This window comes from Megascapheus bottae, chromosome 28, assembly GCF_031878675.1.
Source record: "Megascapheus bottae isolate mThoBot1 chromosome 28, mThoBot2.hap1, whole genome shotgun sequence".
Classification (NCBI taxonomy): Eukaryota; Metazoa; Chordata; class Mammalia; order Rodentia; family Geomyidae; genus Megascapheus; species Megascapheus bottae.
In genome coordinates, this window is record NC_143536.1 from 12,116,997 (window position 1) to 12,350,324 (window position 233,328).

The 233,328-nt window shown below is 48.0% G+C and overlaps 6 protein-coding genes across 12 annotated transcripts; 3 read left to right on the forward strand and 3 right to left on the reverse strand.

The window, feature by feature from the left end:
* Positions 1-6,341: 6,341 nt before the first annotated feature.
* Positions 6,342-39,948, reverse strand: Thoc5 (THO complex subunit 5). The gene is given in 21 exon segments (XM_090320428.1): positions 6,342-7,024; positions 8,831-9,021; positions 10,060-10,175; positions 13,343-13,430; positions 13,570-13,673; positions 15,366-15,480; positions 16,032-16,128; positions 17,333-17,405; positions 17,408-17,433; positions 20,240-20,348; positions 21,030-21,129; positions 21,360-21,400; positions 22,351-22,428; positions 25,497-25,629; positions 30,218-30,332; positions 31,590-31,736; positions 33,706-33,803; positions 33,921-34,034; positions 34,489-34,632; positions 35,714-35,817; positions 39,876-39,948. Coding segments are annotated over 20 exon segments (2,049 nt in total). The 5' UTR covers positions 35,810-35,817; positions 39,876-39,948; the 3' UTR covers positions 6,342-6,960.
* Positions 39,949-40,619: 671 nt separating this feature from the next.
* Nipsnap1 (nipsnap homolog 1) lies at positions 40,620-55,435 on the reverse strand. The gene is made up of 10 exons (XM_090320429.1): positions 55,315-55,435; positions 46,929-47,056; positions 46,753-46,798; positions 46,431-46,525; positions 45,553-45,623; positions 45,328-45,468; positions 45,082-45,113; positions 44,705-44,799; positions 43,496-43,579; positions 40,620-41,686 (listed from the first exon to the last, which is right to left on the reverse strand). Exons 1-10 carry the CDS (start codon positions 55,410-55,412, stop codon positions 41,622-41,624), a joined length of 855 nt encoding a protein of 284 aa, XP_090176555.1. The 5' UTR covers positions 55,413-55,435; the 3' UTR covers positions 40,620-41,621.
* A 13,951-nt stretch (positions 55,436-69,386) lies between these two features.
* Positions 69,387-159,604, forward strand: Nf2 (NF2, moesin-ezrin-radixin like (MERLIN) tumor suppressor). Of its 5 annotated transcripts, none has more exons than XM_090320433.1 (17): positions 69,387-69,501; positions 102,386-102,511; positions 104,869-104,991; positions 106,914-106,997; positions 120,172-120,240; positions 121,747-121,829; positions 125,036-125,111; positions 127,998-128,132; positions 132,261-132,335; positions 135,074-135,187; positions 137,220-137,342; positions 138,674-138,891; positions 140,733-140,838; positions 143,969-144,096; positions 147,760-147,925; positions 149,298-149,357; positions 158,505-159,604. In XM_090320433.1, the coding sequence occupies exons 1-16, from the start codon at positions 69,388-69,390 to the stop codon at positions 149,331-149,333; spliced, it is 1,776 nt and encodes a 591-aa protein (XP_090176559.1). In that variant the 5' UTR covers position 69,387; the 3' UTR covers positions 149,334-149,357; positions 158,505-159,604. The 5 variants fall into 5 exon arrangements, with proteins under 5 accessions (XP_090176559.1, XP_090176558.1, XP_090176556.1 ...); XM_090320432.1 differs by having other exon boundaries at positions 149,298-149,342; XM_090320430.1 differs by lacking the exon at positions 149,298-149,357.
* Positions 159,605-183,465: 23,861 nt separating this feature from the next.
* Positions 183,466-191,949, forward strand: Cabp7 (calcium binding protein 7). Its single transcript, XM_090320439.1, has 5 exons — positions 183,466-183,574; positions 189,335-189,478; positions 190,066-190,178; positions 190,301-190,454; positions 190,652-191,949. Exons 1-5 carry the CDS (start codon positions 183,466-183,468, stop codon positions 190,777-190,779), a joined length of 648 nt encoding a protein of 215 aa, XP_090176565.1. The 3' UTR covers positions 190,780-191,949.
* Positions 191,950-192,003: 54 nt separating this feature from the next.
* Zmat5 (zinc finger matrin-type 5) lies at positions 192,004-218,731 on the reverse strand. Of its 3 annotated transcripts, XM_090320442.1 has the most exons (7): positions 218,679-218,731; positions 218,352-218,453; positions 201,401-201,551; positions 197,941-198,003; positions 196,668-196,748; positions 194,806-194,917; positions 192,004-192,204 (listed from the first exon to the last, which is right to left on the reverse strand). In XM_090320442.1, the coding sequence occupies exons 3-7, from the start codon at positions 201,525-201,527 to the stop codon at positions 192,075-192,077; spliced, it is 513 nt and encodes a 170-aa protein (XP_090176568.1). In that variant the 5' UTR covers positions 201,528-201,551; positions 218,352-218,453; positions 218,679-218,731; the 3' UTR covers positions 192,004-192,074. The 3 variants fall into 3 exon arrangements, with proteins under 3 accessions (XP_090176568.1, XP_090176569.1, XP_090176567.1); XM_090320443.1 differs by lacking the exon at positions 218,679-218,731 and having other exon boundaries at positions 218,352-218,458; XM_090320441.1 differs by lacking the exons at positions 218,352-218,453; positions 218,679-218,731 and adding an exon at positions 217,999-218,340.
* A 28-nt stretch (positions 218,732-218,759) lies between these two features.
* Positions 218,760-220,752, forward strand: Uqcr10 (ubiquinol-cytochrome c reductase, complex III subunit X). Its single transcript, XM_090320444.1, has 2 exons — positions 218,760-218,945; positions 220,484-220,752. Exons 1-2 carry the CDS (start codon positions 218,796-218,798, stop codon positions 220,526-220,528), a joined length of 195 nt encoding a protein of 64 aa, XP_090176570.1. The 5' UTR covers positions 218,760-218,795; the 3' UTR covers positions 220,529-220,752.
* The last annotated feature ends 12,576 nt before the right edge of the window (positions 220,753-233,328 follow it).

Here is a 233,328-nt window from a genome sequence, read left to right on the forward strand (position 1 = left end):
AAGGAAAAATGAGACCGAGATAACTCGGTCACATGTCCATCCTGGAATGAGTCATGGTGACCAGGGAGGAGGTAACAGTCACTGGCCCTGCCAGGTCATCTGCTCAACTCTAGACCCAGTGACAGATAAGTACACCTGAATCATAGACGTGACATTTCAGAACCCAGGGATAAAAAGTATCCCAAGGGCTTCCTGAGAAAAAGAATAAGCAGGGTCAAAAACCAAGAATGGCCCCAAATTCCTTGGTAGCAAAGATGAAAGGCCCAGAAGTCTTACCTGAGAAATCAAGGATGAGCATAATAAAGGACAATGTCAGGCTGACAAAGTCTCAAAAAATTACTTTGTGTAAGTTACTGGAGGACATGCTCCAACAAAAAGCATAGCCATGAGCTGGGGAGGAAGATCAATAGCAGACTATTTACCTCCTATGTGTGAAGTTCTGGGTTCAAGTCCCAAACCCATTAAAACACCATAAACCAAGAAATGAAAGCTGCAGAAATACCAAAAAATGGGATAGAGCACAGAAGAGAGAAGGCATTCTCTGGGGGTGCTGTGCACATCCATCCATGCATACTGGAGAGGGTGTGCAGGAAGGGGGGGAGGAGCTCCAAGGAAAAAGATGGAATTGATCAGTTATTTCATATGACTGGCTGTGTACCAGATTCAATTGTAAAGCCTTCTATTGCACTCCTGCAGACTGTGGGAAGATTTAATCAATGTCAATGGACAGATGGTAAATGAAAGCATCAAGTCCCAGGACTTGCTCACACACAATTTAGGAAGCTAGAATCCCTGACTGCCCCCAGGTCCAGCCCTGTTCACTTTGATGATACCGTTTCCATGGTGGCCTCAAGTGGCACAGGCAAGGTAGGGGGGGACTCTCTTCCTATTCCCCTATACTGACACACTGCCAAGACGAGACAGGATTACTTCATTAGGGCCCACCAGGCTTGACTTTATTAATCAATCTGGCAAAAAAAATCCCCCCCAAAACAAAAAAACACTACTACCTGTCGGTGGCTCCTACCTATAAATTTTAACTATTTAGGAGGTGCCTCACACCTATAATCTTAACTACTTCAGAGTCTGAGATCTGAGAATCAAGGTTCAAAGCCAGCCAGGGCAAGAAAGTTTCGGAGGCTCTGATTTTCAGTTAAGCACCAGAAAAGCCAGTAGTGGAGCTGTGACTCCAAAAAAGCTCAGGGACAGAACTCGATCCCTGAGTTCAAGCCCCAGGACTCTTGTGCGCGCGCACGCGCACGCAGAAACAAAACCATTCTCCCTTCAGGAAGAGATCAAACTTTAGGAAAATCCAATCATGCCAACTTAGGAAAGAATTGCTTGTCAGAACCCAGAGTCCTCAGGGACACAGGCGATATGCAGAGAAGAGCTATTTTAAGAGTATGCCCTTCCTGTTACCTAGCTGTAGGCGCAGCAGATACAGCTGGGTTGAGGAGAAACAGCTTTCATTCCCCTCCTCCCTGGAATTGTTTTGGACAGAATAGGTTTGGTCTACAATAATAAACAACTGCAAATGGCATGGAGAATCCCTATGGACTCAGACTTCTAAATGCTCAAAGGCAGAGAAGAGGGTGTCTGGCAAACTCTACAGTTTCCTAAGACCTCTAGAAGAGATGTCTCCTAATAACATTGCATTGCTCAAAGCAATTTATAGGCACAATTGGTATCAGAGATGGGCAGAGTAGCCCTCCATGTCTAAATGCCCGGAGAGGGGATCACGAGAACTACTTTGGGGAACAGCACCAGTAACTCCACAACCATGTTTCAGATAATTCTGATGACTACATCCTTCTGTTTCTATTTGGGAAACCACACATCTTGATTCTCAAGCCGTACAGCAGGCAGAGTTAAGGTCTCCTAGAAATATCAAGGTTCGAATCTCTGGAATCTGTGAGCGTTACCACTTACAGCATAAAGGACTTTGCAGGCATTATTGAATGAAGTCTCTCAAGATGGCAAGATTGTCTTGGGTGGATCCAGTGTCACCAAATGGGTCCTTTTTAGAGAGTCTGGAGGATCAGTATCAGAGCAGATAGTGATGTGAGAATGGATACAGAGATTTGACTGATGTACTTTGAAGGCAGAGGAAGGAACCATCAGCCAAGGACAAGAGGTAGCCTCTTAAAAGCTAGAAAAATAATAATAATAAAAAAAGTAAATGGACTCCCTAGGGCTGGGAATTTAGCCTAGTGGTAGAGTGCTTGCCTAGCATGCATGAAGACCCAGCTTCAATTCCCCAGTATCACATACATAGAAAAAGCCAGAAGTGGTGCTGTGGCTCAAGTGGTTGAGCTCTAGACTTAGGAAAGCCCAAGGACAGTGTTCAGGCCTTGAGTTCAAGCCCCATGACCAACCAAAAAAAAAAGTCACCATATACATTTATAATAAATAGGACTGTGAGTTAAAGTGTGATTAGCTCAGGGCCTCACTCAGAATAGATGGTAATGCCTATTCTCATCACCTAGGCTGTGTAGACAGGTACAAAATTCCTTTGGGAGTCTGACCACTCTGTTTCTAACCATGCCAATTCTGGGCCTTGAACTCAGGGCATGAGCACTGTCCCTGGACTTTCTCAAGTCTAGAGCACTACCACTTGAGCCATTGCACCATTTCCAGGTTTATCTATGTTTGTGGTACAGAGGAATCAAATCACGGTCTTTGTTCATGTTAAGCAAGCACTCTACCACTAGGCCAAACTCCCAGCCCAAGACTCTTATTTCTAACCAGCAAAAAGTTAGAGTGGAGGAGTGATTCAAGGGTCCTAGCACCAGACTTGAACAAAAAAGCTAAGGGACAGAGCCTGGGTTCTAAGTTAAAGCCCTAGTACTGGCACAAAAAGTTAGGGAGCCTGGTGCTGGTGGCTCATGCCTGTAATTCTAGCTACTCAGCAGGCTGGGATCTGAGGATCGTGGTTCAAAGCCAACCTGGGCAGAAAAGTCCAAGTGAGACTCTTATTTCCAATTAACCACTCAAAAAAGCTGGAAGGGTTGCTGTGGTTCAAGTGGTAGAGCACTAGACGAGCACAAAGAGACACAGGGACAGCACCCAGGCCCTGAGGTCAAGCTCCACACCTGATTAAAAAAGGTACAGGAGCTTTCAAGTCAAGGACAGGCTGGGATGTCAGTGGTAGGTAGCACTGAATAAGCATTGATCTCTAGCATGACAATGAATAAATAAAAAGGCAGGAAACTACCTTCCAAGGGCAGAGTGATGAAATGGAGGAGTTGGTCTTAGACATGGCCCAGTGAACAACTGCAAGAACCTCCTGAGGAATCTTCTAGTTCCTCCCAAGATGGGCCTGTCTCCCCCAGATCTGTCCACCCTGAGTCTGAATGGCCCAAACACACAAGCAGCTCAAACGGGCTGGATTGTCCTGGTTTCTCTTTTACCACCTTCCTCCTTGAGCTCAAAGGATTCCTTTATACAGTGTACTCTTTGGAAAAGGGAAAATGTAGGGGCTGGGAGTTTGGTCTAGTGGTAGAGTGCTTGCCTAGCATGCCTGAAGACCAGGGTTTGATTCCTTGGTACCATATACATAGAAAAAAAAAAGCCAGAAATGGTGCTGTGGCTCAAGTGGCAGAGTGCTAGCTTTGAGGAAAAAGCCCAAGGACAGGGTTCAGGCCCTGAGTTCAAACCCCAAAACTGGCAAAAATAAAAAGGGAAAATGTCTTCTGGAAGATGGCAAGTATAGCATCCCCAGCCCAGGAAGCAGGGATCCTCTCAGGCCTCTTTTGCAGTTGAGTCCCAGCTCCCTTCTGCAGATGAGCTTTTGTGCTGAGTCAGTCTAGCTGCCTTCCAGCCAAGACCAGGAACAGAGGCTGCAATGCAGGGCCCTTAAAGAAACTATTTTTAGGCCCAGTTTTAATCTGATTCAGCACAGGCAATAAGATACAAGGCCCACACCAAGGAGATGCCAGCAGGGACAAAATCCCAGGCAAGCAGGTCAGGAAAAAGACTAGTTTGTTTGTTTGTTTGTTTATTTATTTATTTATTGGCTTGAACTCAGGGCCTGAGTGGTAAAGGAGCTGAGCTGCAAATGCCAGGCTCTTAGTTCAAAACCCCAGTATTGCTTAAAAAAAGAATAATCTATCAATCTAAAATATTTTCTGTCAGTCAGCACTTAGGAGGCAAAAGCAGAACCACAAGTTTGAAGCAATCCCAGACTATGCAGAGCTGTAAAGCAAAACCTTATCTAAAAATAAAAACACAAAGCATTTTCTCAATCCATGTCAAGTGAACCGAGACAAGTGTATTTGGCGCGGGGCTTGGCAATGTGACCTCCAGGGTGATCAAGGACCTCTGGGCATTTAAAGACATGACACAGGCTGAAAGAGAAACCTTTCCAATGGTCACATTTAACGGCTAAGATACCATCACCTTCCTGCACTGGGCTCAGATATTAGGGCCCAGGCAAGGCTAGGAGTTTGCCAGCTCACATTCAGAAAGCCTTTACCCAGAGCATGCTGGGTGACCAGCCTGGAGGGTAGGAGGGAGTTTTTTAATTATTTTTATTTATTTATTTTTTTGCCAGTCCTGGGCTTGAAGTCAGGCCCTGAGCACTGTCCTTGGGCTTTCTCAAGGCTAGAGCTCTACCATTTGAGTCACAGCACCACTTCTGGCTTTTTTCTCCCTATATATGTGGTACTGAGGAATCGAACCCAGGCCTTTATGCATGCTAGGCAAGCACTCTACCACTAGGCCAAACTCCCGCCCCGGAGGGAGTTTTTTTAAACCCCAGAAGTACATGCTATTTAAGGGGAATCAGTAATTGTCTACTTGGAATAAATATAATTACAGCAGAGACCAAAGTTCAGATGGTGAAGAGAAAAACATTTAGACTTTCATGAAAAATGAAATTCATTTAGTCTTGGGAGGTAGCCAATTCAATTTTACCTACAATACATTGATTGTTTTTTTCTTTCTTTCTTTCTTTTTTGGTTAGTCATGGGACTTTAACTTAGGGCCTGGGTGCTGTCCCTGAGCTCTTTTGCTTAAAGCTAGCACTCTACCAATTTGAGCACAGTGCCACTTCCAGTTTTCTGATGGCTGAGCTTTATGGATTTTCCTGCCAGGGCTGGCTTTGAACCACAATCTTCAGATCTCAGCCTGAGTAGCTAGGATTACAGGTATGAACAATCAGTGCCTGGCTTCTTTTGTTTTGCTTTGTATTCTAGGTTGGTCTTGAACTCACAGTCTTCTTTCCTCTGCCTTTAGGATTACAAATGTGAAACAGCATTCTTTTTGTTTTGCCAGTCTTGGGGTTTGAACTCAGGGCCTGGGTATGTTCTTGTGCTTTCTCAAGGCAAGCACTCTACCACTGGGCCACGTTCCTGGCCGCTGAAACAACATTCTTGACTCCTGTATTTTTATCTTCTTTTTTTCCTGGGGCCTGACATTTGCTAACCACACACTATACAACTGAACTACACTCCTAACACTATTTCTTATTTCTTTTTAAATTTAATTTTTGGATTGTTATTAAGGAGTTGTACAAAAAGGTTACAATCCTGTAAGTCAGGTAACATGAGGAAATGCTTCTTTGACACTGTCGTCCTTTCCTTCACTTTCCCTCATTTTCCTGTCCTGTCCCTGTCCAGAAGTTGCATGCTGCAGTTTTTACAGCATATCTTGAACTCAGTGACTGCATTTGTTCACCTTCTCCCTCTACTCCCTTGCCCCTTTATTTCTTAAAAGGAAGAGAATTGAGTAATTATGGACTATTTTTTTTCTGACAAGTATCCAAAAATGCTGTGTCACCATTCACTGACTTGTGTTGTAGGGTTACAAAGATAACATTCCCCCCCCCCCCAAGTATTGGGCTTTGAGTATGTTAGGAAAGCACTACCACTAAGTTACTCTCCCAGATCCCACTCCCAAATAATTTAGCAAACATTTCTCCCAGGATTTTTCTAAATACTTTTTCATTTAAATCATCATCATCCTCACTATTATTTTTAGTACTGGGGCTCTTGCTCACGGCTAGGGCTCTATCACTTGGGCCCTGCTGGCTTTTTCCTGCTTAACTAGTCTTGGGGGGGGGGGGGAGTAGGAGGAGTCTATTGGCTTTGTCTGCCCAGGCTTTGTCTGGGATTCTCAGATCTCAGCCTCCTGAGTAGCTAGAATTATAGGCATGAACCACTAGTGCACAGTTTCAAACTATTCTTTTGAGGTACTTATGCCACTATCTAGAAGATTGTCCTCAAAATGTCACATGGTCTCGTACTCAGGCTATGGCACTGCTATTACTATCCATGATCAGAAGTTCTTCCTGGAATTCTCCAACACTGCCCTCATTGACCATGAAATGACAAGATTTGAAATGATTTTCCATGATATATTTGTCTTTTATTTACATTACACAGATAGGCTTTTAAAACATGGAGACTGGAGGTACAGTTTGAGTAGATCACCTGCTTAGCCAGCACAAGGCTTTCAGCTCAAACCTCAGGACTGTCAAAAGCAAAGCACAACCATTACCTACCAAATCCCACCCACTGGTCAGACTCTGGCCATCAGAGACAAAGACGGGTGGAAACGTGAAAGTTTTTTTGTTCTGCGAACTGGTTTTTCCACTGCAACCTCCTACTAGCAGTGACTTAGGAGAAGAAATAACAAGATAATGGGGACCTCCCTCACTCAGCCCCACCAAAGTAAAAGCGAGGCATGTGGGGAAAAGTGGGTGTCATGTTTGTGCAGAATCCACATTCCTTTGTATTCTGCTGTTTTTGGACACCTTTGAAAAGTCTACCCACAAATGTTCTTTCACCCTGGCTCCCATGCGTCCTTCCAGATTATAAAACTGCCTCAGACAAAGGCCATTTGGTGCCACTTTAATTAGCTACTGTTTTTGGAGAATCTCCAGGGCCACACATGGCCAAAGAGAACAAAGACTTAGGACTAAGGGCAGGGCGTTGCGGGGAGAACAGGCTGAATAGGAGGTCAGCGATGGCTGAAGAATCCCTGAGGATGGTTATATTTAAACGGCTTCATCCTGCTTGGACCCCTAGAGAAACAAGAAGAGAGAGAAAGCAGCTGATATCATACCTTTCGGACTACAAAATAAATTACAGCTCATTCACACAGGGAATAGCATTTAGATGTGAGGAGAAAAAAAAGGCAGTTACAGGACAACTGTGAGAAAATCAGACCATGGTACAGGAAGGTGTAATGCTATTTTTGTAAAAAGTGTCTCTATGTGTTTATAAATGTGTGAACACAAACCTGGAAGGGGCATCACTGTAGTGGACATTTGGGGGACAGGGCAAGTGTTAGATAGGATCTTTTAGGTTATGTTGTTCACATATTTAGCAACTTCGTTACTTTTAAATTTTTTAATTTTTTTCCCCCAGTCCTGGGGATTGAACTCAGGGCCTGGGCACTGTCCTTGAACTTTCTCAAGACTAGCTACTCTACCACTTGAGCCATAGCACCACTTCCAGGTTTTTCTGTGTACCAAAGAATCGAATCCAGGGCTTTGTGCATGCTAGGCAAGCACTCTTCTAGTAGACCACACTCTTGGCCTCTCTATGATGTACATTTAATGGTAACATAAGGTAATGTATGGATTTTAGTCAAGGGAGCTTGTGTGGGTGTGGATATGCATGCACACATGCATGTGTGTTCGTGTGGGGGGGGAGAGGCAGGGATTGTAAGATGGGGAGAGGGAAGGTTTTGCTTTCCCACCAATGGCTGAGGGCTTCTCTACCTGCACTGTGCGAGGCACTTTACACCCACCATTTCTATCTCACCTAATTCCATCTTTCCAGGATCCCCTGTCCCCTGGGTAAGTGGGGCTTTACAAAGGGTGTAGTGGAGACACCAACACACAGGCAGGAATTTGAACTATTTGAGTTCTCTTTCTGGGCCTAAAGTCCTGACTCATGTCTACAACTTCCCAGGCCACCCAACCTCAGAAGAGCAGAGGCCCTGGGCATGTGTAGGCACAGTGCTGATGGGGCTGAGCTGCACCTAAGGTCCTTCTGCTCACACAAGCAGTCTGGGGGGCAGCTAGGGAGAAACCACCTATCTCCCATCCACCAGCTGAGGCAATGATTGCATGTGAGTCACCAAGGCAGCATCTTCCCAGAGTACTGACGGAGGTCAGACTTCAGAAACCTCAGGGTCCTCTGGGAACCATTTGAGAAGAGGAAACGAGCATAGGCCATGCAAAGATCTCACCCTGGAAATGTGCTACAGTGGCCTGGGGAGCTAAGGGAGAGCTGGGGTCTCATATAGACACACAGGGGAGAGGATGACCAGCGTCCAGCTGCTTGTAGCCAGCTAGGGCTGGGGCTAGTTTATTACTGGTTAATATGATGAACCAGGCCAGTGGAGGCGCCATATAAGGAGAGAGGGGCTGGAACTGGCTGTTGAAGAATAAGGTATGGGAAAGATGTTGGGGGGAAGTTGTCCCTTTTATACTGATAGGGAACTAGGAGAGGTAAAAAGAAAAGCAAGGACCTAACACCAAAGAGAGGAAAAGTAGCTAGAGGTGCCTGGTGCCCAGGTATTCTAAATCCAGTTGTCAGCACTTAGGGCACATTCTGGGTTCCTGACTTGTGACAGCAATCATCCCAGAGCTTTACATGTTGTGTGTGTGTGTGTGTGTGTGTGTGTGTGTGTGTGTGTGTGTGTGCACGCGCGTGCGTGTGTGCATGCACGTGTGTGCATGCCCATCCTTAGGGTTTGAACTCAGGGCCTGGGCACTATCCCTGAGTTCTTGTGCTTAAGGCTAGTTCCCTACCACTTGAGCTACAGCTCTACTTCTAGACTTGCCAGAGCATCACCAACGTCCCCGCACTTGTCCCACCTGAAAAGCCGCAGACACATCTTCTCCTGGGGAAATTCCTTGGGTCCCTCCACGCTGTCATCGTGGCTCTCAGTCTCCAGGTAGACATCCAGCAGCACACACAGCCGCTGCAGCTGGTTGGTGAGGAGCTGGTGGCTGGGCCGGGGCCCGCACAGCTCCTTGTAGCACACGTTGACCTCACTTTCCATGGCCTGTGCAAGTGGGAAAACCAGTGCCTTAGCATACCCTACCTCCCATGGCTGGTAACACTGGCTGGGCTCCTGTTACCAGCTAGCCCTGAGGCCACCAGAACTGCACTAGAGCCTGTATAGGAGTTGAGCCTGTGATGAAGCCAGACTAACTTGATCATCTAAAACTCTTTCCTTAAAATCATGGGGTCTTCCTGGTTCTCACTCATAACTTTCCCTGCTCCAATACCCACATTCGGGAAGACAGGTATGTAAAGAATGAATCTCTGAGCCAGGAGTTTGGCCTAGTGATAAGAGTGTTTGCCTAGGCCGGGAGTTTGGCCTAGTGGTTAAAGTGCTTGCCTAGCATGCATGAAGACCCGGGTTCGATTCCTCGGTACCACATACATAGAAAAAAAAGCCGGAAGTGGTGCTGAGCCTCAAGTGGTAGAGCTCTAGCCTTAAGAAAGTCCAAGAACAGTGCTCAGGCCTTGAGCTCAAGCCCAGGACTGGCAAAAAAATAAAAAATAAAAAAAAGAGTTAAATCTAGCTGTGATAGGAAGGCCATGAGATTCTAATCTCTAATAAACTACTCAGAAAAAGCCAGAAGTGGTGCTGTGGCTCAAGGGGTAGAAAACTAGCTAACGTGAACAAAAGCAGCTCAGGGATAGCACCCAGGCCTGACCCAGAGTTCAAGCCCCACGACCAACAACAACAACAACAAAAATTCTCATGGCTATGCGGCTGTTACTAAATCTTTGATTTTAAGTAACCATGGAGGGATCTCACTGCCAGAGTGCAGGGATCCCTGCACGCTATTAATACTTCTGAGTTAATGTACATTCTCCCAGAAGCCCATGATGACAGCTTTCTGTTTCATAGCTAGGTATGACTGTGGGCCCTGAGGTAGGCAAGTGGGTGGCATGGGTCTAGGCCTTTCCTCTGCTACACCACATAGGCAGCATCTCCCAAAGTCCTGGCAGGGACCTACCACCATGCCCATGCCCTCAGCCCACCTCTCCGAGTGGCTGTCTGTACCCATCACCACTCCATGCGCCTTACCCGGATGTTGTCATCATTGCTACTGGTCTTCTCCCCTTTCCAGTTGAGACAGAGCTGGAAAATGGGTGGGATGGAGGAATATCCCGGGTTCAGCACTACAGCGGCCTGGAGTTTGGCTGGGAAGAGGGAGAGGAAGGAAAACAGTCATCCAGCTTGCCACGTTCTATTTGCCAGTTCTACTTGCTGGCCTCCAGTCCATCTTAGGTATGCCCATAATTCTATTTTCTTTCTTTCTTTTTGGTACTAATCTTAGGGCTTGAACTGGGGGACTGGGTTCTGACCCTGGGCTTCTTGTTTTTGTTTTTTGTTGCCACTCTTGGGTCCTGAACTTAGGGCTTGGGTGCTGTCTCTGAGCTTCTTCTTTTTTTTTTTTTTTTGCCAGTCCTGGGGCTTGAACTTAGGGCCTGAACACTATCCTTGGGCTTTCTCAAGGCTAGTACTCTACCACTAGAGCCACAGTACCTCTCCCAGCTTTTTTCTATGTATGTGGTACTAAGGAATCGAACCTGGGTCTTCATGCATGCTAAGCAAGCACTCTACCACTAGGCCAAACTCCCGGCCCTATCCCTGAGCTTTTTGCTCAAGGCTAGTGTTCTACCACTAGAGCCACAGATTCACTTCCAGTTTGTTCTACAGTTTATTAGAGATCAGTCTCATGATCTTTTCTGCCCAAGTAGGCTTTGAACAGTGACCCTCAGATCTCAGCCTCCTGAATAGCTAGGATTATAGTCATGAGCCACTGACGCTGGCCTCTAAGCTTTTTTTCCCCTCAAGGTTAGGACTCTACCACTTTGAGCCACAGATATACTTCTGTCTTCCCCCCACCACTCCTACCCCTGGATGGCTTTTCATCATGATCCTCAGTTCTTAACCACCTGGGTAGCTAGGATTATAGGTGTGAGGGTGGGGAGCATAGACTAGTGGAAGAGGGCTTGTCTAGCATGCACAAAAAAGCCCTGGGTTTGATTCCTCAGTACCACATACTCAGAAAAAGCTGGAAGTGGTGCTGTGGTTCAAGTAGCAGAGCACTAGCCTTGAAGTGTCCAAGGACAGTATCTAGGACTAGCAAAAAATAAAGGAAAAAAAGATTATAGGTATGAGCTACCAGCACCTGACTTTTTTTTTTTTTTTTTTTTTTTGTGGGTCATAGGGCTTGAACTCTGGGCCTGGGCACTGTCCCTGAGCTCTTCAGCTCAAGGCTACTGTCCTACCCTTGAGCCAAGCCCCAGTTCCCATTTTCTAGAGGTTAATTAGAGGTAACAGTCTCAAGTCCTTTTGTGCCTGGGCTGGCTTTGAATCTTGATCCTCAGTTCTCAGCCTCCTGATTAGCTAGGATTACAGGCGTGAGTGAGGTAGCACCTGACTTCTTAAAGATTTTTTATTTTTATTTTTCTAGTACTGGCTCTACAAACAGATCCATTTCCCAGAACTTTTTGCTTTATTTTTCAAATAGAGTCTCACATTTTTACCAGAGGTGGCTTGGACCTTGATCCTATTTACACTTCCCACAGAACTGGGATGACCATATTTGGCTTTATTGGTTGATTTTCTTAGGGCTAGCCTTGAACCACTATGCACAGCTTATTTGTTTGCCAGGAGGTTATGAAGTTTTTTGGGTTTTTTTTGTATTTTTTTAATGCCAAACATGCTTATTGTTTTCCTCTTTTCAATACTACTGTAACATCACTGTCTATCTGGGATATGTTTTCTCTATTTTCATTTTTATATATTTTGTGAACGCCTTCTAAAAAGCCGACATTTATTGAGTTCTTCCTGCATTCTAGGCAGTGGGTCTGAGCATAATAATTCTGAGATGAGTACAATTATCCTCACACCAATTTTGAGGAAACTGACAAAATTTCCCCATCGGGTAGCTCTGAGATAAGCCATGCTGAGCCTATCAGAACTACCTGATGGCAGCTGTATTCCTACTTGGTTTTGACTATGGAAACAGCCTCTGTCAATTTCAACAGGCTGGTATTAGAACTTGAGTTTTGGATAAGGTTTGAGGCCCCTGGCCCCAAAGGTTCATGTGCTAGAAACTTAGACTCCCATGTCACAGAATCTTTAAGAGACGATGTCTAGAGAGAGATAATTAGGTCTTGGGGGAGACAGTGTCACTGTCCTCTGAAGGGACTCTAATTAGTTGCTCCAAGAGAAACTTATAACACTAGCAAGCCTGGCTTCTGACTCTTTGGCTTCCTTTCTCACTATCTGATCTCTTCCACAACATGCTCCTGCCATTGTGATATCATCTGCCAGGAAGGACTCACAAACATAGATCAGGCTACCTGACTAAGGACTTTCAGCCTCCGAAAGTTCAAGCTCAATAAAATCCTCCTTTTAAGGAAGCCTCAGGAAAATGGACTAATACAAAAATATGTCTAACTTCCAACTTCCTTGGTTCAGTGGCTCTAATAGCAAGCTTGGGGTTGAGGATGTGTGCTAAGACCTTGGAAGGCAGTGCCAGACTTGCTGAGGCTAGCATGGGACACAAGCACAACAGCCCAGGCGTAGCATTTGGGTGGCTCCAGCAGGAGCTATGGCAGAGTTCAGTGTCAGAGGAGCTTGGAGGAATCAATAGCTTTTGATTGCTCTTGAGGAAAGGAAGTGCCGGGACTAAGGAAGGAGGTCCTATAACCCTGGCTTTTTTTTTTTTTGGTGGGTCATGGGGCTTGAACTCGGCCTGGGCCCTGTCCCTGGGCTCTTTAGCTAAAGGCTATCTCCCTACCCCTGGGTCTGAGCGCTATCCCCGAACTCTTCAGCTCAAGGCTACCACCCTACCCTTGAGCCAAGCCCCCGCTTCCTCTTTTCTAGAGGTTAATTGGAGGTAAGAGTCTCAGGTCTTTTTGTGCCTGGGCTGGCTTTGAACCTTGATCCTCAGATCAGATTCTCCTGAATAGCTAGGATTACAGGTGTGAGCCACCACGCCTGGCTAACCCTGCCTTTTATACTCTAAGAGAAACACCCCAGTTTTCAGTGAGGAAGAGGAAGAGAGGTCTAATGTTTGACAGTAGTAAAAGCAAAGGGCTAAGCTAGGCTTGGCCTTGATTTGAGATTAAACTGTAATTTGTTCAACTATAAAAATGGAATGGTACCTGGACCCCTAAGACTGTTGGGGATTAAGTGAGTGACTGTTGAGTTTAAGTCCTTGATGATCAGTGGCTTTCACCATTGCTGTGTGCTGGGTCCCTGCATGTGTGCAGACATCCAAGGCACGTGTGATTTCTGCTGGTTCCTGTTGAGTAAAGGACTACTATGACCAACACAGAAAATGACCTACCTGTGCCCCTCTCAATGAGTGCCATATAATAGAGATTGGTGTCCCCTGCCAGTCCTGCTTCCACAATGTTCTTCGTAAAATGCAGCTCCTAGAACAGGCATGTAGATGAAGAGTGAGCTGCAGGCTTCTCTAGTCGAATCCTGGTGCTTTTGGTAGGGTGGGTCACAGAAGCAGACAGGTGATGTGGTCCTCAGGACAGCAAGGTAATCTGCCACTCTTTGACCTACCGTATAATCTTCATAGGCCATAGTCATCCACTTAACCAGGCGAGAGACAACCTTGGCAGGAAAGAGGTACTGGCAATCGCTGGTAACAGGCACAATACCATGTTCTAAAAGAGAGCCAGGCAGGTGGTGTCACGGGTACAATCAAGTGCCATAGGTGTGCAATGAGCATCTGCCTGGGGCTAAAGTGGCCCTGCCATCTGATTTGGTATACGTAGCACTCAAGAGGTAGCCAGGTTAACACATACCAGGAATACAGGCACATCAACCTGACTTTCACTCAAGGCTATGTGCCTATGGCCAGACACAGAGCCAGCATTTATGGTACTTTATCCTTAAAGCAAATGACAGCCAGCAAAACAAAAGCCCCAGCTGGGTGTGGTGGCTCACACCTGTAATCCTAGCTACTCAGGAGGCTGAGGATCACGATCTAAGGGATCTGAGGATCATGGTTCAAAGCCAGCCCTGGCACTAAAAAAGTCCATAAAACTCTTATCTCCAAATAATCACCAGAAAAGCAGAAGTGGCACTGTGGCTCAAGGGGTAGGATGGTTGTCAAGCTGAAGAGCTCAGGGACAGCACCCAGGCCCAGAGTTCAACTCCCATGACTGACAAAAGAAAAAAGGAAAGAAAAAAAGCCCTGCAGCCAGAACCAGGGCAGGGATTGTTAATTAGATCAACTAGCTGAGCTGAACTGGCATAGCTGACCTTGACTAAGGAACTAAGTGGTGTTCTGTGTCAGTTCCTCTAGGGAAGGAGAACAGGAGAACTGCTCTAGGGTAAACTTCTGCTGGCATTTAAATAAACAAACATGCCTACACAGTCAGCGGTCCCAGATGACAATCCTCCAATTTTGGGACAAAACAAACTCAGCAATGCTAATAGGCACAAGGCCTGATAGACAAGCGAGGCTGCCCTGGAGAGACCAATGTCCATGTGCAGGTTGGAGGTCTCCAGATGGGTCCTAGAAACCTTTCCTGAGAGGAACTCAGAAAGACTTGACACCCCTCCCATACCGATCCCCACCCTGCAAGTACTTTGCACACAATAAACTAAAAGAAGCCCCATATATCCACCGCCTAGGCTAGTGACTCATCACAGTCCTGCGTGTACAGTAGCAAAAAAGGTTCAGTCATGTCCCACAGAAGCATCACCCCTGCAGGTCTGAGGGGAAGGATGAAGGAGTGGGTCCCTACATAGCACTATTCCTGGGGCTGAATATGCGCTCCATGAAGGAAGAGGCTCCACTGCTCTTTCTCTCATGCTGTCCTACGGGCCTGGTAGGAATGAGGCTAAATTCCTATTAGGTGAACACCAACTCTACAATGAGCTGCCTGATCAATCTGTGAACCGATGATATCCAAGTCTGTGAGGCCCATCTGAGAAGATGGGACAGTCCAGATGGTTCCAAGGGGAGCTCAGGCCTCTGCCTCCATGGGCCTATAGCTCTTCCCAGTGACACAGGCAACTCCCCTGCTCAGTAAAGCCAGAAATCCCAGGCTCTTTGATTTAAGAGTACCGAGTATGGGCTGGGAATATGGCTTAATGGTAGAGGTAGCATGCATGAAACCCTGGATTCAATTCCTCAGTACCACATACACAGAAAAAGCCAGAAGTGGTGCTGTGGCTCAAGTGATAAAGTGCTAGCCTTGAGCAAAAGAAGCTCACGCCCTGGGTTTAAGCCCTGGACTGGACCGGCAAAAAAACCCAAAAACACACATACAAAAAATGAGTCCTGAGTACAAGGCCATTGTTTTTGTCCCTTGCTGTGTAGCTATGAGGCCCCAGCATCAGCTTACCCAGGGAAGCAAATTGCTTGTGGAGGGCCAGGCGGGACTGTACTCTGGTTTTCAGCAGTTTCATGGTGGTCTCCATGTGGCTGGCACTCTGCCAATGGTCAGCGATCACAGTATGCTGCAAAGAACAGAAAGTGAGACACACCTGAGAGCTCATCCTTCCTTCCCTTTCTCTAGCACCCCCTTTCTCCACTCCCTTGACAGTCTATACCAGCTGCAACACTCACACCCCAAGGTGGGTACAATGTAGGAATAGCAAGAATTATCCACTACAATATAATCTACTACAATGAGTCAAGCTGCTATGTTCTCAAGAGAAAAGACAGGCTTTTGCTAACTATCTGGTGGCCCTGTGGGATTCTGCCTGTGACCTTGTTTTTGGCATCATCACACACAGGACAGAGGGAAGCAGAACTCAGGGAAGAATGCAGCACTACAGCAAGGACCAAATTACCTTGGTCTATAAGACTACTATGTTCAGGGAGAAAGCAAAAGATACCTTAACCGTGTAGGCTGAGTATACTTCAGTGTCCTGAGTAGTAGATACATGGAAGATAGTTCACAGTCCCAAGGGAAGACATTCTGTTAGGCCCCAACCAGAGACCCTTCTAGAATCTAATCCAGAAGTAGAAGGAGCCATTTAATCAAGGAGACAGGGTTAGTACAAACCTGGGGCTGTTCTTTAGGGAAGTGGAGGCCACCGAGTTTCTGTACCCACAAATAGGGGTGACCTAGGTCAAGTACATAGTCTCTTAAAGTCAGGATACTGTCAAAAGACAAGAATAACTTCATAAATCACTTGTGCTTTAGTTCCAGATATAGCCCTCCTCTCATGCTGTACAGTCAGTCCTACAGGCTCGGCTTACTGACAGCCAGGCTTCCTGAGAAGTCCCCCCTCTTCATCAGCTCCCACTGGAAACACCATCTCTCTTATTCATTCCTTTCTTTTCCCCTAGCAGTTTTTAATTCACATGCAAATCTCAACTAAAACTTTTTTTTTAATTGCTGGACTCTGTCCCTGAGCCTCTCTGGGATCAAGGCCAGCACTCTACCACTTGAGTGCCACTTCTGGATTTTTCTGTTTATGTGGTACTGAGGAATCAGAACTTCATGCATGCTAGGCAAGCAATCTACCATTCTACCCCTCAACTAAAACTTTTTATAAAACACTTACAAAATAGCCAGGAGTTTGGCCTACTGGTAGAGTGCTTGTCTAGCATGCATGAAGAACCAGGCTCGAGCCCTCAGTACCACAGACATAGAAAATTAATCCTCAAGGGGCCAGGAGTTAGGGCCCAGTGGTAGAGTGTTTGCCTATCATGCATGAAGACCCAGGTTCCATTCCTCGGTACCACATACACAGAAAAAAAACAGAAATGGTGCTGTGGCTCAAGTGGTAGAGCTCTAGCCTTGAGAAAGTCCAAAGACAGTGCTCAGGCCCTGAGTTCAAGGCCCAGGACTGGCAAAAAAAAAAAAAAAATCAATCCTCAGGAAATTAAATGCTATATATATATATATATATATATATATATGTATTGTATCACTTCCCGGGAGTTTGGCCCAATGGTGGAGTGCTCGCCTAGCATACAGGACACTTTGGGGTTCGATTCCTCAGAAAAAAGTCAGAAGTGGTGCTGTGGCTGAAGTGGTAGAGCGCTGGCCTTGAAGAAAGCCCAAGGATGGTGCTCAGGCCCTGAGTTCAAGCCCCAGGACTGGCAAAAAAAAAAGGAAAAAAAAAATCCTAATAGTTCTGGGGATGGAGGACAGGGCTCCTTCCACTGAGCCAGCTCTCTAGGCTTCATCCCATATTCATGGTCCCAAGCTTTGATTCTTCCCCCTTCCATGGCACCCTTTGCCTTCTGAACAAGAAAGGGCAAATGTGCCTTCTAGCTCCACTGTCTTCCTGACTCTGGTCCCTAGCTTCAGCCTGAACCACTAGACACACCGAGAAACTGAGGCTGCTGACTCACCCGACTTTATCAAACTGATACTGATTGGCTGGATTGGGAGTTTTCTTTCCATGATCTCCAGGATATAAACACTCAGCACCAAGTCAGGAGACAGCAAATCCCTGGAAGAGAGAAGAGGCTGCAATGAGAATGCCTGCTGAGCTCATGCCTCAAGGTGGATACTAGGGGTGGCAATGCCACCCCATACTGATGATGCCATCCTTTATGGATACTTCCTACGGGCTGGAATTGCTGTGTGTTTAGAATGCTCTTTATGGCATAAGAGCAGATTCAGCTGCTAATAGGCTACCCCAAAGCCCCCTAAAATCCCACAGGTTACCTTCTAGGAGAAAAGACTCATAACATAACAAACAGAAACAGTACCTAAAATAACTAATCTAATCCAGGTAATGTATTGAACATTTTATCTCCTTAAACATTTCTCCTTTTTTTTTTTTTTTTTTTTTTTTTTTGTTGGTATGGGGAACCTGTGGACGCCTATGGTTCTCTATATAAAATATAATGAACTGTTGTGAACCTCCTTTTGTGTCATAGAAGATAAGTTCTGACTCTTGTATTTTTGTACCTGTTACTCATTCCCTACTACCTTCTTTTCCTCAGCTTCCTTCCAGCCAGAGAGAATGTGGGGGCAACGTTGGTGTTCTATCTCACTTTGATCACATCTCATGATTTAAAAAAAAAAGGGTGGGGAGGGCTTTGGGCTGGGAATGTGGCTTAGTGGTAGAATGTGTGCCTAGCATGCATGAAGTCCTGGGAAAAGCCCTCTTAAGGAGATATTATCACATGCATTGGAGACAAGATGGCCCAGGGCTATGGAGCAGAGATATAGGACATCCATTACAGTCATATAGGATGGCAATTCACAGCCTATGATTAAACATGACAAGAACAGATGAGATGGGGTGGGATTAGTACAGTAAGTTTGTTATAAGAGGTTCTCCAAGGATGGTATCTGAAGCACTTGTGCAAACTCAGAGTACTCTTGTGTCAGCATGCCTTCAGGAATTTGACACAAAGAAATGACGACTGTGGTTCCTACTTGTTCTGTCTCAGTGAGATTCCTATGCCCACTTCACTGCCTCACCTGGAGAACTGGCTAGAAAACAGATTGTCAGCTTTTTACTCAGTGTCTATGCAGTCCCTGCTTGTTCATATTAAAAGGAAGAATTAGGGGCCAGGAGTTTGGCCTAGTGGTTAAAGTGCTTGCCTAGCAAGCATGAAGACCCGGGTTCGATTCCTTGGTACCACATATATAGAAAAAAAAGCCGGAAGTGGTGCTGAGGCTCAAGTGGTAGAGCTCTAGCCTTGAGAAAGTCCAAGGACAGTGCTCAGGCCCTGAGCTCAAGCCCAGGACTGGCAAAAAAATAAATAAATAAATAAATAAATAAAAGGAAGAATTAGCCAAAATAAGACAGGTTGTGTGTGCTGGCTCATGCCTATAATCCTAGCTACTAAGAAATGTGAGGATTGTGGTTTGAACACAGCCTGGGCAGGAAAGTCCATGAGATTCTTACCTATAACAAAGTATCAAAACTCAAGAGGAGAGTGCTAGCTTTGAGCAAAAGCAGCTCAGGGGAAGCTCCCTGACCCCGAGTACAAGTCCCAGATTTGGGGGGGAAAAATTTACATCTGAAGGCAAAGAATGTGGCTCAGTGGTAGAGCCCTTGCTGAGCATACACAAGGTCCTGGGCTTGATTCCAGGTGAAAAAAAAAAAGCATGGCTGATGATAAAGCAACTATCATTTACCAAGTGCCTCTTCTATGCTACGCATAAACCTACTACCTCTTCACAAGTGCCTTGGGAGAGGCGATTACAATGGATGTGAGCAGCATGTCACAAAGCTGGCTAGCCACCCTGATACAAACTGGTTGGGCACTTAAGAAATGAGCAACACAAGGATAGGGACAACATATTCTAACCTCTCCAGCATAAATGGAAGCTCTAGCTAAGCAGTGTAACTGGACACCGATAAGCAAGCTGCTGGCTCCCTCTGCTGGGAACACAGTCAATTTCATCCAGCATGCCATTGGGTAGTTGGTTAGCTCCTGGCACAGGCTGCAGTGGACCTGAAGTGCAGGGTCTAAGACCAGAACACGCCCTCTTATCAGGCAGATGGGAAGGAATGAGAAGACTCCCAGTCCACAGACATGGATGGGGCTCTATTAAGAGAAGGTTAGTTCACCTTCAGCCCCTGTCTATTCTTGTTTCTTCTGACCCCTGGTTTCAGAATAATTATTGCTTTGCTCCGGGGCTTCTGGGAGAGACTGTGACTTTAATTACTATACTCACGCTTATTTTTCTCAAAACCTCCAAGGCAGGTATGGTGACATATGCCTATAACCTCAGCTACTCAAGGAATAGAGGCATGAGCTTTGAGTCCAATCCAGTCACTGAGAGCCTATCTCAATAATAAAATAAGGAACAAAAGGGCAGGGGTAGGTCACAAGTGGTAGAGTAGTTGCCTTGCACAGTACCATAAAAATAAACCAACAAACCAGCAAACCCTTCCACTGTATGCCCAACAGTCCTTCTACCACTACTCAGACCTAGAACCTAGGGATAAAAAAAGAAAAGAGTGGCCTAAATTTGTCAACTTGGTCCAATTCTCATCTCTGCATTCACAAGCTTTCCAGTGGCTTTGGAATCTGGTGGCTGTGCCCTAGCCACTCAATCTGAACACCTACTGTTGTTACTCTGTCATCTGGTGTGTAATAAGAAAGCTTTACAAGTATGAGTTAGAGGGGGGGCTTTTAAAATCCCAGGGATGTGCTGAAACTATAAAGTTGGGGGGACAAAGCCACAGCAGGAAGCCTGGCAGCAGATGTTCTCCAAGGGCAGAAGAGAGAGCAAGCCCAGGTTCTCACTGCCGCCTCCCTCCTGTGTGTACCCCCACACCTGCCCCATACCCTGCACTGATGGGTGTGATCAGCTCCGTGGTAGTTGTTACTCTGGCTTTCACTGTCACAATGTTGAGGTTCATAAGATAGTAGAAGGTCAGGTGAAGCATGCTGTCATCTGGAGGGGAAGGAGGAAAATTGTCACTCACCAGTCACTCATGTCTCCAGAACAGTCAGTACTACTAAAGAAATAAAACTCAAGAGTTGTCTTTATGATTTGTTTGTTTGTTTTGTTGGTTGTGGGGCTTGAACTCTGGGTCTGGGTACTGTCCCTGAGCTCTTCAGCTCAAGGCTAGCACTCTAACCACAGAGCTATAGCACCACTTCCAATTTTCTGGTGGTTAACTGGTGATTAATTGGAGATAACAGTCTCACAAGCCAGGCAAAGTGGCTCACACCTGTAATCCTAGCTATTCAGAAGGCTGAGATCTGAGGATCAAGGTTCAAAGTCAGCCCTGGCACAAAAGGACTTGAGACTCTTATCTTTTCTTAACATCTAGAAAATGGGAAGTGGGGCTCGGCTTAAGGGTAAGTTGGTAGCCTTGAGCTGAAGAGCTCAGGGACAGCTCTCAGACCAAACCCCATTACCTTTGTGTATTTGGATTTTTGCTGTGTTCTTGTTAGGGTTATTATGACTTTAAAAAAAGTACTTTGTATTAAACAAAGAAGAAAAAATAGAGAACTGAGAGACTAAGACAATTTGGGGTACAAAGAGGTCTCTGGCTTTCAAGGCCCTCCGCACCCACAGTGGCCAAACTCCTAGGTGGAATCCCTTAGGGTACAGGGAGTACAGACAGACCTTTGCACTTCAGGTCAAGCAGGACGGACAGCGGGTGTCTCTTCAGCATCTCCTTGCGTTTGTCATCCAGCTGAACCCCCAGTGTGGGTCGCCGGCGTTTCTAGACAAAGGAAAGGACCAGGCATATAAGCCCTGGTTAGATGAATGTTCTCTTCCTGCTCCCTCAAGCCAGGGCCTCAGCACTGCTGCCTGGCAACTGGCTGTCTTAATGACTCCGGCTGCTGGGCTCCCCTTCCTGCATCCCTTTCTTCCACTTCCAGAGAAGTGCCACCTGCAGATGTGCAGGCCCTGGCACAGCTGCAGGGTGCCCCCTATCGGAACAGTACTCACCGTGGTCTGTTCCTCCTCAGCATCTGAGTCGCTCTCATCATCTGCAGCCATATAGAGAACGTGGTGAGAGGGGGAGGGAGGACTCCATATGCTCCTGAAGCCCCTCACCCATAGGGACAGAAGAGCCTCACCTGCTTTTATATGTGGTCTGCTTTATAATAAATCAGTTACTTTTGTGATGCTTACTCAGTAAAAACAGTTCAATTCCACCACTGCCACTTCCTGGAGATAAGAGTCTCAGGGACTTTAGTACTTTAGTGCCCGAGCTGGCTTTGAACTGCAATCCTCAGATCTCAGCCTTCCGAGTGGCTAGGATTACAGGCGTGAGCCACTGCACTGGCTTTACTGTTGGTTTTTTAAAGATTTGATTTCCTTCCTTCCTTCCTTCCTTCCGTCCTTCCTTCCTTCCTTCCTTCCTTCCTTCCTTCCTTCCTTCCTTCCTTCCTTCCTTCCTTCCTCTTTCTTTGCTCAAGGCTAGCATTCTATCACTTGAGCCATGGCTCTGCTTCTAGCTTTTTGGTGGTTAACTAGAGATAAGGGTCTCATGGACTTTCTTACCTGGGCTGGCTTCAAACCATAATCTTCAGATCTCAGCCTTCTAGGGAGCTAGGATTACAGGTGTTAAGTCACTAGCACCTGGTTCTGATGTCATTTCTATGGGCACAAGCCTCTCCCTTGCTGGTGCAGTAGTCAAAGTAATATAAATAACAACAATAACAGCCATTGCATAAGCAGAGGATTGCTATCTATACAATGACTCTGTACGAGGAATCGCCAACCACTTTTTTACAATGAGTTGTGAACTGCAGGATTATAATTCAAACAAAGCGCTTTCTGATTCCAGGATCTAAGTTTTCTCCTATCTGTTCCAAACACTGACCTGAATGTCAGGCTTCCTGGTCTACTGAAGCAGTCCAGCTAACGAGCTAAGGACCACTGGTCTTGGAGGTGACCTGGTGTTCCTGGGGAGACACCCCAACCACCATGTTACCTTGGGAGTCCTCAGAGGACTTGAACAGAGCTTTGGCTTCATCCACACTGCCTTCGATTGCCACAGACAAGGTTTTATCTAGGGGCAAGAAGAAGTGGAGGAGGGGGCTGAGAGATGCAGCAATGTAAGCTAGAGGCTGAGTTTCTTCCACTTTCTTCCCCAGCTCCTGGTAGGAAACTTAATTCTTTGCCATCATTCTCTGAGAACAACCAGAGCACACATTCCCAAAGAAGCATCCCTGCATCGAGACCAAGGTTCTCCACCCCCCTGCCATCCCCCTCCTCATTCTTTCTCTGTAAGGGCTTTACACTCTCATTTGCATTTTTTGCTTAAGGCTGGTGTTTTACTACTTTATCCATAACTCTACTTCTGGCTTTTTGCTAGTTAAGGAGATAGGAGTCTTGGGAAAGTTTCTACCCAGGCATTTTTCTGCCTAAGTTGGCTTCAAACCTCAGTCCTTAGATCTCAGCTTCCTGAATAGCTGGGGCTACAGGTGTTGAGCCACCAGTACCCAGCATTGACTGTCTCTCTTTTCAGGTACACAGCACAACACAGAAAGTCAAGCCCTGGGCCCACAGGCCCACAGAATTCTTTGGACAACTGTCTTAGAAGTTCTCACCCAGAAGCCTACATCTATCCATACCTGGAGCTTACAGTTCTACCCTACACCAAGCACCTGGCTGGCACCATCACACTTAACTAAGTGGCAAAGGTGGTAGGAGCATAGACACTCAAGTCCAGTCCAAGGCCTGAGGCCCTACACCTCACCAACTCCTGAAATATGACCTAGAAAATAAGGTCACTGTCCTACTTTGTTTTTCTTTTTTTTTGGGGGGGGGGAGGGCAAGGGGGTTATGGGACTTGAACTTGGCTTGGGCGCTGTCCCTGAGCTTTTCAGCTCAAGGCTACTGCCCTACCCCTACCCTGGGCCTGGGTGTTGTCCCTAAGCTCCTCAGCTCAAGGCAATAACCCTACCTTTCAGCCAAGCCCCATTTCCCATTTTCTAGTGATTCATTGGTGATAAGAGTCTCTCGGCTTTGTAGTGCCCTGGCTGGCTTTGAAGCTTGATCCTCAGCCTCCCATGCCTGGCTACTGTTCTACTTTCAGTCTCCACGTCCATGAAATGGGAATTGGCAAATAGCTGCCATGCTGAGTGGTAGGAACTGATTGTACTAATGTTTGTAATTTTAATCATAGCTATTTGTTTTAGGCTTTGTTAGAAATAAATTTTAATCACGTGCAACTTAAAAATATTATTTCCCTTTAAATATACCGGGATTTGAAAACAGGATGAATGAAATTCTTATCAATTTTATTTTTTGAAGCATTAACTGTAGATGGATAGATAGATAGACACACAGATAGGCAGATAGGCAGGTGGGCAGCAGATGGGAAGAAATGGCTTTAAGCCAGGTGCTCATATGATTCATACTGAGGTATGAATCCAGACCAGGCAGAAAAACCCTAGCGAGACTTTTATCTCCAATAGTCTCAGAAAAAGTTGGGAAGTGTTGCTGTGGCTCAAGTGGTAAGGTACTAGCCTTGAGCACAAAGAGGCTCAGAGACAATGCCCAGGGCCTCAGCTCAAGCCCCAGAACCAAAAACAACAACAAAAAGAAGCGACTTGAAACTCACTAAAAACTTCATTATAGTCATTAGAGATGAGAAACTTAAGGCTCATAGAAACTAGAAACCATAGCCAGCAAACAGATAACCAGGAATCAAGATCACATCTATTCAAGTTGAGCTTGGCCTCTCTAGCATGGAGACAACTAACATCCTGTTCTATACACATGGCCTGCTATCTTGAAGTGACTTGCTGATTCCCCTTCATGGAACTCTGAGGGCTCAGGGCTGTGAGATCCAATAGGCATCCATACTCTGCATTTTTCTGCCTAGTGGTAGAGTGCTTGCTTAGCATGCATGAAGCCCTCATATCACATACCACATGCAACCTTGGTACCACAAACAAAGAAAAAGCTGGAAGTGGTACTGTAGTTCAAGTGGCAGAATGTGAGCCTTAAGCAAAAAAAAGTGCTCAAGGACAGTGCCCAGGCCCTGAGTTTAAGCCCCAGGACTTAATTTTTTTTTTTTTAACCTGTGGTGCTAAAGACCAAATCCAGGGCCTGGCCTACACCCCAAACCCCTACTTGATTCTCAAGGGTACAAAGAGCCACAGAAGCCTAACCCTACTTGCCTGGCTGTATCAAGAAGAGAAAGCAATAGCAGACTGCTGCCTTACATCCACCAACCATACTCAAACCATCAATATCACCTCCAAACCAGCAGTGGAAAATGTCTGGTTATATCTTCCCAGTTGGGGATTGAAGCCAGGGTCTTGAGCTTGTCTGGCATGTGCTCTATCCTAAAGCCCCATTTTCTAGCCCTAAACCATTTCTTTCTGTTATTTAGTCTTGAATTCTACAGGAAAATGGGAGGGGAAACAGCTGAATTTTAAGCATACACACATAAAAGAAAATTACTCACCCTGTCTAGGGGGCTGAGAGGAAGATTTCATATGAGCTGATGATGGAAACAGGAGGGAGAATAAAGGAGTGGGAGACAAGACAAGCCAGGAAGATAAGAAGAGAGATAGTAATGTGTTTGTCTCATGGCTGGGAGGAGGGACACACGCTGGTGCAACCTATGTCAAGTCTAGAGCCAGAGAAAGCTGCATTAGGGCAAGAGCAAAAGCTCTATCCAACCCTTAGCAGAGTCTCAGACTGTGGCCTTAAGCCTGAGGACAAAACTTCTTAGCAAGTAAGATCTGTCTCATGTCCTGAAATATGTCCTTAAAGCCTGGGAGAGTTGGCTGGGACCTGTGCTCCCTGCTTCCTGCTAACCATGCTTCACAAAGCAGAACAAGAGACAGATACTAATCCATGTGAGTAAGTACCCAAGAGCCTGGACAGGCTCCTTGGGCACTACACACAAGGGCTAGCCAGCCCTTCAAAGCCATTCATACTGAATGCTCATCAGGTTAGTCTAGCCTTAGGCAAGCCAGCTGGAAGCAGCCATGCAGGGTGAGGCAGCGAGGGAGGCAGCATATGTTACCTGAAAGCTTCTGGGCAGGTAGAGCTTCTATAAAGTTCACTGGCCATGACTACTGTTCCCATAGCCCCCTCACAGTTCAGTTCATTACTCACCACAGGCCTGCCCATAAGCAGTGGCCTGGACAAAGAGCACGTAGAGAGGTGGTGGCAGGTGCCTGGCAGTCTCATATTGCTTGTGAGCCTGGTCAAAAGGCATGAATAGGTACTCCTGCACTGGGAGGGAAGCCTATGGGGACAAAAAGGATATCCTTTTTTTTAGTCCCACCACTGCTCCTCTGGCTATATACAGAGCAGATACACACACACACACACACACACACACACACACACACACACACAGCAATTGCTCTGTAACTATATAGTTTTATTTACAAAAGACATATATGATAAAAAAAAAACTAATAGAATACATCAGCAGACAAAAGGTCAACAGAAAAAATGTAGTTAGGCATGGTGAGTTATGCTTGTCATATTAAACTTGTCACCCAAACATCTTGGCAACTAAGCAGGAGGATCTCAAATTCAAAGCCAGCCTGGGATATGTAGTGAGACACTGTCTCCTGACAAAAAAACAACAATAACAACAACAAACCAACTGCATTTCTTCTTACCAGCAATGAAGACTATGGATATGAAGCCAGGTGCTGATAGCTCACATCTATATTTCTAGCTACTCAGGAGACAGATCTGAGGAAAGCCATTTTGGGCAGGAAAGTCCATGAGACTCTTATCTCCAAGTAACCAAAAAACTGGAAGTGGAGCTGTGCTACAAAGTGGCAGAGTGCTAGCCTCAAGCAAAAAAGCTCAGAGACAGCACCCAGGCACTGAGTTCAAGCCTATGTTCAACCAAAAAAAAGAAAAAAAAAGAGGGGCCAGGTACATGGCCTAATGGTAGAGTGTTTGTCTAGCATGCATAAAGCCCTGGGTTTCATTCCTCAGTACCACATACGCAGAAAAAAGCAGAAAGTGGTGCTGTGGCTCAGTCTTGAGAAAGCCCAAGCACAGTGACCAGGCCCTGAGTTTTAGCTCCAAAACTGGGGAAAAAAGAAAAAAAGAGAATATGAAATTATAAAAAGATACTATTTTTCCAATAGTATTAAGAAAACATTAAAGGAATGGGTTGTGGTTTAGTGGTAGAACATTTTCCTGGCCCTGGCTTCTATTCCCAGCACCACAAATTAAAAAAAAAAAAAAAAAGCTATATTCAACAACATTAGTGTCCAGGGAAATGAAAATTACAGAATGACAAGCAGAATGAAATATATCCCAGAACAACTAAAATTATGGAAAGCAATAGTACCAAGTACTGTCAGGTATGTGGATCAAAGACGTTTCCCAAGACACTGTGGGAATTTCCATATTGGTATAGTGTACATGACCCCCACAGCTTCCCATCTCCCCTGGGTATATATAACAGAATGTGAAGGAATAATCACAGCACCACTGCTGTAAGCCCTCCAAACTGGTAACAACTGAAGTCAAGAGAAATCAGTGAACTGGGTCTCACCATGGTGCAAAAGCCAGACACAAAAGAGTAGAGAGGATTCTATTAGAAACAACTTCAGAATAGACAAAAGCAACAGAAGATTTAGAGCTAAGATAATGGTTACTGAGGGATTGGGGAGATAGTACATAGAAGCAGAAACTTTTTCTAGAAAAATTTCTTTTGTTGTTGTTATTGTCAGTCCTGGGGCTTGAATTCAGGGTTTGGGCATTGCCCCTGGTGGTTAATTGGAGATAATGAGCCTCACAGCCTTTTCTGCCCAGGCTGGCTTTGAACTGTGATCCGCAGGTCTCTGTCTCCTGAGAAGCTAGGATTACAGGTGTGAGTCACCAGCCACCTGAGTGGCAATGTTCCTTCTTTTGGATGATTACAAAAATGCGGTTACTCATTGAACTTATCTGTATACTGAGGAGGTATAGACTTTTCTGTATGTAAAATTATTATTTCTTTTGGTGCTAGAGAATGAACCTAGTGCCTTATTCATACTAAGCGTACCCTCCACCACTGAGCTGCACCCTTAACCAGGTTTTTTTGTCTTTTGATTTAATTATTCAATTATTTGCTCATTCTTTCAAGGGGGGCTGTAGCAAGAGGCTGGTCTGGAAACCCTGGCTCAAGCAATTTCTCCCTACTTCAGCTTCCTATAGCTGAAACTATAGGTATGTACTCCCATATCTGTCTATTTTAAAATCATATATGTATTCTATATCAGAGTTGTACTCACATTTGTAAGGCTAAACCTTACAAATTTACCAGTTTACAGACCCCAAAAGTAACTGTTAATGGTTTGCTGTACACAGCTAAGTATATACATATATCCATACACATACTTTTCAGACCACATTATATGAATAAAATCATGCTATATGTTCTACAAATTGCATTTTTAATTTAATACTGTAATAGACTTTTTTCTGTCCAATATTCTGTTAGTGGTATGGGACATTAGCTGTAAGGCTGCACTACACAAAAATCTACTTAACCTATATTCTATTTAGGGACATTTATAGAGTTCTAGTAACCAGGAGAAAGTTTACCCATATAGAGAATTTAAGAGTGTTAAGTAAAATCAAAATTGTTAGTTTGCATTCTTCTTTTTCTTCTATTATGAAATACCACAGAAGTTTTTTTTTATGTACCAATACTGGGGTTTGAACTCAGGGTCCAGGCATTGTCCCCGAGCTTTTTTACTCAAGGCTGTTACTCTGCCACTTGGGCCACAACTCCACTTCTGGTTTCTTTGGTGATTAATAGTATATAAGAATCTCACAATCTCACTGTCTGGCTATCAATTACAATCCTCAGACCTCAGCTTCCAGAGTAGCTAGGATTACAGGCATAAGTCATCAATATAGTACACAAAAGATTTTTTTTTTTTTGCCAGTCCTGGGCTTGAGCTCAGGGCCTGAGCACTGTCCTTGGACTTTCTCAAGGCTAGAGCTCTACCACTTGAGCCTCAGCACCACTTCCGGCTTTTTTCTATGTAGGTGGTACCGAGGAATCGAACCCGGGTCTTCATGCATGCTAGGCAAGCATTTTAACCACTAGGCCAAACTCCCGGCACCAGTACACAAAAGATTTTTATTTTTTATTTTATTTTATTTTTTCTGGCCAGTCCCAAGTCTCAAGCTCAGGGCCCTAGCACTACTGTCCTTGGGCTTTTCCTCAAGGCTAGAGCTGTACTGCTTGAGCCACTGCACTACTTCCGGCTTTTTCTATGTATGTGGTACTGAGGAATCCAACTCAGAGCTTTGTGCATGCTAGGCAAGCACTCTGCCACTAGGCCAAACTCCCAGCCCCACAAAAGATTATTTTTAACAATTCTTTGCCTAGAGTCAAAGGAAGAAAGTATACTGGGTGCTGGTCGCATAAGCCTATTATCCTAGCTACTCGGGAAGCTGAGATCTGAGGATCACTGTTCAAAGCCAGACTAGAGCTAGAAAGTCCCTGAAACTCTTCTTTTTTTTTTTTTTTGCCAGTCCTAGGCATTGAACCCAGAGCCTGAGAACTGTCTTTGGGCTTTCTCAAGAATAAAGCTCTACCATTTGAGCCATAGCACCACTTCTGATTTTTTTTCTATGTATGTGGAACTGAGGAATGGAACCCAGGACTTCATGCGTGCTAGGCAAGCACTCTACCACTAGGCCAAAGTCCTGGCTCAAGTCCAAGAAACTCTTATCTCCAATTAATCACCAAATAACCATAAGTAGCACTGTGGCTCAACATGGTAGAGTGCTAGCCTTGAGCAAAAAAGAGCTCAGGGACAGTGGCCAGGCCTAGAGTTCAAGCCCTAGGACCAACCAAAAACAAAAAAGGGAAAAAGTGCAGACCTTGCCAAATCCTATAAAAATGAGCTTAAGAGGGGCTGGGAGCATGGCCTAGTGGTAGAGTGCTTGCCTAGCATACATGAAGCCATGGGTTCGATTCCTCAGTACCACATACACAGAAAAAGCCGCAAGAGGTGCTATGGCACAAGTGGTAGAGCACTAGCCTTGAAAAAGCCCAAGGACAGTGCTCAGGCCCTGAGTTCAACCCCAGGACTGGAAAGAAAAAAAAGAGCCTAGACTCATTCTAGGCTCCTTTTACAAAGTTCCTCCATTTAGCCATGTACTATATGTACTCTGCTTCATAAAACTATAATGATTTAGATCAAATCAAATCTGGCTTCAGAAAGAAAAAAAATCAGACCTATATACATTTATTTTATTGGAGAAATTAGAGCTTTTCCTACTAAGGCTCTGGAATGAGTCCAGTTCTTTTTGGAACTTGATCTGTTGAGCAGTCTGGCCCCTGAGGTGTTGGAGGACCTAGGAAATGTCCACAGGAAGCTATAGGTGGCTGGTGGGGACTATGCAGGGGAAAGTGAACTTACACAATCTGAGAAAGTGTTTTAGACAGGGGAGACTGGATTTTTAAAAGCAAAGTGCATAGCACTGTCCTTGGACTTTCTCAAGGTTAGGACTCTGCCACTTGAGCCTCAGCACTATTTCTGGCTTTTTTCTATGTATGTGGTACTGAGGAATAGAACCCGGATCTTCGTGCATGCTAGGCAAGCACTCTACCACTGGTCAAACTCCTGGCCCCTGGCCAACACTTTTTTTGTGTGCCAGTACTGGAATTTCAACTCAGGGTCTTGCATTTTTATTCCACTCTGGTCATCACTTCTTTACCTTAGAACACAAGCTCACAGGGGCAGCTGAGCGGGACTGCAGTAACCTGATCAGCAAGGTCGAATGAATGATGTGGCTTCAGCCACCTCTGGTTGGCAGAAGCAAAGCAAAGGGCCGACAGGCTGAGCTCAGCTACCTACCTGCATGATGCTGTTGAGGCGAGGCTGGAGGCTGCTCAGGTACTCCTTCTTCACCTCTATCTCCTTCAGGATCTTCTCCTTGCTGGACAGGCACTCTCGGTACTTCTCTGCCAGCCTGAAAGGGGCAGACAGAGCACAGTCACTCACATCAACTCAACATACCTGTTCACTGTCAGACTCATCTTACAGTACAATTATGGTTATTAATTCTAATGTCTGCCAGCATTACCCTTTAAGGAGCTTAATGAAAGCATTAACACCGTAATTACTCTGGAAGACAGGACTTTCCTTATCCCTGAAGAAGAAAACTAAGGCTCAAAAACATATGTGACCTGCAGAGTCAGAAGCAAGCCCACATGAATGCATGCCTGTTTCTCTTGCACATGCCCACTGGAGAACAGTGTTGTACCATCTTTTGCTTCATTCCTTGCCTGAGAGGCAGCTACATGACCCAAAAGAGGCCCACAGACTGCCTGAGTGGGGAAGATGGGAATGGATTCCAGATCTGTACCAATGGAATGAAGCACTCACGGCTCGGCCTGAGTACAGCCTAAGCAATCCACTGGTTGGGGAGTGACATACTAGCCCTACTCTCTAAAACACAAGCATAGAGTCCTAAAAAACAGATACAATGCTCACTAAAGCAACACAGGCCTAGAGGCACAGATATCTTTTGTAACAGAAAAAAGAATAAGTGCTGGTATTGGTAGCTTATACCTACAATCATAACTACTCAGGAGGCTGAGACCTGAAGAGTGTGGTTTGAAGCCAGCTCTGGCAAGAAAGTTCATGAGACTTTAATCTCTAATTAACCACCAAAAAGCCAAAAGTGGAGTAGTGCCTCAAGCAGTAGAGTTCTACCCTTGATTAAAAAGCTAAGGGAGAGTGCCCTGGCCCTGAGTTCCAGTACTAAAAAAGGCACCAAAAAAAGATATATATATATATATATATATAGATAGATAGATAGATAGATAGATAGATAGATATACACATATATATCTCCAAGTCTTAAAAAACAGCCAGGCACTGGTGGCTCATGCCTATAATCCTAGCTACTCAGGAGGCTGAGATCTGAGGATCATGGTTCAAAAGCCAGCCCGGGCACGAAAGTACATGAGATTTTTGCCTCCAATTAACCACTAGAAAACTGCACTTGCCTTGAGCTGAACAGCCCAAAGTCCAAGCCCCACAACTAACAAAGATAAATAAATAAAGCATTTAAGCAATGTCAAGCCCATCTAGGATGAGGTTGATCAAATTTAAATTACACAGTATGGACTAATCAGAAATAAGATTGGTCTTGGAGACCATTCTGCTGGGTCTGGTGATCAGTCATCTGCCCCAGTCAGGGTCATGAAGGAAGAAGCACTACCTTTTCCGCTGCTCCAATTCCCAATCCAGACGTGCCAGGGTCTGCTGGTGAGGGTCTCCTGTGGTGACTTCAACCTTGCTGATGTCTGGTGGAGCCTCTTCATAAAATTCCTCTAAAGTGACAAGATCGATTTCTTCGTGCTTAGACCTAGCAGTAAAAACGACATCAAGCCGCTGTTCTCCAGCCTGGTTCACTCAGGTATACAGTTGCCCATCTCTGTCCACTCAGTCCTGGCCTACAACTATTCAAGAATCCCGAATCCAATCTCAGCAATGTCCCTGAGCAGATGATCCTATATGAAGGGCAGTTGTCAATGATGTGTTACAAGACAGATCCCTGTCTATGCTCTTCAACCTTTAAAATCCATGAATTAGATCGAGACTGGAAAGGATACTTACTGAATTACAAATGTCGCTCAGCCAAGCCTGGGTACCAGCAGCTAAAACATACAAATAAAAGCCTAGAACTACCCAGGTGCTGGTGATGCATGCCTATAATCCTAGCTACTAAGGAGACTGAGATCTGAGAATTGTAGTCCAAAGCCAGCCAGGGCAGAAAAGTCCATGAGATTCCTATCTCCAATAAACAACTCGCCAATAAAGTCTCCAAAAGCTAGAAGTGGTGCTGTGGCTCAAATGGTAGAGTGCTAGCCTTGAGAAAAAGAGCTCAGGGGCAGCACCCAGGCACTCAGTTTAAGTCCCACATCCAACAGAAAAAAAAAGGCGGTGGGGGGAGCTGGGAATGTGGCTTAGTGGTAGAGTGCTTGTCTAACATGCATGAAGCTCTGGGTTCCATTACTCAGTACCACATAAACAGAAAAGGCTGGAAGTGGCGTTGTGGCTCAAGTGGTAGAGCTCTAGTTTTGAGCAGAGAGAGAGGCCCAGGGGCAGTGTCCAGGCCCTGAGTTCAGGACCAGGACCAAAAACAAAAAAAGGCACTACAATCTAGGTCTAACTGTCAAGCAGAAACTAAGATATGCCACTGAACAGGAGTAAATGTAAGATCCGGCACCAGGCTCAAGTGGCAGAAGGCCTTCCTATTAAGTGTGAGGTCCTCAGTTCAAACCCCTGAAGATAAAAAAAACAAAAAAGAGTTCCATCAAAATTGAAAACAGCTACCTATATAAGCTTAAGACAACTAGATGTGAAAAACTGTAATTGTTGCTGGGCACCAGTGGCTCACACATGTAATCCTAGCTACTCAAGATGCTGAGACCTGAGGATCGCAGTTTGAAGCCAGCCAAAGCAGGAATGTCCGTAAGATTCTTTTCTCCAATAACCACCAGAAAACCACAAGTGGTGCTGTGGCTCAAAGTGGTAAAGTGCCAGCCTTGATCAAAAAAGCCCAGAGAGAGCACCCAAGCCCCAAGTTTAAGCCCCATGACAAAAGGACAAAAAAAACCCTCTAATTGCTACTTTGAATTTTTATAGTTGTATGTAACACATAAAAGATACATAAAATAAGAGAATCTCACTGAGCACTTTTGGCGCATAACTTTTGCCTGTAATTCCAGCTACTCAGGAGGCTGAGATCTGAGGATCATGACAAAGTCAGCCTGGGAAGGAAAGTCCATGAGACTCAACTTTCATTTGCCACCAGAAAACCAGAAGTGTAGTGGTGGCTCAAAGTGGTGCAGTATTAACCTTGAGTAAAAAAGCTCAGGAACAGTGTCTAGGCCCTGAGTTCAAGCCCCACAATAGGGAGAGAAAAGAGAGGGGGGGGGAGAGAAAACAAAGCCCTGAGTTCAAGCCTTGGTGCTGGCATATTAAATGAACTGAAAGGAGGGAGGAAGGGAGGAAGGGACAGAGGAACAGGAGGTGAACTGCTGCTCCCACATTCAGTGAGCAGGGAATCAAACTGGTAACCAAAAGGCCCCTAAAGATCAAGAACTGCTTTTTACCAAGTGCAGAGTTTAAAACACAAAGGGCCCAGAGAGACTTTTGTGGCTCTCTGTGTAGCTTGAAACTACTGCTTGTAGTTCTCCCACTGAACGTGATCTACTGACCCTCCTCCTAGAGGCCCACAGTCTTCTATGCTCACTGGGCTTCTTTGAAAGAAACTGGCTCTCACTGAGCAGTTTCCAGCTGTGCCAAAAGCCCTGTCCTCCCAAACTCACTTGAACTCCAAACATTTGGTGATCTCCTTCTGGAGGTGCATCACCTCATACAGCAGATTCTGTAGCTGTAGGTGGTAGGCATCTACTTTTTGCTTAGCCTGAAAGGGAAGATAGGGCTAGAGGTGAGCAAGGTCAGCAAAGACAGAGAAAGGGCAGAGGGGGTCAAAGACAGGGTGGGGAAGAGTAAAGAGGAGAACTAAAGTCTCAACTCCTACTTCATGGGTCTGATCTCTTCCTTTCTTCAACCTGATGTGAGCCAATCGGTTAAGCTTCTTTAGAGTCATGAAATGCACACAGCTCTGGATTTTCCGTTCTTCAATTTCAATTGCCTGCAAGCAAAGAAGATATTTAGAGCACTAAATGGTGGCTTGACTTCCTTGCTGTGTTGTAACCTTTCTGTGTGTGTGTCAAGGCTAGTGCTCTACCATTTGAGCCACAGTACCACTTCCAGGTTTTTGGTGGTTAATTGATAAAGAGTCTCCATTCATGGACTTTTCTGCCTGGGCTGGCTTTGAACCAGGATCCTCAAATCTCAGCCTCCTGAGTAGCTAGGATACAAGTATAAGCCACCAACACCTGCCTGTCCTGTTTTTGTATTACTGTAATGGGCAAGTGAGTGGTGATGTTAAGTTCCAATAAATGAACAGACTTGATTGCCTCTAGGTTCCAATCACCTGATCATGACTAGGACTCAAGGCCAAGATCGGGAGAGGCCCTCCTAGGGGCAAAAGAAGCATCTACACAGACTACACAGGCCCATGGTTTCCTGGTCTTGCTCCTTACCACATCCTTGCCGCCCCTGCTCTTCAGGTCCTGGATCTCAGCCATCAGCCTCTGCAGCTCCTGACACGTGTACTTGTATAGCTCATAGTCTCTGCCAGGGTCCCGCAGGTCCACCTCAGCCTCCTCACTGTAGTATTTACCTTCCTGTGGAGATAAGCACAGAGGCTCCAGGGAGGGGGTGAAAGCCTTCCTGTGGGAGGGGGGAACTGGGCTGAACTCCCAGATTAGCTTCCAGTTAGGTTGCTTCTTTTCTTTTTTTTTTTTTTTTTTGGCCAGTCTTGGGCTTGGGCTCAGGGCCTGAGCACTGTCCTTGGACTTTCTCAAGGCTAGAGCTCTATCACTTGAGCCTCAGCACCACCTCCAGCTTTTTTCTATGTATGTGGTACCGAGGAATCGAACCCGGGTCTTCGTGCATGCTAGGCAAGCACTCTACCACTAGGCCAAACTCCCGGCCCCAGGTTGCTTATTTTCAAAGTAAAAGTCTCTCGGTCTCTCTGTCTCACTGTCTCCTTCCCTTTCTCCCTCCCTCCCTCCCCGTTCTTCATTTTGCACTGCAAGGGATCAAGCCCAAGGCCTGTGGCATAAGCAAGCACCCTACCACTGAGCCACATCCTCCAGCCCCTTATTTTCTCTTTTTGATTGCAAAGTAATTACCACATGTTGGATGAAAACAATTCTGAACACGAAACTGTCAAAAAGAAAATGGAAAATTGCCCACAATATCCCTTCGCCACATCTCCTCCCTGGACCAAACAATGCATTTGTGAGTAACTACAAATTTTACTTTTAAGCCAGACAGGATATTATCTAAGCTGAGGCCAGATTCTCTTCCAAATAAAATCAGAGCTCTTCCAAAATGGCTGTATGAGAGCCTTCTATGAAGAAGATGCACCAGATTCAATGTAACCAGAATCCTGCTGACCAGTAGGGATGTGGGGCCTGTGGTTCTGGCATCTGGTAAGTGGCAGATCCAGGGATACAATATTTCTAGAGCTCCAGCACTGTGCTGCTGAGACACTGGCTTTTTTGGACCATCAGGAAAATTGGAGCCTTGTAACACACTGGAACATGCTCTGTGTGGAATGAATCATGTCTCTTACAGGCCTGGTAGTTCTTGGGATGCTGCTGTTAGCCCTGACTCAGACAGGACCCAAGGCTCTAGGAGCCTCATCATGAGCCACAGCTGCAATTTCTCAGGCATGTGGTAACCACTGGCTAGTCTTACCGGCTCAATGTCAGATCGACTTCTCTTGCCTTCACTTGGAGCTCCATCACTTCGAATCACTTTGGGTTTCCTTTTTTTGCTGGATTCTGAAGACATGGTTATCCCTAGAAATCAGAAGGCAAAGAGCAGAGAGCTGTTAAGAGGAGAAAGTTCTCAAGATTTTTTCCCCTGAGGCTGATTAGCAGATTTAGTGTTTCACAGTCTTAGTAATTAAAGAAAATAAACAGCTGGGTGCCAATAGCTCAGGTCTATAATCCTAGGTACCCCAAATATTGAGATCAGAGGACTGTAATTTGAAGCCAACTGAAGCACAAAAGTCCGAGACTTCATCTCCAAATAACTAGCAAAAAATTGGGCTGGAGGTGTGGCTCAAGTGGTAGAGTACAAGCCACACAAGCAAGTGCAAGAACCAGGAAAATAAAAAATCATTTGGAGCTGAGAGGATGGCCTAGTGGTAGAGTGCCTGCCTAGCATGCACAAAGACCTGGGTTCAATTCCTCAGTACCACATACACAGAAAAAACCAGAAGTGGTGCTGTGGCTCAAGTGACAGAGCCCTAGCCTTGAGAAAGCCCAAAGACAGTTCTCAGGCCCTGACTGAGTCTAAGCCTCAGGAATGGCACCAAAAAAAAAAAAAAAAAAAAAAAAAAATTCACTTAACTTTCCACAGGGTTGAATCAGATGTCTAGAGAATCATCCTTCAGCTTCTCCAAAATGAATTTGTCTGCTCTATCTCTGCTCCCCTCTCCAGTTGCTATGGATCAAACTGTAGGCTTTGGAAAGGCTAGGTAAGTGCTCTACCTTTGATCTGCATCTCTGGTCCTTGTCTCCATTTCAAAATAACCTTCACCACATGCTCCTTTCATCTCAGAATCACCTTCAACCTCTCCATCTTCTGCCCCACTCAGACCCAGCTCACTCCCCATAGAGGGTCCTGCACTCTGGCATTCACTCTGTAGCCCCAGGTGATATGCTATCCTTCTACACACCCTACAGGTCAGGTCTCCATGTTCCTCTCAGTATTGCCTAGCAATTTTGTCTAAATCCTTTCTTTAAATAGACCAGCCTAACTGGGTACCTGTGGCTCATGTCTGTAACCCTAGCTACTCAGGAGGCTGAGATCTAAGGATCACAGTTCAAAGTGAGCCTGGACAGAAAAGCCCATGAGACTCTTTATCTTCAAGAAACCATCAAAAAAGCTGGAAGTGGTGCTTTGGTTAAAGTGGTAGAGCACTAGCTTGAGCAAATAAACCTAAGGGATAGCACACCCAAGCCCTGAATTCACACTTCAGGAACGACACAAAAAAGAAAATAAAAAGACTAGCCTTTTTCAAAAACTTTGCTTCCTCTTCATAAAGTATAAAATGAAGTCCATATTTCTTGGCCCTGCATAAAGTCCCTTCCTGGTTTCTCCAAGCCACCTTCCCAACCACATTTCTCCAGTTCCTACTAATCCTCCCTTGCCTCTGACCTCTTCCTGGCTGCAATTACTCACAGCAGTCATAGCTCCCAAAATAGCCCAGGCTTTCTCTGCCTTGAAATTATCTTCATCCTCTCTACTCTTTGATCCTATGAGACTAAGCAAAGCTCCTCTGCTCTGGGAAGCCTTGGAGGTCTCCCCAAGGAACTTGTTTGGTACGTTGCATAAACTATCAGGTCATTTATATGTGCTTGTCTTCCTACCTAGATGGTGAGCTCTGCCTTCTTCCCTATGTGCTCCATAAGTTTACCACCACCACCACCCCCAAACTCCTGTGTAGTCAGCAAGGCTGGTTCCAATACTACTGGCGGCCCTGTGGGTTGAGTCTTGATCTAAGCACTGTTTGGGTATGTCCTCATTTGGGTCTTACAACAAACTTTTCAGACAAGAACCACTACTGTTTTACAGATGAGGACAATGAGGCCTGGAAATGTTGATGTGTTAGTGGTTGAAGCTAGTGTGCTAAAGTGTGGGTCCATCTGATGTCTACTGGTGTTCTTGTCGTGCTACACTACCTACTCCTGCCAGTACCCCATAGGTCAAGGCCACTCACTTGAACTTGACCATAAAACTGAAAGAGAATGCATTGCATGGAGCTCTACGACAAAACATCCTCCCTGGCCCCTATGTCCCATCACCACAGCGTCCTGGAGTGGGTAGTAGCACTGTCCCTCCTGACCAATCCCTCTCTCACTAACACTGCAGAGCACCAGTGAGTTGTGATGCGTTTGGAGATTCCTAGCTTGGACTCTTCATGCTCCAACTTTACAGTGTTCAAACCTGGCTCCTCTAGATCTGCTTCCTCACAAAGCAAATGAGAATAACCATCTCTAACTAGAGGGCTGTCAGGAGCATTAATACAAGGCACTGTGCTGAGAAAGATGATGAACACAGTGAGGAATGGGATTATAGAACGCATATATCTTGGGACCAGGAGTTTGGCCTAGTGGTAGAGTGCTTGCCTAGCATGCATGAAGACCCAAGTTTGATTCCTGGATACCCCATACATAGAAAAAGCCAGAAGTGGTGCTGTGGCTCAAGTGGTAGAGTTCTAGCCTTGAGAAAGACCCAAGGACAGTGTGCAGACCCTGAGTTCAAGCCCCACGACTGGCAAAGAAAGAAAGAAAGAGAGAGAGAGAGAAGGAAAGAATGCACGCATGCATGCACATATTTTAGGTAGTGCTAAACACCCAAGGAGACAGTAATCCTCACCTTTTTTTTTTTTTTTTTTTTGAGACAGTCTAACTGATCTGTCCAGGTTGCCTTCAAATGTGAGATTTTCCTACCTCAGCCTTGTGAGTTCTAGGATTACAAGTAAAAACTATCATATCCATTTACCCATTTTCTTTAAAACTTTTGATTGCCGAGGACATAGCTAAAGTAGTGGAGTTCTTACCTAGCAAGTATGAGGCCCTGAGGTTCAATCCTCAATTGGGGTGGGGGGGTACACTGGAGGATTTCATCGCCAAGTTTTTTTTGTGTGAGTACTGAGACTTGGACTCAGGGCTTTAACTTGCTTGGACTTTTCACTCAAGGCCACTTGAGCCACACTTCCACTTAGGGTTTTTTGCTGGTTAACTGGAGATTAGAATCTCAGACTTTTCTGCTAGAGACTGGCTTTGAATCTTGATCCTCCGAGCTCAGCCTCCTAAATAGCTACAAGTATAGGTTTGAGCCTTCAGAGTCTGGCTACCTAACTTTCTCTAGAACTTCTATAAATACTAGTGTCACTTTGTAACAAAAGGACTACCTCTCAGACAACAAGCAGAAGTTAACAGCAGTCTACTTTCATTACATTACCATTCCCACTGAAGTTTGGATTTAGAGCTCTGTGCTTGCTAGGCAGGAACTCTAACACTTGAAATATACACCTTCAATCTACTTTAGTTTTGAGAAGATGATCTAGCATTTATGCCTGGATCTGAACCTGGACCTATCATTCCTATTTAAGATTCCCAGCTGAGATGAGGAACACTGGCAATCACCAGCTTTTTTTTTTTTTTTTTTTTTTTGCCAGTCCTGGGCTTGAGCTCAGGGCCTGAGCACTGTCCTTGGACTTTCTCAAGGCTAGAGCTCTACCACTTGAGCCTCAGCACCATTTCCGGCTTTTTTCTATGTATGTGGGGTACCAAGGAATTGAACCCAGGTCTTGATGCATGCTAGGCAAGCGCTTTAACCACTAGGCCAAACTCCCGGGCCCCACAACTGACTACATTTAAGTTTAAAAAGGGTCTGTCACTTCACGGTAGGGCGCTAGTCTTGCAAGAAGGAAGCCACTGGCTGATCCCCAGCCTCCCCACATACACACAAAGAAACTGGACTAAAAATCTGTAAAAAGTTGTAGAGATGAGCTGATCTGTCACAGCCCACCGAGGTGCAGTCCGCAAGGCTTAAGTGTCGTAGGAAACCCCAACTTCTGAGGTCACACATTCGTCCCCGGCCCGCAAAAGGGCACAGTGAACCGAGGGGTGATCACCACGATCACCGCACCACCATCATCCCCAGGCCACACCACCGTGGGCCGGGGAAGATGAGGAAACGGGCCCCAGGCCCAGGGATGGGACCCGGCAAGTGAGAGGGGAGGAGCTGGGCAGAACCCCAGCCCAGAGGCCCCTTCCAGGCTCGAAACCGCCATCACCGCGCCGCGCGCAGTCCCGCCCCACCACACCGACCCGTTCCTCACCACAGAACCCGGTTCCCAGCGCGCTCGCGAACAACTTCCGGTAGCGGGACGATTCACTTCCGCCAGCTGGGGACAGAATCCGAAGGCAGGAGCCGCACGCCGGAAGTGAGGCCCGGAGTCCAGCAACGTGACTCCGGAAGTGAAGCGCGGTGGGCGGGGAGAATGGTCAGCCGGATCGGAAGAGGCGGGTCCCAGCTCTGCAGCCGGGGAACTGAGGCCACGAGGACGACCAAGACTGACTCTCCGGGCCTTGTTCCTTGCCCAGCAGCGACCGAGTGTCCTCCCGGTTTGCGGAGTGAGGCTGGAGGAGCTTGACAGCCCTGGAGCTCGGGCCCTGGCCCACTGGCCTCAGCCTGTGTGCTGTCACCAGTGAAGAAGGCACAGACCCGAGCGGGCATTTTCACCCCGTGTCACACCCCGCTTCTCCAGGTCAGGCCTGATTTGCCAAGGACAAAAAAACCACAACTCTAGAGTATTTGACAACTTCCAAGTGTTTTCTACCCCGTGTCCCAGAATTCCCGATGGGGAAACATCCGTGTCCTGAATCCCCACGTGTGGGGACCGTGTCTTCCCTTGGCCTGCGGTGAGGATGAAGAATCCTTCCCTGAGAACGGTCAGGACCTCACCACCTCCCCACACACCCCAAGCCCCAGGACGGGGGCAGCTCAGCCAAATAAGGGAGCGATGCACTGTGCCCAGCCTTAGGTATTTGCTGAGATTCTCTGAAGATGAAGGAGATGCCAATATTTATAGAAATCTTTAATTGGTTCCATCAGCAACTCCAGCACGCTTTCCCAGACAGGAGGCACAGTCAGGCTTGTTTGTAGAGGTATGAGGGGTCCCCGAGCAGACACACACGCCTCCCCCAGTCATTGGCTCCAGTTCACAGACCTGGTGGCTCTGTAAAGTCTGCTTGACAAAAATGTCCGTGTGGGGGAGAAGGAATGAAGGGTGAGGGAGATACAGGTTCTGGTCCCCATCTTTGCCTGTTGGAAGGAGGGCAGGAGAAGGTTTACAACTAGCAGGAAGAAGCAAGCAAGCCAGTCTCTAATATTAGGAAGAAACCCCCTGCACCCAACTCCTGCCCTCGTGGGGTTTGCACCATCTCTACCTTAATTCTGTATTACAAGTATTCAATTCAGGCACAAATTCAGATACAAATATTGCAATTCAATGTTCTGAATTGAAAGTTCTATCTATGTGTTCCACATGTGACTTCTGCGGCTTAATACTTCTGGATCTCCTGCTCTTACTGATTGGAGGTTTTATGGCAGTTCCAGGTTTTTGCCCCTTGGAAAGGACTTAGCTCAAACTTGCTTGTCCAGCAAGTGGGTTGTTCAATGGAAACCAGTGAGGTCCCAAGGGTCAGACCTGGTCTAACCTCTAACCTCCCACTACTCCACACCCAACTACTGGTCATGCTATCTCTTATGCAACTAAATCATATCCATGGTGATATCTAAGGACTGGTGACCTTGCGGAAAAGAATCTTGGGGGAAATGGGAGAAAACCTAAAAGGTTTTTATGCTTCATTCAAGGAAGTAAGAAACTACTTCTAGCAGGGAGAAGAAAATTGGCGGGGGAGATGGGGGTTCTGGAGAATGCTGTCATGCTCAGAATGTTGTCATCTTTGAGTTGAGCACTATTCTTTATAGTCCTTCCAAAGCTGAGAGGACACAAAAACATCAAGACCAAGAGCACTGCTGTCCCAGGCTGCCCTGAGGGAGAAGGGAGGCATTGGCAGGATCACTGGAGAGGAGAAATCTTCAAGGGGATCATGATTCGAGATTCCATGTGTCGCACCAAGGGGACTGTGGAGAGAAAAGAGGTCACAAAGAGGCCTGAGGACATGGACACACATGGACATGCGCATACACATACACACATGAAGGGAAAGGAGATTCAGATGCTGAGGATTTTGTTTGGTGGAGACGAGATAAAGGTTTTTAAAATTAATTTGTTTTCCTATGTCCGTGAACCAAATAGCATGGGAGGGGATGGAGCTCAGGGGTAGAGCATTTGATACCTTGAGTGATGGCCTGAGTTCCAGCCAAAGCACCACGAAAACAATAAAACTAGTTATAAAAAAGTTAATTTCATAGCCAGGTGCCAGTGCCTGTAATCCTACCTACCCAGAAGGCTGAGATTTGAGGACTGCGGTTTGAAGACAGCCTGGGCAGGAAAGTGAAACTCTTTATCATGTGTGCATGCGCACACACACACACACACACACACATACGCACACATACACACGCGCACACACACACACACACCTCCCCTCCCCCCCAATTTCATAGATACTGTTAAAGATAAAGATAAGTTAAGAAAAAAGTAGGGGACCTCCAGGATATTGAAACAAAAGCCATATAACGAATGATTGTTGTCCTTAATGTACTATGTTGTCTCTCATCTCCTTTGCTGTCCCTTGGTTATCTCATATTGGTATAGTATCTCACTTTGTTATCTGATATATTGAATTTATCTGTATTTGGTTATTTGAAATGTGATAGGGAATGGGGGAAAACCAAGACGGGTGGGGGGTGTGGGGAGGAGGGTAATGGGTACCAAGACATGTGAAAGGGTATCAATGTATGTGAATTAATGCACCTTCTATCTGGCAAATATCATGTAACCCTTTTACTAATTACAATAAAAAAAAAAAAGAAAAAAGTAGGATAGCTGGATGTGGTGGCTCACACCTGTAACTACTTAGGTAGCTGAGATCTAAGGAACAAGGTTCAAAGCCAAAAGGACCAATTAACCTCTAGAAAACAGGAAGTGGAGAAGTGGGGCTTGGCTTAAGGGTAGGGTGGTAACCTTGAGCTGAAGAGCTCAGGGACAGCACCCAGGCCTAGTTCAAGTCCTATGACCCCACAAAAAAAAAAAAAAAGTAGGGTAGTTTGAAGAAAAACATCAAGAAGATAATTATAAGGCTGAGAATGGAGTCCAGTAGTAGAGTACATGCTTATTAACATGTGTAGAGTACGGTTCAAATCTCAGCACCCCAAGGGAAAAAAGATAACCTTGGTGTAGTATACTGGGAGAAAAGCTGTGAGGGGCTGGCTGGGTGCTAGGGGCTAACACCTGTCATCCTAGCTATTAGACACTAATATTTGAGGATGGAAGTTGATAACTAGGAGCTGAAGTATGAGTGCCTTCCTTCTCTAGGCACCAATTCACACCTGCAATCCTAGCTACTCAGGAGACTGAGATCTGAGGATCACAGCTCAAAGCCAGCCCAGGCAAGAAAGTCCATTGGCCTCTTGTGTCCAATTAAACATCAAAAAGCTAGAAGTGGAGCTGTGGCTCAAGTAGTAAAGTGCTAGCTTTGAGCACTCGGATACAGCGTCCAGGCCCTGAGTTCAAGCCCCTCAACTGACAAAAATAAATACATAGTGAACCCAAAAAGGGATGGGGGATACAGTTCAAGTGGTAGAGCACCTGTCCATCAAGTATTTCCTGAAATCAAATCCAAGTACTGAAAAACAGTAAGTTCCTCATCACTGGAGGTGATCAAGTGAGGATAGCTGTCCTTGCACAGGGATGCCATGCCCACACGGGGCTCCCAGGACATGCCCTCTGAAGGTCCCATTGACTCCCCTCCCAGAGGAGGCACTCACCTGTATAGTAAACATTTTCATCCCAGCCCCGCTTCCTCCAGGCAGCATTTCGAGTCTCCTCCCGAGACTGCAGGTCCTTATAGGCTGCAGGAAAGGCACAAGCTCATTCTTCATACACAGAGCCTCTCACTGAGCACAGGGCCCTTTCTACCACCTCACACCTGCTCTGCTGCCTCTTCTTCCCCAGCTGCCTCCCTCAGACTGTCAGCAAACACTGCTTTTGTCAGTCTCACCCAATCACTTCTACAAAAATAGTGTTTCAAATAGGAGGAACAGTATGTGCAAAGGCCCTGAGGAGGAAAAGGGCCTTTGGGATCGCAGGAAGTGTACATATGTTGATGACTCTTAAATTTCTACCTTCGGCCCCAAACTGTCCTTGAGAGACTCAAATATGCTGTGCCCATATGAATTCTCTACTTGGATGTGCCAGGATCTTAAATGTTACCTTCCATAGGCCTTTAGCCTGCTCCTCCTTAGATCTCCCAGTCCTGACAAAATGACAGCTATTTCAGGACAGGCCCTGGGAGCTCTGCTGACATCCTCCTCCTTCACTGCCACCCACCCCCCACCTCACCACGGGGATAATTCAATCTTAGATACTACTGGTTCAATCTCTAGGCTCAGCAAACCAGTGTTACTATGTGAGACCAGGCCCCATCCTCATCAGCTTGATCTCATGCAAGCGCTCCTCTACTGTCCCCAGGCACCTAACAGCCAGAATTATTTACTACTCCTGCAGCTCCCAGTTTATTTCCAGCAAATCCTGTCTCATCCACTCAGCCTGTGAGGCCCAGAATGAGCCAATTATCTGTCCCCTTTTCCTTTTCCATCTCCTTACACCCTTCCCCACTCACTCCAACACCAGCCTCCCATCCAAAGGCTCCCTACCACAGGGTCTTTGCACATGCGGTTCACACCACTTGCCATGTTTTCTCCAGCAAATCACTGCTGGCTCCTGGCACAGATGGCCCTGTGCTTACATTTAGCCCTCTGGGAGGCCTTTTATCCCTATTCAAATTCCATGTAGGTCCTTTATGTTTGTCTCTATCATCTCTTTCTCTCTTTTTCTACAGTATGGGCTATCATCTGCAATGAGTCATTTTTGGCAAGCTCCTGGCTGACACAGAATGCTAGAATGTAAATAAAGGCACACAGGATGACACTGGAGGAAGGGGATAAGCAGAAGCCTCCTGAGAACCCGTGACCTACCCCAGAGGTGATGTACAACGTAGAGCTCTCCTATCTGCGAGAAGAAGCCGCCCACAGCCTCCTGGTTCTCCTGCCTGTATTTGATGGCCCGGGCCCTGGAAATGACAGAGAGTGCGGGATAGAGGCCGGGCTGAGGTGGACCCAGGCTGAGTCCTTGCCCATGTTGGGCCTAGGGCTGGTAGGAAGGACTGCCGGGGAACGGGACCATCGAGGCACCACCACTGGCTGCTGCTTTACCAAACAAGCCCCCCCCCCCCCCATAGGTCTGCATCTCGAGGCTGCTCCTCCTTTGGGCTCTCTGCCACGTGCCCTTCACAAAGTGACCACTCAGGGGCCCACGATTCCTCCATATCCTCAGCCCCGGGGCTGCTACTCACCAGTTGTTCCCCCACTCAATCATGGTTCCCGGCTGAAAGAGAACCGGAAGGAGCTCAATGAAGCCCTTTGACTCCCAGCTTCCCAACTGTCCCCCCAGCTCCAGGACCTCACAGCCGGGCCCCAGGTGTGCAGGTGTGTGTCAGTACACCTGTTCTATGCTCCTAGGGACAGAGAAGCCCGGGGGCTTGGGACAGCTGCCAAGCAGCATGGCTGCAGGGAGGGTGGGAAGCAAAACAGGGATGCACCTTGAGCTTGTAGGTCCTCAGCTCATAGATGTTTCCACCGGCTCTGGGCTGTGGCTCATTCCAGAAGCTGAACTCCAGAAGCAACTGGTTCCTCCTGGACAGCAGCATCCGGCTCCGCTCCTTCCGGAACTCCAGGTATTCCTGGGGGCCAGGCAGGGTGGGCAGGAAGTGACCCTCACCAGCAGTGGGGCTGGTGGGGGGGCGGAAGTGAGGATGTGGACATACCTTGTTGTTTTTGAGCTTGTTCATGCAGTCCATGAGGGCTGGGTAACCGCCTGAGAATCGCCACAGGTGCACTGTTGACAGAGGGTGCAGGTCAGGGGCTGCACACAGAGTGTGCAAAAGGCCCTTATGCTACAATAAAAATGTTCTGTAGCTGTCCAAAGCAGCAGTTGCAGGCCATATGGGCACTCAACATGTGGCTGTAGCGACTGAGGAAATGGATACTTAGCATTTGATTTTAACTAATCTAAATCTAAATAGCTATATGTGGATAGGGTCTGAAGGTACCCTACAAAGCTGTGCGACATGTGCTATATACTGGGGGTTCAGTGATGAGGACGGGCATGGGCCTTGGCCTCCAGGACTCAACCAGCACCCACATGGGGAGACAGATACAGGTATGAGGTCAGAACATAAAGAAGCAAGAATTGGGGGCTGGAGAGTCAGAGGAGGTTCGTAGCCCAACTTGAGTGGAGAAAACCCAGGGTTGCTTCCAGGAGGAAGTGATGCCTCTGCTAAGTAAGTCTAGATGAAAGACAGGTGAACCAGTAAAGTAAGCCAAGGGAGAATCCTCTTGATGGAGGAAAGATCACGAATGGCAGCCTGGAACCTGGGCATGAAATGTTTCTTTCTGGGGAAGGGGGGGGATAGGCAGGATGGGACAAGTTGAGGCTGAGTATGGAAGGCCTCATGGGCTGCCCAAGTGTACAGGGGAGCCACCAAAGACGTTTGATCAGGGGCAGTGAGGCACAAAAGTAGAAAGCCCCACCCCCCAAAAAAACACACTGCTACAGTGCTACTGTGGAGGGAGGGGAAGACAGCGAGATGGAAAAGGTACCCAGGCGCTGGAGGCCATAGCCCTGGGAAGGCGGATGTCTTACCTGCCTGGTCCTGCTCCCCATACCAGGTGTTCCAGTTGCCCACCAGGGAACAGGGATAGTCTTCATCCAGGTGCAGCTGGGGCAGCACCGCCTCCCTGTGGGCAGGGCTTGGTGAGGGGCGGGGCTCAGACCCACCAAGGACCCCTGAGATCAGGGCTGCCACTGAGAGGCCCAGGGTGGATGCGACAGAAGACAAGATGTCCTCAGCCTCCCAGCTCTGAACTCATCCCCTCCCTCCATTTCCACCAGGAGGAGGAGGAGGTGGGGAATGTTCTGAGGATTAGAGGGGAGGAATGGGAGGCTGAAGGAGGAGGATGCTCACGTGAGGCTGTTGTAGGCATCCAGACATTCAGGCTTCACATTGTGAACTGCAAGAGGACAGACAGACCAGGCTGAAGCAGGGTGCGTGTGCCCATGCATGGTGGGTGGGGTCAGGGTGGCTGGCGTGGGAGGTCATCGCCACACTGCCCTGAGAGGACCAGGCTGGCAGCCACTCACACTGGATCTTGTAGAGGTTGCTGGTCTCCTTCTTGGACAGCAGGGTGGAGTGGGCATCCTTCCGGGGATCCACCTTGTGGACAAAGAGGGAGCGGAACCAGCTGCCTTCATTGTCCTTGGAATAGAAACTGGAAGACACAGAAGAGGTCAGGGGGACAGGTGGTGGGAGAGAGGCTGGCAATTCCATCTACCCAGCTGCCCTGCATCCCCAGGCTGGTGACCTACATGCTACAGGGCCAATGGAGTCTTACAGCAGTTCCAGAGCTGAAAATGCTATTAGCGGACTGGAAGTTTGGCCTAGTGCTACAGTGCTTGCCTAACATGCACGAAGACTGGATTCAATGCCTTGGTACCACATACATAGAAAAAAAAAAGCCAGAAGTTGTGCTCAAGTAGTAGAGTACTAGCCTTGAGAAAGCCCAAGAACAGTGCTCAGGCCCTGAGTTCAAGCCCAGGATGGGTGTTTTTTGTTTGTTTGTTTTGTTTTAAAGCCCTTAGCCAGGCAGGTGTGGTCCCTTCTACAGAGATGTCCAGGCTGTGTCTTAAAACTCTGCAGGTTGTAGGAAGCCAGGAGAGGCAGCCTCACCTCCCACCCCTTCTGTCTAGCCTCCCTGCCTCCACTTTATCCTCTTGCCATGATTGCATAATTGTAGCCTCTTGTCAAGTGGAGCAGCCCCAACTTGACCAACCCAACCCATCTCACCAGTCTCTGCTCCTGCCTGGCACTCCCCTCCTCCCCAGGGAGCTCCATTCTCCAAGTGTGCTCTAACCTCCACACTCCGAGCTTTGTGTGGGGGGAGGGGGGAGGAGCTGTCCCTGAGCTTTTGTGCCCCAGACGAGGGCTCTACCAATTTGAGTCACAACACCACTTCTGGTCTTTGAGAGGTTCACTGGAGATAAAGAGCCTCACAGACTTTCCTGCCCAGCTGACTTCGAACTGTGATCCTTAGGCTTCAGCTTCCCAAGAGTAACTCAGATCACAAACCTGAGCCACCAGCTCCCGGCTGCCTTCAACTATTTCTGTTCTAGTTATTTTCTTTTTCTAATAGTCTAATGTCTCTGCCCATTGCAGCCTCAGATAGCGATTCTCCTAGTTTCTGCCTCCATTCCCTGAGTAGCTAACAGCCACACTAACTGACCTCTGTGCACATTTTAAGGTTTTCTTCTTTGCTTTGTTTCCCAGTCCTAGGGGGATTGAACTCAGGGGCTTTAGGCTTAGGCTTGCTAGGAAGGTGCTTGTACCACTTGAGCTATACCAGCCGCCTCACACCAGGCTCTTTTACATTGTGCTTCAAGAAGGCTGCACTCATACTCCTCCCTAGAGCTCATCCTGCCCTGGGCCTGCACCCTACTTCCTATACCCCACAAACAGAAAAAGACAAGCCTTGTTCTGGAGGAGGTTCTAGCTGCTGGAAAGAGTGACTGTGCACAGGGCTCTGCCTCCCAGCAGTGAAGAGAAAAACTAGAGCAGAGGGAGGGGTAAAAACATAATGCATTCATGGGGCTGCGAGTTTGGCCCAGTGGTAGAGTGCTTGCTTAGCATGGACGAAGACTTGGGTTCGATTCCTTGGTACCACATACATAGAAAAAAAGCTGGAAGTGGTGCTGTGGCTCAAGTGGTAGAGCTCTGGCCTTGAGAAAGCCCAAGGACAGTGCTCAGGCCTTGAGTTCAAGCCAGGACTGGCAAAACAAAACAAAACATAATGCATTCATTCATTCACCCACTCACTTATTCTGTCCACTTGGACAGGGTGCTGTGAAAAGAAAAGCTTTCTCTACAGAGTGGTGCCAGAAGCAGGGAAAACTGGCACTGGGGACTGGGTTTTGTACCCTGCACTCCACATCCAAGATTCTAGTGGGAACGCAGCTTATTTTAAGCTATCTTCTTACCCTACAACCTTACATGAAGTTGAAAAGCAAGTCTGCTGACAGAGACTTCTTGGCAGTATGGGAAAGCCTTCTCTTTCTTTCTTTCTTTTTTTTGTGTGTGTGCAGGTCTTGGGGCTTGAACTCGGGGACTGTCAACTGTCTCTGAGCTTCTTTTGCTCAAGGCTAGTACTCTTCCACTTGAACCACAGTGCTATTTCCAGCTTTTCTGTTTATGTGGTATTGAGGAATTGAACCCAGGACTTCACTCTACAACTGAGCCATATTCCCAGACCTAGGCCTGCTCTTCTTGTAAGTCTTTTGTGAGGCTAGAACAAATGTCTGACAATTAAATACATATTCTTTCAAACGGAGACTGATTATAAGAAACAAATTGTTGGATAGTGATGGCTCACACTGTAATCCTAACTACTTGGGAGGCTGGGATCTGAGGATGGCAGTTTGAAGCCAGCCCAGGAAGGCAAGTCTGTGAGATTCTTATGTCTAATACCAAAAGCTGGAAGCAGCCAGCAGGCACAGTGCTTCACACCTGTAATCCTAGCTAGTCCGGAAGCTGAGATCTGAGGATCAAGGTTCAAAGCCAGCCTGGGCAGAAAGGACCTGAGATTCTTATCTCTAATTAATCTCTTAAAAAACGGGAAGTGGGGCTTGGATCAAGGGTAGGGCAGTAGCCTAGAGCAGAAGAGCTCAGGGACAATGCCCAGGCCCAGTGGTAGGGTGGTAGCCTTGAGTTGAAGAGCTCAGGGATGTGCTCAGGCTGAGTTCAAGCCCCAAGACCCATTAAAAAAAAAAAAAAAAAAAAAAAAGCTAGTAAAACTGTGCTTCAAAGAGGTAAAGTGCTAGTTTTGAGCACTAAAATTCAAGGAGAAAGCCCAGGCCCTGGGTTCAAGCCCTAGTAGAACTGTGCTTCAAAGAGGTAAAGTGCTAGTCTTGAGCACTAAAATTCAGGGAGAAAGCCCAGGCCCTGGGTTCAAGCCTCAGGACTAACGTACACACACACACACACACACACACACACACACACACACACACACACACACACAAAGAAAGGGAGAAAAAGAAAGGGGATGGGGGGAGAGGGAAAGGGGGAAAGGGGAGGAAGGAACTTAGGGCCTGGGCACTGTCCTTGAGCAAGCTTGGTTGCTTTCTTTCTTTCTTTTTTCCTTTCTCTCATTGGTTGTGAAACTTTAACTCTGGACCTGGGCGCTGCCCCTGAGGTCTTCAGCTCGAGGCTACTGCCCTACCCCTTGAGCCACAGGGCCACTTCTGGTTTTCCAGTGATTAATTGGAGATAAAAGTCTCATGGGCTGACTTTGAACTGTGATGCTCAGATCTCAGCCTCCTGAGAAGCTAGGATTACAGCGTGAGCCACCAAGCCCAGCTAGTCCTTGAGCTTTCTCAAGGCTAGTACTCTACCACTTGAGCCACAGCACTTCCAGCTTTTTCTGTGTGGTATTAAGGAATTGAATCTAAGGCTTTGTGCATGCTACTCAAGCATTCTACTAGGCTACACTCCCAGCCCCAAGGAAAGACTTTTTTTTTTTTTGCCAGTCCTGGCTTGAGCTCAGGGCCTGAACACTGTCCTTGGGTTTTCTCAAGGCTAGAGCTCTACCACTTGAGCCTCAGCACCACTTCCGGCTTTTTTCTATGTATGTGGTACCGAGGAATCGAACCCAGGTCTTCACGCATGCTAGGCAAGCACTTTAACCACTAGGCCAAACTCCCGGCCTCTATATTAACATTTCAGAAGAAATCATTTCTCATTTTTTTTTGTGACCAAACAGATTTTTGAACCAGTTCATTCTGTATCACTGAGCTAACAACTGTAATATGTCGAAAATATATGTGAATGTGGTCTTGTTTATTTTCTGGAATTTTCCAGTTCATATTTCCCCCCCACAACCACCACCACCAACACAGTTGACATTAGGCAACTGGAGTCACAGAAAATGAAACCAGGATTAAAGGGAACTACTATTCTGTTTAGGTAGATGAGGAGAGGTAGGTGTTTACATTTCTTTATTCTTGTTTTTTTTGTTTGTTTTTTGCCGGTCCTGGGGCTTGATCTCAGAGCCTAAGCGCTGTTGCTTGGGCTTTCTCAAGGCTAGAGCTCTACCACTTGAGCTGTAGCACCATTTCCAGCTTTTTTCTATGTATACATAGAAATCCAACCCAGGTCTTCATCCATGCTAGGCAAGCACTCTACCACTAGGCCAAACTCCCCGCCCCCATTTCTTTATTCTTTATACGTTGGTTTTTGTTGATACCCAAGGTGGAACTACAGCCTCTTGCTTGCTCAGCTTTCTTGTTTCAGTTAGTGTTCTACCAGGTGAGCCACAGCTCCAGTCCAGCTTTTTTTTTTTTTTTGTCAGTCCTGGTGCTTGAACTCAGGGCCCAAGCACTGTCCTTAGCTTTCCTCAAGGCCAACACTCTACCACTTGTGCCACAACACAATTTCTAGTTTTTTCAGTGTATTTGGTATTGAAGAATCAAACCCAAAGCGTCATGCATGCTAGGCAAGCACTCTACCACAAGGCCAAGCTCCCAGCCCTGACTTCTGGCTTTTTCTATGTATCTGGTACCAAGGAATCGAACCTGGGGCCTTCATACATGCTAGGCAAGCCCTCTACCACTAGGCAGAACTCCTAGCCCCAGCTTATTTTTATTTTGCTAGTCCTAGGGCTTTAATTCTAGGCCTGAGTGCTGCCCCTGAGCTCTTCAACTCAAGGTAGTACTCTACCACTTGGAGCCATAGCACCACTTTTTATTTTTTCTGGTCATTAATTGAAGGCAAGAGTCTCACAGACCCCAATAATGGGGCTGGCTTAAAACTGTAATCCTCAGAACTCAGCCTCCTGAGTAGCCAGAATTGCAAGTGTGAGCTACCAGGTTCTGGCTTTAAACCAATATATTGTAGCTTTACCAAAGCAAAAAAAGTTAGAATGAGCTGGGTAGTGTATTGGGTCTGAGTCAGGAATCTGTGCTGAATTTTTTTTTTTTTTCCAGTCCTGGGCTTCAGCTCAGGGCCTGAGCACTGTCCTTGGATTTTCTCAAGGCTAGAGCTCTACCACTTGAGCCTCAGCACCACTTCTGGCTTTTTTTTTTTTCCTATGTATGTGGTACCGAGGAATCAAACTTGGGTCTCTCTGTGTATGCTAGGCAAGCACTATACCACTAGGCCAAACTCCCGGCCCTGTGGTGAATTTCTTAATTTGCATGACCTCACAAGATCAATACCACAATCTTTATAATGTTGGGCCTCCTCCTATTCCTGCTTTCAAGAAGATACAATAGTTTATGCTTGAACAGTTTAAGGTACTTCCCAAGGTCAGACAGCAAATCAGGGAGCAGGGGCTAGCCCTGACTTGGGATGAGACTTTTGGTTTTATAGAGGGGCTGCCTGGCAGAGAAGATCCACAATTTGTGAACCAAGACCTTTGCTCCCCAGCTAGGCTTCTAGTAATGTATTAATACAGGTAGTGACCAGGATAAATAGCCAGAGGCCAGCCGTGGGGAAGAGGGGGGAGGGGGCTGGGATGCTGGAGAGGAATGAGGGGTTCAAAAGCTTCCTGCTTGTGGGCTTCAGCTTTCCCATCTAGTAAGTGAACCTGGCAAGCAGCCTTATCTGAAGGAGATTTCTACAGGTAAAATATCACCAGAGACAGCAGATGCCAGGGTGGATCTGAGCTCAAAGCCAGCATCCTCAAGCACATATTTTCACAAGTTCAAAATTCCCTTTCTCAGTGAATTCACCATGTTTTCTATTCCCCTTGACTTCCTCAGCCCCTCTCACTCTGCACTTTTCCAGGACTGGAGTGGGGAGGGGGAGAGGTTTATACCTTAGTGGCAGATCATTTGCCTAGCAAGCAACAAGCCCTGGATGCCATTCCCTAGCACTAAAGAAAAAAAAAATTAAAGGCCAAGGTTGGGGACATGGATCATTTAGTAGAGAGCCTATCTAGCAAGCACAAGACCCTGAGTTCAAACTCAGAACTGTCAAAAGATAAAAATTAACTAGATGCTGGTAGCTCACTCCTATAATTTCCAGCTACTCAGAAGGCTGAGACCTGAGGACTGAGGTTCAAAGCCATTCTGGGCAGGAAAGTCTCTGAGACTCATTTCCAGTTAACTCCTCAAAAAGAGTCAGAAGTGTTACTATGGCTCAAGTGATAGAGCACTAGCCTTGAGCCAAACTCAGCACCCAGGCCCTGAGTGCAAGCCCCATGACCAGCACGCGCATGCGCACACGCGCGCGCGCGCGCGCACACACACACACACACACACACACACACACACACACACACACACACACACACACACAGGTTGAAGGACACACGTGGCGATGTACATCTGTAATTATAGCTACTCAGGCAGTAGAGATCTGAGAAACGTGGTTTGAAGTCAACCTAGGCAACAATGACAAGGCAGGTACCACCATACTCAGCTCTTGAGATGGGTGCCAAATTTTTGCTAGGGCTAGATTTGAACTTTGATCCTTCTAGATACCTGGGATTACAGACATGAACCAGCATGGATTGTGTGTGTGTGTGTGTCTGTGTGTGTGTGTGCCAGTACCAAAGTTTGAACTCAGGGCCTCATAGTCTCGCTTTGCTTTTTCATGCATAGCTAATAACCTGTCACTTGAACCATACCGCCAGTCCAGTTTTTATGCTGATTAACTGGAAATAAAAATGTTGGGCTTTTTCTGTCCTGGCTTCAAAGTTTGATCCTCAGATCTGAGCCTTCTTAGAATTTGAGATTACAGGTGTGAGCCACCAGCAAGTTAACCATGGAACTCTTTTTTCTTTATTTTTTCCACTCCAGTTCTGGGGCTTGAACTCAGGGCCTGAGCACTGTCCTTGGGCTTTCCTAAGGCTAGAGCTCTACCACTTGAGCCACAGCATCACTTCCATCTTTTTCTATGTGTATGGTATTGAGGAATCAAACACCAGTCTTCGTGAATGCTGGGCAAGCACTCTACCACTAGGCCAACTTCCTGCCCCACCATGGAACTCTTTAATCCTCAACAATCCCAGGAGGACTGGGGGTATAGTTCATCCCAGGAGGACTGGGGGTATAGTTCATTGGCAGCTGGGAAACCTTGGTTTCAGTCCCCAGCATCACACACACACACACACACCAAAATTTTAAAAAAAGCACAAACAAGTGTATGGGATATATATTATTTCCTCTTTCAGATACTGATGAGGAATCTGAGACTTGAAGAGGTCCAATGACATTCCCAAGGTCACCCCACCAAAAAAAAAAAAAAAAAAAAAAAGCCGAGTTAGATTTCCTAGCCAGGCAAACTCTGGGCTCATGATGTCAGTTTTCTCCCTGGCTATTTGGTTGTCTGGGTAAGGGGCCCAGGCTGGGTTGCCTTCCCTCAACACATTCCAAAGCTCCACTGCACAGTGCTCTAAGGTAAGTTCTAACAGAGCTCTTCAGCTTTGCCGGGGGACAGCTGGGTAGGAAAAACCCTGCTTCCTCCCCACAGGTGGGAGGCCAGTCACCGGCATTGTGGGAGGGAGAAGAAATGGGGATACCGAAAAGTAAGCAAATGATCTAGTCAAAGAGACAGGCCAGCACCATATCCTTCCCACACACAGACATGGTGGAGGGAGGAGCCGCCAAGGGCCAGTCAGGAGAAGCCAAGCCCTGCCTGAGCACCACGGCGGGGTCAAACAACAGCCAGGGCTGAGCACATGGCCTAGCAGTCTCCTTCTCTCAGGAGGCCACCCAGTTGTGGTACAAAGTGCATGGTGCATCTGGAGACACTGCCCTGAATCAGTACAGCCAGGGCACCACAGGGACAATGACCTTGGACAATTCCCATTCCCCTCAGAGGTGTCTGTTCATCAACCCACCTGTACCATTCAGGGTGGGGAAGCTGAGAATGTGCAGATCTTTGGGGGGGGGGGGTTCCTCATTGCACCCACTGGTCTCATCTCTCTAGAGTTTCTCCAGGTAGGAGCTACCAGGCCCATAAGTTATCCCCTCACTTCCCCCCTGCCCCCACTCCCGCCAGGGTGTGCTAAATAATCACAGGGCTAGGCAAAGGCCCAACGAAAGGGTTGCTGGCTAATCTTATCCTCTGCCACCTCCCATTCTCCAGGACCTAAGACCTGGCCCTCCACCCCATCCTTCTCAACCCAGACCCGGATCCCCAGCAGGAAAAGGACCCTGCCTAGCACAGCATGGCGGTTCACGCCTGCAATCCCAACCCCTAAGAGGATGAGGAAGGAGGACTGCAACTTCAAGACCAACCTGGGCTACACCGCGAAGCGCAAAATAACAAAGGACCCTACCCCTACCTTTCTACCTCCACCTCATTCTTTCCCAGGCCTGGCTCCGGGCTCCGCCTCTACCCCTTGGATTGCAAGCCAAGGAGTCTCCACTCCTCCCCGCCCCCCATCCTCAGCCCCCGCCCCGGACTCCGGCTCCCAGTCCCGGTCCCTGTGCCGGCGCGCGTGGCCATCCCATCCCGCCCGGCTCTCACCGCGCCGCAGCTGCAGCCGCGCGGTCCCCGGTGTGAGGCCCAGGGCTCCCCAGCAGCCGCCGCGCGCTCCCGGAGATGCTGCACCACCGCGGAGCCATGTTGGAGCGGCGCAGGTGGGAGGGAGGCCCCGCCCCCGAGCCCGGCGGTAGAGGCGGAACGGACTCCGGCCACGCCCCCTGGGGCTCGCCCCGCCCTCCGCTGCGTGCTTCCCGGGTGGGCGTGGCCCTCGGTGCCACTCACCCATCCACCCGATGATTGGCAGAAAAGTGAGCCAGACCTCTGAGCTCCTGCTGCGCTGTCACCTCGAGCGACGCCTGCGTCCCCCCCGTCCCCCCCCCGTCTGAGCCTCACAGTTCCATGTGGTTAAAAAATGAGGGCGGCCAGCGATTATTACCTGGGGTTCTCTGAGTCCTTCACCGTGGGCGTGTGAACCCCTGAAACCGCCCCTGCAGGTTTTCAGCCTCCATTTGGAGGTGCTGGGAATCCGACCCTGAGCCTCTCACACACCACTGAGCCGCATCCCTAGTCCTTCCCACCTCCCCAGCTGTATGCTTTGGTGGCACGGGGCCTCCAGGGTAGTAATGATCACACTATCAAAAGAACAAACTTTCTGCCTGGCATTAGTGGCTCACATCTGTAATCCTGACGAATATGGAGGCTGAGATCGGAGGATTACAATCCAAAGGCAGCCCAGGCAGGGAAGTCTGTGAGACTCATCTCCAATTAACCACCAGAAAGCTGGCAGTGGAGCTGTGGCCAAAGTGGTAGAGCGAGAGCCTTCAGCAGAAGAGCTCAGGCCCTGAATTCAAGCCCTACAACCAACAAAAGAGAAAGAAGAATGAGCAGTGTCTCAAACCTGTAATCCTAGCTACTCAGGAGACTTGAGATCTGAGGTTCTCAGAAGCAAGTCCCGGGACAGGAAAGTTCTGAAACTCTTACCTTTATTAAACTCCTTAGAAAGAGCTGGAAATGAAACTGTGGCTCAAGTGGTAGAGTGTTAGCCTTGATCAGAAAGAGGCTCTGGGATGGTGCCCAGGCCCTGTGTTCAAGCTCCAGGACTGGCAAAAAAACAAAACACACACCTCTCATAACCATTCCAGATAGGTGGGAAAGGTTCCTGGCTACCAGAATGGCTTTCTCCCCCCCCACCCATGCCTTTCCATGCCTTCCTCTGTTGTCCATGTTCAGTTTGCCTCCCTCCCATGCCCACCTCTTTTAACTGTCCTCCAAACTCATTCCATCTCTACTCACAGTCCCCAGATCATTCACAGCCATATATGACAGAGAGCCTGGAAAGCCTGCATGGTCTTTTCCAAAATAAACTCTTTTTCTTTTTCAATTACCCAGTCCTCAGCTAAGTCTGATACAGCAATCAAAAATAGACTGTTACCATGCAAAGGACAGAGTGGCACAGAGGTGGAAGGGCAGGCTTCAGAGTCTGCACCCTCACTCAGCTCATCTCATTTTATCACGAACTTTCCTTTGAGCATTGAAAGTCTCTTGTATCAGAAAAATGGAGGGCTCAATCATCCCAATTATGAGAAAAAGAAGGCTCGATCATCCCAGTTGTGGCTCTGTTCTTCTCCAGACACACACCACTTCATTACAGAATCTTTGTGTGTGCGTGTGTGTGGTGTGTGTGTGTGTGTGTGTGTGTGTGTGTGTGTGTGTGTGTATGCTAGAACTGGAGCTTGAACTCAAGGCCTTGTGCTCTCCCTTAGTACTCAAGGTTGATGTTATACCACTTAACCCACAGCTCCACTCTGGCATATGCGTGCGTGTGTGTGTGTGTGTGTGTGTGTGTGTGTGTGTGTGTGTGTATCCATGTGTGCCAGTACTGGAACTTGAACTTAGAAGAGGAGGAAGAAGCAGAGGAGGAGGAGGAGGAAGAGGAAGAAGAGGAAAAGGAGGAGTAGTTGGCCCAGGCTATGATTATCTAAACTTCTGATTGAGACTGAAGAGTGTCCTTCCATCCAAGGAGTCAGGCACATACATGGCAAGTTCGTGCTGGTTGCTGGCTGGAGGACTTGTCATGTGGACTCCTCTGGTGACTACTGGGTGTCTTTATCATCCAGGCTGGTTTCCTCCAGCACAGAGGGTCCAAGCAGAAAGTCCTTTGAGGACTTTCGTGACCTGGCCTAGAAAGTCATCCGTGCTTTCCCCCCCACCTCTCTTTTCCCTCTCTCTCTTTTCCCTCTCTCTCTCCCTCCCTCCCCCCCTCTATATGTATGTGTGTGTGTGTGTGTGTGTGTGTGTGTGTGTATGTCTCTCTGTCTTCTCTTTTGCGTGGTTCTGTTCCTGAGCCTTTTTTTTTTTCCAAGGCTAGTGCTCTATCACTTGAGCCACAGCTCCACAAGACCAAGGATTAGCATTTGAGAGTGCTAGGGCCATTTTGGAAGCTGGTTACAAGCTGGTTACGGGGATTAAGGTGTTTTGCTATTGTTCTCATTGTTGTTGATATTGTTATTGTTTATGTCATGATAGAGCTGGAACCCAAGCCCTCAAGCCTACTAGGCAAGCACTTTCTCATGCCTCTGAATCCCTAGCCTATCATTAGGTCTCACACTGGGCCCATCTTATCAACTGGGATTGGACTCAGCCCCTCAGCTGTGTGCGTGTATGTGTACATGTGTGCAGTGCTCACACCTGTAATACTAACTACTGCAGTATTTGAAACCCAGGGCCTTCAACGTGCTGGATAGGCATTGTGCCTCTGCACACTCCCAGGGTCCCCCACAAGCAGAACTCCACAGCATCCTCACTTTTCTGTCTGAGGACCTCTCCCTCAGTCTCCCCATTCCTCACCTCTTTCCTCTCTGGGGTGCCTTCCTGCCCAACATTAAATTGGTAACATCTCTTTTTCCCTAGTTGGCCTCTCATCCATTGTTTTCCTCATTGCCAGGAGTGGACCCAGCCAGCCTCTTCCCCAAGCTCCCTTCTTTCTCCAAATTGCCCTCCCAGCAGCCACCTTCATAACTCTTTGCCAAGGCCTGCTGTCCACTTGTGAAATGGAATGAAAGGAGCCAGGGACAGAGACGGATGAGCCTTACCGGGTAGCAAGGAACAGGCAGGTTCATAAGCATGAAATATGGACAAACCTGCCATCATCTATTCCCCAGGACAAATAGATCATCACCGAATAGGCTGCAGAGAAGCAAAGAGACAAATTACCCAGCTGTGGCAGTGTCACCTGCTCTTTATTGATGGGCTTTTATGACCAAGCCTAACTGCTCTCTGAGAGCTATGTTATCTAGCTCCTAGGGGACCCCAAACTGAAAAGTCAGGGTGAAGAAAGCTTTTATGTCTCCACTGGGACCTGAGCCTCAAGACTAAGATTCAACCTTCTAGGCATCATAGACAGATAAGAATTATGTGATTTCGACATAGTGTCGCGTAAAAACATTGACAAAATGATAGAATAATGTAAATACCAAAAGGAATTTTTCTTAGGCATTGAGTCAAGTTACCATTTCAAAACCGTTGGCAAGAGCCAGGTGTGGTGGCTCATGCCTATAATCCTAGCTATTCAGGAGGCTGAGATCTGAGGCTCAAGGTTCAAAGCCAGCCCTGGAACAAAAGGACCTGAGACTCTTATCTCCAATTAACCACTAGAAAATGGGAAGTGGTGCTGTGGTTCCAGGGGTAGGGCGGTAGCCTTGAGCTGAAGAGCTCAGGGACAACACCCAGGCTCAGGGTAGGGCTGTAGCCTTGAGCTGAATAGCTCAGGGAGAGTACCCAGGCAAATTCAAGCCCCATGACAAAAAACAAAAAAACAACAACAAAAAACCTGTTGGCATGGAAAGAATTACAAATTATGTTTATGCTATTACCACAAGGTGGCACTATGCAATCCAGGAAACAAAATTTTGTGCGTGTGTGTGTGTGTGTGTGTGTGTGTGTGTGTGTGTGTGTGACTAGTGCTGGGGTTTGAACTTAGTACCTAGGCACTGTCCCTTGGTCTTTTCTGCCCAAGGCTCGTACTCTATTGATTGAGCCACACTTCTGTTTCTAGCTTTCTGATAGTTAATTAGAGATATAAGTCTCATGGACTTTCCTTCCCAGGCTGGCTTCAAACTGTGATTCTCAAACCTCTGAGTAGCTAGGATTACAGGCATGAGCCACCAGCACCGGGTTTTAATTTTGTTTTTGAGATAGGGTTTTGCTAAGTTTATTCAGGCTAGCCTGGACAACTTGTTCTCCTTGCTTCCATCTGCACTTCCTGTCTTACCTGAGTAGGTCATCCTGTTGGCATGATTTGGTCTCTATCAACTGCTTTCAGTGACTACTGAGCTGTTATTTGCTATGCACTACTAGTATACCTCACTTTAAAAAAAAAAAAAGCAGTAGGGCTGAGAGTTTGGCCTAGTGGTAGACTGCTTGCCTAGCATGCACAAAGTCCTGGGTTTGATTCCTTGGTACCACATACATAGAAAAAGCTAGAAGTGGTGCTGAGGCTCAAGTGGTAGAGTTCTAGTCTTGAGAGTCCAAAGAGAGTGCTCAGACCATGAGCTCAAGCCCAGGACTGGCAAAAAAAAAAAAAAAAAAATCCTTTTATTTTTACTACCCAGTCTGTCATACTCTCTAACAACATTTAAATACTAAGATGAGGGCCGGGAGTTTGGCCTAGTGGTTAAAGTGCTTGCCTAGCATACATGAAGACCCGGGTTCGATTCCTCGGTACCACATACATAGATAAAAGCCAGAAGTGGTGCTGAGGCTCAAGGGGTAGAGCTCTAGCCTTGAGAAAATCCAAGGACAGTGCTCAGGCCCTGAGCTCAAGCCCACGACTGGCCAAAAAAAAAAAAAAATGGTGAAGCCATCCTTGGGGTCGGGAGTTTGGCCTAGTGGTAGAGTGCTTGCCTCTCATGCATGAAGACCCGGGTTCGATTCCTCGGTACCACATACATAGCAAAAAGCCAGAAGTGGTGCTGAGGCTCAAGTGGTAGAGTTCTAGCCTTGAAAAAGTCCAAGGACATGGGGCCGGGAGTTTTGCCTAGTGGTTAAAGTGCTTGCCTAGCATGCATGAAGACCCGGGTTCGATTCCTCGGTACCACATACATAGAAAAAAGTCGGAAGTGGTGCTGAGGCTCAAGTGGTAGAGCTCTAGCCTTGAGAAAGTCCAAGGACAGTGCTCAGGCCCTGAGCTCAAGCCCAGGACTGGCAAAAAAAAAAAAAAAGAAAATGTCCAAGGACAGTGCTCAGGCCCTGAACCCAAGCCCAGGACTGGCAATAATAATAATAATAATAAAGAAAAAGAAAAAGGAAAAAAGAAAGCAGCAACAGCTGGGAGCTAATGGTTCAAGCCACTTACCTCCTCAGGAAGCTGAGATTTGAGGCTTGATATTCAAAAGAGCTTGGGGAGGAAAATCTGAGAGACTTATCTCCAATTAACCACCAAAAAGCCAGGAGTGGTCTGCACTTGTGGCTAACACCTGTAATCCTCACTACTCAGGAGGCTAAGATCTAAGGATTCTAGTTCCAACCTGGGCTTGAAAGTCCGAGAGACTCTTATCCCCAATTAAAAGAGAGACAGAGAGAAGCCAGGAGTGGAGATGTGGCTCAAGTGGTAGAACACTAGCACTGAGTGAAAAAGCTAAGGATCAATGTCCAGGCCCTAAATTTAGGATTACAGGCATGAACCACTGGTGCCTGGCTGAAAAACTGTTTTAATTTTTTGGCAGTCCTGGGGCTTGAACTCAGAGCCTAGGCACTGTCCCTAGACTCTTTTTTTTAATTAAAGAATTTATTAACACTAATTTTTACATCATATTTCAAATGACATGTTTAACAAACAAGTGTTCAAGAAGGGAATCTCTATATACAATCACTGGCACTTAGTTTTTAGAATATAATCAAAATTAGGCTAAGTGTTTGTATATCATAGATACATATTAATTTATGAAATAAAACATTAAGTCTATAGAGTCATACATTTTTATGACTATATAGTTATGATTATATTCCCATTACCATGTCCATAGCATTGGGTACACAAATATTGAGTCCTCGCTTTTGTACTGTTTGGATCTAATGGCCACATATTAAGGATACCATGCGCCTTTTGTTCCTTTGGTCTTGACTTGTCTCACTCAGCATGATTCGCTCTAGATTCATCCACTTCCCTGCAAATGCCATTATTTTATCTTGTCTGTTGGCTATCCCTAGACTCTTTTGCTCAAGGTTAGTGCTCTACCACTTGAGCCACAGCTCCATTTCCCCCTCCTCCTTTTTAGTGATGGTGAAATAGAAGCCCAGGGTTGGTAAATACCCTGTCAAATTCCCATAACATTCTGTACATAGAAAGTTCTCAAAAAAATCCTTTTTATTTTTATACAGTCCTGGGATTTGAACTCGGGACCTCGCATTTACAGGCAGTAGCTCCCCTTAAGCCACACCCCAGGTTTCTTTGTAAATTTTTTTTTTTGCCAGTCCTGGGCTTGAGCTCAGGTCCTGAGCACTGTCCTTGGACTTTCTCAAGGCTAGAGCTCTACCACTTGAGCCTCAGCACCACTTCTGGCTTTTTTTCTATGTATGTGGTACCAAGGAATCGAACCCGGGTCTTCGTGCATGCTAGACAAGGACTTTACCACTAGGCCAAACTCCTGGCCCCTCTTTGCAAATTTTTTAAATAGTGCTAGGGGATCAAATTGAGAGCTTCATGTATGTTAGGCAAATTCTTCTACCACATCCTGAGCCTTCGATAAATACTATTTATAAAGGGCTCTTAAACTTGTCACATCATGTACTATTAGTCTTGTTTTCACAGATGTGGTAGTTAAATTGCAAAAGGTCTCAAGAAAATGGAAGTCCAGTTTCAGGCTTATTTGCCTCTGTCAACACGAGGGATATCCTGGGAAGTTTCAAAGACCTGTTGTGTGAATCTGAAATGAACAGGATGGATATTAGTTATTCCCTAAGCTGTGGGGAATAGCATGTTTATATCCTCCAACATGTATACTCTGTGGGGCTCAGATGTTTTTTTGTTTTACATTTTGTGCCATCCCAGGGCTTGAACTCAGGCCTGGGTGCTGTCTTTGAGCTTTTTTTGCTCAAGGCCAGTGCTCTATTACTTGAGTCATAGCTCCTCTTCTGGCTTCCTGGTAATTAACTGGAGAGAAGTGTCTCATGGGCTTAACTGATTAGGCTGGCTTCAAACCTCAATTCTCAGTTCCCAGCTTCCTGAGTAACTAGGATTACAGATCTGAGCCACCGTCACCAGGCTAGTCAGGTGTTTCCTTGTGTTGAGAAACTGAGTTAAGAGAAGAAGGAACAATTTGGGGGCTCATGGTTTCAGTCCACCATTGCGTGGTGCCATGTTCTATGTTAAGGCAGAACACTATGGTGAGCCTGAGCAGAGTTGCTTACCTCATGGCAGCCAGGAAGCAGAAACAGGAAGGGATTGGGAACCAGGTACATCCTGCCTGAGTGGCCTAATTCCTCCGACCAGGCCCTTCCTCCTAATAGTCCAGTAGGCTGTGAACTCATTCTTCATTCATCGATGAAGTGAGTATCTTCATTGAGGCCTCTCAATGATTGGCCTCCCTAGCTGGGGACCAAGACTTCAACACAAGAGCCCCATACTTCATATGACAACCGTTGAACCATGATTAGGCTATAATCAAGTTTAGTTTATAACCAGGTCTTGGTAGCCCAGGCCTATAATCCTAGCTACTCAGGAGGCTGAGAGTTAAGGATTGTGGTTCAAACCCAGCCTGACCAAGTCCCTGGGACTCTTACCTCAGTTAACTACCAGAAAACCAGAAGTAATGCTGTGGCTCAAAGTAGTAGAATGTTAAGATCCATGACTGAAAAATAAATTAGGCATTGTAAGAAATTAACAATGACTAATAATACAAATAATTTCTTATTAGAATGATGATGCTTATTATTGTGGAAGTTGAAATGTGTTTGTGACTTTAGCTAAGTATAACTACATCACAGTACTGTGAATTCTATGTAATTACCTAATCTCAATAAAGAAATCTTGGGAGAAAAAACAAATTTCTTCTTTTTCTTTTTGTCAGTTGTGGGGCTTGAACTCAGGGATTGGGCACTGTCTCTGAACTTTCTCACTCAAGGAGAGTGCTCTACCACCTTGCGCAGTTCAGTTTTCTGGTGGTGTCATGGTCTTTCCTGCTCTTGTTGGTTTCAAAACACGTTTCTTAGATCTCAGCTTCCAGAGTAGCTATGAGTACAGGTGTGAGCCACTGGCACCCAGCTTATTTTTATTTCCGTATTCTTTTTTTTTATAATCTTTTTTATTGTAATTAATAGAAGGGTTACATTGTATTCGCCAGATAGAAGGTGCATTACTTCACAAACATTGATACCCCTTGTCATGTTTTTGTCCCCATTTCCCTCCCCCTTATTTCCTTATTCTTATTTAATAGGAAGCACTTTATGGATTCCTTTGTGTGTGTGTGTGTGTGTGTGTGTGTGTGTGTGTGTGTTTGTGAGAGAGAGAGAGAGAGAGAGAGAGAGAGAGAGAGAGAGAGAGAGAGAGAGAGAGAGAGAGAGAGGGAGAGAAATTGGGGCTTGAACTTACTTCCTTGAACTCTTGGCTTTTTTCACTCAAGGCTAGCACTCTACCACTTGAGCCACAGCTCTACTTTTTTTTTGCTAGTCAGTTGGAGATAAGAGTCTCTCAGAGGGGCTGGGAGTTTGGCCTAGTGGTTAAAGTGCTTGCCTAGCATGCACGAAGACCCAGGTTCGATTCCTCGGTACCACATACATAGAAAAAAAAAGCTGGAAGTGGTGCTGAGGCTCAAGTGGTAGAGCTCTAACCTTGAGAAAGTCCAAGGACAGTGCTCAGGCCCTGAGCTCAAGCCCAGGACTGGCAAAAAAAAAAAAAAAAAAAAAAAACAAAAAAACAAACAACAAAAAAAAACAACATAGACGTTGTTTTCTTTCTGGATTTTTTTCCCATGTAACATTTTCAGATCACTGTTATTTCATATAGAAGTAGGTGCCTGTAGCTTGCTATTATTCAAACTCAGTGTCTTAGGATGGCGCTGTAAAGGCATAATCACGGTACAAAGATCACCAGGGCCAAGTGAAGTTCACTGAGCCAGGTCCAACCCAAGCCTCAGGCTACAGGTAGTCAGAACCTCTTGGTGTACTTGGCTTCTGTCCACCCTTCTGAAAGCAACCTGGTGCAGCTTGCAAAAATAGATTCAGAAGCCTGCTGCAGTGGGTCATACCTGTCATCCTTGCTCTTGAGGAGGCAGGGGGAATCCCAAGTTCAAATCCATCTTGGGTTACAGAGTTGATTCTCTTAGGAAATTAAAAGAAGTCCAGAACATCAGTCTAATCATGAGAAAGCATAAGACAAACCCACTCTGAGTCATTTCATAGTTGGCTGATACTCTTCCCCCAAAAAATGTAAAACCAGAAAAACAAGGAGAGGGCAGAGGTGTTACAGGAATAGTTGCTGGTTTCAGAGGCTTTGTTCCTGAAAGGAGACATAATCTAATGTTTTGTTGGATTGGCATAGTATTCAGGAACAGGACAGAAGGAACGGTTAAACTTTCAATAAGGGCTTTCATTAATGGCAGTACTTTCTCTCTCCTTTTCTTCTTTCCTTCCTTTTCTTTCTGTGCTAGTCTTGGGACTTGAACTCACAGTCTGGGTGCTATCTGAACTTTTTTACTCTACCGCTTGAGGCACAGCTCCACTTCCAGCGGTTACTTGGAAATCAGAGAATCTCATGGATTTTCTTGCCTGGGATGGCTTTCAACCACAATCCTTAGATCTCAACCTCCTGAGTCCCAAGAACTACTCAGTGAGTGTGAGCCACCAGTGCCCTTCCTTTCTTTTGGTTGTGGGGCTTGAACTCAAGGCCTAGGTACTGTCCCTGAGCTCTTTTGCTCAAGGCTAGCATTCTACCACTTTGACCCACAGCACCACTTCTAGTTTTCTGGTGGTTAAATGGAGATGAGTCTCATATGGGCCGGGGGAGTTTGGCCTAGTGGTTAAAGTGCTTGCCTAGCATGCATTAAGACCCAGGTTCAATTCCTCGGTACCACATACATAGAAAAAAGCCAGAAGTGGTGCTGAGGCTCAAGTGGTAGAGCTCTAGCCTTGAGAAAAAAGTCCAAGGACAGTGCTCAGGCCCTGAGCTCAAGCCCAGGATTGGCAAAAAAAAAAAAAAAAAAAAAAAAAAAGAGTCTCATATACTTTCCTGCTGGAGTTGGCTTTGAACCATGATTCCCAGATCTAAGCCCCCTGACCAGCTAGGATTATATCCATGAGCCACTGGCACCCTTCCTTCCTTTCTTCCTCCCTCCCTCCCTTTCTTTTTCCTTGCTTCCTTCCTTCTTTCCATGCTGATGATGGAACCCAGGGTTCATTGATCAATACATATTAGAACAAGCATTCTACCACTGAGCTTACACCCTCCGCCCTGATGTTTGGGCCAGTACTAGGGCTAGAAATCTGGGCATTGGCTCTTCCTTGGTCTTTTCACTGAAGGCTGGTGCTCTATCATTTGAGCCATAGCTCCAGTTCAGGCTTTTTGGTAGTTAATTGGAGATAAGAGTCTCATAGGCTTTTCTTCTTAGGTTGGGTTTGAACCATGATCCTCAGATCTTAGCCTCCAGATTAGGATCACAAGAATGAGCCACCAGTGCCTGATCATTTTATCTATTTTTATTCCTGACCATCTGAGTTCCAGAAGTACATATCTTACCTGTACATCTTCCCAGGTACTTTAACTTGGGTATATTTTGCCAATTAACCAGGTGTCTAGAACATGGTAAATCTTCCATAAAAATGAGCTGTTACTGTTTGTCAATGTCATATTTTAGTCCCTGCTGTGTGATCAGTTTCCTTTTGCTGCTTCTCAGTGGGTTGCAAAAGTCACTTATTTTATGGCAGCCTCCTTGGCCCTGTGTTAAAGGCCTGATTGGTTATCCCTACAGGGAGCCCAGAAGAGAATCCAATCTGATTCTCCCACCTAGAGGGAAGATGGGGAAGACATGAAGCCATGGAAATGAAGACACTCCCATGCTAAGACTGAAAGTGCCCTGAACTATCAGTTTGGTGGTGGAATTTACTAGCAATATTCAGGACATCAAGTTCCTTCAGTGCAAATTCCCTGGTATAACTGCAAATGAGATCTGGGTCCTGATTTGTGTTTCTTGGCACTGCAAGGGAAGTTTATGGTATTAGTTCAGTTATAGCAAGCATCTTTTGGATATGCAGAACCATAGATCACATTTCTTTTTGGGGGGGCGGCGGGGGGCATGGGGCTTGAACTCTGGGCCTGGGTGCTGTCCCTGAGCTCTTTAGCTCAAGGCTGCCACACTACCCCTGGAGTCACAGCTTCACTTCCTGTTTTAGTGATTCATTGGAGATAAGAGTCTCACATTATTTTTTAGTACCCCTGGCTGGCTTTGATCCAAGATCCTCAGATCTCAGCCTCCCGAGTGGCTAGGATTACAGGTATGAACCATCTTGTCTGGCTTTTAGATCACATTTCTTGAAGCTGTAAAGAGAACCTGAAGACTTGAGTCAGGGCAGTACAGTGGGTAACATCAATATCTCTGGATAAGGAGTATGAGCCTTGCCTCTGGCTGTAGCCAGCAAGTGATTCTAGGAAGCTGAGCCTCTGTTTTACCATCTTTAAAGTGGAGGTAATTCTACTACAGATAACATTTATAGAGTGTTCATTGTTTAATTTGGGCTGGGAGTTTGGCCTAGTGGTTAAAGTGCTTGCCTAGCATGCACAAAGACCCGGGTTCAATTCCTTGGTACCACATACATACAAAAAAGCAGAAAGTGGTGCTGAGGCTCAAGTGGTAGAGGTCTAGCCTTGAGAAAAATCCAAGGACAGTGCTCAGGACCTGAGCTTAAGCCCAGGACTGGCAAAAAAAAAAAAAACAACACACACACACACACACACACACACACACACACACACACACACACAAATAGAGGTAATTCACTCTGTTTCTCCATTCAGAGCTATAAAAAAAAACAGAACTTAAACAGTGTGGCTCATGCCTATAATCCTAGTTACTCAGAAGGCTGAGATCTGGCAGTTCAAAACCAGCTCAGGTGGGCCAAGTAGTAGTACACCAGTCTAGGACAAAAGAAGTGCAGGCACAGTTTGTAGGACCTGAGCTCAAGCCTTAGGACTGGCAATAATAATAATAATAATAATAATAACTAATAGGTTTTTTTTTTTTTGCCAAGTACTGGTGGCTCATGCCTATAATTCTAGCTATTCAGGATGCTGAGATCTGAGGATTGTGGTTCAAAGCCGCCTGGGCAGGAAAGTCTGTGAGAATCTTATCTTCAATTTCCCAAAAGAAGACCGGAAGTGGTGCCCTGGCTCAAAGTGGTAGAGAGCTAGCCTTGAGTTGAAGAGCTCAGGAACAAGTGCCCAGGCCCAGAGTTCAAGCCCTACAACGGACACACACACACACACACACAAAATTAGCGAGCTTAGGCAGAAAAGTCTGTAAGATTCTTATCTTCAGTCAACCAGAAAGCTTGAAGTGGGTCTGTAGCTTCAGCTTTGAGCAAAAAAGCTAAGAACAGGGCCTAGGCCCCTGAGTTCAAGCTCCAGTCCCAACACACACACACACACACACACACACACACACACACACACACACACACACACCCCCTATGACTGGTAGCCTGTGGCTTATAGTCCAGTGACTAGAGAGGCTGAGGTAGGCGTGTGCCTCCCCCCAATTTATAGTTCAAAAAAAATAAGATACATATGGTGTCTAACACTAAACCACATACAAAGTAAAATGAAAACAAATTTAATTTTCCATCCTTTGTCATCTACAGATAGAGCCATCTCAAAGGATTCAACTATTTGGCTTTATAGGTGTATACTAAACCCACTTCAAATACAATATCTGCCTTTGATACAATTTCCTCTTAATTTTTTGGGGGGTACCAGTTCTGGGACTTGAACTAAGGCCCTGTGTGCTGTCTGTGAGCCACAGCTCTTCTTCTAATCAGCTGCCACTTAGAATAGTAATTCTCTTAATGAGGCAGAAAGATTGGGTAGGAAAGTCATGGCAAACTAAGTTCTGTACAGGTTTTTTTTTTTGGTTGAAAGTCCCCCCCCCCCCCCCCCCCCCCCCCCCCCCGCCAAGGTTGGCGCTCAACCACGTGAACCACAGCTCCACATCAGACTTTTTTGGTGGTTACATGGAGATAAGAGCCTCTTGGACTTTCCTGCCCAGGCTAGCTTTGAAGCGTGGTCTTCAGCTCTCAGCCTCCTGAGGAGTCAGGATTACAGGGGTCAGCAATGGTCTAGATCAGTGCCCCTGCGGGGCCTCGTCTTCAGTGTCCTAGGGGAAAGGCGGGGAGGACGCCGACGCCGCAACCAATCTTGCTAGAGTAGGCGTGCCTTTTCAGAACAAAAGCGTTCGGAGTGACAGGCGCTCTAGCCTCTCAGCGCCGAGCCTGGGCCCGTGCCTCCGACGAGAGCCAAACTTCCGATTGGCGGTGTTGCCCTAAAGGGGGCGTGATGGACTAAAAGTCCCGCCTTTCCCAGAGTTTTCAGCCAATCACGAAGTATTAGCTATCGGGTTTGGTTACACTGCGTGTGTGTTGAGCTCTGGACGGCCGGAGGGCGGGGCCGGGAGTAGGCTCGCCGCTGCAGGGAGGGGGACGCTTCCCGCGGGCGCGCGGAGCCTGGACGGTGACAGCCGCGCGCGTGCGCGCCCGGCTCCAGCGCGGCCCCGCGACCCCCCCCGTTGGCCACAGAGAGGCGCGCGGCGTCGTGGCCGCCGCCGTCTCAGGTTCCAGTCCCGGGGCGTTCTTCGGCCGTCCGCGGCTCGAGTCCCCCCGGGGAGCCGGCGCTCGCTCCCTTCCCTCTTGCTCGTCTGGGCCTGGTCCCCGCTCTCGGCTCCCGGGGCTGCGTCCTCGCGGCCCATGCTGGCCGCCGCGGGGGACCCACGCAGCCCGCCTTGCTCCGGGACCGGCCGGCCGGCCACCATGGTGGCCCTGAGGCCCGCGCGGCTCCTCCAGGGGGGCTAAGCGGTCCTGAGCGCCAGGCCTCGGGGCGGGGTGCGGCGGGAGAGGCGCCCTGGCCCGCGCCGCGCCATGGCCGGGGCCATCGCCTCCCGCATGAGCTTCAGCTCGCTCAAGAGGAAGCAGCCCAAGACGTTCACGGTGCGGATCGTCACCATGGATGCCGAGATGGAGTTCAACTGCGAGGTACCCGGCCCGGGGGACCGGGGCGGCCCGGGAGGCTGCTGGCCCTCCTCCCCGGGGCATAGGTTGGAGACCCGCAGAGCGGAAGGGGCCTTCGGGGCCCAGGCCCAGCAGTGCCAGTGAAGCTGTGTTCCTTCTCCCTCGTTTTTCCCGGTTATTAGATGTCCGTCCTTCCCGGTGGTTGTCGCGCTCATTCATTGTTTATTGGGATAGGCTGGAAGAAGCTTCCGTGGTGGCGAATTCTCGTGTTTTAGCAGTAGGTGGACTTGATCAGGCGTTCTTGGTGTTAGAAAGTTTCATCTCGTTCTTTGCAAAGTTTATACTTGTTTCGCTTTACCCCAAAGCGGATATCTGTGTGTATATATATTTATTATTTTTTTTCTGGAAGAAACTTGGAGTGAAGGAGGCGGCGCCTTACACCTCCTTTTCCATCATGATTCGTTAAATACTTTTTCTTTTTTTGGCTTGTTGGTTGGGGATCTAACCCCAGGGCCTTTGTGCATGCTAGGGCAAGTGCTTAACCAAGAATCTACCATCCTTGCCTGGATACTTTACTAAAAGCTAGACATGCATGTATTTAACCCATAACCAGACTCTTAAAGAGGTAGATAGATACCCGGGACTCTGTCAAATGTTTATTTGGTCTGGTTTCTTGGGTAGCTACTTCTAAAATGCTTGCAATCTCCAGGGATAAGCCTCTTTTTTTGTGTGTGTGAGCTAATGAGCTGACTGCAGCTGGCTGGCTTTAGGTAGCTTGAGATTGCTTACTTTGGAGGTTTGTCACCTAAAAGAGGAAAGCTTGTTGAGAGGTCTAGACCTTTTCAGCTACACCCCTCACAATCTGGAGGAGGGGGAGAGGGAGTGAAGGTTAAATTGATGCTTATGGCTAGGCATGGTGGCTCAAGCCTGTACTACTCCGGAGGCTGAGATCTGGAGGATCGTGGTTCAAAGCCAACCCCAGGCTTAAAAAAATCCATGAAACGCCATCTTTGTTGAACAACAAAATGGAGGTGTGGCTCAAGTGGTAGAGTGCCACGGATGAGCAAGCCAACAGAAGGAGAGTGAGGCCCTGAGTTGAAGGCGTGGTATCAGGAAAAACAAAAGTGGATCACCAATGGCTAATGATTTAATCAGCCATGCTCATGTCCTAAAATCGCCAAAGGAAGCCCCTGCTTCAGCTAGCTGAACCTATCTAGTTTCCTGCTGAGGTCATAAAAGTTCTTTTTTTTTTTTTTTTTTTTTGCCATTCCTGGGCTTGAGCTCAGGGCCTGAGCACTGTCCTTGGACTTTCTCAAGGCTAGAGTTCTACCACTTAAGCCTCAGCACCACTTCCTGCTTTTTTCTATATGTGTGGTACCAAGGAATCGAACCCGGGTCTTCGTGCATGCTAGGCAAGCACTTTAACCACTAGGCCAAACTCCCAGCCCCAGTCATAGAAGTGCTTTACCCCCACCCCCATGTATGTCACTAAGCTTTTCATCTGTGGACCTGATAATAAATAGGTAAGCAGGTGATTCCTTGACCTCTATAAGGTTCTCTAGCAAATTAACTGAACTCGAAGGTGTAGGCGGGAACCACATTTTGTAGCTAGTTGATCAGAAGCTCAGCTTTTTTTTGTTTTTGTTTTTGTTTTCTCTTGGTTGGTTTTTGTGAAGACTTGTTCTGCTTGGGAAGCGTGTGTGTGTGTGTGTGTGTGTGTGTGTGTGTGTGTGTGTGTGTGTGTGTGTGTGTGTGTGTGTGTGTGTGTGTGTGTGTGTGTGTGTGTGTGTGTGTGTGTGTGTGTGTGTGTAGAGTGCAGGGGAGGGGAGACTGAGCTCTGACCTGTGGGCTCTGCCACTGTGTCTAGGTGGAGTGTGTGAAAAACTTGGGCTGGTGTCTACTTGCAGAAAATTGATGGATTGGTTGCTTCTTGGTGAAACTTTTTGGGTCAGGCATGCACCATCATGCCCAGCCCAACTCAAGTAAGCTCAGCTCTTCTTACAAAAATGTAAAAAGGTCTGTTTGTCCTTCCTTTCTTCCTTGCTTATTCATGCCATTCTGGGGTTTCAACTCTGGGCCTGGGCCCTGTCGCTGAACTTGTTTTGTTCTACCACTTGAACCACAGTGCTACTTCACATTTTTAATTTTTTGTAGTTTAATGGCGCTGACTTTTCTGCTAGCTTTGAACCTGAATCCTCAGATCTTAGTCTCTCGAGTAGCTTGGATTACAGGTATGAACCACTGATGCCTGACTTTATTTATTTAGCTGGTCCTGGGGCTTGAACTCTGGGCCTGGGTGCTGTCCCTGAACTTCTCTTTGCTTAAGACAAGCATTGTACCACTTGAGACACAGTGCTACTTCTTACTTTTTTGAATAGTTAATTGGAGTCTTAAGGAGTTTTCTGCCCAGGCTGGCTTGGAACCTGGTACCCAGCTTGCATGCTTGTTTATTTATTGCCAGTTATGGGGCTTGAACTCAGGGCCTGGGTGCTGTCCCTGAGCTTTTTTGTTTTTCTTGCTCAAGGCTAGCACTCTACCACTTGAGCCACAGCACCACTTCCAGCTTTCTCTGTTTATGTACAGAGGAATTGAACCCAGGGCTTCATGCATGATAGGCAAGCACTCTACCACTGAGCCACATTCCCAGCCCTTATTTCTTTATTTTTAAACCCAACTATTTATACCCTTTGGGAATGGTTCTAAGAGCAAACACCAAATGAAGACTTACCTTTTAAAGAAATCTATAAAACTTGATAAGAAGGACTAGAGACAATGGAATTTGAATCCCTCCTTCCTTTTCCATTCTCAGATCTATGAGATAGAGAATCCACTCAGCTGCTGCACCCTGAAACACAGGGCCCCCTCCTGGCCCCTGCCCCTCCTCACCCAGCTCTTCATCAGATGACTTTGCTCCCAGGGAGGACAAGGGACAGGATGCCAGTTTTGCTCACGTTTTACTAAGGCTAAGTGGTGTGTGAGTACCTACCTACCTGTCCCACGGGGCTTCCTTCTTCCATGCAGACCCTGCTTTGAAACAGAACATAACTTAAGCCCCAACCACTTTTTCTCCAGTCCCTGCTTTTGACATAGTAGTTTTACTGCAGGACAGGCAAGGTGTAAAACCCCAGGCTCGTGTGGCCCCTTTCCAGTGCTCAGTCCTGGAGTGGCGCTGTCACTCTTACAGAGCAGCTTGCCTTCATGCCTCATCTGTAGCACTGTGGCTCAGAGGTTTTGCCTGAGAAGTCATCTTGAAGGAGCTCCAGGATGGGGGTGTAGCTCAGTGGTAGAACACATACAGGTGTCCTGGGTTTAAGTGTGTGTGTGAGCGAGAGGGACACAGGGAGAGGTGGGGAGGGAGAGAGAATATCATGGGGCTTGAACTCAGGGCCTGGGTGCTGTCTTTGAACTCTTTTTTTTTTTTTGCTCAAGGCCTGTACTGTACTACTTTAAGCCCCATCACTTGCTTGTGGTGTTGGAGTGATTGATTGGAGATAAGAGTCTCACCAGGACTTTTCTGCCTGGGTTGGCTTCAAACGGTGATCCACAGATCTCAGCCTCCAGAGTAGCTAGGATTACAGTGGGAGCCACTGGTGTCTGGCCTTCTGGATTCAAGGTCCTCTAAACCAGCACAAATCCTAAGGAAGCAACTTCATCTGCCACATGGTGTGGAGAAGGTCATGCTGAGAGCACTCCAGAGCAGTAGATCTTAGTGAGAGAGCTCCAGGTTAATGGAGGTGGTATAGCCTTGACCGCAGGTCTTCCAGTTGCTAAGACATGATGGAGAAGCCAGACAGGTGGGAGCAGTCGTGCTGGGATCAGAAGTGTAGAAATGAAGAGCTCGCAAACACTTGTCTTCAAACAGCCACCATTTGATAGCATAGTTTGTGGAACAAGTTATGCCTCTGGGCACTGTTGAAAATAATAGAGCCATAAGCCACAATTCGTTGAGTTTAACAATTGAATGTGGTTGTGGGAAGAGTAGGGAGCTCCTGAAGCCACTGTCATCCCTCGGGGACTGGACATGCAGACTTACAGTCAACAGCTCCCCTCCCCCTCCCTTTCTCCCTTCCTTCCCTTCCCTTGCCTTGCCTTGCCTTGCCTTTCCTGTTCTCTTTCCCCTTCTCCTCTCCTTCTTTCCCCTCCCCTCCCTTTCTTTGAAGACTTGTATTCATTTTTGAAATATTCAATAGATTTCAATCGTGAAGACATCTGAGTGTCTAAATGACTAAACCCAGACTATTTTGTAGGGGGTGTGTGTGTTTTATCTTTTTTTTTTGTGGGTCATGGGGCTTGAACTCTGGGCCTGGGTGATCGATGTCTCTGAGCTCTTTAGCTCAAGGCTCCTGTCCTACCCCTGAGCCACAGCCCCACTTGTCTGTCTTGACTTTTTCTCTTTTTTGTCTGTTGTGGGTCTTGAACTCTGGGTCTAGGCATAGTGCCTAAGCTCTTCAACTCAGGGCTACTGCTCTACCTCTTGAGCCACAGTGCCACTCCTGGTTTTCTGGTGGTTAATTGTAGGTAAGAGTCTCATGGACTTAAGTGCCTTTTAAGTGCCCAGGGTGGCTTTGAACCCTGATCCTCAGACTCAGCCTCCTGAGTAGCTAGGATTACAGGCGTGAGCCACTCTTCCAGCTGTCTTGGCTTTTTCTGCTTAAGGCTGGTACTGTCCCACCTGAGCCACACTGCCACCTCCCGCTTTTTTGCTGGTTACTTGGAGATAAAAGTGTGGCAGACTTTTTGGCCCAAGCTAGCTTCTCATTACTAATTTAATCTCTTCACTTGCTATCAGTCTCCTTGAGTCAATTTTATCTGTTTCATTGACCTTATGTATTTTCATCAATTGCCATTTTACTTTTTCTGTTTCATATCTTTTTAAAATTTTATTCTGGGGTGATGTGTAGGGGTACAGTTACATTCATCAGGTAGTGGTACATTACTTCTTGAACACTGATACCCCTTCCCATGTTTTTCTCCCACTTTCCCTCTTCCCATATACCTTTATTTTTTTCTGCTAGTCTTAAGGCTTGATTTCAGGGCTTGAGCACTGTCCCTGAGCTTCTTTTGCTCAAGGCTAGTACTCTACCACTTTTGGCTTTTTCTGTGTATGTGGTATTGAGGAATCCAACCCAGGGGTTCATGCATGTGAGGCAAGCACTCTACCATTAAGCCATATTCCTAGTCCTCTGTTTCATATTGTTTAAAAGTACTTTATTTACTTGTTTATTTTGTGTCTGGTCCTGGGTCTTGAACTCAAGGCCTGGGCACAGTCACTGAGCTTTTGTGCTCAAGGCCAGTGCTCTACTACTTAAGCCCCATCTCCACTTCAGCTTTTTTTTTTAGTGGTTAATTCGAGGTAAGAATCTTGCCCTGACTGGCTTTGGCACTGTGATCCTTATATCTCAAGTTGCCTGCATAGCTAGGATTACTGGTATGAGCCACTGGTGGCTCACTTTTTGTTATTCTATTTCTCCTTTACTCCTTGCTCATACTTTTTTTTTTTCCCCTTCCATTCCTGGGGCTTGAACTCAGGGCCTGAGCACTGACCTTGGGCTTTTTTTTTCTCTCAAGGCTAGTGATCTGCCACTTGAGCCACAGCACCACTTCCAGCTTTTTTTTTTTTTTTTCTATGTATGTGGTACTGAGGAATCGAACCCAGGTCTTATGCATGCTAGGCAAGTACTCTACCACTACGCCAAACTCCCAGCCCCCCCTTGCTCATAATTTTTTTTTTTTTGCCAGTCTGGGCTTGAGCTCAGGGCCTGAGCACTGTCCTTGGACTTCTCAAGGCTAGCACTCTACCACTTGAGCCTCAGCACCACTTCTAGCTTTTCTCTATGTGTGTGGTACCAAGGAATCAAAGCTGGGTCTTTGTGCATGCCAGGCAAGCACTCTACCACTAGGCCAAACTCCCAGCCCCCCCTTGCTCATACTTTAAGTGAGGTTTTTTTTTTTGTTGTTTGTTGGAAGCACAGAGGTGTTTGGGTTTTTTTTTGGTCAGGGGGCTTGAACTCTGGGCTTGGGTGCTGTCCCTGAGCTCTTTTTGCTCAAGGCTAGTGCTCTACCACTTTGAGCCACAGCACCACTTCTGGTTTTCTGGTAGTGAATTAGAGATGTTTTTAATTTTAGGGACTTTATCTTACTAGTCAGATATTTTGCCATTTGAACCATATCCTTCTTCCCTCTTCCCTCTGTCCTTTTTCTATCATTATTTTCCTGAGTAAGTTCTTGGTTTTTATCTGGTCCAGCCTGGATTGAGATTCTATTATTTATATTTATGTATAATTTTGGATGACAGGTGACTACCAGAGTACTAAACTTATTTATTTATTTTTATTTAATGTATACATTTGCCAGATAGAAGGTGCATTACTTCTCACGTTTTTGTCCCCATTTCCCTCCCCCCCTCAACTTTTATTTTCTTGATTGGCCGTGGGGCTTGAGCTCTGCGCCTGGGTGCTGTCCCTAAGCTCTTCAGTTCAAGGCTAACACTCTATCACTTTGAGCCACAGCATCACTTCCTGTTTTCTGGTGGCTAATTGGTGATAAGATAAGCCTGTTCCTTGGTTGGCTTTGAACTGGGACCCTCAGATCTCAGTCTGCTCAGTAGCTAGAATTACCAGAGTGAGCCACCGGTGCCCGGTTAGTGCCTAGCCTTTTATTGGTTGAGAAAAGTCTCATGAACTTTCTTTTTTTTCGGGGAGAGGGGGGAGTCATGGGGCTTGAACTTGGCCTGGGCGCTGTCCCTGAGCTCTTCAGATCAAGGCTACCGCCCTACCCTTGAGCAAGCCAAAGCCTGGGCTGGCTTTGAACTTTGATCCTCAGATCTCAGCCTCCTGAGTAGCTAGGATTACAGATGTGAGCCACCATGTCCGGCTTCATGGACTTTTTGCACTGACCTCATACCACAGTCCTCTTGCTCTTGCCTCCCTAGTAGCTAGAATTACAGCATGAGCAATTGTGCCCCGCAAGTACATATTTTTGTTGTTGTTGTTGGTTGTGGGGCTTGAACTCAGCGCCTGGGTGCTGTCCCTGAACTTTTTCACTCAAGTCTAGCTCTCTACCACTTTGTGAGGCACAGTGCCACTTCTGGTTTTCTGTTGGTTAATTAAATAGTCTCATGGACTTTGCTAGCCTGGCTGGCTTTGACCTATGAGCCTCAGATTTCAGCCTCCTGAGTAGCTAGGATTATAGGTGTGAGCCACTGATGCCTGGTGATATCTTTAAATTGTTCTTTCACTATATTTAGATTTCTTTTTAAGTAGTTCCTCCAGCACTTACCATGTAATCCCAACTTTCCAGAATCAGCCTTAGATTTATCTTATTTTAGTGTTAGTGATATATAGAAATATTACTCTCATATATTTCTATTCTTTGTGGATTATTACTGTGCTTATTATATCTATTAAACTTACATATCTAATAATTCATTGTTATGGCTATCACTTTACCATGAATGGTAATTTCTGCAGCTCATTACAGCTTTGCTCCCACCCTTCCTTTTTTGTGCTGTTATGAACAATTTTATTATACATATACTACATTTTTCTTCCTCTCCCCCTTTTCTCTCCCCCTTCCTTCTTCACTCCACATGTGCCAGTACTAGGGTAAATTCAGGGCCTCTAGATCACAGCTTTACCATTTGAGTCATGCCTCCATTCCTAACTTTTTGAAGGTTAACTGGAGATAATCTTTTGAATTTGTCTGCCTTGGTTGGCTCCCATCTCAGCTTCCAGAGTAGCCAGGATTATAGGTGTGAGTCACTGGTGCCTGCTGTGCTGATGACAGTTTTTGTTGGGAAGTGGATACATTAGATAATATATTGTGGTAACTGATGGAATAGGCCAGTATTCCCAGCCTCTTGGGAGTTAGGCAGGATCATTGCAAGTTTGAAGCCAGCTCAGGAAATAGACCCTATGTGTTGCATATGGAAAAATAAAGCCAAAAACAGTTGGGAGAAGAGTTCAAGATAGCGTAAGTAGTAGAGTTCTTATGTAGTATGTACAGGCCTTGGGTCCAACATGCAGTACTACAAAACAGTTGTGAAGTTAACTTTACCTGGTAATGTTACCAAAGCCAAAAAAGAACATCACAAATAAATCTATAGACCTGCATCTCTTATGAATGTGATAGCAGTGTCCTCAATAGAATATTAACAAACCAAACCCAGCCACATAAAAATATTTAATACCAGATAAAAGTAGAATTTATTCTAGGAATACAAGATTGGTTTAACATCTGAAAATTCAGTTAATATGAATAAGTACCATAGTATCAATAGACTAAAAATGGAAGTCATAATCATCTCAAAAGAAGCATAAAAAAGCATTTGACAGAAGCTAACATGCTTTTTCATGACAGTAACACCCATAAACTAGCAATAAAAGGGATTTTTTTTCTTGTTCTGCTACTTGGGATTTGAACTCAGTGTGTGTTTGTTCATGGCTAGTACTTTACCACTTGAGTCACACCTCCAATGTAGCATTTTGCTAGATAATTGGAGTTGTCTTTTAGACTTTTCTTCCCAGATTGCCTTTGAACTGCAGTCATCTGGATCTCAGCCTTCTGAGTAGCTAGAATTACAGGCCCAGCAGAAGAGAACTTTAATCTGCTAAAGAGCTAAGTAAAAAGCCCACAGCTGCTGGGCATGGTGGCTCACGCCTATAGTCCTAGCTACTCAGGAGGTTGGGATCTGAGGTTCAAGGTTCAAAGCCAGCCTGGGCACAAAAGGACTGAGACTCTTTATCTCCAGTTAATCTCTAGAAAACAGGAAGTGAGGTTTGGCTCAAGGGTAGGACAGTATCCTTGGGCTGAAGAGCTCAAGGATAGTGCCCAGGTCCAGGGGTAGTATAGTAGCATTGAGCTGAAGAGCTCAGGGACAGTGCCCAGGCCGAGTTCAAGCACCATGACCCACCCACCCCCCAAAAAAGAAATCCACAGCTGAAAGTGGCCTGTGGCTCAAGTAGTAGAGCTCTAGTCTTGAGCTGAAGAGTTCAGAAACAGCACTGAGCCCCAGATTCAAGCCTCATTACTGACCCCCCCCAAAAAAATCAAATATTCAGTGATGAAAGACTATTTACTACCTACCTTAGACATGCAATAAATTTTTTTTTCTTTTTTTCTTTTTTTTGCCAGTCCTGGGCTTGAGCTCAGGGCCTGAGCACTGTCTTTGGACAGCACCACTTCTGGCTTTTTTCTATGCATGTGGTACTGAGGAATTGAACCTGGTCTTCGTGCATGGTAGGCAAGCACTCTACCACTAGGCCAAACTCCCAGCCCTTAAATTTTTTTTTCTTTGTTATTGTTTTGTGTTTGAGATTTTTATATGCATGTTTGATAATAGGGATTTGAACTCAGGGCTTACTAGGTAAGCATTCTACTACTTGCACAATACATTCAACTCTTCTAGCTTTCGCCATCACCTGCCCCCTAACCCTTAAAGACAATTTCTCATATTCCATTGTTAATGCTTGTACAGTATTTTGAAGATAGTCACCCTTTTGTTTGACCCCCTGCCTCTGGCCAGTACTCTTCCTCACAACAGATTTTATTTTATTGTGATTTTCCCCCCAATGTTTCTAGCTTATATTATATTGAGGGGCCTCACGTGGCATATATTAGAATTACTCAGATTGATTTCGTGTGTTTCCCTCTTTCCTGGTGCCTGGTCCCATCTGTTGTTAAATAGCTTTTCATATGCCATGTATTTCAATATTATTTGTTCTCCCATCATTCTCTTTTCCTGTTTCCACTTATCTATTTGTCTTTCTGTCTGTCCCTGAGCTGCTAACCTAGCCCAGGATTTTTTTGCACTTTTTTGTTGTTTATGGTTGAGGGGCTTGAACTTGGGGCCTACCCATTGCTGCTGAGCTTTTTTTTTTTTTTTTTCTTTTGAGCCATAGATGGTTGTTAATTGAAAATAAAGAGACACACCTTTCTGAGCAGGTTGGCTTCAAACTTCCATCCTCAGAACTCAGCCTCCTGAGTAGCGAGGCTTACAAGTATGAACCACCAGTGGCCTTCTTGCCACTTTATTGAGCAACATTCTGAAGGTTTTAGCCAGGCCAGTTAGGCAAGGAAACACACTCAAAGCTATTCATATTGGACAGGGAGAAATCAAACTGTCTTTTTACAAATGATATAGTCTTATAGATAGACCCTGAGGAGTCCACTAAAAATGATTACAACTAACTAGTTTGGCAGGGTTGCAGGCTGTGAGTTTAGTATACAAAAATCAGTTATAATTCTACACACTTGGCAGTGAGTAAGCTAAAATTGAAATGAAAGAAATTCCATTTATAATAACATCAAACAGTATAAAGTGCTCAACATTAGAATAACTGCCTAGCATGTGTAAAAGACCCTAGATTTGATCTTGACAGCAACACACACACACACACACACACACACACACACACACACACACACGTTTAGTTTAAAATAATTCAAAGTAATTTTAACAAACGAAGAACACAATTGCTATGTGCCAGTGGCTCATGCCTGTAATCCTAGCTACCTAGCAGGCTAAGATCCAAGGATTAAGGGTCAAAGTCAGCCCAAGCAGGAAAAGTCTGAGAGATTCTTATCTCCAGTTAACCACTGGAAAACCCCAAGTGGCGCTTTGGCTCAAAGTGCTAGAGCACTGGCCTTGAGCTGAAGAGCTCAGGGACAGTGCCCAGGCCGAGTTCGAGACCCAAGACTGGGAGGGGAAAAAAGCCAGAAGTGGAGCTGTGGCTCATGTGTAGAGCACTAGCCTTGAGCAAAAAAGCCCAGGGACAGTGCCTAGGCCCCCAAGTGGAAGCCCCAGTACCAGCACACACAAAAAGAAGTATAAAATTTATAGTATGAAAGCTATGAAACATTTTAAAAAGAATTTAATATCTAGGGGAAGGAAATGGGGACCAAGACATGAGAAAGGGTATCAATGTATGTGAAGTAATGCACCTTCCATCTGGCGAATGTAATGTAACCCTTCTATTAATTACAATAAAAATATATGAAATAAAAAGAATTTAATATCTAAAGTAGGAAATATCTTATTCAAGTTATGACCTAATGAAGTTGTTGGTATTCTGAAAATTGATTCATACATTGTGTCTGTGAGAGCCCCAGCCTCCTCACGACAGAGATCGATACACTGATTCTAAAATTCACATGGAATTTCAAGGAACCTAGAATAGCTAAAAACAATCTTGAAACAGCAAAGCAGAGGGCCGGGAGTTTGGCCTAGTGGTAGAGTGCTTGCCTGGCATGCACAAAGACCCAGGTTCAATTCCTCGGTACCACATACATAGAAAAAAGCTGGAAATGGTAATGAGGCTCAAGTGGTAGAGCTCTAGCCTTGAGAAAGTCCAAGGACAGTGTTCAGGCCCTAAGTTCAAGCCCCAGTACTGGCAAAAAAATAAAAAAATGAACAGCAAAGCAGAACTCCCACTTCCAAATTTCAAAATTCACTACAACACAACGATAATTGAGAGAGTGTGATATTGGCTTAAAGCTAGACAATGGTCAGCTGGTTTTGTTGTTGCTTTCTAGTTGTTTTGTTTTCCCTTTTTGACTATGGGGGATTGAGTTCAGGGTCTTATGCTCATTTGTATGACCCCATGCTTTGGTGAACTTTTTTGCTGTTGTTGTTCAGTTGTGATGTTACAACTCAGCCTGGGCCCTGTCCCTGAGCTCTTTGGCTCTATGCTAGCACGCTACGACTTGGAGCCACAGCTTGGAGCCACAGCACTACTCCCGGTTTTCTGGTAATTAATTGGTGATAAGAGTCTCTCTCATAGGCTTTCCTACCTGGACTGGCTTTAAACCAAGATCCTCACATCTCAGCCTCCTGTGTAGCTAGGATTACAGACATGAGCCACCAGTGCCTGGCTCCCTCCTACTTTTTATGAACAAGGATGCCAAGATCACTTAATGTTCGGGTACATAATCTACAAATGATACTGAGACAGTAGGATAGCCATCTGCAAAGAGATGAAATTAAACCCTTTGATCCTATATAAACAATTCAGAGTAGATCAAAGCCCTGAATGTGTGAGATAGAACAATAAAACTCCTGGAAGGATGAGGGGGTGAGGGAGACAATAAATATTTATGTCCTTAGATTTGACACTGGGTTTTTAGATATGGCATCAAAAGAATGAGAAACAAGAACAAAAACAAATGGTAAAGAATTATTCACAGCTGAAAACCTTTTACTTGGGGCTGATGGCTCATACTTGTAATCCTAGCTACTCATGAGGCTGAGATATGCAAGTTCAAGTTGAAGTTCAAGTCCAGTGTAGGAAGAAAATTTGTTGGACTCTATCTCCAATTAACCAGCAAAAAGCCAGACTTGAGATGTGGGTCAAATGGTAGAGCACCACTCTTAAGTAAACAAGCTAAAGATCCTGAGTTCTAGCCCAAGTATTCCTCCCCTCAAAAAAAGGGAAACTTGTTTGTTTTTAAGGGCGATAATTAAGGAAGAGTAAAATGTAATAAGCCATTTTAACAAGTAAGAATTCTTGTGTGTGTGTGTGTTAATTAGGATTGAACACAGGGCTTTTACTCTCCTTTGGCTTTTTTTTTTTTTTTTTGCCAGTCCTGGGCTTGAGCTCAGGGCCTGAGCACTGTCTTTGGACTTTCTCAAGGCTAGAGCTCTACCACTTGAGCCTCAGCACCACTTCCGGCTTTTTTCTATGTATGTGGTACCGAGGAATCGAACCCGGGTCTTCATGCATGCTAGGCAAGCACTTTAACCACTAGGCCAAACTCCCGGCCCCTCCTTTGGCTTTTTTTGCTTAAGGGTGGTACTCTACTCCTTGAACCTAACCTCTCCTCCTGGCTTTTTGCTGGTTACTTGGAGACAAGGAAGGGCCTCTGGGATGTTTTTTTTGTTTTGTTTTGTTTTGTTTTTTTTGGTTCAGGCTGGCTTTAAACTTCAGTTCTCAAATCTCAGTCTCCGGAGTAGCTAGAATTACAGATGTTGAGAGCCTTTAAAAAAGAAAATTGGTTATAGGGCTTAAACTCAGGGCCTGTGCCCTATCCCTGAGCTCTTTTGCTCAGGGCTAGCACTCTACTACTTTGAGCCATAGCACCACTCCTGGTTTTCTGGTGATTAATTGGAAATTAGAGTCTCAGGGGCTTTCCTGCCTGGGCTGGCTTTGAACCATGATCCTCAGATCTCAAACTCCTGAGTAACTAGGATTACAGTTATGAGCCATGAACTCTGTCTACAGGCTCTTTTTGCTCAAAGCTATCGCTACCACTTTGGGCCATAGTACCATTTCTGATTTTCTGGAGATAGGAATCTCATGGACTTTCTTGCCCTAGTTGGCTTTGAACCATAAAATTATTAGGTCTTAACCTCCTAGTAGCTAGGGTTATAGGCATGAGCTACCACCAGCACCTGGCTTTTTTTGTTTGTTTCTAACACAGGCATGCATAGATACAGATCTAGATAGATATAGATATACTCTGTGTGTCTGGGTGTGGGTGTGGGTGTGTGGGGGTGCATGCAGATAGATAGATCTCTAGGGGCCCTTGACTCCAGTAAAATGTATGAAAAGATGCTCTATGTACGGGAAACCCACAATGAGTCAGCCACCAAGATTCCTCATTCCTGGAATCAAAAGATCATTTAGCATTGGCCAGATGTAGAGAAGCAGCCACTTGGGGAAACAGGCTGGCGGGTCCTCGGTTAAACACACAGTTACCAGTTCCACTCATAGATACCTACCCAAGAGAAATGGAAACGTGTACAGAGAAACTTGTCTTAGACATTACCACCTGAAGAACGATCCCAGAAATGTGATATGGCAATATAATGGAATATTATTAGAGACAGACTGTAGATCTGTGGCTGGGGAAAGTAGGTAGAGGCAAAGCAGTAATAGTTAAAGTAACAAGAAACTTGGAGCTTTCTTTTTGAGGCACTGAAAAATGTTCTCTGTGCTGAAACTGTAGTTCAGAGGTAGAGGGAATGTTTAGCATGCTTATGGTACTGGGTTCAATACCCAGCCCTGCAAAATAAATAGGTATTCTCAAATTGACTTTAGGAATGGTTGGACAGCTTTGTGAGTATGCTAAAAATACTGAATTGTATAAATAGATATATAAATAGATTTTTTTTCTTGCTTTTTTTGAGACAAGATTTTGCCTCAGGATGGCCTTGAACTTGTGATCCTCCTTTGCCCCAGCCTGCACCAAGTATGTGAATTATGTTTAAATGAAACTGCTTTAAAAAAGCAACCTTTGATAGGCTGGGAGTTTGGCCTAGTGGTAGAGTGCTTGCCTAGCATGCACGAAAACCCGGGTTCGATTCCTCAGTACCACATATATAGAAAAAAGCCAGAAGTGGTGGTGAGGCTCAAGTGGTAGAGCTCTAGCCTTGAGAAAGTCCAAAGACAGTGCTCAGGCCCTGAGCTCAAGCCCAGGACTGTCAAAAAAAAAAAAAAAGCAACCTTAGATAAAATGTAAATACTGAGTGTTTACTATGTTCTAATAAAACTTTATAGATACAGCAATTTGAATTTTCACAAGTGATAAGTGATGTTTTAAAACCTATTTTTGTCATGCTGTGGTAGCTCACGCCTGTAATCCTAGCTACTCAGGAGGCTGAGATCTGAGGATCAAGGTTTAAAGCCAGCCTGGGCACAAAAGGACCCGAGGCTCTTTTTTTTTCTTTTTGCCAGTCCTGGGCCTGAGCTCAGGGCTTGAGCTCAGTGCCTGAGCGCTGCTGTTCTTGGACTTTCTCAAGGCTAGAGCTCTACCACTTGAGCCTCAGCACCACTTCCAGCTTTTTTCTATGTATGTGGTACCGAGGAATTGAACCCAGGTCTTCGTGCATGCTAGGCAAGCAATCTACCACTAGGCCAAACTCCCGGACCCAAAATAAAAGGATTTTGTATGACACTTCTTCAAATATAATTGTGCTAAGAAAACCACCTCTTCTCTTCCCTTATTTCCTTCTCTTTCTTGCGTCTTTCCCTTCCTTCTCCATCCTTATTTTTTTTTTTTTTTGCCAGTCCTGGGCTTGAGCTCAGGGCCTGAGCACTGTCCTTAGACTTTCTCAAGTTTAGAGCTCTACCACTTCAGCCTCATCACTACTTCCAGCTTTTTTTCTATGTATGTGGTGCCGAGAAATTGAACCCAGGCCTTCGTGCATGCTAGGCAAGCACTCCACCACTAGGCCAAACTCCCAGCCCCGTCTCCATCCTTTTCTTTCCCTCCCTTTCTCCCTCCTTTTTCCCCTCCCTGGAAATGATGCTATGGCTCAAGTGGTAGAGATCTATCATTGAGAAAGGCCAAGGACAGCACTCAGGCTCTGAGTTCAAGCCCCAGAACTGGCAAAAAAAAAAAAAAAGAAAAAAAAAAGGTAAAAGAAAAGAAAGCACCTGGGCTTTGAAGCAAGACAGATCTAGGCTTCAATTCCAGCTCAGCTACTTTTGGTTTCTGGACCTCAGCTTTCACATCATAAAATGGGACTAATAGTACTGAACCGGCAGAGAGTTGTAAAGATTTGCTTCATGCTTAGTGCCTGAAAGAGTGAAAGTAACTCAAGCTGAGGCTTGGGTCACCTTGAATACTATCCTGTTGTGCTTTTTGTCAAGTTATCACATCTCTCTGAAACTTAGATTCCGTGGGAAACGGTTGGAATATTCTGTTCAAGAAATAGTAGTTTGATTTATGACAAAAGAGAGAGAATGCATAGGTGATGAGTCTGTTTCCTGTAGTATGTTGACGGGGCAGGGTGCTGATTCCAGAGAGATGGTCCTTTTGGAACTCTTGGCTGTATTAAGGTCAAATATCGATGGCTTTGCAGGAGCCAGTGGTCGTTAGCCTATGAGTCATGTTACTTTATGGTAATCAGCTCAGACCTTCTGCTGCAGAGATGGGGGAAAACATCTTTCTTGCACTACTTGCTGCATTGCACCATTGGCTTGATGCTCTGGAAGATTTTTCCACTTGAAAGATTTGCTATTTGTCATTTTGAGAAAGTGGATGCTGAATGTAATTTGCCAGGAGGCTAAACGGTTATGTTATTTCTTATCTAGACTGGAATTTTACTCTAATAATTCAATCTATCGGTAAGAAGAGCCAAATATGAAAGATTTTTCAAAGTTGACTTGTAGGAAATTTTAATACCATTTTACATTGAGAATTGTCTCTACTCTTAATTGGCACCCTGGTGATTTCATCTTGTGGGTCAAATGCCAAATGCCAACCTCAGTCATTCCTATGGACAAGTGGACATAGGCTGCTCTTCATGAAAGGAGCCTTTCAGAGTGGAAATGGACAAGTCCCATAGGCTGGCTGGTGGATGGCATGCATGGGTGCCACTTCCCGAAACACAGACAGGTGAACGTTAAGCATGAGAATGCTGGTGAAGAGGCTTGAAGAAGGAAGTTGGGTGGGTGCTGGCTAAAACTGCTGAACCACCTGGTGTACCATCTAGCAGTGATAAAGACTATTTTGTGGAAATGGAGACCTTCACAGGTTAAGGAGCCTGTGTAAGGCCTCAGTAGTGAAGCTACTGTGTATCCTTTTCTTTGTTTGCTTTATGTGATTAGGCTTGAAGGCAGGGCCTCCAACAGTCTCCCTGAGCTTCTATGTTCAAGGCTAGCACTCTACCATTTGCCACAGCTCACTCCTAGCTTTTTTTTTGGGGGGGGTAGTTTATTGGTGATAAAACTCACAGACGTTTTCCTGGGCTGGCTTGGAACAAGGATCCTCAGAGCTTAGCCACAGTCTATTCTGAAAGAGAAGGAAGGGGTGGTGGTAGTGGTGGTAGTAATGAGAGAGTAGGTGAACTCATCATTTACAGTCACATTCACTCAAAGGGTTCCTATATGATGGTGGACCATAGATGTATAATGGAGCTGGAAAATTTCTTCTGCCTAGTATATATTTTTAAATTACCTCTTTCCTATGAAGGGAAGTCTGGAGCTACAAACAGTTACCACTGTGTTACAGTTGCCTAAGTTACTATAGTGTATTCAGTACATTCATTGTAGTAACATACTGTGGACGGGTAGTGTATCCTCAGAGCCACAGGTTTGCTATGTGGAATAGAGTAGGTATGTAGCTAGTGTTTGGGAATGGTCTGGGAGTTGCAGAATGATCCATTGTTTAGAAAGGGTCTGTCTGGCTAATTTGTGAACAGCCAATAGGGCCTACAATGGCTTCCTTGACTCTCACAATGGAACTTTCAAGGAGGTTGGGGAAGTCTTAGCTTTCTAGCTTCATAATCATCATCAGGAACCTTGAGGCACACAGCCTAGCAGGTGTGGGCATGATCCATGGGTTTGGAGTGTCGGTTCTTGGCACTGCCTCTGAAGAGTTGGGCAACTTTACAGAAATCCCTTGACCTTTTTCCTCATCTATAAAATGGGGTTTGTGCTCATTCCCCCATAGGCTTGTTATGGAGATTAAAATGGAGTTGTTATCGGTAAAACAATTAGCCAGCACAAGGCAAGTGGCCTATAAAGGTTGTTATGGAGAAAGAAGGATGCACAGAGCCCCTGGTCATTCCTCATACCTATGAGGCCTGCATTCTTGTGTACTGTAAGTACATCCCTGTCGACTTCCTCACACACTCTTGCTCTGAGCGGTCATCCTGATTCTTCCTTCTCAAGTTCTGTGCACACTGCCATACCTTTGTATAGCTTGCTTCCTGTGCCTTAAATGTACTACTCACTCGTCACCTGGTAGAGGTACCCACTCTCTTCCTGGGCTCTGTTCTATGCTTTCTTAGGCTTTGTGGTCAAGGTCACACAGCTGCTAAGGAATGAACCATGGTATCTGTTGCTCTCTTTACCATGCTGTGTCACCCAAATAGCAAGCTCCAAGTAGAAGAAGAGCGGAAAGGTGATAAGTTTTTTGTTGTTGTTGTTATTTTTGCCAGTCTTGGACCTTGAACTCTGGGCCTGAGCACTGTCCCTGAACTCCTTTTTGCTCAAGGCTAGCACCCTACTACTTGAGCTACAGCACCACTTTTGGCATTTTCTGTGATTAATCGGAGATAAGAGTCTCATGAACTTTCCTGGCTGGGCTGGCTTTGAACTGAGATCCTCAGGTCTCAGCCTGGTGAGTAGCTGGGATTACAGGCATGTGCCACCAGTGCCCAGCTTGGTTATAAACTTATTTTGGAGAGAATGTATTTGATAAACAGGAAAAAAAGTGGAAAGAAGAGACTTTTCAAAGGACTCCCTAACAGACAGCTATTTGTATGTGACATTATTTTATTTATTGCACTTGGTGTAAGATACCATCTTAAAACCATTTTGTGGACTTGCCAGAGGGCCTAAATTTTGCTGGGTAATGACATGACTAACAACCCCTGCTACATTGTTTTGGTGTCTAGTTTGTCTTTTTGAATCCCTGGGACATTTTCTAGAAGTGGAGCCTTTACAATTGCCCAGAATCTGTTTGAAACTTTTTGCCTTTGGCCTAAAATGAAGCTTGCTTTTCAAGAGATAAGTATTTTCTTGTTGCATACTCGACATGCTTTACGGTTGGAATCATCTTTCCTGTATTCATCCAGTGTCCTGATAGCACATTCTGTGTGTCCACAAAGATGGCAGTTGGCTGATATCTCTCTTCTGAGACCTGCTCGAGCATCTGTTCACAGCACATTGTTTCATATTTTTTAACTCCCTCTGTGTCCCTTGGTTCACTTAGGAGCAGCCCATATCTAAAGCATTGGCGCATATTTCTGAATAGTGAGGGGAAATGTGCCAGCTTTCCTAGGTGCTCCTGGTCTAGTTGGAAGAAACAAGACACCATGAAAACAAAATAGAAAGGTACATGCAGATAGCTAGCTAGAGAGAGAGATGGAGTGTGCTGCTGTGGAAAGAAGTCACCATGCAGTGGCCTGAGCAGAAGCAGTGGGTGCAAATCCTGTGGTTTTGGGAGGTATATGTGTTTGAGCTGGTAGTTGAATGTTGGGGCCCTGAGAAGCCCAAGTTAAGAAGCTTGTATTTATGTCAGTTATAGTAGAGAGCTCAGAGGATTTTACTAGGAACATGATAAGGTAGTCAGCATGCACCACCTACATGGATCTTGAGCATATCATTTCCCCTCCTCCCATTTCTCCATCTGGAAAAACAAGAAGAAAAACCTCCCTATCAAAGGTTTTCAGCTTCAACATTGTATCTTAGGTGACTAAAGCAGAGGAAGTTTTCTCTCCTTCCCTTCCCTCTCTTCTTTATCTCCCTCCCTCCCTCCCTCCTTTCCTTCTGTCTGCATACAGGCCTTGCCTTGCCTGCCTGCCTACCTGCCTGCCAACCATTTTCCTTTTCTTTGCCCTCTATTCCCCCCCCCCTTTTTTTTTTTTTGCCAGTCCTGGGGCTTAAACTGGGCCTGGGCACTGTCCCAGAGCTTCTTTTGCTTCTTTTGCTCAAGGCTAGTGCTCTATCACTTGTGCCACAGCAGCACTTCAGGCTTTTTCTGTGTATGTGATACTGAGCAATCAAACCCAGGGCTTCATGCATGCTAGGCAAGCACTCTACCATTAAGCCATGTTCCAGCCCCTCTCCCTTGCCTTTTTTTTTGGGCAGGTTGTGGGCTTGAACTCTGCCTGGGAACTGTTCCTGAGCTCTTCTAAGGAAGGCTACTGCTCTACTACTCAGCCACAGCACCACTTCCGGTTTTCATATGATTAATTGGAGATCAGAGTCTCATGGGCTTTCTCTCATTCCCCAGGCTGGCTTTGAGCCACGATCCTCAGATCTCAGCCTTCTGAGTAGCTAGGATTACAGGCGTGAGCCACTGGTGCCTGGTGATAGCAGGATTCTTTTCCATAGCTAGTCTATTCTTTTGTCCCCAATATATGAATTTAACATTGTTCATATTTCTTTATTTTTTGATGCTAGTTTTGCATTGCTGTCCAAAAACATTTTGGGTGGCTGCCTTATTTTAAATTTCAGTTAAAACATTTGAGGTTTAAAGCATGTAAACTGGGTTTTCTCAGAGCTACTAATCTTTTTAGCCAGCTGGTGATGAGGCTTTTTAGGTTTGTTACATGATGAAATGTTCTATCTTCTTGTCTAGCTTTCATCTCATTTACATTCTAAATCCATGTTTTCTGACTTTTTTTTTGTAGAATAAAAATGCATCTGACATTTTTAGTAAACTAGTGCAGACTTCAAGGGAAAGAGCTTCACTGGTTTAATCATGGCCTTAACACTTCAGGTGCTGTCCCTGTTGGAGTCACTGTGGCACCACTAGGTGGCGTCAGAGTACCTCGTTTCCAAATCCAAAGACAGTGGTCTTTTTTCCTCTCAGATCTTTTACTATTCCCTGTTGTGTTTCTTGGCCAAATTTGGCCTCGCTTTGTCATTTCACAGAAACTCTCTGTCAGTTAGGTTGCTGTGGCTTTCCCATTAACCTCACTAACCTGAGTTTCCTATTTGCAGGCATTTTAATAGTTGGATTTTCTAGTAAAACTTAAAACAAGCCCAGATTTGTTACTAAACTTATCTGAACTGATCTGTGGTTTTGGATTCCCCAACAGTACATTTACCTGCTATCCTCCACTTGTTCATTTTTGAAATTAAGTCAGTCTCATAGTGCTTTTTTAAAAAAAGTCTTCGGGGCCAGGAATTTGGCCTAGTGGTAGAGTGCTTGCCTCGCATGCATGAAGACCTGGGTTCGATTCCTCAGTACCACATACATAGAAAAAAGCCGGAAGTGGTGCTGAGGCTCAAGTGGTAGAGTTCTAGCCTTGAGAAAATCCAAGGACAGTGCTCAGGCCCTGAGCTCAAGCCCAGGACTGGCCAAAAAAAAAAAAAAAGTCTTCAGTCCACAGATGTTCTCATGTAGCTGTAGACTTTTTTTTTTTTTTTTTAAGACCAATCCTAATGTGTCAAGCTAGAAACTGACTCAGAATGCTTAAAATTTCTTTGCAGGGCCAGGAGTATGGCCTAGAGGTAAAGTGCCCTGGGTTTGATTCCTCAGTAGAAAAATCCAGAAGTGGTGCTGTGCCTCAAGTGGCAGACTGCTAGCCTAAATAAAAGTGCTAAAGGACAGTGCCCAGGCCTGAATTCAAGCCCTAGGACTGGCAAAAGAAAAAAAAAATTCTTTGCAGGTTGGAACCTGGTATTGCAAGGACTGAATCTTTTTCTTTCTTTCTTTCTTTCTTTTTGTGCTGAGAGCTCTTTCATTTTGAGAGGGTTTTTTTTTTTTTTTTTTTTGGTGGGTTATGGGGCTTGAACTGGCCTGGGTGTTATCCTTGAGCTCTTCAGCTCAAGGCTATCACCCTACCTTTGAGCCAAGCCCCACTTGTTGTTTTCTAGAGGTTAACTGGAAATAAGAGTCTCAGGTCCTTTTGTGCCTGGGCTGGCTTTGAACCTTGATCCTCACATCTCAGCCCCCTGAGTAGCTAGGATCACAGGTGTGAGCCACCGCGCCCAGCTTCTCTATAGAATTTTTATTTTCTGTATTTCAAACTCTTGAATCATTGATAATTGCTGATTATCACCAGTATGCTATTTGCTAAAAACTCATACTTTTCAGCAGCGTTATAATTACCGTTTTTTGTTACATTAGGGAGTTGATTATTATAGAGTCAAATCTTGATTGTTAGGGGTAAGGAACATGATAGCAGACCCCCCCAAATAAGAAAGAATGTAGAAACCACACATAATAAAGTATTAAAGTATCATTTCATCCCTAAAATGATTTTGAGATACAAAATGATGTCAAAGGAGTAACAGAAATTTATTACAGGGATTTTAAAAAAGAAAAAAAAAAGCCCTGTGCAGTTTATACAAATCTTCTCAAGCTCATGGACTCAGAGGGGGGTATTAATTTTGAAAGACCACTTGATGATTGCATAAACTGAGCCCAAAGAGGTTAAGTGATTTGCTCAACACAGCAGGCTGGGGTGTTTTATAGCTGTTTGACGGCCCTTGATTGATCTCATGTTGTGAGCTACATTCCACTGTTAGAGATTGTCTTCTCTGTTGTGGAGGCAGTTGTCTTGCTGTTACATGTTATAGCACAATAATTGTATTGTGTCTCTTTGCTTTGTCATCTGTCAGCTGATTTTGAAACAAGTACATCTTCTTTAATCATCGCATCGTTGGATCTGAGGGTTACACGGGGCACAGGTTTATAGATGAAGTTGCTGAGGCTTATTTGAACAATATGGTTTGCTTAAGACATAGGCTTGTGTATGATGGGGAAGGGAATCCAGGTTTCAGATCTTTCCTTGAGTTCACTGACGGTCTCATAACCTTTCTCCATTTGCACAGGGAAGATTCCTCTTAAAACACATCACTGATTTTTTTTTTTTGTACCAATTCTGGGTTGAACTCAGGACCTGAGCACTGTCCTTGGGTTTTTTCAAGGCTAGAGCTCTACCACTTGTGCCACAGCACCGCTTCTGGCCTTTTCTGGGTATATGGTACTGAGGAATTGAACCCAGGGCTTCATGCAAGCTAGGCAGGCATTCTACCATTAGGTCACATTCCCGGGCCTGATTTTGTTTGGAAAGATTAAGACTTAGCAGAGTTTAAAAACCTCCATTTTGTGACTTCCTAAGGTGCTGTGATTTGTTTCCTCCCACTCTCTTCTTTGTCCTGTGGAAATTTTTCTCCTTTAGTTCTTTGAGAGTTAGATTCCTTTGCCAAGGCATTTTTTTTTTTTTTTTTTTGCCAGTCCTGGGCTTGAGCTCAGGGCCTGAGCACTGTCCTTGGACTTTCTCAAGGATAGAGCTCTACCACTTGAGCCTCAGCACCACTTCCGACTTTTTTCTATGTATGTGGTACCGAGGAATCGAACCCGGGTCTTCATGCATGCTAGGCAAGCACTTTAACCACTAGGCCAAACTCCTGGCCCCAATGCCAAGGCATTTTTAAAGAGAGAGGGAATCAGTATGTGTCACCAAAGGGGGAAAATATATATACCTTAAGGCCTACTTGCGCAATTAGAATTTTAATAAGAAGAGTCATAAATTCTAGCTTCATTGCTATCATTACTGAGAAGTCTGTTCTGCTCAGAAGCCTCATCTAGCCATCATCATCATCATCATCATTATCATCAACATCACTAACCAACCACAAGCATTTGTAGGGTGTGCTCAGATTATATAGCCTTATGTGGATGCTAGGAGGCTGTGTGTGTGTGTGTGTGTGTGTGTGTGTGTGTGTGTGTGTGTGTGTGTACGTGTACGTGTACGTGTGTACGTCCATGTCCTTGCCTTCAAGGAGTTTGTGATCTGCAAAGACAGCTTCCTCCTTTTCCACTTATGTCAAATGTAGAATGGGTCCCGTGTGCTGTTGTGGGGGGTGGGAGTGGGGCAAAGGACCGTAATGAGATGAACGAATGGATCTTTGAGAGTTCTGGTTGGAAGCAGTAAATGGAAGCAGTACCTTTGCTGAGTTGGCAGCGCATAGGCTGGGCTATATAATGAGGCAGGGTAATTGGTTGAAGGAGGGTAGAAGCAATTGGTGGAGAGCCTTGAAACCAATCATTTAAATAGATTGGGCATAATAATGGAGATGATTAGAGTACTGAAAGAAGAAAATTAATTGCCATCGTTGATTATGACAGAAAGTGACAGGGCAGGACACTGGAACTGGTTTTCTTGGTTGTTTTTATTTTTTTTTTCTTCTTTTGCAAAGAGGAGATTTTAGGTTTGGATCTCACCCAGCTTTTGATGAAGGATAAAGATTTAGGATTGGCAGAGCAGAGGAACAAATACGTATGTGTGTGTGTGTGTATGTGTGTGTTTCTTTCTCTAATTTTGTTTCTATTTGGAGGATCCCTTTTTCCTTCCCATTGAAAAGTAATGCCTGTGTAGGAGTGGTGTATTCTATAATCGCAAAAGGAAACAGCAGGCTGGTTCCCCCCACTCCCCTCCCCCTTTTTTTCAGTTTAAATTTATGAGATGGAAGTGCCTACTTTTATGCTGTGGTGATTCTCTATCCCAGTTCAGAGAGTATGGGCATGCACTGGTATTACTATACTTTTTTTTTTTTTTGCCAGTCCTGAGCTTGAGCTCAGGGTCTGAGCACTGTCCTTGGACTTTCTCAAGGCTAGAGCTCTACCACTTGAGCCTCAGCACCACTTCTGGCTTTTTTCTATGTATGTGGTACCGAGGAATCAAACCCTGGTCTTTGTGCTTGCTAGGCAAGCACTCTACCACTAGGCCAAACTCCTGGCCATATTACTACACTTTTTAAACCTTCTTTGGTTGGTTAATTAAAATAGATTTTAGTGGCATTTCATTATTCACTCGCTGCACAGCAGAATCTTTTTTTTTTTTTTTTTCCGCCAGTTGTGGGCTTGAGCTCAGGGTCTGAGCACTGTCCTTGGACTTTCTCAAGGCTAAAGCTCTACCCAATTGAGCCTCAGCACCACTTCTGGCTTTTTTCCTATGTATGTGGTACTGAGGAATTGAACCCGGGTCTTCATGTATGCTAGGCAAGCACTCTACCACTCCCAGCCCCAGAATCTTTTTTTTTTTTTTTTTTTTAAATACCTTCTTGGGGAGGTTGTTGCTGGGGATCAAATACACTAGACAGGTGCCCTCCTACCGAGCCACGTCCTCAACCCTAGGACCGTTTCTATTGTGTCGATATTCTAAGTCAAAGCATTTGGCTTCTATTGTTTTCCCCAAGCACAATAAAAGGTGTATTCAGATACAGATCATCACATGAACACCTTAAATTCTCAGGTCTTCTATAAATCTATTCTCACAGGCCAGCTTGCACTACACAAGTCACATAGGGATAAACATGGAGTGGGGAAGTCACAGCCACCCTTAATTTTTCCCTTTCTGAAATAATGGCAAATATGGGCAAACTCCCTGAGCCCGGGGAGGCTCAGTTCCTTCTGGTGTGGGAGGGGACTAACCTTTTGACAGTTTTTATGGCAAATGTTAGGGCAGCTTGTGAGCTAATTAGAAGAAACTCTGATAAGTGAATGCCAGATTCGCCAGATTCACCAGTTCTCTTTTCATTCTCTGGAATGGATAGGCAGGCAAATAGCATTGCTTGTATGGCTGATAATAGAGGCATTCCACTCCCCCATCAGATTGCTTTGCTATGCCAGTATTGCTTCTTTCTTAGATTTTTCTGCATTGAGTTATCTGTAAAGCCCAAATTTCTCTGGTGGTTCTAATTCTTAAGCATTTTGCATCCAGTAGCCAGATTGCTTTCACTTTGTTTGCCAGTGTTGTCCTTGGCTTGAGGTGGCCTTTCCCCAACATGTGGCTGGTCCCTTCTTTACCCTGCTACAGTAGTGTCAGCAAGCACAAAAGGTTTCATTTCCTGTGGCTGCATGGCCCAAAGAAACTGCAATGTGAAAACTGACAAAACCAAAACAAATGGCAGTTGCAGGGTTCTAAGATGGCTGTCAGCCAAAGTTATTCATGAAGTTTCCCAGGTTAATAGACCCCAATCAGCCCTGCAGGTTACTCGTGCCATTTGCTTCCCATAACAGAAAAAGTACTGCATCCTTGCTCCATTCCCGCTGTGGAGGCTTAAGTGCTTAGCGCTATTTACTTAAAACATTCTAGGTTGATAAATGACAAGTACTTCACTCTGGGTAAAGCTCATAAATCCAGTCCCTACAAAAAAATAACAAGTTGACAGCACTTAGTCCTGTTTATAAAGTTCATGTGCATCTATCTTTGATACAAGCGCAAGTATATGTCTATGAAATTGCACTGCAGCCTGTTAAAGTCACAGGAAAGAAAGCGCAGGCATGAAGCCCAATAGCATGAGGCTTGCAGACTCCCCCTTTCCCAACCCCTCCCCCTGAAGGGCACCTGGAGGACAGGCCTGCCTTCCACGGAGTCCAGATTTCTGCTCCATCCCATTGCTCCTCCTTGCAAACCACCTTTTTCATACCCTCCATCTCCTTTTCTCTCTGCAGAATGAATATCTGCTCCTTAGCTTCTCCTCCTTGCTGGCTGTCTCCAGGCTGGGGCCTGCAGTGAAGGTAGATGAGGTGGCTAGAGATGAGTTTAAGTACATACTTCATCAGAACCAGGAGCTATTCTATTTTGAGCAACCTGTTCAGGAAAAACTATAAATCCTAACCAAAAAAAACACAAACAAAAAACACTATAAATAGCGGGAATGCAGAGTCCAAAAGGCTTCTGCGGCATTGGGTATCAGAAAAGTGATTTTTTCAATTTTATTTTATATCATCATCATCGTCATCATTATTTGTGTGGTTCTGAGGACTCAGGCCCCTGTGTGCTGGACAAGCACTCTGCCACTGAGTTATACCCCCAGCCAAGTGAAGACAATGTTTTAATAGGAAAATAAACAAACAGGAGACTCTTCCAGTTATCCCCACTTTTCTTAACCCCTCAGGTACTATTTCCAGAAGCTTCTCTGGACAGTCTGGTTCCTGACCAGTGTGGAAAGAGAATTGTCACACACACCGGGCCAAAGCTGTATATTCGGTACTGCACTGAACATTCAGTCCTGCAGATCTAGTAATTATGCTGTTTGTCAAATACTCCAAAAGTGCAGAGAACATTCCTTCACTTTGCAACAGCTTGGGCCCAATGGCAGACATGCTGTTCCCTCCGGCTGGTGTGACCACCCTTTTGTCAGCCCCTTCTTCACAAGCCCAGTCACCACATGCCTTCTGACCTAGCTCAAACAGTGACTCCTCAGTGAAGCCCCCCAGCCCTCCCTATACACAGGCCCAAGTTTTATTCCCACAGCACCTGGCTCTGTTAGCACTTAGCGGGTTCGTTTTCATTATCGGTTCTCCTGTCTTCCCCATCAGACAGGAACAGGGACTGCAACTTGTCCCAAATTCATCATTTATCTCCTGTGCAGAGCACAATGACTAGGACATAGTGGGTGCTCAATAAATGTTTGTCAAATGAGTGATTGTGTGGTTAGCTCGATGAGAATTGATGGCGCCCTTTCCCATCTGTCATCTATCATCCATGGTGGCAAGCTAGGCTGGGAGAGTTTAAGCAGCACCACTTGAGAATTCCTGGAGAGGAGGCGGCGGGAGGGAGGGGCGGGGGGGGGGCGGGGAAGGCGGGGATTAATAATAACTCCCCCGCATTGAGTGTTTATTTACTATGGGCTGAAGACTGACTTAGTCTTTTTTAATGTATTAATGCATTTAATCCTTAGATCAATCTGTTAAGACAGGTTCTGCTTATTATCCTTGTTGAAGCACAGGGAAGTTCAATAACTTGCCCAAGGTCACAGAGTGACAGGAGAGATCCATACCAGCGGTAGATAACTATGGCTTATCTATGCTTCCTGGAAAGAATCATGTCCTACTGTCCTGAGGCATCCATCTTATGTGACCATCCGATTTGTTTCTGTATAACTAGAATGGTACTACTTATATTTTATCCTTGGGAGATGAGAAAATTATTGCTGGACATCTGTGTGTGTGGTTCGAGGTAGAATTAGACAGCAAAGAATTGGCTTTAAGCTGGGTGCTGGTGTCATGCCTGTAGTCCTAGCTACTCAGGAGGTTTGAGGGGTGCAGTTTGTAGTCAGCCCACTCACGAAAGTCCTTGAAACTCTTATCTCCAGTTAACCACTAACAAGCTAGAAGTGGAGCTGTGGTTCAAGTGGTAGAGTGCTAGCTTTGAGCACAAAATCTCAGAGTCAGTGCGTAGGCCTTAAGTTCAAGTTTCAGGAATGGCACCAAAAATTTAAAAAAATTAAAAGAAAAGAAAAAGAAAAAAATGAATTGGCTTTAGATGGTATTTTTTTGTTTTTGTTTTTGAGATAGATTTTCGTCACGGCCTGGGCTGGACTAAATCTTGTGATCCTCCTGCCCCAGCCCCTGCTGGGATTACAGGCAGGTGCACCATGCCTAGCTGTTTCCATAGTAGCCCCCACTCAGACTAGACTCCACTGCTTTATTTCCTACAACCATCTGAACGCTTGCTTCTAGATCTTTGTATGTAGTGGTCTCCCTGCATGCTTTTCTGCTGGCTGCTCCTTTTCTAATCCTTGTCTTTACTCTGCTTTCTTTCCCACAACAAGCCAATGTAGGAGTTATTTCTCTGCTTCTCTCTGATACTAGGCATCCCTTCCCAAGGCCCCCCTAACCCTATTACCTCTCGAGGCACTCACTTACAAGAGTGAACTTATTTTTTGAGAGGGGGTGTCAAAGGAGGTGATGTTCAGTTCCCAGCTGATTTGTATACTAGATGCAGGGGGGGGGAGTAGGGGAGGGAATTGTCGCTTGCTCCTCTTTTCTCCCCTGCTCCTTAGTGGGCCTGCTCGGACACAGCATTTTAGTGGGAAGAGTGGATGTGGAGCTGACTGTGCTCCAAGTCGCCGAGCCTTGGGCTTTGCCGTTGTGTGATCAGTGGTGTTGGCCTGCGTGCGCTGTGGAGAAGAGGAGGATGACTAATGCCTGTACGGTCCAGGGAGACCTTCAGATGACAGTGAATCACTTCACAGCAGCAGCACAGTGCAGTGGGGCAGAGAGGAAACAGGATGAGCTGGGCTGTGTGGTGGCAAGTCTGTCCCGTACCAAGAAAGCCCCATCTACCCCCCAAAACCCCGCTTTCTATGGGATCCTGAACCCCACCCCACTATGAGCAGTAGTTCTTGTATGTGAAGAAATTCAGGATGGATCATCGGTGATCATTCTTGATTTCGAGCAGGCTCCACGCATGGGGGCAGGGCCGGGGCGTTAGGGGGGATGTGGGGAGGGGTGAAAAGGCCCACCTCAGATAGGGAATGGCATGTTGAGGTTAGACTTGACCAAATGGAACTTTTATTTATTTCAACTTAGATGGGGACTTGAACTAGGTATCTGATGCTTTTGCTCACCAGCTGCCACTACCAACTGAGTTATACCCTCCAACCCCAGATAAGTTACTCCTGAAAGAACATTTTGCCCGGTGCTGGTGGCTCAGGCCTGTAATCCTCACTACTCAGGAGTCTGAGATCTGAGGATCATGATTCAAAGCCAGCTCCGGCACAAAAAGTCCCTGAGATTCTTATCTCTAATGAACTGCCAGAAAACCGGGAAGTGGTGCTGTGGCTCAAGTGGTGGAGCGCTAGTCTTGATCTGAAAAGCTCTGAGACAGTGCTCAGGCTCAGAGTTCAAGCCCCCCGACTGTTTAAAAAAAAATTCTATCATATTTGTGCAGGAAATAGGTCAATATGGGCATCTCTATCTGCTTTTTTCAGGTAGCTGAACTAATCTCATTTAGCCTTAAGTTAATGGGGCATGTTCCCCCTTTTTCTTCCCCCCCAGCTTGTGATTTTTTCCCTTGTTCCGTCTTTCCCTTGGTAGAAACCATCAATGTGAAGCCAGGAGTACCAGTTCTGTGAAGGCCTTTTTACTTCTCAGGCTGTCTTTGCTCTGTGCTCCTCTCACCTCTCCCCCACTCTTCTCCCTCTCCCTTTTCTCCCTTCCCCTTTCTCTCTTCTCCCCCTTCCTTTCCACTCCATTTCCCCCCCTCATTTTCCCTCTCTCCTCTTCTTCCTTTTCCTCTCTTCCGTCTCCCCTCCTTCTCTCTACCCTTCCCCTTCCTTTTGTTCCCTCCCCCCCCCCCCCCCCCCCCCGGTCCTGGGGCTTGAGCTCAGGGCTTAAGCACTGTCCTTGGGCTTTCTCAAGGCTAGAGCTCTACCACAGCACCACTTCCAGCTTTTTCTATGTATGTGGTACTGAGGAATCGAACCTGGATCTTTGTGTATGCTAGGCAAGCACTCTACCACTAGGCCAAAGTTCCAGCCTTATCCTTCTGCCTTTTTTAAATGGCAGGTCCAGCTCATATTCCCCATGTTGACAGAGTGAGTCCAGAATGCAGATCTGTGCATATTGTTCCACTTTCTATATCCTCAAAGCCTCTGTGGCTGTTCTTTGAAGTCTAGCGTGGTCAGGCATTCATTCCCACTATGCCCAGTCCAAGCCCAGCTGTCATTTTCTGCTCCACCTAAGGACCTGGGGTTCCCTGTAGCTGTCAGGACTTCTGAGAAGATACGTTTTCTTCCTTCTCTCATGGACTCTCCCCTGGGTCTCTCTCTCCAGTCTTCTCTGTCCTGAGTACTTGCCTGTTTCTCCTGCAGGCACATTGTTACCATTGTTTTGTGTCCTCAGTGTCTGACACTGGCTGGTACCCTAAGCATGCTCTGCAGTACGAGTTGAAAGACCATGTAGGAAGCCACAGGCTCTAATCCACACAGAGTTATAAATGAACCATATCTGATTCTTCAAAAAGGGGGTTTGTTTCTGACACTGGTCACTCACTGGCAAGGGAGAGAGCAAAAAAGAGCAGAAGACCCTAGGGCAGAGAAAAGGCATCCAGGAACCTGGGGATTTGCATATCTTAGATCATTATAAAGGCCAGGGTCTGTGACTTTTTTTGTATAGAACTAGGATGGGTCTGCAGTAGTTCTTTAGGTATTAATTAGTTCTAACACTGATACCCTGTGATTCTTTGCACCAATGTTAAAAGTCTAAGTAGGTAAGAAAAACCTTAAGTAGGGCATTCTGAATAGTGAGGTTTCTTTCCCTCCTCCTGACTTTATTGCAAGCTCCATAGGGGCAAAGACAATGTCTTTCTGCACTCAACAAAGATACATCTGCATTTTTAAAACAAGAAGAAAGGAGAACAGGCAGATTGCATTAATACAATATTATGTTGGAAGATTTCAACTCCCAGGTTGGAAATTCACTCATGGTTCTCTTGGCAGCTTTCCTTCCGGCATGCCGCTCATCCCACTTGCAGCCAGCCAGCCAGCTAGCCAGCCCCTTCCTGCCAACGCCTGGCCGTGGCCGTGAGCTACGGTGCCCCGGGAATCATTCCCTTCATCCTTTGCCCCTGGGGTGTTTAACTTCTCCAAGCTAATGCCAGTTCTTTAGTGGTACATTATCTTGTAGCGAGGTAGGCATTTATAATTTATATACTGTGTGCGGGCTTAAAATAGACAAGAGGATAATCAGCATCCTGAAGCTTCCAGTTTTCCAAAATAACATTTCTTCAGTAAAGTCTGCCTGTAGGAATTAAAACCTGCCGTGAATTTAAAAAATAACAACCATTGTCCAATTAGCAGACAGCGCAGTGGGCATACCCGTTAAACTCAGCCTTACAGAAGGTGGAAGGTGATCCTCTTTAAAAAAATCAAAGTCATGATTAGGCACTGGTGGCTCATGCCTGTAACCCTCGCTACTCAGGAGGCTGAGCTCTGAGAATTGGGGTTCAAAGCCAGCTCAGGTAGAGGAAAGTTCCTACGACTCTTCCAGTTCATTACCAAAAAGCTAGAAATAGAGCTGTGGCTCGAGTGACAGAGCACTAGCCTTGAGCAAAAAAGCTAAAAGATAGCAGCCAGGCTCTGAGTTCAAGCCTACCAGTACACACAGACACATACACACACACAAAGTCCACAAACTTTTGTGGACATCAGTCTTCGTGGCATTTCAAGGCCTCCCTCTCATCAGAGAGGAGATGGGGCCAAGGTTGCAGGCCAAGCAGGAGAAATGCTTCAGCGAAGGACAAGGGCCGATGTGCACCTGGACCACTTGTCCACTGCAGCCTTGGTGTCCTTCCATCCAGGCTGCTGACTTGGACTGCAAACACTGAGAAGAGATGGCCTCGCCCGTTGAGTGCCCGCAGAGAACGCACAGTTCATTCTCATCTCTTAAAAACAGAAGACTTGGAGCTGGAGATGTTGCTCAGTAGTAGGCCGTTAGGTAGCACACTGCAAACCCTGGCATCCCTCTCCAGGGCTGGAGGGACGAAAAAGCCTACCCCGTACAATTGGGGTTTTAGCCAAAAGAAAATGGGCTACCAGGTATCTCCCCTATTTTTCTCTGTTGCTTTTACATCAGGTCTTTGGACCCTACATTTCATCCTTCCCCCTCATTTTGTGTCATTGTCTGCAGTGGACCTCGGATGATTTCTAATGAGGGGAGAGGGTTCTACAGTTGAGTGGTTTCGGTTCTCATGTCAGGCAACTTTGCATTTGAATTTATTATTGCTCTTACTGTGGTCACCATTTATGTGCTGTGTCAAATGTGATACAATTGCATGAATGTCCCCCGATACTGGGGAGCCGGTGGTTGAGGTGGAGAAGGAACAGGCAGCAGCTGGGGGTGATAATGGACCATCCCAGGTGCTGTAACTTGAAAGCCACTAGGTGGCAACATTTGCTAAGCTGCCCAGCATCCTCTTCTCCTACTAAGATATTAAACTTGCTCTTTCAGCTCCAAGATTGAATAAGTGTTGAAAGGGTTTAGCTTAGCAACCATTGCTTCAGGTGCTTTTTAAAAATGAGGCTATAGAATAAACACACTACAGTATTGATGTCTATTCATCATCTAGGTTTGGATACTGCAAGTTTGGAATTGCTCTTTGTGACCGTGAGCAAATTGCTTCCCCTTTGGCCCAGTCAGGCATGGTGAGAGTGGAAATCTGTCACTGGACAATCTGGTCTCTCCTGGTTCTTTTTCTCTGTGATTTATGACTTTACTTACAACTTATTCCCATAGATATTAAAATACTTTTATTAAAACTACACTTCAGGTAAAGCATACACAGACATACAACACTAGCCTTTTAAATCAAAGGGCTGGATCACGATTTAAAAAAAAAACCAAAACATCATCATGAAGGGAATTACTGCTTCAGAAGCTGACCATCTTCCTGGGTTAACTCAGGAGATTCCACTCTCCAAAATGAGGCTGCTTATTTACCAGATTTCCAAAATTAGCAGCTTTGGGGATATTAAGTAAGATCTGTAAGAAACTGTCCAAGGGAGGTATTGTGTGCACTGTGCAGTAATTAAGCTATTAAGCTCTAATTGGTATTTTCCTACTCATGGTTTTGTGTGGGAAGCTTTCAAATTCTTTAGAAGTTCAGTGCTCATCAGCCACCTTCGTGACATAGTGTGGGAACAATTTTGTGAGCTAGTGCATTATGACTTTTCCTTCCAATGTCCTTTCCTGTTTGTCTGTTACATTGCAGATGAAGTGGAAAGGGAAGGACCTGTTTGATTTGGTGTGCCGGACTCTGGGGCTTCGGGAAACCTGGTTCTTTGGATTGCAGTACACAATCAAGGACACCGTGGCCTGGCTCAAAATGGATAAAAAGGTGGGGCTGGCACTCCGTGACACCAGAGGGACTCCCTAGTTTATTTGCTTATCCACTCCTGTGACATGTAGGGGCGGGGGTTAGTTCCTGAATGAAGCTGTGCAGAAAGCAGATCCTGCAGGCGCTGCTAGACACCCAGCATTCAGTTCACTAGGACAAAACCGAGTCTGCCCAGGCTTTTTTGTCCTGTTTCCTTTTGGCTTCATGACCTTTGGTGTATTAAATCACTCATCAGGCTTTATAGATACAAATGACTACTGTCTTACACATTCTTTTTTTAAAAAGCCAGTTTTATATCTCTGAAAGCTTCTCTTGGGACTTGGGTTCTTTAGGGAATTTTTACAAGTCTTCTTGAGAATAACTGGAATTAATCATTCATGTGATCGAAAGAATAAAGAACTTGTAGCATAGAAACAGTGCCTATTTGGTCCTTAGAATCTTCTAGGGCTTCTGAAATGCAGGAACTCTGGGCCCCTGACTTGGAAATGAATCTGGCTTTGGGCAGCTACCTTCTCAAGAGTTAATATAATCCTGCAGGCACACGCTCCTCTTCTCCTGTTCACCTCATCATAGAGACGGCTGGGGAGCAGGGCCAGGTGCTTTTGCCAGACACTCCTAAAAGATACTTGTGTCTTAAAATAAGGCAACAGAGTGATACCTAAGTGATACCTGCACTGCCCACCCCCCAGCCAAAGTCATCTACTGCTTAGCTCGATAAACAAAGCTGTGTTGTTTTGCCCATGAGAATCTAGGCCAAGATGTTCCAATTATGTTCACATGTGTACACAGTCCTCCACTTCCATGTTGGAGTCCTTGCTGATTGTAAATTTCAGATGCTAATTCCTTGCGATCATAAACTGGCCAAGTGCCACAGAAGGCAGTGTCAAGCCAGGGTGTCCTCCTTCCAACTTGTTTTGCATCTCCTCCATCCTGTCCTTTGGAATTTGAGCAGGGGCATGGAGAGGTCATATATCAGACACAGCAAAACTTGCAGTATTTTTTGATTCTCAGCGAAGTAAATTTGAAACCGTACCTGAGTGGTGATGGCTGAATGGATGTTAGATGGGGCGTCAGAGGAAGTAAAGTGTGACACATGTTAGTGGCGCCCGGGAGCCTGTCGCATGGCATGTTTATGTCTTAAAACAAAATTCACTCTGGAGAGCAGAAGTTTCGAGCTTCTCGGGGGTGGATAGAATTGTTAGATTAAAGGCAGTGGTTTACTTACTGTGCTACAAGCATTTTGTGGGAAGTCTCTGGAGGGTCCTAGAAACAAAGGGCTTCCACATTTCGAAATATGGACACGTTTTGCTTCTGTTGCTTAGTTGACATCGAAATGATGACATATTTATTAGTTCATTGTCTCCCCCCTCTCTTATTTATTTATTTATTTATTTATTGTTTCCAATCCCGGGGCTTGATCTCAGAGCCTGAGCACTGTCCTTGGGCTTTCCTCAAGGCTAGCACTGGACCACTTGAGCCACAATACCACATCTGGCTTTTCTATGTATGTGGTACCGAGGAATCGAACCCCAATCTTCATGCATGCTAGGCAAGCACTCTACCACTAGACCAAACTCCCAGCCCAGTTCATTGTCTCTTAAGCTGTATTATAACCACACCTGCATAGTAGAGGTAAGCAGCAAAAAGATAAAAATAAAAAAATAAATAATTCTCCTACTTCAAATATTTTAAAAATTATCTTCATTCTTTATCAGATGTGGTGTCACCTGCCTGTAATCCTAGCTACGTTGGAGGCACAGGTCAGGAGGATTGTACTTCTAGGCCAGCCTGGGCAAAAAGTTTATGAGACCTCTCCCTCCCCCCATCTCAGTCTATAGAAGGCTGAGTGGAGGCATGGGTCTGTCATCTCAGTTACAAAAGCATTGCAGTACAGGCTCACCCAAGCTTAAATGTGAGACCCTGTTTGAAAGACAACTAAAGCTAAAAGGGCTAGAGGCATCTTCCATAAAGGAGAGCGCTCGGCACCAATGTGTTACACAATTGTAGCTTGTAACTGTTTCTGTGACCTTGAGAACATGAGTGCCTTCATCTTAGCTCTGCTTACCTCTTGAGAATAGTGATTGATTTGGTTCAGAACCCCTCGTGAAGCAGATATTACCCCTTGTTATGGATGGCTCCGTGAATGCTTCCAACTACGGAATCACAACTTTGGGGAAATGTGAGGAACGTAATGTTGGGGGTAGGGGGGTGGACTTACACTTTCCCTGCAAAACGGGATTTGATGGTAGCACAGGAAGAGGGAGCAACACTCTGTGTGTGTGTGTGTGTGTGTGTGTGTGTGTCTGTCTGTCTGTCTGTCTGTCTGTCTGTCTGTCTTTTGCTCTGCAATCCTGCAGGTGTTGGATCACGATGTTTCAAAGGAAGAACCAGTCACCTTTCATTTCCTGGCTAAATTTTATCCTGAGAATGCTGAAGAAGAACTGGTTCAGGAGATCACACAACATTTATTCTTCTTGCAGGTACTCCAGCCCCATGCCACCTTCCCCCTTGTCCCCCTTCTCTCCCTCTCCCTCTGAATTCTGGGAAGCAATCTAGTGGACCCCTCCCTTAGAGCTGACCACGAACACCTCCCTATTGCAGAAATGCTCTGCCTCTAGATAGGCAGTCCTTTTGGTTCTGTAATAGAAAAAAATCCTTCAGAACAGAACTATAGCCAAGTGATGAGATTGGTGTCAGATGAAATTGTGAAGGTGTGATGATGAAGCCTGGCTAGAAGCAGCTACCTAATGTAAACCTTCTTGAAGACGGATCCCTGTTTCTTCTGACTAACTTGGAAGTACCCTGAAGTTACAAAGAAGGTCTACAGGGAGTTTTATAAAGCAGCAGTGCTCTGAAGTTCAAAAATCAGCTCTCATTAAGACAGGACTTCTGAATGTCAGCAACACTAGATTTCAGTCATCCTACTGCAAATAACTCTTGGTCTTTTTTCTTCTTGCTCCCCCCACTCCTGCATGAGAGTATAAGCCCCTTAAAAACACAGCTTTCCAAGTCCTAAGTAATTACTCAACTAAATTAAAGAAATGAGACCGTAACTCTAGGTGAATCACCTAGCGTTTCGGGGAAGAAGATTCACCTGAGGATGCAAACCTCTGTCATCTTCGTGTGTGTGTGTGTGCACACTGCTTGGTTAGAGCACGTCTCTAATTTCCTGCCTACTTGCAGTGATTGGCACTGGGGCCTCTCGTATACCCCAAGATATCCACTGTTCATTGCATGATTTCCCAGAAGTAGCTGTGTGGTGTTTCCACAGTTCTTATAATTAATTTGAGGTTCAGTGTATTATGTTCAGTAAGCAGTGAGATATAATAAACCCCCCCTAAAGAATTAAAAAAACAAACAAACCAAGAAAACATTATTGCTTTGTTTTGTTTTGTTTGAAACAGAATCTTGCCATGTAGTCCAGGCTGGGCCTCAACTCTTGATCCTCATGCCTCAACTACCTGAGTGTTGAGACTATGGCTTTGCACCACCACATCCAGCTAAATAGCTAATAACTTGTATATAAATATATATGTATGTACACATATATTCCATGTATATGATTATATACAAGGAAATATATATTTTTACATATATATGCATGGATGTTTGTATACATGTACACAAATTTCTCAAATTTCTCTTCATTTTCAGGTCAAAGGGTAGCCTTTCAGTTTTTCTGCAATGTATCTTCTTTTGTTTTTTATTTTTACCATCACGTGTTATGGGAGCTGGCCTTGCTGTGCTGTTTACTCTGGTGCACGTCCACTTCTGCAGCTTTGTTGCCTCTATGGCTGGGAGTATCACATGCTGCACCATTCTACGAAATTAAGGGCCATAAGATATGTTAATTCAACATAATGGCTAAGGAATTATATTTCCTGAACCTCATGTATTAAAAGTTGAATTGATCAAATTTTATGGCTTCCTTTTTCCTTACAGCAGCATATTGAAAGTGCAGGCGTTTTTCTGCAGTCATAACTCAGTGGCTTTGGTGGGTTTTGTGTGTGAAGACTGGAAAGTAGATTCTGTTTCCTCCAGTGCAGTGCACGCTCAGCAGGGGCCCAGGAACCCCTTAGCACCCCTGACTTCTCGAGTTCACAGCTCTGTCACAGCCCAGATATCAACCTCTGTTGGGGCCAATGTCGTGCACACTGTCCAGCCTGATTATGAAGAGGGTGTTCATGTAGAACAAGTGTATAAATAAGTTCTTAGTAACTGAACTCTCAACTGGTCTACTGCAGTCGGGGGGGGGGGGGAGATGGTCCCCTTTGTCAGAAAATCATGAACAGGCTGCTTTGGCAGTCTTCATTTAGAACATCCTGTAGCCATCTGCCGTGAGCAGCCTGCATGGCGCGCTCACACGCATGCGGTCTCATGTCTCCCTCATTGCCCCTTTCAGGTGAAGAAGCAGATTTTAGATGAAAAGATCTACTGCCCTCCTGAGGCTTCTGTGCTTCTGGCTTCCTATGCTGTCCAGGCCAAGGTAGGTACGGGAAAATGCCTTCTTGGATGCTAGCTTGTGTCACACGACGACGACTTCTTGAGATGTCCTGAAATTTGTGGATTTGAGTCTGCTGTGGCTGTCCAACTTCTTTGTAATCGTGTGTGTGTGTGTGTGTGTGTGTGTGTGTGTGTAGACAAATAGCAAGCGTATTTCTCTAGTGAGTTAGAATTCATTCTAAGTGAATTCACTCAGAAAGGTGAAATTTCTGTGTAATCTCATTATGCATATGTGGTTCATTACCCTGACCATGGCAACTTCTTTTTCTTAACCAGGAAAAGTGAATTGATGACCTTTAATTATGGCTAGATGTGGCTTTTAGGTTATCGTAGTTCAGGTTCTCTCTCTAGACTTCCCTTCTGAGAGCCAGCTACCCTGTGTGAGGTGTGTCCTTATAGGTTCTTATAGAAGCCACACCCTTGCAAGACCTATCTGCTTAGCTACACTGGTGTTCAATGTTAGCCACTGCTGGCTTTGGGCCCACTGAGCCCAGCTGAGCTACCGGGTATCCTAAAGTGAACCCACGTTTATATTTCATCGCTGCAGTCTGAAAATGGCGAGAGAGGGCCATCATCATGAGTTTTGTATTTATATCCACTCTGGCTTTTTTTTTTTTTTTGCCTGTCCCGGGGCTTGAACTCAGTGCCTACATACTCTCTCTGAACCTCTTTGTGTTCAAGGCTAACATTCTACCACTTGAGCCACAGTGCCACTTCCAGCTTTTTATGAGTAGTGTATTGGTGATAAGAGTGTGGTAAGCCAGGTTCTGGTGGCTCATGCCTGTAATCCTAGCTACTCAGGAGGCTGAGATCTGAGAATCGGGGCATAAAACGTCCGTGAGGTTCTTATCTCCAATTAACCACCAGAAAAACGAGAAGTACTGCCATGGCTCAACTAGTAGAGTGCTATCCTTGAGCTGAAGAGCTTAGGGACAGCACCCAGGCCCAGAGTTCAAGCCCCACAACTGGGGGAAAAAAAAAAAGAGAGACTGGGAGTTTGGTCTAGTGGTACAGTGCTTGCCTAGCATGCATGAAGACCCATATTCAATTCCTCAGTACCACATACATAGAAAAGCCAAAAGTGGTATTGTGGCTCAAGTGGCAGAGTGCTAGCCTTGAGGATAAAGCCCAAGGATAGTGCTCAGGCCCTGAGTTCAAGCCCCAGGATTGGCAAAAAAAAAAAACAAGAGTGGAGTGTCCCAGACTTTCCTGCCAAGGCTGGCTTTGAACCTTGATCCTCAGATCTCAACCTCCTGAGTAGCTAGGATTACAGGTGTGAGCCTCTGGTGATTGGCTCCCCCCAAATACTGGGGCTAGATTTTAGGGCCTTACACTTGTTACACAAAGGCTCTTCCTTTTCCACCATCTTCCTAGTCCATTTTGCTTTAGTTACTTTTCCCACTTTTGTGTTCCTTGGATGATGGCCCTCTCTTTGCCTCCCATGTAGCTAAGATAACAGGCTTGTACTGCCACTCCTGGCTTATTGATTGAGATGGGAAAGTGTGTGTGTGTGTGTAATTTTTTTGCCCCAACTGGCCTTGAACTGTAATCCTTCTGATCTCTACCTCCCAAGTGGCTAGGGTTACAATTGTGAGCCAGTGGATCTGGCCCTCCCCTCTGTTCTTATAAAAACATTAGAGGGGCCGGGTGGGCTCGGGCGGTGGCTCATGCCTGTAATCCTAGCTACTCTGGAGGCTGAGATCTGAGGATCAAGGTTCAAAGCCAGCCTGGGCATAAAAGGACCTGCACAACAGGACCTGTGACTCTTATCTCCAATTAACCTCTAAAAAATGGGAAGGCTTGGCTCAAGGGCAGGGGCATAGTCTTGAGCCGAAGAGAGCAGGGACAGTGCCCAGGCAGAGTTCAAGCCCTATGACCCACACAAAAAAAGACAAAAACCAAAACAAAAAGAACAACATAAAAACATTAGCAGGTCAGCCCAGAGTGCTTTATATTCCTTGGATTTTCCACTCTAATCACATACCACTTTTCTTTTTTGGTCAGTCATGGGGCTTGAACTCAGGGCCTGGGTGTTGTCCTTTGCTCTTTTGCTTAAGGCTAGCACTGCAGCACTTTGGGCCACAGCACCACTTTCAGATTTCTGTTGGTTAACTAGAGATCTTCCTGCCTGGGCTTGCTTTGAACCTCAATCTTCAGATCTCTTCAGATCTCAGCTTCCTGAGTAGCTAGAATTACCGGTGGAGCCACCAGCACTAGCCATGCCACTTTCTTTGGTCCCCTGGCTTCCTGCTTTTCCTTAAAGCATAAGAAGATGGATAGCTCCAGAATCAAGACACTTTGATGACTTGCCATTGTAAAGCATAATTCTTTCAGTTCTTTTTCATTTTCATTATAGATTTTTATAAAGTCATCCCTACAGTATTAGAAACATTCATAAGATATTCTTCTTAGCTCACTTTTTTACTTTTTTTTTTTAGATAGCTTAATACAATTTTAGATCAAAGCCAGGACGTAGCTGGCATGTCATTGGGTTGGAGAAAAGGCTGCACATTGTCACAACTGGACAGACCAGTAGAAATGCTAGAGTCAGTTGAATCATTGGGTGACTCATTTAATGTCTGCTGAATAGCCACCAGATCTTGAGGTGCAGGGTTTCACTATCATAGATATGGGCACTAGAGCAAGTATCTAACCTCAGTGATTCCTCAAGGTCACTGGGGCAGTCTTGGGTTACCTTAAGGACCGAATCCATGAGTTGGGGATGGCATTTTATACCTCCCCTCTTCATCTTCCTTGGAAAATGAGTAATTGAGAAAACAGAAAATGGGCCTTGATTCAACTAAAACATATGCTTCCTTTTATGCTTTGATCAAGAATATTAGTAACAGGAAAAATGTGTTCTTTCAATCAGTAGCGTCTTGACAGTGATGAAGCAGTCATTGTCACAGTCATTAAACCTGGGCACTAACTGGCCCAGAGTCCAGTTTTGGTTTTTTTTTTCCCCTTCATATTTCTTTCCCCAGCAGAGCAAAGTCCCAAGCTTTTAAGGACTTTACCTCAGTTCGAAAGGCTATATTTTCTGTGTATGAATTTGGTCCACAAATTCAAAGGCCACCTGTTGGGAAGGAAAAAAAATAACTTTTCGGGGAACCAGCAGATGTTTGCTTAAACAGATGTCACTTTAGGAAAGCCCTACTGATTTGGATCCTGCTAATTTGAAGTTAAAAGTGATTCACAGACAGCATATGTGGTTCATATGAAGGAGGAGTGCTAAGCATTTTTTTTCCAGTTTAAAATGTAAGGATCTTACAAATAAAGGTAATCTCTGGTTTAAGAAGTCTGCATTTGGTTCAAACACCAATACCACTAAAAAAAAAAAAAGTCTTCATTCTGGAAAATTGAAGTTTACTATAATGTGCTTGCAGTTTCCATGTCTTCTAGTTAATATTAGGTTCCTTTCTTTCTTTCTTTCTTTCTTTCTTTCTTTCTTTCTTTCTTTCTTTCTTTCTTTCTTTCTTTCTTTCTTTCTTTCCTTTTTTGTAGGTCATGGGGCTTGAACTTGGCCTGGGCTCTGTTCCTGAGCTCTTCAGCTCAAGGCTACCACCCTACCCTTGAGCCAAGCCCCACTTCCTGTTTTCTAGAGAGGTTAATTGGAGATAAGAGTCTCAGGTTCTTTTGTGCCTAGGCTGGCTTTGAACCTTGATCCTCAGATCTCAGCCTCCTGAGTAGCGAGGATCACAGGCATGAGCCACCAAGCCTGGCTGTATTAGGAATTTCTGATTATAATATTAATAAGATCATACAAATCTGTACTGTTTTTTTTCGGGGTGGGGGTGGTTTGGATTGGGTTTTTGCTTTTTTCTTTTTGACAGTACTAGGGTTTAAACTCAAGGCCTTGTGTTCACTCCACTTGTTTGCTCATTCCCTTGGCTGGCACTTTACCACTTGAACCCCTACACCTTTCTTCTTTATTTTTCAAGGAAGTAATTGAGTTTTTGCTTGCAGCCAGTCTTGGACTAAGATCTTCTTACCTCTGTCTACCTCTGGCTAGTGGGATTATAGGCATATGCCCCCTTTCCTGGCTTGTTTTTGAGGTAAGATCTCACTTGCTTTTTTGCCCAGGCTGTCTTTGAGCTGGAATACTTCTATCTCTGTCTTCTGAGTAGCTGTGATTATAGGTGTGTGCCAGCATGCCCTCCCCTGTCTATACTGTTTTAATAGTGTTATAATAAGATATTTCACATGTTACCTATAATAGATCATGTAGTGTGTTTTAGGAGCCAAGCCTTCAAGAGTATTTGTCTGTTTTGTAAATGCAGAATTTAAGAATCAGAAAGCATTAGTGATTTGTCCAATGTCATTTTTTTTTAAATAGGGTATCACTGTGTAGCTCAGGCTGGCCTCAAACTCAATGTCTTTTTGCCTCAGCTACCTGACAATCACTATATATATATATATATATATATATATATATATATATATATATATTTTTTTTTTTTTTTTTGGTGCCAATCCTGGGGCTTGAACTCAGGGCCCGAGCACTGTCCTTGGGCTTTTTCCTCAAAGCTAGCACTCTGCCACTTGAGCCACAGCACCACTTCTGGCTTTTTCTATGTATATGATACTGATGAATTGAACCCGTGTCTTTGTGTATGCTAGGCAAGCACTCTACCATTAGGCCAAACTCCCGGCCCCAAGCATAATATTTTTATCTTTGATGCTACTTCTATTTTTAATTTGCTGATCCTGGGGCTTGAACTCAGGGCCTGGGTGCTGTCCCTGTGCTTTTTTAGTTCAAGGATGGAACTCTACCATTCGAGTCATTACTCCACTTTTGACTTTTGGGTAGTTAATTGAAGTTAAGCTTCGCATAGATTTTCTTTTCTAAGCTGGCTTCTAACTGAGTCCAATCTCAGACTCCTTAAGTAACTAGGATTACAGGTATGAACCATAAGTACCCAGCTATAACTCTTTCTCTCTTTTGTTGTAGTAGTGGGGATATAATTTAGGACCTCACACATGCTAAGCAAGCATTCTACCACTGAGCTGCCCACTTCTCAATGGAGATCTGCAGTAGAGTGGGCCAGGAGAGTGGTGCCTGGCCAGGTACCACAGTGTCTGGAGCCAGGGTCAGCATTCTGCTCTTTCTCCGTCACTGCCTCATGAGAATGAGGTCTTTGGGGATCACACATTGCTTTCTACTAGCTTCCAGTTTTACAAGTCATAATGGTTCCTTCCATTGTATGTGTTAGTTTTCTTCCACAACCTTTCAGAGACAGAATGGAACTTTAGAAATAGGGAGGGGAATTGAAATTGAGCTCATTAACACATGCAATCCAATTATGCACAAATACTCATACAGTATTTCAGCTGTTTGAATGATATAGACACAGTTCTAAAGCATAAAGAAACAATTACTGTCAAAAGTATAAATACAAATATTAATCACATGGTTCAGTTAACAAGAACCATATTTCTTTGTTGGAGTTTGAATTGTGCCTGAATCAAAAGCATGGGCATTTTTTATTTTTAGTCTAGGCACATTGACACATGAAACCATCTTAGGATATTTACACCACCTGTTGAATTTTATATTGACAATCTGGTAGTTGAAAAGTGTTCTTAGTTAAAGTAACTTTGAAGCCAGGCACTGGTAGCTCACACCTGTAATCTTAGCTACTCAGTAGGCTGAGCTCTGAGAACAGTGGTTCAAAGCCAGCTCAGGCAGGAAATTCCCTGAATGTCTGATTTAACACTAGAAAACTGAAAGTGGCACTATAGCTCAAAGTGGTAGAGCTGTAGCCTTGAGTGAAAGCTCAGAGACAGCACTTAGCCCATGAGTTCAAGCCTATGACTGACAAAAAAAGAGTGACTTTGATGTAGGATGGTATATAATGGATGAATTTTTTAGTGCTGCCTGCAGACTCCTAGTGATGAGAAAGGAGTGGTGGGAGACGATGCACGTGTTTCTTCTCCTTTAGTACACTTAGCATTGGCAGCTTATGATTCTTCCTGCCCCCACCAGCAGTCACTCCTATCTACCCTCATCCTCAGGCAACCACTAATGTGCTTTCGGTCTCCAGGGACTTGCCTATTGTGGACATTTCAGATAAGTAGAATTCTACAATACAGCTCTTGTACATTCCTTTTTTTTTTTTTTTTTAATTTTGTCAGTTGTGGGGCTTGAACTCTGGGCCTGGGCGCTGTCCCTGAACTCTTCAGCTCAAGGCTATCATCCTACCCCTTGAGCCACAGCACCACTTCCAGTTTTCTGGTGGTTAATTGGAGATAAAAGTCTCACAGACTTCAGTGCCCAGGCTGGCTTTGAACCGTGATCCTCAGAGCTCAGCCTCTGGAGTTGTTAGGATTACAGGCGTGAGCCACGACACCTGGCTTCCACATTCCTTCTTTTTTACTTAAAACTGTCAGAGTAGATTGGCCAGCTTTTTCTTTTTCAGCTGCTGAGCAGCGTTTCACAGAGACACCATGGATTATGTAGACATCTGTATCAGCAGAAACTAAGTTAAATTTTGGCAGCACTCAAGACTTGGTACTTGCTAAGCAATGTGCTCCACCAGTCGGGTCATACCTCTAGCCCTTATTTGTATTAATTTTATTTGAGGCAGATCTTGCTCTATGCCTAACCAGTCCTGACTGTGATCCTCCTATTTGTGCTTCCTTTTGTGGCTGGCACAAGAGGCACATACCACTTTCCTCAGCCCTTGTGCTGCCTCCATAGCCTGGGATTACTGGTGTCCACTGTACTCAGCCACTGGCTGAGAGGGAGTCTGCAAACTTTTTGCCCAGGTTGGCCTTGAGCCATGATTGCCCCGTCTCTGTAGCTAGGATTATAGGCTTAAAGGACCATGCCTGGCTTTTTCTTTGTTTTTTTTTTTTTTTTTCTCTGCCGTTTATAAACAAAAACAATTGTTGCTAAAGGCATATATTAATATTTCACTGTGGTAGACACCATAAAATGACATACTGAGCTTTTGCTTTTTTTTTTTTTTTGCCAGTCATGGGGACAGAACTCAGGGCCTGAGCACTGTCCTTGGGCTTTCCCAAGCCTAGAACTCTACCACTTGAGCCTCAGCACCACTTCCAGCTTTTTTCTATGTATGTGGTACTAAGTAATCTAACCTGGGAACCTGGGTCTTCATGCATGCTAGGCAAGCACTCTTAACACTAGGCCAAATTCCCAGCCCGACATACTGAGTTTCTTGTTTTTGTTTTTTTTTTTGCCAGTCATGGGCTTGAGCTCAGGGCCTCAGCACTGTCCTTGGACTTTCTCAAGGCTAGACCTCTACCACTTGAGCCTCAGCACCACTTCCAGCTTTTTTTTTTTTTTCCTATGTATGTTGTACCGAGGAATCGAACTCAGGTCTTCATGCATGCTACGCAAGCACTCTACCACTAGGCCAAACTCCCGGCCCCCAGATATACTGAGTTTTAAAGAATATTTTAAAAAAAGTTTTTGATAGTACTGGGCATTGAACTTGGGGACTTGTGCTTAGTAGACAAATGCTCTACCACTTGAGCCATGTTCTTAGTTCTTTAACTTCAGACTGTTTTTTAGAGGGGTCCTGTCCTTTTTCCAGGGCCAGCTTCTCCCTGTCTCTTGAGTAGCTGGGATTATAAGCATGGGCCACTATGTTGTGTCTCATTTAAAATTTATGTCATGTTTAGCCAAGTGTGGTGGCGCCTGCCTGTAATCCTAGCAATCAGAAAACAAAGGCAGGAAGCTGAGCCTAGGCCATGTGTCCAAATCCAAGTGGGCCTATACTACAAGTTGAGATTCTGTCTTAAAACCATAACAACAACAACAAAAGTAAAACTGAAGTAATATTTAGTAAAAGAAGTCTGAAACAAAAGGCCACATTCTGTAAGGTTTTGTTGAAAGGAATGTCCAACGAGGCAAATCCACAGAGACAGAAAGTAGATTTAGTGGTTGCCGGAGGGCAGGAGGAGGAAATTCAGTGACTGCTGGCAGGTGTGGGTTTTCTTTTGAAGGCGATGGAAGTGTTCTAGGAGTAGAGAGGAGTGTTGGATGCACCACATACTGAATATACTAAAACCCAGTGGATTGGATACTTCAAATGATAAAATGTAAAGCACTTAAATTTAAATACATATGGCCAAATCACCTTTTGCAAAGTGTTGTCCTAATTAACTTCCAACAACAACGTATGAGACTATCAAATTGTGCACATCTCCGACAGTGGATTCTCTCAGCCTTTTAAATCATCACTAATCTGATGGAAAAGTAGAATTTAAATAACTTGCATCTCCTCACTTACCGTAAACATCTTCTCATAGGTTCACTGGCTGTTTGTATTCTTTTTTTGTGCTACAACTGCTTATGACTAGTCCTGCTTTTCTCTTGAATGGCTTATCTTTTTCTCATTGATTTATAGCACACCTAGGTTTACAATGTCTGTACTTTTGGCTTATTGATTTGTGGTTCATATATTCTGGATATCCACTTTGTGTCTTTTTTTACATATCAGACTTGTCAGTCTTTATGTTTAGAGTGACTTAGGCTTCACCAACCATCACTGACTGTACACATACATGCTCTGTATTTTTTCTGACATTTTTGTAGGTTTTCATTTATAGATGTAAGTTTAATCCGTCTGAAATTTAGCAATTGTATGTGGTAGATTTTTTTCCTATGTATATATGAACTAGAAGCTTATATAGAAATCCTGTTTAAAACATTTAATTTTCCATTCATCTGAACAAAGGAAATTGCAGAAAAAAGCCTCCATGTAAAGACTTGATTCTAGGTATATAGGTGTACTTGTAGTCCTAGCTACTTGGAAGGCTGAGACAAAAGAATTGATCCCAGGAGTGTCAGGCCAACCTATTTTTTGTAGATCATGGGGCTTGAACTCAGCCTGGGAGTTGTTTCGGAGCTCTTGAGCTCTAAGGCTACCGCCCTATCCTTGAACCAAGCCCCACTTCCCGTTTTCTAGTGGTTAATTGAAGATAAGAGTCTCAGGTCCTTTTGTGCCTGGGCTGGCTTTGACCCTTGATCCTCAGATCTCAGCCTTCTGAGTAGCTAGGATTACAGGCATGAGCCACCTCGCCCTGGGTATTTTTTTTTTTAAGTCAAAGAAGAAAAGAAAAATAAAAAGAGAATTGTCTCCCAGAATTGTTCAAATGTTAAGGGCTTTTTCGTCTGTTTGATTTTTGCTTTTGTAATATTGGGGATCAAATCCAGGTAAATGGTTGCTATACCACTGTCCCCTCCCTCAGACCAAAGCAGCTAGAGGCGAGTTGGAAAGACCCTTTACCTTATGACATAATTTGATCTTAATTGCCATATCCTCATGTGATGACAGTATTTGTTTTTTTTGATGTTAGAGATTGAACCCAGATCCTCACACGTGCTAAGCATGTACTCTACCACTGAGCTGTACCCTGAACCTTCTTGAATTTCAAGTGTTTCATATCAGGAGTAGATCCAGCTTTTGTGAGTTCTGATGCTGAGGTAATATAGGGGTTTCGCTTCAGCGCAAAAATACCAAATGATGAATATAAGATTCGGCCCAGGCAGCTGCAGAGACCTGAAACCCATGCTTCCTTACCTTCCCAGCAAATCCAGCCTGTTTGTTATCAGAATGCATCTGTTACATAAAGGCATGAGAAGCAGCCTCTCTGCAACCACTAAGAGCAAGAGTGAGCACTGTGACTTACTTTCATATTCACTACTGCCAGGACTGCAGGATTAGGGTTTTCCGTCCTTTGGTTTTTAAAGAGACATTTAAGAGCAGACACATACATCAAGGTGGCTTTAATGTGACGAATGCAGTTAGTCCAGTGGTGAAGTTCTTTCAGCAGTCTTTGCCACCCCTGCATGGCTCAGATGTAATATATTTGATCAGTGAAGTAGCTGGGAGCACCATATAATTTAATAATGGGAATCATTAATCTTTCAAGTGTTTAGAACCTGATTTACAGCTTGAACTTTGCATATCTGCTTACTTCTGCATTAAAGTTTCTTCCATCCGTGCTATTGAAAGATTTGCACATGCTACTAACAGCTGTCTTTAACATCCTCCTCCTTCAAAAACTGGGGTCCTGGGCCAGGAGTTTGGCCTAGCGGTAGAGTGCTTGCCTAGCATGCACAAAGACCTGGGTTTGATTCCTCGGTACCACATACATAGAAAAAAAAAAAGCCGGAAATGGTGCTGAGGCTCAAGTGGTAGAGCTCTAGCCTTGAGAAAGTCCAAGACAGTGCTCAGGCCCTGAGCTCAAGCCCAGGACTGGCAAAAAACAAAAAATAAAACTGGGGTCCTGTCTAGCAGAGATGCCAGTAATGATCACACCTGGCTGGGGGCCCGCTCCTCATACCTGTAATTCTAGCTACTCAGGAGGCTGAGATCTGAGGATCCCAGTTCAAAGACAGCCAGGGCAGGACTCTTATCACCAGTTAACCACCAGAAAATTGGAAGTAGAGCTGTGGCTCCAAGTGGTAGAGTGCTAACCTTGAGTGGAAAAGCTCAGGGACAGGGCTGAGGTCCTGAGTTCAAGCCCTGTGACTGATCTCCCACTCCCCCACCCAAAAAAGTCACATCCACCTCTAGGTAGGAAGCAAGCACTGTGAAGTGCTTACTGTGCTTGTGTTTCTCCTCATCACCTGCTAGAAGGCAGGCTCTGTTTTGCCCTTCCTTTGTAGTGAGGAGGCTGAGGTTTACCAAGGGAATGCTTTGTTTAAGACCCCAGAGGTGATCTCTAGAACTCTACCTTCAGAATCCTCCAAGGCCCAGTGTCTTCACTTAACAAATAACCAAATAGTCTTGGAGAGGCCTGAGACAGCTCTTCTGCCATCTAGTTGTATCACAGATAAAACTGTCAAAGATAGTAGCTCTTTTGAACTTTTCAGGCATTATTTCATTTCCACTTTGTAGGAGTCCTATGAGGCAATTACAAGTATAAGCCCCATTTTACAGAAGAGAAAACTGAGGATAAACTTTTCAAGGACACATAGCAAGTCAGTGGAGGAACTGAGTGAAATCTTGAATAGCCTACCTCCAAAGCCTCCTTCCTGAGCTCTGCAACACCTTCCAGAATGCTTGGCAAGCCTCCCTACCATCCGTGCTTATTATGTCTCTGAGCCTGCCAGAAGTAAGGAGAAAGCAGGTCCTTTCCAGGTATTTTGTTTTTGCAGTAATGGGAGCCACACATTCAGTTCTCTGTTGTTGTTTCTTTTCTTTCTTTTTTTTTTTTTTGAGACAGTCTCAAGCCCAAGATGGCCTTGAACTCACAGCCCTCCTACCTGCTAAGATTACAGGTGTGCAAACTGTACTTGATCCAAAGATGTAATCTTTTACCTCCTCTGCTAGGGATTGAACCCAGCAAGTGCCCTACCAACCGATGGCATGTTGTTTGAGACAGAATCTCTCTGTGTGACTTAGGCTGGCCTCAGACTTCTGATACTCTTGCCTTAGCTTCTCGAGTGATGAGGTAACAGGTGTTACTAGATTTTTTTATTTTCTTGAGGTGGCAGTGTGGTAGTGTATTATTGAGGATTAAATATAGGGCCTCACATTTGTCCAAGTGCATCTGAAGAAATAGTAATTCATGAAGGGCTTTTACTGTCAGAGCAGTATGGGAAGGAGGCCTGATTTTTTTCCTCTGTTGATCATGTCTGTGGTGTGGCCGATGAGTTCATTTGGATAGTGGTACACCAGAAGTACACCATCGCCCGTTTGGCAATGGGACAGCCTGACCTATAGCACCAGCAACAACATGCCTGACCTTGTGTTTTGCAGTGTTGATGACTAGAAAGAAGTATTTATAAAAGAGTGTTTTGAGATACAGAGCTTTGTTATTTTTGGTAAAAAAGGAAAGTACCGAATGCTGATTAATAAGAAGATAGGCTTTAATTTATGTGCTTCACCATTAGCCTCTTTTTAAACATGGTTTTCTTTTTTGCATTTCGGATATTGGATCCAGGGCCTGCTCATGCTAGGAAAGTGAGGTGTGCCCTTAGCCCCATTTTTTTCCTTGTTGTGTGTGTGTGTGTGTGTGCGCACACACACTGGTCCTCCAGTTTTAACTCAGGGGCTGGATGATATCTCTGAGTGTTTTTGCTCAGGGCTAGCACTCTACTACTTGAGCCACAGCTCCATTTCTAGCTTATTGTTGGTTATATGTAGCTTATTGTTGGTTCCCTGGGCTTTCTTGCCTCTGTGGCTTTGAATCACAATCTTCAAATCTCAGCCTCCTGAGTAGCTAAGATTATGGACGTAAGCCATAAGCATCCGACTCTCTTATTTTTAATGATTCCCTGCTCAGACTTGAATTGTCTAGGAAAGAAAGATTTATTATTTATTCTTGCCAGTCCTAGGGCTTGAACTCAGGACCTAGGCACTGTCCTTGAGCTTTCTCAAGGCTAGCTCTCTATCACTTCAGCCACAGCACCATTTCCAGCTTTTTCTGTGTATGTGGTACCTAGGAATCAAACCCAGGTCTTCATGCATGCTAGGCAAGCACTCTAACACTAAGCCAAACTCCCGGCCCCAGGAAATTTTTTTTTAAAACTCAGAAAATTTCTAAGTCATTGTTCCTGGAAAAAATAAATTAAAATGCAGTTCCCATTTCCAAACCCCTAGTGACTTGCTCTGCAGCATATACAAAATCAGTTAACCTTTTGCTCAACTCATTACATAGAAGGAATGACAGGGACGACATGAGTTTTCTGAAGCAATTTTCAGACCCTTCTGTGAAAGGTATTAAAAAATATTGCTTGTGTTATTCCTGGTTCCCACCTAGCAATTGGTTCCAATTACCAACCATTTAGGAGCGTTTGTAGGTAAGACTCTTATCACACTTTGTTAATCACAACTTTCAAGGCAGTGTTTTGTTGTTTCCATCCAAAAGCTAATGTTTCCGAAGTGATTTCTTTCTTCAAGGGTTAGAAAGCAAGACTACATTTCCATACAAATGTCACATTCTTATTAGCACATCACCTATTCATCCCTTATGGGATTTTTGCAACTCTGCTCCTAGATATAATCAGCTTTGTATTTTCATTCAAGGATAACAAACTGGCAAGGTTGAAATCTTGACTTGTCATCGGAATTGAATTGCTCCCTAGAGCTGGGAGGAGGGGGATGAGCGACTTGAGCCCTGTTCAGAAATGACAGCAGTCTTTAGAATCCCAATCACCTGCTCTCTTCTCCTTCCAGTATGGTGACTACGACCCCTCTGTGCACAAGCGGGGATTTTTGGCTCAAGAGGAATTGCTTCCAAAAAGGGTAAGAAAGCAAATATCTGCGTTGGAGAAAAAAACAAAAAACAAAAAACATAGAAGAGATCTGGCCTAAAGGAAATCTACAAAACAGCTTTAAGGAATGTTGAAAGTACATGGCAAACACATTTTCATAGTTTTCAATGAATCTTAAGTTAAAGATGATAGAATCTCAGTTAAGCATATATTTTTACTTATTATTTATTTATTTATTTTGGGGACAAGAGTCACTTGTAGACCAGGCTGGCCTCAAACTCACTGTGTTGACCAAGCTGGCCTTGAACTTGAAATTCTACTACCTCATCTTCTCCATTGCTGAGATTATGGTATGGAGCTTCAATGCCCAACTTTCTTGAAGTGTATTAAAAAGCAGAGGTTGCCAGGTGCAGTGGCTCACGCCTTGTAATCCTAGCTACTCAGGAGGCTGAGATCTGAGGATCTCAGTTCAAAGTCAGCCCCAGCACTAAAGACCATGAAAACTCCTATATCCAATTAATCATTAGAAAAAAAAAACCAAACAAACCCAGAAGTGGTGCTGCGGCTCAAGGGGTAGGGCGGTAGCCTTGAGCTGAAGAGCTCAGGGATAGCACTCAGGCCCAGAGTCCAAGCCCCATGACCAACCAAAAAACAACAACAACAACCCCCCCCCCCCCAAAAAAAAGCGGAGGCTCTTGGAGTTAGTTCAATGTATTTCTTTAGTGTGATGAGTTCTTCAAAGGTGGTTGAGTGACAGTGAATCCTCAGGAGCTGTAGGAGTGATGTGTTCAGTGGGGAACTGAACTGGGGCAGGCAAGGGTTAGATAAAGGAGACAGACTGGAAGGGAGGGGTGGGCCTAATGGGTTTATCTTTTTTATTTTTATTTATTTTGCTAGTCCTGAGGCTTGAACTCAGGGCCTGGGCACTGTCTCCAAGCTTCTTTTGTTGAAGGCTAGTACTCTTTTCACTTGAGCCACAGTGCCATTTCTGTCCCCCACCCGGCCCATATGTGGTTCTGAGGAATCAAACCCAGGACTTCATGCATGCTAGGCAAACACTCTACCTCTACCTCATTCCCAGCCCTGATGTTTTGTTTTGTTTTGTTTTTAATTGTTACAAAGAGAGCCGTCCCTTTGGCTGTTTTGTATTTTATAACCCTACTCATCTATCATTGGGTAATAAAGGCCCTCTTCACCTCTCAGCCTCTACTCATCCTTTGGAACCTTTGTTCAAGTGAAGGCTTAGGGTTAGCATTGCTCTGCTGCCAGCAGTGATCCTGGGATATACAGCCAGGCGGGAAAGGGCAGCTGCTGCCAGCCAGGGATGCAGTTAGACCTGAGAAATCCTGTGGTTTCCAATGCACCACCAACTGAGTGGTGCTCTGCATATGACTCCCTACATGCAGCTTTTTAAAAAATAGTGTCACTGTTTTGTAAAAATGATCCATAATTACAAAAAATGGCATACAATATCCAGACTTACTTTGTGTGTAGGTTTTTTTTTTTTTTTTTCTAATTTTGCTCTCTTTTGTGGTAGGTAATAAATCTGTATCAGATGACTCCGGAAATGTGGGAGGAGAGAATTACAGCTTGGTACGCAGAGCACCGGGGCCGAGCCAGGTGAGGCCACTTCATCCTTGGTTTATATTTCTTTATGGGTTTGTTTCCCCCACCCTTAAAGAACTAGGAAAGTAGGACATGCTTGTTGAACAAAATGCGATATTGAAGAATATAAAAGGGAAAGGGAGAGCTGGGAGTAATGTCGCTCTTCAGTTTCATGTGTATTCTAAGCTTTGCTCTAAAGTAGGTGTGTCTGCTGCCTGTGTGTGTGTGCATTGAAGAATTCTATTGTGTGAGTAGCCCTCGGATGAATGCATTTGGAGAATCTGCCTGTTTCTCACTGTGACAAAAATGTTCTGCAGCTGGGCACCAATGGCTCACGCCTATAATCCTAGCTACTCAGGTGGTTGAGATGTGAGGCTCATGGTTCAAAGCCAGCCCAGGCAAGGAAGCCCATGAGACTTTTCTTTCCAATTAAACATCCTAAAGTGGAGCTGTAGCCTCAAGTGGTAGAATGCTAGCCTTGGAGCCCAGGCCCCTATTTCAAGCTCCAGGACCAATTTAAAAAAAAAAAAAAAAAAAGTTCTTCAGTACCGTGTCTTACATACAGTTTAGCAAATGTATGAGTTGTTTCAGGATAACTTCTCAGAGGAGAGCTGCCGGTCAAGGATGTAAGCATTTTGTATTTTGCCAAGTGTTACCAGCTCACCCTCTAAAAGTTGTGTCTATGCACATGAGGTCCTCAGCAATGTCACCAGTGTCTGCTCCCACACCTTTATTTATCCTTCACATTTGTCTTGCCTTGCCTTTCCCTACCCCCACCCCCTGCCTTTCTTTCTTTCTTTCTTTCTTTCTTTCTTTCTTTCTTTCTTTCTTTCTTTCTTTTTCTTTCTTTCTTTCTTTCCTTTCTTTCTTTCTTTCTTTCCTTTCTTTCTTTCTTTCCTTTCTTTCTTTCCTTTCTTTCTTTCTTTTCTTTTCCTTCCTTCCTTTCTTTCTTTCTTTCTTTCTTTCTTTCTTTCTTTCTTTCTTTCTTTCTTTCTTTCTTTCTTTCTTTCTTTCTTTCTTGTCCTACGGCTTGATCTCAGATCCTAGGCATTCCCTGAGCTTTTTTTGCTCAAGGCTAGCACTCTACCACTTGATCCACAGTGCCACTTCCACTATTTTTCATTTTATGTGATACTTAGGAATTGAACCCAGGGCTTCATGTATGCTAGGTAAGCACTCTACCACTAAGCCACATTCTTGGCCATCAACATTTATTCTTATCTAAACAATTATAGAATAAAAGATAAAAATTTATGCTATTAATAGTATTCTCCTGAGGCTCTCTTTCATTAGCCTTTGAAGTTTTGTTTTTATTTGTGGTACTGGAGCTTGAACTTAGGATCCTATGCTACCTGCAGGCTCTCTACCACACCTTTTTGTTTTAGTTACATTTCTGATGGTCTCTTACTTTTGCCCAGATTGGCCTAGACCACAATCCTACTACCTAGAGTCTCTTGCATTGGAGTCAGAGACAGGTGTTACTACCTTCTAGCTTATTGGTTGCGCTTATGTTTTTTTTGGCCAGGGATGCCCTGGAATTGTGATCTTGCTACTCTCTGTCTCCCAGGTAACTTGGGTTTCAGGTGTGAGCCACTGTTCCTGGCTTTTTCCTTCTAATCAACTTCCTATCACATACTTTTTTTTTTTGGTTGGTCATGGGACTTTGCTGTCCCTGAGCAATTCAGCTCAAGGTTATCGCTGTACCACTTGAGCCACTGCACCACTTCCAGTTTTCTGGTGGTTAATTGGAGATGAAAGTCTCCCAGACTTTCATGTGCCTGATCTGGCTTTGAACTGTGATCTCAGCTTCCTGAGTAGCTATGATTACAGGTGTGAGCCACCAGTGCCCAGCCACTTTTTTTTTAAACTTTCTACATGTCCAAAAGTGGACAATCATAAGTAAATTACTTGATCAGTTATCATCGATGATGGGAGAAAATGGTTCATGATCCTCTCCCTGCTTCCTCTCTTCCCTAAGGTAACCAAGTCTTCTGATTTCCAGTATCCTAGATAGCATTGCCGCCTCTTTTTCCTCCCTGTCCCCACTAGTGCTGGGGATTGAACGCTAGCTAGCTTCACATATGCTAGGCAACTGCTTTTTTGTTGAGCATCATCCTTAGCTGGGTGCTGTCCTTTCTAAATTTTAGATAAATCCAATCTATTTTTGTGCCTCACTTCTTTTACTCAACCTCATAGTATGAGATTGGGTTTGTGGCATGTTGTAATAATTTTCTCATTTTCAAAATGGCTGTACAGAATTCCACTGTATTAATATAACACAAAGTATTTATTCCCCTACTGAAGGACACTTAGATCGTTGGATTGTCTCATGGCTTTTGCTGTTGCAATAATGTCAAACAGTTTCCCAAAGTAATTCAGCCAATTTGCATCAGCCTTGTGTGTGATTTCTGGTTCCTCCGCCTGCTTGCCAACACTTGGCATTCTCTCAGGGTGAATTTTTAAAATCCATTTGAGAGCATTTTGAGATCAGAGAGAGAAAGAGAGAGAGACGGAGAGAGAGAAGGACAAGGTCAAAGAGAAGCCCGAGTTAAAATATTTTAATACTGTTACCTATTTGGTAGTTTTCTGCAAGTCATTGCTTCTTCCAGAGCTTACTTTCAATTTGACTTAGGAAGTTGAAGTAGGTGACCTGGCTTGAGTTTTACAACCAGATGGCTTTTGTCCCAACCTGCAGCAGTGCCTCAAGAAATAAAATCAGGAATTAGCTACCAGGTAGCTCTCAAAAAGAGTTGTTCATTAACAAAGCCTTCTAGATCAGGAAGTACACCAAGATAGGGCAACAGCTTAAATAAAATAAAATTTGAACATCAAACCCATCTGAGGTTACAAAATAATATCCTTTTCTTTGCACAGTGCTGAGAGTGGAACCTAGGGCTGGGGCATGCAAGCATTCTATTCCTCATCTACACACCCAACCTCTCCCCACCCCCATGTTCTTTTCTTCTATCACTTGAGACAGATGTCACTATTTACCAAGGACACAGTATGAAATTGAAGCCAAGAGATAGCCTAATGAGTTTGTTTCCTTATTTTGGCTGGGGTGGGAGATTGTGCTTGTGTATAGAGCTTTTGCCTGTGTCTGTTCTGGTTGGTGTCTTGAATCCAGAGGAATGCCAGGTTTGGAATGCACAGCTTGGTGGATATCTGTCCTCACCCTCATCACTTAGCCTCAGTGACATTGCCTTCCCTTCTCCTCCCAGGGATGAAGCTGAAATGGAATATTTGAAGATAGCTCAGGACCTGGAGATGTATGGTGTGAACTACTTTGCAATCCGGGTGTGTGGACATTCCCCTGAGTTCCTTCAGACACTGAACTAGGGCCAGATGGCCAGTGGGTTGCTTCTTCATCCCAGAGTGGTAAAGGTAGAACCTTTCACAGTTCAGTGATAAAGAAGAAAAGGGAGTGGGATCCTTAGAGCCTGATTTTCTATTTTTGGACTTCAAATTAGATCAGAGGTAATTAAGTGTCAGTAGTGCCTTGGAGGACTCAGACCCAGTATGGCTCTCAGCAGAGACCTGTTGAAATGCTGGAAGTGTAACATTTGATTATTTCAGACTCTTAGAGAGCCAGGGCATACCTAGAAATACCATCTTTCCCCAGGGCTCACAGAAAGTAAAGCTGCCTTTATAGATTACTGATTTGTTTGGGTGGAACTCTTGTTCTTACTGTGAGGCTAATTGGTTTCCTATTCAGCCTATTAATGGTCCATAGTCCTTTGGGAACCCAATTCTTCTGCAGAGAGCTTAGTTTGTGTTAAGCTCAGGTCTAGCCATGGAGCATGTTTTTGCAGTTTACAGCCAAGCAGCTTCTTCCAAAGGAATATGTGCCATATGCAAAAGCATTTTACCACTGGGAGATGAGTGGATGATAATATAGTCAGCCACAGACGAGTGGTTATTAAAGTGATTGGCCACAGTGGTGTACCTTTATGGTCAGTTATGCTTTGCTTTCCTTTTTTAGGTTCCTACACATTTTATATTAAAATTCAGTAAATTGAAGCATATTTTTAATATGCTTTCTACATAGTTTCTTAAGTATAGGTTTTTATGGATTACTTTATAGAAAGCATGACTCACTGAAGTATTCTGCTATTTCATTTAGGAAACAAGAGCCTAAAATGTGCCATAATAATGTAGAAGGTTGTTTTAATGTTTCCATCATTTGTATTTACTAATTGTACCCATTTTTTTAGGTCCAACTAGCACATGTCTGGATTTAGCTACTCAACTCCTGTCTTACCCCACATACCCACCACTACTCTACAATATTAGACCATTTTAAGGCTTTATATTAGACTTTCTGAAACTACACAATGAACTAAGACAAGTGCTTAAACAATTTTCTCAAAAATTTTATTTACTGGCTGGGAATGTGGCTTAGTGGTAGATTGCTTCCCTAGCATGCCTGAAGCCCTGGGTTCAATTCCTTAGTACCACATAAACAGAAAAAGCCAGAAGTAGAATTGTGGCTCAAGTAGTAGAGTGCTAGCTTTGAGCACAGAGAGACTCAGGGACAGAGCCCAAGCCTTGAGTTCAAGTCCTAGGACCAGCAAAAAAAAAAAAAATAATAATCAAAATAATAATAATTTTTGGTCAGTTGTGGGGCTTGAACTCTGGGCCTAGACAATGTCCCTGAACTCTTCAGCCCTACCCCTAATAATAATTTTTAATTGGTAGATAAAAATATAATAAGCCAGGCCCTGGTAGCTCCTACCTACTCAGACAACTGAGATCCGAGGATTGAAATTCAAAGCCAGCCTAGGCAGGAAAATCCCTGCAACTCTTACCTCCAATTAACTACCTCAAAACTGGAAGTGGAGCTATGAACAAAAAAGGCTCAGGGACATAACTCAGCCCCTGAGTTCAAGCCTTAGGTCTGACCAAAAAAAAAAAAAAAAAAGACACTATGAGGCACTATGTGATCAAAACAGTTTAATAGAGGATATTCTCTGTTTAATTTCTAGAAGTGTCATAGATAGGAAGCAAGAAGGTAGTTTTTTTTTTTTAATTTAGTTTTAACTAAGACAAGCGATATCACGAAATACCTAATTTTCCAGGATGTGTTATAGATGGAAGAGTAGAAAGTGTCACTTCTATTAGCACAATGGTTAAAAGCTTTGCAGAGGAGCGGAAGGCTCTTGACTAGGTGGTAGCACCTGACTTCAAGTGTGAGGACGAGTAAAGAGATTTGTCTTGGAGCCCGCACTTCGTCTGACACCTGCTGTTAGATTGCTACTTCTAGTCAGAGTCCAAGCACCTCCGTTTGCAGATCTGCTTTCTACCCCTGAGTCTGGCTTCAATTTCCTTGTTGTCAGCAGGAGGTCAGGAGCTGTAATGTCTTTGCGTGGGGAGTTTCCTTCTACTACCAAACAAAGGCTGGACTTTGGTGCTGGCTGCTAGCCAGTACAGCTGTCTGTGAGGTTGTGGCTGACCGTTTGTACTTGAGTGTCCTCTTTGCTGACCAGGTCCACTATTCCTACATAGTTAATGCTTTAAACAGCCTTATGATGGTGTCATTTCTATAGAATTCTCTTGAATTTATGTTCTTAACAATTATTAGGCATTTCAAACATTCAGGGAGAGAAGTCACAATAAATTTTTAGTGCATGTCTATAATATCCACTAACTAGATGCTATAGTTAATTTTTGACTCTTCTATAGTAAAAATACATTGAGTTTCCATTGTAACCTAAAGTGAGATTGACTAGTCCCAGAATTTTAGATTTTAGTAATCCAATAATCTCCCTCCTTCCCCTTTCACTGGGGATTGAGTCCAGGGCTTTGTGCATGCTGTGCAAGTACACCCTCAGTGAGTGCTTCTAGGCCCCAGCAATCTTTCTTTTTATATATGAAGTGTTTTGCTGTATAGGTTTTAAACTATGAGGTAACAACATAGATTACCCCTCCTTTAGACATTGAACCCTGAGAAGAACCCTCAGATGCCCCCTGAAAGGGACGCTTAAATCACCAAAACAAGACAGTTTTGCCTCTGCTTGCCCCGGTTCTAGAAGCTGGAAGCCCCCTAGGTTTACAAGACAATTGTGATTTCTGTTGGGACCTGTTGAAACTTGTCAGATGTAACAGTGTGTGCCAGGTTCTTAAGAAAGTTGAATCAAATCTCCCGTCGGAGCTGACAGCGGCTGCTCTTTATTGGCTCTGCAGAATAAAAAGGGCACAGAGCTTCTGCTTGGAGTGGATGCTCTGGGACTTCACATCTATGACCCTGAGAACAGGCTGACCCCCAAGATCTCCTTCCCGTGGAATGAAATCCGAAACATCTCATACAGCGACAAGGAGGTAGGACATGCCTGTACTGTAGATGCTGCTGGTGGCCCAGCGGCCCAGCAAAAGGTTTTTCCCTGCCTCTCCTTTGTGCTGGCACTTCCCCAGCCAGACCTTCAATTGCTGTCAGTGAAAGGACTTTTAATTCCCAGGCGTTGGGATTTTAGTTGTTGATTTTTAAAGTATTTGCAGAATAGTATTGTCATCTACTTTTCCAGGCGTATTGCTAAACCCCACTATTGACTAATGAGGAAGCTCATCCTCTCAGCATTAAACACCAAAGAATAGTAAAAAAGAAGAGAGGAACTGTTTCTGATTACTTAACTTCCTAATTTCTGGTGATCAATTCTCTTTGCATTTTAAGTGCTGCCTTTTTGAGCTCTTTCTGTATCTAGTGCTTGTCCACAAAATGGGAAAAAAAAAACAAAACAAAAACACATCACATATACTACCTATATATAGATGTGTATGTATCTCTTCAATGACAGAAATAAAGATAATGCTTATAAACAAATTCGAGAATAAGTTTGAATAACTTATAGGATAATATCTTTTTCCAGATGCTACAACCCTGTGTTCATTCATATGTTCAAACCCAGGACTTCATGAGTGTGAGCAAGCATTATCACTGAGCTCCTCTCCTAGGCCCTCTTCATTCATTTAAGGAACTACTGAGCATCTGCTTGGTTCAGGGTTTTACAGGGCAAACAAACATGTAGAAAACCCAGCCTCAGCCCTTAGGGAAGCTGTAGTCCAGCCACACTGGACTCACGTGATGGACAGCCCATCATATGAGGAGCACCGGTGGTGGAGGTGGTGAGACTCTGACTCAGTCCCTGTGAGAGGCCTGCTGTGAAGGCCCAGGCTTTGTTTTCAGTTTAGGTGCTTCCTTCTTTCAGGAAGCAAGGATGCAGAGGGATCCAGTGACTTGTGTCTGATTGATGGAGTAGTAGAGACTGGGGGCCAGGGTGGCCCAGTCGTGGCTTTTCAAGGAAACCTAGAGGCTTGACTCTGCTCAGGGCTTTAGTAGCACCTGCACATCCAAGGCCCAGAGTCAGGAGTGAATCACAGTGATTTGTGTTGTTGTCTGCAGAACCCTGAGCTCTGAGCAGATTTTGTGCTTTCTTTCTTCATAGAAACCGGAGGAAAGGAACACCAGGCCCTGGTTCCCAGTGTGGGCTTGAGGTGTTTTCATGTTTGCTGAAGCAGATGGGGCTTTTTTTTTTTTTTTAAATACAGCAAGGTCTTCTGTGTATATGTAGCCCAGCTGGCCTGGAACTCATAGTCCTGCCTAAGCCTCCCAGTTGCTGGGGTTATAGGCATGCTCCATTCATCTGAGCCTGGCTCAGGTTGAAGTTTCTTAATCCTAAACATCTCATCTTGACTTTGAAATTTTTATAGTTAGCCTGGAAAGTGAGCATTAAGTAGTTCTTTTTGAAAGTACTTAAATTGAAAGTACTTAAATTGACTTAAGCAATAGATGTATCACTACTGTATCTGTCTTCCAGTAGCATCTGTTACACATTTCTGCACTGAAGTCTCTCCAAACACACATTTCTCCTAGAACCCAAGGATTAAAGACTCCCCTAGTGTGGCCCAATACAGCGAGCTCTAACGTACCCTTTCCTGGGGCCAGATGCCGTTATGTTCCACCATGTCAATAACTCATGTAGTAAGTGGACCCCAAGCTGTCTGGGCAGAATGGGAAGTTGTCTTGGTAGTTACGCATGACAGCCATGCTATCAAAACACAAGTGTTGGTTTATTGCAAGTGATCTATTAGTTTCTTTGTGTACTCCCTGGCCTGCTACAGTGCCTGCGGCTTCCCTACCACTTGTGATTTCCCACCAGCAGCCCTGGGTTTGACAAGAAGGCCAGAAATAAGCTCACAAAATTCAAACCAATGGCAGCCCACACAAGAGTGATACTGCTTTCAAGTTAACTTGGCCAAAGGTTAAAACAAAAAATCATTTTTTTGTTGTTAGTGTGCTAATTGTCCTTGTTGGACAATATAACATATGAAAGAAATGTCTAACATGGTGTCGCCCTCAACATGTTTATCTGCTAAGTAATTGTTTTATTTTGGTGTTGGGGAAGAAACCTAGGGCTTGACACATGCGAGGCAAGCAGTCTTCCATTCCTTGCCCAATCATTTCTTTTCATGCTTAGGGGGAAAAAAAAAATCACGTGTTCTGTTGTGAAGCTAAGTAAGTCTTTCTTAGGAATGGGGGTGCATCTTCGGAGTATTTTTTTCAATATCATTTGTATCTGGGTTTTTGTTTGTTCATTTGTGTGCGTGTGTGTGTGTGTGTGTGTGTGTGTGTGTGTGTGTGTGTGTGTGTGTGCGTGCGCGCGGGTGCGCGTGCACCAGCCATTACTGGGATTTGAGCCTTGGGATTGTCTTTGAGCTTTTCCCACTCAAGGCTAGTGCCCTAGCTCGTGAACCACAGCTGCACTTGCAGATTTTGGGTGGTTAATTGGATATAAGTGGCACTGACTTTCCTTCCTGGGCTAGCTTTGAGCCATGCTCTCAACCTTTTGAGATGCTAGGATTGTGATTGTGGTGGTTTTTTGTGTTTTTGTTTTTATATTCTCATCCATACACATGCTGTTCCCTGGTCAGATTCATCCCCTCTCCCCCTCTCTCACCCACCCCCATCTTTACTGTTCTCTTTTCATATACCTGTAAAGTACTGCAGCTATATTTACCCTTCTTTCCTCTCTTCATTTGCCTTCCCTCTCCCATTGCTACCCACTTCCCGATGGAACCTGTTCCACATTCCTATCATTCCTTTTCTTTCCTGTAAATTAATTGTGCAAAGGGGTTTCACTGTGGCATTTTACACTGCATATATTATATTTTAATCAGATTGGCCTTTTCTATTTGCTCTTTCTACCTCTCTATTACTCAACAGCTTTCAGTGAGTTTCCTTATGCCATCTTCATACATAGATACCGTGTATTTCAATACTAGTCACCTGCTGTGAGTCTCACTCTCTCCTCCCCCACACTCCCCAAATAGTCATTCGTATGTATGTACCTATGCATGCATGTATGCGTATATACCTATGTATATCTTTTAGGACTAAATTCTGCTCATGAGAGAGAACGTGCAGCCTTTGTCCTTCAGATCCTGGCTTCCTTTGCTTAATGTGATGATTTGCAGTTTTCAAGGGCATCTTTGGCATCTAGACTCTGTCAGATCTCCTCCACGGTGGCTGAGAGTGGCAGTTGTCTTTGTTTTCTCTAAGCTTCCCTGCCAGGGGTCTGGCCTTGTCTTCTCTTACTGAGCTACAACCCTGTCCTTACCATTCATCTTTCTCTTCGCTTTGATTTCAGAAACTGTTTCTCTTGTACAACAACCCATTGTTCTTTATATTTTATCCCTTCCATTAGCAGCTTTTATCAAACACTGTCCACAATCACTAACCTGTAGTGACTTGTTGTGTCCTACCATGTGAAATCCACACCCCTCTGACTCTTGCTTCACACATATCCAGCCTCCTCTCTCTTCCTCCTGCTCTAAGCCTATTGCATTATTACCATCGCCAGGAAACAAATAACATCAAATATACCCATACTCCCCTTTCCCCATATCTTCTTTATTCCTATAATTTATCTTCTCCAGAATGCTATCTACACTGCTTTCTTCTTACTCTTACTTCTTTCTTCTTTCTCTATGACTAGTCCTAGTTCCCGCTACTCCTCCAGGACATTTGCAAGTCACTACCTGGTACCAGTTTTTGCATAACTGATTATTATTAGTCTGGTTCCTGTTAGCTTGTGAGCTTCCTGAAGGCAGAGGAAGTATTGTAGATTATATGGCTCTCCCAGTGTGGCCTTGAGGGTGGGCCTGTCACAGGCTCTCATTTGAGGTCATCTAGCATCCTTTCCTCATAGCCACCTAAGGTGGTGGAAGGTGCAAAGCACAGTTGAGGATCCCGAACCTCTCTCTGCAGAGCTAGACGTGGAGCACTGTATGCCTCTGAGTTTCTGAGGCTTTGTTCCTGGGCTCCAGGAAGTGAGGCCAAGGCCTGGCCTGGTGCCGGACCATGGCCACAGTGGTTGGTGTTTTGTGGAACTTCCCAGTTGGTGGTAGCATTCTAGGCTGACCTGCTAAAACTGTTCTACTTCCTTTTCTCAGTTTACTATTAAACCACTGGATAAGAAAATTGACGTCTTCAAATTTAACTCCTCAAAGCTTCGTGTTAATAAGCTGGTAAGTTAAGATGCTGTTTTTCATTATTAATAACTGGATTTTTTTCTAAGAAATTGAATGCTTTTTAAAAAATTTACTTATTTTTAAATTTATTATTATTATTTTTTTTTTCCAGTCCTGGGCTTGAGCTCAGGGCCTGAGCACTGTCCTTGGACTTTCTCAAGGCTAGAGCTCTACCACTTGATCCTCAGCACCATTTCTGGCTTTTTTCTATGCATGTGGTGCCGAGGAATCGAACCCGGGTCTTCATGCATGCTAGGCAAGCACTTTAACCACTAGGCCAAACTCCCCGCCCCTTAAATTTATTATTGTAGAGATGATATACAGAAGGATTACAATTACATGATTCAGGCAATATATATTCTGTTCCCTCACTCTCTCCCAGTCCCTCCCTCCTTTCTCCATCCACAAGTTGTATAGTTCACTTTCACCAATGTCCATTGATTGAGCTCCACTGCTGAACTTTTCCACCCTTTTCCCCCCCAACTTCTCCCTCCTCTCTCCCCTCCCAAAGATATACACATGAATGAGCCGTACATAAAGTAAAGACCAAATCATCCAAACTAAAAACTAAAAAAAAAATATCTTTTGTTTCCATATCTTGGAGTTTGTTTCGGTGTTCAGTAAATATACACTATATATGTATATTATTTTATGTAAATATGAAGAGACACATGGCATTGCATCTTTGTGATTCTCTTCTAAGACTATCTTCTTTTGGTCTCACTGTATATAATTTTTCATATCCCAGTGCATTCTAGATCTAAGTCCCACATGTCAGAGAGAACATGCATTGTTTGTCTCTCTGAGCTTGCTTACCTCACTTAATATGATTTATTCCATCCTTTTGAATGCTTCTTTGTGTGTTCTGGTCCTGGATCTGTTCTGGGATCTGTTCTAAGGATCTAGGTCCCTGTCTCTGAGGATTTTTTTTTTGCTCAAGGCTAGTGTTATACCACTGAACCATAGCTCCTGTTGTGGCTTTTGCTGATTAAGAGTCTCCTGGGGCTGGGATCATGGCCTAGTGGTAGAGTGCTTGCCTAGCATGCGTGAAGACTCAAGTTAAATTCCTCGGTACCTCATATACAGAAAAAGCCAGACGTGGCTCTGTGACTCGTGTGGCAGAACTGTAGCCTTCAGGAAAAAAAAAAAGTATCCAAGGACAGTGCTCAGGCCTTGGATTCAAGTCCCAGGATTGGGGGGAAAAAAGTCTCATGGACTTTCCTGCCCTGGCTGGCTTCAAACCACAGCCTTCAACTCTCAGCCACCTGAGTAGCTAGGATTACAGGTGTGAGCCACTGGCTTCCTGCTGAGTGCTGTGGTTTTTTTTTTTTTTTTTTGGCCAGTCCTGGGGCTTGAACTTGGCCTGGGCACTGTCCTTGGACATTTTTTGCTCACGGCTGGAGCTCTACCACTTGAGCCACAGTGCCACTTCCGGCTTTTTCTTAGTGTATGGTACTAAGGAATCAAACCCAGAGCTTCATGCATGCTAGCTGAGCACTCTTACCACTAAGCTACACTCCTGTCCCTGAATGCTGCTTTATTTATTTATTTATTTATTTTATTTATTGTCGGTCGTGGGACTTGAACTTTGGGCCTGGATGTTGTCCCTGAGCTCTTCAGTTCAAGGCCACCACCTTACCCCTTGAGCCCCAGCACCACTTCCCTGAATGCTGCTTCTTAAAAGAAGCTTTCCTCATCAGAATGATTTGTGACATGTGGAATGATAGCTTATTTGGTATTCATTTTTCTCTTTAGCTTTACTTACTGGTCTAAAATTTAAGCTTACCTACTAATACTTTTTGGAGGGATAGCAGTGCTGGGAACCAAACCCAGAGTCTTAGACATGTCAGGCGAGTGTTCTATCACCATGTCACGTTGATTTACATTTTTGTAGTTAGTAACGAAGTTGAACATCTTTGTGTATATTTATTGGCAAAATCATCTTTCCAAGTTCTGTTGAATACTTGTTTCATGTCATTTGGCAATTTTCCTCTTGGATTATTTGTTTATTCTACTTGTTTTTCTTTTCCTAGCGTGTGGCTTATTTTCTTTTTTGTAATGTTGTAGAAAACAAAACCTTTTAGTTTTAATGTTGACAGATATAAAAAATCTTTTCCATAATTACATGTGCCTTTTGTTTCTTACTTGACGTAATTCTTTTTTCCTGATTATAAAGATATTCTCTATTTTCTAGTATAAGTTGCCAAGGCAAATCTTTGCATTTGTCTTTTTTTTTTTTTGCCAGTCCTGGGGCTTCAACTCAGAGTGTGAGCACTGTCCTTGGCCTTTCTCAAGGCTTGAGCTCTACCACTTGGGTCTCACCACCACTTCCGGCTTTTCTCTATGTATGTGGTACAGAGGAATCAAACCTGGGTCTTTGTGCATGCCAGGCAAGCCCTCTACCACTAGGCCAAACTCCTAGCCCTTCTTTTATGTCTTTAATCACCCTGGAGTCAGTTTTTGTGTATGGTGTGAGGGAGGGGTCCCGTTTTTTCCCCCTCTGGATAACCTTTTGCAACAGCCCAATTTACTCCATGACCTTGCCTGAAGCATTTTACATGTCCAGAGCCAAGAGCACTGGAGGCCACCAGCGGAACATCTGTCTTTCACTCCATGCTTTCCTCCTCAGGTTTTCTGCTACCCACTAGAGCCCATGATGCTGTAACACAGGGCGGCCTGGTAAACAGCAAAACAGATTTGTGAGTTTGACATTTCTCCTGCTTCTATGGTCACAGATTCTCCAGCTATGTATTGGGAACCATGACTTATTTATGAGGAGGAGAAAGGCTGATTCTCTGGAAGTTCAGCAGATGAAAGCCCAGGCCAGGGAGGAGAAGGCTAGAAAGCAGGTAAGCAAGACTTGTTTTAGCTGCTGCTGCAACTCTTGGCTAGTTCACTCCTGGGGAGTTAAGGGGTAGCTGTGCTCTTATTTTATCCCAGTTGGGATAAAATGGAGATGAGCAGTCCATTCTAATAGCACATCTAAAGGAAACATCTCTAGTCATTTGTACATTTAAGTGTGATGCACACATTTGGGACAGGATAGCCAGGCATGCTTTTGACCCTCCATCCACCTATCTTTCTTTTTTCCCGTCTGTCTCCTTTGCCCTGCCTTCCCCTTTTCTAATTAGATGATGATAGAATACATGGTGGCATTTCAGTGCTTGCTGCAGAATGCTAATTAGGCTCTGGCTGCACTTCCTCCCTGCAGGTCAGCCTGGCCACGGCACCCGCCACGGGAGGTGCTGGAGAGGGCCTTACAACTGATTGGACACACAACATCATTGTTTTTTTTACTCGCAGACCTTCTCTGCTCTCTGAAATCCACACAACTAATTTGGGTCTCGCTGCTGAGAATATCAATTTTGTTTTGGGGTGAACTGTTAGAGTAGCGGCGGCAGCAGTTGGCTGCCCTCAGGACTTGCCAGCTCAGAGGTGTGATAATTAGCCTGTGTGCTGCTCTCTACTTGGGAACCCCCAGAGAGGCTGGCTCCCAGCCCTGTGGTTTAGAGTAAAATGCCAGTGGCCCTTCAGCTTTCTCTCTCTCTCTTTGTGTTCTAGGACAGCGGGCCATCAGTGGGCTCTTTGGAGTACTGTGGGGGTGATCGGATGGGTTTTGTTGGACAGTGAAGTGCTACAAAGCCAGCATTGAGTCATAGTGGCAACTTTGAAGAGAGCTGTCTTTGACCTTGTCCTCAGCAGAGCAAAGCTCAGAAATGACAGATCTGAAGGAGTCAAGGACTGTGGAAGTAGGAAGGCCTCGGGGCCCTGGCAGGGAATAGCGTGTACACAGTCCAGCCAGCAGAACAGAAACCTTGGAGCCAGATCTGACGCTTTGTGTGTGTGACTTGGTTTTCCCATCCATCAAATGGAGCCAATGATGCTTGTTCTCTGTCTCAGATCAGAGAGCACATTGTGATCAAAGGTTTTGTAAGCAACAGACTGGATGAGATGAGATTTCCTTTATTATCAAGGTAGAAATCACCGGAAAAGTCCAGTGCTAGGAATTGAAGGGGAGGCTACCCAGCCATGGAGAAAAATACAGACAAATTCTATAATTTGTGATTAGTGAACAGGTTTGGGGTTTTCTTGTTTTGTTTTGAGGATTGAATTTCAGGCCTCACCCTTGCTACCTTTTTCGACCACTTCAGCTATATCCCCCAGACCAGACTGGACAGTATTTTATTATTTGTCTTTGGCATTATTCTTTCAAGTTCCAATGCACTGATTTTATTTCATATTTGGGAAAAAAGCAACAGTCTTAGAAACCTTGTACAACCAGAGTTTGCGATGAGATTAAAGCAAGAGAGAAATAATTAAATGTGCTTTTATTATTTAGGGCAGAAAATAATGCAGTGGTCACTTCTGGCTTGTGCGTTCTGAACTCAGCCAGTGCCCTGGGATCAGAGACTAAGGATGTCCTCTATTTGTTTCCCTTATTGAGCTCGCCAGGTGGCCCAATTAACACTGATCCAGGTGGTAGCAGAAGCTTTGTACTGTTCCCTTAAGGATGGGGGTTGTGCCTTCATGCAGGGCTGGGCAAGGCTGTGCTGTGGCTGAAATACAGGGTGGGAGCCATGGATGCTGCAGGTTTTGTGGATGAAATCAGGAGAGATGGGAAAGGTTCCCGTGGCTCACAGGTGGTGAGCTTGGGTTTTTGTTGTTGTTCATTCATTTATTCGCTCACCAGTAGTTTCTCCAAAGGGCACAGCTTTCAACCCTGTGGCTGATTGAGGACAGAGGGAGCAGGGCAACAAGCATGACCCAGGCTATTGAAGTCAAGAAGGGATTCTCACGGGGGGGGGGGGGGAGCTCCCCAAACTGGGCATTCCTGGGTCCCTGGAGCACCAGGACTGAGTTCCTGCCTTTGTTCACCCCCAGATGGAGCGGCAGCGCCTTGCTCGAGAAAAGCAGATGCGGGAGGAGGCTGAGCGCACAAGGGATGAGCTGGAGAGGAGGCTGCTACAGATGAAAGAAGAAGCAACTATGGCCAATGAAGCGCTGGTGATTTCTGAGGGTCCACGTCCCAGGAGGCTACATGGGAACTCCTCAGTCAGACTCCTGAGCACCTGGAGTCGGCAACATTTGCTTTGATCTAGTTTATTTCAGGGCAGTGTGTGTGTGTGTGTGTGTGTTTAATAGTACTGGGGTTTGAATTCAGGGCTCTGAGCTAGTTAGGCAGATACTCTACTACTGGAGCCATACCTCCAGCCATTTTTACTTAAATCAGGTCTCATTTTTTGCCTGGGCTTGCCTGAACCACAGTCCTGCCTGGGATGACAGGTGTACACTACCATGCCCAGTTTTTATTGATTGATATGGAGTCTTTTGAATGTATATTCCCAAGATCACCTTGAACTACAATAACTCACAATCCCTGCCTTTCAAGTAGCAAGAATTACGGGTGTGATCCACAGTACTGAGCTTGTTTCAGCTTTATTTTAGCAGGATGCCAGTCCTGGGGCTTGAACTCAGGGCCTCAGTGCTGTACCTGGGCTTTTTCTGCTCAAGGCTAGCACTTTACCTCTTGAGCCACAGCTCTCCACTTCTGGTGGAGATAAGTCTCATGAACTTTGCTGCCTCACCTGGCTTTGAACAATGATCCTCAGATTTGAGCCTCCTGAGTATCTAGGATTACAGGCATGAGCACTAGTGCTTGGCTGTTTCAGCTTTTAAAAGGTTGATGACTTTTCTTCCCACCTCAGCTGGCAGAAGTAGATTAAGTGGAGTTTCTGTCCCTCCAAACTCCACTGTCATGGTGGCATTTTCTTTACAGCCAGGGTTTGTAGGCTTGACACTTAGAACCCATCATCTGGGGCACCTCTACCCCAGAGGATAATTTGCAATGTTCTGTCCCCTACTGATGGCTACACAACACTGCCGCATGGTCCATTTGCCATGGTTAAAATGCTTTGAGGATGGAGGGCTGACGGTGTGGCTTATTGGTAGGGCACTTGCTTACCCTGTCTGGGCCTCCACACCCAGCCTCCTTGGGTTTTATACCACCGATTTAAGGGAAAGGATAGAGGGTACTGGACTGCCAGCATGGCTCAGTTTATAAGAGTGCCATCTAGCAAGTGTGAGGCCCTGAGTTCAAACCTCAGTACTGCCAAAAAAAAAACAACTGAAGGACATTTGCTCTTGTTCTCTGTGGTAGAGCTTACAGGGCTCTTCTGGGTAGATGTGGCGTGTGATCTATTGCCAGGTGGTGCTGCAGGAAGAGGGTCCGGGTTACAGCCAAGAAGCCTAAGACTTTTGCTACCTTGTGTGCTGGAGGCCAGATGAGAGGAGATGGGTCCCTGGCCCTCGTCAGCTGAGAGCACTCTCCTCTACAGATGAGGTCCGAGGAGACAGCTGACCTGCTGGCTGAAAAAGCTCAGATCACCGAGGAGGAGGCCAAGCTCCTGGCCCAGAAGGCAGCAGAGGCAGAACAGGAGATGCAGCGCATCAAGGCCACGGCCATTAGGACGGAGGAGGAGAAGCGCCTGATGGAGCAGAAGGTGCTAGAGGCTGAGGTGCTGGCACTGAAGATGGCTGAGGAGTCAGAGAGGAGGTGAGAGGGAGGCCCGGGCCTTAGGACCCTGCAAGGTCTGTATGGTCCTAGCCTTGCCCTGAAGCACATGTGGATGCAGCAGTGTTCGGAGGCTTCTCCATCGGGAAGAGGAGGCTGGTGGGGCTGGAGCTATTGGAAGGGCACAGGAATGGAGTTCTTGTGTCCAGATATCACTCACAGACACAGGCTGACTCTTGACTCTCTCTCTCTCTCTCTCTCTCTTTCTCTCTCTCTCTCTCTCTCTCTCTCTCTCTCTCTCTCTCTCTCCCTCCCTCCCTCTCTCCCTTCCTCCCTCTCTCTCTCTCTCTCTCTCTCTCTCTCTCTCTCTCTCTCTCTCTCTCTCTCTGCTCTGTGTGTGTGGCTGTCTCTCATACACACACACACGAGTTTGCAATAAAACCTCTGAGTGTGTCCATAGACTGCTTTTACCTGACAAGATGCAAAGAAGCACTTTTTGCATTAAAAAAAAAAAGTGTTATTTTCCTTTCTTTATTTGGAAGCAGGCAGGTAAGCAGCCGTTGTTTTCCTTTGAAGTAAAAGTAGACACCCACTTTCCTGAAGCCTTCCTGTGACAGATGGGGCTGGGAGCCATGGTTTTCGTTGTGACTAAGATGCTCCAGCTTATGATCAGGTTGAAGGATGGGACCATTGTCTGTACTTTTCAGGAACTGTTCTAAGCTCTGCACTGTTTGGGTCCCGCAGCCTTAAGACAAACACTGGCATGTTCCCCACGGCATCTGGCTCTATTGATTTAAGACACTTGAATTTGGCTTTAGCTACAAGGTGCAGTTTCTGCACTTTCATTCACGATGACTCCTTGCTTGTCATTCTGGAAATATAGTTCCCGTCCTGGGACCTTTCCCAGGTCCCTTTCTTTCTGTGTCAGGGTGACATCACCTGTGAATTAGATTTTTGTGAGACTTGGTCCTAATGCCAGCTCTTATGCTTACTCGGCCTCTGCCTTGTCCAAACTGACCTCAAATTCCTGGACTCAAGTTATCTTGCCTCAGCCTCTGGAGTAACTGGGACTGTAGAACACACATCCCACCACTCATTTGGCTTACAGAACTTCTTGTTTGGCTCTTTCCCCACTGCCTTCTCTCTTCTTGTAGTCTGGATTTGCTAGTGGGTTTTTTGTTTTGTTTAATTAAGCAGTTGTACAAAGGGCTTTCAATTCTCCACATCAGGTTATAAGTACAATTCATCTTGACAAATGTTACCCCTTCCATCAACCTCTCCCATTTCATCTCTTCCAACCTTACCCTCAAGTGACTTTATGTTTTTGCTTTGCTCATCCTGAGGCTTGAACTAAGGGCCTAGCCACTGTCCTTGAGCCTCTTTGTGTTCAAGACTAGTGCTCTACCACTTGAGCCACAGCTAGAGGCATGGCTTGGCAATAGAGCATTAGCCCACCAAGTGCAAGGCCCTGAGTTCAAATCTCAGGACTGCTTTGAGTAATTAATTAAAAAGATTATTTTTAAAACATGGAAAAAGGGGCTGGGAATGTGGCTTAGTGGCAGGGTGCTTGCCCAGCAGGCATGAAGTCCGGGATTCAAGTCCTCAGCACCACGTAAACAGACAAACTGAAAGTGGTGGAGTGGTGACCTTGAATAAAAGAAGCTCAGACAGGCCCTGAGTTAAGCCTCAGGACTGGAAAAATGAAATAAAACATGGAAAAAATGAATAATATTCATGTTGTTGTTGCCTTGGAAGTTCTGACTTTATAAAACTTTCCTGTTCCCCTGTTCCCATTTGCCTTATCAGATACCATCCTTGGGGTTAGCATGGGCGCCTCCTCTCTTGGCCTGCTGTGGAGCTGACATTTCCTCCTTTCTTTGCAGAGCCAAAGAGGCGGACCAGCTAAAGCAAGACCTGCAGGAAGCCCGTGAGGCAGAGCGGAGAGCCAAGCAGAAGCTCTTAGAAATTGCCACCAAGCCCACATATCCGGTGAGCCTGGGCGGGGACAGCTAGCCTGCGGTTGCTATAGAACTGTCCCCACAGCCCTTCGCATCACCTCCTGGTGCCTTTAGACTGACCATTCAAGCAAACACAGGTTGGAAAGCATGGCATTGACATCTCCCCCAGCCAGGGCCCAGCCTGGACCCCCATGGTCTGTTATTGGCCTTGGACTAAGTAGTTACCACTTTGGTTATCTAGGTAACAGGCAGCAGGCCTTTTCCCAGCTCAGGAATGTTTTTCTTATTCTTAAGTAATATGATCTCACATTATCCTAGTATTATTATTATTATAGAGAGCAGTTTTGCTCTCTGACACCCTAATGCTGAGCTGAATGTAATCTTCAGCTCTCCGTACATACCATATGCCACATTCCTGCTGTGGGAAGGAGCGACCATACCTCTCAGAATGAATTACTGCTGTGCAGGACCCAGCTGCCAATGCAATGTTCGACTCCTGCTAAGTGGGGTCATGAAATAAGTAAAAGCTGTTTCCCTTCCTCTGTGTCTTCCGTTCAGTGACTCCTTTACACCCCGTTTCTATGTACACATACACCATGTAGTTGGAAAAGTAGATCTTTTTTTTCTTTTTTTTTTTTTTTTTTTTGCCAGTCCTGGGCCTGAGCTCAGGGCCTGAGCCCTGTCCTTGGACTTTCTCAAGGAGGCTAGAGCTCTACCACTTGAGCCTCAGCGCCACTTCCGGCTTTTTTCTATGTATGTGGTGCCAAGGAATCGAACCCGGGTCTTGGTGCATGCTAGGCAGGCACTCTACCACTAGGCCAAACTCCCGGCCCCGGAAAAGTAGATCTTGACAGGTGTGCACAGCTGCCTCAAACACAGCTTTCCTGGGGCAGGTGGGATCAGTGTAATACCTGAGCTGACTTGTGATAGGGAGTGGGGTCTAGCCAGGTAGCGAAGAGATAATAACATGTTCTAGGCAAGTGTACAGATATACCCATGTCACAGATACACAGCTTGTTCACTCACATACATTGTATATTTATGCATGTTATATTCCTATTCTCACATGGCCCAGAACATGGAGGCACAGGGGATATGAGCTACCCCAGATTTGCAAGGGAGAGGGGAGAACTTTAGATCCTGGTTATCTATTAGTATTTAACAGACAACTCAAGCCAATTTTGTGACTCTAAACAGCCACATGCTTACTTTTGGGGCGAAAAATTATTCTTTTTGGCAGTACTATGAATCGAACAACTCAGGGCCTTGTGATTGCTAAGGGCAAGTATAGTACCACATGAATCTGCCACCCAGTCTTTTTGCTTTATCTTTTAGAAAGAGTCTCACACTTTGGCCCTAGGCCAGCCTCAGAACTCCTTCTTCTATCTCTTCTATCTCCCAAATACCTGGAATTGCAGGCATGTGCCACTACACCCAGCTGAATTTTTTTTTTTTTTTGCCAGTCCTGGGCTTGAACTCAGGGCCTGAGCACTGTCCTTGGACTTTCTCAAGGCTAGAGCTCTACCACTTGAGCCTCAGCACCACTTCCGGCTTTTTCTATGTATGTGGTACCAAGGAATCGAACCCGGGTCTTCGTGCATGCTAGGCAAGCACTTTAACCACTAGGCCAAACTCCCGGCCCCAGCTGAATTTTTTGTTGTTGTTGCCATTCCTGGGGCTTGTACTCAGGGCCTGAGCACTGTCCTTGGGCTTTCTCAAGGCTAGAGCTCTACCACTTGAGCCTCAGCACCACTTCCAGCTTTTTCTATGTATGTGGTACCAAGGAACCAAACCCAGGTCTTCATGCATGCTAGGCAAGCACTCTACCACTAGGCCAAACTTCTGCACCCCACCCCCCCAGCTGGAAATTTTTATGAAGTATAATTTTATGTGTGTGTGTGTGTGTGTGTGTGTATAATATAAAGAGAAATACTTGAATTACCGTTGTACATCTTGATGAAGTTTCATAGACTGACTACGCCTACATGCTCAATATTGAGATAAAAAAACATAATGTCCTAGCATCACAGAAGCTCTCGTTCAACTCCATTTCTGACACCATCCATATACCCAGCATTTGGCTTCATTATCATTCCAAGTGAAAGTTCTGAGGCTCCCCTCTCCCAGACCCTATCCTAGACTCAGTGAAGGTCTTAAGGATGAAATAGAGGCAGATCCTGCCCTGGGGAAACTTCGAGGGTATAGATAGAAGACACATCTGAAAGGGAATATTTACAAGGTAGAATTACAGGAAAGAGTCACTGCAGAAACACCATCATAACGTGTAGCACAGCAAAGGAAAGAATGTCCATCTGGCTGAGAGAGACCTGGAAACACTTGGGTTTTGATGAGAGATTGAAGATGCCGAGGGAGATAGAAAGATGAAGCAGAAGGAGGGAAATGATACAGGCAGGAGTGCTGAGGCAGGAGTGCTGAGACAGGAAGGCGGCCTGGTCAGGGACAAGCAGCTGGTTGTGATTTAGTAGGGCAAATAACGAAAGGCACCAAAGAAGCAGATCAGGGCCATATTTTAGATGACCCTTTGTTCTGGGATGAGAAGTCCTGAACAGAATGTAATGGTTTTATCCTGTGCTTCCTCTTGTTCTGTCTTCCAATTCTAAGCCCCGCAGTTGGTCAGCAAACTCTCCTGGTCCAGGGCCAGACTCCAGTGCCTACATGGTCACTGCAAATGCCTAGCATTGTCACTGGTTACTCTGCCTTACTCACTGTCGTGCCTCTTGCCTGGCACCCTTCTTCTTCTGGCACATTCTCTGATTCCAGCAGAAGCATCATTCCTCCTAACATACTTCCTCCAGCCCCCTCTGTCTCTGTTCCTTCCCTGACTACAGTGTTTACCTTATTTAACTGCAAGGATTTGTGAATACATCTGTTTCCTGAACAAGACTTTCAGCTGCCTGGAGCCAAGGACTCTGACTTGCGTCCTGCATTTCCAGCTCCTAGCACTGGGCCCAGGAGCTTCCTTAGTGAACAAGTGCATGGGAGAAGAGGGAAGTTGTGTTTGATTTAGATGAGCATGAGAATGGTCAGATTTGAGGGGAGAGGGCTTATCCACTTGGGTTGGGTTGGGGGTTGACACCTGTCACCTGACAGCATGGTCTTGTATAAATCAAATCTCCTAATTGGAGCTTTCTCACTGACAGCCCATGAACCCAATCCCAGCACCACTGCCTCCAGACATACCTAGCTTCAACCTCACTGGTGACAGCCTGTCTTTCGACTTCAAGGATACTGACATGAAGCGGCTTTCCATGGAGATAGAAAAAGAAAAGTACGTAGTCCCTCGTGGCCTGCTTGGGGCAGCTGTGAACAAGAGTGAGTAGATTAGGGCCTGGGGAGAAGGAGGGTCACCATAGCAGCCTGTCATCAACTCTGCAAAGGGCTGCTCTGTTGTCACCCCCTGGAAGATGAGTTTCCTAACTAAAATTAAGCACAAAAGATCAGGAGTCAGTATTCCAGTATAAAAATAACACTTGTAACTGCTAGCTACAGCATGCTCATGCCTGTCATCTTAGTTACTCAGGAGGTTGAGATCTAAGGATTGAGGTTTAAAGCCAACTCAGGCAGGAAAGTCTCTGAGGCTCTTCTGTCCAATAAACTATTCAGAAAAAAAAAAGACAGAAGTGGCACTGTGGCTCAAGTGGCAGAGCACTAGCCTTGAGAAAAAGAATCAGGACAGCACCAAAGCCCTTAATTTAAGCCCCAGGCCTGGCACAAAAAAAAAAAAGAAAAAGGAAATGACCTTGACTGGTGGCATGGAGTTTATAGCAGCTCCCAACTTTGACTGAAGAATTAAGTGGGTAGTTAGGTTGACCCTGGAACAGTGGCTGGCTCCTGAGCATGTTCTTGGCAGCAGCGGTCTGCAGTGTGCTTAATAATGAAGGTGAAACAAGAAACTTGGCTTGAGGGCTGGAGCATGGCCCAGTGGTAGAGTGCTCGCCTAGCATGCACAGAACGCCTGGGTTCAATTCCTTGGTACCATATACACACAAAAAAGCCGGAAGTGGTACTGTGGCCCAAGTGGTAGAGTATTAGTCTTGAGAAAGCCCAAGGACAGTGCCCAGGGTCTGAGTTCAAGCCCCAGGACTGGAAAAACAACAACAACAACAAACTTGTCTTGAGGCTCAGGAAAACTGGCAACCAGGTGAGGCCAATCTGCTGTACAGGGCAGCAGTCTCCTTGTGGGAGAAGCTGAAGTGAGCGCCCTTCTTGCCACAGGTAAACTGGTGAATGGTGCTACAGCTGATGTAGAACAATCCCAGTGGTTCTTCAGATTGTACACCTGAGCGCACTCTCTAGCTTTTGTCTCCTTTAATTCCGGTTAAGAAACAAACAGCTCACTGACATCAAAGGAGATTTTAGTGCTCCCATTTCATAAATGGAGACAGACTTAATGAGCTCACTCAGCAGTACACAGCTGCTGAGCAGACCAGGGGTTGAAACCCCACACCCATATGTGCTACCTCAGGACAGCCTCTGGGAGTATGTCTCTGTGGACTCCATTGTGGGCCACCCCAAGCCAGCCTACCTTTCTCTTCAGACCATCATAGCTAAGACGCCAGTGACATAGAGCTTCCAGTGGTGGCATTTGCTGAGCTCCTTTCACCATTGTCCAGATGTAGGTATTTATGTGATTATGATCAGTATACAACTAGATTCTATTCTGTATCCTATGGGATGGTGTGTGTGTGTGTGTGTTTTAATCAGTTGTGGGGCTTGAACTCAGGGCCTGGCGCAATCTCTGAGCATTTTGGTCAAGGCTAGTGCTCTACCACTTTTTTTTTTGTCAGTTATGAGACTTGAACTCTGAGCCTGGGCATTGTCCCAGATCTCTTCAGCTCAAGGCTACTGCTCTACCCCTTGAGTCACAGCGTCACTTCTAGTTTTCTGGTAGTTAATTAGGAAAATAAGATGATTGGGAGGGGGTGGGAGGAGGGAAACGGGGACAAAAACATGAGAAGGGGTATCAATGTGTGAGAAGTAATGTACCTACTACCTGACAAATGTAACTATAACCCCTCTATACATTATCCCAACCCCCCAAAAGGAAAAAAAAATGGTCTCAAAGACTTTTTGGTGTCTGGGCTGGCTTTGAACCATGATCCTCAGATCTCAGCTCCACTTCCAATTTTTGGAGTAGTTAATTGGAAATAAGAGTCTCCCAGACTTTTTGACTGGCTTTAAACCACAATCCTCAGATCTCAAGAGTCTTGAGAGGCTGGGATTATAGGCATGAAGCACCAGTGCCCAGCTCTATACTCAGCTTTTTATAGTTTGTAATTTTTCTTTATTGTCTTAGTATGTTTGGCTGCTATAACAAAAATACCAGAGATTAGGTGGCTTAAAAACTATCGAAATTCATTTCTCAGTGTTCTGGAGGCTGGGAAATTAAAAATGAAAGCACTGTCAAATTCTGCTGAGAGGGCTGGGAATATGGCTTAGTGGTGAAGTGCTTGTCTAGCATGTATGAAGCCCTGGGTTTGATTCCTCACTCCTGTAGTCCTAGCTACCGGAGGCTGAGATCTGAGGATCAAGGCTCAAAGCCAGCTAGGGCACTAAAGTCCTCTGGGAGACTCTTATCTCCAATTAACCACTAGAAAACCTAGAATTGGTGCTGTGGCTCCAGGGGTAGGACAGTAGCCTTGAGCTGAAGTGCTCAGAGACAACACCCAAGCCCGGGGTAGGGCCATAACCTTGAGCTGTCAGGGACAATGTCCAGGCTAGAGTTCAAGCCTCACAACCAACAAAAAAAGAAAAAGAAAAAAATCACCCAGGCCGAGTTCAAGCCACATGACCCACAAAATTAAAAAAAAAAAAAAAAAGAAAGAAAAAAGGCAGAAGTAGTGCTGTGGCTCAAGTGATAGAGTGCTAGCCTTGAGCAAAAGAAGCTCAGGGACAGGGCACAGGCCCTAAGTTCAAGCCCCGGAACTGGCACAAAAAAAGAAAAAAAATCTGATAATCTTCATCCTGCTTCATCCTGGTTCATTTCATAGCTGGCATCCTCTCACTGTGCTCATGTGGACAGGGACCTCTAGGGCCTCTTTTGTAAGGACACAAGTCACAACACAAGACCACCACTTCTGAGGGCTAACACGTTCATCGTGGTGACTTAGTTTAAACTTGAATTTGGGGGCCCCACGAACCTTCTGGCACAGCACTTAACTTCCCCTCAAATCTGTTCTCGGAATACTTCCACTGCCCACCATAATCCCTTCAAAGTGTTCCTTTGTTTTGTTGCATGATATTCTGGGCCTTGTCCTGTTTTTTTTTTTTTTTTTTTGGTCATGGAACTTGAACTGTGGGCCTGGGTGTTGTCCCTGAGCTCTTTAGCTCAAGGCTATCCCTCCACCCCTTAAGCCACAACGCCACTTCTGGTTTTCTGGTGGTTAATTGGAGGTAAGACTCTCATGGACTTTGGTGCTCAGGCTGGCTTTGAACGCAGTCCTTAGATCTCAGCCTCCTGAGTAGCTAGGATTATAGGTGTGAGCTACCGGTGCCGGGCTGGGCCTTGTCCTTCATATTGGACACTTGGTGGATGGAATTTTGATTTTCACCATTATTTATATTTTCTCTCAGTGTGTCACTTGCAGGTGAGGAGTAGGGACCATTTTCTTTCTGGTGTTGCCTAGGTGACTTCAGAGAACGTCTGAGAATAAATAGGGATGTAGCTGTGGCCTAAGGGAAGAAGTCACTGGATTTGTTGGTAGAGGCAAGGAGTGTGTTCTGGGTGTGGGAGGCTTTTATTATCCCAGTTGAGGAGGTTATCAAGCTAAGTGACTAGCCCATGCTTCACTGGCACATAACTGGCCAAGTGGAGATGTGGACTCCAGGCTTCAGCCCCTGGCCCTCCACTGAGCAGCTGGTGGATCTCAGGGCATGTCAGCCATGCGTTGGTGTTTGTCAAGCCCTTCTTCATGGTGTCTTTTTGCTGCAGAGTGGAGTACATGGAGAAGAGCAAGCACCTGCAGGAGCAGCTCAATGAACTCAAGACAGAAATTGAGGCCTTGAAGCTCAAAGAGAGGGAGACCACGTTGGACATTCTGCACAACGAGAACTCAGATAGGGGCGGCACCAGCAGCAAGCACAATACCATTAAAAAGGTACCCCGAGTCTCGTGGCTTCTGCTGATCAGGGCATTCATTAATGAAGTATGGGGTTTCCTCAGGAGCTGACTCATTAAGCTGTTGTAAATTTTTTACCTGTACTTAGTTGAGGGAATTTTTCAACTCCTGCCAGAAAGGGAATTTAATCTGCCAGTGACCATGATCCCGTTGACTTGATGGAAATGGAGCTTGTGTTAAAGCCCTGATGAGATGAATCTGTGTTAGTCTAGGCAGTTTTGATCCACCATTGAGCATTAGAGCAGTTCTGTCTTTAAAGCCAATGGGAACTGCCTTCCTTAGTGAGGAGGACAATGAAGTAGAGGCTGTGAAGAATGAGGTCCCTGTTGGTCTGTTTTGTTTCTAAGCTTCTTGGTGGAGAAACGATATTCTAAATTTTCAACTTTGGTTGTATTTAATAGAAAGTACCTTGAAGACCTTTATTGAAATACAGTATACTGTATTTCTCCCAAGATAATTGGAGCCCTGAGTATTTTAGGGATTTCAAAGTTAAATTCCATATTCATTGTCAGTCCAAGAGGATATATCACTTCCTTGGGCTAAGTAGAAAGGTCCTCTTTGACCAGTGGACACTCTGCCCTAACTGATGGCCCAGGATCAGGTTAAACCTGTCAGATTGTTAAGGTCCGATCATCATTCTCTGGACATGGTGGCGCATGTCTGTAATCCCACCTCCCAAAGGCAAAATGATCACAAGCTTGAGGAAGCCTGGCTACATAGTGAGACTGTCTCAAAGATAAATACATAAAAAATACAAGAAAGAAAGAAGAGGAAAAGAAACTGTTCAATGAGTAGTCTTGGTCTCCAGTTTATGGACTGTCTCTGTTTTCAGGAGGTAAACTGTGATTAAAAACCCAGTGAGACCTGTGCCTCCCAGCTATCGCGTGGGTACAGTGGAGAGCCTCTACTTTTTCTCTCCTAACTCATTATAGATGGCACTAAGAGAATTCCTTCTAATGGGATAATCTAGAACATTCCATGTTCTTCTTTTCTCTGCCTTCTGTCATTTCCTAGATTGCCCTTCCAAAATAAAGTTACTAAACAGCAAAAGGCAAATGAAAGGAAGGCCTCCGCCATTAAGCAAGGAAGTAAAGGTGACGAGACCAGTGAGCTTGGTCAGCCACCCTCTCCCTTCTTTCTTGTCACCTGGGTACCAGGACCAGCGAGCCTGCTCCTCAGCCTCAGGAGGCTGGAGTGCTGAAACCTGGGGAGGCTCATTTTCAAGCCATTAAAAGCAAAGTCACTTGTCATGATTTCAGACCTGTCTGAACATTTTGCAAATGGCATATGTAGCATTGTTGATTTCACAGGGTATGTTTTTGTTTTTCTTCATTTTATTTTGCTGGTTTAGCCTCAAGCCCAAGGCAGAAGACCTATCTGCATTTGAGCCCTCAAAGTAGGTTGTCCGCAGGTACTCTGTCTGTGGTGATGGTCCTGCCCTCTGTGATACTAACCATGCATGAGCTTGCCTGTCTCTGTCCTTGGGCCACTCAGAGCCCTCCTGAGGGCAGGTGGCCATCTGGGTACTGGCCACAGCATGCTTTGGGGCTGAGAGCTGGCCTCCACACTAGGGGGTCAGACCAGCCTCCAGAGGCTGGAAGGCTGCCTCATTCCAAAGAGCATGTCCCAGGCTGCAGGACCAGCCATCCTGCCCATCTTGTGTCACTGTGTCACTTGTGTCATTGGGGAAGATCATGGCTTCCTGTCCAGGCAGGTCTGTACACAGTTCCCTTGTCTTGGTGGTGTACTTCTCAGATCAATAACCCTAGCATGGAAATGGGGCCAATTTGGGTGCTTTTATGACTGGTGTCTCTCCCTGTGTGATCAACTTCTGCCATGTGGTGGTTCGCGCTGCAGACTTGTGGTCACAGCTGGCCTGGCAGCATCTGGGCGTGGTCACTCCCTCAAGGAGCCTCTATCTTTTGTATACACCCCATTTCTTTCTGAGAGCCGCAAGCAGCCCCAGGCTCTCATCTCTAAATCAAGTTGTGGCCCATTGCTGGGCTGAAGGGCCTCCACTCCTCATGTGTGGAACAGAGCTACGAGTGGGCAGGTCTCACACGGGAACAGTCCTGTCACTGGCACCCAGGGGACGAGCAATCAGCAGTTGTTGAGTGAATTAATTGAACAATTGCTACTTATTCTTTCGACATGCCTAGGCAGTGGAGAGAATTTATTTTGCCTAATAATAAAATGACATCCTGCCTTTGCTTCTCGCCTAATCCCCAGTCATACCCCTGCCAGTGAGCCTAACGCCATCCAGCAGGGTGTAGGATGTGGCCTTCAGAGTCCTCGCTGCAGTGGAATAGAAAAAGCTCCCGGGAAGCTTCCTACCAAAAGAGATCTGGCATAAGATAGATGGTATTTATTCTTGTTATCCCAGCAAGAGAAGTTAGCTATTAAAGCCCCAGATACAGCTTTAATCAGATGGATGAGAGCTGTCAGGGGCTCTAGGACTCCATAGTGTGAGCCCTGATTTGGGTGTGATTTGAGCCCCGATTGATTGAGTGGGCTCTGTTTCTTCAGCTTCATGCCTACCCTAACACTAAGCAGAGCAACACTAAAGCAGGCTGGACAGGCTGGTTGGATCTTTGCCCAAGTGGTGACCCCAGGGCACTGGGTAGACCCCACGGCGCTTTACTGAACTTTGTGAGTAGAAAGAGAATCATGAGTTCAAGGCTAACTTGGGCCATGTAACAAAGACCTTATCTCAAAACAAAGCAAAAACAAAACAAAAAAAAAGATAAGAAAAGATGAATCAGGGGGTCACTAAAAGTATGGGCTTGGCTTTTATCCCTGGAGTTCTTGTTAGCGTGACTTGGTTAAACAATGCTGGGTTTTGTTACATGGCGTTTGAGGCATGCTCCTTCCATTTTTCAGATGTTGGCAGTCCTTTGACCAGTGGCTTGGACTATTAATTGCCTACCTGTACTAAGGTTCTTAAGTCATGCCTGCTACTGGCTGGGTCAGTGCTAGCTTAGTAGAAGACAAGTGCTGCTTCAGGCGTTGGAAGTGTGAGTCCCTAGATACCAGGGGCAGAGTTCCACCGAGAGCACTGGGGATAAGAGAGACAAAGGCTGGTGGTGAACTGAGAGCTTCCAGTGTCTTGAGAGCTCATTAATCTGGATCCAAACCAGCCTGCATTGCTTTTTGTTTGGATTTTTTTTCATCATATATTTTATAAACCAAAGGATGGGTCTCTTTCCTACTAACTAAAGAGTTAGGCCTTGTCCTCCTCTGCAGTACTGTCCACCTCACTGAAGGGTTGTGTCTGATTTGGTCTCAGCAGGTCTCATGGGGGCTATAGAGGACCAAAGTTATCTCAGAAGCTCACCTGTGACTTCTCAGGTGTGAGCATGATGGTTTGGGATGCTGAGAGATGGTGTTGTCTGTTTACCTGGAGTTACCCACTCATCTCCCCTTTCTCAAAACTTCTTACTCTCTTAAAAGCATCTGTAGCTCAAGTAGAGGACTTGCCTAGCACATTGAAGGCCCTGGTTTCAATCCCCAGCATTGCTAATAGTGGAAGTGGAGCTCTGGCTCAAAAATAGTAGAGTTCAAGCCCATTACTGATTTAAAAAAAAAAAAAAAAAGCCAAGCATTCTAGTGCATGCTTGTAAGCCCAGCTGTTTGGGAGACACATGGCTAGCCCAGATAAAGGTAGCATATTAAGACCCTATCTCAAAAACAAAAGGGCAAGCTGGACACTGGTGGCTCACGGCCTATAATCTCAACTACCCAGGAGGCTGAGATCTGGAGATCGCAGTACTAGTGATGGAAGCTGTCCTGGGCAGTGGGTCTCGGAGGGAGTCCCATTCGTCCCTGCCATCTGAGCAGTCAGGCCGGGTGGGCCTCAGAGCCGCTGTGCTGCCAACAGCAGTGGCCAGTTGTCGGTTCACTGGTCCACCATGCCCTGGAGTGGAAAACGTGGTCTAGAGGATGTCCACTCCCCCAGGAGACTGGTTTCAGTGAACTGATTTGAAGCCAGCCCACAAGTCGTCATGTGTGGGCCCCCTAGTCTCTGAAAGAGTAGAGTTTCAGTGGAAATTGACAGATGAGAAGCGGGGGCCGGGGGGGGGGGTGGATGGGACCAGGAAAGTTTATGTCATTTGTAAATGGTGGGTCCTGTGGAGGAGCAGTTAGGCCTGGGCCTTGACACTGATGGGAAGCACAGCAGCCTCTCCTGCAGCAGGGAGATGTAAACGCCAATGTCATCTTCTGTTTCTGCCCAGTCCCCTTGGAGATACAGGGTTGGCAAAGTGAAGTAGAACACTTCAAACAATGGGGAGAGTGCTAAATCACAGGGAGATTGAAACTCATAGTTAACGTGAGCCACAGAGCCTCCCTCCTCACCTCTGGTGTACTTGGCCAGCCTCAAGATGGCTGCTGACCAGTTTCTGTTTAGTATGTGATTTCCATGTCCAGCTTTCCTTAGGACCCAGTGAGCTGAACGGTTCTGCTTGCTTTCAGAAGCTAGGCATGGTCTGGCAAAGCACCCTTGGCCCTGACACAAAAGCCAGTGTGCTAGCTCCTCTGTTTCAGAATCTTCCTTCATTGTTACATTCCAGGGAGGAGGGGAGAAGGAGGAGTAGGGAATGGTGGGGTGGGAATGACAGCAGGACTGGATGTGGGCATAAGTCCCCCAGAAGAATGTAGCCACCTGCTCTTTTCCTCTCTGCTCCTGGGCTCTGGGGAGCACACGGAAGGCATTGGGCACAGACTGGATGATCTTGAGTGCCCTTCCTGTGGCTCGTCCCTGAAGGCCACCCCTGACACCCGTGCCGAGGCTCCTGGAATCCTGTCACTGCTGAAAACTGGTGCTTTTGCTAGCTCTCTAGACAGAAGATTCCACTGGGCTCTTTTCCAAGATGACAGCCCAATCCTGGTTGTTTTGGGGAAGTTATTGAGCTTACAACCCTGCCTTGCAACCTAGGATATTTTATGACCATTTAGAAGTGCTTGTTGCCATTATTGAGCCTTATTTGATGCCATAAAACATCCCATTTGGACCCTGGGCGCTCTCCCTGGGTGCCTCATTTGTGACGGTAACAGTGGGAAGGAGGAGGCAGGATGCAGACTCATTCTGTGAGCTCGGGGTCTGTTCTTATGAGCCTTGCCATGATCTCTGTTTTGAGATTGGCAATTTAAAAGTGACATCAGTATATCTGGATCTTTTCCCTAAGACTCCTGCTCAGAGAGCTTGATAGAAACCACTTAGCCTCCACCTGCCCAGTGAGGTGAATCAGGCTGATTGGTTCATTTGTCAGGTGGAAGAACAGAGAAGCAAAAGGCCTCAAAAAGCATCACAGGGCTACTTGGAGACACAGACAGGTAGTTTCCAGAGATGTTTATACTGCTTTAGGTCTCTGAGGGATTCTTATATGAAAGGGCCTCTTAGGGGTTCCCTGGCTAGATCTCTCTTTCAAATTGGGCTTGCTGTGTCCTTTCCTTCCACCTCTGCTTAGGGATATGTGTATGGACAGATGGCAACTGGGTGCAAGCTGTCACTAGCAAGGCTGCAGGAGAGCTTAATCTGGCCACTTTACAGCAGCGACCACCCCCCCACACACACACACAAACGAGCGCGCGCACGCGCATCTCCCTATCCCTCACATGGCTTCAGTTTAGAGAGGGGAATGTTTATCATACCCCAAACCAAGGATGATATTGGAATTCGCTGTGACTGGATCTGGCTGTCACCTTTCTGCTCCAGAGCCTGCTTTTTCTCCCTGTGGATTCTCTCGCCAGCGAATCTGCATGTCCTTTCCTATCTCCGCCCTCCCCCGCGCCTTCCTTCTCAATATGTAGTGGCAGAGAGGAAGTATAACACGATTTTAGGGCTGCGTTTCAATTCTATTGCATTTTTATGGGACAAGCAGAGTCTTGGCACTGGGAGTTATTAGGTTAGTATCTAAAAGGGGTTCAGTGTTGTTGGGCATATTGTTTAAAATGGATTAAATCCCTCCCCCCCACCACCTTTCTTTTCACCTCCCTTGGGATAAATGGATTGAGGCGAGGCCCCCAGAGACTAGTTGAAAGAATCTTGGTGCTCTGATTAGTTTTGTTCTCCCAGCTTAATTGTAGAGCTTCCTTTCTTCAGCCACTGATAGCCCAAGTGGCTCAGTGTCCTGCCTGCTCCCCCCGCCCCCCATGCTTTAGGAATAAGATTATCACAATGCTGCCTGTGAATCAATTTTCTTTCTGTGCTGATGAAAGTGTAATTCATTCTTAATCAAGCAGCCTCTCCACTGCAGGCTCCACATGGAATACATTTAGCTACCCTCACGTCACCCTAGAAAGTGGTCCCCAAGAGGACTTCGAGGAGAGCTGGCCACGGGAAGCTGGAAGCCCAGCTGGCATGAGGGCTTTCCCAGATGGGCTTCTCCATGATGTTGGAAGGTCTCTGGTATGTTGGTGGCCTTCTGTATGGCCACCAGGCTAGGCTGCATTTGTCACAGGTGCCTTCCAGGTTTGATGTCTCCAGGCCTCACTGCCGATCCTCAGAGCTTCTCCATGGGCAGGAGGCAGCTGGGACTGCAGAGTGCATGCCGGGGTTAGGGAGAACTAGCGGGGTCTCAGGTCCTTTTCCAGGTTTGGGAGAAGGCAGTTTCATATTTTATTTTATTTTGGTTAATTAATTTTTCAGAACTAGGTATGAAATCCAAAGCCTTGCACATGCTAATAAGCAAGTGTTTTACTACCGAGCCCAAACTCCAGCCCCAAACCTCCTGGTTTTTTGTTTTGTTTGGGGTTTTTTGTTTGTTTTTGAAACAGGGACTTCCTGACTCGGTAGCCTAAACTGGCCTTGAACCGGAGATGCCTACCTCGGCCTCTCAAGCGCTGGGATTCCAGGTGTGCGCTCACACACCCAGCCTCCTGGGTTTTGAGTTTTGTTTTTTGTTTTAAGAAGATAGGTGTGTTTTGCCAAGGCCACACTGTCTAATGTGATGGATGTGTCCTTTTCCATAATATCACATATAGTGTGGCGAGCGGAAGAAGGCCTGGCTCTGCCAAGAGTCTTCCCGTCCTGCCCTTCCACAGCCTGGTGATGTCACACCCAGCTGGCCTGTGGCTGGAGCAGTAGGCAGAGGAAAGGTGACTCTTTGGGGCCAGTCTGTTGGTGCTGGGCAAGAAGGAGAGAAAAGGAAATAGGTCTCTTGAGAATGGAATTGGATTGGTGACAGACCTGAACAGCCGCTTCAGTCAAAAGAGAACTTAATTCCTCCTGTATTATTCACGCGGCTGATTCTAATCAGGTAGATAGAAGGAGACAGCCGGGGGAGAGCGGTGGGTTAGCCCAGTGACTGGTGAGGAGGCTTCGTGTGTTTTAGTCATCTTTGGGGAACTGACAAGAGCACTTGGGGTTGGCGACTCTGAGTGGCCTTTTTGAAGAAGCAGAGCCTGAGTGCCATTGTCTCCGTGCTGCCTTGGCGTGGTGTTTGGACCCCGCCTTAGAGTGGGGTGGCTGTTACTGGACCTATTCGGCAGAGCTCTGCCCATTGTCTCAAAGGAAGACCACCAGACTGGAAGCCATCCTCAGGGCCTAGCAGTATGTCGACATCCTACACTTCACAGACTCGCGGCCTGCTGGACTGTGGAGCCTTCCCCATCCTGGTGTACTGAGCTTGCACCACATGTTTAAGGGGTCCATGTTCCACCGCCAAAAGGAACACAAACATTTCCCTTGGGTGCTGCCACAGAGTGGGACTCACAGAGTGGGTGTAGCTCTCCAATCTGTGTGCCATGGGACAGACAAGCACTTTAATGAACCCCTTCCGTGGCACTTTCTCCCTGTCTACTCCGTACGAGAGCGCCAGGCTGGTCACAGCAAGATGGGTCAATTGTTGGTGAAGGATCACACACCTTAGAGTAAGAATTGCAGCAAAAATAGAAAGATTGATCTGTTTTTCTGAGTGCAAAAGAAGACTCAGAGGCAGAATTTAGTTTATGACAGGTTTGCTTGGCACTATATCCTCAGAGCCTTCATCTTTTCCAGCTATACTGGCAATGTAAGGGCAAGCTCTCTGAACAGGCTCTGCCTGCTGGAGTGGCCGCCAGCAGGGAGCATGGGTGGCAGAGCTCGGACAGGAAAGTCTGTGAGACTTTTATCTCCAATTAACTACCAGACATAGCACTGTGGCTCAGAGTGGCTAGCCTTGAGTGGAAAAAGCTCAAGGATAGCATCTAGGTCCTGGAGTTCAAGCCCCATGATTGATCAGAAGAAAGAAGGAAAGAAAGGAAGGAAGCAAGCAAGCAAGCGCCCAGGGCTTCTCTTCTCCCCGCTGTGTGCCTCCCCTGCGCTACAGCACTGCCAAGGAGTAGACAGAGACCAAGTGGTAGGATGGAAGGGTTCGTTCCTGGAGAGTGAGTGCATGCTTTGGGGTTCCCAGTAGCATTAGAAGTATGAGGAGCTATACAGTGGGCGGGGGGGGGGGGGATGTGGACCAGTGCTGCCATGTTTCAGCCGCCCCACCCAGTGAATCCAGCAGCTTCCTCGGATGCCCTGGGTGGTTAGACTGGTGGCTTTCCTCCAAGCTCCTTCCTCAGGGCTGAGATGAAACGCTGAAATCAGAGAAGAGGTTTGCTGAGCCCTGCTACCCAGCACGGGTGGCGGGGAGGCGGGGAGCGGTACCCTGTCCTGAGGAGCACCCTGTATCCTAATGGGCTCATGCTGGAGTAACTGGAATCTGGTGCAGCTGGCACCTCAAGGGGACAGCCAGCAGGACCTCGGGTAGAGGATCCAGGAATTCCTGGAGCCAACATTGTACACACAGGCAGGAGGCCCCCATAGCCCGGGCGTCCTGCCTGCCCAAGTGGCCAGGCCTCTTGGGGCAGCCCAGAGGCTAGCACAGTATGTGCCCCTGGCTCTGGCTGCACCCTGTTCTTCCTAAGGAGTGAGCACTGGAAGGAGAGTATCAAGTTGGGGGTGGCGGGAGCCCCTTGCCATTGTGCTTAGCAGTGATGGCTGCTGAGCCCTGTGCACACACCTGGTGTGCGAGCTTGGCTTCCAGAGAGAGGTACTGCATCCTCAGTACAGCAAGAGGAAGCCAGCAGGATTGAAACCTGCCCAGGACCACCAGCTGCTTGCTGGGATGGAGGCCTTGAGTCAACTTGTCACCAGAAGTGGCTGTGACACGGCCCTGTCCTTTTCACTCAGCCCCTCTGCCAAAAGTGTTTTGTTCCAGAAGGTCTGGCACTGCATCTCCATCTTCCCCAGTTACCATCCTGCTCCCCCGCACACCTGCCGGGCCCCTGGATGGCGCAAGGCTAATGGCACCCTTCCAGAGGGAGCTGGCTTCCCCAGAACACATCTCTTCCCCCGTCCCCTCGGAGCCGGGCTTCCAAAGGGCTCCCGGAATCCATGCCACTGAGGAAAACAGCTCAGATGCCTCCCTGCGTTCAGCTCGTTAGTCGGGAACTTCAAGGCCAGAAGATTTGGCAGGATTTAAAGAGTCGGCTCTCAAGCTGTCTCCTCTCAGCACACTAATTCCGCCTGCCTTTTGATGGTGACGTGGTGGGTGCGAGCCTGGCTCCTAACATGGGAGCTGCAGTGGCACTAAGGCCTCTGCAGCCTCAGCACTGCCCAGGGCCCAGGAGAGCCCAGGCCAGCTGGCCTTGCCCCATGGCTTATCTCTGCCAGAGAGAGGCTCAGAGGCCAGGACATTCCCAGAGGCCACCAGCTCTTGCCTTTCCATCATGACCCACAGCCCCTGCTTCTCCCCACAGGGTCTGTGCCAGCAATCAGCCGGACATTTGGGGTGTGGAGTCTAGTGTCCCTCTAAAGGGCCAGTTTTGGGAGCAGAGCAGGGCAGTCCTCAGAGCCAAAAGCTGCCCCTCCCCTCCTGTTTCTTCCTACCCTAGGCCTCCTCAGATAGCCGGGGAGGCCTGCGTGCTGGCTGATGCACACTGCCCCGGGCACCTGGCCTCCCTGGCAGGCCTGTTACCTCCCCACTCTCTGCTGCTGGGTCATAGATAGGCTGCTTTGGGACCACCCAGGAAACCAGAACTGACCGAGGCCTGAAATGCCTGCCCTCCGCCCCAGACACAGTGTGTGAGGATCTGGTGAAGTAGCCAGGAACAGCATCTCTATGAGAAGGCAGGGGTGAGCGGGCCCAGTGGGTCACACCTATAGTCAGGAGGCAGAGATTTGAGGCTCATTTTCAGTGGACTTGCAAAAAGCTAAGACTGTAAGCATGGCTCATGTGGTAGAATGCCACAGCACTATCAAAACAGTAACCACTGGAAACACAGCCAAAAACTAGAACTGGAGATGTGGCTCATCTACGAGCTAGAGCACAAGGCCCCAAGTTCAAGTCCCAGTATTGATGGGGGGGAAGCAACACTGGTGACAGTTCCTGCTGCTTCTGCCTGCCAGCCACCCTTCCTGGCATGTCCTCATTTGTCACCTCCACATTTGCATTCCACAAGTCTGGGACCTTCTTTTTGCTTCCCTGGAGATACTCAAAGCCACCTTTGAGGCCAGACCATGTGGCAGGATGGGATCCACGTGAAAGAACAGACCCCAAACCCCTTCACCCTCTCCTCTGCTCTCTTACAGCTCACTCTGCAGAGTGCCAGATCCCGCGTGGCCTTCTTCGAGGAGCTCTAGCACGTGACCCAGCCACTTCTGCAGCTCTCGGCACCAGCAGGATGGGCCCGACACGTGGGAACCGTCCATGGGGCTGGTTCGGAGGCTCCTCAGGGAGCTCTAGAACTCTCTCCGGTTGAGTGGAGAGCCTCACCTTCTTCATGTGCAATTACCTTTGAACTATGACCTGGTAGAGGTTTCTTCGTGCAGCTCTTCTCCTGATCTGCATCTTTACTATTTCTGAGGCATCTTTTTGTTACATGTGGGATCCCATACTTCCTGTGTCCCAGGTGCCCTGGTGTGTGTGTGTATATGTGTGTATGTGTGTGCACGCGCGGGCGCACGCCGTGTGCCTGCTCATCCGCCCTGCTGCAGAGCTCTACAGCCTGCTCTGGAGGTGGTTGTAGGGAGTGGATTACAGAGGCCTCTGCTCCATCCCCTCCAATGCCAGAAGTCACAGTGCTCCCCAGCTCTCCTCTCCCCTCCCCCCCACCGTGAGGGTCTGGCACACAGTGAAGTCACAGTGCCTGCTGCATTAGCCTGGAGAGCTTGTCTGAAGCACAGGACCAGCCCGGCGCTCCCAAATCAGTACTGTGGCTGCTGGTTGGTGGAGGCCAGGCAGAGCAGCTATGGCTGGGGAGAGGTTGGAGGCTGGTAGATCAAATGGGGCAGAACTCTTGGGCTCACTGCCGTGGGCCAGCCTAGGGTCGGAGAGGCAAATAGGAGCCACGAGTATCCTTTCTGTCCCCACAAACTCCCAACTCAATATCATAAGTGCTTACAAAGCCAGCCAATACTGGGGCTCCCTGAGCTCTAGACCCCACAGGTACTTGTTCTTACTGGCTCTAGTGTCCCGGGGAGCTCCCGATGGGTTGCTGTTCTGAAGCTGCCCTCCTCCACTGGTGCCAGCAAGCCTTCTGAACTCTGGGCGTCCTCAGGCCAATACCCTGTCCTCCCTCCAGGCCCCCTTTTTAAAAAAATATTTCTCGGGGCCCCAGCCCAAACCTGACCCAAAAATCCACTCAGTGATGGCAGGCTGGCTCATGCAGGCCTCCACAGCCAGGGCCCATATTCTGGGGAGGAGGGTGCCAATCCTGGGGCTTCGGACCATGACCCTCAGATCTCAGCCTCATGAGTAGCTGAGCCACTGGCACCAGCTATGTGCAAACGATTCTTAAAGATTTCAGATCATGCCCCATGAGTCTCTATAGTTCATGACTAGAGAAGGAAACATGATTTGTAAGTGAGCATCAGTGCACAGGATACTGGCAGTTTTTCTTGTCTCTGCCTCCTAAGCCTTAGGGCCCTATGTGGTCCTCTATAGTCACTACAGGAGAGTGGACACAGCTGCTGGCCACCTCCCCTGGTGGAGCCAGCATAGGGTGGGCTTTGGAGAAGGAGCTGGGCAGTCGCAGTAGAAAATCATTGTGGAGCCAGAACTGAGACTCCTGTTCCCTTGGATTGACTTTTTTTTTTTTAGTATCTCTTGTGCTGGTCCTCGGACTTGAACTCTGGTCCTGGACACTACTCGTGAGCTTTTTTTGCTCAAGGCTAGTGTTCTACCACTTGAGCCACAGCTCTGCTTCCAGCTTTTTTGGTGATTAATTAGAGATAAGAGTCTCATGGACTTGCCTGCCCAGGCTGGCTTCAAACCTCAATCCTCTGATCTCAGCCTCCCGAAATTAGCTAGGATTACAGGCACGAGCCGCTGGTACCCAGCTTCTGGTCCTTTTCTTGACTCCATTACTGGTATTGCTGTTGCCAAGGAGGAGTCCTTCAGATCCTAGCGCTTGGCCTGTGGCGTAGAGCAGGTGATATTTCTCAGTGAGAGGACAGGTGGGGCCTCCGGGTGTGAGAGCAGAGGCAGTTGGTGGTTAGTGGTTCTGTTTGATTTTTAACAGACACCTGTGAGATCCTACTGTTTGCACTGTCAGTCAGACAGCGTCCAGGGTTGGCCATTCCTTCTAGGCCACTTTGTATGCCATGCTTGCTCTCTGGGGCCCAGGGTAGGAACACAGTATGGAGCCCCACGTGGGTGATTCTGGCTGAGTTCTGAGCCAAGCCATAGATATTCAGAATCGGAGCCCCTCTAAGCCAGACTGTCTGCTTGGGCCTAGAGCCCCATCCTGCATTTCCTCCAGGGTTTCCTTTCCTCCTGATCTGTAAATTTAATCCTTAACAGCGGCTACGGGGCACAGAAGTGTGATGATGGTTTATAAATATGATGTCGGGTCTTGTTCTTGTTTTTTTAATTTAACTTCTGTCTGTCTCTGTGAAGTGTAGATGTGTGTGAGCTGTGGCAGATGAATCTGGGGTCAATCCCGGAGGGAGACCCCCCTGAACCCACTCAACTAGAAGCTCAGAGCTCTCCCTACAGGGAGAGGACTGGGGACCCAGAGAGTCTCCAGCCCGAGGAGGAGGAGGAGGACGAGGAGATGCAGAGGACGAGCAGTGCCCGTGGCTGAGGCTGCTGCCATTTCCTTGCAGGGTTTTAGAGGGAAGAGCCGGTCAAGGAAGTCTCTGGAGAGGGCGGCCGGCCCTGGCCGCAGTATTTCTAGTGGCCCTGGGGCAGAAGCTCTACAATAGTAAAACCAGCCAGGGAGTCGGTGCTGCGTCAGACACGGCTGTGCTGTGGGCTGTACAGGGCCATATATCGTGATTGAGCTGCAGCTCAGCCGTGGTCGCACCCTGACCCATGGTCTGCTCAGTTATTCATGTCCGGCTGGGCTTGGCAGACAGCGCGCCATGGCATACATAACACGTCCCAGTGTCTGCGCTGTGTTCCTCTTCGTCTCCCTCCCTGTCTTTCTCTCCCTTAAAGAAGTCCAGAGGCTGACAATCGGCACGAGTGACTGAGAGCCCCTGGGCAGCAGGGCTGGGACCTCCAGGCCTTGGAGAGGTTTGGCCTCTCACGCTGCCCCGGGAGCTTCCAGGGACAGCCATCCGTTCTTAGATGTCAAGTGGCACTTGTCCCTGTGTCACTCCTCCTGTCAGGGCCAGGCCATGGAAAGCTGTTTTCTATTCTTGGGATTGTTGTAATTAAGTGATTATTATAATAAAAGTCCTAAGCTGTAATAACTTGTCTTGGACTTCCTTGGCCTAGTTCTTGCTCAGACCCTCGAAGAAGTGAGAGGCAGGCCATGTGGTAGGGCCACCTCTGTGGCTCTATGAGGAAAGGAGCCACTGCTGTCTTCTGGTTTCCCTTCTTTGGCCTTGGCTACAGAGGATCATCTCCTATGACCCTAACCCCTTCCTTGGGGCCCTAAACTCAGACCTGAGAATGAGGGGTGAGGCTGGGAGAGCTCGCCAGGCGCTTATGCTTCTCACACTCCCCATTTTCATTTTTGGGAGATGGGCGCACTGGCCAATGCCCATTTGCCTGTGTGACATATGACAGCCACTGTCATGTGACATTTATGCTTGACGCTGGGAACCACTTCTGCAGAACTTGGTTTGTGTTTGTTTCTATTTTTTTTTAAATCAAAAGTCTATTATTAAGTCCAAAATTAGGGTATTTCCCGAGCTTCTGCACCCTACAGTCGGGCAGCATGCGTGCTACAGCATGCTGTGACCATTGTGGCTTCAAGTTTCTACCCTACAAGCCTGAGGAAAGAAAGCATCAGAATATAGTCAGGGATGCATGCCTATAATTCCAGCACTTGGGAGACTGAGGCAAGAACATCTCCAATTTAAAGTCAGCCTGGATCATACAGACCTTACCTCAAATAAATAAACAACAAACAAACAAATAAATAAAACAGAGGGGCTGGGGGTTTGGCCTACTTGAAGAGTGCTTGCCTAGCATGCACTGGGCTTCCAATTTTCCAAAACCAAACTCATAGTCAGGTGCCACTGACTCGCCTGTAATCCTAGCTACTCAGGAGGCTGAGATTTGAGGATCATGGTTCAAAGTCAGCCCAGGCACTAAAAAGTCCGAGAGACTCTTATCTCCAATTAATCACTAGAAAACAGGAAGTGGGGCTGTGGCTAAAGTGGTAGAGCAAGAGCCTTGAACCCCAGGACCTGCAGGACAAACACACACCACCTGGTGATGGGGTGGCTGCCTGCAGCCCACATAGAGGACACGGCCCCATAAGATAACGTAGCTGTGGAAGTTTCTCAGAATGTGTCTTTATGCAGAGTGTTTCTCAAGTGAGTATATCTCTAGTTTTCTAAATACATTGTGAAAAGATGCAAAACTTGGAGAATAATAAAAGTAATAATTTGGCCAGGCGCAGTGGCTCATGCCTGTAATCCTAGCTACTCAGGAGACTGAGATCTGAGAATCGTGGTTCAAAGCCAGCCCAGGCACTAAAAAGTCCGTGAGACTCTTATCTCCAATTAACTAGAGAACCAGAAGTGGAGCTGTGGCTCTACGAGTAGAACAGTAGCCTTGAGCAGAAGAGCTCAGGGTCAGCGCCCAGGCACAGCGTTCATGCCCCAGGACAGACAAACAAAAAGGTAATTTTTTGTTAGCCTTGAATATGGAAAGTTAGAAACTAACGACTTTTTATTAGATAATACAAAATGTCTTCACCTCACAAATGTAGATGATAATAAATAGAAACAGTCTGATCTCCTGTGTAGTCAAACCACAGAAAATACCTCCTATCTACCAGTAATTTTAACTTGTCCAGGAAGTATTGTTACCTAACTCAGAAGAGTCAAAATGACACTGCGTTCCCGAGGCCCTCATTAGCAGCACTGCAACTGATAACCATGCCACCGAGACAGATGAGCTAAGTTCTCTGCTAGTGGTATGGTGATGACCAAGCTGGTAAATGCAAAGCGGCAGGCCAGGCCTTGGTACTGTATTGGTGCCACTTGCAGACCATCCCCATGGGTCGCTCATCCTGGCCTCCCTGCCAGCTTCCTCCTCTACCTCAGGCCTCACTTGAATGAGGAGTGCCTGGCAGCTATCCCCCAGAGCCGCCTGCCCCACGAGCCTTGGTGTGGAGAACAGGATCAGGAGCCACCCACATAGAACAAGCTGGCAGCCCAGCGCTGGGGAGAAAGGTCTAATCCCGTCCCTTTCCATCTGCAGAGTCCCGTCTCTCTTGCAGCCAACCCAGCCAGGCGTCTTTCTTCTCCTCCAGCAGGAGAGGCCAAGGGCTCCCCTGCCTTCCCTCCCCAGCGCACGGGGCCCCCTGGCAGCCTGTCATTACTGCATTATGGCAGGATCCTGTGGTCGAGCGCATCTCCAGCCCTGGTAAGGAGACAGAAGCTCGCTTGCAGGGAGACAGCGCCCGCAGCCCTGCGAGCGGTGACAGGGCAGTGCAGGCAAATTACAGGGCTGTTTATCAGCGCAGCAAGGTCTCTACCTGACTCAGAGAGGCCCCTACCAAGCTCTCTCCTCATTTCTACTTGATGCCCGCTGCTCCCTGGAGTGAAGGCTGCAGCACAGCACCTGGTGTGTTGCCTCTGAGTGGAAATCATGACACCTGAGAAATCCTCTCCTCAGCAGAAGCCACGAGAGCCAGGCCGGCCCGCGTAGGGCTGAACTGCTGCTGAGCTTGATGCCCGGGCTGCTCTGGGCTGAAGTGGAGGGGATCTCTCTGCCTTCCCCAGGGCCAGGCACCTTGCCTCCCACTCCTCCTGACCCCCCAGAAAGTGGATGGTGGGATTCACACAGGACCGCAGAGTGGCTGGGTGCCGGTAGGTCATGGCTGTCATTCGAGGGACTCAGGAGGCTAAGTCCCAGGCAGGGAAGTCTGTGAGACTCTCGTCTCTAATGAACCACCAGAAAATCAAAAGTAGCGTTGTGGTCCAGAATGGTAGAGTGCTAACCTAGAGCAATAAAGCTCAGATCAGGGACAATGTCCAGGCCCTAAGTTGAAGCCCCGTGACTGACAGTAAACAGTACAACATATTCTGATTAATAAAAATGAGGTGTAAAGTCTGGTGGTGGTGACTCACACCTACAATCCTAACTACTCAGAAGACTTGAGAGCTGAGGATCATGGTTCAAAGCCAACCTAGACAGGAAAGCCTGTGAAATTCTTATTGCCAATTAAATCACAGAAAATGCTAGAAGTGGCACTGTGGCTCAAGTTCTGGCCTTGGCAAAAGATCAGAGACAGCATTAGGACTGGCATGTGTGTGCACACACACACGCACGCACACACGCACACGCACGCACAAAGTGTGGATTCATATTAGGATTGCCCATTGTTCACAAGTATCAGAGGTAACTAGTATAAAGAAAATCTCTTTTCCCCTAGCTCTGGATGAGCTGTGGAAGTAGCCTACCTGGCCTAGAGACTCGGGACCCTCACAGTGTCTGAACTCACTGAGTAATGGCTCAAGTCCCTGCTCTGTCACTTAACCAGCCCAGGCATCTTTGGGGTGCTCAGTTTCTTCATTTGTAAAGTGGGAGGCTTGTGGGGATTAAGGTGCTCTGCTCCTCTAAGCAGGGGTTCTAGACACTTGGCCCCGCTCAGAACTGGGGCCTTTTCTCAGAATACTTCCTTTTGAGGTTGGAGGTAGGAAAGAAAAGAGCCAGAGGGACCAGACCCACCCTCCTGCCCCCATAAAGGCCCCATCTCTCCACCTGTACCCTGAGCTTAATGACCCTGCATGTGGCCTGTTTGTCCTCGCTGTTTACCCAGTGCCAGCTGTAAAGCCCAGAAGATGATAGATACAGAACCTGACTGGGGTTGTTCAGGAAGGCTATTCCTGTTCCATCACATTAATACCCTCTGCTCAGGTCAATAATTTACTGGGAGCTCAGGATGAGAAGGGGGTGGGTGGGTCACACTCACAGCTCATCCCTATGCCCGTGGGCACCTGAGCTATAAAACCTGACGGCAGACACCAGGGAGGCATGGCTGTGACCCAATTTTCTCTTATCAGGCATAAAGAAGTCCCCGTGGAGTCTTGCCCATTTCCAATATAAATAATGTAATTCCCTGCCTGCCTGCTTGGGGAGGAGGGGGTAGCCTTTGATCTGAAGGAATTAAGTCAGTAAACAAAAGCTACAAGGCACAGAGGTGTCTTTGTGGCAAACACCTGCTGTGCTAGTTACCCTGAAGAGAGGGGAGTTAAATTCTGACCAGCCCATAGGGATAGCCCAGTTTGGGTCTCCCCACATCTGATATGCTTGGGACAACACTCCTGGGGTGCAGAGGGCAGTGGGGGGGGGGAATGACACACATGCCTGTGATATCCATTCTTTCCTTGCTGGGATTCCATGTGATTCGCCATAGAAAGTAGAATGCTTGAGTGATCTGGAAGGTAGAATTGAGCCCTAGAGGCTCCCTCTAACAGAGAGGAAGGGCCCCCTGGCTGGCTCAGGAACTGGACTGTCCAGTCCAGGGGCTGGCCTCGGGGGACTGTCCTAGCTTCTCCACTTATGCTGTGTGATCTCGAATTGATCCTTTCTACCCTGGCATGAGCCACTGGTGCCAGGTACCCGTGTTACCTTCTTGAGAATCAAAGAAGGAAGCTAGGAATCTCTGGCTCACGCCTGTAATCCTAGCTACTCAGGAAGCTGAGATCTGAGGATCAAGGTTCAAAGCCAGCCCAGGCAAGAAAGTCTGTGAGAGTCATATCTCCAATTAACCAGGAAAAGCCAGAATTGGAGCTGTGACTCAACCCGGGCCCTGTGTTCAAGCCCCAGGAATGTGCGCGCACGCGAGCACAACATCAAAGGAAAGTGTGTGCCCACAGCCAGTGCCCTGCGCTGGACTAGACCCAGGTGCTGTTCTGGGACAGCCACCCTGGTTAGACCCTCCCTTGCCCTGTCCTCTCCCCTGCCCTCCTCTGGCGCAAATTGAGAAGGGATCCTACAGTGGCAGCCTCAAGCTTAATGTGCAAGACCCCTGGGCAGAAGGTTGGCACAGCTAACTCCCCGTTTCCCCAGGGATTCCTCCTGAGCAGCAAGTTCCAGCTCCTGCCAGCCTGGGCAGAGGCAGGGTGGCATGAAGCACAGCATCCCTTAGGTCTACAGTGACAGTTCTCTGTCCTGGAACCCACAAGGGACTCCGCTTCTTTTCCCACATGCCATCGCTCCCCCCATCCTCCCAGCCTTCCGCTCCCAGCCTGAAATCCCCAGTTCCTGAGGCTGAATCTATTAAGTCCCTCCTATTAACCAGTGAAGGGGGAACAACCCTCTTTCATCTTAACGGGAGTGAATTTGCATTAACACCCGGGGAGTTCTGTTTGCCTTGAGAACACATTGCTATTCTGAGCTGCACAGGCTGCCGAGTTAGTCGCAGGATTCTATTCTTTTATTAATATGGCTTTTCTCTCCTCCCTCCTCTTTTCCTATGGAAGAGAGAGCACGGCAGGCCTCCCCACTGCACGTAGGCAGAGCCCCCACAAATGCCAAGCAGGGGCATCAGGTGGAGCCGCCCACAGGTGGAATGGCCTTTCCCAGGGAAGGTGGCTTGTAAGCCAATCAATGCTCTCCCTGAAAGCCCCCCCTGGCTCCCCATCCTGACAACACTGGCTGAACCCTGCTTGCTAGTCCAGCCTGGGCAGAAGCAGGAAGTTTAGTGGCTTGAGGGGTACATCCGGCAGGGAAGAGAGGGGTGAGAATGCTCGGAAGCCCAAGCTGTGAAGAAGTCTGGAATGGTGCCTCCTGGGCTGAGAGCCCCCAGACGGTGGCACACGCACCTCAGCACCTGTCCCAAGGACCCTCTTACATCACCAGCGTGTACTCAGCTGCCTGGGAAATGTGGGGGCTGGGGCTGGGAATGTGGCTTAGTGGTAGAGTGCTCGCTTAGCATGCATGAAGCCCTGGGTTCGATTCCTTGGAACCACATAAACAGAAAAAAGTCTGAAGTGACACTGGCAGACGGGGGTGGGGAGGCGGGGGAGGTTCAGAGACATTGCTCTGGCCCTGAGTTCAAGACTCAGGACTAGCAGAAAGAAAGAAAGAAAGAAAGAAAGAAAGAAAGAAAGAAAGAAAGAAAGAAAGAAAGAAAGAAAGAAGCAAGCTCAGGGAGCGGGGTGTGGTGGCTCACGCCTGTAATCCTAACTACTCAGGAGGCTGAGATCTGAGGATCAAGGCTCAAAGCCAGCTTGGGCACAAAAGGACCTGAGACTCTTACATTCAATTAACTTCTAGAAAATGGGAAATAATAGGGCTGTGTAGGGTGGTAGCCTTGAGCTGAAGAGCTCAGGAATAGTGCCAAGGCCAAGTTCAAGCCACACAACCCACAAAAGAAAGAGAAGAGAGAGAGAGAGAGAGAGAGAGAGAGAGAGAGAGAGAGAGAGAGAGAGAGAGAGAGAGAGAGAGAGAGAGAGAGAGAGACACAGAGACAGAGAGACAGAGACAGAGAGACAGAGACAGAGACAGAGAAAGACAGAGAGAGAGACAGAGAGAGAGAGAGAGTTGGATCTGGGGTGGGTGGGAGTCAGGCAGACTTTGGTTTGCAAGTTTCAGACCTAGAGATCAGAGTTCCAGGAGGAGAGAGAAGGGCTCATGGGGTACAGTGAAGACTGCTGAGTCTACTTTGCACACTTACAAGGTGAGCTGCCTCTTGCCTCCAAGTCTTTCAGGAGGCTCTGCTTTCCAGGACGAGCAATGCCAAACCCTCCAGCAGCCGCCGGTGACTCCCACCTGCAATTTTAGCTAGAAGGCTGAGCACAAGGAGGATTGTTCTTTCAGGCCAGCCCGAGCAGAAAAATTCAAGCGACTCCTCAACCCCATGCCTGGCTGGGTACAGTGTCCACCTATCATGCCATGCTAATGGGAGGCTGAGGGTGGGAGGAGCGCAGTGTGAGGCCAACCAGAGAAGAGAAATGCCTATGCAACTGACATCTCCGGGGAGGGAAGCTGCAGGTAGGGTGGTGATGGGGAATCTAACATAGGCAGATCAGGACTCCAGGTAGAAAGTAAGATGTTATCCCCGAAATAATGGGGATAAAAATAAGGCTGGAGGTATAGTTCAAGAAAAACAACACAACGCCTTCCCCTGCTACTCCCTCTGCCTCCCTCCTGACAGTCCCAGGTGGGGAAGAAAGGGAGAATGGTGAGGGTGGGAGGCCAGGCAGAGCAGGACCCTCAAGGACTGAGGCAGGGGTCCCAGAAGGAGAAAGGAGAAGGCGGGTCTCTGCCTTCCAGCCCTCTCCCCAGCCACAGAGTCCGGGTTACACTGGGGTTGAATGAGATGACAAGTCTGGGTTCTGAGCCAGCGCCTGCCGAGGCGAGAGTTTATTAAACGAGGCCTGCTGCTGCGTGGCTATAGCTATTTGTTATTAGCTTGTCCAGGGTTGGTTATCAAAGGCGACAGCTCTGGGCCTGGAGGGCACAGGCCAGGACTGGCACACTGGAGGACTTGCCCACGGCTCCTCTTCCCTCGCACAGGCCAGGGGCAGCTGAGACCCCCCCCAGCCCTTCTCCCCCCCAGGTGAGGAAGGAGGCAACTGGGGACCCATCTCCCTGCCCTGGCTCTCCGGTGGCTGTGGGTGCAGAGCACGACCTAACTGAGGTTCCTTGCAAATGTCCCCAAAGTGGCTGACGCAGCTTGAGTGGGGGCAGAGGCAGCCTGTACTGTGGGGGAGGGGCGGTCAGAGGGCTGGGGGAGGGGGGAGTGTCCAGGCCCAACACCAGCATTCTTCGGGAATCCCCAGCCCCCAGGCAGCCTGCCCACCCCACCGGCTACTGAGCCCGTGCCAGGTGTGTCTGCCTCTCCATCCAGTGACATTTACCAGCTGGGAAGCGGCCACCGAAACGTGAAATCAGTGCGGCCTGGGGCTAGCTCACCTCATTAGAGCCCGCTGTGCTCCACTGCCTAGATCAGCTGGGCCAGGCACAGCCCCCCAGCTTCTCCCAGCTATCAGGGGAGCAGCCCCTCCAATCAGGCCAGAGGAAGAAGAGAATCATGACAGGGACCCTGGGCCTGTACTGCCCTCAGCTCCCCTGCTGTCTCCTCAGTTCTCACAGCTGTCCCAGGGCTGGGTCTCTTGTCTGTATGGCACACACCATGTGTGTGACAGGTGTGAGCCATTGGCACCCAGGGATTTCTCAGATTTGAAAGCTTCCCCTCTCCCCCATCTGCCCCCTTCTAGGCCTGAGCCCTTCCTGCAGCTCAGCCTCTGAGAAGAGTCCCTTTCAGCCCCAGGGGATTTCAGTCCTTTCTTTTATGTCACCCAGATGTGGCAGAGGGGTTCTACCAGGCCTGACCTGGGTGGTCTAAAATGAGCTTGGGTCTAGAAAGGGCTGTAGGAAGCCTGACTCTTCCCCCAACTTGGGACGGGGCGGGGGGGGGGGGGGGCAGGGGGCGGCGCTAGGAATGGGGGAGGGGCTTAGTGTTTCCCAGAGGAGGTGAGCACTCTGCTCCCGCACCCCCAGCCATGGGATGCCAAGCAAATCACCTCTGAGTTCCAGTTTGTTCGACTGGAAAACGGGGTCATGGGTGTCTGCCTTGGATGAGTAACTGAAATAATGCCCATAAAGTGCTTACCCAGCGCCTGGCACCGAGCAACCCCCATAACTGCCAGGGAGCTTGCGCCACCAAAGGGCTGATGTCCTGCAAGTCTCCTTTATTTGGCAGCAGCCCCATGTGCAAGGAAGAGACTCTGTCCTGACCCACCTGGAACCTCCCAAGTGAGCCCGGCCTGAGCCTGACAGTCTCCCCCCACTCTCCCCCCCCCGCCCCCCGGCCCTACTGTGGAGTTCCCAGTGTCCACAGGACTGCTAAACAGAATGAATGAATGAATTCCAGTGTGTGGAAAGAGAATCTCAATGCCAGAGGCTCTCAGCCCACGGAATTGCAATTCAGGTAAAATAATGGCTCAGAAAGCATTTGTTTGTATAATTAACAAGCTGAAGAGGAGGAGGGAGGGGGTGGAGGCTGGGAGGGAGCCAGCTGGGCTGTGACCACCCCGGGCCCTGCTTATCACTCAGCCACCCCTCCTGCGGCCTCTCTGACAGGAGGCTCATCTGTCAACGTCTCCTTCCCCTGCTGGCCCAGGTCCTCCAGCTCTGGCATCAGGCTGAGGGCCAGGGGCCAGGTGGGCTGGCCAGCCCTGAGCACTTCTTAGTGGGTACTGTGTCCCCATCTCTCTGGGGAAATGGGCCGTCCAGGCCTGGAGACTCACCCAGGGACAAATGAGTGGCAGAGCTGGCACTCAAATGCCAGGGTGGCTTAGCTCTCTAAGGCCCCCCACTTTGAACCTATGCCACCCTCCCATCTAAACCTCAGTTTCCCCTTGGCACTAGAGAGCTGCAGCGTTCTGCAGGTTCGCTGAAGGGGCTTGGCTTGGCCGAGCCTCTGCCTGATGATGGATGGGGGAGCCGTGGAGGGCCGTGGAGGGCCGTGGAGGGCCGTGGAGGGCCGTGGAGGGTCGCTTCGGCACATCCACAGTAGGGTGATGGATCTTTTCCTCCTCTCCCACCCAGGGGCTTGGCTCCATCTGGTCAGGCGCAGTGCCAGGCTGATGGATGGGCCTCCCCTGCTTGCCGCCGCTGCCCCCCTTGCCACTGCCTCGGCCACCACCGCCCACCCCCTTGGTGCTGCCCTCCAAGAAGCCAGGGGGGCGAGGGTGGGGGCACTCATTCAGTCATTCACCACACATGCCTGTACAGGGCCTGGGGCCTGTGGGAACCAAGCGGGGGGTGAAGGCGAGGACGAGTGCTGTCCTCTGTGTCAGTGTGACAGATGCCATCCTGTGACAGGGGGCGAGCAGACGTGGACAAGGTGATGTAGTTGCAGGGGCCACAAAGAGATGGAGGATTGGAACCCCATTTTAAAGATGAAAAAATAGAGGCTGGGAGCTGGAGAAGGACACACCCAAGGTCACCTAGGCCTGGGCATTGTCCCTGAGCTTCTTTGGCTCAAGGCTAGCACTCTACCACTTGAGCCACAGTGCCATTTCTGGCTTTTTCTGTGTATGTAATACTGAGGAACCGAACCCAGGGCTTCATGCATGCTAGGCAAGCACTCTACCATTAAGCCCCATTCCCAGCCCCTGATCTTGGCTCTTGACCCCTCAGCCCCTCCAAGTTTGAGGCCCCCTCCACTCAGCCTGGACAGGTTTAGTCCGGCACCCCCTCATTCATGAAGGCAGCTGTCGCCTTCCTGCCTCCATGGACAAGGAGCCAGGCAAGAAATATCACATCATTAAAATGACAAATTCCTTCACTAACTGAACCAGAAGGCCTGCGCCCAGCCGTGGATCCCTTCCTCCCGCCTTTCCCCCACCCGGGCTCATCTCCAGGGCCGGCAAGCGACAAAAGCCCGGGCCCAGTACAACCTGCTGTGGTCAAGATCATTACCTTGTTCTGAGATGACCTTGGTCCCACACTTGATTCAGGATGGGCTAGGACATTAAGGCGGGGGGGGGGGACTCTTCTCGGCAGGGACACAGGAAGAAGGGGGATTTCGTTCTACAGGGGAGGAAACTGAAGCCTGGGGACCCTCTAGGTGAGTACCCCCTTAGCAAAGGATTGCTGATTGTATGTAAGCAAGGGTCTTTCCTCCAAGCAACCCCAGAGGTCCCATGGGACACCGCGTGGCCCCATCCCTGCTCCGAGGAATAACTGCTTCCTGTCTACAGTGTCAGATATGGCCTGCCTGCCTGCCTTGGTGTGACATTTTTGTTCGTTTTTGAGGTGACTGAACCTAGGCCTTCTGTTTAGTAGGCAATGCTCTACTATGTCAGCCATACCCCCAGTCCTTTTTATTGGTATTTTTGTCCCAGTCTGGTGTTGAACTCAAGATCCTCTTGCCTTGACCTCCTAAATAGCCGGGATTACAGGTGTGCCACCAAGCCAGCTTGTGATGGGACAGCTGAGCACTGACCTTGTGAAAAGGACAGGGTAGGATCACTCTAAAATTTTCAGCAGCGTTAGGTAGACTTCTGCCCTCAGTTTCCCCATCTGACCGTGGGGCTGCCCCTCTTCCTTGTGCCTGAGTCTGCGTGAGCAGAACCTGTGAGCATTGGATAAATTTACATTCAACCATGTATTTGCCCATGCTCAGTGAACGCAGTACACAGAGATGTGTGGCACAGGCTCTCACCTCTGGTTTGCCCCACCTGGATAACTACGTGGCCCCAGCCCTGGGTTCTTAGGGCCAGATGTCAGACCCTTATATGTACACACACCCCAACACCCACTGACTACTCTCCCAAGTATGCACACACTCACAGACACACTCACATCTGCACCTGCGTCACATGCACACAGCCACCGGGGCCCCATGTGGGGTTCAGGAGCCTCTGAGGAGCAAGGCAGCTGAGCAGATGGCAAGAGATGCTGCCCAGCCCAGCAGGCAGCCCTGGCTCCCCGAATGACCCCCCCCATTCCCCATCTCTCCTCCGGGCCCCGCCTACAAGGACACGCTGTCCGCTGTCTGTCCTCCCCGTGTCCCGATCTCCTTGGACGCCGACAGAGCCCACAGAGGTGTCTGGCACATCTTGACTCTGCTAAAGCAGCTGCACCAGCCGCCGGCCCCTTCCCTGGGCCCAGCCTCCCCTGTCTGTCCTTCCCAAGCTGCTGGACAGTAGAGACTCATGCAGTCACTCACCACACTCCCAGATCGCAGGCAGGGGGACTGAGGGAGGCTGCTTCCAGGACGCTTGGTGGGAGGTCCCCCTAGGCCTCAGGCTTTTCTTCTCCAAGAGGAAAAAAATATATATATATAAAACTCCTGAGGGAAACCTCAGCTTTTCCATCTGGAAAATGGGAAGGTGGGAACCCTGGGACTTCACAATGTCCTTCCCCATAGCTGACGTGGTTCTCCTTACAAGCCAAGATGGGGAAGAAGGGAAGGGATAACAGGAGGAAGGAGGGCGCTGATGGTGGGGCAATAGGCCACCAGTGTTGAGGGCTGGAGAGAGCTGAGCCTGGGGCCATGTTGCATGGATCCTTCCTACTTCCTGCCATTTTACAGATGAGGAAACTGAGGCCTGGAGTGATATCATGGGAAGGGGGCAGGCAAGAACCTCCCTTCCCCACACTACCCACACACCAAGGGCCAGAGGATAGGGCTCCATGCCCAAGGCAGCCACTACCGCCCCACCCTGCCCTCGCTCAGAGAGGTGACGTTCCGGGAATGGCTTTCTTCAGAGCCAGGCACCTGGCTCGGAGCCCGCCCCCGGCACTGCCTGTCCATCTGCTGTCGTCGCTTCCTGGCAGAGACAGTGGTCATCCATCACGCTAGGTGGCCGGACCAGGTGGGCAGGCAGGACTGCCACCCGCTTGGGCGCTGCTATAAGTTCTACACGGCTCCTTCCTGCCCTAAGGTCAGCAGAGAAAGGGGCATTGCGGGGTCCCGCAGCCCACCCCAGAGGAAACGGCCTCTTCTGAAGCAGAGCGCAGAGGCAGGCAGAGGCCAGGGGAACCTGGCAGAAAGCGAGGGTAGGGCAGGTGAGGCGGCGCAGAGGGGTCAGAAGTGTTCAGTGAAGGACAGAAGCTTTTACTCCCCCCCAATCCTGGGGTAACGAAGGCCTCTGGGTGCTCATCCAGGCTACACTGCTGTCTGGGAAGTGGGTTATGGGAGTCAAGTCAAGCACAGGGAACAGGACTGCACCATGACCTCAGCCTCGGTATCAGCTGCTACCCATGCCAGCACCCTGGGCTTTCTGTGCATGGTTGTGTGTGTGTCCATCTGGGGCTTCAACTCAGGGCCAGGGTGCTGTCCCTTGAGCTATTTTTGCCCTACCACTTGAGCCACAGTGTGTGTGTGCGTGCATGTGTGCGTGCGTGTGCGGTTAATCGATCAGAGTTTCATGAACTTCCCTGCCTAGACTGGCTTTGAACCTCAGTCCTTAGATCTCAGCCTTACAGGTGTGAGCACTGTCACCCAGCTTTCCATCCTTGGTCTTTCTCAGCCCACAGACCCTCCACTGCCTGCACTACCCAGGCCAGTGCCCAGGCAGTTTGTGGAGTATGAGTACCAGGACTCTGGAGGCACAGCAGTGAACAAAATCCAGCCTTAGGCAAGAAAGGAAAGTGCTAAACAGATTATTACCCTGTGGTGAATGAAAACCAAAACCACAAGTGGGGTGGTGGGGGAGAGAAGAGGCAGGGTTCACCCTTTCTTTGATTGTGTTGTTTGTTTTAAACCTAGGGTTGCCAGAGGAGGCCCACTAGCAAAGGTCTTTTGAATAAAGACCTGAAAGAGTGAGCCATGAAGGTATTCAGGGGGAGAGTATTTTTTTTTTTCAAGAACAGCATATGTAAAGGCCCTGAGGCAGGAAGGTGCCTGGCATTCTCCCATCAACTGGCTGGGACTAGATCAGGTGGTTAGAGCACAAGGATGTGGGGCATTGCTGGCTCCTCTGGAGACTTGGGCTTTCCCTGGAGATAAAGGGGGTATCTGTGCATGGCCATTATTGAGGGGCAGGACTGTGGGAGCAAATGGGAGAGCTGGAAGGCGGTAGGAGGGGCGGGGTATGTCAGAGGCCCACCAGTGCTTCCTCTGTTCTTCTCTCCATTTTTTTTTTTTTTTTTTTTTTTGCCAGTCCTGGGCTTGAGCTCAGCCTGAACGCGGTCCTTGGACTTTCTCAAGGCTAGAGCTCTACCACTTGAGCCACAGCACCACTTCTGGCTTTTTTCTAGGTATGTGGTACGGAGGGATTGGAGGGATTGAACCCGAGTCTTTGTGCATGCTAGGCAAGCACTCTACCACTAGGCCAAACTCCCGGCCGCTCCTCTCTCCACCTTCTTTCTTTCACTAATGAATTCAACAAACAGTGAGTGCTGGGCATGGTTTTACCTTTTCGTAAACTCAGCCTAAAGGCTACTCCATCCTGTCACCCCCCAAGTACTTCACAGCTCTACTCCAGGCCTGGAGTGGGGTTCAAGAAGTCATTCCCCATCTCCTTCTATGCCCTGGAGGGTCTTCTGTGTGTACCCACAGGAGAGAAGCCGCCATGTGTTGGTTTCCGGGACTGGTGAGCAGGCACCTCCCACATGGGCAAGAAATTAGCCGTGCAGAACCCACAAGTGCAGACCACCCCTCCAGGGCCTCAGTTTCCCCGCATTAAAAATGACTTGGAAGGGAGAACAGACTATTCTTTTTGTTCTAACACAAAGACCATTTGGGGGCAGAAGTGTGGCTCAGTAGTAGAGCACTTGCCTAACGAGGCCCGGGGTTCCGTCCATAGCACTGGAAAATAAGAAAGCAAAACCAAGGGTCTGTGGGGGCCACTCCTGTGCGGGCTCCGGGCTTTGAGGTGGCAGAGTTATGGGAGCTCAGGGAACATGGGAGCCTCTGGGTTTATGGGGGCCCCTACCCTGCTCTCTGTAGAACTAGCTACGAGCTGTGTAGCTCCTTCCTGTAGTTTCTCTCTGGCCCTCCTCCTCCTACTACTTAAGGGGACCCAGACCCCCTCAGTCTCCTCCATGCCCCCCCAACCCTCAGCCACCCCAGGCTCTCAGCGTGGCAAGTCCAGCAGGACAGCAGCAGGCCTAACTGTGACCCAGCCCTAACTTGGGGAAAGGACCCTGCCTGCTGCTCCTTGCCTCCCCACCCCACATGGCCCCCATTTCACCCTGACCCCCATAATTTCTCTAATTACACAGCCATAAAGTGCAATTCTCTAATGATCCAATTAGTAACGCCATTACTGCTCAGTCCAGGATTAAAATGACCAATTACAGTGCTGTCCATGTTCTCATCGCTTAGGCTCCACATGACCAGGGCATGGCGGGTCCACAGGCCCGTGCTTGGGGTTTCAGACCGGGGACCAGCGGGGAACATGAGCTCCATCCACCACCCCTGCCGTCCCCATCCAATCTCCTGACACTGAGGATTCGTAAAGAGTTTAGCCAAGTCCCCACAACATTGGTGAGTGGCTGGAGGAGGATGGGTGAACCCTCCCCCAGCCAGCAGTCTCAGTCAGGCTGGTCCCAGGAGCCTGAGCCCCGCCCCCTTCCACCACTGGCCACTCAGGCCATGCCCAGGGCCCCGTGCTCAGGGCTTTGCCTCAAAGCAGGGACATCTTTGAGCACAAAGTTGGAACCTGGCTGGTGCCTCTGGGACTGAGCTCCCTGTGGCTGGAGATGTGTAAACAGGCCCCGTCATGTGGCCTCTGGTCCTCGTGAGAAAGAATTGGGAGTATGCCATGTCCAGCGTTCCACCTTAGCAACACCACCAAGACACTGTGCTGTCCTGACTATGGAGCTTCCGTATCTTGGTGTTTTATTCTTCCTGTGTGAACCTGAGAAACAGGGGTCCTTTTGCCAGCACTAGTGGCTCACACCTGTAATCCTAGCTACACAGGAGGCTGAGATCTGAGGATCAAGGTTCAGAGCCGCCCCGACAAGACAATCCATGAAACACCTATCTCCAATTAGCCACCAAAAAAGTCCGAAGTTGAGCTGTGGCTCAAGTGGTAGAGCATTAACCTTGAACAGAAGAGGCCCAGAGACAGGCCTGGAGTTCAAGCTCTAGGAAGAAAGACCGGGGGGGGGGGTAGTTTCTTGTTCCCAGGGGAGGCTCCCAGAAAGCCAATGCCTTGCCTAGGAGGTGAGCCCAGCCCAGAAGGCACGCTGTGCCCACAGGAAGAGGTCTGTATGTCTCAGCACCCGAAAGAGAGAGAGAGAAACAGACAGACGGAAAGAAGGGGGACGCCTGCTTCAAAGCCAGGGGAGATGACTTCTCCTGACCTATCAGCCAGACTTCGATGCCCAGGCTGGCCGGAAGTGGGCATCTTTCTGGGTCGGCAGTCTCTGCCAGTGGAGTTCTCGTCAGAGCACCGGGCGAAGGCAGGGATCTGAGATGCCCAGAGCAATTAGAAGCTGTCTCTGCTGTCTCCTAAGCAGGGCAGCCCAAGCTCCTCTCTGTCTGCCTCTACTCGACTCCTCCCATCATGCTCTCGTTCTTGGTTCTAACCCTGGGTCAGTCTAGACTTGATGTATGCTGGCACTGGGGCTCAAACTCAGGTTCTCAGGTTCTCCATTTGAGCCACAGCTCCACTTCTAGCTTTGTGCTATTTAATTGGATAAGAGTCTCATAGCCCAGCACTGGCGATTTACTACCTGCTCTCCTAGCTATTCAGGTTAGGCTGAGAGCTGAGGATCACGGTTCAAAGCCAGCCTGGACAGAAAAGTCTGTGAGACTCCTATTTCCAATTAATCACAGAAAAAAACAAAAAAAAAACAGAAGTAGTGCTGTGGTTCAAGTTGTAGAGTGCTAGCCTTGAGTATAAGAGCTCAGGGACAGTGCCCAGGGACACACACACACACACACAGAGTTTCACAGACTTCTGCTCAGACTAACTCTGAGCCATCATCCTCAGATGTAGCCTCCTGAGTAGCTAGGATTCCAGGTGTGAGCTCTCAGTGCCTGGCCTGACCACAGAATCTTTCGAAGAAGGCTTTGCACTTGGTGACTCATTTCCAGTCCATCCCCAAGGATTGGAAATTAGTCACCAAGAACCCAGAAGCTTCTCTCCCCCGTTGCTTTTAGAAGGGACTTGGGGACACATCTGTCCTCTCCCCAGCTCAGTGCAACGCAGCCAGTTGAGATGGTTCCTGAGCGCAGTGGATTCTGGGGGCCTGAGATGGAAGCTAGACATCCAGCCTCAAAGATAAGACAGTGGCTTCGGCCCCAGCCATGGCTTCTTTACAGCAGGCCAACAGCATTTCACAGAAGAGGAAACTGAGGCCAGACAGGTGCTGTGCTCAGGATGCTGAACTGGGGCCAGCCTCTGGTTTGGCCTCATCCCCATCACACCGACTCCACCCTGGTGCTCGTGTGCAGTTCCCTTTATTTATTTTTTATTTTTTGGCCAGTCTTGGGCTTGATCTCAGGGCCTGAGCACTGTCCTTGGACTTTCTCAAGGCTAGAGCTCTACCACTTGAGCCTCAGCACCACTTCCGGCTTTTTGCTATGTGTGTGGCACCAAGGAATCAAACCCGGGTCTTCGTGCATGCTAGGCAAGCACTCTACCACTAGGCCAAACTCCCGGCCCCTTTATTTTCAATCTAGGGCTTTGCCCTTGTTAGGCAGGCACTCTACCAGTTGAGCCATGCCTCTACTTCGGGCCTTATTTTTAATATTTAAGTAGCTGTACAAATGGGTTACCTGTCAACAAGTCCCTTCCGACTTTTTGCTAGTTCATTTGAAATAAGAGTCTCTTGCAGGGGCAGGGAATATGGCTTAGTGATAGAGAGCTTGCCTAGCATGCATGAAGACCTGGGTTCCATTTCCCAGTACCACATAAACCAAAAAGGCTGCAAGTGGTGCTGTGGCTCAAGTGGTAGAGTGCTAGCCTTGGGCAAAAGAAGCTCAGGAACAGTGCCCAGGCCCTGAGTTCAAGCCCCAGAGATTGGCCAAAAAAAAAAAAAAAAAGAAAGAAAGAAAGAAAGAAAGAAAAAGGAAAAAAAGAAAAGAAAGTCTCTTGGATTTGTCTACATGCATTGGTTTCCAACGATAAGCCTCAGATCTTAGCCTCCCGAGTACCTGCGATTACAGGTGAGAGCTACTGGCACCTGGCCTCAGCTCTACTTGACTATATGTTGTTTCCATGTGTGTGCTGGTCCTAGGACTTGAACTCAGGGCCTGGGTGCTGTTCTTGAACTGTTTCCCGCCCCCCCCCTTCAAGGCTACCACTTTACCACTTGAGCTACAGCTCCACTTTCAGCTTCTGGGTGGTTAATTGGAGATTTTCCTGCCTGGGCTGGTTTAAACAGGATCTTCAGATCTCAGCCTCTGAAGTGGCTAAGATTGCAAGTACGAGTCACTGGTGTCCTTCAACTGTAGTTATTTTTAAGGTGGAATGTGGCATTTTGCCTAGGACCAGCTTGGACTACCATCCTCCTACTTTCCTCTGGACTTGCTGGGATTACAGGCATGGGCACCCAGGCATTCTTCTTCCAGTTGCTCCTGAAAGAGCATCCAGTGGAAGGGCCTGTCCCCTTTAAGTCATCTCCCACCGTGGACTCTGTTTCCTGTAGTCTAGGTCGCGCCTGTCACCATCCCCTTTGTCACCTTCAGGAGCTAGGCATCAGAGGGCTCAGAAATGGGGGTAGCTGGAGTAAAGCAGGACCCACAGCAGACAAGCACCCCCCGCCCCCAGTTTCCCAACTGCACCCTCTCCCGGCCCAGCCTGTGTCTGCAAGTCTATAAATTCCATTATTCATCAAGTTACTGTGTGAGTTGCCCGGACAATGAATATTTTATTCACCTCCAGACACTGCCCCCAGTGGGTTCTTGGAACAATATTGTTCCCCAGCCAAGGAGCAGAGGCCGAGCCTCTTGCCACCTGTACCCCCGCCCCTCTCTGAAGCTGCTGTCCTCGCAGGTCCTTGGCTGGGACAGGGCTGTGGTCAGCGGTCCAGGCATGACCTTGAACTTGGTGCTTCCTCCCTCCCTCCCTCCCTCCACTCTGCCTTCCCAGCCTGGATGGTGACTTCACCCTGCTTGCTGGGAAGGCTCAGTGGTGAACGGGGTGGCAAGGATGCCGGTGTGAAGAGAGGTCGGCATGGGGATCATGCTGCTCTTGATTAGGCAGGCGCTCTACCGCTTGAACCATGCCTCCAGCCTTGTGCTGGTCTTGAGAAGCCAAGGCTCCACGGTTTGCTCTTGAAGCAGAAAGGGTCCAACCTCTGGATGTGACAGTCCCGACCCTGCTACCTGGGGAACCCCAACCTGCGTGTTTCAGTGAATCAGCTCTTACGGGGGCCTCAGCCTCGGCGCCCCTGCCCCACAGGCGAGGTCACGGTGGCCCTCTTGGATGGGCTCCTGCCTATGGGCACCCAGGGGTGACAGCAGCGCCTCCCCCAGATGGGGGAGTGGCAGACAATATCCACACCCTGTGATCACACCATCTGCTGCTCCCGAGAGCCAAGAGGAGGAAGGATGGGGGGGGCGTGAGCAATCATTCATTCATTTTCTCATTCATTCATTCAATATATGTTTATCTTCTGAGCTTTTTTTTTTTTTTTTCAGTCATGAGACTTGGAGGCTGCCCTGAGCGCCTTCATTCAAGGTTAGTGCTCTACCACACTGAGCCACAGCACCACTTTTGCCTTGAGTAAAAGAAACTCAGGGATAGTGCCCAGGCCCCAAGTTCAAGCCCCAGGACTGGCAAAAATAAAAATGAAAACGAAAAAGTCTCATTGATTTTCCGGTGTAGGCTGGCTTTGAACCACAATTCTTAGCTCTCAGCCTCCTCAGCAGCTAGGATGACAGGAGGGAGCACAGTGCCCAGCGGGTCCCATAACCTTGTTCATTCCCCAGGGCGGTGTTCCCATTTAACAGATGAGAAAGCTGAGGCTCAGAAAGACCTCGCTCTGGCCTCTCCATGCAGAGTGCCGACTCATGATGGCTGCACCGCTCCACCCCCATCTCCAGGGACTTTTCAATCCTGCCACCATGTTCGTCCCCAACAGTGGGGGCTGAGCTTCAGCCATACTCCCCAACCCCAGGGCCTTTGCTCTGCCAGCTGGAGGCGCAGACCCAGCTGTGGAGGACTGAGGTCAGTGGTAGTGGCTCTCAACGGCAGAAAGGGTCACTTGATTTGTATTTGAGTCTCTCAGAGCCTGTCCCTATCTCTGAAAATTTCCCACTTAGGCACCAAGGCCCCGAGTTGCCCCTTCATTGGGCAAGTTCCACACACTCTGTAGCAGCCTCCCCAGAGGTCACTAGGCTTCTTGCCAGCCCCTTGCTAGGCTCCTGGCCACTCTTCCTCAGACCTATGGTGAACCGGCTGGTGGCTGGGGCAGCCTGAACATCTGGCAGACAAGGAGTGTGCCCACCAAGCTTGCAGTCAGTCCTGGAGCAGGCATTGTTACTTCTCCCTGCTCCTGGGAAGACCCTTTTTCGGGCTAATAAGAAACTCCCAGCCCAGTGCCAGTGGCTCAAACCTGTAATCTGAGCTACTCAGAGGTTGAGGTGGGAAGCCAACTGGGGCAAGGAAGTCCATGAGACTTTTATCTCCAATTAAGAAAAAAAAAATACTCAGAGATAGTGCCCAGGCCCTGAGTTAAAGTCCCAGGACTGGCAAAAGAAAAATGAGGGAGTAAAGGGAGAAGAAGGAAAGAGGAAGGAGACAGGAGGAGAGGTGGAGAGGGAGGGGAAGGAGGAGGAGGAGGGGAGGGGGAGGGAGGAGGAGGAGGAGGAAAGAAAAAAAGCTCCCAAGTGCCATGATAAAGAGATGGGAGACAGCTGCCCTGGGTCTGCTTGGCTCAGGTGCTGTGTTCTCTTTGTCACGTCTCAATTAGAAACCTCAGAGGCGCTCAAAGCAGTTGCTGTATTGGATGGTTCCACCACAAGAGCAGGTGGGTGAGGACCTCTTTGGGGTGGGGCTTCTGAGCCTCTTAGATCGGGTAGGCCCTGAATACTCAGCCAGCTAGCTGGTCCAAACAGAGCCCAGATTCCAGGCAGCTGGGGTCTTTCTGGGCCCCTCTGGGTTGCAAATGCTGCTGGGAGCGCCCTTGGGAGCTGCGCTCAGGAAGTGCTGGGGGCTAGCTAGCCCGGAGCTGTCATGTCTCACTGAGTCCCCTCTCCAGGCCCTGAGACAGGACTTTGATTAATCAGCGACAAAAGCAGAAACAAGCGAAAAAAAAAAAAATGTAATCAACTTGGGAAGGGCAAGGCTGTGGCAATCAGCTTTCCTGCTGTGGCCCGTGGCTGATTGGACCCAAGGGGCAGGGAGGTAGCTATCATGGGGGCTTCAGGGGATGAGGCCCCAGAACCTTGGGCAGCCTCGGCCAGTAGGTCACCATCCCCCAAAGTTGTGCACACACACCTGTGCACACACACAAGCCTCCTCCACTCCCGGGCAGGCACACTCCCCCACCTGCCTCTGGTCTTATGTCTTCCTTCCTCCCTGCTGGCTCACCGCCTTGGCCCATGCAAGTGGTCAGACACACATGCATCTGTTCATGGGCTTGAGAACATGTGTACACACACTGATGGCCTCTTCACACTTGTGTAGATCAGAGACAAATGCATGCACACGCTCCCTCAAGCAAGTATCCACACACCCAGCAGGTCCTGCGAGAACATTAGGTCTAACCTGCAGCCACGCGTCCGGGTGGGCCCTCACTGGGGACCGCTCGGCTCCAGGCCCCAGGCCGTGTCTCTGTCCCTCAAGGCCTCTGGGGCCACGAGGCAGGGCCCGATCCTGCGTCAGCTGAGTGGCTGGGGCTGGGGAAGGATGGAGGTCCGGATCCCCGGCGGGGACAAGGTCAGCCAGTCCCCGGAGTCAGCCACAGGCCACGCACGCCTCCTCCAGGCCTGCGCTCAGCTCCTGCCACGGCCCTCGTGACCTTGGTCCACGTCCTTCCCTGGGCCTCAGTTTCCCCACTTTAAAGCCTCTTTAGGCACCAGCCGAGTGACAGTACTTGAGGACCCTGACGCTCCTGTTTCCGGGCCTCGGTGGGTTCCCGGGCCCTGCCTGGGGGGGCTGTGGAGGCGGGTGTGCCAGTGGGTACGGAGGGGCCCCAAGCCCTCCCACCCTCCCCGGTCCTGATGGGGAGATCTGAGGGGGCCCTGGCGGGGGAGGGGACTCTGGGGTTGATGGGGAGAAGCAGCCCCGCTCGGGGGCCCGGCGGCGGCGGCGGGGGGGGGCGGGGGCAGCGCGGGGGGGCGGGGCGGGGGGGCGGGCGGGGGAGGCGGGGAGCGCGGCGAGCGCGGCACAGAGCGGGGCGGGTGGAGAGAGGCGGCGGCGAGAGCCGGAGCGCCGGGCCCGGGCGGCCGCGCCGGCGAGCGGACGGGCGAGCGGCGAGCGGCCCGGAGCGCGCGGGGCTCGGAGGAGCGGGCGCGGCGGTCGGAGCGGAGAGGCCCGGGCGGCGCCGCCCCCGCCGCCCCGCGCGGGGCGGGGGGGATCCCCGGCGGGGAGCCCGACGCGGAGCGGGGCGGCATGGGCCGGCGGCCCGGGGCGCGGGGGCGCTAGGCCCCCGGAGGGGCGGCCCCCCGCCTCGCCGCCGCGTGCCCGCCCGCGCCGGCCGCCCCCGGGGCCGCCGGCGGCCCATGAGCCCCGGCCTCAAAGTTTGCGGCGGGCGGGCGGGCGCAGAGCCTCCAAGATGCCGTTCCACCCGGTGACGGCGGCGTTGATGTACCGGGGCATCTACACCGTGCCCAACCTGCTGTCGGAGCAGCGCCCGGTGGACATCCCCGAGGACGAGCTGGAGGGTGAGTGCGCGCGGGACCCCGGCCTCGCGGCCCTACCTGTGCGCCAGGTGAGGCGCGGGCGGGCGGGCGGGCGCCGCGCGGGGTCGGCCCCGGCCGCGCCCCCGGCCCAGCCCCCGGGCGCCGGCGGAGGGGGTCGCGCGGGGCACCCCGGCCCCTCCCCGCGTGGTCCCCGGCGCTGCGGAAACTTGCCGGGCCCCGCAGCGGGGTCACGGGGCCGCGCAGTCGGCGGCTGGCGGTGCGGCGCGGCGGCGCGGCGGGCCGGGGGCCGGGTGGGGGATCCGAGCCGGGGACCCCGCGCTCCCGCATCCCGATCCTCTCCGCGGCGCCCGCCGGCGGCTCTGCGCTCGCATTGACATTCTGCTCGTGTCGCTTAAAAAAAAAAAAAAATTCCAGTCGGCTCGGGCGGCGGGAGAAGGGGCGAGGGCGACTGCGGGGCTCCCGCCTGGCCCCGGGCCCGCCGCGCCGCCCGCTGCCCGAGCCCCTTCCCCGCGCTCCCGCGGGGACCCCCAGCCCGTAGCGCCGGCCGGGCGGCAGCGAGGCGGTGGCGACAACAAGTGGCCGGGGTTGGGCGGCTCAGTCGCCGTAGCCGAGCCTGGAAGGAAAAGGCAGAGGGCCCGGGACCCCAGCCGCCCCCTCCCCGGCCCCTCCGCCTCGCGGACGCGGCGGGGAGCCCTGCGCCGGGGGCCGGGGTGGCCCGGGCGGGACCTGGGGCCGGGCCGGGCGGTGAGACCCCTGGGGCCTGCCCAGCGCTTCGCTTTCCCCGCAGAGCTGGGGGAGGCGCCGGGGAGTCCCCTCCCCCCAGACCTCCTGGGGCCCCCAGTGGACTGGAGTTGGGGGGCTCTGGACTGAGGACCGGGCTTGGCTTCTCAGGATCTGCTGGTCGGCTGCGGGTCTCCCAGCGCATGAGCCTGGCTCTGGGTTCCTGGAGTCCAGGGGTGTCTGAGACCTGGGGTTCATGGGGCCCAGAGTACAACGGGAGGGACCGTGGCGCTCAGCGAGGAGGAACCCAGAAGGAAGCCACAGAGGAAGGTCCTTCCTCTTGGTTTTTCCAAGCCCGCATCGGGACAGATTTTCTAGTGGGGAATCAGACCCAGGCCGGGCAAGACCTGGAGAGCTCACTGCACCACGGGCCGGGAGCCACCTGCTCTTTACCCCCATGGCTTCAGGGGCCGAGGAGACAAGGTCTGGACTCTGAGGCAGGCAGGACCGATGGAGGGACTCTTGGGCCCCTGACCTGACCTCAGCATTTGCACCCAAAGCCTGGAGCCTCATCAGTCTGGGCCAAAGCCAGGATCCAGAGCCTCCATCAGGGCCTAGGGGAAGGAGGGAGCCGCAAGGAGGGTGAGAAGGCAGCTAATGGGGCACAGACTGCAGATGGGCATCTGTCCCTATCTTCCCTCCTCATCCATCTTCATCCCTTGGGCTTTCCCAGACCTTGTGTCTGTTTTCCCAGCCAGAGTCCTTGCCCATCCCTTCCTCCTGGTCACTTAGACAGCTGTCACTATGTCCCCAGACCTTAAGTAGACTCTGCCTCCCTCCCTCCCCTGGCTTTCAACACCCCCAGGACCCTGGCACCCCAGTACTAGGCCTCTCTGGTTTGTGTCTCTCCTGATCCTGCAGTTCTAGAGTGCACACTCTGAGGACGGGGAGAGGCTGTGAGGAGACACGGGTGAGCGAGGCACAGGGTGGGCAGAGGCTGCGGCCTCCCGGGGCCACCCAGCAGTTATGCTGGCAGAAATCCATGGTGTTCGTCACCATCACCATTTACACTGCCCCGTGCTGTCCCCTTCCCCTATGCTAGGAGAGGGGCCTTAGTGCAAGGGGCACCTGGAGGACAGAGCCATCCGAGGCTGTCGGGCGGGGGCATGGGCCCAGCAGGTGGCTGGGGGCATCGACAGGTGAACGCAGAAGGTCCTTCTGGACAAACCCCCTTTTCAGTTGCATCAACCTCCAAAGCGCTCTGCAGGCCTGGGCTCCTTGTGGTGCTCATTGGATGAGGACTGGGTGCAGTGGCTCAGAAGCCCCATCGGCCCCTCTGTGTCTCCAGTGCACACTGTGCTCTCCTGCCCCAGGGCGGTCTGGGTAAGACCCAGGTCATCAATGGGAGGAGGAGACCATTGGTGCTGAAACCACATGTGCCACGAAGAGTGGTCTGGGATGGAACTTACTGTAGACAGTATGTGCCCGCTGGTTCTAGAGAACCAGGGGTGGTCAGTCTGTGTGGGACGAGGACCAGGATGGAAAGTGGGGAGCACAGAGTTGAGATGAGGGCTTTCCTAGTCAAGCATCACGGGGTGTTAGTCTGCACACTCATGCAGTGACCTTAGGCAATCGCTTGCTTCTCTGAACCTTGATTTGCCCATCTGTAAAAGGGGTTTGGCAGTGCCCTGTCCAGCACTGCCTGTGGTAGAGGATTGCAGGGCCTGGCAGTGGGGGGGGGTGTGAGGGCCCAAACATAGTAGCAGGGGAGTAGTCATGGAGAAGGGGACCCCGCAGAAGCGAGCCTGGAGCACATAGGGCATGGACCCAGGTATGTGGGTTGAGGGCTCCCAGGAAGCTGGGGGCCAAGACTGGATCTGGCAGAGGCACTTGGGGACCTGTAGCCCCGGGGAGCTGTGGATAGCAGTTGGCAGAACAGCACCATAGCTGAGCAGAACCGTCCTGGAACCCACTTAGTCCCTGAGAGGAGAGGCAGGGCAGGGCTTCTTCCGCATTCCTTTTCCTGCACACCCCAATGTCAGCCCACAGCAGAGGCCTCAGCCAGGCAGGCTGGGGTTCTGAAGATGGAATCAGGGACAGTTGGTCAGAGAGAGGAGAAAGGATAAGGCAGGCAGGAAGGCCACCAGCTTGTCTGTCCAGGCTGATAGTGGAGTATGGGTTGAGGGGAGCAAAGAAGGAGCCTTGGAGGCCAGGAAAGGCAGAGGCGCCCTCTTCCTGCCCCCGGTTCCTGCAGCCCAGCAGTCGCCTCTGCCCAGCCCAACAACTCCAAGATGCTAGAGAGGTGCAGTGCAGGGCCAGTGCCTCGGAGCCTGGCAGCCTCTGCAGAGAATGAGCATGGCCCCTTCCCGTGACCTCCACGCCGTGTCCCCCCTCTGGATTCCACACTGATAGGACCCTGGCGTCCGTGGGGGCATGCTGGGGACGTGGGCCCTGACGCAGTCCCGCAGGCTGGGGAGGGGAGCAGGGGTGGTCAGGGAGGTAAGTGATGAGGCGGGGGGGGGGGGGCATCGGCCTGGAAACCTGGTGGCCCTGCCAGCCCATTCCCGGGCCAGGCAGCCCCATGCCAAGATGGAGCACACAAGCTTCCCTTGGCCTTGCGGGGTGGGGAGAGGAGCAAGGCTTTCGGGGAAACGCACCCAGCTGCTGGCGTACAGTGACAGTCATGACACCCACCCCAGCAGGGAACCCCACAGCGGCCTGGCCCCTGCCTCACAGGTGAGGGGCCCGAGGCTTGGAGGCAGAAGGGCCTTGCCCAGGCCACTTGGCCGCAGAGCAGTAGACCCAGAGTCCAAGTCCAAGCTTTGGGTCCTGGGCCCAGCCAGCAGGCAGGCCAGCCTGGCCAGCCTGGCGTCCCAAGTTCACCCAGTCCTCCTTCTCCTTCCGGCTCCGCCATCTGGGACGAGCTGATTTACAGCGTCCACCCTTGAGCCAGGCTCAGCCACATAGTCCTCTGCCTAATTTTCTTGCTTAATCATCCAAGCAAGTCCCATTGTACAGGTGAATAAACTCCTGCCCAAGGTCACCCAGCCAAGATGATGGAGATCTGGGATTTGAACCTGGATTCCTGTGACATTCCCTGACTTAGAAGATGGCCCCCAAACAGGGTCTCTGTGGGCAAATAGAGGCTGCCAGGAGCTGGGACAGGCTGTGGTGTGAGCTGGCTGTGCTGAGACAGTGGGTGACGGATGCACGAATGATGAGGCGGCAGGTGAGCCTCACCTCAGCCTGTCATCAGCTCATGCACCCCAAGATTCACTTGCTCTCTGCCATCCCCCCCATCCCTGCCTCAGCCTGTCCCACCTCCAGTGTACCTCAGTCTGAGGGCCTCCAGGAAAGGATCAGACAAACTGAGGCAGCCTTGGAAGGGGGAGGCCCCAGAGAGGAACAGCCTGAACCTGAGCTGGCTGAGGGGAAGGGGCAGCAGCCACCGTAGCCTCCATAACTTTGCACCCCACTTGGAGAATTCCCCCAAAGGGCCTGACTCAGAAGGGTGTGGTGCTTGACTTCAGGGACCCCCAGTCCATCTCTACCTTTAGCGCCATTTCCTCTTCTGCGGTGCTCCACAGGGTGGGAACAGTGTTTGGGGACCTGGCTGAGGGCTGGGCAGTGTCTGTCTTCTCTTCCTGCCTTCCCTATGGGGACTCCTGTAGCCTCTGCTCTTGTCTTTCTTTCCTCTGAGCCTCTGCCTTCAATCTTTCAGCGTTCATTCAGCGTGTGTGGCTGTTGTTTCAGGTCACGGGGACAAGTCATGAATGAGGACCCCCTCCCCTGGCCCCCCCTCTCATGGTCCTCACAGTTCACAGTCCACAGTGGGGGAAGCACAGGTTTGTGAGGGGCAGGGAAGGGCCAAGGTTAGCCTGGAGTTGGGGAGGGCAGGAGAGGCGGAGGGCTGAGCTGGCCGCGAGTGTCAGAGTCACAGTTCTGTGTTAAACCCTGTGTTCAAAGCTTAGAAGTAAATCCGGAGAGTCTCCGGGGCTGAGTTCATGTCACGGGTGAGGAAGAGGGGGTGTGATAGCAGCTCTGTGTGCACGTGTGCACAGCTCTGCATCTGCTACAGACCTGAATCGCTGCAGCCAGTCACCATGGCTGATGGCCTCTGCTTCTTTGCCTCTGGTCCCTGGAAGTGTCCCAACTCCTCAGGGGCCCAGAAAGTGGTTGTTGTTGCTTAGAGTTCCCTGAGTTCAGATCTACAGAAATCTATAGGCCGGCCAGGCCCAGCCCAGCTGCTTCCCCAGACCTCGGGCCACTGGTTAAGGCACAGGAGTAATAGGCTGCGGCCCAGGCAGTTGGACACTGCGTTGTGTCTCCACCTGCTGAGAGCAGCAAGGAGAACTCTAGGCAGCAGTATTTAGTGGACTGAGATCTGTCCCCTAAGGGAAATAGACAGGTGACAGATGAGGCCCCCGACATATCCCTTTTTACACTGTTGCACCCATTTGGCGGCGGGCAGGATGGAGGCTGGCCCTAGGTCACAGTCAGTCCTTTCCAGGATCTCAGCCCTCAGTGCATTGCTGCCCACTGGAGTCAGGCATGTCCTCAGGTCTCACTCACCCCGCCAGTGGGGAGCGGACCCCTGTGTCTGATCTCCCCCCGTCTCACCTCTTCTTCCTCGAGTGGAGAGGCAGTCTGAGCCCAGCCATCAGCTGGGGCCAGGGCAGGCGTCCACGGGCACGCGCTGGCTGGTGTTAAGAGCTGAGCTGGGAGGGGGAACCCCGGGGGAGGGGGCTGAGAGGAGCGTGTGCGTGCTTGTGTGCAGGTGGGAGTGTGTGTAGCCACCATGGCCAGTGAGTGGACCCAGCATTCTCGTCATCCTTGCACCCGCCACACGGGGTCGTCGTGAGCACACCAGGAGAGCTGGCCTCAGGGCAGCCATGGTTACGGGCCATGTGCTCTCTTACTTGCCCAGAGACCTCACCACGCAGCGTTCATATCCCGAATGACCCTGTCGCCCCCTCTGCAGGCTCTGGGTGGCCCCTCAGATCCTCCAGATCTGTTGGGGACAGCGCCAAGGCCCCCGCCCATTCTGCTTCTCCCTTGCAGAGATCCGTGAGGCCTTCAAAGTGTTTGACCGAGATGGCAACGGCTTCATCTCCAAGCAGGAGCTGGGCACCGCCATGCGCTCGCTGGGCTACATGCCCAATGAGGTGGAGCTGGAGGTCATCATCCAGAGGCTGGACATGGACGGTGAGCAGCGCCCCCGCCCCTGCCCCCGCCAGCCACCGAGGCCGAGCCTCACCTGGGCTTCTTGCTCCTCTACTTGGAGCTGCCCAATACGCATGGCAGGTTGCAGCCTGGTCTGGCTGTGTTTCTCAGCCACAGAGGGTGTGAGGGTCAGAGCTACAGAAGCTGCCCCTTCTCTCTGGAGAAAAGGATGATGAAGAAAGCACGGAATAAACATCCCAAAACCTGTCACCCCAAGTCATTTAATTGGTTGTTGTTGCCACCTAGTTTTATGATGAGACCTGAGGGGCCTGAGGCCCTCCCCCCCATGTATGGTGGAGAGCTTGTTGAGCAGCAGCGCTGGGGTGCCATGGGTGGGCCTCACCTCCTGGCCCTGCTCTCCACATCTCCCACCCCCAGGGCCACCACCCAAGGTCTCCGCATCCACCTGGAGCTTGGCATGTTCAGCGCCCCTGAAATTGATTCCAGGCATGGGGTGAGGGGTGCTGTCTGAGGTCACACATGGGCCAGGAGTCCGTCCTGAGCCCGGTAGGAACTGGGGTCCCAGCTCAGGCTGGGTTCCGGCTGGATTGGCTCTGTGCCCATTCTAGGTGACGGCCAGGTGGACTTCGAGGAGTTTGTGACCCTCCTGGGACCCAAGCTGTCCACATCTGGGATTCCAGAGAAGTTCCACGGCACCGACTTCGACACAGTCTTCTGGAAGGTACGGCCCTGCGCCTGGTGGCCTTGGCTCCCTGGGAGAGGCACGTGTTGGACAGTGTGGGGTGAGCCCTGGGCACACAGGGTGGCGGGCGGGTGACCAGAACACTGTCTCCCCGGCTCAAGTGCGACATGCAGAAGCTGACGGTGGACGAGCTGAAGCGGCTGCTCTACGACACTTTCTGCGAGCACCTGTCCATGAAGGACATCGAGAACATCATCATGACGGAGGAGGAGAGCCACCTGGGCACGGCGGAGGAGTGCCCCGTGGACGTGGAGAGTGAGTGGCTGGCCCTGGGGCTCCGAGGGCCGGCTTCCTTGGTCTCTGCGGGGAGACAGGGCGGGGGTTGAGAGTACCAGTCTCCAGCCTGGTCACTGTCCCCCTGGGGGGAGCCTGCACCCAAGTGCAGGCAGCTCCTGATGTCGCCTCCCCCATCCCCTTCTGTCTCCCGTGGTGTTCCGGGTGGGCGGCCACAGCCTGCTCCAACCAGCAGATCCGCCAGACGTGCGTGCGCAAGAGTCTCATCTGCGCCTTCGCCATCGCCTTCATCATCAGCGTCATGCTCATCGCAGCCAACCAGGTGCTGCGCAGTGGCATGAAATAGGCGCCGCCTGGCGCGTGCAGGCCCGGCCCCCTCCGCTCCACCATGGCCGCCTGCGGTCCTGTCCCTCGGCTGGCACCCAGGTCCAACACCCACAGGTACTTCAGGGCCTGGACACCCAGCCGCTCCACTCTCTCGTTGCATAGGCCTTGCATGGAGCGGGGGCTGGGCTGTGGAGGACCGGGGTGGCTCTGAAGATGGCCCCCCACCCTGCCTGAGCCCTCACACGGTCTCTATGTAGAGCTAACTTCCCAATGCGCCGGGGGTCCTGGGAAGTGAAGGAGGGACTTAATTGGAACCCCCAGCAGCCAGCCACTTCTCTGGCCCCTTAGGCAGAGGCCCGTAGCCTCCTCCCAGAGAAGGGCACAGGCTGGAATGGGCTGGGTCCTTGCCTTGGACCCTCCTTAGACCCAAACCCAGTCCTCCTCCCTGACCTGTTGGGGCCCAAGCCTGCCAATCTCATGGGCAGGACTGAGGCCTGACCTGGGTTTGCCTTTGGAGAACCCCCCTTTTCAGGAAGGGCAGAAGCTTGCAGAGGAGGCGGCATCTGAGGTGTTCCCAAGGTTCCCAGCGTCCAGGCCCCCCAGTAACGAAGGGCCATACTGCACCCCCCCAGCAAACCCAGACTGGAATCCACTGGGGAGGAAGCAGGGGGCCAGGGCAGGGCACTCCTCCAGCTAGAAACTTGGAAGCTACCCGCTGGGCTGAGGAGCTGGCATAGCCCAGCATGTGAGTGCCAAGAGGCACAGTAGGCCACCCCTCCCGGGCCCCCACTCCTCTGCACCAAATGCTTAATACCAGCTCAGCACGGGTGACGTGGAGGCTGCAAGCTCTGCCAGGCTGGGATGGCAGACGGAGGCCTGGGGCTCTCTGCAGACTTGGGCATCTTACTGCCTGGGCCATGGCACAGCCGCATGGGCACCCTCTGCCCTGCCAGGCTGAGCCTGCCTGTCCCCAAGGGAGAGGACCTGCCCCTCACCAGGGGCTGGAGAACGCAGCTGAAAGAAACACAAACCACCGCCAAGACACTTCCCATCCGAGCCTCTGGAAGCTTCCTTGCCCATGTTCTGAAGACACCTGCAGGGGACAGTGGAATGGGGGGAGGGAGCAAAAAAGGGGGCTGCCTGGTGTATACTAGGACCAGGGTGCAGTTGATATGGGGTCTCGTGAACCTGGGAAAAGCCAGACTCAGAGCTTTAGGGGTGCAGCAGAAAGAGGGCTATGAACCCCAATATGAAAAGTTGTCTTTATTGTGAGGGGATAGCTGACTGGGTGAGAGTCTGGTGGGTGTTGGGAGCTCAGCCCCACTGGACTCTGGGCTGCAGGGGCCACCCCCCCGGTGGGGGTGCCCGCAGGGAGGGGGGCAGCTCCTGGACTGGAGGCCAGCCCATGGGGTACTGGAAGACGGTGGTTCTGATGGGTTCAGCCCTGGAGAGAAAGAGGCAGAGCATCAGAATGGGGCACAGCCTAGACCCAGTGCATGTTCCCTGACCCGGCTGTGGGAAGGGTCCACTACCCGCATGACCTGCTGAAAGACCCCAGAGCCAGAATCTCCCCTCTAGACTGAGCCCTAGCAAAAAGCAGGGTTGCAGGCAGAGATCGAGCCTCACGAATGGCCTTGAGAAAATGAAAATAACCTTAGTGTCCACCTGTGGGGGATGACGACTCATGCACGGCTGTGGCAAGAGTGCAAGAATCCACACAACCCGCCTGCGTGCACGTGCAGGCACATTCACCTGCACTAATGGGACAGACGCACTGTGAGGAGGGAGAAAGCAGCTTATAAAATAATGTATATAGCATGATACTATTTTTGTTTAAAGATATATAACATATATAAATGCATAAAAAATCCTGGAAGTCACCTCAAAATGTCAACAGTGGTTCTTGCTGTGTGGTGCAGTTATGGGTGGGTCTTGGTTTTTATTATATACTTTTCAGAAGTTTTACAAGCATGCACACCTTTGAAGTAAAAAAAAAATGTGTGTGTGTGTGTGTGTGTGTGTGTGTGTGTGTGTGTGTGTGTATGAGGAGCCTAAGCCAGGTATAGGTAGCTTCCTCCTATAATCCTAACTACTCAGGAGGCTGAGATCTGAGGATTTGTGGTTTGATGTTAGCTTAGCTTGGACAGGAAAGTCTGTGAGACTCATCTCTAAATCACAGAAGAAACTGGAAATGGCACTGTGGCTGAAGTGGTAAAGCAAAATGAGCTCAGGGACAGCACCCAGGCTCTGAGTTCAAGCCTCAGGACTGGCAAAAAAAAACAAAACAAAAACGTGAACTTCCCATGTCATTTGCTCTCCCCAGTCACCTCCTCTGACTGCAAGAACGCCACTTGAAGTGCTGCCTGGGACAAGGCACCCTCTGGGGCCAGCAGCTGAACAAGGCCCCCTCCTGCCCCATGTTCAGACCCCTGCAGACCTGGCTCCCAGCTGGGATTTTAAGGCTGCGTCACCTTCCCCTGGCTGGAGCTCTCTTGGGAGCTCATGTCTCCTGTGGGTTTGGAGCCCTCCAACCGGCAGTAGAGGCCAGGGGTCTACGTCCAAGTACTCAAAGCAAGGCATGACATCTAGAGGCCACCCAGCGTGACCGCTTGCTGAATGATTCATTGTGGTAGGGCCTAGAGAGGACCTAAGAATCCTCATGGGAACCCCACTTTGCAGATGAGAACAAGACTTTTGTTACCCCCTCACATTCCATGACCCAGCCCCTTCAAGGAAGGGGAGACGCTGGTTTGAATGCGTCAAACCTCTGCAGAAAGAAGTTCTGGGAGCCCTCGGGGACACAGGGGACTGGGGGCAGCAGTTTTCCTGCCCCTCTAAGCCAGGGCTTCCGGAGCCCCAGCATGGCCTCTGGGGCTATGCTGAGAGGCCGGGGACACCCCTGCCTGGCGGCATCCTGCCTTCTGGAAAGCACACACGGCAGCTCTTGACATGATTTATGGCACCGGGGAGATTTCATAAACTCCTCTAGCTGCTGAGAAGTGTGGGTGTGGGGCATGCTCTGCACAGCGGCTGTCGGCCAGCTGCTGGTTCCCTGTGCACTGACAGCAGGGCTCCCCCATGGAGGGTGTGATCCTGGGGACCCCTGCCCCTGAGCCTCAGGCAGATGCCCAGGCCACTGGCACACAGCTTCTAGAACCATGGCTCAGCACAGTGCTCTGTCTACCTAAGACCCCAACCAAAGGGCATCCAGAGTCACCAGCTGCCAGCCTGACACCATCGCTGCAGCCCCCATAAGAGAGGGGCACAGGTGAGTGTGCGCAGGACTCTGGTTTCAGCCAGCCACTCTGCCCTGTACACAAGGACAGGAGCAGTTTTCTGGCATCTGCCCAGCCACATCCTTATCAGAAGGAAATAGTCCTATGGAGGAGGATGGGCAGAACAGTAGCTCGGCCTAGAGGGGCGCAGAGAGATTAAGAGGGATAAAGGCACAATCAGAAGAGCCAACAATAGGAAGCAGGGACAGCTCCAGCCAGGGATTAGTCTGAAGCAGGCCTGTGGCCAGCCCAGCACTCCCTCCTGACGTCCCTCCCTGTCTGCCCCCAGCCTGGCCTGCCCTGTAGGGTCACTATGCTGAGAGGATGCTAGGTGTCACCAGGCCAGGCCTTAGGGAGCTTTCGTGTGCCTGCAATTACAAGAAGGGCTGGCCAGGCTCACCTGGGGGTTCTGACCTGCTGCAGGAGCCGAATCCTGCCAGGTCCTAGTGGTCCCAGGCGGGCCTGGCAGCCCAGGTAGAAGCCCAAGGTCCCCACACCTGTCTCTACACGAGGTCCACAGTGTAACACCTGTCAGCAGAGCCTCTGCTCTCCTAAATGTGCCCTGAGGGGTTCACAAGATGAGCCACTGAAGTAGGGGATCAGGCAATAGGGACTCAGGAGCTTTCAATATGCCCTGCTTAGAAAGCTCTGAGAGGGGTCTGTGTTGGCCCCTGGGCTTGGGTATTCACAGACATGCCTTGGCTTATGCCACGGACAGGCCCACTGGGGTCCCGCTTCTTGCTCCTCTGGGAGGGGACCTAGAGCTGTACCTGCTGCTTGGGGCAGAGCTCAGCCGTTTGCTTCTCTTCTCCAGCCAGTCCTCCAGATTACCTTCGGGGAGCTCAGGGGCCTCCACTGGCCACTCGCGGGCCCGCCTCTCCTCTGTGGAAACAGGGAGACAGGTGAGGGATGCGACCTTGCCTGCCTGAGCTCCTCCCTCCCCAACGCAGTGACAGCTAACAGGCTGAGCCAGCCCTGGATGCTGCCATGAGCAGAGGGATGCAGTCTGGCTTTCCAGTGCCCCCAGCTCACCCCCTCCATGCCGCTACCTCCCCCCCATGTGGCAATCCCTGCTGTGAGCCTCACTCTGCCTCCTGGCAACTAGGGGCAACACTAACTGCTCTCTCAAGGTTTAGGGAGCTGGAAACAGGACAAACAAGGTGAAGAGCCTTGCTCTTGGGAGAGCCCAAATATGGGGTGCAGGAGCCAGCACAGGCTGTAGAATGGGGGTAGAATCTCAGATCCACACTTGCCTAGTTTCTCACCCCCAGGTAATGAGCCTGTTATTTCTTTGGTCAGTACTTGAGTTTGAACTCAAGGCCTCATGCTTAGTTGGCTTGTTTGCTGCTTATTTTGGAGATAGTGCCTTGCTGACTCTTTTTGCCTGGGCTGGCTTTGAACTATGATTCTTTGGATCTCAGTCTCCTAAGTAGCTAGGATTGCAGGTGTGAGCCACCAGTACCCATCGTCCTTTGTTTTTTTCTTCTCCTATAATGTTTGACAAAAACAATGCTCATTGAACTAAAACCAAGCAGCAAATGGACAGAGTGTACAGTGACTGAGTAGAAGCAGGTGATGGGGCCAGAGTCTCGGTACACTGGAATGCAGCCTTGGGCCAAGAGGAAACAAACTCATGGCTCAACAAGCCCTGGGCCAGGTGAACAGCAGACATCATCTATCTCCCTCCTTGTCACATGGACTTGACAGGCAAGACATAGCCTCCAACAGGTACAGCCATGCACCACGCTACAGGGGAGGTGACCAGAAGCCCAAACTACCAGACATCTGGTAGTTTGCTCCCTTCCATAAGCCAACCATTCCCTGAGGGCAGGTGGCCAGTGAAGAGCCGGAGACACTGCCACTGCCAGGACTCGCTGGCCAGCCCCACAAGGCCTCACTTCCGCCCTGGGAAAGCTCCTGGAAACCCTGCATGGGTGCCAGGGCTGCTGCCACCACTGTTGGCTCAGGGTGTGGAGCATGTGAGTGTGACTGAGCAGAGGGGGACGAGGCCCACCAGGGGACAAGGCCAAGCTTGCAGGAAGCCACTGGACAGGAGAGGAAGCAGCAGCCCTCTGGGGCTGTGGGGCTCCCCGAAGGCCCCTGTGCCCAAGGTGCTCCGCAGCCTATTCAGTGGGGGAGACAGGAGGATGCCGTGAAGAGCCTCCAGGTGGGACTTCCTTGCTCCTAGCTGCAAAGTGAGCAGTGAACCCCAGGGACAGAACCCAGTTTCCACGCAAGTGGAAATCACCAGGCTGGGAGGCCCCTGAAACAGGGACAGGGTTTTTTTTAGCTGCTGGGCCCTAAGACTGTAGGGGATCTGCGAGGGAGAGGCAGGGAAGGAGGAAAGAAAAGGAAGGACAGAAGGAGGGAGGGTGGAAGGGAGGGACAGTCACAAATCACTGCCAGGGCCTGGTCCTAAAGCCACTGAAGTGCAACTTCAGGGCTCCCGGGAGGAAGCTATGTGTGTCTGGCCCTGGTCCAAGTTGGGGCTCAGGATTCCCCCAGCCTCCTGGTGGAATCATGGCTGCCAGTGAGGATGGGGGAAAGGCACAGGGCTGCTTCCCTGGGGTAGATGCCATGCTCCCCTCCCTTCCCCCAGTCCTGCTACATCTGGGTCCCCATGGCAACGTACCCTCCACCTGGATGCTTAGCTCTTGCAGGTCCCGCTCTGACATGTGGGAAAAGCGGCAGTTGGAGCCAAAGTCACACTGGCCTGCAAGGAGTAGACAGAGTTAGTCCCCATTTGGGAAGGACTCCTGCCCAGGATGGAGGGCCCCAGGGTTTTTAAGGCAGGAGTCTCATAGTTCAGAACAAACATTCAGGTTCTTCCTGGGCGCTCCCACATTCAGCACGGAGTTCCCTGTCTTGTCCACTGTGTCCTGGTCATGATTCCCTGAGGCTGGGTCAAAGGCACTGGCAGCTTTGCCCATAGAGGAGCCCAAAGTCTGTGCAGCTCTTCCATCTCAACCAAGGTGACCAAAGTGTACAGGCTCCCGCCTGTAATCCTAGGTACTCAGGAAGCTGAGATCTGAGGATCAAGGTTCAAAGCCAGCCCACCACAAAAGGACCTGAGACTCATCTTCAATTAACCTCTAGAAAACGGGAAGTGGGGCTTAGATCAAGGGTAGGGTGGTAGCCTTGAGCTGAAGAGCTCTGGGACAGTGCCCAAGCTGAGATCAAGCCCCATGACACCCCCTCCCCAAAAAAAGAAATAACAGCACACTGGCAGTGGCAGGTCAAAGTCAAGGCCAAGTCTGTGGAGGAGTACTGGTCTCAGTCCTGGTGGCATTCAAGGGCAGCACTGTGTCCTGAGGAGAACATGGCCGTTCACCTGCCTTCCCTGGCTCCTCAGCAGTACCTCTCCCCAGTGCTACGCTCCCACACATGGCCTGTCAGTGTGGTTTCTTCCTTTTCTTTGGCTGACAGAAAGCTCAGAGACAAACCATTAGAGTATGCAAAAGCAAACATGGCAATTACCATCCTGGCTTGCCTTTATTTTAGCTTTTTCCATTCTACCACTTAATCCATACCTCAGTTTTGGCTTTCTGGTGGTTACTGGAGGTAAGTGTCACAGGGACTTTCCTATGCAGGCTGGTTTTGAACCATGATCCTCATATCTCAGCGTCTTGAGTAGCTAGGATTAAAGTTTGAGCCACTGGCACCTACCACCTCAATTTCCTTATAATCTCCAATGCATGCTCTTCTCAGTAAGCCAATAACATCACAAGGTATATCTGAAGCAACCAGGACCAGCATGGTTGGCTGAAAGCCAATTCCTGGGGAGCCCATAAGCCACTTTGGGCTCCGGATGGTGGCCAGGGTTGGCTAGACATTGCAAAGATTATAAAGTCTGTACAGGTGTTGCTGAAACCCCAAAGGGACCCAAATGCAGGGCTAGTCTTTACCTGTCAGGAGGAACTTCCTGCAGGGCCGCTTGTTCTGTTCATCTAGCAAGATGGCAGCTGCATCTGTAAGGGAAAGGAGAGGCTGTGTTCAGATGGCTCCAGCTTCCTCACTGAGCCCCAGGGGCATGGACGCCTAAAGAAGAAAAGAATTTCCAATTCATGAAGTGTAAAGCTGGGTTGTGAGACCACCAAGTGGCCTCTTCCCTTTCTGCTCACCCAGGACAAGACAAGGTAAGAAGCAAGTGTGAGATCAGAGCTTCACTTTGACTGTACAATGCCATCATTTGGGTTGAAAACAACAACAACAACAAAAAACAACTCTAGGGCTAGGCTGGCACTAGTGATTCACACCTGTACTATTAGTACTCAAGAGACTGAGACCTAAGGATTAGCAGTTCAAAGTTAGGCTTGCCGACAAATCTTGAGATTCTTATCTCTAATTAGTCAGCAAAAAGCTGGAACTGGAGATGTGATTCAAGTGGCAAAATGCCCTGCAGTTCAAACCTGGTACCAAAAAAAAAAAAATCCAGGCACCATGGAATTTCTCTGCTATCTTTTGTTTTGTTTTGTTGGTCATAGGGCTTGAACTCAGGGCCTGGGTGCTGTTCCTGAGTTCTTTCACTCAAGGCTAGTGTACTACCACTTTGAGCCACAGTGCTACTTCTGTCTTTTCGGTGGTTAATTGGAGATAAGAGTCTCCTAGATTTTCCTGCCTAGGCTGGCTTTGAACCATGATCCTCAGATTTCAGCCTCCTGAGTAATCAGGATTATAGGCATGAGCTACCAGCGCCTGGCTTATAGAGTCTTTCTCTGACTAATCCTACCTCTGTCCTCAACATATAGCTAAAGTTTTACATTTTGTGTGCTTCTTGGTAGGCAAGATTCAAATATGTAAGTAAGCTGGGCACAGCAGTATGGGCCTATAGTCACAACTACTCAGGAGGCTGAGAAAGGAGGATGATCTGAGCCCAAGGGTTCACAGCCAGACCAGGCAACATAGCAAGACTCTGTTTCAAACAAAACAAGCTGTATACTTCACAGATTAGAGTTCCCGCTGAGCATGTACATGGCTCTGAGTTCAAATCCCGCTGCCACTAACTACTAGGGAGGCAGCAATCTGAAAGATAGTCATTCCAACTTATCCCAGGCAAAAGAGAGAGATACCATCTCATCAATAAGCTGGGTATAGTGCCAGGGCACCTATGATCCCAGCTACGGGGCAAGCAGGATCTCAGTTTGAGGCAAAAAACCCACACCATATCTGAAAAACAACTAGAGCAAGAAGTGATAGCGTATCTACCTGTAAGTGACATCCTAAGTTCAAACCCCAGTACCATTAAAAAAAAATAGACAGACAGACAGACAGATGAGAACATTTAGCAGAGGAGATTTGTGGGTCCTAAACCTGGTGGCACCCTAGACTCACCAAGAAAACAATGAGTTTGCCAGCATGTGGAACTGGGGGGAGCCTAGTAGGACCCTTGGGTGGAGCCAGCAGGGTGGGGAAGGGTCCCTCTGAGACAAACACCAGGCTTATCAGACTCAGTCCACCCAGCTGGGACTACACGTGGCACAGATGGGCAGGCCCACAGAGGACACACAGTGAGTGACCAGGGCCAGGCAGAGGACACAGCATGTGGCAGCCAGGTGGGACAGGGGTTCTTAGGTCCTCAGTGAGCACTGCTGAATGAGCCCATGAAATAAAGGGCCTGAGGACAATCATTCTGAGTACATGCAGACTGTGTTCCTGCTCAACTAACCCTCCTGTGCCAGTCTCCATGAGATTCTAAGCTCTTGGCACATCCCTGGGAGGTAAGTTCTGTTGTTATGGCTGTTCTGTACTTGACAAGATGCAAGCCACACTGCTAGTGACACTTGGGGACTGATGGCTGAGTATGCTGATTCCGGAGCTCTTACCTGCCCTGACCATGGCTGGTGGACCGTCAGCTTCAAAGGCTCAGGAACTTAATCCAAGGACATGGTTCTAGGGTTGTGCTTATGAGTCTCAGCCTGTGTGGGGGGAGTACATGGGAACCCCCTATCCACCATTAATGCCCAAGTCTATACAGTTGCTGAGGGGAGGCTGGCCTTTTTTATTCCCCCACAAGTCTCAACTACTTGAACCATGCCTTCCGTCTTTTTTGTTTTGTTTTGGCTAGTCCTGGGGCTTGTACTCAAGGACCTGAGCATTGTCCGTGGACTTTCTCAAGTCTAGTGCTTTACCATGTGAGCCACAGCACACCACTTCTGGTGTTTTCTAGGTATGTAGTACTGAGGAATGGAACCTGGGGCTTCATAAATGCCAGGCAAGCACTCTTCCACTAGGCCACACTCCCAGCCCCCCTCTTTTTTGTTTTTTGTTTTTAAAGATAGGGTCTCTTTTCATCAGCTATACCTGCTCCCCCAGCACCAGCTGCGGTGTGGTACTCGTGGCTGCTTGTTGCTCGGCCCACAGCAGAGCAGTGTCTCTCCTGCTATTTCAGCCAGAAGTTCAAAAGTGGCCTCCTGGGAGAGGGCTCTGCAGCTCCGGCCAGTCCACAGGGTGGGTCATGGAGCCCTGGACAAGGTGGCTGGGAAAGGAGCTCTCTTTGTGGCCTGTTCCTCTGAAGGTGTTTCTAACCCTAGGATGAACAGCCCTGTCTGTCTCCCCTTTTCTTTTTTCTGTCAGTCGTGGGACTTGAACTCTGGTCCTGGACCCTATCCCTGAGCTCGTCAGCTCAAGGCTACAACCCTACCCCTTGAGCCACAGTGCCACTTTGGTTTTCTGGTGATTAATTGGATATAAGAGCATCATGGGCTTTGTAGTACCCAGGCTGACTTTGAACCGTGTTCCTCAGATCTCAGCCTCCTGAGTAGCTAGGATTACAGGGGTGAGCCACTGTGCCTGGCTACCTTTTTTTCTTTCTTTCTTTCTTTCTTTTTTTTTCCTTTTGGCCAGTGCTGGGGCTTCAGATTTTTTGCTCAAGGCTACCATGTAAGCCACAGCTCCACTTCTATTTTTTTTTTTTTTTTCAGTCCTGAGGCTTGAACTCAGGGCCCGGGCACTGTCCTTGGACACATTTTGCTCAAAGCTAGTACCCTCCTGCTTGAGCCACAGCACCACTTCTGGCTTTTTCGGTGTATGTGATACAGAGTAATCGAACCTAGGGGTTTGTGCATGCTAGGTGAGCACTCTACCACTAGGCTATGCTCCCGCCCCCCTTTTTTTTTTCTATTAGTTAACTGGAGATAAAAGTATCATGGGCTTTCCTGCCTAGGCTAGTTTCACACCGAAATCCTCAGGTCTCAGCCTTCTAGGACGCATGAGCCACCAAAAGGAGTTCTCTCTTCTTCTGTTTTTCCCTGTTTTTCTTTGGCGCTGGGGACCCAACCCAGGGCCCCGCAGGTACTTAGCCCTGAGCTCTCCTCCCAGGCCCTGGTGGTCCTTGTCTGACGCTGGGCCAGGCCCATGCACACTCACCCCGGAACATGTCGTACCACACCTTCTTGGCCTTGAGGTGCTGCAGGCCATTCAGGTGCTTCTTCCGGTTGTGGAGGTTGTCCTGGAATGAGCGGTCACAGTAGTCACAGAAGTATCGCTTCCCCATGGCCACCTGAGCCAGGGGCGGCAGCTACCAGGGAAACCACAAAGTGCTTAGTCAGACCAGAAGGAAAGGCCCAAAGTGCCATATATTATTTATATATAATATATACCCATTTGTTTATTGCTGGACTCCCAGCACCTAAAATAGTGCTTTGGTGCAGAGTAGACAACAAAGTATTTCCAGAATGAATGAATTCTCATTTTCCCTTTGGGACAACTAAGGTTCAAGGGGAGAAAGTAATTTGCTAAAGGCCACAAAGCTGACAAACAGAACACCAATGCAGGTTCCCCAAATCATCCTGCTAGGTGGACTCTCTCTTCCAACTAGCTCCATGCTGGGAAGACAGAAGGCTCAGGCATCAGGCCTAATGAGACTACTCAATTCCTGAGGGGCAGTCCCCCTCCCCCCGCAAGTCTCAAATGAGACTATGACAGGGTCTTAAGACCAGGCTAGGAAGCCATGGTTACCAACAGCTACCCTTGCTGTCTCAGACCTGCAGCCCAAGGTGGGGGTGATTCTGTGTCTCAGACCCCCAGGTGAGGGTCATAGGACTCAGGGAAAAGGTCCACTGGGGCTCATCAACCAGGACCAACACAGGCTGAGCCTAGCTCTACCTGCAGCCTTCTGTTCCTGGAGCAGCTTCCTGAAGTCCAGAGGAAGACGGACATGAGATGAGATGGTGTCTGCCCAGGCTGGCAGTGGAAGTCCTAGCATCCCTCCACATGGCAACTAAGACCAATGCTGGGACCTGACCACAGAGCATATGGACAGGGGAATGCACAGGCAGGAGGAAGAGGCTGGGCCAAACAAGTACCTGGAAGTCTGGGAGCCAAGCAGGCTCCTGCAGCAGTCCAGGGATGGCAGCCACTAAGTCAGGGGCTGTCATGGGAGCAGGGACTGCCAGCCATTGCAAATGAAAACGTCTATAACCTTTCTTCTGCCATCACTGCTGAGAAACCACTTCCCAGACACACGAACTTGATATATTAAATTTGGCAGCTCTAATACACTCCGTCTTGCCAATAAACTTATAGGAATTGGATTGAAATTGTTAGAGATGAACGTTTAACGGCCCAGTGCTTAACCAAGCCATTCAGGAAGCTTGTAGCTCCAAGGAGCTGCTGGCTGTGGAGAGGAACGGGAAGGGGAGGCGGGTCTCCCCCCATCCTGAGACCACCGTGGAACAGTGGCTCTGCGGCAGACTGTGCTGGATCAAACCACACAGGGGCTGGCTATGTGCCCTTGGACAAGTCACTGTCCCTCTCTAGGCCTCTCTTTGACTTGGGAATGTGCAGCAAAGGACCTAACTGATCAAACAATTGTTTCAGGAGCAGGAGTGGTGGAGAAAGTTTGCTAATGTAAATGGATTATTAAGGTAGGCAGAATACTTGAAGCCCTGGGTTCCGTCCTTAGCACCACAAAAAGTTATTAGTTTTATTTTTTTAAAAATGACATTATAGGGGGCTGCGAGTTTGGCCTAGTGGTAGCGTGCTTGCCTAGCATGCACAAAGACCTGGGTTTGATTCCTCGGTACCACATACATAGAAAAAAGCTGAAAATGGTGCTGAGGCTCAAGTGGTAGAGCTCTAGCCTTGAGAAAGTCCAAGGACAGTGCTCAGGCCCTGAGCTCAAGCCCAGGACTGCAAAAAAAAAAAAAAAAAAGACACTATAGGGGCCAAGAGTTCTGCCTAGTGGAAGAGTACATGCCTAGCATGCACAAAAGACCTGGGTTCTATTCCTTGATACCACATACATAGAAAAAGCCAGAAGTTGGGGCCGGGAGTTTGGCCTAGTGGTAGAGTGCTTGCCTAGCATGCATGAAGACCCGGTTTGATTCCTCGGTACCACATCCATAAAAAAAAAAAAAAAAGCTGGAAGTGGTGCTGAGGCTCAAGTGGTAGGGCTCTAGCCTTGAGAAAAAGTCCAAGGACAGTGCTCAGGCTCTGAGTTAAAGCCCCATGACTGGCAAATAAAGAAAGAAAAGAAAAAGCCAGAAGTGGTGCTGTGGCTCAAGTGATAGGGTTCTTGCCTTGAGAAAACACAAGGACAGTGTCAGGCCCTAAGCTCAAGCCCAGGATTGGTGGGAAAAAAAAAAAAAGATATTATAAGCTGGTATCTTATACCTATAATCCTAACTCCTCAGGAGGCCAAGATCTAAGGATCTAAACTAGCCTAAAGAAAAAAGTCCAGCTAAAAAGCAAAATGCCAGACTGGAGACACGGCTCAGCTGGTAGAAGACCTGCTTTGAATGAAAGGCATTGTGATCAAGCTGTATGCAACACACACACACACACACACACACACACACACACACACACAGTAAGAGAGAAAGAAAAAGAGTCAGTCATGGGGCTTAAGCTCAGGGCCTGGGTACCATCCTTGAGCTTTCACTCAAGGTTAGCACTCTTACCACTTTGAGCCATAGCTCCACTTCTGATTTTCTAGTGGTTAATTGGAGATAAGAGTCTCACAGACTTTCCTGCCTAGGCTGGCTTTGATCCTCACATTTCAGCCTCCTGAGTAGTAGGATTACAGGTGTAAGCCACCAGTGCCTAGCTGGATCCATTATCAGTAAAGACTATTGCTCATGGAGGTAATGGTTTATTGAACATCTACTATCTATTGGCACTAGGTTGAGAGCTTCATGGGCCTCATCTCATTTAATCCTTAAGATACTCTGTGGGGCAGGGCCTGTGATGTCTTTTCAGACAAGAGCCTTAGAGCCTTGAGGCTCCCGTAACAGAACTGCCTTGGTGAAGATCATGCTATTAGAAGGCAGCCAGGCAGAGAGGCCCAACCTCCAGAGTCCCCTACAGAAAATCAGCCTGATAGCAGCTTTCCTTTACCAATCATGCATCACACTTTTAGAGCCATGCTGATATGTATTTGTAAACCCATTTACAAATGAGGAAACTCAAGCCTAAGGAGGGGCTGTGAGGTACCTTGGATCATGGTATAGAAAGAACAGATCTTGGGGTAGGAAAGTCTAAGTTCTCGCAGCTATATAAACTGTCCTAAACACCAACCCACATGCCCTTCTGCCAGCTCAGCCCAAGGCTTCACATGCCTATAGCTGGCAAATGAACTAAGGTCTCCATCTATGTCCTCACTACGGCCTCAGCTGCCCTCCCTCGCCTCTTCCAGCATACGGGAAATGTCTGGCTATCCTGGACAGTTTATAGGGCCCCACCTTCTAGTCCTAACTGCCAGGTTTGGCTGTGGCTGTCATTTGTGATGTGTCAGGAGGGTGGCTGGACCAGGTCATCTCTAAGGGCCTGTGCAGGTATCTGGTAGTCAGATGAACAGATGTGCACAACAGTACCTTGCACTCTCATCACTGCTGGAGCTAGAACTGAGCAGCCACCTGTGGCGGCTTTCCCTGCCTGTCCTCGAAGCTCATGTGGGACAAGGGGTAAAAGCTGGGCATCGGGTGTCCATCCAGACAGGGACCATTGCTTTCTAAGTGCATAGTGACATATAAGTGCTGACAGTGTTTTCCTGCTCGAAAGACTAGGATAACACTGGGCGCCTGTGGCTCATGCCTATAATCCTAACTACTCAGGAGGTTGAGATCTGAGGCTTGAGGTTCAAAGCCAGCGTAGGCAGGAAAGTCTGTGGGACACATATCTCCAGTTAACTACCAAAAAAGCTAGAAGTAGAGCTGTGGCTCAAGTGGTGGAGTGTTAGCCTTGAGCCAAGGCCCTGAGTTCAAGTCCTAAAACTAGGGCATGCTCATGCATGCATGTGTGGGCAACACACAGACGAGGATCTGCTCATCCATATACACAGGCAGCACAGGGCTGGGCCCAGAGAAGGCCTCAAGAAGCCCGCTGCCGTGTCACATTACCACAGTCTCCAGGAAAGAGGCTCAGACAAGAAACTGGATGCCAGTGCCTAAGAAGGGTCAGCTGGTCCACTCCGGGGGTGACAAAATGAGGCCAGAGGGGCCGGGAGTTTGGCCTAGTGGTAGAGTGCTTGCCTAGCATGCACGAAGACCCAGGTTCAATTCCTCGGTACCACATACATAGAAAAAAGCCGGAAGTGGTGCTGAGGCTCAAGTGGTAGAGTGCTAAGCCTTGAGAAAGTCCAAGGACAGTGCTCAGGCCCTGAACCCAAAGCCCAGGACTGGCAAAAAAAAAAAAAAATGAGACCAGAACCCAGTACAAGAGGCAAAGCCGGCACTGGAACCTCAGCACTATGGTGGGCCACATGTCTGTCCTGCACAACAGCTCTGCTGCCCAGGATGCCATCTGCCCCATTCCTGGGCAGAAGCTGACCTTTAGCAGGGTGGCCTCCCCAGGCATAAACGCCTACACTCCTGATCCAGCTGCCTGCCCTCGGGGGCTCGTGTGCACCTTAGGAACAGCACTGACAAGCATGCTGGCCTGGTTTTAGCCACACTCCCAGCTAGGCTTTCCTGCACAAGACACATCCTGCCTCACTGAACTTAGCTGCCTTGAGCTGGGGGAGAGGGTACAGCTGGGGCCTCTCTAGATGGGGCGCAGCCAGCAGCATGGGGTGCTGAGTGAGCTGGCTTTCCCCACCATGATTCATCCGCATCCTCCAAGGTTGGTTGCGTTTGCAGCCTGAGCCAGGCCTTGCCCGGAATGTGGACTGACCCAGCTGCACTCCCCCACCGAGGACACAGGGGGTGCCAACCCATTTCCGGAGACCAGGCCCACGCCTGCAACAGTGGATGCTGGTTCCCAGGGCTCCACCAGGTGCTCTGGTTGCCTCCTCATGGCTAAGGGGCATCAAGCAAACTAACAGGACAGCACCCTGGGACTACAACAGGTCTGAGTTCCAATGCCAGTGACCTCCAGAAAGTCATTTCACATTTCACAATCTATCCTTGTCTAGGAAAGAAGAATCCTGCACTGCTGAGACCTTACTGAAGACCCCAGAGACATGAAAACCCTCCAACCTTCAAGACCTTTATGTAAAATAGGGTGGCATTTAAATACCCATACTCGGGCTGGGAGTTTGGCCTAGTGGTTAAAGTGCTTGCCTAGCATGCATGAAGACCCAGGTTGATTCCTCGGTACCACATACATAGAAAAAAAGCTGGAAGTGGTGCTGAGGCTCAAGTGGTAGAGCTCTAGCCTTGAGAAAGTCCAAGGACAGTGCTCAGGCCCTGAGCTCAAGCCCAGGACTGGCAATAAATAAACAAACAAACAAACAAACACCCATACTCCTGTACACTAGAAATCAACTCTAGATTACTTACAATATCAAGTGTAAATGGTATCAGTGGATGCTACGTTTTATTGTGTAGGAAATAATGGCAAGGATTTTTTTTTTGCCAGTACTGGACCTTGAACTGGGCCTGAGCACTGTCCTTGGGCTTTCTCAAAGCTAGAGCTCTACCACTTGAGCCACAGCACCACTTTGGACTTTTTTTCTATGTATGTGGTACTGAGGAATCAAACCCGGGTCTTCATGCATACTAGGCAAGCACTCTACTACTAGGCCATAGTCTATGGCAAGGAAAATTCTATACATGTCTAGCCTATTTTTCTCCCCCAGACGCTGGCTGAATGAACAGAGGTGAGGCTTGCAGACACAGGACTGACGGTAGCACATGTGGGTATCTGGTACACAGTGAGCACTCCAGAATGGCACTACCACCCTGACACACAGTCCTCACAATCCTGATCCACTACTGAAAACTGCAGCCACGGTCCCCGGCTCCTCTCACTTCCTCCTATGCTAGCCTGCTCTCCCATGAGCCTGCCTCTCCTACTAGAGCACAGGCTCAAGAGCAGAGCCTTGCCTATCTGTCCAAAATCTAGGCCTATAAGCAAGGCATCAACAGAACCAATGCTTCCTGCCCCCTTCTCAGAAGTCTGATTAGAAGATGAAGAGCAGGTAGGATGCCCCCCTCCTCTCCCACAGGATTCCTGTCCCTGGCACAGCTGTGCAACTCCCCAGGGAACTTACTCCTCACTGGGCTGTCTCATAGCATCTGACCTCAGACCACCAAGCCAAAAGATCAGCTTTTCTGTGAGGTAGAAGAGGGAAGTAAAGAGGTGGGGGACGGGTGGGGGTGGGTGCTTCACCTTCATCCTTATTCCCCCCACTCCCAGTCCTCTAAGGAGATATCAAAGGGCCAACTCCCCAGGAGAAAATGGGTGCCTGGGTGCTAGTAGCAAAGAGAAACACTAACAACAATGGAACAATTAGTTACAACAACAATAGCTCATCAACCTGACTGCTACTTCTGCTTCTGGGCCAGGCTTGCTGGGGCCCCATAGCTAGAGCACCCCAGATCAGGCATCCACCCCAGTCTGGTTGACCCCAGTCCGGCTGATCCCACTGTGAGGCTGTAGTGGGCAGACATTTGTATTTTTGCATTTGACACCAGACTAAAATAAGCCAGGAGCTCAGGCCAGGGACAGGGAGGCACACTGTAATTATCCTGGACTTGTGCTCACCACATGCTACCCTCCAGCTCACCTGTCATTTCTTCTAATTATGGCCCCATCAGAGTCCAGGTAAACAATGCCACATGTCTGCCGTCTGGTGGATGGCAGCCCGTCAGAACAGGGATCAGAATGGGGGTAGCGGGGACCTCAGCCGGCCTGGCTCAAGCCTCTGCTACACAGAAGTTGCAAAAAAACACAGGTTGTCTCCCATGATGGGGCCCATATGTTAGGGCCCCCTTGCAGTATTTGGTGGCAACCACTTAGCTTCCTCATCTTGACCTTGTCCATGTTTGTCTCCTGCTCTCCTTAGGGGTAAGGCACACAGCCTAAAGCGGTGGAGATCCCACAACTCTGGGACAGGCCATAATTCCAAGTCCTCAGAGCAATGTCAGTCTAGGGTGACTGGAACTGAGAGGGCCAGGGCCCACTCAAAGCCACAGGCCGCCTGCTAGGCCAGCGCTTACTAGTGATGGATCCTTACACATCCGCAGTCCCTTTATGACTCGTTCAGCAGAAGACACACCTAGAATACTGAAATTTGACCTTGTAATCCACAGTAGGACTGCGCAGCTGCCATGAGCTACAGCTCCCATCCGCCTCTAGGTCACCAGGAGTACGCCCGACACTTCCCATCCCATCATGCTCTGGTATGTGACGTTTCTGCATATGCTGCATTTCTTATTTATGGTATTTTCAAGTGGGTTTCAGAGGATTTATCAGGCTCTGACCCCGTCTTGGTTGCTCAGCTCAGGTGTGAACCCATCCCTCCTGCTCCAGGCTTGTGTAACCCTCCACAAACTACTTCCGTTCTGCGCCTGACCTGGAAGATGCCGTAATAACACTATTTCATGGGATGGCTGTGAGGATGCAGTGATCCGTGCAGCACCTGCATGCCAGAACTGCCCAGAGTCCATCTGTGGATGGAGCAGCCAGCCTGTGACGCCCAGAGAAATTCCCTCCTGGTGGTCGGGCCTTGATCCAGGGTTGGTCTGTGAGACCTGGAAACAGCGCAGAGGTGATGGCATGTCAGGTGTAGGGGCGGGTTAAAAAGACTGGAGCTCCGGTTCTGGCCCACCCTTCCTCTGGTCTGGGGACGTTGGTGCAGCCATGGTGAGCCTCCAAAGGTCAGGTCCACGGGCCAGTGAGGGGAGGCCCCTGTCCTCATGGGGTCCACTGAGTCTGTGCTGGAGGGCCAGTGGCTATGCCCTGCAAGCAGCATCCCGTGCCATGGGGCCCCTGGCTCCCCCCTGAGAATTCCTCATCAGAGACCATTACAAAGTTCTAGGGTACAGACTGAGCACCCCTACTCAGAAAATCCAAAACACTCTCAAACCCCAAACTTGGAGCACTGATAGGATACTCCAGAGTTTCACATTCCTAGTTTTCAAGCTGGGGGTACTCATTTGCTAAAATCTACGCAACGGTGGAAACCTCTGGAATCTGAAACCTGTCTGGCCCCAAGCCTTTTGGGGCCATTTGTACCCAGGTGGTCACTGCCATGCAGCTTATCCTAAGACTGCATCTCAATGGTTAACAGTACGAGCAACAACAGATGCGACCTCTAACAAGAGCAGGCGTGCTGCTCACACAGGGGATACGAGCGGGATCTCAGCACCATGCACAAAGCTTACAGCGTAAGTTCTCCCCAAAAGCCTTTGTCCACACTTGACAAACCACAAGAGGAGAATGTGAGTCACAGTGCAATGGCATACTATGCAGCCCTGAAAAAGCAACTCAGGTGGGTGCTGGTGGCTCACACCTGTAATCCTAACTACTCAGGAGGCTGAGATCTGAGGATTGCAGTTCAAAGCCTGCCTGGGTAGGAAAGTCCATGAGACTCTTATCTCCAATACACTGCCAAAAATGCTGCAAGTAGATCTGTGGCTCAAGTGGTAGAATGCGAGCCTTGAGCAAAAGAAGCTCAGGGACAGCGCCTAGGCTCTGAGTTTAAGCCCCAGGACAGAAAGAAAGAAAGAAAGAAAGAAAGAGAGAGAGAGAGAGAGAGAGAGAGAGAGAGAGAGAGAGAGAGAGGGAAAGGAAGGAAGGAAGGAAGGAAGGAAGGAAGGAAGGAAGGAAGGAAGGAAGGAAGGAAGGAAAGAAAGGGAAAGAGGGAGGGAGGAAGGATGGAAGGGGGAAGGGAGGGAGGGAGGGAGAGAAAAAAAAGAAAGAAAGAAAATAAACTCAAATCAGGGCATGGTAACACCTGTCTATACTCCCAGCTTATTTGGGCCACGGAAACAGAGTCTCTGAGCCCAAGGATTCAAGACCAGCCTGAGCTCACTTAGCAAGACCTAACAAAATCAAGTCAAAGCAAACTATTTCCTCACTTGGACAAATGTTCACTCTATATTGCTAAATGAGAAACAGCTCATTACCGTATCCACAGCGTTATAACACTTAAGGAGAAAGTACCCTCCCACACACATACACAAAGACTAGAATAGACACATAACATTGACTGAGGCTGTGCCTGATAACAGGATTACATGTGAATTCTGTTTTCATTTTGTGTTTTTCTATCTTTCTAAGAAATTTCTGTAATTTTAGTTTAGATTGTTTAAAAATCTTTGAGGGATCAGGAAGTGGTGTTGTGGCTCAAGTGGTAGACACCAGCCTTGAGAACGCCTAAGGCCAGTGCGCTTAGGCCCTGAGTTCAAGCTCCAGGACTGGCAAAAAAAAAAAACAAACCACAAAAACTAACAAATATCTTCGGGATGGTGGGGGAGAGGGGATCCCTTCAAGAAAGTAGGGGCAGGCCAGGCACAGTATACAAGTCTGTAATCCAGCACTTAAAAGGCTAAGGCATGGACCTGGCACCTGTACCTCACGCTTATAATCCTAGCTACTGAAAAAACTGAGATCTGACAGGGATCACAGTTTGAAGCCAACCTGGCAGGGAAATCTGAGATTTTTTTTCCATCTCCAATAAACTACTCAAAGAGGCTCGAGTAGTTGGGTGCAGTGGCTCACTCCTGTAATCCTAGCTACTCAGGAGGCTGAGATCTGAGGATCAAGGTTCAAAGCCAGCCTGGGCACTAAAGTCCATGAGGCTCTTCAAGTAACCACGAGAAAACCAGAAGTGGTGCTGTGTCTCAAGAGGTAGGGTGGTAGCTTTGAGCTGAAGAGCTCAGGGACAGTGCCCAGGCCCAGAGTTCAAGCCCCACAGACAGACAAAATAAATAAATAAATACAAAGCTGGAAGTAGTGCTCGTGCTTAAGTGGTAGAGTGCTAGCCTTGAGCACAAAGAGGCTCAGGGATAGCACCCAGGCCCAGAGTTCAAGCCCAGGGTTGGCAAAAAAAAAAGAAAAAAGAAAAAAAGAGGCTAAGGCAGGATGATTATGAGTTTGAGGCCAATCTGGGTCACATAGTGACTCCACCTGGACTACAAAGCAAGACTCAAACACCCTGTGACCCTCACCCTAAAGTGAGATCTTTGTCAGGCCAGATAAATGCTACCCCTGCCCTTAGGACCTGGCTCAGCGGGTAATAACCTGCAATATTTTCCTCTGCTCCCGTTTGAAGAACGAAGGGGGAGTCCTGATTCCAGTCAGCCCAGACCCCCTGTAGGCGTAGTTGGAGATTGGCTGAGCCAAGTTCTGGGCTCCAGGGACTGCAGGCTGGAGACACAGCTTCTCATCAGATGGTTACAGGTCCCAGGAGGCCAGAGTTTCCAAATAGGAAAGACAAAAATAGTCTGAACTAAATACCTGCACTCCAAGTCACCTCTGTCTGCTCCTTCCTTGAAGACCACCGAGGACCCTCTGTCACTGTCACTGCTGTCTTCTTGCCTCCTCCCATCCGCACACAGCCTGCTCAGTTCAGCCCACCCTGTCTGTACCACACCAATGTTCCTCATTGCACCCCTGCCCCAAAACTTCTGTCTCTCAAAGAGAATTTGCGAACAGACAATAAAAGTAGAATAAAGAAACATAAGACGGAAAATGGTGCTGTGGCTCAAGGGGCAGGGCAGTAGCCTTGAGCTGAAGAGCTCAGGGACAGTGCCCAGATCGAGTTCAAGCACCACAACCAAAAAAGAAAAAGAAAAGAAAGAAACATAACGCACAGGAGCAAAACAGCAGCTCTTGATCTAACCATATCAATAATATTAACTATGTTAACAACTAAATCCCAAAGTAGAGATCCCCAGGCTTGACTGAGAAAAAGATCCAACTATCCGCTATCTATAGTAGGCACTTTGGATTCAAAGATTAAATAGTTGCTTTTTGTGTGTGTGTGTGTCGGTTGTGGTGCTTGAACTCTGTGCCTGGGTGCTGTCCCTGAGCTCTTCAGCTCAAGTTTACTGCCCTACCTCTTGAGTTACAGCACCATTTCTGGTTTTCTAGAGGTTAAATGGAGATAAGAATCTCACAGTATTTAGAACCAGGAATGGCTTTGACCTTCAGATCTCAGACTCCTTAGTAGCTAGGATTACAGGCATTGAGCCACCACACTTGGCTTTTCGGTTTTTCTTTCTCCCCACCCTCACCCCTGACGTGAAGCTTGAATTATGGGCCTGGGTGCTATCTCTGAGCTCTTCAGCACCTAAACCCACAGCACCACTTAGTTTTCTGTGAGTCTGATCAGGATACCTTGTATGCATGTACAGAAATGTCACAATGAAACTGCTCCTTGTATAACTACTGTAAGCAAATAAAAAAACATTTTATAAAAAAAAAGTCTCAGTGGTTCACCCCTGTAGTCCTAGCAGCTCAGGAGGTTGAGATCGGGGATCTTGGTCAGGAAATTCTGTGAAACTCTCATCTCCACTAAACTACCAGGAAAAAAAAAAAAAGCCAAGTAGAGGTTCAAGTGATAGTGCTAGCCTTGAGCAAAAGTTCCACGATAGCACCTAAGCCCTGAGTTCAAATCCCAGGACTGGCACCAAACACACACACACACACACACACACACACACACAAAGTCTCCTTGGCCTGGACGTGGAGCTGAGTGGAAGAGTATTTGTTTAACTGTATGAGGCCCTGAGGTTCCACCTTGAGCATCAAAAAATAAAGGAAGCCTGGCAAATTGGCTTAGTGGTAAAGTGTTTGCCTAGCATGCCCTGGGTTTGATGTCTCAGTATCACATAAACAAAAACATTATAATAAAATTATATGTATATATATATATATATGTATTTTTTTTTTGGTGGGTCATGGGGCTTGAACTTGGCCTGGATGCTGTCTCTGAGCTCTTCAAGTCTACCATCCTACCCCTGGACTTGGGTGTTGTCCCTAAGCTCTCCAGCACAAGACTACCACCCTACCCTTGAGTCAAGCTCCACTTCCCGTTTTCTAGAGGTTAATTGGAGTTAAGAGTTTCAAGTCCTTTTGTGGCTGGGCTGGCTTTGAACCTTGATTCTCACATCTCAACCTCCTGAGTAGCTAGGATTACAGGCGTGAACCACTGTGCCCGACTAAAATTATATATATATATATATATGTATATATATATATTATTTTTTGTTTTTGTTTTGGTTTTTGTTTTTGCCAGTCCTGGCCTTAGGCTCAGGGCTTGAGCACTGTCCTTGGACTTTCTCAAGGCTAGCACTCTACCACTTGAGCCTCAGCACCATGTCCGGCTTTTTGCTATGTATGTGGTACCGAGGAATCGAACCCGGGTTTCCATGCATGCAAGGCAAGCACTCTACCACTAGGCCAAACTCCCGGCCCCTAATTTTTTTTTTTTTTTTTTTTTTGCCAGTCCTGGGCTTGAGCTCAGGGCATGAGCACTGTCCTTGGACTTTCTCAAGGCTAGAGCTCTACCATTTGAGCCTCAACACCACTACCGGCTTTTTTCTATGTATGTGGTACTAAGGAATTGAACTCGGGTCTTTGTGCATGCTAGGCAAGCACTCTACCACTAGGCCAAACTCCCGGCCCCTAAAACTATATTTTTTTAAAAAAAGAAAAAAGTGGCAGAGTGCTAACCTTGAGCAAAAAGTCCAAGGACAGTGCCCAGCTCCTGAGTTCAAGCCCCAGGACAGGCAAAATAAATAAATAAATAAATAAATAAGTTAAGTAAGTAAGTCTCCCAGCAGTTTGGATTCTCTAAAAAAGAAAACCTGGAGGAATGAAGTTCTTCTTGTGTTCGAACAGTCAGTCTGAGCAGATCAGAAAACCTATCTGATGAAAAGGTAACTCCAACTGGATACAAAGTATCATTTATGGGATTGTGTGTGTGAGACAGATGTGTGAGACAGGGCCTTGTAGTCCAGTATGTAGTCCAGTACCACACCCCACTTGAAAAACTTGTGTGTGTGTGTGTTTGTGTGTGTTTACTGTGTATTTGTCTCGTCATATTCCCAGAAAGTTGAGAACTGAAAAGAATATAAAAGTAACTAAAACTCATTGTACTTGTCCTCTGGTCTACTATAAAGATTAGCACCGTGACATATGGGACCTTGTAAATGACATACACTTATAATCCTAGCACTCAGGAGGCTAAGGCAAGAGAATCTCCAGTTTAAGGCCCAATGCCTCAAAAAAAAAAAAAAAATAGGGCTGAAGGTATGGCTGACCTGCCTACTAAGCTTGAAACTCTTGAGTTCAATCCTAAAATTGCCATGCCCTAAAAAAAAATCTCAAAGAGCAATTAAACAAGTTCAAAAATGCCCAGCCTGGTATTTAGAAGTTTTTTGTTGTTTTTTTTTTGTTTTTGTTTTTGTTTTGTTTTGTCCTGGGGCTTGAACTCGGGGGCGTCCCTGAACTCTTTTAGTCAAGGCTGACACTTTATTATCTTATGCCACAGTGCCAGTTCCCATTTTTGAATGGTTCACTGGAGACAAGTCTTATAGACTTTCCTGCCAGGGCTGGCTTTGAATGGAGATCTTCAGATCTAAGCTTCCCGAGTAGCTAGGATTACAGGCGTGAGCCACCAGTACCCAGCTAGCAGTATTTTTTACCTTGAAAAGAATTTTGTATAGTCACTGTCTGACAGATAAGCACTGTGATTCCAATTTAAGACATAGTAGTCGGGGCCAGGAGTTTGGCCTAGTGGTAGAGTGCTTGCCTAGCATGCACAAAGACCTGGGTTCAATTCCTTGGTACCACATATATACAAAAAAGCCAAAAGTGGTGCTGAGGCTCAAGTGGTAGAGCTCTAGCCTTGAGAAAGTCCAAGAACAGTGCTCAGACCCTGAGCTCAAGCCCAGGACTAGGAAAAAAAGAAAAAAGACATAGTTAAAATACAGTCATGTAACTGATAAAAATACGTCAGTAATTAGGCTTGTAATATTTAGAAACACTGGGCTGCTCTGTTACTTAAGGCAGCCCCTATATTCTGATAGTCTATATACAATACATATTATATTTTCCTTTTGGTGGTACCAGGGATTGAATTCAGGACCTCCTACTTTCAAACAAGTACTTTACCATCCAGCCACATCTGTCCCTTTATTGTTTTAGTCCCTCAGACAAGAGCCACTGACATGAGAATTTGGCAGTGTATAGGCAGAATTATGTTTGCAAGAATGTGAAATTCAGTGTTAGCAGAATTAATTAAATTTGCTAGTAACTAAGTATCCTTGGGGAAATTATGCTTGTTAGGTTATCCAATAAAGTGCTTAAAACAGAAAATCAAATGTATTAAATTTATAAATGGATATTAAGTTTATAAATGGAGGTAAAACGTTTAATGTAATTAAGGTGTAAATAGGCTGTGTCTAAAGGAGATTCATTTGTTCATTGTGAGCTCAGTCATCAATCAAAGGAAAAGTCATTTTTCTTACTTTCCTAGATTTAAGCATAGAATAATAATTCCTAAATTGAATCTGGTGAGGACAATTATGTCTTAAAATTGTTACCACAAAATGGGAAATTTAACTTAAAAGATAGAAAAAAGAAACACATATGGAATAAACCACACCTTTTACTACTGGTGGCCATCTGGTCTACCTAACTTTCCTTAGCCAGATTTATTTGTTGCAGATCTGCTGCAGGTAGTTAAAAATCTCATCTCGGGCCCATAGTATGGCCTAGTGCTTGCCTAGCATTCACAAAGCCCTGGTTCGATTCCTTGGTACCACATACACTGAAAAGGCCAGAAGTGGTTCTGGGGCCCAAATGGAAGAGCACTGGTCTTAAGAAAGCCGAAGGACAGTGCCCAGGCCCTGAGTTCAAGTCACAGGACTGGCAAAAAAAAAAAATCTAGTCTCCCTACAGGCTCATAACTTCCTGCCCCAGGAAATTACTAGTATGCTTTGCAAACAAGAAGTAGCCACAGTGAGAGTACCTCACCTAGAGTGTAGAGCACTTCACTGTCTTCTAGTCCTTTAACCAGGTATTGTTATTTGGTGGGGGGTGAGGAGGGTGCTGAGGTTTGAACTTAGGGCTTCACACTTGAGGTGAGTAGAATCTCTAGTCTTTTTTCTTTTCTTTTGTTTGCAGTGGTTTTTTTCAGGACAGGGTCTTGCTTTTTTTTGCAGGGTGCATACCTGACCCACCCTCCACCTACTTTAGGCTTCCTATTGTAGCTGGCAATGGTAAGTGCATGCCATCATACTTGGCTTTCAAGGAGATGAAGTTTCAGACTCTTATGCCCAACAAAGCCATCCTCATCTCAATCTCCTAGGCACCTGAGATAAGTAAGTACTGACAGGAATCTGCTTTGTCCTCATAACTGCGTGATGCTCCCATGGCCCCTTCCTGATTCTCAGCACAACTTCACCCTTGACCATATCTGAAAGGACTGTTGGTGTCTTGAGGAAATCACAAATCCAAAACTAATAGGAGAGTCGGCTACAATCCAGACATTCCGAAGAGTCCTGGTACTGAAACCTTAACCTCCCCCCGCACGTTCCCCCACTCATTTCCCGACTCTGTTCCATATTACTTGGAGTCTCTCTTCAGCAATGATTACATCCTCATCTGATCTGTGAGGTCTCCACTTCTTTCCTTTCATCTGCTTGATCTTTCCTAACAAGCACCACTGCACCTAGGTATTGACTGAGAAAGTGTCTCACATGTAGGACTGAACTAGCCTTGAATAGTGATTCTCCCAATCTCAGCTTCCCAAATGGCTAGAATTATAGGCACATGTGTGCCTGGCTCTGTATTGTTACTCTTTACAGGTGAAGTGAAGTAGGGCAGAGAGTCTGATCTGACCAAGGACCCACAAAGACAGATGTAGAGATCAGTTCCTGGTTTTTGTTTTTTGTTGTTGTTGTTAAGTCATGGGGTTTGAACTCGGCCTGGGCACTGTCCCTGAGCACTTCAGCTCAAGGCTACCACCCTACCCTTGAGCCAAGCCCCACTTCCCGTTTTCTAGAGGTTAACTGGAGCTAAGAGTCTCAGGACTTTTTGTGCCCGGGCTGGCTTTGAACCCTCAGATCTTAGCCTCCTGAGTAGCTAGGATTACAGGCGTGAGCCACCAAGCTGGCTTCCCTGAGCTTTTCCATTCAAGGCTAGGGTTCTACCACTTTGAGCCACAACTCCTCTTCCAGTTTTCTGGTGGTGAAGTGGAGATGAGTCCCATGATCTTTTTTGCCTGGCTGCCTTTGAACCCAATCCTCTAATCTTAGCCTCCAGAAAGGATTCTAAGCATGGGACACCAGACAGTGCCTGGCCAGTTTCTAGTTTTGAATGCCACTCCTGTCCTGATGATTCCCATCTCAGGCTCAGCCATCTTCTCTAAGTCCACACACATAACCCATTTGGCCTGGTAAAAATTTACGGGGCAGCCCATCAAAAGAGAATACAGGATAAGATCATACCTATTGATTTTTAAGTAGACTGAGGTCAAAACCTGATGTTCTTCATTTCCCCACACACATTTGTCAGCCTGTTCTGTCCGCCCTCTCTCCTAAAATGCCTCCCAAATCAGCTCATTACTGAAATCCACACCAGAATCTCAATCACCATCCTCCTCCAACAGACCCAACTCGATAACTTCCCCACTTCAGTCCTCCCTCGGGAGAGCAGCCGAATGATAACATTAAAATGTAAATCAGATCTTGTCCCACCCCTGCTCAAAACCCTTCAGTTGCTTCCTAGTGCAATTAGGAAAACACGAGCCTTCTGACCCAGGGTGACGAAGCCAGACCAGAGCTGACCTCAGCCCGCTTAACCTCTGGTCCACTCGACTTGACCTCAGACCTCTCAGGCCCGCAGTAGGCACGGACTGCGTGACTTAAGACTACAGTCATTCAGGTCGTTCGGTTAAGGGTCGGCCCTGCGCAGCCTCCGGGTGAACACAGCACCCCCGCGGCCTCCTCAGGCACCCAGCCTCTCCGTGCAGGCGAACTCGGCATCTCCCACAGCAGGGGCCATGGGGTGCCGCTGCTCAGCTTCTTGCTCCAAAGCCCTCGTCCCAGGTCGCCAGGTTTCCCGGCCGGGATTCGAAGCCTGGGGACCCGGAGACACGGGTGGAGTCCTCCCGTCCTCGAGGTCCCGCCAAAGATGGTACCTGACTCCTCGGGGCTCGACGGCTCCCGGCTACTCCTCCGGTGCCCGCTCGCGGCGCACTGCCCTCTGGGATTTGTAGTCCTTCCTTGGCTATCAGCCCGCCCTTCAGAGGAAAAATAAATAAATAAATAAACCGAGAGCGCGGGGGATGATGGGAATGGAGCAAGACCTACTGGCAGTTGTAGTTTGATACCGTCAAACAGTAGGGTGATTGGCAATAAAAAACGGGCTAAAATAAATCTAAATACATCCAAACTATGTCAATATGAGTATGATGATATTTTGTCGTTCTGTATGGATTATTAGTGATCTCCGTGGTTGAAAGCACCAAGTATTGAGACCAGGAGAAACTTCAAATCCCATAAAGCATCACGCGCCGAGTCCTCGGGAGAGCGAGGTCAGGCTTGGCGCAGGCGCAGTGGTGCGAGCCCGGCCGTGAGGGAACATGCCGTCTCCTTCGTTCTCTGGCAAGTTGTACTCCCTGCTGTTCCGCAGGACCTCCACCTTCGCGCTCACCATCGTCGTGGGCGCCCTGTTCTTCGAGCGTGCCTTCGATCAAGGCGCGGACGCGATCTACGAGCAAATGAACGAGGGGGTGAGGGCCCGAGCTTCCCTGACCTTGGGCCCGCCCGAGGGGTGACGGGGCGGGGATGGGGGTGGGGGGAGTCGCGCGGGTGGACTGAGCTCGGTCGGCCTGTACTGGGGAGCGGGAAATGGTGGGCCCTCCCTGCCGTGAGATGGTCAGAGTCCGCCGGGCTTGACATGGGTCCTGACCTCATAGACTCCGCGCTGCCAGGGTTGATCCGAACTTTCACCTTGGCGGAAGCCAGAGGTCCGCGCCGTCGGGGGAGGTCGGGGCGGGGCCCAGACCCTTCCCTCCCTTCAGGATTTCCAGGGCAGATCTGAGCAGGCCACGGAAGTCATGGGAAGGACCTTTAAAAATCACTCCTTCAGACGGGCGCCGCCGGAAGCCCAGCCGCTCAGGAGCTGGAGAGCTGAGGATGGAGATTCGACAACAGCCCAGACAGCAAAGTCCCTGGCGCCAATGAACCAGTGGAGCTTTGACTCAAAGTGGCAGAGCGGTAGCACTGAGCAAAAAGAGCCGAGGGACATCACTCAGGCCATGAGTCCAGGCCTTTCAACTCCCCCCCCCCCCCCACCAAAAGAAAGAAAGGAAAATTGCATTTTCAGTTTTCATTTCCCTGCGCTGGCATCTTGGTATTAACGATCCAGAGGTCGAGAGGGGACTGTGAAATCAAAGAGCCCTGGCTGGTATAATGGGATTGTCTGCGGAATAACCGTAGCATCAAGTTGAATAGGTTCCTTGGCCTCTCTAAGCTTTCGTTTTATCTGTGAAATAGAAATCGTAATAGTATTTACCTTAGGGAATATAGATGAGGGGCCTTCGTGCCTAGGGGTGATACTCCTGAGAAATAGCATCTTTCAGGTTGGCCACACAAACTGATCAGAAAAGATCTTAGTTCATTATCATAACTCATCTTTTTATTCCCCTGTGCTTTGCTTTTTTTTTTTTTTTTTCTTTCCAGGTCCTGGGCTTGAGCTCAGGTCCTGAGCACTGTCCTTGGGTTTTCTCAAGGCCACCGCCTTACCCCTTGAGCCACAGCACCACTTCCAGTTTTCTGGTGGTCACAGTCTTTAGTGCCATAGTTGGCTTTGAACCACGATCCTCAGATCTCAGCCTCCTGAGTAGCTAGGATTATAGGCATCAGCCACTGCACCCAGCTCGGCTTTTTTTCTCTATGTATGTGATATTGAGGAATTGAGCCGAGTCTTCCTTCTTGCATGCTAGGCAAGCATCATTAGGCCAAACTCCTGTGCTTGAAGGAATGAGAATTACATCCAGTTTTGGTTGAGGAAATAAACTAGTTAAGTGAAACATCTAGGAATATTTAGGACCTCTTGAGTAATATCTGGCAGTTTCCGGTGAGTGCCACCACACCCAGCTGCAGAACATGAGGATTTTAATAAATGTTTAGAATTGTTCATCTGGCCTGTTATTTTCATTCTGCTAACTGCACACTTGGAATTGGAATATGGTGCTCATTTCTCTAGGGGAGCAGTTATAAAATGGGGGCAAAGGTTACAGTGTCTGCTCTTGTCTTTTAAATCCAGAAGCTGTGGAAACATATCAAGCACAAGTATGTGACCAGTGAATAGCCCCTTGCCTCTGCCTTGGAGGACCCTGGACCAGCCCATCGACCTGCTGTTTGCCCAGAGCAGAGGCCTCAGCCTGAAGATGATCCTTAAATTATTTTTTGTGGACCACCTCTAGCTGTTGGCAAAAAAAAAATATGGCTCCACTCCCCAAAAAAGACTTTTAACTTCTGCTGTGTTTGACATGTTTAGTCAGTCATCAGCAAATAAATGTAAATTGTCTGTGAGACCTGCTTTGTATCGAGTGCTTTGTTTCCTCTAGTTGGATACACACACATGCACACAGCATGTGTCACAGGGCATTTTCATAGTCAATTGGAGGTAAAATTTTCAGACTTCCTGTCTTGGCTGGTTGGCCTTTCTTTTCTTTCCTTTCCCTATCTTCCTTCTTTCTTTCTTTGTTGGTTGTGGGGTTTGAATTCTGGGCCTGGCGCTTCAGCTCAAGGCTAGCCCTCTACCCCTTGAGCCACAGCCAAACTTGCGGTTTTCTGGTGGTTAATTGGAGATAAGAGTCTCATGGACTTTTGTGCCTGGGCTGACTTTGAACTGAGATCCTCAGATCTCAGCCTCCAGACTAGCTAGGATTACAGGCATAAGTGATGAGCATCCTGCTCTGGGGTTGCTTTCAATTGCAATCTTTAGATCTCAGCCTCCTGAGTAGGATTATAGGCATAAGTGACAGAAACCACTGATGCTGAAGTTTTGCTAAAACATGACTTCACTGGCTTCTATCTGGTGTTTAAATAAAACAATGTAAAATGATTTGCGTCTCTCTTCATATTGTATCTATCTCCTTTGCCGTCTTTACTCTTAGGCCAGATTCTGCTCATATCTATATGAAGATACACTAAGCATTTAAAAAATGTTTTGTCAGGGGCCGGGAGTTTGGCCTAGTGGTTAAAGTGCTTGCCCAGCATGCATGAAGACCCGGGTTCGATTCCTCAGTACCACATACATAGAAAAAAGCCGGAAATGGTGCTGAGGCTCAAGTGGTAGAGCTCTAGCCTTGAGAAAATTCCAAGGACAGTGCTCAGGCCCTGAGCTCAAGCCCAGGACTGGCAAAAAAAAAAAAAAAAAATGTTTTGTCAGTGCCAGGCACTGATGGCTTATGCCTGTAATCTTCACTAGCTGGGAGGCAAGATCTGAGGATCACAGTTCAGAGCCAGGAAAGCGTGAGACATTTTAATATCCAATTAACCTTCAGAAAATTGGAAGTGGATATTTTGTCCAAGGCTAGTCGAATGAACTAGACCTGCTGTACTTGTTGAGCTGGTATGTGTTTTTTCCACCCCAGCTTTGTGCTTTCCTGGTTGTTCAGCCTTAACATGAGCTCCAAGCCAAACTAAGGGTTTCTATAAGTATGCAAGGCAATTAGTAAGTGGGCAGTCACCACCCATTAGATAGCCAAGTTGTAGGCCAGGTTGTTTTGTGTACAAGAGGAAGAAAATATTTTGAATTCATACTCTTGACTAATAGGAAGATACCCAACGCCCACTCAAACTAATCAGTAACGTGCTGCTCCCTGCGTTTGACCAGCACCCCAATTACCTTGAAGAATGTTAGCTGCCTTCTGCTCCTGAACAAAAGTCCCAATGAGGCGAGGCCTTGTTCATAGTAGGGGTTGATCTCATTTCCACTACTTTTTTTTTCTTTTTTGGCCCCTCCTTGGGCTCGAACTCAGGGCATGAGCACTGTCACAGGCTTTCTCAAGGCTAGTGCTTTAGCACTTGAGCCACAACACCACTTCTGGCTTTTGTGTGTCTTTGTGGTACTGAGGAATCAAATCCAGGGCTTTGTACATGCTAGGCGAGCACTCTACCACTAGGCCACACTCCAGGCCTCTATTTTCATATCACAAAATAGCACTGACCTATCATAGCAGTAATATCACAAGCAGAGAGTGATTTTTTTTTTTTTGAGATGGGAGGGTCAGTTGTGGGGCTTGAACTCATTCAAGGCCTGGGCGCTGTCCCTGAGCTCTTTTGCTCAAGATAGCATTCTACCACTTTGAGCCACAGCTCCTCTTCCAGTTTTTGACTGGTTAATTGGAAAAAGAGTCTCATGGGGACTTTCTGCCCAGGCTGGCTTTGAACTGTGATTTTCAGATCTTAGCCTCTTGAGTAGCTAGGATTACAGGCATGAGCCACAGGCTGCAGTGCTCTTTGAATCAAAAAGCAGTTTATAAAAATGGTTAATTATGGGGCCAGAAGGGTGGCCTAGTAGTAGAGTGCTTGGCTAGCATGCATGAAGCCCTGGGTTCAACCTCAGTACCACATACAGAGAAAAGGCCAGAAGTGGTGTTGTGGCTCAAGTGGTAGATTATTAGTCTTGAGAAAGCCTAAGGATAGTGCTCAAGCTATGAGTTCAAGCCCCAATGACCAAAATAAATATATGTCTGGGAGTTTGGGCTAGTGGTAGAGTGCTTGTCTAGCATGCACAAAGCTCTGGGTTCGATTCCTCAGTACCACATACACAGAAAAAAAAAAGAGCTAGAAGTGGTGCTGTGGCTCAAGTGGTAGAGTGCCAGCCTTAAGAAAGCCCAAGGCCATTGTGCAAGCCCTGAGTTCAAGCCCCAAGACTGGCAACATAAAACAAAACTGTTCACAGAGGAAGCTAGTCAACAGATGAAGCAAAGTGAAAAGCGCTGGTCCACAGCATCATAGAGGGCATGTGTGTTAGGAAGTTCCAACTTGTGAGAAAACAGCAGAAAAAGGAGCCAGCATGTGTTTTGTCTCCCAGTTTCAGGGGTTTCCTTCAGTGGTAGGATGGTTCCATTGTGTCTAAGTCTGTGCCCCAGAGTACCATGGCTGAAGGGGGTGGGATGGGGGGCAGAGAGAGACCCGGAAAAGAATCAGATCCTTGTGAGGACTTGCCCGCAGGTGGCACTGTCCAGTGACCGCTGGCTCCCTGGGGCTCCCGGGATGGGCCAGCCCTGCAGATGGGGAAGGCAGGATTGGCACTGTTCTTACACGTCTTACCCTGACATCCGGAAGCTGTTGATTGCTGGGACAAAGTTCTCTCCTGTGCCTTCCACTGGAGATGTTTCCTTGGTATCAAGTGCCGGGACAGTCTTCCAGCAAAGCCCTAAGGATTCCTCCCTGCTTCCCTAAAGCAGTGTCAGGAAGGGCTAAGTGTGTGGGGAGCACATTAAACAAGTTCCAGGTCTCTGAGATTCTCTTCTAAGGAATCACCATCCCACGTGGCTTTGAGGCTGCGGGTTTGCCCTCTGGGTTGAGCTCAGACTCTGAGCTCATCTGTCCCCAGAGCTTAGCTCTTGTGCTCAAAAATACCTCTGCAGCCAAGTACCAGTGCATACCTGTGCACCCACAGACTCAGGACACTGAAAAAGGAGGCTTGCTTGAACTCAGGAGTTCACAATCAACATGGGCAACATAGGAAGACCCCATCCCAAGTAAACAACAAAACTCAACCTCCAACTACAACCACAACCACAACCACACACTGCATACACACACACACACACACACACATACCTTTTTCCAGAGCTGAGGTTTAATAAGTTTTGTATGTACAAGAGACTCTAGGTTGGATGCTCAGCACTGAAAACCAATAATATCAATTCTCCAGATTTGTAGATTCTGCTCATCCATCCTTCCAATTAGTCCTGGGTTCGATTCCTCAGTACCACCTTTGATATTGTACAGTATAGCTATGATGGTTGTTGTTTCTGGAGATGTCATCATCTGGGAAGAATGTCAAAGGGTGTAACTACTGCACCCCCCCACACACACACTCTGCTGCCTAATTGAATAAATCAGCCAGGGGTTATCCTAGACGCTGCCAAGACTTGAACCTTATCAGCTCTGGGTTGACTTGGCAGCTCAAAGATACCTTAACCTGGCACACCCAGCACACCTGGGGCCTGCCAGCGAAGAAGCAAGCTGTTCCAGCCCAATGGCCTGGGTGCCGGGAAAACTGGGGTCTGGTGGAAAGCTGGGGTCTGGTCTGAAGCTGGAGCTGGGGCAGAGAGGTGGGGGTAAACTGAGTCCTTGAAGTAAAAAACCATACCAGGGAACAGGAAGAATTAGAGGCTGAGATCAGAGGATCAAAGTTCAAAGCCAGCCTGGGCAGGAAAGTCCATGAGATCCCTTTTTTTTTTTTTTTTTTTTTTTTTGCCAGTCCTGGGCTTGAGCTAGGGCCTGAGCACTAGCCTTGGACTTTCTCAAGGCTAGATCTCTACCACCTGAGCCTCAGCACCACTTCTGGCTTTTTTCTATGTATGTGATTCCGAGGAATCGAACCCGGGTCTTTGTGCATGCTAGGCGAGCACTCTACCACTAGGCCAAACTCCCGGCCCCATCTCCTATTAACTAGAAAACTGGAAGTAGGGGCTGGGACATGCACACACACACACACACACACACACACACACACACACACACACAGTCACGTTATAAGGAGAACAAGTCAAATCCTAATAGTGTTTATTTGTGCACAGGGGGATTATTGACTATTTTCTCCATGTTTATCTGTGGGAAGCTGTTAGAAGATGTTATTGCTCTTGTAATATAGGGGAAGTGATGTTATTAAAAAGGGATAGAATCCGCAGTCCACCCTTTTGAAAAACAGAAGCACGTGCTCTTCTCCAAATGAGACTGCTCTTCTGAGGACGGACGGCATTTAAATGTCTCAGCAAGGTGGGAAGCTGGGGAGAATACAAATCCCACAGGGAAGAGCAGGTTGAGGGAGCCCATTGTGTAGCAGTGAAGGTGGAACACTGCACTTAGCATAGTTCCAAACAGCTGCAGCCCCCGGCACTGCCCCAGGGACCAAAGTGGGTGCTGCCCTCAATTTTATTGTAGATTAAAAATGTGGTTGGGCGGGCCAGGAGTTTGGCCTAGTGGTAGATTGCTTGCCTAGCATGCATGAAGACCCGGGTTTGATTCCGCGGCATCACACAGATAGAAAAAAAGTCCGAAGTAGTGTTGTGGCTCAAGTGGTAGAGCTCTAGCCTTGAGAAAGCCCAAGGACAGTGCTCAGGCCCTGAGCTCAAACCCCAAGACTGGCAAAAAAAAAAAAAAAGAAAAAAAATGAGGTTCGGGTTGGAGGTGTGGCTTAGTGGGTAGAGCACTAGCTAAAGAATGAAAAGGTGAGGTACTGAGTTCAAGTTCCAGTCTTGGATGGGAAAAAAATGAGACTCAGAAAGAGGTTAAATGCCTTGCCCAGGATAATATAGCAACAGAAAGTGAAAAGCCAAATACCGAAGCAAAGCTCATACACATAGGTTCAGACCATTTGAAACTAATTTCTTCACTGGTCATTTGAGGTTCCCACCTGCAATCCTGGCTACTCGGGAGGCTGAGATCTAAGAAATGAGATGTGAAGTCACCCCAAGCAGGAAGGCCCAGGAGACTTTTATTTCCAATTAACCAGCAAAAAGCTGGAAATAGAGCTGGGACTCAAGTGTTAGAGCACTGTCCTTGAGTGGAAAAGAGCTAAAGGGCAGTGCCCAGACCCTAAGTTCAACACACACACACACACACACACACACACACACACACCATTTTTCTTTTTTCATTGGTGTCCTGAGCTGATATGCCTGAATTTATATACAGGCAGAATGCCAAGGGCACACACCAGCCAGCCCCAAGGACAAGGTAATGACAGAGTGAGAGAAAGTGTTGGCTGATTGCAGCTCAATCAATAGTGGGCACTCAGCCCTCTGGCTGCTCTGCCCCATTCTCCTCTCCAAACTCCCCCAGCTACAGCCTCTCCTTGATACTCTGGGCTCTTCCTCACCCCCGCACCCTTGGAGGGCTACCAGGGAACAGACGATACCTATAATGGCTTCCCACTGTCTACAAGGTCAAGTTCAATTTCCCTTCCCTGGGCAGACGCAGGTATCTTCTAACCCGACATTACAAACCTGTCAGATAAGAACCTTGCTGCATGTCTTTCTTGGCCCTGTTATCTTGAGCCTGGGATGCCTTAGAAGCCTAGTTGTGAGAGGCAGGTGCAGCTGGCTCTTGTCTGTAGTCCTAGCTACTCAGGAGGCCGAGATCTGAGGGTCATAGTTGGAAACCAATGCATGTAAACTGGGGTGGGGGGGTTGTGGGACAGGGGGAGACAGGACCAGGGGTAGGTTGCTTTCCCTCATGAGGCCTCAGTTTCCTTCACTGGATAAACATAAACATAATAATAAGAGCTCGCCTCACAGGGTGGTCAGGATGATACACAGTGATGCTCACTGTGGGTCTGGCACACGTCTATTCTCTGGGGCTTCCTTTCCCCTAAGGACTGCCACCTAATTACCATAGCTGCGGGCTTAGAGCTTTGGGAATGGCCGGGTAGTCAATCATCTGAAGGCTTCCCCTGGGCTGGCTCTTCCACATTAAAACTGTGTCTGCTGCATCCGTTCCATCCTTCCGAGCCTGATTACCATCTCCTGTTCTCTCTGTGTCTCCTGGCGATGTGGTGTTGGGTGGATCTGACAGTGTTTCAAACCCCAGCACTGGCGTATCATCTTGAGGTGGCCCTTATCTCTTCTCCACACACTTGCATCACGTACCTGAGTTCTTGTTGTCTGTGTGGATGGTTCTCTTCCCCCCGTAATCACTATTCCAGGAGTGAGGGCCACGCTTGGTGCCTCTCAGGCTGTGATTCTACCTGATGTCTGATCTCAATAAGGATTTTGTTTTTCTTGTTGTGCTGTTCCTACGGCTTGAACTCAGGGTCTGGGCATTGTCCCTGAGCTTTTTCCGCACAAGGCTGGTGCTCTACCACTGGATCCACAGCTCCACTTCTAGATTTTTTTTTTTTTGGCCAGTCCTGGGCTTGAGCTCAGGGCCTGAGCACTGTCCTTGGACTTTCTCAAGGCTAGCGCTCTACCACTTGAGCCTCAGCACCACTTCTGATTTTTTTCTATGTATGTGGTACCTAGGAATCCAACCTGGGTCTTTGTGCATGCTAGGCAAGCACTCTACCACTAGGCCAAACTCCTGGCCCTCCACTTCTAAATTTTTGATGGTTCATTGGTGATAAGAGTGTCAAGAACTCTGGCTAGGCACGGGCGTGGTGGCTCATGCCTGGAATCCTAGCTACTCAGGAGGCTGAGATCGGAGCCTCTTTAGTAGTTACAATTACAGGTGTGAACCACTGGTGCCTGGCTAGGTTTTGTCTTTTTCATTTGAATAGGACTCATTGCTTTGAGAGTACCTCATCCTCTCATCATAACCTTGTCTGACCCTCACAATTATCTATGTTTGTGAGACAGACAGACAGACAGACAGATGGGCAGACAGGCAGAATGAGCATTCTCAGTTCTTAAAAGAAGTAGCAGAGGCTCAGAGAGGTTAGGTGACTACAGGAAACCTAGGACCATATCTTCAGCTTCCTGATTTTTATCCAAGCCATCTTTATGACTAGGTAAATAGATTAGCAGAAAAAGGGATCAAGCCAGACGCCGATAGTCATGCCTGTTATTCTAGCTACTCAAGAGACAGATCTGGAGGACCAAGACTTGAAGTCAGCCTGGGCAAGAAAGTAGGTGAAAAGGGCTAGGAATTTGGCCTAGTGGTAGAGTGCCTGCCTAGCATGCACGAAGACCCAGGTTCGATTCTTCGGTACCACATACATAGAAAAAGGCTGGAAGTGGTGCTGTGGCTCAAGTGGCAGAGTGCTAGCCTTGAGAAAAGCCCAAGGACAGTGCTCAGGCCCTGAGCTCAAGCCCAGGCAGGACTGGCAAAAAAAAAAAAAAAAAGTCTGTGAGACTCATTTCCAATTAACCAGCAAAAAGCCAAAAGTAGAGCTGAGGCTCAGGTGGTAGAGAGCTAGCCTTGAGCAAAAAACACTCAAGGACAGCACCCAGGCCCTGAGTTCAAACTCCAAGACTGGTGACTGGTGTACACACGCATGCACGCACACACGCACAAGTGTTTCGAGGCCTGGGATCCCTATAGGAATGGTGAGCAAGTAGATTACAGAATGAGAGAGGAGAAAGAGCAGAAGGGAGCCTGCATGTTAACATTGAAAAGAACATTCCCAAATTTATAGCAATAATTTGTGCTCTGCCCGCTGGGGGCTCGTTTCTGTCTGGCTCTTCTGTGCAAACCACCTGCAGGAGGAGAAAGCCATAATTACCTCCTTGGGGCAGAACACTCAAGGGACATGTCATAGTACTGGGGGAGGGACCGCCTGCAGCTGGAAGAAGCAGAGTCTAGGTCATTATGGCCTATTTGAAAAACAAGAATTTAGTGGTCATTATTGTCATTTAGACACAACAAGGAAATTTGAAGGAAACCTTGGTGGCTGGGAGAGCTTCAGAGGCACAGAGAATTCTTTCTTCACTTTTTTTTTTTTTTTGGTGGGTTATGGGGCTTGAACTTGGCTTGGGCGCTGTCCCTGAGCTCTTCAGTTCAAGGCTACCACCCTACCCTGGAGCTAAGCCCCACTTCCCATTTTCTAGAGGTTAATTGGAGATAAGAGTGTAAGGTCCTACCCTCCTGTTTTGTTTTGTTTTGTTTTTTGGTGCCAGTCCTCAGGCTTGAACTCATGGTGCTGTTCCTGAGCTTTGGTGCTCAAGGCAGTGCTCTACTACTAGAGCCATAGATCCATAGATCTACTTCTGGCTTTTTCAGTGTATGTGGTGCTGAGGAATTGACCCAAGGGCTTCATGCATGCTAGGCAAGCACTCTACCACATTCCTAGCTCTCTGGCCAGAAATTTTGTTGTTGTTGGGGTTGTTGGTCATGGGGTTTGAACTCTGGGCCTGGGCACTGTCCCTGAGCTCTTCAGCAACAGGCTAGCATTCTACCACTTGAGCCACTTCTGGCTTTCTGGTGGTTAATTGGAGATAAGTCTCATGGACTTTTGTGCTCAGGCTGGCTTTGAACTATGATCTTCAGATCTCAGCCTCCTGAGTAGTTAGGGTTACAGGACAAAGCTTCTGGTTCTAGGGCATTGTCCTCAGGAAGGACAGGGTATCTGAAAACAGCAGGCTGAGGAGTGCTTTATATAGATTGAAAAGACCAGACTCAATGTTTCTGTTTCTCTGAATCTGTTGGTCCATGTAAAAGTGTCTTGATGGTGAACAATTGTTGGAAGACTTTTCTGTATGACATGAAATTGAAATTTTAGACTGGTTTGAACCCCTCTCCCTTCCATTCTGTAGATATAGGGCTACAAATATTAGTTAATTAATTAGTGCTAGTACTAGGGCTTAAACTCTTGCTTTGCTTTTTTTTTGGGGGGGGGCGGGGGTTGGTGTGGGGCTTGAACTCAAGCCCTGGGTATTGTCCCTGAGTTCTTTTGCTCAAGGCTAACACTCTACTACTTTGAGCCACAGTGGCAGTTCCAGTTTTCTGGTGGTTAATTGGAGATGAGAGTTTTACAGAGTCAGCTTGAGCTGACTTAGAACTGTGATCCTCAGATCTCAGCCTTTTGAGTAGCTAGGACTATAGGCGTGAGTCACCAGTACCTGGCAGAAGGGAACCTTTAGATAGAATGATATTTTAGCCTCAGTTGGGGCTGCAGTTGCAATAGCAACTTCTGGCACAGTCATGGACCCTTCCTTGCTTTAGATGAAATCAGAGGCTAAGGCTGGCCTGGCCTAGGTCCTGACCTTAACCTGCCCACCCTCATCCTCCATTCCCTCCACTTACAGCTGAGTCCCTCTTGCTCCAGCTCTTTCTAAGCATTCCATAAACAGCTCGGTACTACCTCTTCCTTCTCTTCAGGTTTAAAAAGGACTGATTGTCCTGCTCTGCCCTTTCTCCTGGCTGGCTGCCTCCCCTACACTTCCTGGCAAAACCCGGCAGAGCTGTGTCACCCCATTGCCTCTACCTGGGAGCTCTTCCGCTGCTGCGGGACACTGCAGTTGCTTTTGGCCTTTTAGTTGCCCTTGCTTGCTTTCCTCCTCCTCTTCCCCCTCTTCCGGTGGTACTGTGATTTGAATTCAGCCTTGCACTTGCTAGGCTGAACTGTGCCCTCTGTCCCTTTCCCCCTTATTTTTCATATAAGGTCTTATATTTTTGCTGGCCTTAGCAACCTTATGCTAACCGATAGTGGGATCACAGGCATGTGATTCTGTCTAGACTCATTGGTTCACTTACTGGTTAGGACTGAGCAGTTATTTTTTTGCCAGTCCTGGGGCTTGAACTTAGGGATTGGGCTCAACGTTAGTGCTCTACTACTTGAGCCACAGCACCACTTCCAGCCTTTTCTATTTCTGTGGTTCTGAGGAATAGAACCCAGGCCTTCACTCATGCTAGGCAAGCACTCTACCACTAGGCCAAACTCCCAGCCTCGAGTTTCTTTTGTTCAAGGGTAGCACTCTACTACCAAGTCATGTCCCCAGCCCAGTTAACTCTTATTATTTTTCCCTACATCTTAATGTACATACATTCCTTAAGTTCACAGTCAGAGGCTCACAGTGGGCACCCTACCACTTGAGACAAACTCTATTGCCCCATGGTGTTGGCTAATTGGAGATGGAGTCTGATTTTTCTTCCCAGGCTGGCTTCGAATCAGGATCCTCAGATCTCAGCCTCTTGACTAGCTGGGATTACACATGCAAGCCACTGGTACTTGGCTTCACCTGTTTTCTTCTTTCATTGTAAGAGTAACAACACAAGACAGAGTGGCTCTCAGAGGCAAGCCAGGGGCTGAGTCACTTGCTAATTGTGTGAGACTCTGGGTAAGTTATGTAACCTCCATGCCCCATCTTGGGGGGTTGCAGGGGGGAGACAAAGAAAGACCCCAGCAGAAAGTCAGTGTTGTTGGTGTTTTGCCAGTCCTGGGGTTGGAACTCAGGGACTGGGCACTGTCCATGGGCAGTTTTATTTTTTGCTCAAGGCTACTGCTCTGCCACGTGAGCCATAGCACCACTTCTGGCTTTTCCTGAGCATGTTGTACTGGAAATCGAACCTAGGGCTTCGTGCATGCTAGGCAAGCACTCTCCCCCTTGGCTGTGCTCCATGTCCCATCGGTGAGTTTTTATTCTTATCTGAGTCACAGAGGTCCTGCTACCTCCATACCACTGTCACTGAGGCATACTCTCTTCTACACTTGGTTTGTGCCCAGAAAGAGCCATGGTGTGTCACACTATCATTGATTCTACTTTCATTTTTTCCCCCCTAGTCCTGGGGCTTGAACTCAGGGCTTGGGCATTCAGCTTCTTTTGGTCAAGGCTAGCACTCTATCACTTGAGCCACAGTGCCACTTCTGGCTTGGTTTGTGTACGTGGTACTGAGGAATCAAATCCAGGGATCATGCATTCTAGGCAAGCACTCTACCACTAAGCCACATTCCTAGCCTTAATTTCATTCTTGAAAATTAAATTCTTAGTTGGTACCAGTGCCTCATGCCCACAATTCTAGCTACTCAGAGGCTGAGATCTGAGAATCATGGTTTGAAGTTAGCCTGGGTAGGAAAACCTAAGAGATTATTTCCAATTAACTACCAAAAAGAATGGAAATGGCGCTATGGCTCACGTGATAGAATGCTAGCCTTGAGCAAAAAAAAGCTCAAGAGACAGCTCCCAAACCTTGAGTTCGAGCCCCAGGACTGGCACACAAACAAAACAAAATAACAACAAAACCCATACAAATTCCTGATGATTTATTTCCCAAGTTGCTACCATGTCTTTCCTGATGTCATTCGAGGCTATACACCACCCGTTTGCTGTAGGTTCTTTAGCACTGCTTCCCCGGCCCTGGCGCGACACACAAGTGCCCCCTCCCGCTCTTTCGGGAGGGAGGCCACTTGGAAATGACACACAAGGTCACTAACTTGTACTGGGTTTCTGGGTCCCTTTTTAATTTCTATAAAGATCGACTCTGCACCACATACTCACAAGGGCACAGAAACACTGTTCCAACTCCCGGCCATCCCCCCGCCCCCCGCCATGCTCCCCATCCCAGCCTCTCATGGACTAGCTCCTAAATCCTCTGAGGCACAAGGTCTTCCCCAGAGACATTGGTGAGGGCACTGGTGAGCTCTGTCAGAGCCCAGGTAAGGCACTTAGTGAATTCCCACCGGGAGCAGCAGTGTGTGTGTCTACGTGCACACCCGAACACTCTTGGGCGGCTCAGCCTCAGCATAGGGTCTTCTGCAGATCTAATCTGCTCAAAGGCACTGGCTCTGCAGAGGGAAGGGAAAGGATGGGACGGGAAGCACTGTCTTACTGCCCTGCACTAGTTGCAAAGCCCCTGGAAGAGTCTGTCAGCCCCTCAAGAGAGATGACTTTGACCCGGCGATGACCACCTTGTGAGAAGTACTCAGGTTTTGTCCTTTTAGCCCAGGAGGCTCATGGGAAACCTGATGCTATTCCAGGTCGACTGCCAAGTAAAGAGGCTAGGGTGAGGGGTTACAGGTAGGGCAGGCAATGAGTGCCTGGGGTGGGGGTGAGGGGACAGAATGGGCTCCTGTCACCCAGCTGGGCCAGTGGTAAGTGCATCCACCAGGCTATTAGGCCTGGTCTCTGCTCACTTGGCAGCTCACACTTGGAATCCCACTCCCCACCTCCCGCCCCAACTACCTGTTCTGCATCTCTAACACACTGACAACTCCAAGTCTCGGAGGGATGGCTATCGATTTTCATCAAGTTCTCTTGCCTCATCCTCCTACAAATACACGTGCTCAGAGCTGGGCGACTCGACAGGGTCCAGCTGGCCCAGGCCTGGACCTAGCAGAGACCCCTCCCCACTATGGCTCTGGCTCTACAGCTACTGGCCAGGGGACTTTAGGACTCTCGTGGGGCGTGGCAGTGGCATCCTCACTGTATGTGAGGGCTTCCCACCTCTCCAATTTCGGAGTCAGTCAGGCATGACCATGTGTGACAATGA

Coding starts and splice junctions, on each gene's coding strand:
- Zmat5 (XM_090320441.1), bottom strand. CDS start 218,091: ATGACTGTAGTCTTAAGTCACGCAGTCCGTGCCTACTGCGGGCCTGAG. Junction 198,004..201,400: donor GTGGTACGACATGTTCCGGG/GTGAGTGTGCAT, acceptor TTTCCCTTACAG/ATGCAGCTGCCATCTTGCTA. Junction 196,749..197,940: donor CAGGAAGTTCCTCCTGACAG/GTAAAGACTAGC, acceptor TACTCCTTGCAG/GCCAGTGTGACTTTGGCTCC.
- Nipsnap1 (XM_090320429.1), bottom strand. CDS start 55,412: ATGGCTCCGCGGTGGTGCAGCATCTCCGGGAGCGCGCGGCGGCTGCTG. Junction 45,469..45,552: donor ACAAGCTCAAAAACAACAAG/GTATGTCCACAT, acceptor CCTGGCCCCCAG/GAATACCTGGAGTTCCGGAA. Junction 45,114..45,327: donor TGAGGACCTACAAGCTCAAG/GTGCATCCCTGT, acceptor GTTCTCTTTCAG/CCGGGAACCATGATTGAGTG.
- Uqcr10 (XM_090320444.1), top strand. CDS start 218,796: ATGCCGTCTCCTTCGTTCTCTGGCAAGTTGTACTCCCTGCTGTTCCGC. Junction 218,946..220,483: donor ACGAGCAAATGAACGAGGGG/GTGAGGGCCCGA, acceptor TTTTAAATCCAG/AAGCTGTGGAAACATATCAA.
- Nf2 (XM_090320430.1), top strand. CDS start 69,388: ATGGCCGGGGCCATCGCCTCCCGCATGAGCTTCAGCTCGCTCAAGAGG. Junction 69,502..102,385: donor AGATGGAGTTCAACTGCGAG/GTACCCGGCCCG, acceptor GTTACATTGCAG/ATGAAGTGGAAAGGGAAGGA. Junction 147,926..158,504: donor AGCACAATACCATTAAAAAG/GTACCCCGAGTC, acceptor GCTCTCTTACAG/CTCACTCTGCAGAGTGCCAG.
- Cabp7 (XM_090320439.1), top strand. CDS start 183,466: ATGCCGTTCCACCCGGTGACGGCGGCGTTGATGTACCGGGGCATCTAC. Junction 189,479..190,065: donor CCAGAGGCTGGACATGGACG/GTGAGCAGCGCC, acceptor TGCCCATTCTAG/GTGACGGCCAGGTGGACTTC. Junction 190,179..190,300: donor TCGACACAGTCTTCTGGAAG/GTACGGCCCTGC, acceptor CCCCGGCTCAAG/TGCGACATGCAGAAGCTGAC.